Source organism: Canis aureus, chromosome 21 (assembly GCF_053574225.1).
Source record: "Canis aureus isolate CA01 chromosome 21, VMU_Caureus_v.1.0, whole genome shotgun sequence".
NCBI lineage: Eukaryota > Metazoa > Chordata > Mammalia > Carnivora > Canidae > Canis > Canis aureus.
The window spans coordinates 50,293,663-50,582,020 of NC_135631.1; the positions used below are offsets into that span (position 1 = coordinate 50,293,663).

Sequence of the window (288,358 nt, forward strand, 5' to 3'; positions counted from 1 at the left end):
GTCACATAGACACATATTACATGGATATAAGCTTTAAGGGCCTGATGCAAGTATATGGCAACATTTTTTTAAAGGACAGAAGTGGAGCGAAAGGGGAGTCTTAAGTGGAAAGGGATGGAAGAAAGAAAGGAACTGATGTGTTCCTGATACAGGTCATGAAAGAGAGGTATAGGGCAGCCCAGGTGGCTCAGCGCTTTAGCGCCACCTTTGGCCCAGGGCCTAATCCTGGAGACCCGGGATAGAGTCCTGCATGAGGCTCCCTGCATGGAGCTGGCTTCTCCCTCTGCCTGTGTCTCTGCCTCTCTCTCTCTCTCTCTCTCTCATTGTCTCTCATAAATAAATAAAAATCTAAAAAAAAAAAAAAAAGAAAGAAAGAAAAGAAAGAGAGGTGTGATACAGAACATCTCACGAGGAGAGATTTCAACAAGGATTTGGTTGGTCATTGCATTCTGCTAATCGTCCTTTTGATGACTGAGAAATTAATCTTACAGAGCAAGTAGAAAGTCACTGTGGGTGCCTCCTCATTCTGGATCCTAGTGAAAGATTGCTTATTAAGTGAAGAAAAAGGTCACAGTGAACGCAGGGATGTCAGTTCAGTTCACCAAACCTTTACTGAGCATTTTTAAAGCATGAGTTACTGCTTCTGGCACCAGAGAATAATGATTAATATGGAACAATCCTTGATTCCAAGGTGCCTTTTTCTAGCACAAGAAAAATGTCATGCATTTTCAGTGTTAATGTGATACATGAAGACAGAGGAGCCATGTGCTGTGAAAGCCTGAAAAGAGCACTAGCCCCACCTGGGTGGTGGTGGTGGGGGGGGGATGTTCAGAGGCAGCTTCCTGAATGTGGGGCATCTTGTTGGATGAGTGGCAGTTGCATTTGGTAAAAAGATGGGAAGAGCGGTGCATTCAGAGGAAAAGATGCCATGGTGCAGTGTGGAGTGACAGGTACCAAAAGCCACTCAGTAGTAGTTGGACAGAGCAGTGAGTGGGGTGGATGAGCTGAGGGTGGAGAGACTGGGTTGATCACGAGGACTTTGGATGTCATGCTGAGGAGCGTGGACTTCATCTTCAGGGGCAATGAAGAGGGTTAAGGCGAGTTCTCTGGCCAGATCTGGGCCTCAGATAAATCACTGTGGCAGTGGCGGTGTAGCCGTGTAGTTGAAAAACTCATCTTTGGAGTTAGACAAGCAAGTTGGGAGCTAATGCAGAGGCCCACCTGAGAAATGACATAAGGTCTGTACTTCCTTAGGGTTTGCAATGAAGAGGGAGAAGGAGTCTGGGTTTAGATCATACTAGACTGTAAGGTAGATTTTTTTTTTCAAGTCATAAGCTTCATTTAAGAAAAAATTTATTTAAGAAAGAGAGCGAGGGGGAGGGAGAGAGCACAAGTTGGAGGGAGGGACAGAGGGAGAGGAAGCAGCAGACTCCCTGCTGAGCATGGGGCAGGACTCGGGTTCAATCCCAGGACCCTGAGATCATGACCCGAGCTGAAGGCAGATGCTCAACTGACTGAGCCTCCCAGGTGCCCCAAGTCATGAGCTTCTTAAAAGAAAGCTCACAGGGGAGGCTTTAGAAGTCCTTGAAGTGAGTAAATGTCTCCTTGAGAAAAAGCAATCGTTTGAAGAATCCATTGTGGCTGTTCTGGGACCTGCTTGGTGTCTTCAAATCCAGATATTTCCAATCATTTGTGTCATTACAGGAAAAAGGGAACACAAAAAATAAGCTGTACGTTCTGGGAAGTGAGCATGGCTTTGTTCCCATCAAATTCCCAGTGTCTTGTACAGTTCCTGGCACACAGTCAGTGCTCAATAATATTTGTTGAGAAAATGAATAAATAAATGAATGAATGAAAATTTCCTCATGGTAAGATCTAAACAAATAGTTTCAGCCTGGGTATTACCCTACATTAGTAATGTAGAAAATGCTAAAAAAAAAAAAAAAAAAGAAAGAAAGAAAGAAAAAGAAAAAAAAGACCAAAATAGGCATTTAAGGTGATGTTTAGAAAACAAGAAACTGTCATGTGTCGGTGGGTGCTGGAAGATAACCCTTCGACTCAACAACCTCTGGTTGTTGGACTGAAAATACGCGACCGTGTAGGAGTAGGATGGCACCGAGGTGGGCATCTCGCACCGGGGGCTGGGCAGACAGCGCTAGAGAGTTCACGCTGCAATGTGATGCTTTGTCCTAGAAGTTTCAGGAGTCACTTCCTTCGTAGCGCGATGGGCAGAAAAGTCATGAGGCCTGTTCCCTTTGTAGGAAAGTGCGGTGTCCCCTGTGCCAAGAAGAGGGGGTGTGCTGGGCAGGGCTGTCTCTAGAAGTCCTTACCAGAAATCCAAAAGAGAATTTGTTTAAAATACAATTCTCTTTCTTTCTTTTTATCCAAGTGTACTCTCTGTCTCTGCATCTCTGGCGTTAGGTCCGCGCTTCGCATGCTAAAGACCATGGCCTTAGCTACCATGCTGGATGCTTGGGCTTGCCCTTTGTCGGGCTCTATGGTTTCAGGTTGGCTGTAACCATCTCTGCTTGTCTGAATCCCTGGCTGGCAGCTGAAGAGGAGACGGTCCACGTAGATGGGTCCTAACCAGCTTTCTGATGTGCATGTACGTGTGTGCACGCGTGTGCAGCTGTATTTATTCTGAAACACTAGGACCTGGTATTTTCACAGAGTTCAACACCTGTCCTGGCGCAGAGTAGGGCAGTTAATGTTTGAGCTGCGATTCCTCATTGCATGCGGGGTTAATACGCTGGGTCTGTGCACTCTCAGGGGGGCTGGCACCAATCCTGCACCAGAGGTGACTGGTTTTCCTTTGTGTGTGGAGCCCCAGAAGCCCTAGGAAACACCCCAGCTGTAGGCTCGGCTCCTGAGCAAGGCGGATGTGATTTTTCCTATGTCCAAAATAGTAGTAGGATGTTGCATTTCAAATGTTTCTTCATCCATCAAATAAGAAAATCCTTCCACGTAAGCGTCAATGTGCACTAAGCACAGTGTCTGCTAGATGTAGGTATATATATTATTATGCATATTATCAATTATTATTGTTTATTTAATTCTTTCATTGTTCCAAGGACTAATTGGCTGATTTAGTGAGTGTATTCCTTTGGTGAATATAATGGGTGAACGCTGGAATCGTCCTTTATTCTTGGATGCCAGCAGGCTTTTCCCCACTAGGGTATCCAGAAAGAATTAAGCCTTATAAAAAATAACTCAAGTGACTATTGTCTCGATTCTCCCAAGGATGCTGCATAACTAGCACATTCTGGAAAGGCCGAGGAGAAGTTATTAATCACATACAGCAGATTACTGCAGCATCAGGGCTTGATTCTCTTGTGGAATGGGGTTGAGGCTGGCTTTGGGGTGTGCTGCTTAAATGAATATGTGTAAAGAGTCTCCCGATCCCTTCCTACTCCAATTCACTTTTTAAAACACCCTCCAGGGACACCTGGGTGGCTCAGTGGTTGAGCATCTGCCCTCTGCTCAGGTCGTGATCCCAGTGTCTTGGGATCGAGTCCCGTATCGGGCTCCCTGCATGGAGCCTGCTTCTCCCTCTGCCTGTGTCTCTGCCTCTCTCCCTGTGTCTCTCAAGAATAAATAAATAAAATCTTAAAAAAAAAAAAAAAAACACCCTCCTAATCTTTCTGTGGCTGGTGGCTTTAGCCAATAAACTTAAAAGATAACTGTTTTATTTCAAAAGCTTTAAAATGTTGTGTATTAGAACTTTTATCTATAATGGCCAAGACATGGATACTTGAATCATTTAAAGAAACAAGAAGATCCAAGGAGGGGAGACTGATTGGGGAAAAATTAGAGGGGGAGACAAACCATGAGAGACTCTTAACTCTGGCAAACAAACTGAGGGCCGCTGGAGGGGCTGTGGGTGGGGGGACGGGGTAACTGGGTGACGGGCATGAAGGAGGGCACGTGATGTGATGAGCACTGGATATAATACTATATGTTGGCAAATTAAATTTAAATTAAAAAAAAAAGAAGATCCAAACAAGAATTCCAGGTTATATTTGGACCTCACTTAAACTGGAGAGGACGCGTACTCATTCAAGTCCTCTATCCTTCCCTAATCTCTTGCTCCTATAATCAAGAAGGCTTTCTGTTATAGGTTGTTTGTGTTGTCCACTCCCAAGTTCATGTGTTGAGTTCACGCCCAACGTGAAGGCATGTGGAGGTGGGGCTTCCAGCAGGCAGGCGGGATCATGAAGGTGGGGCCCTCGGGATGGGTCCCTGTCAGTGTGAGAAGAGACACAGAGAGCTGGCTTTCTCTGCCACCAGGACCCAGGGAGAAGGTGGCTCTCTGCGAGGTAGGAAGGGGACTCTCACAAGGACCAAATCAGCCAGCACCTTGATCTTGGATTTTTTTTAGACCCTGGAACTGTGAGAAACAATGTCTGTTGTGTGAACCAGTCAGTCTGCGGTCTTTTTTTTAAGGCAGCCGAGCTGAGAAAGACACTGTGACACCAGAAGAGTTCTGGTGTCCTAGGCTGTGTGTCCGTCCTTGGTCATTGCAAGAACCCGTGCCCTCGGCCCCAGACGCTCTGTGCCCACCACATCCTCCCTGCCACCCACAGCGCTGGAGCCCTGCAGTGTCCTTCCCAGGAGATGATGCCACAAGGACTCTGCTGGGGGGCGAGCTCGCGAAGAAGAGAACAACGCTGAACTAGAAATTGCTAAATGTCTCCTTGTGCGGGGAGGGAAGGGAAAGGCTATGAACAGACATGCATTAAATTTTGTCCCAGCATGATTGCCTTAAGTAATCTATATCCATTACAAAAATCCCAACAACGTAAGAGCAGAGACCATAAAAAGTCAAATTTCCTCCTTGACACTTTACCATTTCTGTTTCGCTCCCTCCTCACACACCACGGGTCTCCACAATAATGGGTTGACTTTAATACTTCCAGATGGCTTCCGAATTGTGCATGCATGTGCAGGCACATGCACACTCGTGCGGGAGGTGCATACACAAATATAAGCTTTTTTTAAAAAAAATATTCTTCAGCATCTTGCTTTGTTTCATTTAAAACTATATCATGGGAATATATGTCCATGCTACTGCAGATTTATCCTATTCTAATGACTGCACAGAAGTCTGTATTATCGTACTCCGGGATTTATTTAATAATTTCCCTCCTGATGGACCTTAAAAATGTTCCTTTTTTTTTTTTCCCCTGTTAACAAATAATGTTTTAATGAACATTCTCATTCCTATACCTTTGCATAGGTGTTTGGATATTTGTCTTCGCTCAGGCTGCCCAAACAAAATACCAGAGACTGGGTGGCTTAAACAACAGACATTTATTTCTCACAATTGTGGAGGCTGGAGCTGAGTTCAGGATGCCAGCATGGTCGGGTTCCGGTGAGAACTCTCTTTTTGGCTTGCAGGTGGCTGCTCTCTTGCTGTGTCCTCACCTGGCAGAGAGTGTGGGGGCTCTGGTCTCTTTATTTTCTTATAAGGTATATTACTAATCCCTCATGGGGTCCCAGCTTCATGACCTCGTCGAACCCTAATTACCTCCCCAAAGACCCTACTCGCTGTGAGTTAGGGCTTCAATAGATGAATTTTAGGGGAGTCGCATTAAGTTGATAACACTATTTTAGTAGACTTAATTTCTACAAGTGAAATTGCCATATCAAAGGATACACACATAGAAACTTTTGATTGTCCTCCAACAAGACTGTGACACTTCACAGTCCCACCAAAATCTGTCATGAAAGGAGATTATCATTTCATTTTAACTGGCATTTTTCTGGATTGTTAGTAGGGTTCAACATATATTTTTGTAAATGTTCTTTAGTCATTTGTAGTTTTTCCGTGAATTGTTCATTTATGCACTGTCAGAGTCTTAGTGGGGTTAATCCTTGCTCATTTTAAAGGTTTTTTTTTTCCTTCATATGAATTTTTGACTTTTTTTTTTTTACCATGTTTAGTTTTTTTTTTCTTTAAAAACTAAAAACGAAAAAAAAAAAAACAAAACAAAAAGATATTTAGGTGATCAACATCGCCAATCTTTCTTTATGGCTTTGGGGTTTTGTCATAATGCTTTAGCATTAACTTCCTATCCTAAGATTCAAAAATACTCACATATATTTTGCCCAGTACTCTGATTGTTTTTTATGCTTGGATCCTTAGTCCACCTGTAATTTGTTTAAGGTGTCAAATAAAGTTCTAATTGATTTTTAAATGCATAGACGTTTTCTCTAAAATCATTGGCTGGAGAGCCTTCCAATCGTCCACCTTCTGGAAGCATTATCGTCATCTACCACATTTCCATTCACAACACGTGTCTTTTTCCAAACTTCTGAAGTATTTCCATTAATTAGTTGCTGTGACAACATTGGTACTATGCAGTTTTAATTATTATACTTTTACATAGTGTATTTTTATATCATTGATATCAGTTGAAGGGCAGCCCAGGTGGCTCAGCGGTTTAGCGCCGCCTTCAGCCCAGGGTGTGATCCTGGAGACCCGGGATCGAGTCCCATGTCGGGCTCCCTGCATGGAGCCTGCTTCTCCCTCTGCCTGTGTCTCTGCCTCCCTCTCTCTCTGTGTGTCTCTAATAGATAAATAAAATCTTAAAAAAAAAAAGAAAAGATATCAGTTGAAAACTCAAATTGTTTTTCAAATGTTCTTCACTATTGCTGTGCATTTTCTTTTCTAGGTTCTAATATGTCTACTTCTCAAAATAATGATTGGAATTTTCACTTCAATTGCATTGAATTTATATAATAATTAGGAAGAATTTGTATGTTTACAAGGTTAAGTCCTCATACCCACAAATAGAATATATCTTTTTTTGTTTGTTTGTTTGTTTATGTGGGCTTCAACATGGGACTTGAACTCATGATGCTGAGAAAAACCCGAACTGAGATCAAGAGTCAGAGGCTTAATCGACTGAGCCACCCAATTGCTCCCGTAATATGTTTTAAGCATTCTTTTATGCTTTAGCAAAATTTTTGGTTTTTTTTCACACTGTTTTTCCTCATCAAAGTTTATGTCTAGATATTTTGTAGTTTTAGTTGCTATTTTAAGTGAGATTTTTTTCCCATTACGTTGTTCAATTAATAGGAAATAGGAAAGCTATTGATTACATTTATACACGGCCACCCTACTGAGTTTTCTTATTTAATAGTTTATTCCAGCCGGTTGTTTTGGGATCCACAAATTTCTGCAAGGGGCCAGACAGGAAATAGCTTTGGCTTTGCAGATCATGGGATCCCTGTTGGAACTACTCAGCTCTGCCAGTGGTGCGTAAGCAGTTACAGACAATACAGTAAAGGAATAGGTGCAACTGTGTTCCAATAAACCTTTATTTAGAAAAACAGGCTGCTTGGCTGGGTTTAACCCTTGGGAATGGGACAAGTCTTGCTAACTATATTCTAAAGGTGCAAATGTATCATATATAAGTAAGATGTTTTTCCTTATCTCCAAAACAGTGAACTTTGGGTGAGTGAGTGTTCAGTAACAGAAGTAGTAATAGTCACTCTTCTCTTGTCCTTAACTAAAGTGTTGGTATTTCAGAATTAAATTCAATGTTTCGTATTACATTTTTAATAGGTATTTTTACTCAATTAAAGCTGTTGTCATCTATTCCTAGGTTACAGAGAGATTTTAAAAGCAATATGATTGAATTTTATCAAGTGCCTTGTGAGCATCTCTTAATATTAACAGCTTCCCTATTAACAGCTCCACCTAGATGGAGCATCACTGGATTTTTTTATGATCACTGTTTCAAGAAAAGAATGGGATTATGCAGTTTAGAAAACTGAATTGGCTGTTAGGCTCCTGTCCCATTTGCTTGAGCAGTACCACCTTCGGTCCCTGGTGTTGGGCACCCTCGGTTGTAGAGCTCCTCAGTCTCCCTAGTCTGTTCCCCGACTTCCCCGCAACCTATGGACTATACCTTTTCCCAGGCAGGGAGCACCCACCTGGAGCCTGCCCTCCCTCTCCTGCATATGCTCAGGTACTGGGATCCCAGGGACTGCTTGCCCAAGTGGCCCCAGACTGGAGGCTTGCTGTTCAGCATCTTCACCTGTGCAGACCTGTCTGCCAAAGAGTGGCCCAAGGGGTGGCCTACATGATGCAGGCTTGAGCCACGGAGGAGATCAGAGCGGTGGGCACTCCTGGTCCCCCTGTGCTCTTGCTCTGGATCTACACACGTGATCCAGATGGACTTAGGATGAGGAATGCTCTTTGCTTGGATTTGCCTTTAAGAATAGGGTAAAAGATATATTTTTGTTTCCTTTAGACCCTAGTATCCAGTTTTTCTAGCTCAAGTGTCCTGGACGAGGAGAAAGAGATTCAAGGCAGAACCTGTACAAGCACTTCAGAGTATAGACTTGGCTGTCCTCCCCACGATTTGTTCTCAGGGTTCTCAGCATGACTGCTGGGGAGCAGAGGGGAGCTTCCTTCAAGGGACTCATTTATAAAGTACAAATGTGTGCCCATTTATAAATTACAAATGTGTGCCCATATCTTTGTCATATTTTGTTTACAATTTTTGAAACGAGGGTGGAAATCAGATGTGATTTTAGGGCTTTTCTACCCAAGTTTTTAAATATCCTTTCTGAATGTGGAAGAAAGACCGTAAGAGGGGCAAAGCCTGGAGAACTGGACTCAAAAGAACTTGCCCAAGCCCTGAGCAAAGGGAGAACCCAAAGAAAAAGCAGGAATAATTCTGTCCTCCTTTTCAGACCCTCTCATTTTTGGGAAAACTCTCCTCTCTTCAGGTGGCTATAATTACTTTCACGAGATTATTGGCCCAAAGTAAAGTCTCTTCAAGCTGAAACTCCATCTGCCTTGAGCTTCAGCTAGAATTATGGGGAGCGGGTTGGTAGGGGGCTATTGGTGGAGACAGTGGTGTAGTGAGTTTGCCCTGAGGTGAGGGCGCTCCTCTGGGTTAGTAAGCCACGGCCTTCCCTTGATGGGTGGGTGACATGTAGGCTCGAGGTGGCCTGTGCCCCGTAATACTCTCCATATCTGCCTCATTTGCTGACACTCGCCTTTCCTACATGGGGCTAACCCCCCTAATCGAAGGCTTTGAGCTCTAGGAGGCTTATTCCTTCCCAAGGCACCTGACAATGCCAGCATGTGGAGGTTCAGGAGGCCAGGAAGCCAGCGAAGCCTTGGGGCCCAGTGGGGACACTTTTTGGCTTATTTGCTTATTCTTGAAGAACCTAGTTATCCTGAGGTCCCGCTCCCACATGAATTACAATTTTCTCTCTGCCCTATGTTTGTTTGTATGTAGGCGACTGATGATCTTCAGAATGAACAATGCAAAAACAAAGCTGTAATTTTCTTGGAAATGATGAGAGTCAACATCGCAAGCATCAGGGGTGGTTGTGAGCCAGCAGAGCCTGACTTCCTGCTCTCAGTTCTCCTGTGTAACAGAAACAAGGTGGAACATTGTGTGGGGACCAGCTGGTCCAGGGGAAAGCAGTGGCAGGGAGGGTTGGGGTTTGAGTCTCTGGAGTCGGAGCACTGCGAGTCAAAGAAACCTAAAGCCCTGTGGACTATTCCAGGCCAGGGGAGTGGATTCCAGGTGCTAGTTCCACTCCCTAAAGCCAGCTTAAAACTTGCCCGCCCACCTCTTCCTGCCCTGTGCTTTCCCAGCGCCCAGCTGCTCAGTGTCCAGTCCTTGGTTTCCAGAAGCTGACCTCCCCCTCTTGGTGCTGTCACCTGCTTCATCAATAAGTTTGCTTTTCCTCAGTTGTTGAGATGGGTTTGATCTCCTGACTCTCCCTCTGGTTAGTACAGATAAGAAGAGGCTTATTCACGTATCTGCTCAAGGACTGGAGAACCGGGTTTCTATGGAACTTGTACCTCAACCTTAACAGAGCAATTTCCTTCAGTGCTGGTGGTTATTTTCTGGCTTCCATGAAGCATAGGAGAGGGGTGTTCCCGCCACACGAAGTCCTCATGGAGCAGGAAAGGGAGGTTGATAGTGAGCTGTGAGCACCGAGCCCAGCCCCTCACACAAGGGTGTGCTTCTTAATCCCTCAGGTTTCTAGAATTTGTGATTTAGCAGAATCACAACAGACCTTCTGTGTGCTCCGGTGCCGGCCATAGAAAAATCTCATCCATCAAGGAATTCCCTCTTGGTTCTGTGCTTCTCCACAGTGAGGGAAGCCAGGAGAGAAGATGGCCTAGGGGCTGACGTGCAGCGTCTGCAGACCTGGGTCAGAATGCACGGGCTGCAAGGCACGGTACTGAGGAGCGGCCCAGTGACGCGCAAGACACCTCCGAACATGAACAGTTACCAGGCCGCTCGGGTGTGGACACGATGGTGGGGGAGGTTGGGGGTGAAGGGGGTAGGGAGGATGTGGGAACTCTGTACTTTTTGCTCAATTGTTCAGTTTCGGGAGTTAAAATTGCTCTAAAAAATAAAGTTTATTAATTAATTTTAAAAAGTTATCAGGAAAAACATCTACAGTAGGTCAGATATGATTGGTAGCCACTGTCAACACCGCGTTGTTAACAAAGGACACAGTATCGTTATTTCTAAGGTACTCATAAGAACAATGAATAATATACATCCGATTTTTTATACTTGATATACAATCAACATGTTCTGATCAACAGTGTAAACCACATAAAAGAGAATCTTGCTTTTCATTTGTACAAATACTGTTTTCATCACAGCAAAACTTAACAACGTCAAGACGTACCATATACAGAAGCTAAAGAGCTCTTGCTTGGTTGTTTCAGAAACGAAGCTATGAAGAAAACAAAACAAAACAAAACAAAACAAAACAAAACAAAACAAAACACCAAAAATAACGAAGCTATGGGGATCCCTGGGTGGCTCAGCGGTTGAGCGTCTGCCTTTGGCCCAGGGTGTGATCCTGGAGACCCGGGATCGAGTCCCACATCAGACTCCCTGCACGGAGCCTGCTTCTCCCTCTGCCTGTGTCTCTCTGCCAATCTCTCTCTCTCTGTGTCTCTTGTGAATAAATAAATAAAATCTTAAAAAAAAAAAATGAAGCTATTGCTGCCTGTTGTTAACCACTTTCCGGGTGACCCCGGATGATCCGGGATCGGATCTGTAGGACCTCTTCACTTCCAAGAGATGGTGTTACTTTGAAAGATCATCCGGCAGCCAAATCAGGTCAAAGGGGTTTAAAAAATAATAATTAAATGCCCCTAAAAATATATGTATTTATGCTTTTCCTTGCAGTTTTATCTGCTAGGTGATAGGATAGAAAAATACAAGAGTGTTTCTTAAAGCAAGAATCCTTTTCTTGGACTCTTGTTTTCATAAAAGCCACCCAACTATGTACACAATCTTCCTAATAATGTCTTCCCTTTGTAATGTCAACTGGTATGTCAGGGTTTTCTTTCACCCCAGGAAATGAAGGTCACCCGGTTACTACGGGCGGGGCACCGAGTCGGTTGCACAAGCAGCAAGAATGCTCGCTGTCTCTATTTTACTGCCAATCCCCTTTTAATAGAAGAAATGGAAAAAAAAAAAAAGGTACCTGTTCTGTATTGCTTCCCATCAATGGGTTAGACCTTCCCCCTCCAGTGCTTGGGCAGCCTATCAGGGACCCTCCATCCGGGCACGTTCCTGCCCCCTAGGCACGGGCGCTGAGGGAGATCTCCGGGTGCCTGCGCCTGCAGAATTTGCCTGCAAGCCCAGGCCCCCGAGGCTGGGGGGTCTCAGCCTGGCTGGACATCAGAATGACCTTAGGGAGCTTTCAGAAGTACAAATGCCTGGAGTTCACCCAGAAAGAGGTGTATAATCAGTCTGAGGTACAGCTGGGCCTCACTAGTTTCAACCCCCCCCCCAGGGGGTTGCACTCTGCAGCCAGGGCTGAGGACGCCTTTTCTGGGATGGGGGGTGGGGGCACGTCACACGTAGGCTTGGGAAACCTGGACTTTATCAACGTACTCAGTTACCAAGTTCTTAAAACACGCTGATCATCATTAGGGTCTGCAGGTATTTCTAGTCTATTGGTAAACGCATAGGAACTGTAAATATAAAAATAATGTGTATCAAATACAGATTAGTATATAAGCCAGCAAAGTGCTCTATTATTGCTTTTTTCCCCCACACTGACAGGATCATCCTGGCAATCATGTCCAGGGTCGCATGTGGATGCATCTGGGTTTATGGTGAAGTCCTTCTTTTCCTGCAACGTTGCTGCAACTTAACAAAACCTGCTTCAGAGCAAGCCTAAGCCATGTGTGCTTTTTACCTTTTCTCATTTTACAAATATAAAAAAGGGTGGCTCTCTTCTGTATTAGGACGACGACCTACCTTAGCCCTGCAGTGAGGTTGTGTCTTTTTACAAGAAAGACTTCCCTTGCTTCAACTAAGTGCCTTTAAACAAAGACTTCAGTTTCGCGTTTTGATTCTATTTGCCTTTCTAAGCTTCAGTAGAAAAAATGAGTTTTTCTAAAAAAACATCCTTTACAAAGTTCAGCGCTACCCGAGAGGGTAATATCCCTCAAAAAAAAAAAAAGTTACAAAAATAGATTGACATTTAAAAATCCTATCTGACCGTGTGCTGCTTCGTAGCATAAAAAGTTTGCCCCTGGGGTGGCAGGTGCGGCTGGTGCTGGAAGCAGGGATTTCTTTTCAGTAAGGTTTTACAGCTCTAGGCAAGGAGATATAAACAGATCATTATGTTGTAATAAAAACGTGCACTTAGCAAAAGAAAGAAATGCAAAGTAGATGTTAAGGGCAATTTCGCCAGCTGTCACTTCGAGGGAGCACCTCATTCACTGTGGATGCGACCCATTTTTTTCTAACTTCTTAGAAAATGCAAACCGTTGCAGGGCTTTATCAAGGCTCCGGTGTGGGAATCTGGCACTTTCAGGATCAGCTGCTGGTGACAGAGAATTAGAGGCTTGGGAATGGCCACCTCCGGGCCCTCTCCTGAGCCAGGCTTTTCTACTCTGCCCCGACTGGGGGGCCTGTTGCAGGCACCTGCAGGTCACCTTAGGCAGGAGGGTTTCAACGCTGCTTGCCCAATAGGATCACATGGGGAGCCCCCGAGAGTCTGATAATACTGGCCCAGGGTGCCCCTGCCCCTTCCTTCTGAGCACACCTGGTGACTCTGGCTGGCAGGGGGACGAGAACTGCCAGTCGCTGTGGCCCGACAGCTTCACCTCTGCTCGTGTAACCCGAGGCCTGGGGGGTGCAACAGGTGAGCAGGATGCCACCAGCCGAGGGACAAATTAAATCAGAATCCTTCAGGTTGGCAGGCCCCTGGGGGGCTCAGTGGTTGACCGTATACCTTGGGCTCAGGGCATGTCCCCAGGATTGAGTCCCGCATTGGGATCCCCATATGGAGCCTGTTTCTCCCTCTGCCTGTGTCTCTGCCTTTCTCTGTATCTCTCATGACTAAACAAGTAAGATCTTAAAAAAAAAAATCTTTTAGGCTGGACCTCAGGAGAGCCCCAGGGGCAGCCAAGCTTGAGAACTGGTGCTCTTTCTGCTTGTGCAGGTCACGGTTCACTTATGTCTACAGTTTGGGTGGGGGGGGAGAGCTGAAGTCCCCAGTTAAGACCTTCCAACCGACATCCAAGACCTGTCATCAACTGGAATGCGGCGTGATGCCCCCGCCTCAGGGCTCCTGGGTATAAAATCAGTCACAACGGGGACTCAGCAAATCTAGAATTTGGAAGATGCATCTTTTTCCCTTCATGGGGTGACAAGAGTGCTTCTCATAGAGGAGGAATGCCAGGACCGGAGCTTCTGTGAGGCCTGTGTGAGGGCCCTGGCCTGCTGCAAGCTTCAGCTTCCGACGCCTACTTTCCCCTGAAGTGTTGCCAAGGGCCAGGCCAGAGGTGGGGCCGTGGGGGACGTGTCCGGGAACTAGGGAGGGAACAGGCTTTCTGTAGGGTCTTAGGACCTGGTGTCAACAAGGACGAATGGAAGAGAAGGGATATAAGCTTTGAACTCTGGCCAACCAGGGCCACGAAATAGAAACTCTGGTGCTCTGGGTGGGGGTGAGGGGTCCTCTGGGCATCTGCCCACAGGGATGGCGGGGGTCCCTGCCTCAGGCTCTGAGGCCTCTACGAGCCCCCCCATCCCTCCCCGTGCAGCCACAGTGGGGACCTTTTGGGAAAACAGTCTTACGATTAAGAGGATCTAGCAACTAGATTTTGTGCAGGAAAACTGAAATACAAAGGAGAAAGAGCTCGAATAGTTTTTGCTGTTTTATTATGTTATAGTAAAATATTGCAAATTACAAAAATACTAGGATTTAACTGCTACAGTTGGACTGACATATGGTTGCTCTCCCTCATCAGTTCACTTGCTTCTTGACGAATAAGTGGCAACAAAATACACATCCTTCTGTTTCCCTGGGCCGAATAGACGTCTCCCTAAAAGGCCTGTGTGCTGAGGCGAAGCAATAACCAACGTGGCTTACTGACAATGGCACAAAAGTTTAGATCCTTAGGAATGTTTCGTCTTCTCACTGACCATTTTCCAATTCCCAGGGAGGGACCTCATGTAGGGCCGTGGGGCGAGATGGTCCTGGGCTGCACGGGACAGTACGTTAAGATGAACAAACGCAGGCTTCCTCCCACTTTACTAGCGGTCCCTCTGGCAGGTGCTTGCTTGGTCAAGCTTTCCTGTGTTGGGAGCGCACCCCCCATTCCCCCCGTGGCTAAGACCCTGGTCATGCTTTGGCCCAACGCCGCCCCCCCATGAGCCTTCCAGATCTACCAGGCGGGATCCACTCTTTCCTGCCATGTGCCTGGCCGACCTGTCTCACCTAGCATCTGTTGAATTGTTTTACGGTTTGTATTTATGAGTCAAGTCAACTTCCTTTGCTAAATTGTGAATTTCTTGGACTCGGGGATTAGGTGTTCCTTGTTTTTATACCTTCTGTGCTTACGCTGGGCTGGTATGGGTGCTTACGAGTCTCTGAAGACACAGTGGAATTAAATCAAATAGAGTTTATACTTCCAGGGGGACAAAATTTGTATTGTGGTAACAAAACAGTGGGGCCCTGATCTGAGAGTCAAGAAATACTTGACCGGCCAAAGGAAAATCTCATACGTGCGTATGGCTGAAGACATCTGGAGGCCGAAAATACTGTCTGAAACATTTTTTTCCCTGAAAAACTGGATATTGACAAAGAGTGTTGAAGACCTGTGCGTACAAAGGACTGTTGTGAACCCATCACACGTTGCCAGGACGCATGTGGCGTCCTAAATTAGCCAGATCTTCCAATGACAGGGAAATGGCTTTAAGAGGGACTTTGTTTTCTTTAAAAAAAAAAAAACAACTCCCTGTCGATGTTGTTAAGGCATCATCATCATCGCTGTCAGACTCCGATTTCGTATTTACCACTTTCATTCCACCTGTAACATGTGCCCCCGGGGCAAGGGATGTAAGTTCCTGCAGGGTGGGCCCTAAGAGCCTGGATCCTTTCATCCACGAAGGGCGAAGAGAGGCTTTGGGGGCAGCTTACCAGAAACGGGGGAAAACAAAGTACCCTTGGAGTAAAAAAACTTCTAAAGTAAAATAAAAATTATTTCCCATAAGTGGCCTAATTTGGCCATGTGGGGGCGGGTGGGGGGGGTGGGAGACTGAGTGAGCTCTAGGAGGAGCATCACTTCTGCACTGGGCCGATATGGGCCCACTCCCCAACCCCCCAACGACTTGACGTATTTCCTCCGAGACTCAAATCTGGGAGCCGTGGCTGGTGCGACCTTTTGCAGCACTGTTCCATCTTGGTTAAAGGCTATAGGTCTGAACGCCGACCAAACAGGAGCTGGTCCAGGTTACGGTTTGATGTACCGTCTCGTCTACACTGACGGGGAAAGCATGCTGGAATGGAAAATTAGGTCCGATACTTAAAACTAGAAAACACTGGTCGACCGATAGAGAGTAAGTACCATGAAGAAATTTATATAAAAAGAAGTCTGAAGAAGAAGTCTACGCCTGCATTTCTTCTCCAATCAGGAAGGGTTCAAAGTGGCTTATCCTCTTGTACCTGCTATGATTTGCTACAGTATCAATCCGTCCTGCTTAGGACTCTGAGTACTCCTAGAGTTCTGTTTCTTTTTTTTTGTTTGTTTTTTTGTTTTTTGTTTTTTTAATTGTCTTGCAGTGGGAGAATCTTGAAGCAGAGTCAGTGGAATCAAAGGTTAGCTGGAAGACTCTGACCCTTGCTTCTTGGTCACAGTTGAGCCTGGATCAACTCAGTGCAGCAAGTGCTATGAGCAAGCTTCTTCCCCATTGGAAAAGCCCACGAGAAATAAAATCAATGATGACAATTAAAATTGCCTCAAGGGTCCCCAAGCAATAAAATTCCTTTTACAGTTTTTTTTTTTTTTTTAAATCAAATATACCTCATCGGAAGGTGAACTTCTGCCCAAATAGACAATATTCTTGCTGGATGCCTTTTTGCGGAGGCCTCACAGTTTGAAGACAAAGGAATGGAATGTCCCAGTAACTCTTCCCAAAGTACATCCACATAGCGGGCACATCCTGGGTGAAAGATGAGTCCATCGGAGCAAATAGGGCCAAACCAGTCAACAGGTCCAAGAGTTAATGTGGGCATGTTATCAGCACTGGGGCAGCTGCCAAGACTGGGTCCCAGGGGGCTGAAACATCTGAGACTCTTATGGCCAAGGCTATCCTCCGTGGTCACGCTCCAATAAACTCACTGCTTGGTGGCGCTACCCTCAGGTAGTCTGCATTTTCAGCTGCAGGGCCCTTAAAAATGCCATTGGACTTGGCTTCCTTGGGAAAGAAGTCCTGCTGGTAGTCAGGGTTGTCCAGGCTGATTTGGTGGTTGGCCTCCTGGGTCCAGAGGCTGGGCCTGTCGAGGACACTGTTGACGCAGGTGGGGTGGGTGTTGAGATACTCAGGGTTGTCCACTGCGTTGCTGTGGGGATTTTGGTAGTGAGGGTCTCTGGCAGGAGCTGGATTTAGAGGCTGATTGTGATAGACGGGATTCTGGACAGAACCCGCAGGCCTTTTGGGAACAGACTGGTTTATGTATTCTGAAATTGAAAAGAAATCACAGGTGAAGCAACCAGCAAAGCATCAGCCCAAGCAGGATTCCACTGTATGATTGGGACCCTGTCAATGCTCTTCCAGGAGGCAGCTGAGGGCAGGGACACCTGGGAAGGTGACTACCTTGCTGTTGCTGCAAGATACATTGCGTTCTTTTCTCTATTTCTCAAAGCAATGGGCACATTTATCTCTTGCCAATTTAAAGTTCTCAGAAGGAGAGCCTGCCTTGAGATGTACGTGTGCACACAGGTATGAATGTCTGGGGCTTATAAAGCTGAGATTAGGAAAACACATGGTTCATAGGCCAAGAACGGAGCTGGGATCGAATCTGTCTCACATACACACGCGCAGGCTCATAAACTCACTGACGCACACACAGTCACACCCACGCATACTCGCTCGCCCACACACACATCTTTGATGTTTGCTTCCAATTCTAGAAAATCTGCAAACTGATTCTAAAATCACACGCCTCCCGGCTGGACGTGACTTGAACTCAACACAAAGAGCCGTACGCATGCTCCATGGTTTAGTATTTCTCCGCCTCTTACTCCCTATACTGTGTCTGCAAACTCGCCACCGTCTCCACTCCTGGGTTAGCTTGAAGGAAGCCAGCGGCCTGGGCACCGGCTGGACGGGGAGGCTGAGGAGTGTGACCCTCTCCAGGGTGAGCCACTCACCGGGTGCTGGGAGGAAAGTGTCATCTATGTTGTCCTCCGTCAAGGTGCCAGTGGGGTCTGAGCTGTACCGCTGCAAGAAGCTGTCTTCTTTGAGGGGACAGGTCTGAGGGGGAGCAATAAGGCAAGGTTACTCTAGTCGGTGCTGCTCAGGCTTTTAAACTGCAGATTTTGATTCAGTAGTGTCCGAGACAGGGCCTGGGACACTGCGTTTCCAGCAAGCCCCCAGGGGAGGCCCATGCTTCTGGCCCACAGACCACAGGGCAAGCGGCAAGAACTGGTCAGTGCCGTGCCGCAGAGCTTTCCGCGATGACAGGAATGTTCTATAACCTGTGCTATTCCCCACAGTCAGCAATTTAAATAGACACATGCCGGGCAACCCGGGGTGGCACAGCGGTTTGGCGCCACCTTCCGCCCAGGGCCTGATCCTGGAGACCCGGGATCGAGTCCCACGGTGGGCTCCCTGCATGGAGACTGCTTTTCCCTCTGCCTGTCTCTGCCTGTCTCTCTGTGTGTCTCTCATGAATAAATAAATAAAATCTTAAAAGAAAACAGACACATGTGGCCAGTGGTTTCTCTATTGCTAAGCATGGGTCTAGCTTAAGGCTTCATACCAAGCAACGGTATCACCTGGAAGGCTCGCTCAACACGGATGGCTGGGCTCTGCCCCCAGCATTCCTCCTTTAGTAGGTCTGGGTTGGCGGCTCGGCAGTTTGCATTTCTAACAAACTGCCCGGTGATGCTGCTGCAGCCAAGATCCACCAATCGCATTTTGAACAGCACTGCGGCCAGTGATGCTAACTGCTGGCCTTGGGGGTAGGGGTCAGGGAAACCACACAGGAAAGAACGGAAGGAACATCAAGGCTAGCTGGGATAAGAGAGGCATTTTCTGTATCGAACAGAGCCCTGATCCGGAGCTGTTCCTAATTCTGGCTTCGTAGCTGTTCGTACATACCCCATTTCGGTCGATGCAAGCCACGTTGGAACTGTTGCTGGTGGCGCTCTGAAAAAAGAACGGACGTCGTTGACCGTACGCTTGCATAGTCTCACCCGTGCCCACCGAATGCGGGCGGTGGGGTCTCACAGAGTGGAGCTAATTCAAGTGCTTCATTTTGTCTTGACCCATTAGCTTCAGAAAACAACTAGGTGTAGTTCTGATTTAATTCTGGTCCTTAGTAGCCCTAAAAGGATTATGATCCAGTCGTGGCGAGGAAGGCGATCAAATGACTAATACACTTGACTGATTCCTTCTGACTTTGGCCTGACCATTGGGTTAAAATTTACTTCTCTGTCTTTATGCTAAGTTCCACTAGGTGGGCATTATTTTCTCCAAACCATCCCCTCAAATGTGCAGACACAGCTCGAGAAGAAGCAACGTTTCGTACCAGAGAACTTAGGAGGGGGGTCCGGGAAGTGGAGGGGCTGTGGAAGAAGCCCTGCTGGGGGATGAGGTACTCGTCAGCATCCACAACATCCTCCATGTCCTCCTCGTCCATCAGGGCGCGGTAAAAATTGGAGTCTGTAGGGCTTGGCAAATGCATCCTCTCATCTCCCTGGTGCAGAGATTTTGAGACAATTAGTAAGGCCCAGAGAGATGCTGTTCCACTTCTTGGCTATTCCACTTCTGTGGAAACTGCCTGTTTGTCTTGCAATTTGGTTATAATAAAATCACCCTGGTTCCCTGAGGTACAGCTGCTTCCTTCCCTCCCCAACGTGATGGCAAAACATTAAAAATTCTTGGATGTTTAAAAGCCCCTAAAGGAAACAGAGACAGCTGAAGAGGAAGAAGGAAGGGACGAAGGAGCGGCATTTATTGAGTGTGTAGAGGGTTGTTAGCTGCTGCGATATTCTGATTTATAATAAGAAATTTGTCCCTATTCCTGGCACAGAGCTCTGAAACCTTGGAGGCTCCTGAGTGATGGGGGCAGCAAAGGCGTCTTGGTTCCGCTCATGAGCGGCTTTAGGACCAGCCCTAAGTTGGTAACCAACCAACCCACAGTAAGTTGGTAACTAACTAACCCATGGTTGCCAGGGTAACCAACCCAGAGATTAGGGGGTTGAAACATTCAAGTCCATCACACCCCGTGATGTCCTGGAATGGGGGAGGTTGAATCAATCAATCACTACTGGCCACTGATTTAATCAATAAGGCCTATGTAATGGAGACTCCATAAAACCCCAAAAGGACTGGGTTCAGACAGCTTCCGGGTCGGTGAGCACATGGGGATGAGGGGAGAGACCCCCGCAGGTGTCAGAACTGCTTGCTTGGAGGTGTGTGGGAACCGCTCCCCAACACGTGCACTGGAGTCGCTAAGCAGAATCTTTAGGTGCCATGCGACGTATTTTGCAAACATTATTTCACTGACTTAATTAACACAGCCCTGTGGGTTTGGTTTCGTTGGCCTCAAGTGGTAAGTGGAGACTCAGGGCCTTGATGCCAGGTTTGCTGACACCGAAGCCCTGCTTCTCCCTCAGACGGAGGCGAGGCTCGGGCTAGCCGCGATGGAAGAGGCCACACGGACCTGAGTGTGTCTGGGCGCTAGAGTTCAGGCAGGAATGGCCAATGGGGTTGGGGGGGGGGGTCACAAATGAATTCCACTCCGTTTACAGGGCGTGCGGCCTTCACCAAGGCTCCCTCTAACATGTCGAGGGTTTAAGGACGGGCCCTGAGAGACAGGGAAGGGAACCCCACACACTACGGAGCACGGCGACATGTGATGCGCGTCAGAGGGACTTGTCCCAGGGGGAGCTCAGACTCATCCCGTACCTGGATGACAAGGTAGCGCTGTGGGTCTCGGGCCATTTTGGAGAATTCGATGATCAACTCACGGAATTTTGGGCGACTGTCTGCATCTATCATCCAGCCTGTGGAGGGAATGAGGGACACGGTGCGATCAGACCCCAAAAGACACATTAAAGATGACATTGCTTCAAGGAAGCATTTATGGCGAGATCCTTTGGGGAAAGTACGTGATGCAGAAACTGAACCCGTGTGCTAGACATCTAGACATCTCGCCACCCTGGCGCTGATCACAGTTTAAAGACCATGATGACACAAAATACTTGCATCAGAATGACGGGAACAGCCTCTCGTTCTCTTCGCCTGCTCTTCCTGGGGCCGGGGCTCTGGCATCACCACCCTACGTGATGGGACAGCCATGGATGCCTCACTATTTGCGAATCGCTAAGACCGTGGGACCCCGGTGAGGGGGCTCCCCGGCCAAGTCCTCACTGGACATTCACTTTCATCGATACGCACTTAGCAGTCTTGCAAGCTGCAAGCCTGATTCAATTTAGGGAAGGTTGGGGACTTTAGGACCCTCGGGGTTTGGGAACTCCACACTCCGATGCTTTCCCCGCCTTACATCCTCAGTAGCCAAGCACCCAAGTGTTCCAGTGCCTTCCTTCGGACACTTGTTATTCACCAGCACGTTTGATCACACAACGATCTAAGTCTGGATTAAGCAAGCCGGAGGAACAGTGGAAATCCTTGTCTCTCTCGAGGGCTCACATCTATTTGTTATCAGCAGGAGGTCAAGCTATTTTAGGACAGACTGCTATGTGACCTTAGACGGATCACGTAATCTCTCTGGATCCCAGCTTCCTCAGCCCAAAGCAAGGAAGTTAAAGGAGGTTAGCCCTGGGGCCTCAAGTTCAGAAAGGCATTATTAGTATTTACATGAACTTGGCCCCGTCTAGACCCCACGCCACCCTGTCGTGTCTGTGCTCGTCATACGTGGAACGTGGTCTCCTGAGCCTGTGAACGTGTGCCTCTGGGGACTGATAGCACCAAGCAGGCTCCGCGCTCTGACTTTTAAAATGCTAACTTGCTACGCTGAGAAAGGCCCCTACGTAGATCTACTACTTGAAAGGCTTAGGTCGGGGCAGAAATTGTTGATTCAATCAGCCTCCTGCGCTTACTCACTGTTAGGCATTTAAAAACATTCAGTCTCTCTGGTAACAGGCTTCAAAACGTACAGCGCCTTTCTCGTTGAGCAACCCAGAGAACAGAATATTTTGGTGTCATGGCTTATGGAGGAATTTGATGTTATTTATTTGCTGGCAAACATGGGCACATGCCAGGTCACGGGGCTCAATGGGTCAAGCAAGCGCTTCCTGAGGAATGTCGGGAGAGGATATTTACAGACGTTTCTGGACTTCGGGGCCTGCTGTAAAGACTCTGACAACGTCTCTTTAGGGGATCAAAGGTCTCGGTCTTTTGCTAAGGGCAGCAGCAACCTCTCTAGGCACAACAAGGCACTCCGGGTGCCCACGACAGGCCAGGCCAGAGGAGACGGCCACAGCATCACTCACACTTGACCATGATCATGTAGACATCGATGGTGCATATGGGCGGCTGCGGGAGGCGCTCTCCCTTCTCCAGGATGGTGGAGATCTCACTTGCAGGGATACCGTCGTAAGGCTTGGACCCGAAGGTCATCAGCTCCCACACGGTGACGCCTGAAAGGGTGAAGCAGTCCGTTTTATGAATCGATAAAAAACCACACCACCTTGTAAATGTTTCTAATCTTTAAGAACCTTTGTCTCGGCGGCTTTGGGCAATGCGCTTGATGCTGGAAGCCTCACGGTACCTTCCTGTAAAGTGGGATAATGATCTTGTCTTATGGGATCGTTGTGCAGATCAAACAAGACGATGGAACTGCACCGTTCAGGCCATGCCAGGCAAACATAAGTGGCCTGCAAGCAGTACGACTTTAGCGACGGCACCATGACAACACCACCATTGTAATGACGTGGCCCATTCGGACACCTGCCCTAAGCGACTTGTATCTACGGAAGATGGAGGCCGCCCCCAAGGTTCCACGCGGCACATTTTTAAATAATAATACAAATTAGAAACCGAAAAATCCTACGTTCCTTTTAGTAAACCTAGAAACCCCATGCCTTTTATTTCAAAAATCAATCATCATGATAAAAAAAAAGAAAAAGAAATCAAAGCAGTAGTCTTAGAATTGGGTGTTTTTCCAGACCAAGGATCCTCGCATCTCTGTGCCTCTCTTGACGGAAATCTCTGCTCTAGAAACCTGGACAGCGAGGGTGCACTGGGGTGACTCTAAGATGACTCCGGTGGGACTGAGCTGGGAGGGGTCACACACAGGATCCTGGCAGTTTCCTGATCTCCAGCTGGTCTGCTGATCCATTTTCTGGAGAGTTGGCCTCTAGATACATATTACCTCAGGTCTGCGTGGATTACCCAGAGGCCATCCCAGAACTGAGTGACCTGAATATAGAGCATGCAAGATTTTCTTTAAAAAAGATTTTATTTGGGATCCCTGGGTGGCTCAGCGGTTGAGCACCTGCCTTTGGCCCAGGGCATGAGCCTGGAGTCCCAGGATCGAGTCCAGTGTCGGGCTCCCAGCATGGAGCCTGCTTCTCCCTCCTCCTGTGTCTCTGCCTCTTTGTCTCTCTCTCTATGTCTATCATGAATAAATAAATAAATCTTAAAAAAATAAAAAAATAAAAAAGATTCTATTTATTTATTTATGAGCAACACAGAGAGGAGAGAGAGGCAGAGACACAGGCAGAGGGAGAAGCAGGCTCCATGTGGGACTCGATCCTGGGACCCCGGGATCACGCTCTGAGCCGAAGGCAGACGCCCAACCACTGAGCCACCTGGGTGCCCCTAGAACAGGCAAGATTGAAAAATGAAGGAAAGAATGGTCCAGGGGCAAGGAAATAGATTCCTCTTTCTTCCTCACCACAGTGCCAATATGGACTTGATAAAAAAAAAAGATAATAATAAAATCTCATTTCCAGATCCATGAAGTCAATTAATTCTCATCTAACGAGGCTTAAATGTTATGTTTAAGCATGAGCAATGAATTCCTGCGGGAAGGAAAGCTTTTCGGGTTTTGGAACAAATGGTGAGAAAGTCATACGCAAAGCTGGTTGTGGCTTTTGGGTGGGCCTGGAATGTGGATGAGTTCTCTTTCTTTTCAACTCCTAAGTGGAACGCACAGCTTCCTAATTTATTAAAATATTTGTCTTAAAAAAATAAAAAAATAAAATATTTTGTCTTGACTGGAGACTAGAGAGTGGAGTAATAGGATTTGTTTTAAAGATATTTATTTACTTATTCATCTATTTATTTATTTGAGAGAGAGAGAGAGAGTGAGAGCGTGCGCGTGCACAAGCAGGCAGGGCGAGGGGCAGAGGGAGAGAGAGACTCTCTCAGCTGACTCTGTGCTGAGCGTGGAGCCTGATGAGGGACTTGATCTCATGACCCCGAGATCATGACCTGAGCTGACATCAAGAGTAGGACGCTGTAACTGACTGAGCCACCCAGATGCCCCGATTGGATTTATTTTTTAAACTGAAACTTGAGGTCTGTGGTTTCAATAATTCCAGTGTCCTTCCAAGGATGGCAGATTATAATCACTGGCAACCCCGTTTCCACTGAAATGAAACACCTCGGACCATGGCAGCGAGGCCGGCTTTCTGATAATGCCTGTAATCATTCACAGGTATTAAGGCACAGAGTTTAAGAGTGTTTTCATTTATGCAACAAGTGGACCAACCATGGACTGCCTGTGAGCTGGCCCCCGCCGGCCGCAGCACACAGCCCAGGAAGGAAACGCAGCCGTGGGATTCTGGAAAGGCAGGAGGGGCCAGCCCGGTTGTGATCTTACCCACCATGGTTGGAAAACCAAAGGCGGCTGTTAAGCAGAGAATTAAAAGTCTGCTATAGTTTAAAAAATATTTTTTTGCCTGTTTTCTGGAGAACAGATGAATGTGTGCAGAACAGGAAGAGAGAAGACCTGCCCGGAGGTCCTTTGGTGGCGTCACCGAGGGAGGGAGGTGACGACGTTGATGCCTCTGGATGGGATAGGAAGCGTGTCATTTTATCCCTCTTGGGGAGTAGACCTATCTTAAAAATGACTGAACTAACAAGGCACGAGACTAGCTTTAGTTCCTTATCTCGTTCATTAATTGCAGGTGGCTTGTTCACTCACAAAGATCTCTGTCTCTGCGGGGCTTGCAGTCTAGCAGAAGGACAAAAATCCCTGCAATCAACACACATTGAGAGTCTTAGGAAGTTAGGGATGCTATAAAAAATAATACTAAGTGGATGCTGTTTTTGTGATAATAACCAAATTCCTCGTGGAACGTTGTTTCAATATCGCTCGCCCCAAATACCCATTTCTACGGAGGTGGGGGTGGACCCTCCCCGTTAGCCTGGTTGCTTTAGTAGTGGGAACAGACTGACAATTCACAGATCAAGTGTGTTGGATGAGCTATTTGGTAGCCTTCCAGCAGATTGCTGGGCTCAGGAGGGCCCACTGTGAACAGGTGCAAGGACCTCACGTGGCCGTCAGTGAAAATGTACTGGTGACATGTTCTTAAATGCTGAATTTTCTTTTATTTTTATTTTTATTTTTTTAAGGTTTTATTTATTTGTTCATGAGAGACACAGAGAGTGAGAGAGAGACAAGACACAGGCAGAGGGAGAAGCAGGCTCCTTGAGGGGAGCCCGATGCGGGACTCGATCCCGGAACCCCGGGATCACGCCCTGAGCTGAAGGCAGACGCTCAACCGCCGAGCCACCCAGGGGCCCCAAATGCTGAGGCCTCTGTAGGCTCAGGGCATCCTTTGTGCAAAGCCAGTGTGGCAAGGACTGCAAAGGCGTGTCTGAGAGGAGGGGTGCAGGCCTGTGCAGGGCCATGTGGGATGTGGAGGGGGAAACAGAACCCATCCTGACGAGATGCTCTCACTAGAGCTGCAAGCAAGAACTCTTTCCCTGGCTTATTCTTTTCTCCCACAGACACCTCCTCACAGTGCACTCTCGTCAAGCCATCCTCTCTGACACACAAAGACCCCCATGCACTGGGTCAAACGAGAGCCGCTGAGTTAGTCCATCACAAGACCCCATGTCTCTACCTGGAAACTCTTTCCCATGAGACCTCATTTGTCACCTCCCTTTGGTTCACGTCAAATCCAAGGCAAGAGGTCAGTTTTGGTTTGATGCCGCAGGTACGGGCATTTCCTAAGTCTAAGCTCTCTTGCCCTCCCTTACCCCCTCTTGACAAGGTCACTGATCCCCCTGGTGACATGCAGGATGCGAGTTGCACTCAATTTCCTTGGTCGTGTTTTCTTAGCATCGACAGCGGCTACCACGCTGTTATGAGTCATTGCCTCAGAAGAAAGCACGCAGCTGACAGAGCATGTAACGCAAGTCAACAAACACCGCAAGCCGGCTTCTTCTCAGTACACATTCATTAGCATCAAGACTTTGACTCACCGTAGCTCCACACATCGCTTTGGTGGGTATAAATTCGGTGTAAAATCGATTCTAAAGCCATCCACTTGATAGGCACCTTGGAATGATGAGAGAGAAAGTAGTAAGACACCTATTAGCTTCCCTCCGCTGCAAGAAATTAAATCATGCTGCAACAAGTGACAAGTGACGAACGTGGGGAGGCCAGGCCACCCCACCCTGATACCCCAGCACTAGTGCTCCCTCCCAGCAAGAGGGGCCAGTTTTAAATCTGATAGGAAACAGGGTTATTCTGTTGGGCCTCAGGGATGGCTTCATGAAGGTCTCAGCTGAGGGCCTCTGGGGCATGGGCCGTTCTGGTGAACTGGGTGCACCTGCTGGGGGCTGGGGGCGCCCTGTGGTCCTAACCACCCCACGCTTACGGGTGTTGCAGAGCCAGCTGCCTGGAGCCATATGGGTCAGAGTGAAACTTAAGAGGTGATTCAGAACAACCGGAGGGCCTAAGGGGGGACCTGCACCCCTCAGTGCTGGGAGAGCGGCCCCCGGGGGACCCCGTCTGGGAGGAGGGGCCCAACCCTACGGGAGCCAGAGACTCTCGGGAGCTCCAGGAACAGCACGGGGAGCTGTCCCGTCTTTCTGAGACATCCTTAAAAGCCCTGTGCTGCTAAATTAGCCGTGACACTTCCAGCTGCTCTTCTGAAGGCTGCTGCGTCCTGGTGGGGGGGGAGGCTGACACCTAACCTTGGTTCACGGTCACCCGACCATGGAGCTCAGCTCATGTTTATTGGCTCTGGCCTCTGGACGCGATAGAAACTTCTATCCTCACTCTCCCAGCAAATCCTGCTTTCAGAGCAGCTCCTCTGAAGTCGGCCCTGGCCAGACCCAGGGGTCAGCGGCGGCTGCTGTGACCTCACCCAGGCTGTTCTGAGAACGTCCCCTAGGTCGCCGCCCCACAGGCCAGCTTCTTACTTTGCCTCCTTCCGCGTGGTACTCTTTCTCCTCGGCACCCAGCAGTTTGGCCAGCCCGAAATCTGTGATCTTGACGTGCTGCGGGGTCTTCACCAGGACGTTCCTGGCCGCCAGGTCGCGGTGCACCAAGCGCCGGTCTTCCAGGTAGTTCATGCCCTGCAACACGGGGCCGCGCAGTGAGGGGCCGCCGCGACCACCGGGGCCAGGCCCGGCTCCGGCAGCGCTGCCTGGGCCGCCCGGAGTGGCCCCCACTCGGGGAGCCCATGTCCTGTTCACACCGGGTCCTAGCTGTCCCCGTCAGGGACCCCGCAACTCGCCCCTTGGGATCACCACTAACTATCCCCTGAATGGATGGACCGACACATCCACGAAGAGACAATGCGCTGCCGATTTGTTAACTTTTCTCCAACCAGTTGCTCAAGCTTTAAACCCAGATGAACCAAGTATTCGAGGGCGAGGACAGAGCAAGACGTCTGCTGATGGGCTGAGAGCTGGCTGGAAGCTGGTGTGGACCGTGGCCGCCGCGCCCCTGCCCCGTGTCACCTCCTTGCACTTGGCTGACCTGCAGAGCAGGGAAGGCAAGGCCGCTCCCGGGCTTCTCAGCGCTGGGAGGCCACACTGCCCTCATGCTCCTCTGGGCCACCGACCTGAGCTGCTACCAACGGTGAAGATTTTTTTTTTAAAATTTTATTTATTCATTCATGAGACACACACATAGAGAGAAGCAGAGACACAGGCAGAGGGAGAAGCAGGCTCCATGCAGGGAGCCCGATGTGGGACTCCATCCTGGGTCTCCAGGATCACGCCCTGAGCTGAAGGCAGATGCTAAACCACTGAGCCACCCAGGGATCCCCCCGCTTTGTAAAATTTGAAATCACATGGATACTGAATTTCCTTTTATAAGGTGGCACTTCCTACCCCCTCTTCAGTCACCTCCCCGATTTGGTTGCAATCAGAACCACTGCTGAGAGAGAGAGAGAGAGAGAGAGAGAAACAATACCCGAGAAGCACCCAGGGCAGTGCCTGACGTGTGCACCCCCAGAAGTATGCCCCCTCGACTTGGGTCTTTGCCCACAGCTTTCTTGGTGACCGTCATGAGCGCTTCCTGCTGGCAGGGCCTCTACTCCTGCTTGCTCCACGCCTGCCCAGCTCAGCCAGGCTCCCTGGGACCCTACCAAGCTCCGACCTGTTGACATGAGCTTGGCGGCTCCACCTCCGTGCAGGGCCAGGCTGGCAGGCCGGAGAAGCCGTTCAGTTCTGCAGACGTCTTATGTCTGTACCACATTCTCTGCCACTAACTCACAAATGTCCCTCTCTCTCCAGCCAGAGGCATGGACCACGCTTCCAACGTCCTTTATGGCGGACGCTCAGGCGCTCTCCAGTAAAGACAGGCACAGAGATGCTCACTGAAGAGCACGAGATGGAAACAAGTGGGCTTCACCCACGCTGCTTTACTCCCCAGCTTTTCTGTAGCTCTGGAGGGATCGCCACGTTAGGGAACTGCAGGGAGAACCTGTGGGTGAGGACGGAGTCCCAAATTTCCTGGCAAATTCTTTGCTTCCTTTCACGGAACTATTAGGTGAAAATTCGTAGTGAGGTGAAATCAGAAGCTCTCTTTCTTTCTGGAGCAAAACTAACGATCGGAGGAAACTAGGATCTTAGGAAGATGCCACCAAGAATTAGCCTGTGGGGGCTATGTTGGAGGTCTTTCTTTTTCTTTCCTTGGACTAAGATGATTGATTCCCATGTCTCTCTTCTCCCCTGGATTATCCAGAAAGTTCCTGAATGCTTATGATGCGGTTCGATTTCAGTGTTCCCCTTCTAAGATCCCTCAGATGCTGCAAAATATGGTTAGCAGGGCTCACGTCTACTCAAGAGGAAACTAGCAGGTTCCCTCTGGCACAGCGCTTCCAAATTAGGGATTATTATTTAGGAATGGCATGTGGGGAGCTGAGAGGGAAGGAGCAGAAGCCCAGAGAACTCCTCCAAACAGAGGACCAACTTGACTTCCTACTCCCTGTCACCTCCCCCCATGGCCCTTCACAGGGGGCTCCATTCATGAGCTTCCGCTTCTCCTTTGCTTCCTGGGACCCTGCTCAATCCTCCTGTCTCCTATAAAAGAGTAAGGCCTCTATTTATTAAACACGGTGCACTCTTACCCATTCAAAACGGGTTAATTGTGCTTGGCCTCTTGCCTGGTTAGGCGCAACATCTGCATTCCAGGCTGTATTAGCTCATTTGCTCTCTTTCCTTCCTTCTCTCTCTCTCTCTCTCACCCGTTTTTCTCTTCTTCCTTCCACCCTGTGTCGCTGGCCCTGCTTCCTCAGCCATTTCCCAAGGACGTCCTCGGCAGTAGGCACTGTGGAGGCACATCCACAGAGTAATAGGGACAGATAAGTCCGGGACACTTGGGAACCAGTCAACCTTGCTTTATCCCTTCTGCTTTATTTCAAATTTGTGTTTTCTGAGTTCACAAAGGGGGACTTCAGAGGGAATTTCCAGCCTTGTTTAACTACCATCTCAAACGTATCATTCGGCCTCTTTTATTTCAACGCCCCACAACCTGCACACCGGACACATTTTCACCAAAGTGTTGAAAAATGAATGAATGAATGAACGAACGAATGAATGAGGGAGTGATGTAGCAGGTGACTGTTTTGAGCAATGATGGTGTGCCAGGCGTTTCCAACACATCTTCTAAGAAGCCCCCTCTGGAGCTGGAGCCCTGGCATCAGCCTTGAGAGCCATCGCGAGGCCGGAGGCTGGTCAGACCAAGTGCTCGGAGGCCTTAAGACCACCATGGGGTCCCTTGCTTCCTGCTGGGGCCTCCAAGCGCAACTTGCCTGCTGGCCCAAAGGCTGCTTGAGGTGTCAAAAGAAACTCCAAATAAGCAAAAGACCCCACAGCCCAGCACCTCGGTCGTGTGCCACTGAGTCCATGTCATTATGTAAACCTAATAAATTGACCTGAGCCCCACTTCCACCCCTTGGGTCTGTAAAGGACAACTTTAATACACTGTGACGTTTTTGGAGAATATCAGTCTTCAGGAACGGCTTGGGAAAGAGCCCTTTACATCTGGGGAGCACACAGCTAATCAGCCAGAGGGGTTTAAATCAGAGAGGATCTGGAGGCGGCAGGATTAGGCTCGTTTGAGCTTAGATAAAACCCTGTTCATCAGTCTCTGTCCCACACCATAGAGGCAGTTTAAAAGGCCATCTCAGTGCCCAGCAAAGTTATATTTTAACCAGTTCGCAAAGATAAGAGCCTGATAAGAGCCCCTCTAGGCGGAGACACCACAGGAAGCAGCACCAGGGCCTCCTGGGAAGCTCATTTCCTGATTCCTCTCAGATCATCGCTTTAATTTAAATCAACGTATTTATTTCTGTTACTTACTCCAGGACAGCTAGGATGGATTTTAAAAGGTTCGAAGGGAATCTGAAGAGCACCTCAAAGTTACAAAGGAGAGAAGCACAGGGATGTGCCTCACACGGATACTAAAGATCTTTCTGGCACAACATCCACGAAGAAGAAAGGCCTGGGGGTGGCTGGCTCTGACGTTCACAGTCTCCGTTTTCCGGAGGGCTGCAGCGTCTTGTCCTCTTGGGAGGAGGCCAGGGTGAGAGGCTGCAATGGGATCCCTCTCTGTTCTGTTTCATAAACCGCCATGGGGAGGAGTCGGGGGGAGCAATGACTTCGTGAAGACAGCAGTGGCACCAAGCAGGGAGTGGGGGGCCCGCAGATGGTTTGGGCAGAGCTAAATCAATAGTAGGCTCCCCCTCCCCGGGCTCCTGCCCTCGGAAGAGGCACAAAAGTATCAGAATTCCCGATCCCAGACAGCTCGTGTGGCACCAACACCCTCCTGTGAGGGGGCAGCCAGGCTCACCAAGAGTGTGGACTTGGGAGCCAGGCTGCCTGGGGTCCAATCCTGATTTGTGCTACTTACTAGCTCAAGAGCCTGGCAAGTTTACTTAAACACCCCTGTGCCTCAGTTTCCCGGTATGTAAAGCGGGCTAATCAGATGGTTAAGTAAGTTTATCCACGCAGCACGCAGGATGGGGCCCGGCGAGCGTCTTCCACAGGGACTGGTGATTGTCAGGGTTTCCTTCTAGGTCACCCCCCTTCCCCATCCATTGGCTGTGAGCTTGAATGAGGTTGCTAGCCCACCTCACCTGGACTCCAGCCACCCCCCACCCCTACCCCCACCCCCTGGAGAGTTTGATCACAAATAGATTCCCGAGAAGAGCCCTTTGCTTTCGTGGTGACACTGTCTCCTTGTGTGGGGTTGTAGGGCCCCTCGGGGGCTCCGCTCGTCCTCCCCAGCCCTCCCTCCCTGAGCAGCCCTCAGCATCTCTCAGGCACCGAGCCACTCTGCATCCTGGCCACCCGGATGGTCACCTCTCACTGATGGGGCAGGGCCTTTCCCTCACATCTCTGGCACAGAACTCTCTAGGCTAAGACACAGGCTGGCTTGCCTGCTCACCTCCACCACCCCCGGTGGCTCCCAGCACCTGGCACCTGGCTGACAGACCGAGCACCCCCCTCCACCCCAACTGACCCCTGCTGGTCCCCGTGTGCCCTTCCCAGCGGCCTGGGGAGCCTAGGCCTCCAGGTACCCAGCTCTCCTGCTCTGACCACTCACTCCCCGCAGCGCTCCTGGCTGTGTGGATCTGTTTCCCTCACTGGCTTGTAAGTTGGGGAGATAAGAAATTTCATCTTCTTTACATACGAATTTCACCCAATTCCTAACACTGGCAAATGAATGCCCAAGAGTTCACTAAATGAAATACCTAAAAGTTGATACTCTTGATATTTTAATACCACGGTAACTTCTGGCTTTTGGATGACATACTGCACAGGGACCATTCAGGTTGATTCAATTCCACTGTAATCTTTTATGGGCCATTTAAGAATAGATTTAAAAAAATAATCCAAGTAACTGAAAAGCCTGGTAATGGATCTGCCGTTTGGCTTTGTCACTGAGCTGTCTCGTTGCCTAGGTGTTGATCATGCTTGGCGGTGGAATCAGCTCCGATGAGTCCTGCTTTCTGAGGATGGAAGCAGAGGCCGGCGGTGAATCGGCACCGTTGGGCTGCATCGTGAGCCTCACCTCCTTTTCTAGTTCCTTGTCTGGTATGATTTTCTTTTTTTTTTTTTTTTTTTAATTTTTATTTATGATAGTCACACAGAGAGAGAGAGAGAGAGAGAGAGAGAGGCAGAGACACAGGCAGAGGGAGAGGCAGGCTCCATGCACCGGGAGCCCGATGTGGGACTCGATCCCGGGTCTCCAGGATCGCGCCCTGGGCCAAAGGCAGGCGCTAAACCGCTGCGCCACCCAGGGATCCCTGGTATGATTTTCATTCATTCATTACCCCCCTGCTCATCTGTTACGACTGCAGTAGAGTCTGTCAACATGGGCTTCACAGCAGGGCACTCAGGAAGGAACACAGGTGGCCAAACCAAGTAATTCTGTGCACTTAAATAAATCCTTCGAACTGACAATTTTTAGGTTTGTCCTTATTAAACTGTATCTCCTGGACCACCTTAAACACCATTTGGTGCACATACAGTTGTGGTCAGAGAGAGCCTCGGTCTCCTGCCATCTGTCTCCAAACCTCTCCAGGGCTGGATCGCAGGGATCCTCATTTTCCGTCAACTACCTGAGAATTCAATTCTGTGAGATCTTGATCTGGGCTAGGTGATAAGCAAGCTCTTTTGTCCCAAAGGTTTGGGAAACCGTCAGATTAATCACAGTCTCGAGAGCCTTTATCGATGGCAGGACGTCATAATAATGTGCACGGATGGTCTCAGGGGAAGATGCTGGCACAATAGCAGCGTTTCCAAGTGACAGGCTGATCGGACGATAGGACCTTTCTGATTAGAACGTTTTATGACATTACTGTGCCATCTGATATAGTTTGGGACTTACTAGCTGGCTCATGTACCCAGAAAAAGTGGATACACTTCCTGAAGCAATGAAATCCCAGCATGTGGGAGCTACCCAGGGCCCCACGAGCCAGGAGCTTAGAAAGCCAGGATCTTTCTATCTGGGGAGCAGGTAATATCTCCAGAAACTCCCGAGACAGGAGAACAGAATCCACTGTCACCTTGTAAGACGAGGGCCTGGAGCTCTCTTCTGCTTTTCCAGGCCCTTCCTGACTCCATCCTGACTTCCTCCCTCGCCCACTCACTTCTCTTTTCTTTTCCTTTTGCCCAGGTGATAGAATTTATCCTCTTAGCCGTTCAGCCAGGATGAGAAACTTGCGTAACAGTGGCCAGCATTCCATCAATATTTAGAAAACTTCCCAGGAGAGCCCAGGCCTTTGTGAATCAATGCAGGACATTTATGGGTCAATAAATCCCACTTTGAAAACGCCAGAGGTTCAGTTTCTGGTCAGCCACTAAGTGTTTCTGGGTAGTCTCACTTCCAACTTTTACAAAGGAAATTGTTCGATACTAGGATAAAAAGTCACTCACCCAGGAGCAGATTTCTGTCTTCACGGTCGAGGAAACCACTACTTTCCCCTCCCTCCAAGGACGGGCCCTCCATCACTCCAGCGATTCAAATACAGCGGGCAAGGGTTTCTCCTCTGACTTAGAAAGCAAATCTACCCCGGAGAGCTAAGAGACGCAATCTGGAAGGCTTTCAGTGTGAAGTAAAGAGAAATAAAGTGCAAGAGACACTAGAGTGGATTTCAATAACAGGTTGCAGTTGTGAGTAAAACCATCTAGAGAACTGCCCTGGAAAACTTTCAGGCCCGGACCCTCAACTCGGGAACTTCTGTGACTCCAAGGCACAGACGGATTCTTCTTTGCCGTGGCCACTGGCATATTGAGGTCTGTGTGTTTTTTTCCACCTCGCCTGCAGAAGCTGACTTTTAGGGTTAAAATAAATTTCCATCTTTGTAGACACCAGTGGTTGGGCGGATTGAAACGTAAGGTCTCAAAGGAGAAGAGAAAAAGCTCAGAAGGAGAGGGGACCTGGACCCTGATGCTGCTCTAATAAATGAAAGCTGATGCGGAACTAGATTAAGACAATGTTTCAGCTTAGATTTTTAGTCACGAGTCCAACCTAACTGAGCCAAAATGCGGGGAGAGCAATGGAGAAAGGGAACATCCAGTGAGCACCGTGTGTGCACGGCACCAGTGGCAGGTGCTTCCCAGAGGCTACCTGGTGTCACCCTCGTACCCGGGAGGACGGCTGGAGGAACCTCATTGAGGGCCAAAGAATGAGGCACAAAAAAGACTCAGCCACCTGCCTGAGGTGGTTACCGAGCGACAGAAGTGGGATGTGGCTCTCACGTCTGCTGGAACTGCCAGCACGCTTCTGGGCTGGACCAAAGTCGCGGGGGCTACATGCCCCATCGCGAGGAGCATCACTTTCGTGGAGCGGTGGACTGACACGACATAAGCAGAGAAGAGATGCTGACCACCTCGGCCGGGGAAGCTGGCTGCAGGTGTGCAGAGCTTGGGAGGCCCTGCCCAGGGTGGGGACGGGCCAGGACACCAGTGTCACTGGGCTCACCGTCCAGTTGGGGCAGCTGTACACAAACTCAAGCAAACACGGAAATAAGCCAGATCTTCCCAGGCAGCAGTATGTGCTAGAAAGAAAAGAGAGCAACCAAAGCAAGGCAGTATTATCTGTATGGGGGAAGAATTTCTGGGCTCAGGAGTCAGGGGGTGAGCAGATCTTCAGGAATAATTCCAGATTCAGTAAAACCTGCCTGGGGCTAACCACCTCCTCCCCCAGACCAGCCCTTATTCCGGACTGGACCGGGCCAAGTTTCATGTCGACCAGGAACCTCGGGGGGTGACAGGTGCAACCAGGTAATGATGTAGGATGAAAGCATCCTGGATTTCAGGGTGATCAGTGTCTTTTAAGAGAAAAGAAAAGGCGATTTAGACTCAGACATAGAGAAGGAGGCTGTGTGAAGACCGAGGAAGAGACGGGGTTGGGGGGGGACCTCGAGCCTGGGGGTGGCCGGAGCCACCAGAAAGGAAAAGGCAAGGACGTGGGCAGTAGGGGGGGGGGGAGGTGGGCACAGCCCGGCTGGCTTGGCTGTGCACTGACCTCCAGGACGGGGGGTGGCCAGCTTGCTGCGGTCGTGAGCCACCAGGCCGCGGCAACCCGTGGCAGCCTTGGGACACGGATCCAGGCACACGCAGAAATCACGAGCATTTTCAGGAAATCACGGCGTCAGAGGCACACACACACCCTCTTCCAGGGCCACTATCTAGCACTGCTGAGTGACGCAGGCCCCTGTTCTGTGACCAGGGTTACGGCTTCGAGAAGGACAAGAACACCGGGGACTGGCGGGGGGGCAGCACCCCGAGGCTGCGGCTGAGAAGGGACAGCATGCGGCACTGGAACGACCGGGCCACCAGCGCAGCCGGGGGGTGGGGGGCAGGGCCCAGTGGTCAGGCTTGCGGCCACCGTGGCCCCTCCACGGCCCTCCACGCCGGCTCGCTGCAGAGGGGCCGGCCGCAAGGACACCCACGCTCAGAGATGGGCCTGCCCACTAACCTGCCTCATGCCAACCGAGGGGAACACAGGACTTAGCCATCTGGGTTGCCAACAATCGCTGCGGTGCCGGCATCCCGAGGGAGAGGCTTGGCACGAGAGTTAAAAGTCCTCTGGGGACCCCGTGAGGAGCTAACACCCAGCCCGCGGCTGGGCCACCTGTCCACTGTCTGCATTGTCAGCCGCCTCTCGCCCTGGAACGAGCCTGTTATTGCGGGGGGCCAGGTCGGGGAGGGGGGGGGACCCAGCACCTGCCCTGTCGGCACAGCCCCATTGTCCTCTGGATCTTCCTAGCCTAGTCTCAGCCCCCTTGCTTGCCTTGGTATCCAGGCCTGATGGGGTGGAAGCCACAGCTCCTCCTCTACCCTCAACTACCCTAAAATTCACCCACGAGAACCCCAGAGAAATGTCCTAGCAGCAGGCCACACTATAAGCGCCTAATAAAGCGAATATTACCTTGATGTAGCCGAACAATTAGATTCTCAGCACGCAGGGGGACAGGCCCCCATTTGATGCAGAAGGCAATCAATTCAACTGGATCCAAAATAAAACACACACTGTGTGTACGGGCCCCACGCGCGCACAAGTGTAGCTCTCCCAGGACGGAGCCCCACCTGTCCACTTTCCGGCTGTCTTTATTTCTCCCCCTTGCTGCCTTGCATTGGGGCGCCCGCACGACCGCATCACCCTGGGGGAGGGGGCAGGGGAGCAGCGAGCGAAGTACCTGCCCTACTTTCAGGGCCCCCGCGCCTCTCCACTTACCTTTGCAATCTGCACACACCAGTTGAGCAGGTGCTGGGAGCCGATGTTGTCCTTGTGCTCGCGGACATAGTCCAGGAGGCAGCCAAAGGGCATGAGCTGCGTGATGAGCTGCACCGTGGACGTCAGGCAGATGCCCAGGAGGCGGCACACGTGGGGATTGTCCACACTGGCCATCACGTAGGCTTCCTGTGGGAAGAAGGGGAGAGGAAAGCTTCAGAGAAGCCCCCCCGCCGTGGCTCAAGGGACAGGCAGGCGGACCTCCAGGCTGAAAACAGCAAAGCACAACTGTGATTCTGAATCCCCAACCGTGCCTCGTGGAGGACGGGGTCGCCCGTGAAACATCTGGTGCACAGACATTTCTGCAGGGCCTGTGACACATGTAGGAGGCTGTGGAGTGACCAGTCGTTTGGTGGAAGACAGCCCCCCCCCCCCCACCCAGTGCGGTGCAAGGATTTCCCTTCACAGAGACACCCAGGCAGCATCTGTCTGCGGCAACACACGGAATGAAAACAGGACCTGATGGGGCACCTGGGGGGCTCGGCGGCGGTGGAGCGTCTGCCTTGGGCTCAGGGCATGATCTTGGGGTCCCCGAGTCCCCTCTCCCCTCCCGCATTGGGCTCCCCACAGGGAGCCTGCTTCTCTCAGTCTCTCTCATGAATAAATAAATCAAGTCTTTAAAAAAAAAGAAAGAGGGCTCTGTGGTTTCCCACCGCCTTCGGCCCAGGGCATGCCCCCGGGTCCTGGGATCAGTCCCCCATCGGGCTCCATGCAGGGAGCCCGCTTCTCCCTCGGCCTGTGCCTCTCTCTCTGTGTCTTTCTTGAATAAATAAATAAAAAATTTAAAAAAAAAAAAGAAAGAAAAAGAGAAAGAAAAAAAGAATTGAAAGAAAGAAAGAAAAAGAAAGAAAGAAAGAAAAAAAGAAAGAAGGAAAGAAAGAAAGAAAGAAAGAAAGAAAGAAAGAAGGAAAGAAAGAAAGAAAGAAAGAAAGAAAGAAAGAAAGAAAGAAAGAAAGAAAGAAAGAAGAAAGAAGGAAAGAAAGGAAGGAAATGGGGCCTGAGGTCCCGGAGCTTGAGCTCTGCTGATGCCTCCGTTAGGAAGCCCTCGTCCCAGGGCTAAAGCTGCTGCGAGTTTAAAATGTCAGGACAGAAATTCCCGTGTGGGGCCCTAAGCCTGGATCACGACTTTCCCACCGAACCGAGATACACACGCAGAGGTAGGGCCGTGAGAGGCAGGTGGCCGGGGAGGGTGGCCCCGCCCGGGTCCCGGGGGCGCAGCTACCTGCCCCAGGCTCCGAAGGGGACCCAGCCGGACCGGCCCTTAGGTCACAGTGATCCCAGGCTCTGCCAGCTGCCCCACGGCACCTGCGAAGAGAGGTGGCCCCTGTCTCGGTCTCAAGCTGGGGAACCACTCTGCTCTGCGAAATGCGCCCCTCCTCTGACTGCTGGCTGCTGAGGCCCGAGCACTTCTTGACACAGCCCCCCCCCACCCCCACCCCCACCCCCCCCGCACCCCCGACTTTATGTTAACCCTTCTCCGTTCTCCACTGGGAAGCTGTTTTATTTCCAGGTGTGCACACAGCGGGGGGGACCCCCCTCTTTCAGCTGAGAATTAGGGAATCCCCACTTTCCTCCCCTAAATTGTCTCCCTTTCAGATGCAAAGGGTGGTGCCCTTCGTTGGATTCAGATGTGAAAGGGGGGCCATGTGGCCTGCAAGAGAGAGCTCAGAGGCTCTTTTTATGTTTTCACCACTGCTGTGGCTGGGATGTGGCCTTGGGGACCAGGATGGGGTGGGGGTGGGGAGAGCATTGGAGGAGCCGGAGGTGAGAGAGGAGACTGAGGGGGCCAGGCCACAGACACTGATGCCCCCACCAAACCGGATCACACCTTGTCTGGTGCCTTAAGCCTTCCTCTGGCCTCAGCGCGCCCCGGCTGCCCCAGGCCGCCCAGGTCAGCCGTCCCCCGGAAACCCTCCCCTCCCCTCGGTCCTCCTCCCTGGGCCCTCGCCCACAGCAGGGCCTTGGCCTGGAATGCCCCTCCACCTCCTCTTTCCTCATCTGACTCCTCCTCTGAGGGGCCTTCCGGACTCCCCAGTCTTAAACTCTCCTGGCATCTTGCAGTTTTTTCCTTGGGGGAGCAGGCTCTTCCGGGCCTGGGAACTTGCTAGAGATGCAAATTCTTGGGCCCCACCCAGGCCTACGGTGTGAGCCCCGAGGAGGTGGGGCCAGGCAATCTGCTGGAGTAAAGCCTCCAGGGGATTCCAGGGCTCTGGAGCACTCCTCATAATATGCATTTAAATACTTGTGTGATTTTGAGAAATGTCCTCCCTCCTCCCCTAGCTCTGAGGAGAGGTCTGCACTCTCAGCTCCACGCATCTGCCCGGCGCTTTTTAGCGCTATACTCTGTTGGCAAACGCTGCTTATTTGTGGCCTCAATATCCCCTCCGTGTTCCTGCTGCCTCGCAGGCAGGGTCAATCCCTGGGCGTGAGGGCCTCTGTCTTTTCCTCTTCTGTCCCCCGAGTGGTACCGGACACATATCCGGGCACATAAATAACTAACTCAAAACCGTCAGGATTGAGCCCCCTGAAATCATACAAAACCAGAAATCTAAAGCAAATCAGACCTTGCCCTTCCATTGACAACAACAAAAATTCCCATGGCTTCTAACATGCGCTTGTTGGGACCGTTTGTTGGGATGCTGCCTTGAGTGGCCCTCTCCTTGCAAGGCAGAGCTGGCATTTCGTTTCTTCTGGATTGTAAACATCGCATCCCAACATTAAAGGGCAGAGCAGACATTTGATACTTAACGGACACGCAAACATCCCTTCATCTCTGAGAAGGGCTGTGTATAAAAAGTCCGAACTGGAAAGACCTGCAAGTGCATTTCTTCTGTGGCCATGACTCATCCGAAAAGGAAACTGAGGCCCAGCGAAGCGAATGGCGAACGGGAGACACTGTGGGTCAGAGCTGAGCCCACGTATGGGTCTCCTCACAAGGGTGACCCCTCTGCAAGCTCCCTCGCCCCCCCCACCTGCCGTATGTACCCTGTGGTCTCCGGCGAGGGCTCGCAGAGTGCTCCGGTTAACGGGCTACCAGAAAGCTCGAGACCTCATTACACCCCCAGCACATACATAAATGTTTGCATTCTTTTTCCACTGCCTGCCCTCGTTTTAAACTGGGAAGTCTATGGAAAAATTAATAGGCCACGCAATTGCCAGAAAAGCACAAATCACGTCTCTCCCCCGAGTCTGGGAAACCGTACAACCATAACACCAAAGAAATCCTCTGGCCGTTCCCATTTTCTCAAGATCTGGTGAAGATTTGGAAACATATTGTATTCATTTTAGAGGGGAGAAAAATCTGCAGAGCAGAGCAAGTTTGAGCAGCCCAGCTGCTGTGGGGCCGTGAGGAGCTGACCTGGACCCGGGGATCGGGGAACAGAGCACCGGCGTGGGTGTCAGGCCACACAGAGCCTGGAGCCCGGCCAGATCCCCGTCCTCTTAAAATCCGATAGAGCCCCGCACCAGGGCATCACTTCCGCCCCACCCCCCAGCACAATGGAGCTGCTGTTTGGTCGTGTGTCCTGTTTGGTGTCTGCAGAAGCTGAACTGAGCTTTGTTCTCAGCTGTTTATCTTGGAATCTCCAAGGTGCACTGTGACCTGCGGCAAGAACGCCTGGTATCGCAGGGCCGGCCCTGAACTGGACCCTCGGCTGCCAGGCGGGGCCCACGTCTACAGACCCTGGGGTCCACCCCCCCCCCCCCCCCAGTCACACAGCAGGGCCCCTCTGAGGCCATGACCTTGAAGGCCTGCGATGCAGTCCCAAGGCCTGCGACTTGGTCCTGATGGCCAAACGATTTTGGATGCCTTCCTTCTAGCTTGTTTCCCTCATCTGTGAGCCCTTTGAGGTTGAGAATTGGGGTAAAGGGGAGTGACCTCCAAGAACAATGAGCAGGTGCCCCGACATTTCTGAAACTGTAACCGGTTAATCTAGGCCACGGGCAGCAGCTTAAACTAGAAGCTGCAGCGTGGGCATGGGGGTCTCGGGGCCTGACCCCAGTGGGGGACCGGAGTGTCGGGGGAGTGGGAGCATCTACGGGCGAGTCCACGCTCAGCCCCGTTGGCTGTCCCATCGAAGAGTGCACTGGCCCTGCATGCCAATCATATCTCAGGGACACGGGGGTGGGGGGGACTCAAAACCCAAACCAAACCAAATTTCCCCCAAAAAAATGGAGGGAGGAGAGGGCAGGAGAGAAGTAGGGTAAGAGGCAAAGCAGAACTCACACTTTTTTAACTCCTGTCTTCCACCGCTCCTCTGCTGCCTCTAGCTCTACGGGTCCTAGAGGGTCCTTTTCAGTGAAAATCCACCCCCCCCCCCCAAAGCACAACTCTTGTCTTCAAACGCAGCCTCACCCTGCATTATAAATATTGCTGAATTCACATTTCAACACTGTTCTGCGACATGGACTAGAATCTAGTCTCGAATGAGAAGAATGAGTCAAGGAAGCAAATTCTGCAAACAGAGAAAAAAGGCCAGGGAGCTCTGGGTTCTAGGTGCAGAGACTGACTTCACAAACGCATTCCTTGGGGTTATGTGGAGATGACAACGTGATGCTAATAGGACTTCCATTAGTTTGTAGGCCATTAAAATGAGATAGTTTTGCTCGCAAGGAGATCTCCAATATGCACGATTTGCTACTGCGCTTTATTAATACATCCTCTTTCATTTAGAAGGTGCTGGAATTTCATTTAGAAGCAATCTCCCCACAATAACAACGGAGGGAGAGGTCTGCTGGGAGAAATGGCAAGTCCAGAGTGTTAGGCCACTGGGAAGCTCGTTGTGTCTAAACACATTTTTTAAAGGGCCCATGTTTGCCTTGCTTGGCGTATATTCTGTGGGTTAGAAGCAAGAGTGGGGGATACCACATTTGACTCTTGTCCTTCCTGATGGTAAGATAACTAAATTCTCTAGATTTTTGAGGCAGCTCTTTCTTTCTTTCTTTTTTTTTATTTTTTTGGACTGTTTGCCTAACTTCCTGCTAAGTCTCTCTACTCCTCTTTCTCTGGCTCTGCCTTGAGACAAGAGCAAAAGTTTGCATCGAACCACAGCCATGAGAGGCCAATGGTGTTAACAAGGAGACCCCATTCGTCCACCGGGGTCCCTTGAAGCCACCTTCACGGTGGCCCCTCCTTCCGCCAACCTCTGTTTAAGAGGATGCAGGCCTCTCATTGGCCAGTGAGGATCCAGAGATGGTGAAGAAAGCTCAGTGGAAGCGACAGTAAAGACATGAAAATAATCTGGTGGAACATTCCAAAGACTTACTCCATCAACTAACAAAAGACACTGGAAATAACATATGAATTGTTTGGCTTTGGGGGTGGGGGACAGAAGATGGGCAACAGTTTCTAGAGTGGATGGAGCATCATATTGTAATCCCTTGGCACCTTGAAAAAGCCATTTCAAAGATAACTTGGTGGAACAAAATGGACACGTGTTTCAGAGGCAGAAATAACGATGGGCTGGAATCCCACGCGAACCACATGAACGCGAGCAAGCTTCCTTATGCCTTCAAAGCACACTGAGTGTAACGCCTGTGTCACGGGCTGGTCGGGAGGGTTCACCATGATCGTGTGTGCAAAGCAACGAGTCCTGAGGCTGGCCCTTGGTGGACACCCAACGATTGTGAGTTTCTATCCTTTTGGGAGAGATAAGAGAATAGAATGGAAGCTGCGACTCTTCTCTATAGGAGAAGCCCCGAGAGGGAGTTATACCAACTACAGCTAGAAAGAAAAAAAGACGTGAAACGTGACATTTAGAAGGCGGTGATGAAAAAAAGTCTACAACAGGGCAATGTGCTGCTGCCAGACACCACAAAATGTGGCTTTTGCTATCCGGGCCTGTGGACAAGCAGAGGACAAAGGAGAAACTTACATCAAGAATTTCCTTGTTGGCTTTGGGAGACGTGGCTTCTCTCAATTCCTTGATGGCCACGGGAATTTTAACCTTCTCGCCTTCTGGGATCCAGAGTCCCTGTGACAAGGAGGGAGAGGGGACACGAACTGGTGATTGCCGTACTATGCACAATAGGCTGCCTCGTGAGATAGACGGACTTTACCAGGGACACTGTCCCAAAGGGCCAGAGGGACCTTGAGCAGAGCTGTGCACTCCAAGGCCGCCCGTGCTAGGAGCCGTGATGTCTCAGCAGCTCGTTCGCAATCATGTTCCATGAATCAGAGCCGTTAGATAAAAAAATCCAAAACTTGTGCCAGTTATCAAACCAGCATGGATCGTTTTGTCCAGAATTCTGAGATATGGGGTCTAGGCCCAACTGAAAGCAGACTTGGTGTAATAGGATCCAGAAAAAAATTAAGAGGAGCTGTTCCGGCCTGGTTTGTTGGGACGCTGTCACGCAGGGAAAGGTGGCGCTCCTTTAGACTCCGTCTCTGCCACCCACCCCCGTACACAGTCAACACTGGGGTCCATGAAGCCTTGTTGCCCGTGTACAGGTCCCATAGGACCTTGTATCTGTCACCATGATTATCAAAGATTTCCTTTTGACAATATGGGGAAAACACTGGAATTTCCCGAACTGTGAGCAACACAGAGTAGACGAGGCTGAGCAACAGAAGATGGCCCCAGACTCTGGATTGGCCCACCGACCCGCACACCCGGAAGTCATGGAACCAGGGTGGCCTCACCTTGTACACTGTGCCGAATGCTCCAGAGCCCAGCACCTTGATCTTTTTGAACTCCGTCTCCTTTAAGATCCTCAAGAGAGCCTGGTTGGGAGCTTCTCCGCTGGGTGTAAGAGGCTCGACAAGCTGTGAGAGACAAGGAAGAGCAACTGCCTCAATGCTCATGCCCATGTGGAGGGGGTGGCAGCCAGGCCCAGACAATGGCCACGTGTGGCTGTGCTTCAGCACAGAGGACCTGCTGTGCTCACTCGAGAGGAGAAATGCACACCTTCTCAGAGCTTTACGGAAGACGTGTTAGAACAGGGACTCCCTGGTACGGGTGTCCTCGAACAGCACAGCTGCATTTCACCAAATGCAACTTCTATTTCCAGTCCATAAGCTGGATTGGGAGAATGCTGGTGAGGGAAACTTTTATATGGATGATCATTTTGGTAGCCTGTTGGGCCTTCTTACACACAAGTGCCATCATGCTATGAGCTGCTGTGGGTCTGTCCTCCCAGGGATGCTGGACAGAAGGAGGCTGGCTGAGGACCCATTCAGGTGAGTCACAAACACAGCTCAGAAGGGAACAGCACTGTGTAGACAATGGGATTTTCCAAAGTGACATTTCAACCATGTGCCTTCCCAGGAACCAGCGGACTCCTATTACACATACCTGCGTGCTATGTGTTAAATAGGACTCTACATGGCTCTGCGTCCATGTTGTGAGACTCAGAGTAGAAACATCTGCATTTCATTCCAGAGATGTACCAAAATGTAACTGGTTACTTATAATTGGACATCCAGAGATTCTTTCCGGTTTTTCCATCACAAGAAATAAAACATAGTCATACAACTACACACTTAGAATACAAAATCACACATGCCAAGACTTGGCAGGAGAACCCCTGTTGCTGCCTGGGGCTGGGGGGAGCATGCTGGGCCTGGGCACCCACTCACCTCTCTTTCTTGCAGCAGTCTGCGAAGCGTGCGCTTCCGGACAATGTGGCGCCGGCGCAAAAAGAGGCCCACTCCAAGGGCCACCACCACCACCAAGAGGAGGCCGCCGACAATCCCGGTAGCAATGGATGGGATCTTGGGCCTGGAATGAGAAGGAGACGTGGGCAAGTGAGGTTTGCTGACAGATTTCATTACCTTGGCATTTTATGTATTTCCTGCGTGTTTTGATACATTGACATCATTTAACATCATCTCCAAAAGTAGATGCCATGTGGATTCTAAAAGGAGGAAAGAAAGCAAAGAGTTTCTAGGGTAGTGTTTCCACCTTCTTGAGCTTAAAGCCCTCCCTGCCAGTTGTTTTACGTTTCTTTTAAATTGAGGTATCATCTGGACACCCCAGATGACACTTATATTTTAATCTACTAATTAAGAAACCACATAATCCAACAAGTAACTCAGACTTCAGTAATGCTTTTCATGTGAATTTGCATTTATCCCCAGAGTATCTCCACTCATCTGAAGCCTAGAATGCCACATGCGTAAGACAGGCATCGTCTCCTGGCTTGCCTGGGTGAAGGGACCCTTTCCAGAATGTTGAGCCTCTTCGAAGGGTCCTTGGCTTTCAAGATGGGACCACAGCCATGTGGAATGCTTTATGAAAAAGCTTGGGGGAAGTTGTAAAGTGATAGGATTTCAACATAAAAAGCATCGTTGTCGTAAGTGAGTGATGTCACTGTGTAACATCAAGCCACTCGACTGTACTCCTTCTTCCCACCAAGGTTGTGCTTGATTTCAGAGACAGCAAAAAAGTCAAAACTCAGGTTCTGGAGTTCACTGAGGAAAGAACCATCTGAATTCATGTATTCCGAATTTAGAATCCTTATACAATTATTATTCTCAAGAATCTATTCCATTTGAGCTTCCGGGAAACTTCATATTTTCGGGAAGAAATGTGAAAGGGTGTCAAAGATTAATTAGTATCTTTAGCACATAAACATCCCGACATCCTTATGAATTTCTTGTAAGTGGGTCAAAGGTACTCCATGACAACAATATTTACAGCACTTTCTTAGTGAGTGCAAAAGTCGTCTCCTGCATTATACCATCTCCTCAAGGAATGCAGTTTGCATTAATGAGTTTTTACTATACTGAGATGAAAGATAAAAAGAATAATTTATTATAGAGCATGTGTTCCATGGGGTAAGGAATACAAAGGGGTAAGTGAATACAAGAGAAGAAAAAATAAAAAGAGTAAATACAACAAAGAATGGTCACTGACTAGTTTCAAGGTGGGGCTTTGATGGAAAACCTCGTTACCGAGGTACTGGTTGTAGCGTGAAGATAGGACGGATTTTGCTGATGTCCCTGTGGGCTCAGAAAAGAGGAAGGGATGGAAAGGACATCTTCATCTCTGAAAAACTGCCTTATTTGTCTTTAATGTTTCACTTGAAAGTAGGTGGGATTTATGATCAAGGCTAATTCTGGGGCAGAAGAGTCAGCTGACATGGAGGGCAGGTTGTCGAAGCGGGGATTGTGTAGACATCACCAGAAATGCCTGGAAGTTTGCACAGTGTTGTCTATGTCAGGAATGGCTAAGAGGCGCCTTGTGTTTAATCCTGATGCCTTGCTAGACATTGTTAATTGATAATGCCACTCTTTCCGATGAGTCTGAACAGGAATTCCCAACTCTGCTTTTCCTTAGTGCAGCATTTTAAGCAACGATGGCCAATTCATAAGAATTAAAATGCTAAAGGCAGTCATTTTTTAGAAAGGGAGAAAAGCCCCCCACGCTGGAGCTCTGTCATCAAACGTGAAGGTCTGAGATAGTGCCAACTGGGTCAGCAAGGAAGGAAAGAAGAGAAGCTACTAGAAGGATCCACAAAAATGGTGTAACCAAAGAAGTCAGAGGCAGGCTCCACATAAAGAGAAGCACTGGGCACTGAGAACCAGCTCACACCCTGCATCCCCTCCCCTGAAGCACACCAACAAAGTCGGCAGGGGAGAGGTAGGCGGGACCAGCAGGGCGGTCTCTGCCAGGGAAGCTCTGCTGGCCCAGGAGAACCAGTCAAGATAGAGGGTGATCAGAAATGTGGGAAAGCATTATCTCTGCCCATAGGGTGTTGGCTCATTTTTGAGAAGGTCCACTGGACACAACTATAACACTTACCCAGGTTTTGCACAGCCTTCAAGACCTGGTCCCTCACAGCTGTAGGAATTGAGACAGAAACACATATTTTAATCATTCTACTACTTCAGTATTTTGTCTTAGTGAGTTTTTTTTATTTTTTAAGATTTTATTTATTTACTTGAAAGAGAGAGCATGACGGGGGTGGGGACAGGGGCAGAGGGAGAAAGAGAAGCAGGGAGCCCGATGTGGGGCTGGGTTGCAGGACCCTGGGATCATAACCTGAGCCAAAGGCAGTTGTTTGACCAACTGAGCCACCCGGGCTCCCCTCAGAGATTTTATTAGATCATAAGGCAACATGTTTCAATTACGCTCAAATCATTAAAATCACCATGAATCTCAATTTTGCAGCACCGGTTAATCATTTATTTATTTATTTATTTATTTATTTATTTATTTATTTATTATTTATTTTTTATTTATTTTGCATTTATTCATTCGTTCATTCTCTCCGCAAGTATTTCCGAGTGCGTACTCTATGACAGGGCTTGTTCTAGCACTGAGCAAAGTAGACAGTTTCTGGCCCTTGTTACTGAAATGTCTTCATGTACACTTAGTGACAGAGATATAGCTGTCTCGCATCTGGCTTTAGAACGTCCGTACGGGCGCGGGAGTGGAGGGGCCGGGACTGGAGCCATACTGATTGAGGAGCCGGCAGGGTCGGGAACAGATGAACGAGCCAAGCCTCAATGGCAGGGGAAGGGCAGTGGTGCTTTCAGACCCAGAAAGCCAAGAGTCAGAGCAGGAGTTGGCTTCATCCCTTACCACACGTCTCAAATGTCTTACATGCAGCAGAGACAGCATTTGTCTTAAGTGACTCCTGAGCAGCTGGGGTCCCATTCTAGTGGGGGAGGCCACCATCTCTTATTTTGATTACATGATGTAAAAAAGGCAGAACACATTGGCTTTGAAGAACAGCAACATTTGCCAACACAAACATCGAGAGGAAAACAAAATATTCTAATTAAACAGAAAAGACAACTCATGCCGCTGTCCACGGATGGACCTAGAGTATTATGCTAGCTGAAATAGACGGAAAGACAAATGCCATAAGATTTCATCTATACAGAGAATCCAAAAAAAACCAAAACAAAACAAATGAACAAACAAACAATAGAAACAGACTCATAAATACAGAGAACAAACCCGCAGCCACCACAGGGAAGGGAACGAGGGGGTCGGAGAAAATGGGTGAAGGGGTTAAGAGGTACAAACTTCCAGTCGTAAAATAAATAAGCCACAGGGATAAGACGCACAGCATACAAAATACAATCAATAATGCAATAGTTTTTCATGGGGACTGCACTTATTGTGCTGAGCACTGCGTCACGTAGAGCATTGTCGAACCACTATGTTGTACACTTACAACGAATATGACATGGTGTGTCAGCGATATGTCAATTTGAAAAAATGAGGTTGGGCGGGGGCGCGGATTACCATTTCATGGCCTGGGAAAGGATGGAGGACTGTGTTTCAAATGTGTGAACAGGATGGGGCATCTGCCAAGCTCCCCATTTCCTATCTCTGTCCAGGGATCTGTATGCTTCTCTCTGAGGGGAAGGTCAGTTCCCTCCCCCACTTCCAAGTTGTCCTGCTCCTACCCCCCCAGTGCCTTTGGGCCTTCCTTCCTACACCACATACACAGGTACACACACACGGAGGCGCACACAGGGTGCACACCAACACACAGGTGTGTGCACACAGGCGGCACACACGTGCACACAGGCACACACGTATACATACACACAGGTACATGGGAACACACGTACAAGCATAGGCACACACATATATGCACATGCATACGAGTGTGCGCACACACATGCAGAGGCTTTTTCAGGCTGTGGGATGCACAGGGTGGGGGGAGGTGAGGGACCTCACTATTTCACACTCTGGAATCTCCTAGGAAAACCCAAACTCAAAGACAAAAGACATCACTGACAAGTGGTCACTGATAAACTCACACCCTCCTCAAAATACCTCTGCTCCCCAGCTTTTTCTCCCCCACAATGCCTGGCAGTCCCAGAAAGGGAACAAACACTATGCAAAGTGAGTGCAAATCAAAACTGTAACTTTTGGGACCACGTGTAGGGTTCGTGCAGCCTCTGAAGGTGCTGCAGGGCAACTGCAGGAGTTATGGGCCGAGGATGCTACTGATACATGAGTGGCTTGGAGGGAAGAAAGGCCAGTTTACTTCTGAAGAGGTGACTGACAGGACAGAGACCGGACAGGCGCCAGAGGAGAGGAGACTGGGGTACTGGGGTTAGGAGGTCCTTCCTAGGAGGCCCTTGGGATGTGCAGAAATGATGGCTGAGTAGAAAGTAAAAGAGGCCACCATCTCATACTATCACTGAATTTCATCAGAAAAAACTATTCTCTCTTCTCCACTTGGTTTATTCTTTTTCGGTTACATATAATTAAAATAAATATCTTTCCAAGACGCAGAGCTTCTGCTCACCCATAGGTGCAGTTTGGATGGCACAGGTGGCACATGCGGCTGCCATCCGAAAACTTCCAGACCAGGGTGTTGTTTTCTCCCATGATGCCAGCCGGGCAGGTCTTGACGCAGTGAGGGCCATCAATGTAGTGGGCGCACTTGATGCAGCTGTCCGGCCCCTGCGCCAAGACGGAGAAAGACATTTACGGATGCTTCTTTCGCTTTCAAAATTGAAATACTTATTGTGAAAACAGTCGAATAATAGTAGAAATTCTTCAAGCAGAAAAACGGCAAGCTTGTCTGGGACTGCTGTTGCTTGATGTGACTGCTGTTAACAGCTTACGATAAAGTCTCCCTGACTTTAAAGGCATTTAACAGGGACACCTGGGGGGCTCAGCAGTTGAGCGTCTGCCTTCTGCGCAGGGCACGATCCTGGAGTCCCGGGATCGAGTCCCCCATTGTGCTCCCCGCAGGGAGCCTGCTCCTCCCTCTGCCTGTGTCTCTGCCTCTCTCTGCGTCTCTCATGAATAAATAAATAAAATCTTTAAAAAATCTTTTTTTAAAAAAGGCATTTAACATATAAGCATACGAAATATTCATCACAGCTTCCTTAATGGGTCATGGGCATCGTTCTTTGTCAAAACAATCTAATTAGTCTATGAGTATATTTATTTACCTCTTCATTGCTCAGATGGACTTTTCTGCATATGATATTTGAACGTAAGGGGAGACTCTGTGGGCGGCCAAAGACATTTACGGATGCAGAGGCGAATTTAAGAGAGCCCACATCTGTATTTCTCTAGGCACAGGAGGGTGGCAAGTGTAAGCGCAGCGGTGGCTGCATAACTAACTGTGTACCAGGCTGAGTTTGATTCTGTTTATGGAACTTGGAGCGCCCTTGGAAAACTCAGAAGTGAGCGTATCGGGACTGCTCAGGCTGTGCCCACGTCCTTTCATAAAGGGACTAAAATACAACTGGTAGGAAGGATGTGCTTGTTGGTGAAGTTCTCTGATGTCTCCGCTTTGTCCAAAGACTGAGTGTTCTCAGAACCAGAACAATCAGATGACTAAGCATCACCAACAGCTTTCTTTCTTTTTTTTTTTTTTTCCACAGCTTTCTTTCAATGATAAAAATGTAACCGAACGCCATGTGAGCTTGTGAACCGATGGCTTCCTGTGTAACCTGTCACACCTGTTGGCAGCCTCTACCTCAAAACACAGCCTTCTGCCCAGTTCAGAGGGAACTCCTGAAAAACGTTTTCAATTAGTAGATGCAGGTATGACTGTTGAAGCTCAAATCCAAACAGAAGTCCTGATAAATAATACTGAGAATGAACAACATTCGGAGAGTGGTGTGAGGGGGCTCTGAATTCTCACTTACACTCTTTAAAATATCATGCAGATAGAAAAAGCTGCGTTGAAAAGTTTTGCTGGGCGTTTCTTTCAAAATTCTTTGAATAACTGTGAACTAATGTTAAATAAGAATTTGACGTTTGATTAAAATGATAAAGCAAATGATGACAGATGTCAGAAATAATGAAAACTGGCTGACAGTGTACCCAGTCTACCACAGGCCTCCGTTTCTGGTGAAGGAGCAGACGTTATTAAACTTGGTAGGGGGTGTTGGACAGGAAGGGTAAGTGCTCCTGCAAGGTGGGTTGTGTGATGACGTCAACTCAACCAGTCTCCTGACCTGGAGGTCACAGCACCGCCCCCCCCCCCCCCCCCCCCCCGCCCCCGGCTTGGTGGCTACAGAGTGTTGTTGGCTCATAGTCGTGGTTCTGCTGCTGGGAAAGCCTCTCCCTAGGATGTACGAGGGAATAACATCAACTGCGCTCCTCACCCGTCCTGTGCAGGTTATGTTCATGGCCTGGGGCAGGCATTCCGGATGGCACTGTATGCACTCCGAATTCTCCACAAACTCCCTTGGCTCCCTGAGAGAAGAAAGGAAACTGATCAGTGCCATCTCTAGGGATCCTGCTTCAAAATGCTGGGGGGTTACAACCGTCAGAGTTAATCAGACACAAGTCACCTTTCTCAGAAATGCAAAAAAGAAAAAAACAAAAAAACACAAAAAAAATTTAGGTCAACATGCAACAGTCAGGAATCTAGGACGATACTGTAATATGATAAACTGTATTAACCGAATCCTTGGTCATCTTCTATCCTGGACAAATGGTCAAATTTCATTTATAATCAAACATCTTGCCTGCATTTCTTTACAAGGCACAGTTTCTATTAGGCACACAAGCCAAAAAATGAAAAAAATTTAGTCCTTCAGAGGTGACCTCGCCCCTTGCCCCCAATCTCAGATTCGTGGATATCTGCATTAAGCTGGGAAGAAATGGTTAACTGTGGACTAATGCTCAGGAAAAGGAAGGAGAGACATTAAAACTTACTCAATGGTTATTAAGAAAAACAGTACGTAGGGAACGAAGGTGTGAAAATTTTTGCTTGTGATGGTTTCGCTATTCCTCAAAGATGTCTAGATGGATGTTAAGCAAGAAGATGATGTTTGATTGAAAAGGCAAAATAGTTGTGACAGCTTTTAACACTGAAATCTGCCTCTGCCTGGTAATTAACTACAGGTCTTCACTCCAGTGAATACACAGTGTTTACACCCACAACATGGTCCATAAATCCTCCCTAATGTCATTTAAACCAAATATGCCCAATTGTTTTTTTTTTTTTTCTTCCTTCCCTCCTTCTCCGGGTTACACACCTCCTGGAGAAGCCAGCCATGCAAACCGAGCAAGTGCAGCAAGACACCAGGGTTCTCTAACAGAAAGGCTCCACCCTCATGGTTATTCTAATTTCCTCTCTCTCTAAGAAGATGTGGAAACCATGAGATTCATGTCTGTTTGCAGCAGTAACGATTGCACCAATATTTCTTACTTGTTGAAGCAACACTGTCAATTATACAAAGGACTCTGTTAGGTGACCGAGCGCACCTGCTAAAGGATTCCTACAGAGTTGGACTTGGGCTTCTCATCCTGTTCCTAAATATTTCTGGATCCGTACTGTGGCCCAAGCGCTGAAAGCGAACAAGAAGGATGGTTCCTGTAGCCATCTGTAATTCCCATGGCTCTTCTCTCTCACAAAATTTCCCCTTTTCTTTACATTAAAAAACAAAAAAAAGCACCTCTGCCTCTCTCTATCCTTCAATTTTACTTTCCTATTAATTTATTCTTAGTCATTATTTGAGGTCATGCAAAAAGCTTGACATCAGTATCAAGATTCCCACAGAAGCGACAGATTGGACTTTCTATTGATGGCAAATAAATTTAACAATGGTTATGTTATATGCTTGTTTATTTCTTTGTCCATGGTTACATTTAAAGTTATTTGCACAGTTTGGTATTTGTTGAACATGAAACAAATTAACCGGGAAATGTAATTTATACTAGGATATTTTGACATGCCAGGAAGAGTAATTCCAAAGAAAAGTCTAAACGGCTGTGGTCTTGGCCACACAAACCATTTCTGACTTTTCCATTTGTCTTGGGAACTCTGTGTGGCTGAGAAAATTATCAGGTATTTCCAAAAATAGAGACTCTCTAAATTAGTGGATAGGATTAAGTAATGAAAAAAGTTTGTTCATTTCCTTTTGTGATTAACAGTTGTCAAGAAATAAAGACCAAAGAAAAAGGGAAAAAAACAAAAGGATAAGTTTCAAAGTGAAGTAACTGTAAACCTATAAAAACAATCGCCTTATTATTATTTTTTAATGAAAACAAAAGGGGTTAAGAGATAGCCTTACCCCTCCAGAATGTTGCACTTTTCCACACATTCCTTGCCACGGCTGACGTTTCGGCAGGACACGCAGTCTCTCGGCCCTGGGCCCCAGCAGCCTTCTGAGGAGCACAATGGATGGCAGACGTGGCCTATGGCCTCTGAGAAGACAGACCGAGACACAAGGGGTCAGCTATGGCACAGTGACTGGAGGGGCCACTTGAGACCGCTCCTGTAAGTGGGATGCTGGGCTCTCTGTGACCTTGAGCTGCATGGACATGGCGGGGTGGGGTGGGGGGGCCTGGAAGAAGCGATGACACACAACGGGCTTCCAGAGGCCAACTACAAGTTCCTCTTCCCTGCGGGGAGTCAAGGGTTCCTGGCCTGGAGCTGGGTAGCATTTTGCGGATGAATGTCATAGCTGATGGAAACACAGGGAAGGTTTGTGGGCCTTGCCATGTGCTGGGCACCATGCCAAGAGTTTTACATGTAAAATTCCATTTAATTCTCTCCCAAGCAGTGAGAATCACTGAGGAAGCCGAGGCCTACACATGCTGAGTAAACTGACCACAGTCTGGAAGCTGGGAAGGGCTAGAGTCAGGGTGTGACCTCAGATCTGCTTCTCCCAGTGACCAGGTAACGGGCATGCCTGGCTTCAAGAGCTGCCTGAGACTCTAAACTCAGACTAGAAAATGTCAGTGTAAATGTTCATTCTACCTGCACGCGTGTGCACGTGTGTGTGCACGTGCGTGTGTGTATGTGTTGCTAGCTACGTTCATCAGAGGCTAAAAGGTAAGATAATGTATACAAAACTCAGTTCTGTAAATTATAAATAAATAATTGATAGCTTAAATCTCAAGGCAAATCCATCCTATGACATGTGAGTGATTTGGAAACAATTCCAATGAACTTTACACGATAACTTCACATTTAGGAATATACAGATTTCTTTTAATCTGCTTCTTCAGGAATGAAAAATGTAACTTAAATGTTTGGGGATATTCCTTTTTAAAATAAATTTTTTTAAAGGATTTTATTTATTTATTCATGAGAGACACAGAGACAGGGAGAGGGGCAGAGACACAGGCAGAGGGGAAGCAGTCTCCCTGCAGGGAACCTGATGCAGGACTCGATCCCAGGACCCCGGGATCATGATCCGAGCCAAAGGCGGATGCTCAACCACTGAGCCACCCAGGTGCCCTGTTTGGGAATATTCTAAATCAAAAGAAATGATCCATGTGAACCATCTCCACAATCAACCAGAGTGATTACTTACTGCAGGCTTTTTCATCTTTGTTGTTTATAATTTTGGTTTTCTGACTTGAAGTCCCAAAGAGTTTCTTCCAGTTTATTGTATTTGCATAGCACAATTTTCGGTTTCCAGAGATGATCACATCTCCATCGCTTATCTCCTTGAGGGAGCGTAATCCCAAGGACGTTATGTTCAGGCCGACGACCGCCAGAGAAAACTGGCCACTGTCGCGGGGAGAAGAAACATAACGTTGTTAAAAATTATGAAAAGATTATATCACTAAAAACGTTATTTTTATTTTCTGGACCACCTTCTGTTTACTACAAACTGCCTCGCACTGATTGTCAGTCATATTGCAGGAAGTCTGTATCACAACTTCTGAAAATTATAAGAGTTTTTTTTTTAAAGCTCCTCCAGGGAAAAGCCTGTTCCTTGTTCATTTAGTATCTTTAACCCCAGTGGCATTGTGGGGGCTGAATAAATGTTAATATCATTATTATATGCACTGCATTTTTTTTTTGTGCCTGGGAATAGAGAGCATGTTCTAACCTCTCAAATATCCAAATACGCTTCAAAAACCATAGGTTCATCTTTTCCACCCATGCATCCACCCATTCATCTATCCATCTATCTACTCACTCATCAATCCATATACTTGTCTATGTATCTATGCACATATGCATCCATCGATCCTTCCATCTCTCTATTCATCCATCCATCACCCATATCCATTCATCTGTCCATTCACCTATTCACCCAACTATCTATCCACTCATCTGTCCACTCATCTATGCATCCATGCACCTACCCATCCATCCACCTTCCCACTCATCTATCCATTCATCCATGGATTCATCTATCCATTCATCCATCTATCCCTCCACCTGTTGATGCACTGATTCATCGATCTATCCATTTACTGAACAATCATTTGAACCACCCAACTCTGTGCTAGAACTCTATAAGGCTATCAATAGGTTTCCATCAAGTGATTGGGCAAAAGTCATTCACCCTGAAGGGAGGGAAGTCCTGAACAGGAGCAGGAAGGCAAGAAAGCAGCTGATGGGTGCTGAGAACCAGGAGCTACTGCTGGAGCAGAAGCCTGGAAGAAGTGTCCGGTTACTTGGACACCTTGAGCTCGGTTGTGGTCTGCAAATGATGGAAACCATAGGAAAGAGACTTGCATTTTTGGGAAGCTCACTGGACACCAAGACAGGGAATGGACTAGTTGAGACAGCACCGAATGAGGAGACATCATACACAGGATGACAAAAGTTTAACTTGGAGATTCCTCCTCTCTCCTTGTCTCTGTTTCTCCCTCAACCTTTTCCTCCTCCTCCCTTTCCACAGCCTGCTCCTGAGGAAAGCGAGGAGCCCTGTGTAGGAGACCAGCAGCACCACTGTTTTAGAAATTCTCTCATCATGTGCTCACGGAAGCCTAGACACTGGGACAAAGCTGGGGTCACCTTCGTCTGGTGAGCCATACCTGGAGCCAGTGGCCACCCTGCCCCTCCATTTCTCATTAAATGTGAAAAGAAAACAAAGTAATTCTAAATTTGTTTAAATTCCTAGAACTAAGCCAAGTGGTACATGCCAGTCACCCAAGAAAATTGATCTAAATCTCTTATCTCTGTATAAATCTTGGGCAAAAGAAATATTGTTAAGAACTTAGAACAAAGGGTCTTTCCAGGGAAGCAATGTTAGCTCCATGGTTAGTACAAGACATGCACAGCCAAGATGGTTTTTAAAAAGCGATTATGTATTTTATGTATACTCTATTCAGATTTTCTTTAATATTGAATGATATTACGTAGTTGTCTTAGGGGTCAATTAATGGGTGATAGTTCTCAGCATTAGACTGTTTCCAAGGCAGATCTGACAAAGAGATTCTCAAAATTCTCAAAAAAATCTGACAAAGAGATTCTCAAAATTCTCAAAAAATAAGAGATCTCAAAAAGATTCTCAAAAATATTACGTAGTTGTCTTAGGGGTCAATTAATGGGTGATAGTTCTCAGCATTAGACTGTTTCCAAGGCAGATCTGACAAAGAGATTCTCAAAATACAAAACTGATTATTACTCTTAATACATTAAAGATGCTTCTATGTGAGTATTTTGCTGCTGGGAGTTGGAAAAGTGGAAATCCTGAACCAGACATTTAATGTTAAAAAACCTCTCAAGGGCTCCCTCTGATACAATGTGCTTATAAGGACACATCCCCTCGGTGCTCTTCTTGCCAAAAACACATGACCAGCCGTTCTACTACTACAAAACCAGTACTTTTTAAGATTGTCAAGGCTACAAGTGATAAGGGAAGACACAGGAACTGTGATAGATTGGAAGGGACTAAGGAGACATCCCAACTACGTGCCATGTGGGGTCCTGGGCTGGACGCTGAAACAAGGCATTCCCAGCACGCTGGTGAAATCTGACTGATGTCTGGTGCTGGAGCCAACAGCACGGCACGATGCTCATTTCTTCACTTTGTCCTCCTACCATGTGTAGGTGAGATGTTAACAATGGTCGGAGCTGGCTGGGGGACACAGGGCAGCCCTCTCTGTAGGATCTTTGCAACAGCTGCACGAGTCTAATTTCAAATTCTTTATTGGGTCTTATTTTAAACATAAATCAGTAAATAAATAAGCAATACACCAGGCTTTGGGCAGGCTCAACTTACTGTTGCTTTGTTCTTCCACGTATGATTTCTAGGTTCTCGAAAGCATGGAGGTCAGTCCTATTTTCGGGCCAGGCCTGAATCAGCAAAAACCCTAAAAAGGCAAAAAAGTAAGGCTCAGACACATGCCATGTAGACATGTTTTTTTCATGCGACATTTTAGGATTCTCAGGAGACTGCAATAGGAGCAGGAAAGGGGAACTCTTGATTTGATTCTTCTTTGTTGTCTTCATCGTGTCCATCCACGTGTAGATACAAGCCAAGGTGGGCACCTGCCTCTCCTCTAGAATTCCCAGCCCTGGCTGCATCTCTGCCACCACCAACTCCCCCCACAGGCCATCCCACGGTGCCACGGTCCTGACAGCCGGGTTGGGCTCCGTATCTGATGAGTCAAACCCGCTTCCGCTCTCGATGGCGGCTGCTGTGTCTTGACCTGTCATCACACAGAAGGACATTCGCATGCTCTCCTTACTTAATTCCAATCCTAAAAACAGTCTTGTTATGTAGGTCTAACTGCTTCCTTTCTGGGGGGAAAGGCAGGGAAGCTCTGATGGGAATCATGGACAAAACGGGCAGGGACGTGGGGTCCAGTCTGTGCCTGTGAGCCTGTGTCGTTCCCTCAGTGTTCGCCCTTCTTCTGCCTCCACCCGAGAGTCACTGGGCCATCAGCATGGCTGGCCGGGCCGAGGAGACGAGGGTTAAACATGTTCACACAAAACCAGGAATGACTCAAGTCTTTGATTAAAGTGCTTACGCTTCACACGCAGGGGAAATAGCATTTGTGAGAACTATCAAAGAACTCATTAGTCACTAATGACAGAAGTTCAGACGGAATGTTTTTATGACGCTGAGAGAGAAGAAAATGCATCTCCCGGCTCGCTCTCTAAAACACCCAGTTCCCATTCATGTGCATGTAACATGTTAGCAGCACACACCTGTTATTTCCTTGACAGTTTTCAGGATATCCAGCTCCTTCGGATCTAGAGGTAGGGTATGCGTGAAGGAGTCACTGAAACAAGACACAAAACGATTATTGATCACCAGTGTCTACCAGTGAACAAAGCGGATTTTGTGTTTCTCTAGACCAGACACTTAATCTGTTACTTACCCTCTAAATGCGACTGGCAAGATATGAAGGTCTCCACTGATCGACGTGCAGTTTTTGAAGTGTTTAATGTTTGTAGCATTTATGGAAAGTGTGTCTTTGAACTCTCCAATCCCTATTCCATTACAAACTGTAAAGACAAGGAGATGTTTAGTCCAACCACATATGCTGAATTCAGAAGAGCCCAGGTTCCACAGGCAGAGGAGGGACGGAAGAGAATTGTAGCCGTGAGACTATCACTGCCAGGACATCATTCAGTCATTCAGCATTAATGGAGGCCTGCTGGGTAGTGGTAACTCTGGCGGGGTCCAGGGTTACACTGGTTGGAGAAGGCGATGCCGTCCTCAGGGCTGTTGCTGCCCTAACTGGGAACGCAGTCTCCCCCTCCTGATTTCCCACTTGGTCTCTAATTGCTCGTAACCATCCCTCCTGGCAGTGCAATTCCCCTGAGGACAGCAGTGCCACCGCGGCCCGGCTCTCACCAGGGCGCTCCCCTAAGACCCAACACCTTTTGATTGTCCTTTTTTTTTTCTTAAGATTTAATTTATTTATTCACAAGACACACACACACACACACACACACACACACACACACACAGGCAGAGAAATAGGCAGAGGGAGAAGCAGTCTCCATGCAGGGAGCCCGATGTGGGACTCGATCCTGGGACCCTGAGCTGAAGGCAGATGCTCAACCCCTGAGCCACTTAGGTGTCCACCTTCTGATTGTCCTAACCTGGTTGCAGCTCTGTCATCTATTTTAAAGAAACAAAGTACATAGATTTCTTTTTTATTATTATAAAGAGTAAGATGTGCTCATCTGAGAAGGTTGAAAAGTATAATGAGGGGATGAAAATAACCAGAGTTTCTACTACAGGATATCCTTCCAGCTATCCTCCATGGTTATGTCACACCAGATATGTATTTCCTTTTTTTTTTTTTTTTTTTTACTTATTTTGCTGTTAACACTCCTCATATTATTGAAACTATTCACGAACATGGGTTTTAATGGCTGTCTTATATTACGTCATAGGGAATACTGTAATAGCTTTTATCAGATGAACTTTTTCCCCTGTGTTTACTTGAGCAAAAGGCTTTGATCTGTGTCCTATTGCTACATCAGTCTCAAATGCCCCTTTCCACACTCTGAGCCCCTTTATTAATTTAGATCCACTCCTAAATTTCCATTGCAAATGCCACCTCTACCCGAAAACCCATTTATCTGTTGTAATGCTTCCTCTAGAGTTTGCAGAGCAATTTGCGTACCTATCTTCCAGACTTTTTCTTGACTCTGAAGGGTAATCACTGCAAATCTCCTTGCTCAGGATAAGATCTTATTCTTTCCTCCCCGTGGACTTCTCGGGGATGCAGTCAAGCCCTGCTGTTCCACCATCCCCATGCTTCACTCCACTGGGCGTCCCTTGCAGGAAAACCTTCCCCTGCTGACTGGGGTGTCCACGACCGTCCCACCAGCTGGGTCTCCAGGCTCACCCTGTGGGCCAGCCTCCTCTCTGGTTCTGAGGAGCTGCTCTAAGGACTTCTGGGTTGAATGGCTCATCCTGTGCTGCATCTAGCACAATGGGGTTGTGGGATTCATGGCCAGGCTTCCTTAGGATTCACAGGGTCTGGCTGACAATGGAGAATGAGGTGGCCAGAGGAGGAACTGCCATTTAATTAGAGGTCTGGCAGGTGATTCCCTGTGTTTATTCAAGTTCTCTCCTGCTCGTGTGCAATGGTGATGGGGGGGTTACTTTAATTCCTGAATTCAGAATGAAGATTTATATGAACTTATCTGGAGTGATTTCCAGGATATATTAAGGTTAAGAAGCAAAGTGCAAGGAGTTTAGTCAGGACCTTTTGAGTAGAAGACATGACTGGGACATGGGATGTGCCAAAGGGATGCAGGAGGCCTCTGGAGAGGCTCCTCCTGGCCGCATGTGGGACAATTTAAGCACCCAAATGAATGACAGGAATGGATTTCTAGAAACTGAATAAAGGATTCCATGATTTCACATGGGAACTAAACTTTTTTAAAAAAGGAATGCCAACTAGTAAGTGAAGACATGATAGAGAAAAATCACTATTTAATAGCCATCAGAAATCTTTACTGATTTGTCATCATCAGTAATGAAGTAACATGGCATCATAGGCTACCTGATGAGATACAACGAGAGGAAATCAACACAACCTACACAGTGCTCCTTCCCACAACACTCAACTTGAGTGTGGCCATAAGGGCAAACCGCCAGTGAAGCCAAACTGAGGGACACTGCAAAATACCTGGCCTAGACTCTTCACATGAGGTCATGTGGGGAGAAGGGAGAAGAAAAGCCAGTGGCAGAGGGGAGCTGAGATACAGCTGTCAAAGAATGAAGATACTGGAGGCAGGACATCTACATGAAACCCATCATGGGTGATTGGGTTCTGGATTGATAAGCAGCTAAAAATAACTTAATCAGCAATTGGAGAAGGACAATCATCATATGGGAATATAAGAAATAGTGAAAGGAAAAAAAAAAGAAATAGTGAAAGGGATTATAAGGCAAAGGAGGGAGACTGAGGAGGGAAAAAAATGAGAGAGAGACAAACCACGAGAGACTCCTAACTCTGGGAGAAAAACAAAGGGTTGCAGAAGGGGAGGAGTAGGGGAGGATGGGGTGACTGGGTGACAGGCACTAAGGAGGGCACTTGATGGGATGAGCACTGGTGTTATAGTATATGCTGGCAAATTGAATTTAAATTCAAAAAAAAAAAAAGGAAAAAGGAAAAAAAATAAAAATGACTTGATCGGGACAGGAGGGGGAAGCCCGAATTAAACTGAATAGCAGAAAAGAGTACTGAGTTGATGTTAAATAATCCTGAGCGTGAACCTTTTATTCCTTAGGAGAAGGAGGAAGAAAATATGCTGACAAATGTAGGGGTGAAGTGTTATGATATCTCTGTCCTATAACTCAGGAAAAAAGTTGACCAGGGCATGCACACACACACACACACACACACACACATGCAATGAGGCAACACACTAAAAAGTGGTGAATTTATGTGGAAGGTGTACGGGTGTTCATTGCTCTGGTCTTGCAACATTTCTAGGTGTTCGGAAATTTTTACAAAAACGACAATTATAAAGGCTTCTAATAAGGAGGAGTCAATTGGCATTGAGCGTCCTCCAAGGACAGGGCCCAAGATGAAGGAAGAGATTTGCTCCGATCTCTTCCAAGTATGACGCGGAGGGGGCCTGGGGGGGGCTTCACGACCACACGCTGTGGGCTTCCTACCTTTGCGACAAGGCCCCTCACACTTCTTACACTTGCGGACACCATCCTCCTCCACCTCGTAGCTGTCAGAGCTGCAGGCACGGACACATGAACCGTGGTCTGTCACCACGTAGTTGCCTGGAGAGACAAGGAAGCAAGGTGGCGAAAGCGGCACCAGGTGTTTCTGGGCCCCACACCATTGTCTCATGTTCCCCTATAAAGGGGCCGATGAAAAGGGCCTATAATCCTCGGGTTTTATTTACTTGAAGGACAAAGAATGAGAGGCTGCAAACAGAAAAGGAAGCAGGTTGGAGAGCTTTAATGGCTTCTCCAGCCTTGATGTGGAGAAACAGAGCCCGTCACGGGCAGGAAACAGATGGGTCAAGTAGAACATGGTTTCAAACATCTCTTCGCAGCTCATTTTTCTGTCGGTGATGCCTCCAGGATGTACTATCAAGCACTACCCACGTCTGAGGATGCGGGTAGTACTTGTGGCCGACGGCCCCCTCTGAGGTCCCGTCCAGCCCGGCAGCCTTCCCTTGGCTGGGGGTGCGTACCGCCAGCTGGTTCTGCAGCGAGCCAGGCACACGGTCCCCTTCTGAGCCTCTGCTCACTTGCAAGTAATTTATGTATGTTAATATTAACACAAATATCAATATGTTTCTGGAGCTCTACGTGTTCCTGTTTTGACTTCCCCAAGTATGTCCTCAAACATAATTATCGGACACCCGTAATTCTTCTTTCGGTAAATTGTCTGCTTTTGCTCTCGGGCTCTGTTTTTCTGTGGATTTTTAAAGATTTTTTTTTTTTAATTTTTAAAGATTTATTTATTTATCAGAGACACACAGAGAGAGAGGCAGAGACACAGGCAGAGGGAGGAGCAGGCTCCCCTGCGTATTTTTTAAACCCTACCTAGTAAAGGCCCTCTCTCAAAGATTAGACCTGTGTCATGGTTGTGGGAACTTAAAAAATTTTTAGCAAGTTAGTTCCGTTACAATGGTGTATTATTCTGTTTGTGTTTTTTTTTTTTTTTTTTTTTTCCGTACAGAATGTAAAAGTTTTCATGTCCATAAACCTGGTAGGGCAAATCTGCCCCCTCGTAACTATGCTCACTATTTTTTTTTCTCTTAGTCTCTCTTCCTAGAAATCAAGATTGGTTTCTAAAGCTCTTCAGTTAGACGACGTTAGACTTTCCCTGTGAGGGCATAATTCATATCATCATTGCCCTGAACACCAAGCCACCTGTTGAAGGCAAATGCCGATAAGCAAAACCCAATCTGAGACAATTAAAACCAAACAACACACAAAGAGACTCCAATGGAGTTTTAGTTCCCTCAAGAGGCACAATTTTTTATCAGAATTTTAACCACTGAAGAAGGCAGGTCTTCTGACACACTCTCTAATTTTCAATACCTGCCAGACACGAGAGCTAAACAGTGAATCATCCAACCAGACAACTGAATATTCTAGACTATTCCAGCTGGACCTCAGTCCCGGGGTGTGTTTCTTGTCCTGGCCACCACGCACACGAGAACAGACTCTGCTGGACAGAGCACCAGCCATCACCTGACACCTACGGCAGGGGGCGGGCACCTCATCTGTGCACCGGGACAGGTCCACGGTCACCTGCCTGACAGTGAGGCAAACATATGGACCCAAAGACTACCCGAGACAAAGGACTCAAGGTTCCAAGAGGAGACCAAACAGGAAGCAGCCATCTGATAAATGAAAATTTTTCACATGTGATGAACTCACGGGGGCATTTCTTCACGCAGGTGGCACCAAAGCTGTATTTTCCCTCTGGGTTGACGTCCATTTGGTAGGTGGTGGGGTTGTAGAGCATGAGGGGCGGGCAGGTGTCCTTGCACGTGGCTTCATCCCGGAACTTGCGGCAGACCTATCACAGGAGGGACAACATGTACGGGTCAGGCTGAGCAAGGGTGCTCGGGACTGTTTCAACTGTGTGCAGAAAGCTCACCTTGCAGTTCATGTCCAGGAATTTGATTTAAGCAACCCCTCCCCCCAAAAAAACTAGCCAAAAAAACTTCTAGAAGATTCAGCAAGATCTTAAAAGTCTGATTTTTCTTGTACTGTCCTAGCTGTGATAATTTATGGATTACGATGATAAAACCCACATTTTTATTAATTTACAAAATGATGGAGTTCACATACTACCGTGGTAACTGTGGAGTGAAGTTATTTTTAAACTCAATTTATTGGGTACCCCTTATTAAAAAAAAACAAAAAACAACCTTGAGGTTCTTTGGAATTTACTGCCATATGAATTCTATTCTTTAGAATTTATTGCCAAACTGCAGAAAACCTTGATGAGGGAGGGCACTGTGCAGAGGGGACCAGGCCACAGACAGCGGTGGCCCTCAGACCCACCTGCCGTCTCCCGTCCAGCGGCACATCACAATCAGCTCAGACCAACCAAGTCAAAAATCCCTGGGGCCGGGGATGCAGCCTCTGGAACTTAAAAATCCCCCTCTCTGGGGATCCCTGGGTGGCTCAGTGGTTTAGCACCTGCCTTCAGCCCAGGGAGTGATCCTGGGGTCCCAGGATTGAGTCCCACATCGGGCTCCCTGCATGGAGCCTGCTTCTCCCTCTGCCTGTGTCTCTGCCTCTCTCTCTGGGTCTCTCATGAATAAATAAATAAAATCTTTAAAAAAAATAAAGTAAAATAAAAACAAAAATCCCCCTCTCCCTGAAACTGGAGTCTTCTGGATTCCACCCCAGGTGGGCCTTCTTGTCTGGAGCCCACAAGGGTTTGGGGCCACCTCAAGGACTCCTGTCTGCCGGCCCTCATGTCTCCAGGACTCCCAAGGTGCGTGCAAGCACCGTGAGATGCCACCTTCGGGGGGGCCCACAGACCGCTGGGGCAGGGAGGCTCCTGTCAGGGCTTTCTGCAGTAACGGGGGCAAATGTGAGTGCTCCAAGGCCCCTGATGTGGGGTGGGGTGGGGGTGGGGGGTGCAGGAGGCTCTGAAAGAGCAGAGCGAGTGGGTCAGAAGATCTGGGTGCAGCTCCAGCCGTGGACCTCAGGTCTGTGTGGCTCCGGGTATGTCCCCCAATACCTCTGTAGAGGTATGTTAGGGGCCTTCCGCTGTCGCCTCCACTGTACTGAAGCGGAATAATGAGGAGCGTGACAACAGTGCGGCTGGCCACAGCCAACGCCAAGGCCAGACAGCTCACACTTAGTGCTGCTGCTCATCCCTCCCCCAGGTCCTGGTATGGACTCCACAGGCGTGGTGCCACCCAGGCCACCATCCAGCATCATCAGGCAGGGACACCGAGGCACAGAGGGGTCCTACAGTTTGCCTGAAGTCACGAAGTAAGTGGTGAAGGCAGGACAAACGCCGCTGCTTTGCTGGGCAGGGCCGGCCTTACCAGGCAGTCGCTCTCGCGGGGCCCCGTGCAGCCGGCGGCACACTGGTTGTGGCAGCAGTCGCTGGGGGACCTGCCGCGGCAGCGCCCCGAACACTGCTGGGCACAGATGATTTTGGTCACTGGAAAGGAGCAAAGGTCACCGGTGAGCTGAAGAGCCAGGGACGGGGGTGAGGGGTCATTCCCCAGGGGCCTTGCGGGGTACTTGCAAACAGCAGGTGAAAAGGTGAACAAAGTGATGAATTTAGTGGCTGCCCGGCTCGTCCAAGTTCCCGAACATCCGCACTTGGCCAAAGTACACTGAATCATGACCTTTCTTTATTGCACCTCTTTTTCCCACTTATTTTTAATCACTTAGGAGGACTCATCAGATCAGGTCTAGACTTCTAGAGCTGCTCACTAATTACATGCTGGCGAGAGCTGAGATTTCGGGTGATATGGAAACATCAAATAACAGAAGTGCGTGCCCGAAAGCAGTGTGTAAAAGGACCCAATAGTCACATCACAAGCAAACTGAACGACAGGCAGTGAACTTGAAAAGGGGGCCGTCCCCAGATTGTTTGGCCACCCATGCTCCTCAGCTAAGGATCCCAGCAGAACCCTTCTAAAAGGGTTGCTCGTGCTTCTGTGTAGACGGGCCCTCAAGGGAGAGAAAACAAGAAGTGTCCTGAAACTCAGGTAACACGGGCAAGTCTTCTGTTCCCAGGAAAATGCAGCAAACATACAGTTCAAAGAAACTGGTGGCATCTGTGTGGCTGACTTTCACTCATTAATGACAAGCTCCAGTGCCCCAGATGGCCCACACCGGATTAACCGCATGCAGGGAGATTTGCAAGGATGTCATTCACGCAACTGCTTTTTTGGAGCCGTCAAAGGGCAAACACCTATGAGTATAAGGGGAGGGATGTGGGCACACATTTATCTGAAATTCTGCTTGCTGACTTACGTTTCTGGCAATTCTCCTTTCCCGGACCCCAGCAACTTCCATTGGGACAGCTTGGATCACACTTTTGGCCTAAAACGTGAAAGTAATCGTTAAATTTCTATCTCAGAGGAAGAGAATGGATGGAAGGAACTGATGACAACCTGCCCTGAGCAAAGTGACGTCCTAGAAACAAGGAACAGCTTTCACATTTCTTATTCTTTTGTTGGTTTGTTTGCTGGTTGGTTTGTAAGATGACTCGAAAGACTATCACAAGGAAAAAAAAAAAAGAGGAACCATGTTCTGCTTTTTTGACATTTCAGCTGCAGAAACCAACACAGGAGAATTACTGACTTGTCACAGGCCATGAAAACTGAGGTCCAAATGGTCCAATCTCCACATCTGTTTAGCCTTGGGGATCTTCCAGCATCTCAGTGTGAAGGGTGTCCAGTCTGGTGGGGCTGGTGCACACACTACACCCACTGTGCCAGTCTCGAGTGACCAGGGGGTCAGTGATCTTGGGGAGATGGGGGCCTGCAAATAAAGAATCCTAGACCCGAAGCCAGACAGAGGTCCTGACGCTGCTCAAAGGGTCCAATGTTCACAGTGCGCATCACTTTGCTGATTAGCTAAGCCTGTAGCTATTGATTTTAAGCTACTGCAAGGAAATATTGATGTCGATCGGTTTTTGCAGTTTTTTTGTAAATGATCAACTACAAATTACAGCTACAAGGTTTTTTAAATCTCATCGGTTGTGTTTCGTTTTTCCATTAGCATTGAGATACCTGAAGACCAAAGCCTTCTATCTGTATAAAGAGAACAGATCGACTACCCAAGTTTGTTGGAAAAAGATCAGCCGTGCAGGTATCTTTTGTTGCAAAGACACATCAACCTGAAGGAGGTCATGTGTGCCCCAAAGTCTCCTACAGTCAGGAAGAATTTAATTCCCGGTAGAATTTAGATTTCAAATGGAAGAGCTGTTGATTTCCCAAGTTACTGTGGAACTAGGACACACCTTTATGAGACTGAAAATCTTTCCAGTCACCCAACAAGTGAAGGGCATTAGTGCAATGCTGGTGCTCCTAGGAATCATGAGAGATGGTGAGGCCAAACCCCAAATGCACGGTGCGGGCTGTGAAGATGAGAGGGACAGAGACAGAAGTAAAGAGACAGAGAGGGAGAAAGGCAAGAGAAGCAGTACCCAGAAGTGTTAAAAGTGCCTGTGTCTGCACAGTGATGTTATTTTTACTGTTTGCCCTAAACTTACAGTTCTCAATCCCTATTATAAGAATGTAGTAGGTTTACGAAACACAAAATATTTATTTATTTATTTATTTATTTATTTATTTATTTATTTACTTACTAATTTTTAAAAATATTTTATTTTTTTATTCATGAAAGATACAGAAAGAGAAAGGCAGAGACACAGGCAGAGGGAGAAGCAGGCTCCAGGCAGGGAGCCTGATGTGGGACTTGAGCCTGAGACGGCAGATCACGCCCTGAGCCAGGGGCAGGTGCTCAACCACTGAGTCACCCAGGGGTCCCCAAACAAAAAATATTTAAAATAAAAATGCTTAATGGCACCTTCCCATATCAGAAAAACACATGCCAACCAATGAATTGAGGTTTGCTTATAATTCTATTATTAACCCTATGTGACAAAAAAGGAAATGCAGGCAAATTATAGAAAATATGGAGGGATCCCTGGGTGGCGCAGTGGTTTAGCGCCTGCCTTTGGCCCAGGGCGCGATCCTGGAGACCCGGGATCGAATCCCACATCAGGCTCCCGGTGCATGGAGCCTGCTTCTCCCTCTGCCTATGTCTCTGCCTCTCTCTCTCTCTGTGTGACTATCATAAAAAAAAAAAAAAATATGGATAACAGAGGGGCACCTGGGTGGTTCAGTCAGTGAAGCATCTGCCTTTGGCTCAGGTCATGATCTCAGGGTCCTGGGATTGAGCCCTGCATTGAGATCCCTGCTCAGTGGGGAGTCTGCTTCTCCCTCTCCCTCCGTTCCTCCCCCTGCTTGCTCGCTTTCTCTCTCGCAAATAAATAATATTAAAAAAAATAAAATACGGATAATAGAAAAAAGGAAGAAATGAGAATCATGCAGAGGTAACCAATATATACATAAGTATATGCATATATAAGAATTGATGTCACACTATACTTTGTATCATAACCTTAAAAGAAGCTAATAAAACATGGTAATTTTCCATGCCTTTAAATATCCGTCTAAATAACATGATTTTCAATGGCATGGCTTTGACCAGGCTCTCATTTTTACATAGGTAAGTTATTTCCAACATTCATTATAAATAAGGCTCCAAGGAATATTCTTGCACAAAAATATTTTTCTATATCCTTGTAATTTTCACTCCTCTTAATATTTTTTTTGTAATCTTCCTAGACATGAGGAGTGCATACTTTAAAGCTTCAATACATATTGCTGAAATTCTATCTCTGACCACATTTGACTAATTTATATGCCAACAAGAAGAATATAAGAATTTCTGCTTCTCCATACCCCTCCTGATCCAGGTATCTAAAAATCAAAAGGAATCCAAATCTTTAGCAAAGGCAAAAATAATGCTTCTTTATTTTATTTTGACCTTTTTAATACAACAGTAAGAAATAACATTTTACTTTATTTCTTGGCCATCTTTGTAGGTGGAGGGCACAAACTGCTCATGTCTTTGGCCCATTTTTTTTTTTTTGAGAGGTTCATCTTTTTTTTTTGTGGGATACGTAAGACTACTTTATACGATCATATTATCAAGAATATCAACCCTTTTCAAGGTAAGCAGTTGATGTACAATGTTTTTGCTGTTTGTCATTAAGATTTTTTTCATATTTAAGTTTTCTTTTATGGTATCCAACTGGCTTTTCTTCAACTTGGTATCCCCAATATCCATCTTTATGTTTCTTTCCTAGCACTTACATATATATTCAGCAATGCATTATACATCATACAATCTGGAATGTATATTGGTGTATAAAGTGGATGACTGATTTCTTTTTTTAATTTCTCCCTCAGTAAACCCACCCAATTTAACTTCAAATTCCAAGCTACAGCAGCAATAACATCACGTGGGGGTGCTCTGGGTGACCCTTCTGAATCTCAAATCCATTGTCCATAAAATACTTTAATCACCTTATGAGATTTTTTTAAATTTTTATTTTTATTTTTTTATTTATGATAGTCACAGAGAGAGAGAGAGAGAGAGAGAGAGAGAGAGAGAGGCAGAGACATAGGCAGAGGGAGAAGCAGGCTCCATGCACTGGGAGCCCGACATGGGATTCGATCCCGGGTCTCCAGGATCGTTCCCTGGGCCAAAGGCAGGCACCAAACTGCTGTGCCACCCAGGGATCCCGTGAGATTTTTTTAGATACAAATTAAATGAGGCAAGTTCTCAGAAGACACATGTGCCATGAAGAGTACTGGGCTGGGGCAGGGGTTCCTTCAGCACAAAAGGAGTGGCAGGCTCCTATTCTTGTTCCTGCTGGGTAATTAATGAGGAGAATACAGGTAGCAGGTGGACAGTGTCTTTTTTAAAAAAAATCATTATAGTTCTGTCCCTTTGATACTTTTCCCCTTTATAGTTCAATCATTCTGGAATGATTTCCTGAATAATAAATCCTTCCCTCATTTGCTTGAAATGTCATTTCTTTATGGACATTTAATTTAGCAAGGCTTACTCTTACTGTCTTTCTCTTCTACATGTGTAGCTTATTCTTACCCATCTATTTTTTTTTTAAAGATTTTATTTATTCGAGAGAGAGAGAGAGAGAGAGAGAGAAAGAAAGAAAGAGGCAGAGACACAGGCAAAGGGAGAAGCAGGTTCCATCAGGGAGCCCGACGTGGGACTCGATCCCGGGACTCCAGGATCATGCCCTGGGCCAAAGGCAGGCGCTAAACTGCTGAGCCACCTAGGGATCCCCTTACCCATCTATTCTTAACTCAATAACCATATCAGTTTGCAGTTCGTAGCTTTGGCATATTTGGATCTTGTTCCTACATATATCTATCATTCTTCCTTCCCAACATTTTCTTTCAGGCTCTTTCCCACAGTCCTGGTGTGATGAGGACAGGTGTGTCATTTGGGCTGGTTGATTCAGTCTATGGCAAATCCGTATTAGCCTCACAGCCTTCCTGTGTCAGTTTTTCTGTTGTTATAAATGTCCACAATTTAACTCCCCACTTGTCCATTAGATAGCTGCAGAAAGGTTAACCTGGATGTCACAGGTAACACAAAATTTTGCACTGTAGAACAAAATTTCCAGTTTCTTGAAAACACGGTACCATGCCGAATATCTCTTGGAATAATGTATTTATAAAACAAAGGAGCTCAACACCCAGGTTCATGGTGACATTATTCACAACTGTCAATAGGTGGAAGCAACCCAAGAGCTCATCAACTGATGAATGGATAAGCAAAGCATGTGCATACATATATACACATGATGGGATGTTTATTCATCCATATAAAGTAAAAAATTCTGATACATGCTACAACCTGGATGAAACTTGAGGACATTACACTAAGGGATGGAAGCTGGTCACAAAAAGACAAAGACCATGAATGAGGTCCCTAGAGCAGTCACACTGTAGAGATGGAAAGTAGAATGCTGGTTGCCAGGGGCTGGGGGAGGGGGAGGGGGAGTTACAGTTTCATGGGGACAGAGTTTCAGTATTTGCAAGATAAAAAGAGTTCCGGAGATGCATGGTGGTGATGGTTGTATCACAGTGTGAATGTGCCTCATACCACTGAACTGTATGCTTAAAAATGGTTCAGATGGTAAATTTTATGTTAAGGGTATCTCGCTACAATAAACAAACAAATAAATACAATAAGATAAAATGAAGTAACAAGAAAGGGGCTCTAGTCAATTTTGAAGATCCATGTGAACTCCAAATTCTTTGACACCAAAAAAAAAAAAAAACCAAAACCAAAACCAAAAAAACCTACCCCAAAACAAAAACGTGCATCTACTGCACAGTTTAGGGAAACAGAGAAGCAGGAAATGGTGATGACTTTTTATTTTAAAGGCTTGAAAGACCAGGGAGATCAGGAAGGGAGAAGCCAAGCGGAGCTTGGTAACTGTAAACATGTGTCTTCAGAGTTTCCCACACAGCACTGCCAAGGGGCCAAGTGGTGCTGCCCCGACCTACAGCCTGGCCCCCTGCCAGCCTCTCCCTGGCACGGGCCGCTCTGCCAATGAATGGCAGGGACCGGGTCACTGGCACCAGGGGAATGTGGACAAACGCCCCCCCTGTGCACCGTGCCCAACTTTGCCTGGGGCTCTGTGTAGGAGGGCAGAGGTCACCTTACGTGCTTCCGGAGAGCCTGGCGCTGCTTGGAGGCTCAGCAGCAAGTCGGAAGCACACAAAAGTTTGGCTTGTCTCCTCCGGGCATGACAGGAGAAGCCCCCATGCCCGGGCCGACAGCTCTTCTCCATGGCCACATGAGGGCTCAGCTGTCGTGGAGGGGGTGATCTGCTCTGTTAGCAGGCATGCCGTCACGAGAAAAAGCCTTTACCCTCTGTCCCGGATAAGTGCTCTTGTAGTGGGTGGATCGTTAGCTATTTTTGCTTTAGATGAATGTGGCTTAAACATGAACTCTGTTCTCTGTCATCTCACCACCCCAACACACGACAGCTCTGTCCCACCCACAGGAGCTATAGGCGGAGGACATTTATGGAACACTTACACCTGCCCGCTTGGTTCTGAATGTCCATCGACATGTTGCTTATAAAATCGTTGTCAACGATGTCCCGCCACTGGATGGTTTCCACGTTGCAGAGGACAGGGTTATTGCTGAAGCGCACAGCGCCTTGTAGTATTTCTGCGCGTGAAAAGAACCTCAGTTATCAAACGGCCCTGTCTTTAAACTTCCACAAAGTACGTATGCAATACTTCTTCACATTTTGACTTCTGCTAAAATAATGCCGGTGTGCGAGCAAGACTCCCTATAGAGCTGTGGCGGAGGGAGGGGGGGGCAGTTGAAAAATGAGTTGATGATAGTGCTGCGGAGGGGTTAGGGTTTGCCTCCTGAAATAGGCCTCTGATCCACAAACTATCAGAATTCAGAAATATGGGGAGGAAGAAAGGTGTGTGATGTTATAAGGGGCAAACGGGACAGACAGGTGGTGGCAGTCACCACCGTGGGCTGGGAGGTCAGGAGAAGGGGTGATGTTGTGAGCTGCCTCTGGAGCTCCTCACCAGAAAAAGTGGCAGGGGAGTGGGAGGGGAAGGTGAGAAGAATCTGTATGTTTGATGAAGAGATGGTGGACACTAGGAATGCAAAGGGCATGAAGGACCGGTATGACTGTTTCAAAGGAAGAAACAATACAACATGAAAAATCTGTAATGGCTAAAAAAATTCGAGGGTGAGCAAAGGGAGAGTATTGCATGTACGACATTAGACAGACACGGTTACTATGTCGTATGTGCATAAACCACTGCAGCAAGGATAAGGAGGACCTAGGAGCTCACAAGGTAGACAGGTCACAGGGTCAATGAGCTCATGCCACGGGAGACCATGCATGACACATGACAGGGCCAGGTACTCTGCGAGTTGCTGGAAATGCATTATCTTAGTTAATCCTCACAATAGTCCCATGACTGTCTGTAATTTCAATATAGATACATAAATAAAGCCTGGCAACCCCCCACCCCCACCCCCACCGCCACCAGCAGGGAATGGGACTACCACAAGCACAAAGTACCAATGTGGACAAGGAAAGGTCCTCCCCGGGAAGAGCTCTGAGGCTGTTGTAAAGAATGACAGTTCCCAGAACAGAAACAGGAGCATATTGTGGAATACAGAGGGGAGGGCGCAGCAGGCTTTCCGCAGCCAGAAGACTGCAGCAAACGCACGTCGGAGGGCCAGGCAGGCGTTGGCTTCCGCGGATGGTGCAGAACAAAGGAATCACAGAAGGAAGGCTGGGAGGTCCCAAAGGGCCAAATTGTGGAGCACTGGGTAGAAAGTCAAAGATGACAGCAGGACAATCAAGAGAGAACATTTAGTCAGGAGGCAGCCAGAGTCAAGAGGATAAATCTCTGCTGAGAGGTCAGACCCGAAACACAACGTAGGGGCGTTAAGGCTGCTGTGACACTCAGGACAACAGACCACGGTGCCAGGAGAGAATGCACGATGGAGGGTCAAGGGGGGGCCTTACAGAACACCTACAACCTGCAAATGTGAGAAGTAAAAGGAAGGCAGCAAAGGTCCTGGACGATCCAGGTGCCCCTGACTGGTAGCTTGGCAGAGGAAGAGGTCATCAGTCTGGCAGCAGTCACTTTTATTTTTACTTTCAGTATTTGATGATTTTATACTTTGTGGTGGGCACTGAGTTAATTATTAACAACGGTGCTTCATTACTACTAAATAATTCACATAGAATAAGGATTTAATAACATTAAATAATCTGCCTTCATGTGATCCCATGCCAACAACAGAAATAATACCAACAACAGGAATAACTCCTAAGTGCTTTTTCCACAGTAATTCACTTAATTTTCTCAACACCCCCAGGAAGTGTGTTACCATTGTTATGCACGTTTTTTAAAGAGGAGGAAACTGAGACACAGGGAGGATCTGCTCCAGGGGCATCTGGCTGGTGAATGACGAGCCAGGGCTAGAACCCAGACATCCTGGCTCCGGGGTCCATGCTCTTAACCACATCTGCCTGTCACCACGAGATAGCACGAGGCCAGACGGGCAGATTGAGGCACGCTCAATGTACAGACCATTTTGCAAAACGTGTAAATAGCACAAATTAGTATTAGCATAAACGCAGACCATGTGGGTGGGTGTTCTGAGCAGCTAAAGTGGTGGGTGGAAAGTCTTTGGGCAGTTTTACAGGATGGCCAACCCCAGGAGCCCAGCTGGAGGGCTGTGCCAGCCGCTTCTGAGCTCGGTCTGGATGCATCACCTCATCCCAGCACATCCATTGTGGGGCTCCTACCGTTCCCAGGACCCCCTCTGTTACGCACCCTCTGCTCTCGTCCCCCTCTTCCTGATGGGCTCCCTTCCCGTCACAACCGCACAGCACATGGGAAGGGCGAGGACCCTGGGGGCAGAGCTTTGGTGGCCATTCCTGGCCATTTTTTCACTAACGTGGGACCTTGGGAGAATGACTTTACCACCATTTCTTTATGTGTAAGATGGTGGGAGTGTAAACACCCGCGTTGAAGGGTGGGCGTGAAGTTGCTGATGCAATGGGATGGGCACTGCACCTGCCACACAGCAAGGGCATGCTCCTCATTATCTTCAATTTTATTTAAATCAACTTCCTATCCCTTCTATCATCTTAGCTTCCACTTGAGGGACCTTCACGAGGGACCTACTCCCAGGAATTCAAAGTTCTTCTGCAATACCGTCATCCTCTGTTCTTCTGTATTACAGCATTGCTCTGAAGACTGTCCCAAGTAGGGGAGGTTTTCGATGTATGTCCCTTACACCTGAGGTCCAGGTATTAGGATTGGCAGTTTATTCAGCCAAGGTCATCTGGTCTGTATGTCCCAGAACCATTACCATTTCTTACTCACTCTCTGAATATTTCCCCACGAATATAGGAGAAGTGGTACTGGGTTTAAAACTTCCCTTCCCTCTCCATCACCTACTGTCTTCTTAGTCACTTCCACCTACTGCACCTTGCCCAGAGCTGGTGCTCAATACATTTGTATTTGATGAATAAAAGTCTTCTCTGAGTGGCACTAAAAAATATTTTGGTCTGAGCTGCTGTCTGCAGCCCCATCCTCCCGGTGCCCTGGCCTCTCACCATGCAAGTTTCTCAGGGGAAGCTCCTGCAGTCCAGTTTTATTTGAGCCATAGTTGGAGAGGACGGATAAGGCATGGGTGTTTTCATAGAGCACATTTCCTCGGATGATCTGCAGGTTTTCCAAAGGAATCTTCTCCACCGTGTTGAGGGCAATCAATACATACCCGGCAACTTCCTGGATGGTCTAAGGAGATCAAATGTCAATGTGTTATTTCTCTTGTCAAGAGCTCAAATATGCAAGGTCTAAAATGGGTCAAGAAAGCCCAGAACACCTAAGCCAACCACGCACGCGAGTGACTGACAACTATAAAGCAGGTGGATGACTACAGTGAGGATAGGGGGATAGGGGAGGTGACAGGGTTTACGATGACTCAGGTACTTCTGCCTCTAGAGCCTGCTGGTGATTATAAAGGGCAACGTGCATTATTTAGCAAAGCTCTGACTCTCGTTTCACTTGGTGTTCACTATGCTCAGAAGAAAATGAAATCGTTTTATCTATTCGTGTTGTATCCGTCTTGCACACTTTCTTATAAAAAGCAACACAGAACCCAGAAGGCCAATCAAACCCAGAGTTCAACTACCACCCAACTCCAAAGCTTTCAGAGCTGGCTCCTGGTGGCTCACGAGAGCCCACCATGAGACATGTGGGAAATGGAAGGAGCGATGCAGCTGGGATTCAACTAGAGGGGGAGTGTTTACACCAAGGAAATGGGAAAATGCTACAAAGTAGGACTTTGTCTTTTTCTCAAAGAGCCAATATCCCAGGATACCACAGCGACAGCAATGGTTAAATGCTTAATATCAGTGTCTCTGATGATAGTGAAACAGCAGGCCAGCCTGTTTCTCTCTGACACTATTTCGTAGCTCTGACTTGACACTAGCTGGTGAAGTGGTTTTCTGATAAAACTTGCATCTGTAGTTCCCCCAGGACACATAACTGCTGTAGCAAAAGCAAATACACTTCCAACTACATTATCTCAAGGTCCTTATCTCCTTATATTTCCTTCTATCCTTTGGGTAAGACAATCAAATTGACTGAACTAACCTTTAAGAAGGAAAGGTCATAATTCCTTTGCATGTAGGTAATTTCCAAATTCCCCAGGACCACCTCACAGTTATTGAACATCCTCTGAAGGCTCAGGAAGTGGTCTTCAAAAGTGCCCAACTGGGTGAGCCGGTTACTCGTGCCTTGGCAGACTGCAAAAAAGGGAGAAAAAAAAGGTTTTACGTGAAATGCCAAGTAGCAAAACTAAAATAAAATGTTCACAAATTTCAACTAACTGCGAGTTTTAGCGACTTACAATCTTAATTCTGATAAAAGGTCACTAGGATGAATGCAACAAGAAAATGTTTGTGTATGTAAGATACAGTTTGCGATAAGAGATAGCTCATCCCTATAATGCACGGAATCATTTGAAATGTTAAAAATTCAAGGGGAAATTCGATGAAAATCTTTAAGACAAAAATAGTCTTTAAAAAAAAAAGATTTATTTATTTGAGAGAGATAGAAAGAGCACAAGTCTGAGAGGGAAGAGGGGTAGAGGGAGAGAGAATCTTACGCAGAGCTTGACCAGGGATCGATCTCACCACCCTGAGATCACAACCCGAGCCAAAACCAAGAGTCAGACGCTCCACCATTGCACCCAGGTGCCCCAAGACAAAATAGTCTTTTAGAGCTTTAGTAGACAAAAAAAATGTGTATCATAGGGTATTTATATAATGCAATTACAATGTTGAATTAGTACCTCCATAATGAACTTTTTACTTTACAAAATACAATTATCACATTACTGCGTGTCCGAGGGATATTTACGAACGTAACAGACGCCGGCCGATATTTTCTGACCACAAGGTTGTACAGCTTAAAATCGACGGCAGAAGTGTAGATGAAAATCCAACTGGCCAGAGATTATAAATATTCTTCTCGACTAACGCATCAAAGAACAAATCAAAGGCCTAATTATCCATCCAGAAAATAATGACACGGAAACATACATTTCAAAACACACTCAACTGAGAAGCCAACCCGTGCTTCTGTTTGTCCACACGCCGTGCGAATCCTCCCAGAACAGGTGGAGGTGCAACTGCTTTGCATTCTTTGGCAGGACACAGCCTTGGCACGCTGAACTCCCTCATGTTCTAACTTCGTACAAGAAACAGTTTAAATTAGGGGACCAGGGTAGATTACGGCACTACAGCCGTCGGTCTATCTTTAAAAGCACAGGAGATTATAATAAAGTCATCTTTACAAACCTGGCTCTTTGAAAGACGTGTTTCAGCAAGCATAGCCAAACAAAGAGGTCTGGGGCTTTTGAAGCAGGGAGCTTGTTAAGGGACTATATACTTTGAACCAAAATTATCGTAAGAGTGAAGAAATATGGCCTGTGGCTTTGGAGGGTAGGTTCAGCGCGAGCCAGGTTCTTCCGCACGGGCACAGGCGCGACCGCAGCGGTGGCCAGGTGGCTGGACACGAAACAAGGCCGCAGTCAAGACGCAGGTACTTTCCCGGGAGACTCTTTCCACATTTACATTTCTATTTTGCAGGCATCTCTGTTCCTTCCCCACGGGAACTGCGTCACCTGACCGTCTGCCCTTGCGTTTTGGTGCCACGGCAGCGAGCGCATGTTCAGACACCACATCATCAACCCCATGCACTGACACTGACATTAAATATGAAGCAATCGCCACATCCTCTTGAACTCTATGGGGATTTCCCTCTTCTGTGGCCTCCTTCAAATCCGGTGTTGGGGAGATCTCTCACTGGGAACTACAACTGCCCGACCATGCCAAGCACAGCCTCCCCCCTCCAGGCCCTGATCTGCTCCAGGGGCCCCTTAATGCTCCCCGAATTCTTCCAACCACAACCCTGGGTTGACCCACACAGCTCTGGGCTGCTCTCACTTGGGAGCACAGGCTGCTCTGATTGCACCCTTCACTTGGAACATCTGTACACAGCTGGCGGCAACGCATGCACATGGGGCCAGACTCGTTGCCCAATCCCAAGGTCCCTAACGATGCCACCACTGATGTAGGTGCAGGGTTGCGACAATAAGCCACGACCTTTCAATCGGCACACATTGAAACAAAAGCTGCTTTCCTGGCTGGCAGACTTGGTCTCCACATTTCAGCCCAACTGATTGGCAGCCATGTGGGGAGCACAGTGTTACTCGTGCCCTTTGTCCCAGCCAGGTGAGCGGTGTCCTAGAGCTCAGGGGGGAGCACCTGTCAGAAGACCTTCCTCCATGTACAGAGAGAAACAGCAACAATTGCTTTCATTTGAAAGAGTTTCTCTCTCTCTTTTTTTTTAGATTTTACTTATTTATTTGAGAGAGCGAGAGGAAGCACAAGCAGGGCGGAGGGGCAAGAGGAGGGGGAGAAGCAGGCTTCCCGCTGGACGGGGCTCGATCCCAGGACCCCGAGATCACGACCTGAGCCAAAGGCAGAGGCTTAACCGACGGAGCCACTCAGGGGTGCTGGGTGATATCAGCTTGTAAGGTGCTCTTGCCTGCCCCCCAAATTTTTATTACTAAGTCAATCACAAAGGAACATTTGTCAGCAAAAAAGGAAAACATGCATGTTAAGTTTAGCTTGTTACATTATAGAAGAAATGATTTCAAAAAGACCACATTTGTCCTTGCATTCATTCCCTCAGAAAATGCAAAGTGAGCTCCTAAAATATTTATTTGATGGATACCTATCATGACCCCTCACTGCTTACAATGTGTACGAACTACTTTTATATTCAGGAAAAGAGATGCCGCATCTGGAACAGCAACGTCACACATTACTGATATGAACGTTAATTCGAAAAACATCTTAAAAAAAACATTTTGGGAAGCAACTGGACAACTCATGTAAACAAATGTATATGCTTTATGAAGCTTCATGCAAAGTGTTGTTCATTTTTTAAAATGTGGCAAACTGTAAAAAGCCCTAAATGCTCACCTGTCAACAGGCATGTTCTGGAGACCAAGAAAGCAATTGGTACAATACCGTGTGATTCCGTTTGAGGCAAATCCATCTTGAATTCTATTCCAGGATTAGTTACTAAAGTCTCCAAAGAGATCATTACAAAGCTCTTCATTTGAGGCTTTCTCCTGCCGTGTGCCCCAAAGCAGATGACAGGGTCTTAACTGAACTCCAGAGTGAGGATCAGAATGATTTGATCTAGGTTTCTTTCCTTTTATTTATTTTTTTAAAGGTTTTACTTATTTATTCATGAGAGACACAGGGAGAGGCAGAGACACAGGCAGAGGGAGAAGCAGGCTCCATGCAGGGAGCCCGATGCGGGACTCGATCCCAGGACCCCGGCCGGGATCATGCCCTGAGCCGTAGGCAGACGCTCAACCCCTGAGCCACCCAGGTGCCCCTGACCTAGGTTTCTTGATTCAACAAAGTATAATCTTCATTCCATACTTATCCCAAATGTCTCACATTATGAATATAAAGCAACGGAAAGAGTTAAATGTGAGATCACTGAATTCAGTAAAATTATTTTTAAAAAGAAATCACAAAACTAGTTAGGCAGGTTTAAGACAAAACTGCAAAAGGGCAAGAGCTTTTTGATTCATCCAGGAGAAAGTTTTTGTTTGGCCACTTCCTCATTACGTGACCCCGAATGACTTCTCTAAGCTCTCCCCGGCACGCTTTCCACAAGTAGTAGGCACGCAGAAAATAATCCTGACCTTCCAGAACTGTTTTAAAGCCTGAATAAACACAAAAGCTTTTCACCTTTCTTTTGTTAAAATTAACTCCTGAGAAATGTGACAGTGACACAAGATGCACCTGTACAGCTGTAAGAGGGCCCCTGTGGATGGACACTCGCCCTGGGGGATGATCTGACCTGGGAGTGTCTGGACCTGCGAACAGCTTCACTCAAATATTGGGCATTAAATAGAGTTATTTTGCCTGTAGAATATTGATCAGAAAAGGAAAGAAAGGGAAAGGAACTTACGCAACGGTTTCATTAACAGATGCACAGAGGATTAGGTGTGTAAGCCATTTATTCAAAGGGACCAGTATAGGACTTCAGAGCCCTATACGAGAAGGCTAGACAATTGAAAGTGTATCCAGCTCCGTACAAAATGCTAGTGATCTGCTCTACCTGTTACAAATCTGAGGATAAATTCTACTGAATCAAGAGCAGCAGCCCTACAGGTGCTACTAAGCACTCAGGTTTCTCATCTTCAGATTTTACTAGGAAGATCCGGAACCGTGTCGAAAAGCTGAAGGAACAACACCGTAAATGTCCTTAGATGAGACTTGTGACCATCTTCTCACCTAACTTATTTTTTAACGCATTGCAAATAAGGTCCGAATGCCGGAACACTGGTCCCTGGCACACCATGGGTTAGAGCTCGAGGTGAACTCACAGCTGTTGTGTGGAGGCAGCACACGCACCTGTGACAGGGGCCGTCTGGAGGGCAGCATGGGAGAGGTTCAACGCACGCACACACCTGTGGAAGCTCCACTCCTGCCACCACATAGGACATCAGCCCTGGGGGCCCCTCAGGCCTCTTCCCAGCTACACCAGCAACCACTACACGTGACTTGTCTTCACTTACAACAGTTTTGCCTACTTCAGAATTTCAATTAATGGGATTCCGTGGAATTGGAATCGCTCTTCTGGTAAGGCTTATTCCACAGCCTCCTACTGAGAGGCACCGACGTCATGTTGCACCAGCTTGCAGTGACACTGAGAAACGTGTTTTAGGGGAAGTTAGCTGCGTATTATCCTTGGGGATCTCGGGCTGACCACAGTCTGCTTGTTCTTTTTCTTAAGAACACCCCCCCCCCCAACACCACCACCACTGATCTTAACTGAAAATAAAAACAATCTGCCTCCTCTAAGTCTTGGAATACTCTTGATTTTATGGGGTAGGGCCTGTGGCTTTCCTGCCTCATTATGGGGGTGTACACCTCTCTTTCCCCACAAGCCTGGGCAAATCTGTATTGCTGATTAAGACACGACCTTAAAACAAGTTTCTCCAGATTTTCCCAAATCCACTTAGACACTTTTGAAACTGCCTAAAAAAATTTATAATTGTTTTAATTTGTTGTTTTCTCAACTACATATTAAGGTTTGCCAAAGGAGCTGGCTCTTGTGAATCTCTCCCCTTGGCCTTCTAAATTGCGCTTTGATCCTTGCCCCATTTTCCACAGAACACCTCGTTTTGAAGCAGAAATCGTATCACACTACTCCCTTGCCTTGAACCATCCAGAAGTTTCCCCGTGTTATCAGAACACAGTGGAGGCTCCTTTCTCCTCATCTCTGCTTCTCTCAGCCTCTTCTGCTCCCCGTTCCAGGCACACTCCCCTAGTTCTCTCCAGCTGGCCCAGTTCTTGGCTCACTTCCAGGGCTATCCCATCCACCTGGAATGCTCTTCTGTTTCCCTCCAGATTTCTGCATCTTTCTCAATGGTCATCCCTTTGGAAAAGCCTGTCCTGGAACCAGATTAGCCTACGTATCCACCATTAAATCCCATCACATCACCCTCTTCCTTTACTTCCAAGTAAATTTATCACTACTTAGAATTATTGTTTATGCAAATATATATATTATTTATTATTCATCTTTATGGTGGGGAGAGGTGGATTTTATTTACTTTTTATTTTTTAAGATTTATTTATGTATTTGAGAGAAAGAGCACAGGGTGAGAGAGAGAGAGAGGATCCTCACGCAGACTCCCTGCGGAGCACAGAGCGTTTACATTGTCACCGTGGGTTTCATCAAAGGCCTTGTAGAGTGGGAAAAGTCTCATCATCGTGAAGATTTTTCTTTATTTTCCAAAGCTTTATATTTTACCGGTAGTTCCTTATTTTATCATGTTTGATTTTTAACTAATAAACAGTTCTCAGCTTGTAGGCATCCAAAGATAGTTGTCGAACTGAATTTGAATTTACACTGCGATTTGGAAGGGCATATGTGATCATCAAAAGGTCCTCTGAAATATTTGATAATTTGCCACGTGCATTATAATATCCCTACTGGACTAAACACGCCAGGCTCTGACATGTCCGATGCAACTGCAAGCTACAGTAACTCCAATTAAATGAACAAGCAGAAGATTTTAAAATAATCTCTCTTTTATTTTGGAGTTAGGACCAGAACACCAAAACTGGTTGATTTCCATCCCCCATGCTTCTCCTCCTAGCCATTTAAGTAATCCCAGGCCAACTTCATGATATTTAAACAATATACGGAATTAGGATACCTTTGTATATCGTGTCTACTCTCTCGGGAGTTAACTGATGTGTCTGAATCCCAGAAAGTCCAGTTCTACGAGAGACTGTGGAATATGCTTCTAGAGACATCATCAAACATCAGAGTGACGATGGTGATAGTATCAGTATGGGATGGTCTCCTGCCAGACCCAGACTCTCTGGGTCTCAGTGTTTCTCACTGGTTAAAAATGGGACCAGCTCAACATATTTGACAGGGGAGGGTGAGCAGTTACATGATCATGGACGTGGAAGTATTTCATAATTAACAAGTCTCTAAATATAAATTATGTCTCACACTGGGGCTTTACCCTAGCAGTACGCATTGCAACCAAACCTTGGCAATCTATTCCTGCCTATGTCTTCATGATACCAACAAACCATTTCCCACTCCCCACCTAGGGACTTAAAAAAAAATTTTTTTTAAATCGTCTCAGCAGAACTGGTAAGTTGTGTTGAAATTTGAGACGCTTGAGAATTCTGAAATAAAAGTCAGCACTTTTCATTATTACATATAGGATGTGAGCCCAAGAACGGTCCTAACAATGGAAACTAAATATCTTAAATCACAGGGCTGGCAATCCACTCCATTTTTAAAAAAGTTTTTATTTATTCATTTGAGAGAGAGAGAGAGAGAGAGAGAGAGAATGAACAGGGGGAGGGGTAGAGAGAGAGGGAGAAGTGGACTTCCTGCTGAGCAGGGAACCCGGTGGGGGATTCGATCCCAGGACCTTGGGGATCACAACTTGAGCCGAAGGTAGAAGTTACCCCCCGCCTCCCCCCTCCCCGAGCCATTCAGGCGCCCCTGCACTCCATTTTTTAATAGGTAGTTTAATGGTTAGTCAGAGATCAATTAGTCCAATGTATCTGAACTCTGAGAAACTCATCTGAACTGAAAAAGATTTCATAAATCACACCCATCAACCTTTTCTTCATTCAATTCAATAAACCTCTTCTGAATACTTAGTGCGTATCAGACAGCACTCTGTCTTGGTGGCCAGTGTCTGTGTGTTTTAAACACATGGACATGTCCTGAACACAACCTCATGGAAGGAGGAAAGACACACATCAGCATCTGTATCAGGTCATACAGAACTCGATCTAGTCTGTGGCTAATACATCATACCTTGACTGAGTATTGAACGTTGAGCAGCACACAGACGAAAGGACAGATCACCGGATTTGGTTTAAAAATCTCTCTATGTGAAAATATAAACAACAGTGAGCTTAGTGTGTCTGGTTTTTCCTTTCTAGAGATATCATGAGTAAGCGCCTCCTCTCTGGCCTGAGTTCTGTTTTCCTAATCTCCTAGCTGGGGACTATTGCTTACTCATGGTCAGGGGCTCTCTCTTCACATATAGGAATACTTCTCAAGTGACTAATACCACTTCCCTTCCAAGTGTCTGGTAGCCAAACCACTGCTTTTATCCTTCCCCTCCACTGCAATTTTCGCTTCTGACCTATTTCTTGAGAGCTCCGTCACCTTCTCAGATTAGTACCTCAGACCCACCAGTGCAGGGCAGTGCGGAGTCAAGACTCATGTCACTCCCTGACATCTGCACAGTCGTCCGGGTTTCCAAAGCTGGACCCCAAGAAGACTGCCCTAAACCTCTGCCTGTACCCTGGATGAGGAAGATGCGTTGAAGAGCTAGTTACCATGGAAGAACCCATTGGATTAGGGTGGGTTTGCCCATCTCATTAGTTAGCTGTCTGGCACACAGCAAGTTGGGAGACTTGGAGGGATGAAGCAATTCGGGAGTGGGGTTGGGTGATAGAGCTGACACCAATGATGGTCACAGACAGTAAGCCAAGAGAGGGACTAGTGGAAGGAGGTGGGAAATTTAAGATTCCAAAATGGGGCTGTTGTCAAAGACTATTGCTTGAAAACGGGTTTAAAACATGGTCAACGTTTGACCCAAGACTGCCCTCAGTTTACTGCCGCCTTTCAATTCTGACTTGACTCTGTTCAACTGAGAACTGGTGAGCAGAAAACAGTGGGTGGGTGAGAGCGTGAGCGCTCAGGTCCAACATACCCAGAGCCCTTGGCATGTCTGGTTGGCAACTAGCTACATCTTCAACAGCTTCTCATAGTATGGTCTAGTGTTACAGGTCAGGGTGCAGCTCTTCTCTTCCTAGAAACACCCTCACAATCTATGTCATTCCCAGCAAGGTGACGTGGAGGTAAAGCGAGGCAGGGCTGACAAGATTTCACTCCTCTGGGCATGGTCCTCACCCAACTCGCATACCTTCTCTTTTATATTCTGCTCAGGTCCACATGACTCACTCTCTAATGACCAAGGCTGAGTAATATTCCCCATATTGGGCTATTTACTTGCTGGTTGAGCTGTCCTTCTAGAATTCATTTGAATGCCACACAAGGCTGAGAAGCATCACAGCAAGGTGGAGTCATTAGCCTTAGGTGTTCCTACAGCCTCTCTGTAAGGGTTCATCCCCCTATGCTCTGTGATCGGCACCTGGGCCAAGAGGGGCTATTTGTTCTTTTGTTCACTTACTTAACTAAAGCATATTTAAAAAAATAGTATAACCACCATTGCCAAGAATGAATCAGAAGTACTCACTGCCTTGGAGGAATATATTAGCCCTTTGGGGAGATGACTTTACACATGAAAAAAATCACTGGACGTCCCAAAACCACTCAGGGTAGAGATATACTAAAGAAACACAAGTCAGCAAGCAGAGAAATTGCCAACCTGGAGTCATCTGGGAAGAGGAAGCCAATATTCCCTATTACCAAGCAAACGGAAACACAATATTTTACATTCAGACCAAAAGAACAAGTCTCCCACAAATGCCAGGTGCTGAGCTGGTGACTTTGCCTTGCACAGCCCCATAATATTCCACACTCAGAATATCAGGTTTCTTCCAATCCTGTTTTTCTGCAATCCCTTCCCCTGGCTCACTGCCCATATCCCAATTTGGGGTACAAGTTACCCTTCCTGGGTTTCTTTACAGTTATCTGCATGTAATGATCATGTCTCCATCCATTCTCACTAAACAAAATTCTGGAAAAGATTTGTAATTTGTAAGGAAATAAAATATTTTTAATCCTGAATGGGGAACAAAGACCTTTTTGGCAAGCATTTCTCTGCAGAAAGACTCTGGGTTCTATGTGGCAGTGCATGTCCTACCCCCTACCCAAGGTGGTTTAAACGTTATTTAAATTTTTCTCTCTGTTATTATCTGTGTTTTGAAAAATACCAGCCTCTAACACACAGGCGGTCTCTCAATACACACACAAGTTGGCTTATCAATGAGTATTAGAAAAAAACCCAACAGAAAGGACCAACCCCACCCCTGCCCCAGCAAAAAAAAAAAAAAAAAAAAAAGACACACAAAAAGCAAAAACCAAAAAGACACAACAAAGCAAATGACAACAGTAAACGTTTGAAACAAGGGAGCAATCACTAAGACACCAGGTAAAGGCCATTACACCAGTGTTTGCCTCTTAAAACAAAGATAGTCCCAGGGACCCCCCCCCCCCACATGGCACCTGCCAGGTAAGGCTTGTCCAGCCCCTCAGCTAGCCTACGAGCCTCAGCTGCCCCAAGACCAAAGGTGCCTGTTGCAGGAGCGCAGGCAAGCCTGGCAATGAGGTGCAGGCAGATATCAGAGCCCTTCCACGGGGAGCCTCGGGGGGCAAGGGTGGATCTGGAATGTGCCGCAAGCATCCACAGAGGACAGTCAGTACCTCAAGGGGCAGAGGAAACACAGAGAAGATACTGGAGGCCAGGAAAGCTCAGCCACCCTATACGGGCCACTTGGGGGAGAAAAGGATTTGGGGGCCGGGGTCGGGGTGCACGGGGCAGCCAGATAGCTGAGGTTCCCGAGCCATTCTCTGGGCTGAGTTCATCACTCTGCCACTTCGGGCCGGAGCTGTCCCTGTGTCATCTGTCTCCTTCATCTGTCTCCTCCCTTTTGCTGCTTGAGACAACTGAGAAGCAATGAAAGGAAGAAAGTCTGCCTACAAAGATCAGTGGCTTGGTATCACCAACGAGGGGCACTACTGCTTGTTTTGTTTTGTTGTTTTCAAGTTTACATGTCAGGTTCTCAGCAGAACTCTTTGACCAATACGTCATCAAGAATTCGAAAAGTGGGACGCTTGGGTGGCTCAGCAGTTGAGCTCGGGGCCTGAATCCCAGGGTCCTGGGATCGAGTCCCACAACAGGCTCCCCATGGGGAGCCTGCTTCTCCCTCCGCCTGTGTCTCTGCCTCTCTGTGTGTCTCTCATGAATAAATAAATAAAATCTTTAAAAAAAAAAGAATTTGAAAAGTAAAAAAGGAAAGAAAAAACTGTGGAAAGCTATCCTCACCCGCCATCCTGGGCCATTCTGAGTACAGAACAATAAGAGCCCAACTCTCATCGGCACCTGTCGACGGTCAGTGACCTTGGAGCCCCAAGGTCAGGATTAGAACTCTGGTTCCACTACCACCAAGGCAACTTCCAGAGTCCCTTTTTCTTCACCTAATAACACAGGGACTTAGGACTCGGGAGGATTCGATATGGTGGCAGACTTCCTGGCTGAAGCACCTGACCCAGGGCAGAGCCTTTAAGAGACACTACGATGGCTTGAGCGCAGTCCCGACTGGACCCCAGCAGAACGAATGGCTTACGGCTTCCTTCCTCTGGGCGGCAGGCCCCTCTGCCTTCTGCTCACAAGCTGTGTGTGGCCTGGCGAGCAGCTGCGGGCTCTCTCCACTGAGCTACCCAGCCTGCCTGGGTCACAGGGCCCGGCCCTGCCCCGAAAGGAGGGCATCTGGACCCATACTTGAGCGGGGGTGGGGGGAGCAAGCCGGGCACTGAAAGCTGAGGGGGCCACACCTCGGATGGGCCTTTCAGAATTCCCGCAGGAGAACTCCCAGCTTGCTGCTCAGAACATTCTCCACTGTTAAACAGTTTTCACTGAGGAAAAAGCCCTCGCCTGACCCTTTGCGGCAGTTCCGCGAGCGTAGCTGGATTTGTGTGCTGCGTGCGTGCACGTGCTTTTATTCAATGCTCGCCTGAAAGCGGACAATTTTTTCCTTTACTCCTACTTAATGTAAATATTCCCTTTAAGTTTCACTTTCAGGTGGGAAGAGGAAGCAACGGTGCAAAGAGCAGGATGAAGAGGACAGACCTGGTCCCGGCGGGGAAGGCCCGAAGCCCCTTTCCCCAGCTAGCTCCTTCCCAAAGCCCACGTCTTGGGTCCACTGACTGAGAAAGACCGACCTGAAAATCACTCACACCTACTAAGTCAACTCAGGAGCAGCCCAAGCTGAGGTTCTGTCACAGAGGAATTTCAAGTTTAGCTCATATACTATTGTTTCTAGAACATATTCCCCTCCGTGAGGGGAGCTATCAATTAAAGGTAGCCATTCCCATATGCAACCACTTGCCATGAGATGCGTCACTGGCCTGAGAAAAGGAACTTGGGGATGATGCGGCCAAAGCTGGCCTGCCCTTGCCGTAGATCGAAGTCTGGAAAAGAGAGAGTCTGACACCTCCTTTACTTGTTTTCTGAGCGGAGTCAGAGAGTGAATATGTTCAGATTTGTGGCTCATACAGGGTCCATCCCAGCCCCTCCGCTCCGCCGCCAGCATGCAAAAAGCAGCCACAGACAAGAACCAAACGAATGGGCCTGGCACCGGCTCGTGCCCGAAAACTTGGCTTAAAAAACAGGCAGTCGCTGGATTTGAACCACGGGCTGTACTTCACCGAGCTCTGCTTCAGAGGAAGGCCTAACAGGAGGTCGGGAAGTATAGGACCAGGGTTCCCATGACCCTGTGCTTTCTAGAAGGTAAATGTGGTTCAACAAAGTCATTTTCCTCCAAGGCCAAACTCCGAAAGTTTTCCTAGGGCAAAGATCTTCCTATTTCATCATCAGCTGATGCGAGGAGCTGAAGGTACAAGGTACTGAAAAGCGACAGGCAAGTGCAAGGGCTGGGAAGCATCGTGTGTGTGTGTGTGTGTGTGTGTGCAGCAGGTGTCACAGCTCTGTGCTGCAGGAACTGGATGTCCACCTGTGTATTACCCCCCACAGCCCCCAAGAATCCCGGCCCCCTGTGTTCCTGACAAGTAGTTGTCAAGTCCTGCGCGTCCCTTCTCAGTCGTCACCTTGCTCTGAGTCCTGTGTTCATGAGCCTATCATGCGATTGCTCCTTACAGGGGCCCCAAGCTTGTCCCCCCATGACTTCCTCCGGGTGAACAGAGATGCGACCTGCTTCTCCTCGACCTCGCAGCCCTGCAGACAGTGGAGACAATGACTGCGTCCTCCCACTGCTTTTCTCACCCTGCTTTTCCCACCCGGGGACGCTGCTCCAGGTCTCCCTCCTCCTCGGCGCTCTCGGGAATTCCACGTGTGTGGCCTCCGCTCACAGCGACACCCCCCAGGAGGACAACCCCATCCCGCTGCTCTTCCCGGTTTCCCGGTCCTGCGGTGCCTCTACGGCCTTGCACTTGCTCACACTTGGGTGGTGAAAGCATTCTGCTGTTTCACAGCACATTTTGTCTCTTTGAAGACTAATGTGTCATCTGAGAACAACAGCAAACATTCTGCTTCTCTTGGCTTCCCTTGAGTTCATCGCACTGAGAAGTCCAGCAAGGAATGAACGATGAAGGAAATGCTGCTGAATTACTCCAATGTCTGCATGAACGTCCTACGTGGGTTTTCAGCAGGCGTGATTCACCTCTTTTAAATTTAATAACTAATATGGCAGTTGAGCAATGAAAATGGAATCTCCACTGCATCTATTAATAGTAGGGCTGACGGTAAATTCCTCTCCGGCTTGGACGAGGAAGTGTTTTTCCTTCCTTGGGTCTCTCTTAGGGTTTAGTTTCTATCACATCCCGCGAGCCTATGAGGATTAGATCTGCTACTGACCGCAGAGAGAGAACTCTGTTGCTGAAAGCCCCTTTTCGCATCGCACGGTTAAGTCCCACATTTGAGACTTAACCAGAGCGGTGTCGTCCAAAAACACGAGTCTGCTAGAATAACAAACACCACGTATCATTGCCATCTTTGCTTCTTTAGGAATTATTCGCCAACAGAATACAAAAGAATAACACACACGGATGGTTTGCAAAATGTACTTCATAGCTCCCTTCGACAAATTTCCTGCCTTCAACTTCTGTGTTTTTGTCTCGCTTACAGCCAACATTTTATAATCCTCTTCTTTGTTAAGCTTTCCGAACTGGCCTTCACATTTCAAAACAACGGCTAAGGTGAACCTGTCCACCGTGATAAATCCTCCCCACCCCCTCGGCCAAAGGACACTAGAGTGGACTTCCTTTATCTTTTAGTAAGAAGCTATTTTTTTTTTCCCTGTGGGGACAATTAGAGACTAATCTCTGGAAGCCACCTATGCTGTTTTTGATCATCAGTAGCGTCTTTCAAAACTCAGGTCCTGTTAAGTGACAAGACATCCACCAGGATGCTCTGCAACGAGAGGAACCTCATGCATTTGCTTGTGATGGAAGTCGAGGACACTCCTGGTAATTAAGGGGGATGAGTGGAACGGTGTGGCTGGAGCCAAGTCCAGGCCCAAGGTTTCCTGGGCCTACGAAGAATGAAAGCTGCTTACCCCCACGAGAAGTGGCTCGTTCCTTTCTATTTGTTCTTGTGCCAGCCCTGGCTTCTCTGGCTGTCCCATTCAATCTGATAGAACATGTTGATGAAGATAAAGTCGTTCTTGGCAACCCGGGGCTTGCATGTCCCTGCAAGGCCAGTGCTGTGTGAGGGTGGCATCCAATGGCCTTTAAATGGCCAGAGGCTCAGGCCCAGTGTGATGGACATATTTCAGTAAGTCAGGAATCTGTAATCTAAAGCACTTTTTTGTTTGTTTGTTTTTGCTTCTTCCAGCTGACTATCTAGTTATTGAGGCCAGCAACCAGAGAAGTAAGAATCTGTGAGTGTGGGCTTTATGCCCTTACCAGACTCATCCTTAAGCTGTTTATTCTGGCACAGTGTCAAATCTTCAGAAGGGGGGGGGGGGGTTGGCCACAGAAGGGTTACTCCTGAGGGCTGTAGGAGTGCCTTCCAGTGAACTAATTTCTACTCCATGGAATGGCCACTCAAGCCAGATTGTTTTCCTTGAAGCCGAGAAAGTTTTCTACACAAGCATTTCTTTGTAAGCTCAATTAACTTTCACAATAATTTGTGCTTTTAGTTTAAGAACTACAGATGTTGTGTGGGTGGTGGCGAGGGTGAGGGCTGGGGATGAGAGCATGAAGGAGTAAGGACACTGATGCCTCCCCCTCTGGAAAATGTGGCCACACTTCCTTTCATGGAAAAAGCACATCAATTTTTAGGATTACTAAAAAATTTAAATCGTGTGTAGAACTAGAGAAAGCCATGGCTGCTTGGTTTGGGGGAGGCCACACTGGGCCATCGCCCAGCTCCCCTCCTTCCTAATGAGACCCAGATCTTTGTGACAGGATTATCTGGAATTGTAATTTTATGCTTGGAAATAGTCCAAAAGTTGGGTAGCAGAACCCAGTCATTCATCAAATGCTTGCTCAATTTGCAAAAGAAATACAAAACCTAAAAATATCAAATAACAATTAGGAGTAAGTATTAATGTGCCAAAGGATAGAGGAACTCTTATTAACTTAATTAATTTTCACTGGGAATGGTTTCTGCCATTAGAAATACACTTGCTTTTTCCCCCCTAAGTCTATTCACTTATTATTGAGTGTTGATTCGAGGTTAAATGGGGATGTTTGTGTTATTTCATAAAATAATTCCCAAATCCCACAATACTTGTCATAGAATGAATGCTATACTCATTATACACTCATCCACTCGCAAGGAAAAAAACACTTACAAAATGTTCTCCAGTTTACACTTGCAAATAATTTAGACTTTCTAATTCATGTCTACCTAATACTTGAAAGTTGCATTTAAAAAAACAACAACCCCTAATAAGTATTTTCCTAATAAGGAAATTACTGAGAATCAGGCCCACCAGAATGAAAAGCCCCTTGCGATCTTTGTCCACGGGGGACTTCCGTGCCAGTAGTTAATCAGAGCTAGCTCAGAAAACGTCCCCCTTAATCATTCACCCAGCAGGTGTTCACTGAACACCTTACTGATGTGCGTGGTGGCCAAGTGCGCAGAGGTCAGCCATCAGGGCAGAAGGCGATCCTGCCCAAGCAGGCGGGTCCCAGCTCTGGACGCCTGTCTGTGAAAGACTGAGTGGTGTGACCTGGGACAAATTACTTCTTGGTGAGCCTCACTTTGTTTATCTGTAAAACGAGGGTAAAAAGTGCCCTTGCGGGGTCACCATAAGGGTTAAGATGTTAATATGTGTCAAACAGTGGCTGGCTCCTATAAGCCATCCCCATCGCCATCACCGCCATCTCTGTCATCACTTTAGGGTCAGCGTGTGCCAGGCAACCCTCGAGGTCCAAGGGCAGGCACAGGGAGGACTGACAGTGCTCCTGCCTCGTGAAACTTAAACCCCAGTGGGGAAGACACACGCTCACCCAATTAATTGGGGACTGAACTGCAGTTGGGATCATGGCTGTGTGGATGCTTCTAGAGCATAGAAAGCCGACCTGGTCTGAGAGATCGCGGCAGGATTCCTTGAGGAATGGCCATTCGGCTGAGTTTTTTTTTTTTTTTTTTAATTCATGAGAGACAGACACAGGCAGAGGGAGAAGCAGGCTCCATGCAGGGAGCCCGACATGGGACTTGATCCCAGGCCTCCAGGTTCAAACCCTGGGCTGAAGGCGGCACTAAACCGCTGAGCCACCCGGGCTGCCCTCGGCTGAGCTCTTAAGGCCAAGAGGAGCTCAGCAGAGTGTGTAGAGGAGTTTGGGGGGCTTCCTTGCGAGAAGACAGGTGGTAGTGAAGGGCTCCCCGGCTGGAGAGAAATCTAGTGGAGGTGAGTCTGGGAAAGCAGAGGGCCCCGGCGGAAGGCTACTTGCTAAGGCTTTTGATTCCATTTTAAGGGCAATACCACTAGCAGGTTTAAACAAGGATGAACTTGCTTTAGATTTGTGTTTTTATAATGCCTGCTGCTTTTTAGAGAAGGACCTAACCGGTGCCCAGAGGTGGGCAAAAGTCTGTAAAGAGGGAAACAGGAGGATCCCTGTGGTGGTAGAGACCACGCATTGCCACTCACATCCTGGCTGTGATATCGCAACCTGTTCCCTTCCGAGAAACTGGGTAAAAGGTACACAGGACTTCTCTGTATCATTTCCTACACCAACACATGAATCTACACTTTCCTCAAAACAAAAGTTTGATTATGCAACTTATCTAGAGGCACAGGCAGAGGCAGAGGCAGAGGTCTCACAGAGAATAGTCCTCCCTGCGTACCACCGGTGTTGTGGGAAGAGCCAGCATGCTCACACTGGAGCCCACAATGCTCCTGGTGATGAATGAGCCTGGCTTCTGTGCCCTGGTGACAGGTGACTCTTCCCCTCCAAGTGGGATGGACAGAGTAAAGCATAATGGCTTATAATTTTCAAACACTGTGACTTTCTTCTTATAAAGATCGAGGCCATTATTTTTTTTTAAAGCATGTGGTTTCAGTGGTGCGTACTTGGTTTATGGCTAAGAATTGTTTTTCTCTATGCCATGTAGCATCTTGGTAAAATTAAGTAATCTCCCTCTTCCAACTTAAGAAAAAAGAAAAAAAAATAGCCTTGCCACCATGTGGAGAAGGGAGGGTGGCCTCCAGAAGAGGGTGGACAGACCAGTGAGGTGTCTGCTGAGGAAGGATAGAGCCTCACAACTCTGAGTGTGGTCTGCGGACTAACAACATGGGCCTTGCCTGGGAGCCTGTTAGAGATGGGGAGTCCTGCACCTGCCCACAGACCCCCAGGATCAGAATCTGCATCTTCACAAGCTCTCCAGGAGATGCCCCTGCTCTGAGCTTTCCAAGCAGTGCACTAGAATGATGAAGGGGTCACAGACAAGAGAATTGGAGATGGCTTAGTTACAGAACTTGAGAGAATGTCCAGAGCCATTGATCTTTCCAGGTAAAAATCTAAAAATCAAGCATCAGGGAACATCAAAGGCCTAGACCATAGGGGAAGACTTTAGTTCAGCCTGGCTGGGCAAGAAGGGCTGATATCCTTGGGTAGCGCTTGGTCTCCCCACTACGACTGTGGAGAAGAGCACTGCACCCAAGGGACAGTCATGCGGTGGTGGCTCCTCACTGTTCTGTTGGGCACAAGTCAGCAAAGGGCACTCAGCATGACGGGTCCATCCTTTGGTTTAGTCATGCCCTGTCCAAACCTCCATATGACAGTACGGATTTCATCATGATCCCGAGATCCCTGGTATTCACACAGGGTCCCCTATAATTTTCCAACCATAGCTTACAACCAGAGGATGTCATAAACACTGCTGTGATTTCGGGTTTAAATTGGAAATTGTGAAAATCTGAAAACAACACAGTCAAGAAAGACTCTGAAGCCTTGCTTGGTCCATATACGTAGTATTCGGCCTCCGTTTTTGAATGATTTAGTCAATCTCATGCCTAATGTCTACAAAACCTGGTAGAGATTGGAAACATATTGATACCAATAGGACATGCCGAAACAAAGCTTTTAGATTTGACTGAAGTAGTAAGGGATGTCACAGGGACATTTTGTGCCAGTAACACATGGGGAAAATGTGGACAAGTCTGGGCACTTTAAAAGCATGAATGATCTAGAGCAAAGTTTTTTCCTGTAACTTACACTATAGCTTTCTCGCTCATATCTCTGTTCCTTCACATACTCTCCCTACTTGGACTTTGGAACAACACACCCACATGCGCGCGCGCACACACATGCGTGCACACGCATCCGGCCCTCCACATGTACACATACGTGCAGCTTCAATTCTATGTTTGAGCTGGGACAGGTCCAACGCTCTAATCTTTTAAGACATTTGCCCCACATTTTGATCCCTGTGTCTTCTATTGCAGGCTTTCCTTCTCACAAAGGACATCTAAAGTGACATTTATCTCAGTGAGACACTGCAGCTCTAAAGCTCCTCTTCCAAAGCCTCATGCAATGAAGCATGTGATAAATAGGAGATGAAATTCCTCAGGACGTTGCCTGCAATTGTTTAGGTACAAGTAAACTCTGAACACATTTTACAAGCAGCTACACTTCAAATATGAAGAGATGCATTTTCCCAGACTCTATACTAAAATGGAAGCAAAGACAAAAAAAAAAAAAAAAAAACTTTTAAGAATACATCCTTTCTGGGGCATATAATTTAGAGCAAAAATATAAACTATTTTTAGTTTTCTTTATATTTGTTTATAAAAGGAATGATTATGCTAATTAAGTAAATTTTGAACACTAATATCTTAATCATTTGAACATATTTTCTTTTTTTGAACAGATATTTATGTGCCAAAGAATGCCTCCTTTATTCCTTGGTATCACCACAATGTCCCCATTATTTCATGAATTAACCTAACCTACAAGGTCACACCAGGAAGGATCTATAGACACATTTTTTTTCACAAGACATTAAGATGAAACTGGTAAAAGAGAGGAACGAGCATCTCCCGCAGCAAGCCAGTGACTTAGTCTTACAATTTCTGCTGATCATCGATTGGCCTAGTCATCATTCCAGAACAGCCCGGCATGTGGATTATTTTAAGGTGACCTCTGCACCAAAGGTGTGTTACTGTTACCTATTAATTAATTCACCAATCGATGCATCCCCTTCCTCACGATTCATCGAATGCAGAGACTGCACTGGCCCCTGCCCCCAGAGGAACTCAGTGAATGACGGAGACAGAACGAGACGTGCTTGGACACGAGCTTACAGCAAGCATGCACCCTGCCAGTTTTCAGCTGGAGAGGACAGAGGGCACTCACAGCAACGCTTCCTGAGGGGTGTGATGCTTGAGCCGTACTGCGAAGAATAAGTGAAGAATAACGTGCAGGTGTGCAGAGGAAAAGGGAGGAGAAAGGGGAGGAACACAGCATGAAAAGACACAGAAGTGGAGGCGGTAGGAAGAGGCCAGCACCTCCGCCAGGGAGTGAGAGCAGAGGTCGGCTGCTGGTGGGAACGGCTGGTCTGTGGGGCTGCATAGCCAGACACTGACTGGAAGGGAGACTGGAAGGGAGGGGGCGCACGGAAGCGCAGGGCAGCTGGCTTTGCAGTGAGAGGGGACGGGGAGCCGCCCACGATGGGCAAGACCTTGGAGGGTGCAGCCTTCCACAGAAGCCGGTAAATGAAAATGCACGCTACCAAAGGACAGGGGTGTCTGTGGTCTGAGGAGCCAGGGGCCAGGCTGGGAGCAAGAAGGAAGGAGGTGTGAGGGAAACGTGGCTGTGTGAGGTTGCAGGGGCGGAGAGAGACTTCTGGGCGTGGGCAGGTCTCCGAGGGCCCTGTGGGAGGATAGTCCTTCAGTGAGTTCATGCTCGATTCACGAAGACTACCTGTGTAAACTGTTATCATTTCTTCCAGAAAGTGGGCTCAGATCTACCTCTTAATCTATTGGGATAGTAAAGATCCCCTAATGTGGATTACAGAGACTCAAATGGTCTGAATGGACTTTCCCAAAAAACCAAATAAGGTATCTATTGAAGTTTTACACACTTCACTGGAGCGAGCCACTTAACATGTGCTCTGTCCTCATAACAGGTTCCAAGTGCACAACACAGCATGACTTGATGGAATCGGACAGCAAGGAGCCCCCTGCCCTGAACAGATCCCATATGTAGGAGGCTCTCTGCTCCCAGTCAAGGTCACCAGTCACATCAGGATGACAAACATACTTGTTAGATGACTGAATTAATTACAGCACACACTTGATTGTATCACCTAAATGCCTTTTCATTGCGGTAAGGGGAGGTTCTTCTAATAATAAGTTCAATTAATTGAAGGTATCCAGGAAAGCTCGGTAATCTAAAACAAAAGAGAAATAACCACCCACCATGCTTCAGAGCATTGCATCTCTGGTCTATTTTTCATGGTCATTCTCGGAACCAGGAGTTCTAGAGAATGGAAAGAAAGAAAGTAAAAGTGGTTGTGGTTGGGCAGGGGATGGAGAAGACAGCAATGGAAAGCACGGCTCCAACCAGCTGGTTATTAGGGCAAATGAAATCTCTAGAAGGGCAGGACCTTTTTGTTCTTCCTGTCCAGGAAAACACAAAGATGCCTAAGACATTCCCCTAATGGTCAAGCCACGACCTGAGAGGAAGGGAAACACATGATGCCATGGAGACGACATATCTGTCTCGCTCCAGCTCTGGGGAAGGAGTAATACAGTCCGTTTGCACCTCCTCTGTTGCAATGGCTTCTGAAAGGGCAGAGTAGCAAGGAAAGGAGAAGGGGCAGCTTTCTTCCCATGAATACCTGTGGAAAGATACACTTTTTCTTCGGGATCAGAGTTTTAATCCAAATCTACTCACGGCTGTCATCATGCAAGCCCTCCGAGGTTTGAGCTCTGTGGGCTTTGCAAAGAGGACAGGGGGAAGAAGTTTTGTTTTAATGTTCAACTAGGGGCTTCATTACCCAGCAGTCTGAGACATTTCCCTGTGTTGTAACACTTGGATCTGGTTCATGGAATCTTCCCCGCTTTCAAAACAGATGACCTCTCACTAGAAGATTCACTTATCTCTTTCCCCCTGGCCCTGTAAACCAGTCCAGCAAAGTCTTAACTTGCAACAAACAGGCAATTCACTTCACCAGAAAACACAGTTATCTAATCTCCCAAAAATGACACCTGGCAAGTTTCTAACCATAATGCCATTTGACTCATTTCCATCAACATTTCTTCTTACAAGCAATATTAATAAGGCCTTTTAAGTGTGAAGGCACTGTAACCAGGGGGAAATAAAATAATAATAATAATACACAGCCTGATGAACAGCCTCCACTCCAAGCTGAGGGTTTGAAGATGTGTCAACCATGTTCCAAGGAGAATGAATGGGCTCATGCATCACTCATCAATGTGTATTGGGCCTTGAATACGTGCCAAGTCCTGTGCTTGTTGCAGAGATACAAGTGGTCTTTGTCCTCATGGAGCAGATAGTCTAGGAAGGAAGACAGATGCCACATACCGCAGGTGAGTATTTCTCACACCACCACTTGCTAGCTGATTAAGACGGAAAATCAGTATTCGCCTTCTCAGATGGGTCATTTCCCCATAAAGGGCCTTGCTGTTGTCATATATTCTTTTTTTTCTACTAAAGTGCACAATTTTCAAATGAAAGAATGGAAGCGATTATTTGTCAAACCAAGAAAGTACTTCCTTTTGTCATTAATCACGTTGCTCAATATCCATGCAGGGAGTAAGTTTTTCATACAGAGTACCAGAAAGTAGACGTGAGTGGCCAATAAGCCCTCTTTGGCCATCTTTGTGTAGACAGACAAGCCAAGCAGGAGCATGGGGACCCCAGCCTTGGAGAACAGGCGTCTGCAGTGTGCTATCAGAAATGCCAGGAGCTCATCCCATCCAAGGCCTTCCTGCCAGGGAGGTCGGCACCTGAACTCGCAGAGAGAGACAGCAATGTGAGAGAGAAACTGGGAAAGAACAGCCTGTTCTGGCTCAGGTGGATGGCCTTAGGTCCATCCAGGGCGGCAAGAAACAGAAAGATGCCCCACTTGGATCTAGCCACCCAACTAGAACATTGACATCAGCAATATTTGTACCTCGGGAGCTCATTAGACCGCTTCTCAAAGCCTAATGAACACATCAACACCCCAGGATTTTGTTAAAATGCAGATTCAGAGGCTCCCAGGGAACCTGAGATTCTGGATTTCTAACAAGCTCCAGGTGAAGCTCATTACTGGAGGCATTAGGTTAGGTTAGGTTACAGCCTAACACTGCTCGCGGACTGCAACCGGAGGGGCCGCCAACGACACTAAGGAGGAGAGATCTCAAGGAGACAGGAGAACCGGGACAGGGAGATGGCCCCAAGGCCGAAGACAAAAGCAGGTATCATATTGTCGTATCCTGCAGATAAAGAGGGAAAGGCACGTGCTGGATTTAGCTATGGAGCAACTGTAGCCGTTAAATTCTTTGAACCTTTTTCAGGTCAGAACAGAGATCATATTCTGAAGAAATTTAGACACTGAAAGGGGAAGAAAATGTCCCATGGTATTCTCTCCTCCCAACATCTGCTGGGACGAGAGCCTCTCTGACTACACCAAAATCCTAGTTTCCAAGCATGGAACAGTGGCTGGGGATGTACAACTTCACAGGCCATCTTATTTCCATGTATCTTCCCAGCTTAACTGAGGGATAACTGGCAACAGAAGCTGCATATATTCAGGGCATCCAGTGTGATGATTTAATATACGTATGTGATGCGAAAAGATTACCATAATCAAGCTAATTAACGCATCTATCACCTCACACTTAGCTTTTTTGGGAGAGGAGTGGAGGTAAGAACACTTAAGATCTACTCTTCTGGCAAATTTCAAGTATACACACAGTATTATTAACTACAGCCACAAATAAAATCTTAAGAAGAAAAGGAGGGGATCCCTGGGTGGTTCAGGGGTATAGTGCCTGCCTTCGGCTCAGGGCATGGTCCTGGGGTTGAGTCCCACGTCAGGATCCCTGCATGCAGCCTGCTTCTCCCTCTGCCTGGGTCTCTGCCTCTCTCTCTCTCTGTGTCTCTCATGAATGAATAAATAAAATCTTAAAAAAAAAAAAAAACTACAGCCACCGTATATTTTTTTAAACACTCGAAAGGCTGTGTTGGTATCAGGCACTTATGTCATATCCTATTGTATCAAAGAACAAGAGAGTCTGACTTCCCCTTCTGAGTCTGTAATGTCACTATGTTAGATCTCAAGGGAGAGAGATGTGTAGACCATTATCCACACTGTGCGCGGAGAAGAAAGAGCACTCAGTGTATTACAGTCAGCGGCACTTGAATTGTAAAATGAGCAGTGGGGATGGGGGCGGAGGGACAGTCATTTCAGGCTTACATGATCCCCTGATGGATCCCTATTCTTTTCTCCTTGACTTTGGAGGAAAGGTAGGATTTGTTAAAAATAAAAATACCTTTGAAATGTATTTTTAAGGTTAAACTCTGGCTTTCCAGGTTGTGGTTTTTAAGTAAAACACCTTGGCCAATTTTCCTGAAGTTTGGCACTAGGAAATCTTTATGGGGCCTTCTGTCACTTCAATGTTCAGCCCTCCCTGGGAGCCTTCCAGACAGACCGGCCATACTCCCATGCTGGTTGCAGCCCCCATGACCTAGGCTCTGGCTGTGAATGACTAATTTGCTTGTCTGTGTGTCCAATGGATGTGAGATTCCTGGAGGACACGCATGGCGTCTATCGGACTTGCTACAGCCAGTGCCTTGCTGGTCACCGACACATGGAGGGAGGTTGATGACTGATATGTGTTTGCTGGATGACTAAGCCAAAGGTGATAAGCCTTCCAAGCAGCAGGGAGTGGGCATGTTGGTGTGGTTGAGATGCTCTTCCCACTCTGGGTTTGGATGGCATCTCCAGTTACTTACTGGCCCCATTGGCCCCCTAGCATTTCTGCTTAAAACCTACAGGGATAACTTACTTTCTGCTAAGCATTTTTAAAAAGATTTTATTTATTTATTTATTTGAGAGAGAGAGAGAGAGAGAGAGAGAATGAAAGGAGAAGTAGAGGGAAAGGGATGAGCAGACTCTGCATTGAGCATGGAGCCTGACATGGGACTCGATCTCATGACCTTGAGATCATGACCGAAGCCCGGATTTAAGCAGGAGGCTTAAATGACTGAGTCACTTAGGTGCCCCACTTTCCTGCTAAGTGTTTTATGAAGACAAATGAAGGCTTCGTTACCAAAATTTAACTGTGCACGAGAGACTTTTAAAGATACCAATGATGTAAGGGTACCATGATTTTTTTTTTCCTTCAAGTTTTTATATAATCAAGTGTAGAACTCAGTGATTCATCACTTTCCATAGATTACTCCGTGCTCATCACAAAAAGTGCCCTCCTTAATCCCCATCAGCTACTTCACCCATTCCCCCACCCACCTCCCCTCCAACACCCCTCAGTTTGTTCTCTTCAGGTAACAGTGTGCTTTGTGGTTTAACACTTTTTCTGCCCCCCACCCCCAGTGCCCATGTTCATCGATTTTGTTTCTTAACTTCCACCTATGAGTGAAATCATATGGTATTTGTCTTTCTGTGACTTAGTTCGCTGAGCATAATACTCTCTAGGCTCATCCATGTCATTGCAAATAGCAAGATGCCACTCTCTGAGGTCCAAGTGATATCCCACTGTCTGTATATACCACAAGGTCTTTATCCATTCATCTGCAGATGAACATTTCCATAACCGCCTATGGTTGAGAATGCTGCTTTTATAGACATCCGAGGACATGTGTCCCTCCAAATCCCTATTTTTTTTTATCCTTTGGATAAATACCTAGTAGTGCAATTGCTGGGTCACAGAGTAGTTCTATTTCTAACTTTTTGAGGAACCTCCAAAGTTGTTTTCCAAGAGTGGCTGCACCTGTCTGCCTTCCCACCAACACTCCCACAAGGGCACAATCATAAGGCGCTTCTAACAGGGATTTACAGATGTTGAGTCTGGGTGGTGCCGGACCGTATTTAGGTTCTGCTGTTCCTGCCTTTTCTCCAGGTCCTAGGTCCGCACGCTCCTTGCACGGGGGTCCTAACTCTCAAACCTGCTCGGTTTCTCTGCCTGCAAAATCCAATCTTTTGAAATGTCCCAGACCTCAAATATACTTTATTAGTAGTTTTCTGCATGCAGCCAGCACATCACTCACGAGCCACCATCACACAAATATGCACAAATGTGAACCTTAAAGAGACAAGATTTTCCTTCAGGGTCTGTGGAGGGCATTCAGCAAAATGCTTCTGGATGAGGCTGAGAAAACAGTTTGCAAATTGCTCGCAGCAAGGTGCCTGCTGTGGCTCCTCTGGGTTCTTTTAGAGTTCTTCTGGTTAGGGAAGGGCCCTGTTCCTGGAGGCCTTTCACTGCTCCTTCAGAGCCTCTTCTCCAGACCTGCCCTGGCTTCCCTAGGATCCAACATCCCCCTCCCTTTCCCCCCAACCGCTGCAGCAGCTATGGCCAAAAATCCTTCCGTTTTGACAAGTTGCCTTGTTTGTTTTTTGCAGCTTAACTGTAACATGCTTCCCAAATGTGGGAGCTAGAAAGTATGGGTTTTCCCAGAGGAAGTGTTCCTCTCTCCTAGTTTGTTAGATCTTCCTTTGGATACTACCGTATCTCAGTCACTCCCATTCATCCAAGAACCATTTACTGATCTAAGAAGGTAGCGAGAAGATCTTTAACCGTATGTCCATCCTACCTTATAAACGACTGGAATCAAGAGAGCAAATAATTTCCCTTTGAATTTGACTTGCTAAATAATCAAGTTATCGGTACAGGAGGTTGTCTACAGCAATTTTTTAGGGTTTGTTGTGAGCAATTTGTTAATTACAGGAACTGCCTATGTCAAAAGTGATTTTCCTTTTCACTGTCACTTAAAAACAGATTCATGCCCTAATTATCACAGTCACCAAACACTGTGAAACTGGCACTGCCCTAGAATCAAAGGGTCTGCGTTCCAGCTGCTTCTAGACCACGGCTACCTGTGGGGGCCTGGGAAAGCCTGTCTGAGGCTCAGTTCAGGTTTAGCGGAGTGCATTGTTGGGCTGGATGGTTTCCAATCTCTCTTTTAAGTGTCATCCTCCATAATTTCTGAAATGGCCATGGGAAAACTGTGAAAATTCATATTATCTAGGAAGAGAACAAAGCAAAGAGACTGCATGTCGGTTTATCATTCTTGGTCACGGTTGATAGTGGCTCACGGCCATACACGACCCTAATGCTTTCTAAAGGAAGCTGGCTTTTCTGTAGCAAGTATGAATTTGTGTTTTAAAAAAAGAAAAGCAAATCTGTTGGGAGTGGGGTACAGACAGCCAACCATTACTAACTCTAGCATGCCTCAGGACTTTGCTGGTCTTAGACATGATGGTACTTAATCTTCACTCAATCCTGTCCTTAATTCTAAGTTTACCAAAGGAGAAATCAAAGTTTGGAGATAAGCTACTCAGCTGACAAAAGGCAGAAGCAATATCCAAGCCCGTTTCTGCCTGACTCCAGTCACACTCCTATACCGTTCAAGGTCCCATGTTGCTTCCTAGATAATGAAAGGCTATATTTATGAATTTTAAAAAGTTAATTCATTTTTAAGAAGGCTGGTTAATATTAATTTTCATCATTAGTTGCAGGGAGCCCGCTCGTCAGAATAGCTAAAATGAGAAAGTCGGGTAATCCAAGTACTGTGGCCCTTTTGGGCGCGACCACTATTCCTTCTTTTCTTGATCGTCTTGGAACCAGGATCCTGAGCCACTGAAACTTCTAAACACCACAGGCAGAAGAATACAGTTTGCTAAAACCACTTGGGAAAACCTTTCGGCAGTATCTGCTAAAGCTGAGCGAACTCACACCCTAAGAGCCAGCATTCCACTCCTCGGCACCCCACCAAGAGACATGGGGGAGGATTTCACAGTCTCATAATTGCAAAAGAAGAGAAATGCCCCAAACATCCACCTATGGTAGAAGAGATAAACACTTTGTGGTATTCTCTTACAATGAGCCATCCAGCTGAGAATGGGAGAAACAACTGCATAGAACATCGCGGACCGATGTGAACACAAGATGCTGAGCGGAAGAAATCAGACACGTGAGGCCACATACTGGATGATTCCATTTATACAAAATTCAAGGACAGTCAAAGCAAACCCACAGAGTTGGCATCGGTGTAGTGATTACCGCATCCCAGAGGGAGACACAAAAGGCCTCATCTGGGTGCTGGTGAGGAAGGGAGATTCGGTTTGTGAAGTTTGTCAAATTGTGATCCACGCCTGTGATCCGTGGATGTTCCTGACTTTACGTTACACTTGAACTGAAAATTTACTTGAAAAAAACTTCTAGGAAAGCTGCTCCCTATGAGAAAAGCTATCTGGTGAAACACAGAACCCCCTGCTAGGAATCCGGGGTTTCAGGATGGAGTTGTGCAGGGGGCTGGCGTAGGGTATGAACAGGAGGGCGGAGGGGGCCAGAAGGAGGTGATCCGGCCCAGGGTCCTCACCACCCCTCACTAAGTTACCTGCAAAAGGGGAGATGCTAGGTAGAACTGGGCTCCCTCTGGAGAGCCTCGGGGCGGTGGGGGGGGGGAGACTACTGAGGACCGCGTGGACTCAGAAATCTCAATGGCCTGCCCTCCTGCCCAAGAATCCAAGGCCTGCATTCTTCAGAGCCTGACATCAGGGATCAATTGTGCTGCCAAGTCCTTCTTCTCCGACGGTAATCTTTCTCTAGCACGATTAAGACATCTTTTTAGGTGTCAAGCAAATAAGATTATAATAATGCCCATGAGCCCACGTTTTGCCCCCTATTCCGAACTGAGTAAGCTAATAAAAACCACTGAATCTCCCCTTAGGAAAACTTCTGTTTCCGACTTCATTTTTTTTTTTTTTTTTTTTATTTATGATAGTCACACAGAGAGAGAGAGAGAGGCAAAGACACAGGCAGAGGGAGAAGCAGGCTCCATGCACCGGGAGCCCGATGTGGGACTCGATCCCGGGTCTCCAGGATCGCGCCCTGGGCCAAAGGCAGGCGCCAAACCGCTGCGCCACCCAGGGATCCCTGTTTCCGACTTCAGATGCTCATCCTGGTTACCTGGGAAGGGTCCCTGGGTGTGCGAGCACACATCGTCCTACACGCAACCTGTTGTCTTTTAAAATGTAAAATTATAACAATACACGATTGCCCCGGGGATTATAAAGTTTACTGATGTCATTCTCCATTGCGGCTGTGCAATCGGGCCAACCAGTCCAGCTGCCCGGCAAATGCACTGGCACCCTGCCGCGAGTGGATTCCGACGCAGAGGGACAGGCACACCGGAAGTTCTCCACGTAATTGGCAGGACTGACGTAAGGGAGTTACCAGGTCAGTCTTCGTTGCCTGATGCTCTGAAGGAAACTTGTAGGTGGAAGTGAAACCCGTGGCGAGCCTGTGTCCCCGCTGTCCCAGTGCCCCTATGCCAAGCTGTCGATGGATTCCCAACAGTCTCCACCTTTAGGAAGGTTCCAGGAAACCCTGGCGATGGGAGGGCTGTGATCACTCTCCCATCCCGTGACTGATTATAGAATCCCTCTATTTCTAAAAGACAGAACAGCTAAGATCTTAGGTAATGATAAATATAACTTCTTTTTTTAAAAAAAAAAAAGATTTTATTGGGACAGCCTGGGTGGCTCAGCGGTTAAGTGTCTGCCTTCAGCCCAGGACGTGATCCTGGAGACCGGGGATCGAGTCCCACTTCGGGCTCCCTGCATGGAGCCTGCTTCTCCCTCTGCTTCTGCCTGTGTCTCTGCCTCTCTCTCTCTGTGTGTCTCTCATGAATAAATAAATAAAATCTTTTAAAAAAATAAATAAAAATAAAAAAGATTTTATTGATTTTGTTATGTATTTATTTACGAGCGAGCGAGCGAGGACAGGGAGGAGTAGAGGAAGAGGGAGAAGCAGACTCCCGCCCTGAGCAGGGGGCCCGATGTGGGGCTTTCAGTGAATTCCCCCTTATTGATTTCTTATTGGCGGAAGTCCAGTGAAAGAAATATTGGGGAATGTGAGGAGAAGGTGACTTACTCATCTATGGGACAAAAACATAATTTTGTACATCAAAGACTTTCCCCAGTATTTTAGGGGTAACGTGAAACTGAAATCACCATGCTGTAGACAGATGGGGAAAGTGAGTGCTATCGGGCGTTTTCGACTGTGTATTTCACATGGAAAATAAGGCAACTGCCTGGGTGCTAGTGATTTGACTATGAAATATTTTTACAGGATCAACATGTGTCCTGAATGCTCACCATGCCCTCAGCACGTTCATTACCTTCCTCAGTCGCCCCGAGCCGGGGTTAGCCGCGTTATCAGCCCTGTCTCACTATTACTCAGAATGTGTATGTAACGAGTTGCTCTGATTCCTTAACTTTCTATGTAACTGGAGGTTGAGTAATGAAACCTCTTTCCAAGCTGACTTTGGAAATACTTTCTGAAGCACACGGAAGCACGGCTGCACCTGTCCAGGATTCTTGGATTCTTCGTGCCTGGGCTTCCAGGGTCTGCTTGGTTCCTCTCCATTCACTAACAAAAGTATCTTGGTTTGGGGGCACCCAGGGGCTCAGTCATGAAGCATCTGCCTTCGGCTCAGCTCAGGTCATGATCTCAGGGTCCTGGGATCGAGCCCCCGGTTGGGCTCCCGGCTCAGTGGGGAGTCTGCTTCTCTCTGTGCTCATCCTCCTCATTATCTCCCCTCTCTCTCTCTCTCTCTCAAATAAATAAAAATCTTAAAAAAAAAAAAAGTGTCATGATTTGGAAGGGAGAGTACACGGACACCCTGAGTCTGTCTGGCATAATTTTCTCTTCCTCTGATGATCGTCTCAAGATCTCCATGCTAAAATTAACGGCTGTCGTAGAAGACCAAGGCTGGAACCAGGAACCTGCGCCTGGAAGGCCCTGGGGTCGCAGGCACAGAGCCCCAGCTAAGGAGTGAAGAGCGAAGGTCCAGAGACAGGGCCAGGGCTACGTCTTCCGCCAAGTGCCCGTGTGGCCCGGGTCTGGTCAGACGGCAATTTCATAGCTTCTACAGGGACGTCAAGATGCCGTATTTTATTGTTTTATTTTAAATATTTTATTTATTCATGAGAGACACACAGAGAGAAACAGACACAGGCAGAGGGAGAAGCAGGCTCCCTACGGGGAGCCCGACGCAGGACTTGATCCCAGGACCCCGGGGTCACGTCCTGGGCCGAAGGCAGATGCTCAACCGCTGAGCCCTGCAGGCGGCCCAGGATGACTTGTTTAAACAGGATTCACACCCCCTGCTTCTTATTTCTCTGTTCTAATAGTGAGCACAAAAGGCAGGAGGGAGGGCAGCCCTGGTGGCTCAGCGGTTTAACGCCGCCTTGGGCCCAGGGCCTGATCCTGGAGACCCAGGATCGAGTCCCACATCAACCTCCCTGCAGGGAGCCTGCTTCTCCCTCTGCCTGTGTCTGCCTCTCTCTCTCATGAATAAATAAATAAAATCTTAAAAAAAAAAAAAAACAGGCAGGTGGGACAGCCGCCAAGAGGCTCCGGGACGGGGTGGCCTGGCGCTCGAGGGACCTGCAGGAGCCCTTCCTGCGTGCAGCCAGGGAGCCCCCGGTTCTGAGGCCACGTCTAGACGGTGCCGAAGCCCTTGATTGAAAGCGACAACCCCCAGCTAATCATCTGTTTGTTTTGCCCCCAAATTACAGGTTTGGGGAAGGCTGCCTCCCACCTGCTGCCCTGGGAGCCGACCCGCGGGGCCGGCAGAGCATCAGGGCCCCGTGCCCCGAGACGGCGTGCACCCCAGTGCCAGCCCCGGCCGGCGGGCAGGGACGGAGGTCAGCACTCGGGGACGGTTCCTTCTCGCACGACGGGGCGGCTGCTGCAGAGCATGGGCCAAGTCCTGGGGTCCCAGCGCCCTGTTCCCAGCGGAGCGGGGTGCGCACTCTGGGGCAGCTTCCGAGCACGGGGCACAGGGGTCCGCGGCCACCGGGCGGCTGGGGGGGCCCGGGCTGGGTGCCCGTCACCTCAAGTCCCTGTCCTGCTCTGCCGGGCAGTGGCAGGAGCCCCGAAGCGCACCCCCCAACCTGTCCCAGCGCCCGTGTCCCCCCCACTTCAGCCCAGCTACCCTAGGGTTAAGCGGGATAATGCAGACAAAGCTCGCGGCACAGTGCTCGGCGCAGAGTAACACGGAATCTGGGGCGCCCACTCCACCTCCTTCCTGTTTCAAGCCCGTTTCCTTTTACTGGCACCACCCAAGCCCTCCCAAAGGTGCTGGATATGCTGTTTACCTGGTGGCTGTGACCCAAGAGGGCAGGTCTTTTACAGAAGAGCTCGCTAACAGAAAGGCCTCCAAAACGCTTCTCAGGTTCGAACCCGTCTATTTTGATCTTATCCTAACTCCTTTAACTGAACTCATTCACTCCGGAGGTAGAGCCAAGCTCACTCACACAAGGCAAGGGATTCACTTCTATATGATTTTGTCCAAACTGGATAGTAACAATATTTTTTAGTGCCTTTCAGATCACATTTGGGGCAAATTAAAACCTACCAATACATTGGTTGCTGTACTTTATGTGGGAAGGCTGGTGGGTCCTGCTCGGAGCCTGTCTATTCGGGGGCAACTGAAAGGCTCTGGAAAATGAAATCCCAGTGTAATAAAAAAAAAAAGGTGTGAGGGTTAAAAAAAAAAAAAATTCAGCAAGCAAGCAAGCAGAAACCTGCCTAGTTGGGCAGCTGCTCCAAAAACCAGTTACCGCGGATTGCAAATCATACCCTGGTTGATTGAGCCCCAAACCACAAAATGTCTAAAGAATGAAGCAAAACACTCGGGTGCTAGCGCACTTTGCTGTAAGATGCAAGTCAGTGGAGTTAGAGGCCCGAGCAGGGCCAGCCCAGGAGGGCAGGCACCACTTGATACCCTAACCCAGCTGGCAGGATTTCTTGGGAAGAGAGCAGTCAGCTGTCTGCTAGCATTCAGCGATTCCAAATCCGATTTCTATGGTTTCTGAATCAGTTCCTGGTATATAAATGGAAGGGGGAAAAGCAACAATGATGCTTCCAAGAATAAAAACAGAGTAAGTCTGGAAACCCCCCAAAACTCCACTCACTGGAAGGAAGCTTTTCTGAAGGCACTTGAATCCCCTTCATTTCTGCATAGTGTCAATGGAAAATGAAATCACTCCCTTGTTGGCTTTGAAATGCTTCTCCAGCTACTTCACACCTGGTCCCAAGATCTGCCAGGGGCCAGCTGGTCATTGTGCAGCCTGGTGGCTGATGGCCAAGAGAAAGGAAAGAGGCAGGAGAAAGGAAAGCGGAGCTAAAACTGGCCCCAAATAAAGTCTGAAAAGCAATATTTGAAATTCAACTTCCGGATATGAACAGGAAGCAGCGTGGAGACCCAGTCATTACAAGATAGAGAGCTAGCCGCCTGGGTCCTTGATTCTGTTCACCCAGAAATTGTCTCTTGTGAACTTCTTGGTTAGAGATGAGTGTTCATGAAGCTGTAAATAATTTCATAATCTGAAGACATTTAAGACGTAAAACAAAGGCCTGTAGATCATCGAGCTTGGTGCCAATGGAAACCTTGGGTTGTGCCCAACCTCTGCCTGCCTTTCCTGGGGGTGCTGGGCTTGGGGGGGTGGGGCTGTACCATGCTGAGGGACCGGCCCTGGAAGGTTGTCAGGCTTGGCTGCAGCAGCCCAGACACACATTCCTGTTTCCTTTCCTACTGGGATGAGTGGCGATCACTTCACAGAGGCACCCCTCTCTACAGACCCCTCGGCTCTCACTTCGGCTACATTCCCATGAGAGTTTAAAACTTCTCTGTCCCCTTTCTTTGGCATCTCTCACAACACTCTTATCAAGCTTCTCCCCTACCTCCTGCCCCAGCAGCACCTTATGAAGATGGCTTTACGCCTCTTCGCAGCACAGATTTGTTTATATTATTATTTTTCTGAATCTTTTAAAGCCCCCTAATGCACTTCCATGTTTGTTTATCTAGATGACCTTGTCCAGTCCAAAGAGGAAACTTCTCAGAGGTCACGCAGAGCAGATGCACAGCCAACCCTGGAGTGGGACCCGGCTGCCACTTCCTTCTGAAGTTCACAGGGGAGCTATTCTGGTACTCATTCAAAACACAGAATGGTGTTCTATGGTTTTATTTGTTGAAATGCCTAAAAGACCGCTTTGTCATGCAAATAAACAAATGCCCACAGTCCTAGGCTCAAAGAACTGACACGATCTGTCCTTGGAGACAAAAGTCTATACCTCAGCCAAGAGGAAGTATCGCTTTAAAGTCTGAAAGGAATTAAGCCTCTCTGCAAAGGTAATATTCTGACTAACAATGACTCATATGGGAAAGAGAAGAAGGCTTGGAATTACTGCTTCAGGACCTGTCTTGTCTTGCTTTCTGCTTGCTCTCTGGCAGTAGGATGGCTCCAACCAGTGAGCAGCAAGTGCTGTGCCTTGTGCCTCATTCGGGGCCCTGGGTGTTTTGCAGGCAGCCGTGAGGCCACACCTCAAGGGCAAAACCAGTCTGAAGTTCCTGTTACCTGGGAACACATCCCAGGGCCTGAAGAGCTCTCATTCCTCTAGAAAGCCCCCTTGCAATTTTCCCCACAAGAACGTACGTGGCCAGTGTAACTACAGTAAAATGTGATACTTGAGAAGAATAGGAGCCCTTGTCAAACCTTTTGTTTGGATAATGTCCATGTATCTTATGTGGAATGAGACTTTAAGTGACTTTGCAGATCCCATGATTTAATCTTCCATGCACATTAATATATTCCTGCTTCTAGCTTCCAGCAAGGCAGCCTATTCCTCATTCGGGCTCCTGCTGCTTATCCTATTAACTGCTCTTGCCCCTCTTCCCTTCTCACTATCACCTTACCCTTTTTTGTTTTGTCTTTTTCCCCAAGGAGGACTGACCATCATGGGAAATTTCCTTGGGTTTTTTTGTAAGTGTACTTCTGCATTTTCTCTTTTTCCCACTGAAGTGTAAGCTCCAGGATAGCAGGCGGCTTGCCGGGCCTGTGCCCCCGCTGCCTGGGCCTAGGGCACTCACCCTGGTGAGTTCAATGAAGTCCAAGCCTAAGGAAGTTGTGTATGAAGTCAAACGTCGGTGCCATTTCTTCCCCCCATTCATGGCTCATAGTCTACCAGCTGGGGTCTTACTAGATTAAAGACGACCCTTGATCAACACCAGTTTGAATTACACGGGACCACTGACATGCAGATTGTTTTCCGTAATTACTGTACATTACTGTGAATCTCTTTCCTCTTCCTTATGATTTTTCTAATAACATTTTCTTCTCTAGCAGCTTACTTTGTCATAAGGATACAGTATATAGTACATGTAACCTGCAAAACATGTGTTAACTGTTCACGTGATTGGTAAGGCCAACAGTAGGCTATTAGTAGGTAAGGTTGGGTCAAGTCACACTTGGATTTTCAACCATGTGGATAGTCAGCACGCCAGCCCCTGTGCTGTTTAAGGGTCAAGTGTCAAATCTTATTTTGCTTTTGAATGACAGTTCTTTGAAAATTTGAGGGTGGCTATTACCCTGCGACTCCCCCGCCCCCAATCTCTGCTGCCATGACTACTGCCCTCAGCCCTTTCAACTCCTAATCACAAGCCCAGGCGGGCTACTGCTCTTCAGCTTGACTGTGCAGGTTCCTACCTTCCGAGTGTAGCACTTAAAACTGTCACAGATCTTTGACTCCAGATTTCAGTTCTAGGAGTGGTCCAGTGGACACTTGCTTCAGCACATAAGACTGTGTGAATAAGGATGCTCATTGGAACCGTTCATGGAAATAACTCAAATGTCCAACAGTGGGGGACGGAACAAACTAAAGATCAGTCATGCACGGCAGCAGAGGGCAGCTATTAAAAGAATGAGATGGGGGCGCCTGGGTGGCTCAGTGGTTGAGTGTCTGCTCAGGGAGTGATCCCAGGGTCCTGGGATCGAGTCCCATATCGAGCTTCCCTCAAGGAGCCTGCCTCTCTCTGTGTGTCTCTCGTGGATAAATAAAATCTTTTAAAAAATTAAAAAATTAAAAAAATAAAAGAATGAGATGGTCCTTGGTGGATCACCCTGGAAATCTGCTCAAGTTGCAGTGTGAAGTCAAAAGGAAAAAGGAATTTTTAGAACATGATTCTGAACATGAGTTATGGTTTACAACATGAATATGATTCTGTTTGTTGAATATTCATTATATGTATCTATACAGACACCTACATATATATCCATACACACACATACATGCTTATGAAAGGCAACATTTGGGGGAAAGCTACAAATTTGTTATTTCTCAGGAGTGTAGGTACAGGCTTATGGGGATATTTTACTTTGTGCCATATAGCTCTAGAATTTTGGAAGGTTTTTACAAATATATAAGTATAATGTGACTTTGACTATCAGAGAAGCAAAATGTTATTCCAGAAATGGTGTGGCTAGGGAAAAACAGACCAGGACTCCTCCCTCCTTTGCTCGGAATACCAGCCACCCTCCCATTAATTCCTAAGAGCAACTCCAGGACTGTTCTGGAATGCAGTGTGTCAGTATGCTCTAGTTTTCAGGGTGGGGATCAAGCAGCCACACGTGGCCTTCCATGAAGCTTGCAGTCAGCCACAACTGCCGCTCTGTCCCTCGGGTCTCCCAGCCCATGCTTCGCCAAAGGACCATATGGACATTTCCCATCACTCATGCCTTTTCTAGGCTCTTACATTAAAAAACAAACAACAACAACAACAACAAAACCCCCCAAAAAACACAGCTAGCTCAGGGTCAGAGACATTTTTACATTTGGGACGAATCACAATACAGCAAAGAATCACCTTTCATAAGTCCTGCCAACTTAAAAAGAACTTTTGTCGCAATTTCATCTTTCAAGGATAATCATGGAAAGGGAGCTATGCAGATCCTTCTTAGAGATCCAGCGGGATCCAGTAAAAAGAGGATTCATTTACACAGCCGTGGAGTTGTTCATAACTCGTTCCTCGTTTATTGGCATTTTTACTCACAATGTAACATAGTATAATTTATATGGATTTTGAATATTTTTTCTTCGTTTGCAAATCATCGATCTGATGAGTGGGCCTACCTTGGTAGCAGACTGCTTCAGATAACGGGGGTGAGCAGGGACAGACTGGATGGGCAAACTCTAGATTACATATGGGCACTTGTGAGAAAACCACCTTCCAATTTCACTTGCAAACATTGCTATGTCTCCAAATCTGCAGCCTCAGGAATCTGAAGTCGAATGTACTGTAAATACGCAGAATTCACCCCTGAGCTGTACAATGTGCTCTGGCCGCAGGACGTTGCTGGGACGAGAGATGAATCCCCCACTCTCTCCAGACTTCCTCCTCACGTATTCCCTTTGTTTGGCTTATACCACCAATATTTCACAATAAATCATTAACCCCTGAAATAATAGAATTTTTTTTATGCCACTTAACTCCATAGGAATTATTGAGTTTTCCCCATTGAGGGAATAAAATTCTTCCAGTGATCATCTGCTTGTCATGGGGTTTGTCAGTAGAAATGGGAAAAAAATAAACACCTAGTATCAGAAAGAAAAAATGGGAGGAAGAGGAGGCATGGACAGGGAGGAAAACATTTGTTACAACGTTAACTATTTTGTGTAAACAACAAGAATGTTTGAGTTTTAATAAACCAGATGCTTCTTAATTATGCTTCTTGATAGGTTTTTTTTTCTGACAAGACAGACTGACTTTTCCTGTATTATAATTTTCTTGGAAAGGCACAGAGTTGGAAGCATATACATATGCTTCTACTTATAGATATTTATGTAATGTGTTTATCTTGAAATCAAATTCAGGAATATCTGAGTTATGAGAATTGAAAACACTTGATGGTTAATAGGGCAATGTCTTGACTCCTAGATTTTTAAGATCTCCAAATACCACTTTTTTAAAAACTGATTTTAAAATATACATTATAAAATGTATATTATCATTAGGGGAATAAATGATAAACTACTGCATTAAGGATACACGTTGATAGGACGCAACAAAATTCCAGAGTTTGGGCAAAGGAGGTCTTGGAATTAAAGCCTAAAACGTCATTTTGTATTAATGAGATCTAGACTTCCACATAAAATAGTTTTACTTTAAGTCTCTGCATCAAAGTACAGTTTCTCTCAGACCTGTGGATCGTGAAGCACACACTGCATTCCAGACGCATGGAGTGATGTGTAAAGGGAAATGATTAGTGTTGAACAACCACTGGACAACTGGCGCCCAAAGAAATGACATCAGTTTCATGTTAGAAGCAGGGCAAAACTCATTATGAGGTACAGGTCAACTGCTACAAGTGCAAAAGGGAAAGATGGGTATGGCCCACTGGAGGGACTTGGGTAGAACTATCCTGGGTAGAACTATCAGTGGATTCTGACCCAGAATGAATTCATGATCTGGGGTGAGAAGCACACAGCTCCCACTCCTGAGCCAAGACAGGGCTTGGGCAAACAGTAAGCCACTTGGGCTCACATTATTCCCCGTGGTGTTTGGGAGGGGATGATTAAGCATTTATGTTCATCTTTAATATCCAGCTATGTGCTACCAGAATTACCGAGGCTTCGAGCTCCACATCCTGACACTAGGTTTCTCCTTGTTTTTTAGAATGGCCAAGGCCGTGGCTTTCTACTGAAGTGGTCCAGCCTGCAGGTCTTGCAGGTGGCTCAAACCTGGGTCCCTGGATCTCCTGGGGGAATTCTCTGTACTACAGGACAACCTCCTTTTTTTTTTTTTTTTTTAAGATTTTATTTATTTATTTATTCATGAGAGACATGGAGAGAGGCGGAGACACAGGCAGAGGGATAAGCAGGCACGGGAAGCCCGATGCGGAACTCGATCCCAGGACCCTGGGATCACGCCCAGAGCCAAAGGCAGATGCTCAACCACTGGGCCACCCAGGTGCCCCCGACACACCTCCTTAACCAAATTCTCGAACTTTGCTGTTTTCAAGGAAGAACTCAGAAAGCCATGTGTGTCAGCCCTTCACGTTCCATGCTTACAACTCTATCAGCCACTCTCATCATCTTACCTCTTTCACAGGAAAGAATAAAAATATCTAGTTTTAAAAAACCCATTCATTAAACAGAACACTTATTTTAAATGAAATGAAATTATTAATTTATTTATCTTAAATCAAATACAGCTTTCCACCAAGACAGCTATATTAAAATAGTTCACACATTTAGAATAATGCTTAATATAAAAGAACTCCAGTATAATCAGGCTTCTTTTACTCTTTTTTATACGTAGCTTCTCGTTAGAATAAGTTCTGTGATTCAGCCTGGCTGTTGATAAGCTCCATAGAGTCAGATCTAGGTTGTCTAGGTCTGCAACCAGAGCTCCACGGTGCTGCTCGAGCTGTGCTCACAGCTTATTCACTTATGTTCATCATTTCCGCAGGAGCGGTTTTCATGAGGAAATGGAGACAAACAATTAGTGTCTGTAGGGCATAGAACTACTAGATTCAGTTTCTTTTTTTTTTCATCAGCCTTACTGAAGAATAACTGACCAATCTAATTGTATATAAGGTGTACAGTGTGGTGCTTTGATACACATATACACTGTGGAATGATCACCAAGAACTCAAGAGAATGAACACATCCATCCCCTTGCATGGTTAACTCTTTTATGTGTATGTGGTGAGAACACGAGATCTACTCTCAGCAAAGTTCAAATCTATGATACCGTATTATTAACTATAGTCACCGTGCTGTACATTAGATCTTCAGAACTCATTCATCTTAAAACTGGACCTACATCTCCCCATTTCTCCTTCCCCCAGACCCAATTTCTTTTTGATCACAGAAGATACCAACACTTTGCTTTATAAGCAGGTTATAGAGCATACCCCTCTCTCCTAGCAATAGAACACTCATTTTTAAAACTTAGGAGGACTTACAAAACCACTTGGAATGAAATTTAAAAAAGTAACAGCAAATGAACTGGTTTCATCAAGTACTTGAAGCAATTAAGGTATAGACTTTCCGCAGTTTCCCACGTGTGTAGACTCTATTCTTCTCAGCTATAAACCACACCAAAAAAGTACATGGAATTGTTCTGAAGAAGCTAAATTCCAATTGAATGTATTATTCCTTCCTTAAGTATTTGACATCGGGGAGATAGCTAAAAATAAGCAATAAACACAAACAACCATAAGCTCACATAATAATTTAAAACATTGACTAAAAAAAAATAAAAAATAAAAATAAAAATAAATAAAACATCGACTATACTCCAAGTCCTAAAAACAAACATCCACTGTACAATTAATTTGTCAAGAGGAATCACTACAGCATTAAGTTGACCATGTTAGCCAAAAAAGGTTGTTATTAATGAATAATATTTCTCAGGACGCCTGGGAGGCTCAGTGGTTGAGCATCTGCCTTTGGCTCACGGTGTGACCCCGGGGTCCCTGGATGGAGTCCCACATCGGGCTTCCAGCCTGCTGTGGGGCCTGCTTCTCTCTCTCTCTCTCTCTCTCTCTCTCTCTGTCTTTCATGAATAAATAAAATCTTTAAAAACCAATTAATAATAATTTTCTTACTGAAAAGAACATGAAGCAAAATCCATCCCCTCCCAGTTTTTCTTCATTTGAGTAACTTTCTGAAAGCAGTTGATCTGCATCAGATCAAATAAAGCCAAAGTATAAACAATAAGTGATTCTAAATGACTTTCCCTGACAGGATGCCCACTTCCTACTTCATTGGAAAGCAACAGGAAAAATAAATAAATAAATAAACCAAAAAAAACCCAAAAACACCAGGGTCATTAACATGAGTTTTGAATGAAAGGAATAAGTGCCTCCCGGGAGTTACCAAGTTATGGAATGCAGCCCTTCCTTACTGTGGGGCATGGGGGGTGGGGAGCCAGAGGTGGGCAAGTGGGCTAGTCAGCCAGCACAGCAAGGCCAGGCACAGGTGGCTGTGCGACTTGGCACGCTTGGCCTCTTTCTACCAAAAATATAAAGCACTGCTCATCCCGGTAGGTTACTAAGTGCCGTGAGCATCCCTAGGATCCTCGAGACGACACCCCACAAGGGGCACTAGTTTTTCCTTAACTTGTAGATGAGGCTCAAGACAATGACTTTGCCAAGGTCACATAGCCTTGTAGAGAACTGGGGAAAGATCTACACCCAACCTGTCTCAGCATCCAAAGGGACTTCAAGTCTCCATCTACCCAGATGTCACTCATCCATGGGGGCTGCGGAATGAATGCACTAGGGCTTCCGTCCAGCTTGGCAAAGTGTTGGCTGGGTGACCTTGGGAAATTAGTTTCATGCCTCAGTTTCCTCATGTTGAATTGCTTCAAATGCTTTTTGCCACACAGGGTTATTAATCAGAATCTGAGGCCCACAGGACAATGCCCATTGCATAGCAAGCATTCGGTAAATGTTTCCTATTACTTTTAGCAATAGATGTTCTTTTATACTCAGCAGGTCCATGAGTACTTCCAGACAGGTGTGTGCATGATATATTCTATAACTGTTTTTTTTAAAATCTGACTTATTTATTCATGGGAGACAGAGAGAGAGGCAGAGACAAAGCAGAGGGACAAGCAAGGAGCCTGATGCGGGACTGGGATCACGACCTAAGCCAAAGCCACTAAGCCACAAAGGTGCCCCTATAAACTGGGTTTTGATTTAGACAGAGACTCGCATTGCTGTTTCTTAATATGAGCACAGATAGTCTGGCATGGAAAAGTAAAGCAAGTAATAAAGTTTTAGAAACCATATCCTTCAAAAAAATTAATTCTCATGAATTTCCCACACAGCATTCTTTATTCTTGCGCACAGAGATGACAAAACCTATATGAATATTCCCAAATCATGTCTGGGATGTTAAGGTTCAATTATATGCAAAGGTAGGAAAAGGAAGAGACAGTTTTCATAATATTTAGGGGTTTTCTATGGGATATTATTCTATAGACTCTTGTGTTTAAAAGAATGTAGTCTGATGTCTAAATTCCTTTGATAATGTTCAGGCATGGACACCACCACCAGCTAGCACCTCGTTTCTTCCCCAAGAGCTCCACCTGCATGGCTCTGTCTACACAAACTTTCTTCCTTAGATTGAGCTTCAAATGAAATATGCCAGTATTCAACTCCTTCTCTTAATGTGGTCATGAATGTCTGATAATTCTGTGACGGTATCTCTACATTTACATTGCTTTGGACAGTGTGTGGGTGTGGGTGTGGGGAAAGGACAGATATTTAAAGATATATCACAATTATGGACTTCTGCAATGAGGCCATTGAGTTAGCTAAACCATAATATTAGCCAATAAATTATTTTGAAGAGTCACGCCAAAATAAAATATCCCTTTCTATATATTAAGTACATGATTTAAATAATGCTCAGAGAGGACACTTTTTAAGGACTTGTCCAGACTTGGCAACGATGATCAACTTAATAAAACTTTGTGCCTCTCCTATAGCACTGTCCAAAAGGATTTAAAGTCTTAGCGATTACTTTGGGATTCTTATTGAAGCAATTCAGTCTCTGAAGACAGATGCTGAGAGAACTCATCAGTGAGAAGTATCAGTCTGCGTTGTTTGTCCAGGAAGGCACTCAATGCCTACGAGCAGAGGAAGCCTCCAAGAAGCGTAAGACTTTTGAAGCGGCTCACCATCTCGATGAACCAAATGCTAAAAAGTGAACCATGGGAACTTCAATGCAAAAAGAGAGTTGGTGACCCGTTTGAGAATTCCTTTCCATTTTTCTCTATTTTACCAGATTTCCCAGTTTCTTCAAAGGAAAGAGAAAACCATAGAGAGGTTTTTAACCTCCAGAGTCCACACAGGTGGTTTTTTATTACACAACCTGAAATTTCCCTTTCAAATAGGAGGACTTCAGAATCTGCACGGATTTCTTTTCCATTTTCCATCTTTGAACAAGACTTTACAGTTTATTCTAGCTAAGTGTATCAAGCAACAGCTACACAATGTGTCTCAGGAAAACTTCCATCTGGGCTATTATTGCTACTAAATGGCTTAAAAAGATTAAGGGACACAACAAAAGTGAGGCGAAGGTACAGGAGTTCCCATACACCCTCATCCATACGCATGCTAGCCTCTCCCATGATGAACATTACCACCAGAGTAGTCTATTTGTCACAAGTTGATCAACATACTTCTCATCCGAAATCCATAGTTTACATTAGGCTCCTCTCTTTGGTGTTGTACTCTATGGCTTTGGGAAAAAGGGTATCACGACATACACCTGCCATTGTAGTCTCACATAGAGTAGTCTTACTGCCCTAAAAATCCTCTGTGCTATGCCTATTCATCCCCTGGCCCAACCCTTGACCTAATAGTTACTGTCACCATAGTTTCAGCTTTTCCAGAATGTCGTAGAGTTGGAATCATAGAATATGTAGGATTTTCAGATGGCTTTTTTCACTAATACGCATTTAAAGGTTCCTTCATGCTCTTTCATGGCTTGAGAGCTCATTTTAGTGCCCAATAGTATTCCACTGTTTGGATGTACCAGTTTATTTACCCATTCAACCGCTCAAGCATATGTTGGTGTCTTCCAAGTTTTGCAATTATGAATAAAGCTGTTATGAACAGCTTTGTGCAGGTTTTTGTGTGGACATACATCTTCAACTCCTTTGGGTAAATACGGAGGAACACGAAGACAATCCCTGAATAATTTTTTAAATCCTACTTTAAGAAATATAAATGCAATGGGAACGTGATGGGAAGAACGTGAGTCAAAGGAGCTGAACCACCGTCGTTCCACCTTAGGGAAACCGGTGGAAAACCATGGGCAGGCAAGTGTTCTAATTTTTAAACAAGGAAAGAAGATGATGAGAAATACCTATCTCAGGAAACATAGAGTTATTACAATGCGATGCATGGGCACCGGAAGACAAAGGAATTGTTCCTGGTCCATCAAAGGAGTCCAGGATTGCAGATCAGATGTGGTCAACTCGTTGGACTTGGCCGGCAGCATTACAAAGCTGATAGATTGGCCTGTAGCTGAGGCCAGCGAGCTCCACAGATAGTACGTACTGGGCCCGTCAGCCTAAAAGGAAAGATGCGGTGGCTGAGGGGAGTTCACGGATTCCTGCAGAGTAAACAAAGCCTGTTGATAGTGGATTGACTTATAAACAGATGAGGAGGGGTGTAGTTAACACTGGAAAATTGAGCCCCGTTCAACACTTTCATGGTGATTCAGGGCATTGAGCCATAGGAGGCGTGATGAAGCAATGCCAGGCCACGTGTGCCCGGTGACAGACCTGGCTCTGTGGTCATCGACCTCAAGAGGCTGGAATGAAAAAGGGTTGATCACAATATCCATTTTTAGAAAGGCCAGGCCTTTCCAGAGGACCCACACCCCTGACTCTTCCAGGCCAGAGTGCGGGAGGGGACAGGCGAGGGTCACGGGCCTGGTTGACGCCTCCCACCCGGGGCCGCTCGGGGAGCTTGTCAAAGTGACGCGGGCTGTCAGCTGCCAGCAGAGAGGGGACTGCCAGCCTCTGCAGGAGGAGAATCAGCTGTCTTTAATTGAGGGGTTGGCAGGAAGGAAAAGATCTTCGTATGTGGTGTCAGAGGGTCAGGAGAAAGGTGAGGCAGGGACACACATACTTGTGCTAGGCCAGTCTTCTAAAAACCACGATGGCTGTCAAAAAAAAAAAAAAAAAAAAAAGAAAAAGAAAAGAAAAATCCCTCCAAACAACAACCAAAAGCCCATAGCTTGTGTCCTGTAGTGGTCAGTTCCCTGTCACTGTAAGTGTCCAAATGGCCCCACGGGCCCCCCAGGCCCCGGGGGTGTGCTGTGAGGCTCGCGGCCCACTCCCACAGGGAGCATCTGTGGTGGGCGCCTCCCCATCCGTCCTAGTGAGTGCAGGACCTCAAGGATGCATGCAGGTTGCCACTGAGGTCCCCGACGTGGTGCTCTAAAGGGGTGGAGGCCGAGCTCCCCCTTCAAAGCTTCGTGCAGCCACAAGTGGGAGCAGGGTCCTGCTGCAGCAGCTGCGGCGGCTCTAAGACAGCTCTGCCAACAGCCACGGGAGGGAGAGCATTTCCTGCAGACATGTGTCTCTTGAGGGCCCTCCCGCCCACCTCAGACTTCACCCAACCCCGGAGGATCCGAGGAGGATGATGTTTTCAAGATGCAATTAATACAACTGTTTACACAGAACATCTGCTGGGTCACAGAGGATGGTTGTGTGCATGACACAGCTGCGACTGGCGCAATTGCATGGCCGTGAGCTCATGATGGACCCAAGGGAGCTACTGTCTTTGTCAAGCACTTGACATAATTAAGATCAGAAAAAAACCAGGTCAGGTGGCCCAGCACGGCTGCTTCGGCGGAAAGCTTTGTGATCTTCTAGTGCTTTCTTTTCTCCGCGAGCATGGTCAGGTGTCCAAGGGAGGCTGGCCCCACTGAAGAGGCAGGCCATTCCTGAGGCACTCATGGGGAAGAGCTTGCCATTCGGACTGGCCACTGAGCCCATGATGAAAACTGACCTCCTTCTGACAAACCAGAAAGCCTGCTGGATTGCATGGAGTGCTCCTAGGCCCCATGTCTTAAAAATAAATAAATAAATAAATAAATAAATAAATAAATAAATAAAAAAAAGATAGAAACTATAGAAAGGCAGCCGCCTTGTAATAATATCTGTAAACACCAGGGCATTCAATACATCGGTTCTCTGAGACTTTCAACAACCGATTAGCCGATCTGCTTCTATCAAAAATGTTCCACTTACAATATGATATGAAGTTGGGAATGAAGGTCCTTTGGCTTTTCTCTTTCTTTTTTTTTTTTTTTAATTTCACATCTGTTCACAGAAGTTGGCAGGAGGCACTGGGAACAATTGTGAAACCCATTTGCTCTTTCTCATGGATCAGACTGAGGAGGATGCCCCACCCACCTCAGCCTGGTGAGGGGACACAGCTGGGGACAGCCGGGCAGCCCTCGGGAAGGTGGCTTTGGCAGCGCTAAGTCCTGCAGCGTCCGACTGTAGCTCTCAAGGTACAGAGAGAGAGCGACGGGCTCTTTTCCTGGCTGAAGAAGAATCCCTCCCATGCCTCTGGGACCAAGCATCCTGCTCAGCTGTTTCAAGAAATTATTTCACCTTTTCATAGAAAGGAATGTTGGCCTCCCTCTCCTGGCTTGAACCACCACGCTGACTTCCAACGCTGACGACCAAAAGGTGGCTTTTAATTCTTAAAAGAATGTAGCACTTACAAAAATCACCTATTCCACGGCCCCCCCCAAAACTACAAGGAGTCACATGGGGCCTCCCTCCCCCAGAAGAGGCACCTGAACTATCATTGGAAATGTCTCTGTGACTGAATGAGACGTGGGGGAGATGACCATGTTCACAGGCTTCTGGGCATGGGATCACGACTCGACGGATTCCAGAGGACCGATCAAGGGACAACATGGAAAAAAACCAAGCAGCACAACTATGTGGGCAAAGAACAGGTAAGAAAGAAAACGTAGGGATATTTCAGAAATGGATTTTCCTTTCCTCTTTAAGGCCACGAGAAGAATGAAGAGGAGGGGAAGCGCATTTATTGAGAGCCTGCTGAAGTTCTGAACGTGCGGAGGCACCTGCGAGGTTGTCCTGAGCTCCGCCTGGAGGGAGCGAGGCACTTGCTGTGCCCAGTGCTGCCTGGAAATAGGAAGACTTTGGGAGTCGGGAGGTGAATTGCTTAAAAAATCGATGCGCAGAAAACACCTGAACACCTTTCAGGGTGTATTCATATATCATTTTGTCGAATCTTTTCTTTTTCTAAATTTTTTTCCCTAAGTTTTCATTTAAATTCCAGTAGAGTTAGCGCACAGTGTCATAGGGGTTTCAGGTGTATGATATAGTGATTCAACACTTACATACATCCCCCTGTGCTCACCATGACAAGTGCCCTCCTTAATCCCCGTCACCTATTTAACCCATCCCCACCACCAACCTCCCTCTGGTGACCATCAGTGTGTTCTCTAAGTTAACAGTCTGTTTCTGGCTTTGTCTCTTTTTTTGTTTGTTTGTTTTGTTTCTTAAATTCTTAAATGAGTGAAAAACATGGCATTTGTCTTTCTCTGAATTATTTTGCTCTGCATTATGCTCTCTAGCTCCATCCATGTTATTGCAAATGGCCAAGATTTCACTTTTTTATGGTTGAGTAATATTCCATTACACACACACACACACACACACACACACACACCACACCATGTCTTCCTTGTCCACTTATCGATCAGTGGGCTCCCGGGCGCTTCCACACCTTGGCTATCATAAGTAATGCTTCTATAAACTTAATGGTGCACGTATTCCTTTGAATTAGTGTTTTTTATATTCTTTGGGTAAATACCCAGTAGTGCCATGGCTGCATCATAAGGCAGTTCTAACTTTTTGAGGAGTCTCCTTACTGGTTTCCACAGTGGCTGCACCAGCCAGGTGGATTCCTACCAACAGTGGGGGTGCACAAGTATTCCTTTTTTCCCCGGGTTGTTAATTTTAGCCATTCTGACTGGTGTGAAGTGATAGCTCCTTGTAGTTTTGATTTGCATTTCCCTGATGATGAGTGATGTTGAGCATCTTTTCATGTGGCTGTTGGCCATCTGGATGTCCTCTTTGGAGAAATGTCTGTTCCTTTTTTAATTGGATTATTTATTTTTAGGATGGTGAGCTTTATAAGTTCTTTATATGTTTTGGATTCTAACTCTTCATCGGATATGTCATTTGCAAATATCTTCTCTGATTGCGTATGTTGCCGTTTGGTTCTGTTGATCGGTTCCTTTGCTGTGGAGAGTCCTTTTATTTTGATGTAGTCCCTATAGTTTATTTTTTGCTTTTGTTTCCCTTGTCTCAAGAGACAAGAAGCTGGTAGGGCTAATATCAAAGAAGTTACTGTCTATGTTTTCCTCTAGGATTTTTATGGTTTCGGGTCTCACATTTAAGTCTTTCATCCATTTGAATTTATTTCTGTGTGTGCTGTAACAAAGTGGTCCAGTTTCCCCAACACCATTTGTTGACGAGACTGTCTTTTTTTTCTTCCCCCATTGGATATTCTTTCCTGCTTTGGTGAACATTAACTATTTCTGGCTTTTCTATTCTGTTCTATTGATCTATGTGCTATTTTTGCGTCAGTACCACACGGTTTTGATGACCACCGCTTTGCAATATAACTTGAAGTCCAGAATTGTGAGGCCTCCAGCTTTGCTTTCCTTTTTCAAGATTGCTTTGGCTACTCAGGGTCTTTTGTGATTCCACACAAATTTTAGGATTGTTTGTTCTAGTTTTGTGAAAAATGTTGGTATTTTGACAGAAATTGCACTAAATGTGTAGACTGCTTGAGTAGTATTGGCATTTTAATGATATCTGCTCTTCCAGTTCATGAGCGTGGAATGTCTTTCCATTCCTTTGTGTCATCTTTGATTTCTTTCATCACTGTTTTCAGAGTACAGTTCTTTCACCTCTTTTTTGGTTGTTTTTTTCCTAGGTATCTTGTTATTTTGGGTGCAACTGTAAATGGGACTGTTTTCCTAATTTCTCTTTCTGCTGCTTATCAGTATATAGAAAAGCAACAGATTTCTATATGTTCATTTTGTAACCTGCAACTTTAATCAATTACTGTCTCAGTTCTGGTAGTTTTTTGGTGGAGTCTCTCAGGGTTTCTGCATATGGTATCATGTCATCTGCAAACAGTAAAAGTTCTACTTCTTCCTTGCCAATTTGGACGCCTTTTATTTCTTTTATGTCGTTTGATTGCTATCACCAGAACTTCCAGTACTATGTTGAATAAAAGTGTTGAGAGTGAATATCCTTGTCTTGTTCCTGACCTTAAGGAAAAAGATCTGTTTTTCCCCATTAAGAATGATGCATGCTGTGGGTTTTCCATAGATGGCCTTTAGTATGTTGAAGTATATTCCTTCTAAGCCTACTTTGTTGAGGGCTTTTATCATGAATGGATGTTGTACTTTGTCAAATGCTTTTTCTGTGCCTTGCTGAACCTTTCAACAAGTGAGAAAACAAGATTCACATCACAAAGGATGACAGCTTGGAGGACCAGTTTTGCCTTTTCTTTCTTTCTGAGTGTAAGATATTTTAATGATCTTATTTTTAGATTGATGGAGGAGCATGTTCTTTGAAGCCAACTGGGATTACAGATAAGCAAACAGGAAAACAAAGACAAAATAATCAACAAGATTCATATGGTACTTGAATTTTCAGAACGTGTTTTCTATGTGTACGTGGCAGAGAGGTGAATTTATTTACCAAAAAACGGGATTTTACTATGTATACTCGTTGACACTTGCCTTTTCTCATTTACTATATTACAAAGGCTTTCATTTTACTATTTATCTACACGATATTTTTTACTGGCTGAGAGTATTGCATCATCTACAGTTACATACTTAGCTATTATGTCCTTAACCCATCCCTCCCTGGTTACTGGAAGGATGTGCATGTTTTTAGGCCTTTAAATTTGCATTGTCAAGCCAGGGCGCTCACAGGAGGTGAGAAGGCGTGCTCCCCTCTTCAATCAACAAACAAAGAGTTCGGGGAGATAAAGAGTACAGAAGGGTATCGGGCAAAAAGTATATAATTTTCAGAGATACTTAGGTGTACTCGAATACGTATTTTTTTCACAAATAGAAGTGTCCTGTGGAGATGTGTCCTTGGGCAAAGTACAGAATCCATCTTGGACATGGCTCACTGGGGCCACTGCCATCAACCTCCACCTGCTAACTGCTATGCGGTGCCCCCGAGGGACGGCGAAGGCGGTCACATGGCTTGTGGGTCCTGAGGCTAACACATACAAAATCAGGTACAAAGCGAGAGTGAATCCTGGAAATCACAAAAATTTGACAAAATGTTTTCCTTATGGAAATTTCACAAAATATAAGACTCTTGCCAGCGCACTGCTTGGACCACCCAGGGCCTCGGAAGGTGGCTTCCGTTTCATGAATTTTACAGTAAATCCCCTCTGGGTGAATGTGGGGTGACCCACTTCTCTATTTGCTCTGATGGATATTTAGGTTAGTCGTTTTTGTTGTTTTCGGAAAACAATACTGGGTAAGTGTTTGAGGGGGTGGCTTCGTCGGCTGAAGCCATCCCCACAAGTAGTGGTGTGGTCTCCTCTTCCCGTGTGGATCCGAGAACAGGCAAGGAGCAAGGAGGCTGGAGCTCTGCATCCTGGGTGGGAAGACCCTGGGAAAGTGGCCATGCAAGTGGCTTCAGATTCCCTGGAGGGCTGGTGAAAAATCCTGATTCTTGGGCTTCATTCCGAGACTCTGATTATGCCCATGAGAGTGGGGCACAGAAATCTGCATTTGGAAAAACATCCCCAGAACTTTCTTCGTGTGCTCAAGTTCCAGAACCAGTAATTCAGGCTGCAGAGAGCACAGGCTGCAGGGCCTTGGGTAAGTCACAAGCTCCTTTATCGGTCTAGAGAAGCTAATAGCAGGTGAGGAGCTGGGATAACGAATTTCCATTACAGTCATTCCATCCCGTGAGACCCATCGCAGGAGCCTCGTCCATGGCAGCCTTTATTAATATCTGATGTAGGCAGTACCTTCAGTAACTTCGGGAAGGGAGCAATCAGGGAACGCTGCCGCCCCAGTGTCCTGCCCCGCCACGCTGGAGCTGACGGACCATTATGTGGTGCAGGCTCCATTGCCAGTGTGAGGGGGAGGACACATTCTTTTTTTTCCAAGGGAACCCCTACATTTCTACTTTACGAATGTCAAAGTGAAAGTTTAATCAGGAGCAGCTTGTCCTGAACACCCATCAGAGCAGAGACTGATGTCAGGGTGGAGAAAACCAGTTTGGTGTCCCGGCCCCTGAGATCATGATGCTTCGTTGTCTCATAAAATAGCCACACACAAGATTTGTTGTTTTTAAGTAACAGGTGATCTCTGCCATCTAATTCCATTGCTTGACACAATTTTTATGCAGGAGCAGAAAATTTTAGTAAGCATGAATTGCAAAGATACCTTATGTCCACGACGTGTGTTCAGACTTTAGTCAACTGGTGCTTCAGAGTGAACTCTGAAACAAATTTCAGTCCTCGTGGGTATGTTTTATAGGATTCGCAAGTGTTACCAAGTACTTTGGTCAACAAAAATGGAAAAATCATCTCAACTAAAAGTTTAAAGTCTGCATTCTGTCAAGAATTTGCAAAGTGAGTTTTGTGCAAAGTAGCAGAAAGACAAAGGGCTTCTAATTGCAGGAGGAATGATGGTAATTATCAAGATGCTCGGAAGGCTGGACCCCGAAGAACTGAACACGTCTCGTCAGCTTGTCCACATCTGTCTTAGCCTAACGCCACATGGCAGTCCTGAGCCAGGGAAGCTATGAGCACGGTTAACAGAGCCAATACAAGCGTGCATCTGCAGAAAAGGAAACAGTGTCCTGAGGATACTGAGAGACCCTCCTGACCTTCCGAAGAAGCTGATTTCCAAACCATTGTGACACGCAAGCTGCACGCGTATAGGCTTTGGTCCTCCCCCAAACCAAGACAGAGGGTTGCCCTGGAAGACATCTGAAGAGATGACGAAGACAGAACGAAGACTTGATCCTGGAATTTAACCAGGAGGGCAAAGGGGACACATCCTTTAGACAAAGGGACAAGAGCTTCACTGGGAAAAGGAATGAAGTAGGTTTTTGTGCAATCTTAGCAGTTCTTTTTTTTTTTTTTTTAATGATAGTATGAAGTTTGGGTTTGTAACATTCAGCTTTAAGATTTCCCAGGCCAAACAGCTCCAATGTCCTGGGCGTAGGCAAGGAAGGTGATTTGGAGTTTTGAAGATCTTTGGGGTCCTGAATAAGTCATCCTCCTGAGGATGCGGAGGTGAGCACCTGTCTGGACAGGGCACGTGGCTACAAAATACCATCCGTGCCTCTGGGAGTCTTGTGTGCAGAAGCACAGAGCAGAAGGGCCAGACGAGAGAAACCTGGAGAGGCCCGGCCGCCGAGCTGAAGAGGACTCCTCTGTCGCAGAAAAGGTTAAGGACCCAGCCGACAGCATCTATTAGTATTTAAATTTCACATATGAGGAAAGTGAAACCCAAAAGGGGACGTTCAGATCAACAGCAAACACGGGAGCTGAGAAGAGGGCTTGGCTTGGTCCCAAGAGGCGTCCTGACTCCACTAACGACTGGATGTGCCCTGATAGGACTGTGCCAACGGGGTGAAATGAGAAGGGGGGCAGAGTGTGCTTTCGGTCTTCACACCCCTGTGTGCCCAACGACCTGTACACACTCTACACACACCTGACAGCTACTGGGGAAATAAACAAGTGGATGAGCGAACCAGTCCTTGAGTAACTGGCCACCACCGACGATAACTCGCGAGAGGCCAACACATCTTTTTGGTCCAATGTGGTCCAAAGAAACAGAGCTCGCACAATAATCAGACAATTGGCATCAGTAAGAAGAAACTAATGTACAGATTCACCCTCTCATACGTGGCGGGGAGACAAATCCCCCTTTGCTTTTCTAGAAAGTTGTCCTAAGTTGAATTCCGGCTGGCAGAGCCAGCACTGCTATGAACTAGAATCAAGGGGTGCCAAACCTAGAAGCCACAAGGTGGGGAGCTTCCATTTACAAACGAGAAAATTAAAGGGGGGAAAAAGACCTGTTGACTGTTTAAGGGGGTCAGATCTTCAGTAAGTCACACTAAGGCACTGGAGGGCTTCTAAAAAGTATTATTTGCGGAGTTTGAATTAATCACCCCGGGGTAGGCACTGGTGGCTTGGTCCTAAGAGCTGACGCCGTATGCTACCATCTGCCGGATTTATTATATTTTTTAAGGTTTTATTTATTCATGAGACACACAGAGAGGGAGAGAGGCAGAGACACAGGCAGAGGGAGAAGGGAGCCCGCCGCGGGACTCGATCCCGGGACCCCGGGGTCACGGCCGAGCCCTCGCGGCCCTATCCTCCGTCCTTTGGGGCAAGCTGTACCGTCATAATCGTTTCTTGCTACCAGATCAGGGAAGACTCAGTCTGAAACAACAACAGCAACAACAACAAAAACCACTGAAAAACATTTGAGTACGTGCATCAGTGTGAGCGGGAGAAAGTATCACAGAGAAGAGGCTTCGGCGGGTCCTGGGATTCACTTTTGTACTTTCCTCGCCTCACACCGAGAGTCCACGTTTCCTTCCGTAAAAGAGTGGAGAGAAATGAGTTTCACTTACTAGCCCGTGACTAGTAACTATGACACCACCTTCGTGTGTTTCTGTGGGTCTCCCTGTGTGTACGGTGTACGTGGGTACCCGTGTACGTGTGTGAGTGTGCTTACGTCTGCGTGTGCACATGTTCGTGCGAGTCTGAGTGTCTGTGTGTCTGGGCATGTGTGTCTGTGTGTCTCTGTATGTGATCCTTTGATAGCAGGTGTTCAATCTCTCGTTGCACAAGTCCGGAAACTGAGGCGCTGGGCCTAAGCTGGCCTGACGTCCCACGGCTGCCCAGGGCGGGGCCACAGGCCTGTGAAGCAGGGCTGTCTCTGCCAGGCGACCAGCACCTACCACAGCACCATGAAAACGGCTCAGTGAAGTGACTCCTCCGCGGCACGCCTGCTTGCAACCCAGAGGACACTGATGATGATGGTGATGGGGATGGGGATGGGGATGATGATGATGATGGTGATGATGATGTGGTGATGATGATGATGATGATGATGATGATGATGGTGGTGATGATGTGATGATGGTGGTGGTGGTGGTGGCCACTAACCCCATCAGGGGGTGTCCTGGGGCTGCTCTCCTCATTCAATCCTCCAACTATCTCCTGATTTCCCTGCTTCAGGGAAAAGGAAATGGAGTTCTAGAAAGGTTAAGTGATTTGACCTTTTGAATTCTGCATGGTGGAGGGAAAACTGAACAGCCACCGAAAAAGATAAGACGTCCTTGGAAGGGTGGATCCTGGGTTTATGGGGCCCAAAGCTGGAGTGTGTCAGTCGGGTGGGGACGTAAGTGAGCAGAGCTGAATTATGAAGAAGTGGGGGCAGGACCCTGGGGTACGGCCCCCTCAGGAGAGGCCGCGAGCCTGAGCCTCAGGAGCCTCTGAGGGCTTTCAGAGACAAGTCATGCTTTTCTCTTTTATGAGAAATAAACGCCTGCGATAAGAGAGCCAAGAGATAAGACTGGCGCTGGGACGCACCCTGGGCTGAGCAGGTGGGGAAGGACGCCCGGGCCTCCGCCCTGCGTCTCCAGGAGCTCGAGGCCAACCCTGGACGGCTCGGCTTCGTTCCACCTGAAGCTCCCTGCCCCTGAGGAGGCGGGACAAAGTGTGGAGGATGCATCGACGGGGACCCCGGGGACCCCGAGGGCTCTGGGACTCCCTCCTAGTGTCAGTGGAGACAACTAGAGTGTCAGAGATCTCAGGCAGAGAGGAGAAGGCAGGTCCCAGAAGCTGGGACCGGGGAGCAGAGCGCAAGATGGGCCAGCTCGGGGAACTCCTCAATGACACCCTTTTCTCAAAGTTGGGGCTGGCTCCGCAAGTGCCACCAGGGACCGAAAAATAAAACATTCAGTTCAATAAATAAATAAATAAAATCAAAACTTTCAGTTCTCACAAGGTGACTTCTAAGAAGGCTCTTCCACAGGGCGGAGGAAATCAAAAGTAAAAGAGAATACAGAACTTTCGTTTTAAAATACAATTTTCTCTTTTCAGCCAAATCGTCCAGAAATGCCTCCCTAATCACTATTGAGAATGGCTAAGGCTCCAGGGCCAAGCTGCATTCACCCCTGATTTCCCTGTTTGACTGGAAATAATTCTGTTTCCAAGGCCACAGATGCATTCCCTCCACACTTCCCAAGTGTATGCACCCGTGAGTGGCAGGGAGCACCCAAGGGGACGGAGATGGTCTCAGGAGACCACGCCATCAACGCCACGGGCCTGGGCGCCACAACAGGGAGGGTAAGAAGACCGAGTCCGTGTCCTCAAGGACATGGCCATCTTTTCGTTCACGCTTGCCAAGGCATCTCAGCTGGAAAGGGGCAATCCAAATTACTGGAGTCTTCACTTGAGGAAGGAGCCTAGACCAATGGCTCGCGAGGAGGCCCCCGCCCCATGTCTTCCAAAGTCTACAAAGCAGCATCCCAAGTCTGGACATCCCCATAACGCTGTTTCTTTTGCTTTTAGAGTCAATGGGAGCACCCGGGCGGCTCAACGGTTGAGCACCTGCCTTCAACTCAGGGCGTGATCCCAGGGTCCCGGGATCGAGTCCCACATCGGGCTCCCCACAGGGGAGCCTGCTTCTCCCTCTGCCTGTGTCTCTGCCTCTCTCTCTGTCTCTCATGAATAAATAAATAAAATCTTTGGAAAAAAAATAAAGTTAGAGTCAATGAATTTGCATTACCACTAGTCTTGGTTTTGAATGGTCTGAAATGCTTCCGTCAAAGTCTTCTGGGCCTTTCTAATATCCCAAGGTATCTCCCTCACCTACCAAAGAGCAGGGTCTGTCTAGGGCCTGTAGGATAAACACGCATGGAAACGTAATGCCAGAGCAGCTACGACGGCCGAAACACACCCACGGCACTGTGCATTCACCTCGTCACCCGCTGCTTCCACACCAGGTCTGAGGTGACGGCACGGACACGCGGCCTTGGGGACGTAGCCGTGTGAAAGACCAGGTTCGAAGGGAACTGCTGGAGTGGCCTGTGCTGCATTCCTTTCCCTATGTCCCATGGACTCTCAGTAGAAAGCTAAGCCCTCCATACCGGCCTCCTGCTTAAGGCTTCTCCAGGCCCTGGTCTCTGGCTGCTCAAAACCCGGGTGCCTGGAAACGTCCTCATGACCAGCCCTCCTGAGGCGACCCCCTCACAAGAGCAGAGGGCCCACCGTAGGGCTCAGGGAGGGCCCCCCCGAACCTCCAGGCAGCTGCCTCCCCGACAGGCCACGAGCTCGCTCTCCTGAGACCTAGGAGCTGGACGCTGCTCAGGCCAGTTCATCTTCTCCTCACCAGTCCACGGAAACTCGCTTTAAAGATGCATTTCCACATGAATAAATGTTCGCCAGGTGTCAGTCACTCCATCCCACGGCCCTTCTTGAAAACAAACTTTCCCTTGGTGATGGGGAGAAGGTACCTGCCGCGGGCCTGTGCGCAGCGCCCTAGAATCTCCTTTCCGCGCGGCCGTGCAAGCCTCACGCTGGCTGGGTCACTAGCTCCGGGTGGGCGCACTTCCTGCCCCACGTATGCTTCGCCACCATCGGCAGTGTGAGTGGGGTTTTGTGGAGCCCCCTGCTCCGTGTCCATCGGCAGCTGCACATTCTCGTGCCTCAGCCACTCCCTGGGGTGCCAGGAACACTCAGCAGCACCCGGGAAACCCAAGGCGGCCGCCCCGGGCGCCCTGAACCCAGATGTGAGACCCTTAGCCACACCGCCTGGGCAAAACCCGGAGCAGCGGGTGCTCACACAACAGACACGAGTGTCTTCATGGCCCTAAGCTGAGAAAATTCTCATAGGTTAAAACAAAACAAGCAAAAAGCGAACAAACAAAACCCCTAAGCACGCAAAACCCCAGGCTCCAGCAGAAAGTCTCCATCAAAATTGGAATGGGTATAAATGCAGTTTGCAGACCACTTCTTGGGGCGCCTGGGGGGCTCAGGGGCTGAGCCTCTGCCTTTGGCCAAGGCCGTGACCCCGGGGTCCCAGGATCAAGTCTTGCATCAGGCTCCCTGCATGGAGCCTGCTTCTCCCTCAGCCTGTGTCTCTGCCTCTCTCTGTGTGTCTCTCATGAATAAATAAAATCTTAAAAAAGAACCCCAAAACACTACTCCTTCGCTACTGATTGTGCACAGATGAGTAGAAATCACTGTTTCCAGAATAGAAACTTGTGCAATGCCATAAAAGGACAGGACAAGACAGTGAGAGGCACCTCACAATCAGGTGAGAAGTGCTCTTCTTTTGCTTATCAACTAGGACCCAAACCTGGAAAAAAGAAGTGGGAAGAGTATGTGGATCCCGCCACCTATGTGATTTGTTACTAACTGCACGTTAGCAAATTTTGGTTTACAAATGGCCCAGGCTGGTGATTCCAAACCCAAGGGGAGTAAATAGGACAAAAACAACCACCAACGCAAAAGCAATTCCATTTACAGAGCAGAGAAATCGGATTTCTCTAATTGCCAACATGAAACCTAGACCTAGAAGAGAAGGCGGCAAACTCCGTTGTACCGGAGCAACGGCTGACACAGGGACATCGCAGACCTGATTCCCACGTGAGTAGCTCACGGACACGTGTGTTGGAAGGGACCCATTAGACCCTCTACTTCGTCTTCTCTCCCTAGAGGTCAGCTGAGGAAATTAGGACACAGGCTACATGATTTTTTTTTTTTTTTAGTTTGGATTCTTTTGATTAAAACTAAAAGGCCCCCGTGAAAACGCTGGGCAAGGGAGAAGGGTAGGCCACATACAGGTAACCGACTGGGAGTCAACTCTGTCCACATGGGTTTCCATATAGGTTTCGGGGCTGGAACTCAACACTCTGGTTATCATATAACTGCTAGTAAAAGAAGCCTCCAAACCCCTAGTGTCTAATCCAGGCTCCAAACGAACAGATCTCTAGCAACATCTTTGGAATCACAAGCACTACCTGCAAATCGCCACGGCTGCACAACCCCCACCCCCTCGCTGGCCCTGCCCAGTGGCTGACGCCAGGCCAGGCAGCTGTAATTAGCCCTACACAGAAATGACATTCATGTGCTCGTCACTGTGCCAGGTGACACCTGATAGCACAGCATGTTTTGAGCCGGTGAAAAAGGTATAAAAGCTTGACTCCCTAAAGATGCTTCAAGTGATATAAAATTCAAACACTTTCTTCAAAACCAATTCTTCTATAATACATGCAGAAAAGGCCGTTCTGGGGACTGGGGACGGAAAACCAGGATCGTCTGATTTGCTGAATTTGTCGGTGGTGGTGGTGGTGGAGGTGGAGGTGGGCGGATAAAACGTAAGAGTGGTAGGCTGTAGAGGCTGAGGACGGATTTGCAGGTGCTCTGCACTGTGGAATATCAAAGAGATGAGAGCACACTTCCCGCTGGATGTGGCACAGGTCACCGCAGGGCTCCAAACGAGGCTGGAGCTAATCCTACTGATGCAGATCTCACTGCAGTAATTAAGGTGCACGCTCGGCCTGATGGGGAGCCACCTAATCTCACCCTCTGGGGCATTTTCTGTCCTCCTCAAACAAATCTGCAGGGCTCAGCATCTAATTGAACTGTCCGGCCAAACGCAAAGGGACGCAAGGGCCAGTTTTCAAACCCTCAGCCACAATATCGTGTCACGGGCCATTCTGTCCTCAGCACATCAGTTATCGGGCACGAGGAGGGGACTTAGTTTTGAGGAAGGCTTCGTTCCGGTGCGCATTGTTTTGCCACACTTCTGCTGCTTAGGCTTGGATCTCGCCACCAGCAAGCAGCTCTTCGGAAGGATGATGAGTTCAAGTACTACCCAGGGACCCTCGCTCGCCACTTGGCAGGGCAGATCTTGGAACGCAGCACCACCGGCTTTTTCGACGGACAGCTCTGGCGTTTCTTGAATCTTTCCCCTCACTGGCTCTCTGGCAGGTGACAGAGGGGTGTGTGTGTTAGAGAGAGGCTGGAGGGGATGACAGCTGGCTGGCCCTGTGCTCTCGCCAGGTGAGTCATCGTGTCTTTTTCCCGACCTGGTACTACTTTTTCAACCCACATACCTCTCTGCATTAGGAACCTCCATCACCAGAATCTTTCAAGACGGCAGCTTTCATCACGTTTTACCCTATAGTTATAGGTAAGAGACTCATTTACGATTTTCTATTATCGTAGCTCTTTTCTAGATATTGCTGATCCCTTGAAATCGAGGGACCCATTTTTGCAAAGTTCAGAGCACCCTCCTTTAAAGCATCATACTGTGGAAAGAACACTAATCTTTAAATTTGACTTTGGTAGGGATCCCCGAGTGGCTCAGCGGGTTTAGCGCCTGCCTTCAGCCCGGGGCATGATCCTGGAGTCCCGGGATCGAGTCCTGAATTGGGCTCCCTGCATGGAGCCTGCTTCTCCCTCTGCCTGTGTCTCTGCCTCTCTCACTCTCTCTCTGTGTCTCTCATGAATAAATAAATAAAATCTTTAAAAATAAAAAAAATAAATTCGACTTTGGGGTTAAAATATTGGCTCCATCACTTAGCAACCTGGTGATCTCGGGCGATAGGGATGGTGCCTCTCTAGCCGTGTTGCTGAGAAGGTCAAATGGATCATGGACAAAGGAGAAGTGTCAAGCACCTGACACCTGCACAAATATCACATATCCGATAAAACAAAATCCACATGACAAAAAAGCCCATTTATAAAAGCATAGTTTGTCTCTTATAAAATACACGACTATAAGTTAGGTCCTTGCAAAGAAGAAGGCACTTTGGGTTCTTCAGAGTTAAAATGAGAAATCTTCTACAAAGAAGAGCCATTGCTTCCTGTAGATAACATTTTACCTTTTACTGGCCTCATTCATGAAAAGACCTCAGGTGATCATCAGGTGCCTTTAAGGCCAAGACGACGGTCTTTAAAAGAAAGGTAGAAAAAACAAACACATATGGTATTTTAAAAATCTGAATAGTAACATATTACTCCCTCAACACACATGACTTGGTATCTCCGGCCATATGTCTGAGTTCAGGTTTGACTTAATTATAGGGCTTAACGTGTACACTTTTAAAAAATTTGGTGAATCTTTCAACTTGCAAGATTGGTGGTTTTAGTAAATCGTATGTTTTCCACTCTTTTAAATGTCTCTAGGTTATGTTTTTTCTTCTAGAGAAATTAGTCGCTGTATCTGAATCCTAAATTGTATGGCCATTTCCTGGGAAGCTGGAACAGCGCAATGAAGAAAGCATTCCTCATGGGGCAGCAGACGGAGCACGGAGCACGGGCTGGGGACTGGGCCTCCCGCTGCGCATCCTCAGCCTGTCACCTCACCCCTTTGTACTGCCAGTTTTTCTGTCAGCAAACAAGGGCGTGCACCTGATGATCACCTGAGGTCTTTTCTTAAGAAACAGACATTACCGTCAAACTAAAAATACGTAACCCTGGATGCAATATGAAGGAGAGAGCATGACCTAGGAAGAAGTCAGCCTAAAAGGCTGAGTTTCTCTCTTCAATGCCTTGAGCAGCTTGCACTGACAGGAAGTGGAGAAGACAGCCGAGCAAGTTGGAGGAGGGCACGAGAGGCAAGAGCAGTGGGTGGGGTTTTTCCCAGCACAGATGCAAAGAACACCGGTTCCCACAGTCACCCACACACCAAGGAAAGGGGCTGATCCAGCTCGAGGATTAGACATGATAATGGACGGTGGGTGTAGGTCCAGTTCTGGGATCGTGCTTCCAACAATCTCCCAGTACAAAGACATTTTGGAGATGACCGAAGAAGTGCCAATGAGGTCGCTGGATGACCTAAAAGACTGGTGGGTAAGTTTTTAGGTGCGATGATGATCTTTGATTACCCAAGAAAAATCCGAGTTTTCAGAGATCCAGAGTGAAGTACAGAGTGGTGAAATGACATGATTTCCTCGCTGTGACATAACCAGCTTTAAAATATTTCAGAAATGGAAGGGCAGATGATGCAAGAAAATACAAGCTTGATGATCTGGGCCTTGGATGTGTATTATGACTTATGTGTGTAAGTGGAAAAAAAAGGTTATTGAAAAATCCATTCGGGGATGCCTGGGTGGCTCAGTGTTTAAGCATCTGCCTTGGGCTCAGGGCGTGACCCTGGGGTCCCAGGATCTAGTCCCACATCAGGCTCCCTGCAGGGAGCCTGCTTCTCCCTCTGCCTGTATCTCTGCCTCTTTCTCTCTCTGAGTATCTCATGAATAAATAAATAAAATCTTTTCTAAAATAAAGAAAGAAAGAAAAATCCATTCGTGGCACCTCCCCTTCCAGATCTCTTCTGGAAAACCACTTCCTTTGTGGGTAAGAGAGGTTTGTATAAACACATTCACTGCAGGACCAGCGTACCAGTGGACAAACCCAAAGCAATCGAAGTGTCCACCGGCAGCGGCAGGCCCCACAGACGAGGCTGTGCTATACCTGCCGCAATCTGGAAAGCTCTCAAGCAAAGTGGAATGAAGTTAAAAAGAAAAAAGGCTAAACAATATGCAGGAAACGAACCCATTTGTATAAAAATATGGACAAAACCTAAACTATGCTTCTTTGTCCACATAACTTGTACACAGACTGCAGAGAACAAATTCTGGAAGGACACCTCCCAAGCTCCTGACGGGGTTAGTAGGATCCACGGGTCTTGCTTTTCACTCTCTAACTTCCAACTTCCTGCAACCAGTGCATTTTCCCAAGAGGGGGTGTTTTTGTGTCATGTCATTAAAACACAGACAAGTGAATAAATATATGGAGACAGAAAACAAAACAAAACAAAACAAAAACAAAAACGGAGGGAGTGGAAGAGGAAGGAAAAACAGAGGAAGGGAAGACGGCGAGGCAAGCTGCTGAATTCCAGAGCTCGATGACGTTTCCACAGGCCAAGGGACAGGGGTGGGACACACAACATTCTGGCTCAACTGGCAAAGGCCTTTCATTCCAAAAAGAAAACTATGTCAGCGTTAAAGAAATGGGGCTCGGGATGCAGCCAGGTCCCCATCAGCAGGATGACAGAGGCTTTCATCAGGGCTGACAGGTGAGGATGATGCCCCTGGCAATCACCGGGGAGTCGGATGACCGTGAAGGCCACGTGCCCCAGGCGCACCCCTGTAATCTGTAGCGTAATGAACTATTACCTTAGCAGAATCAGGCGCCAGGCGTTTAATTTGCAAGCGCAGAGGCCTGTGGTGCACTTGAAAATGTGTCTGAAATTACCCCTATGTAATCTCAACAACCCCAAGTGTGACCAGGGAAGCTGCAGGCTGTGGGGCGAAGTTTCTGGTGAAGCCTCCAGCTTCGGGGGGCTGTCTATCCAGAAGGGAGAGCAACGAGGGGGCAGGCGGGTGCCCGGGGTGCAGGAGAGACGGGGCCTTTTCCTCTCCCACATCGCATCAAGGAAGGGGATCACGATTTCCATTTACCACCTTCCCCGAGAGCCCACCCCAATCAGCTCCAGCACATATACCTTTTCCTTGTTTTTTTTTCCCCATAAATTTTCCTCTATCTGATTATATATCTGAGAAGAGAAGCTACTCCTTCCAGTTGCTTCCTCTAGGGCCTGCGACGCAGGGAGGGAGGAGCTGCCAAGGCAGGGAGGCGGCTGCACACCGGGCACTGGAATGTTCCCCGCTCACCTGCACAAGCCCCTGTCTGCTGTGAGTCAAGGTCAGCTCTTCCACATCCTGCTGGGAGCACGGCGGGGACTCAACTGGGGACACGGGTGTTCACGAGCTAATAAACCCACGAGGAAAGCTTCTAATTCATCGCAGCATCACAAAGAGCAGGTGAGGAAATGCCACTATCCTGTTCCCTCCAGCAGACTGTGATCTTGTCCTGGATCCTAATAAAAATCCCTGGTGTGTCTTTTTCTGGATCCTAATAAAAATCACTGGGGTGTCTGTTTTTTCCCCCTTGGCATTAATAGGACCCATTTCGCCATAGTTTTTAAGTTATGCACGCTTCTGGTGCAAGCCACCTATGGTAAGGCAATGCGCCTTCCTGTTTTGGTCGCACAGAATCACTCTTGGAATGAACATTCCTGAGATCTACGCTCCATCAATTTCACCCAGTAGGCACCAGGCAAAGTCTAAGACTATGCATTTTTTAAAAGATTTTATTTATTTGACAGGGAGAGAGAGAGAGAGAGAGCTCGCGAGCACAAGCAGCAGGAGAAGCAGCCCCCCGCAGAGCAGGGAGCCCCCTGTGGGGCTCCATCCCCGGACCCCAGGATCCTGACCTGAGCCCAAGGCAGATGCTGATCCAACTGAGCCACCCGGATGTCCCCAGAATATGCATTTTTAATAAATGCCACTGCTGGTGTTAAGGCTAAGAAATGTCTGATTTAAAGGGATTGTAAGGGCATGTTCAGGGCACAGATTTATAGACAAATAATGGAGAAATGTCTTGAAAAGACTCTAGGAGAGCGTCCCCCTGAATCGTGCCGGGCACCGCAGCACACTTCTGCTGACTCGGAGCTCTCGATGGGAACACGCGCGGCCTCTGAGCATTTGTGGTCAGCTGTGAATAGCACACTCACGGCGGCGGGGGAAAATATTTTTCCTTGTTTCAAGTGGGCAGTGGAAGTAGTGAAAGCCTAAGTAAACTCTGACCATTAGATAATGGGCCATTATAACTCTGGATGACTTCCTGAATGGCTGTGAAAAAAAAAAAAAAGGGTCTCCCGTTCTCTCCCGTTTCCTGCCCCAAAGAAAAGAGAAATATTAGGATAGCATTGTGGACAAAGAATGCAAGCCCGCAGGCCTGCCGGACTCCTGGCTTAGAAGGGGAAACAAAAAGGAAAAAAGAAATCCATTATTAAAAAAAAGAAAGAAAGAAAGAAAGAAAGAAAGAAAGAAAGAAAGAAAGAAAGAAAGAAAGAAATCCATTCCCTTGTGGGTCGCCAAAGGCCCACGGCCCACCCGCAGCACAGTGCTGCACCCCGAGCAGCAGGGCGGGGGGCCCCGGGGGAGGAGGGGACCCTCAAGCACGAGAGAAAAAAGTCACCGTGCAGCTCCTGCTAAAGCAGAACACCCTGCGATCGATGGTTTTATTCCAAGCGCTGCCAGGAAAGAACTGGCTCACAGCAAAGCCACAGCTTCATTTTTTCCCATACTCAAGCGATACATCTTTCCAGCGCCCTTTTTTCCTTCAAGGGAGCAAAATCATCTCACTTTTCTGGACAACCACAGACTTTTTTTTTTTTTTGTAAATCTTACAAACTGTCATTATGGTTTTAAGGCACTAAGAGCGTTCCCGGGGGTGAGTTGGGGGCGCCTGGGGGACTCAGTGGTTGAGCATCTGCCTTTGGCTCAGGGTGTGATCCCAGAGTCCTGGGATCAAGTCCCACACTGGGGTCCCTGCAGGGAGCCTGCTTCTCCCTCTGCCTGTGTCTCTGCCTCTCTCCCTGTGTCTCTCATGAATAAATAAATAAAATCTTAAAAAAAAAAAAAAGAAAAGAAAAAAGAAAAGAAAAGAAAAGAAAAGGAAAAGAAAAGAAAAGAAAAAAGAAGTGTTCTGGGTTGGAAGCCCCTGACTCTATACTGACCAGCTGTGTGGACCTGAGCAAATTACTGTCTCTCCGAGATTCACTTTCCTCAACTTTACATAATTCATCGGAATTACTTAGCGCAGGGCCTGGTATATGCACCTGACAAACAGCGGCTATTACAGTAGTGTTTAATGGTTAATAATGGTTTTAAACTATGGACGAGACACAAAGGAAGGTATGAGCAGAAGAGGGTCATGTGCTTCTGGGGCAGGGTCATGTTCCACCACAAATCATGAGTGTTGTCCAATCAGGGCAGCATGTCTAGCGGACAAAACACGGAGGTACATACACATGAGCTTGAATTCTGCATCCCCACTGTGCTCTTGGAGCCACGATAAACCCCTATTTCCCTATTTTTGGACTAGAAAGTTATTTGTGACAATTAAAAGAGAGGAGATATAAAGAACCCAGTATCGTGCCAGTAGACGGAAACACCTGAAGTGTCAATTCTCTCCTCTGCCCTGATACGCAGCAAATCTTACTTAGCAGGTGTCCATACCACTGACTTTGCCGTATGGCTAAAATCAAATTTCTAAACATTCAGGGATTCTTGTCCCATTACTTCAGATGTAATTTTTCCCGAAAGTAGAAGAAATATTACTTCTGAAGCACCAACTATGCACTGTACTCTTCTGTTCCTTTATAGAGAAGAATCACCCTCCACCATATAGAAAATAAAATGAGCTAAGACGGAGCGCTGTCCAGGGGCCAAGGAGTGGAGGGCAGACCTGGGATTTAAAGCCGGTGCCTCTCTGACCCTGGAGCCCTTGTGGTTTCCATGCCACCCTACAGAAACCCGTGCAAAAACATGCATTCAGCAGACGTAGGGAATACAGAGGACTTGGGTTTTTGTAACATTGAAAGGATTTGCAAGAATGCAGCGGAAAAGGAGCCACTACATGTCACCTCTCAGACCTCGGGCGGGATATGATTCATAATGTGGCCTTCGGCAGTTTTTTCAATCTGGTCTGTGTCCACTGTGTGAGCAAATATGAATACCCGTGAGGGTGTTTGTATTCAGGGCAGGCTGCCTGTTGCCCACTCTTGAAGGCTTCTGGTGTCCTGTATGTTACTCCGTGATCATTTGAGGGTCTAGAGAAATGGAACAGGCAAGGATATACCTTGCTTGGATCTGAGTGTGTGTGTCCTTCAGACCGTTCCAAGGGACACTGAATGCCACACTGAGGGTCCACGGTACATCTGATGGCTGAAGATTATGGACAGGCTGTTCTCTGGAGTTCAGACCAGTGGCTCAGCTGGGGGAGCCCCTCAGGGCATCTAATGGCTCCATCTAAGGCCAGGACACACCAGTATGTCAAATTGCGCTTCCTCGTTACTGCCCTACGAATGTCGAAGACACCTGTTATATCCTCCCTCTGTTCCCCCCACCAAAAACATCCTGCTCCATCTCTATTCGCTGCTGTGACTTTTCCCCACCCTTAGCCCGTCCCAGTTTGCAAACACCCCTCCCAAGTGCAGCTTTGGAAAGGAGCACTTCGCATCAACACATGCTTGTCCAGTTGCGTATCTCTTGCTTATCCCTTCCTGCAACTTGACCCAAATGCATGATGGATAACAATACTCTTGTGATCGGCCAAATGGCAAAGGTGAAGGGAGTTTGCAGACGTCCCCGGGGTCCCAGACCCAAAGGGAGAGACCCGGGGTGGGCCTGACTCAATCAGGTGAAAGCTTTCAACACACGTCTGCGCCGTTCCTGGCCGGAGATGCGTCAGCTGTGAAGAAGGCAGCAGCTCTACCGTGAAGGGCTGTGGTGGAGAAGGGCCGCCTCTGAGCATGGGCCTCAGGCCCACGACCTCAAGGAACTGGATTCCGCGAAGAGCGGGGCCGAGGCTGGAGCACAGTGAGCTCCAGATGAGAACCCAACCTTGAGGGTCTCCCAAGAACACAGCACGGAAACTGTGCGAGGATACATGTGTGCTGTGTTCTTTTAAGCCATGACATTTGTGGTAATTTGTTACAACATCACAGTTTGGGTTTTTATTTCATTCCGGTAAACTAAACCAACTATTCTCCACGGGTGCATTGGTCAAGCTAGCTCTCCTCCACCTGCACCTCGGCAGCTGGCTTTGCCTTGACCTTGTAATGAATACGTTCTCTAACTCTGTTCCACTTAACCGTGGTCTATGATTTAGGATCCTGATCTTGCCAACTTGTGTATTATAATCTCTCATTTCTTCTATTCGGAAAACCTGGCTACTCCCTGAATCTGGACAATCATTCCTAGCACGTTGCCCCTTGACCCGTGCACATAATACACAGACCCGTCTAGTAGAATTCACTTCCCCAAAGACTCCTCAATATATTTAAATGTTACTGATTTGGTTGCATATTAGTGCACATATTTTCAAAACACAATTTTGGTTAATGAGACGCAATTTTTTTTCCCCCGGGAAGAACAGAATGGTCTTTCCTCAGTTTTTAATTATCACTAGGAAACCCACCAGAGGTCTCCACTTGGCCCAGAAGAAACTGAAAGCTCAGGGTATACTTGGTGCCTCACACTATCACTTGGGTTATGCTGCAGAGATAGGTTTTCCTGCCCCTGTAAGAATTACTGGTTGTCTTTCTCATGAAGCGTTCACTGGACGCGGTATCCCACAGAGGGCTTGAGACGGCGGACACAGGCGTCCGCTCCAGTCCTGGACAGTGGTGAGGACTCCGTGGAGTGAGTCGTGAAGGAATCCAAAGGAAGCCCTTCACCTTGGGCATCCTACACTTCATCTGCCTGTGGCACTGTTGATACTCCCTGGTTAAAGACCACCAAAATCAAAGTCCCCAACGAGGATTGTATAAATGACTGTGCTGCGAGTTGAACTGTTCAGTGAGACATGTTCAAGTCCTAATCTCCAGCTGGTACCTGTAACTGTGACCTTATTTGGCAACGGTGCTTTGAAGATGTAATCAAGTTAAAATGAGGTCATCCTGGATTGCGGTTAGGGGGTGGGGTTTGCTAAGCCAACGACTGGTGTCCTTAGGAGAAGAAAGAAGACTGAACACACATACAGAGAAGAGAAGGCCATGCGAAGACACAGAACAGACACAATGGAGATACCGTGTGACCATGGGCGCACAGATTGGAGTGACTCATCCACAAGCCAAGAAATACCAAGGATTTCTGGTAACACCAGAAGCTTAGGAAGAGGCGAGGGAGGAGTCTCTCCTACAGGTTTCAGAGAGATCATGGCTCTGCCAACACCTTGGTTTTGGGCTTCTGATCTCCAAAACCATGAGCGAATAAATTTGTTTCAAGCCACCCAGTTGGTTGCAATTTGCTATGGTTGGTTGTGTTTGCTATTAGTGCTAAGGTAGCTATTACACTATGATCACCCCGAGCCTCCACCCCCACCAGAGGTCCAAGGAAAGGTCTCAGACAGAGGCGACTTCCAGAGATGGAAGAGTGGCCTGTTGCATCCGTAGACCGAGGGACTGACAAGTCTAGAAGAGGGATGAAAATGCAAACCTTGGGGGCAGTCCGAGGGGCTCAGCGGTTTAGCAACACCTTCGGCCCAGGGCGAGATCCTGGGGACCCGGGATCGAGTCCCGCGTCAGGCTCCCTGCATGGAGCCTGCTTCTCCCTCTGTCTGTGTCTCTGCCTCTCTCTCTCTGTCTCTCGTGAATAAATAAATAAAATTTTTTTAAAAAAAGAAAAGAAGAAAATGGAAATCTTGGATAATCATTGTTCATGAAACAAATCCTTGTTTGAGGTTCTGGAAAGCAACCATATGAGGATGCTGCACTGCTTGGCTCCCCCCTACCCTCCCCCCCTCCCCCCATGGTGGTTTTGTGTCTAAGGAATCTCTTTAGCCTTGGTGCCACCAGCTGAGTTTAAATAAACTGTTCCTGTGCAAGTCTCCAAAAAGCTACAAAGTCATAGGTAGGAGACAAAGGAAATGAAAGGAAAACAAAGATGCTTATGAAGGAAATGTGGGGAGGGGGTGAGGACTGCAAAAGGGAGAAGACGGGTTCAGGGAATCACGTGAGACGACGCATCTTCTATAGACACATGAGGCTAAGGCCATCCCTCTACTTGACGAGGTGCTGAAAAGGCAGTAATTATCCCCCAAAACTTTATATAAATAATTGCTGTACGTGTCATTATTTTAAAACACATTTCTTACTTTGGTCACATGAAAAATGTTTGAAAGCCACTGAACATTTCTATCATCTTGGAGCCTTTCCTGTACCCACGTTTTGTGAGTCTACAAGCAGCTTCAAAATCCCTTATAGGATAAACAAAGAAACCCTAACAGCACCTTCTGGAGAGAGGGCAACAGCTTGCGAATTAGGAACGAGTTCCGCTCGGCCTCCAGCAGGCACCCGGGAGCTACGCAGCCACGGTCACTCCTAGTCCAGGTTAGTGGATAAGCTGGTAACTGCCAGTATCTAAGGGACGCGGCCCAGGCCCACATCAAAAGATACTGTTTCCTGTGCTACCAAAAGTCCACAACTGCTAACTCCCCTGTTAATCATTTCCACGCCCCGCCTGCAAGGGGCCTGCCAAGAGACACTGCAGAGCGCTTTCTGATCAGACTGACTTGTCGCTGCTTTCCACGAGGAAACACTTGACCCATGACACTCTTTGACATAACGCGCCCATCAGGAACACTTTCCACGCATTTAAAATCCAGGCCTGGGGCAGCCCGGGTGGCTCAGTGGTTTAGCGCTGCCTTCGGCCCAGGGTCTGATCCTGGAGACCCGGGATCGAGTCTCATGTCGGGCTCCCTGCATGGAGCTTGCTTCTCCCTCTGCCTGTGTCTCTGCCTCTCTCTCTCTCTCTCATGAATAAATAAAATCTTTAAAAATAAATAAATAAATAAATAAATAAATAAATAAATAAAATCCAGGCCTGAGCTTTCCTTCTTGGATGTGCTCCTTCTGGGGGGCATGTGCCTCCCCCCGACCTCCTGATAATCGGGCAGCATCATGGGCTTGCGCCGGACTGTAGCTCAGCAGGCTGGAGGTCCTGCGTCTGTCCCTACCGCATCCACGCTGCGGTGACTGGTGTTTGTTTTTGTTTTTTTCTTAGAGATTTTATCTATTTATTCATGAGAGACATGGAAGAGAGGCAGAGACAGAGGCCGAGGGAGAAGCAGGCTCCCTGCGGGGAGCCCGATGCGGGACTCGAACCCGGGACCCAGGGGTCACGCTCTGAGCCGAAGGCAGACGCTCAACCGCCGAGCCCCCCAGGGGCACGCACACAGGATTTAATGCCCATCTCACTCGTTACCTAATTTTGGCCCTAAAAGGAAGAACAAAGGAAAGAACGGGGCTTGGGGGATGGGGGGATAAAGGAAAACGCGGACTCCTCTAACATTTTCGGTTTATTTCTCACATAATTTTCGGCACCTAAAAAGCCCTGCTCGAGCTCCTGCCGCCTGTCCGGAGCCACGCTGGGGTCCCCCCCCCCCGCCCCGCTCCCTCTCCTCCCGCAGGTGCTCAGCCCAGCCCTCCCGCCAGCGTGGCCCGCACTCAGCCAGCCCCGGGCCGCCGCCAGGCCTGTGAGCTGCTCAGGGCAGGGCAGGGGCCAGAACCCCTGGGCCGTGAACTTACTTGCTCTTCTCCTCTTCTGGAACCCGAACCGGACATCAGCTCCTGCCTGCTACCTGGGGGTGGGCAGACCCGGGGCAGGCGGGAGTCTGGGGCCCGCGCCACCCCCACGGGGGCTGCACAAAGCAGCGGCGCTCCCAAGCCCCCCTCTTCCCCTCCCTCGCCCCATTTCTCTGCGGAGGAGGCAACGGTGGTGGAGCAGATCGTCTGGGACCCAGAAACCTAGACTGTTCCCCGGGCAGCCCGGGCCTGTGCCCTGAACGGAGCCCCCGCCGTGGACCCGTCGCAGCATCCAGGCTCTCCTCACTCTCATCCCTGCACACTGGTCCCCGAAGCGCATCGAAACACTTCCTAGGCCTGGAAAGTACATGTGATCGCGTGTAAAACCATTCTCCTTGGGGTGCTGGGATCCGAAAAAGAAGGGGCAGGTTTATAAACGCTCTTGGTCTACGTAGGGATCACCTGGAGTGGTACGTTCAGCATGTAGTCTAAGGATTAAGGAAAATACGGTAAAAGAGCACTTTTTAAGTGTCTGTGGTACCTCTGGAGATGGTGGGGTACCTACGGGCAAGGCTGCAAAGAGAAACCCTTTTGCAGCACCGTGGGCATGAGGGAAGGTACGGGGGGTGCGGAGGGCAGGGTCCCCACGTCCTCGGCCCACCACCGCCGTCACCCTGTCCCCTTACCTGCCCCTCTGCACAGGCCCACAAGCAACAGAAGGCTTGGGACCTGGGGCATACCACAAAGGGGGAAGGGGTGAACACCCCAAAGCTTCTAGGAAGCCCTGAAGGACACATGCAGCCTGACTCTAGGCAATTCCTCTGCTCAGAGCGGGAAGCCAGGCCCCACTGTGTACTTTACCCCAAGAGAGCCAGCTAAGTGCCTCCCTCCTCCACCCCCTCCACACCCACAATGTCATTGGCTTACTAGGATAGCGTTTAGCTGGTGAAACATTACAATTGTGTGAAGCTTTGCTAGCCAAACAAAACAAAGCCCAATGGCGTCAGAGCCTACTCTCCAGTCCCAGCCCAGGGGACAATGTCCAGCTGTCTATTGCTACCTCAGTTTAAAAGAAAAGTCAAGGCTACATCCAGAAAAGTACGTCTCCCAGGCCTCTTTTTTATGAGCATTTAACCAACTCCAGCACCAGAGAGTCTCTCTGGGCCTCCCGGGACGTTCATGGAGGGACCTGATACTCCTGCTCTTGCCTGCTTTCCAGCTCTCTGGTAGGCCTTTGTCTTTTAGTCTGAACACTGGGTTAGTTCCACCCAGAAGTCAATGTTTTTGTCATCTCATTACATCAGAGTCATGCATAATCAATCTAGACGTTAGAGCAGGGATTGTATGGTAGGGCGTGTGAGACGGCCTACAACACACACACACTGTTCACTGCTGCAGAGGAAAACGCAGAGGAGGGGTTTTCACTGTCTATATAAATGGCAAGAGCAGGATCGGAAAATTCAGCAATAGAACTGTACGACCTATTTTGTGCAAAATATTTATTTCCAATTGTAAGTACCCAGGAAGACAATTTCACAGACTTAATACGAGCTTTTACCTTGAAATTTTATCCTACAATGATCAAAGAATTTCCATGGGCCTGAGGTCCCATGCTAGGCACACTGGCGTGTCTTTTAAAAAACACTATGTCTGGTGCAGAATACTAAAGTGCTCATTTTTACCTACATTTATAAAGGGTGAAGATCTGATCTAAATATCCTTTTTGGAATTTTTGTCTAAATAATCATCTGTAGTTGAGCTCATCAAGACATGGAATGGTTCATCAACTCCTCACTACATAGGTGTTTGTTCAATTGTACTGACATATTGGTAGTCCCATGGATTTCTGTACAGTTTTTGTTCTTTTATGTCCCATAAGTGGTAGTGAACTCACTTTTCAAACACTAAGGCAGAGAAGGTTCAAATACTTGGTGGCTAGCTAATTTCCCTCATTCTCTCCCTGTTGACAGCCTATAAGACACCAATGATAGGGTGGCAGGCACTACAAAGGTGCAAATAAATAAAGGGGTGTTCAGAGCTCTATGAACATGATATTCCAGTAAAGGAGGGACTGCATATACACCAAGAACTCCCTCAGGGGCGAATGTGCTGTGTATCCTACAAATGAAATTCAAAGGAAAAGAAATTTTCTTTGCAGGGAAGACTGCTGGAAGAAGCAGGGATCAAGTATTAAGTAGGTCACATTCAGATGAGCTGTGTTTCTTACAAACGAAATAGATGAAGGTAGCGGTGTGTATGTGTGTGTCTACTTGGTTGTTTCTGGCTGGTGTATACGTGTGGAGGGGTCCGTGTGAAAATAGGAATTCTAGATGACAGAAATGAAAATGAGACTTATGGGGCACCTGGGTGGCTCAGTCAGTTGAGCATCTCACTCTGGATTTCTGCTCAGGTCATGATCTCCAGGTCCTGGGACTGAGCTCCACGTTGGGCTCCCTGCTCAGCACGGAGTCTGCTTGAGGGTTTCTCTCCCTCTGCCCATCCCCTCCCGACTCACACGCCCATGTACATCCTCTCTCTTTTCAAAATAAATAAGATTTAGTGTTGACACTGTGTTCCTGAGCACAGTCCACACAATATCCTGAAAATTGTAATCATAAAAATGAAAACGCACAGTGGTTATCGGGACTCTCTCTAACCAATGTAACCAGCTTTTACTGGGATCCCAGAGTCTTGGTGACAAAACTGTCTTGGAGTGCCCCTTATGGGAATGAGAATCGTATTTCAATTCAGAATTTCAGTTAGGTATGCCACGTGAAAAACTAATACACCTCCTGTAGAGTTTGGATTTTAATACATTTCAAGCTGATAAAAAAAAATGCTGATAGAATGTCATAATAAACAGCAACGGTACCTTAAATGAGATGTTTTAATATCAAGTGCCCCATTCATAACTAATTACTAATGGATAACTGCTAGGCTGGGAAAGTGGACAAGGACAATTAATCGAGGTAAACAGGCCTGGACATTTCCAGTTTAATGGAAATGATCATGTAATGTGCTTGTTTGTCCTTTTATAGGACTGTTATGCAGAGTTATATTATTGCACCCCCATCAACTGAAAGCCAGCCCATCTAATTTAATGGTCTTTTCAGCTGAGCAAATTCTGATTTGGAGAGTTGATTTGCATGGATTTTTGTGCAATCCTATTTACAAACCAACTGAAAAAAAAATCAGGCAATCCAATTCCAGAGTACATCGTGTAGCCTGGAGCTTGCCAGGGAAGGCAGCTGTGGTGAACTCGTGATGGCCCCAAAGCATCGTCCTCACCGCTGTGGCTGGCTCAGCCTCCTGAAGTGTCCGTGTCGGAGAAACCGGAGCTTCAGGTAACCTATTGTTACCAGGTGCAAGACGACGTGTTCCCAGGACTCAGGAGGGACATAGTTATGCATCAGCTGTGATGTGAGTGTGACCAAATTGGGGGAAAATCAGACTGACAAATTTGTTCTAAAATACACTGGGTTTCTTTTTTGTTTGTGTCATTGTTGTGCTATGTCCTCTCCCCAGTGAGCATACTCTGAAATTCAAGATAATGTTTCTATTACAAAAGCCCTAAGACAAGAGCTTCTGTCGTGTTTATAACTCAGTTGATAAGATGACCTCTGGAAGAAGGGCTAAGACCCAAATGAACATGGCTCCAGGTGCTGAAGAAGTTGAGGCAATACAAAGACTAAGGAAGCCCAAATGGTCATAGGTGGTGCCTCTGGTTGGTGGAATTTACTTTAAAACATTTGTTTCTTATAGCTTTGCCTTTGTGTCAATTTTGCTCCTCCGTTTAGAGGAACGAAGACTGGAACCCCTTGACCCTGCTCTAGCAGCCAGTTGAGGGTTTCGGCTGCCTACATACCCCCGACCTTCTATTTATTTACAAGTATTCTGTAAAAGTTTTAAGACAGTGACAAAATGATTTTACTAGTGTTGTGCGAGATCTTCCTGAGTTGTTTTTCTATACTGATTTTCCATTCATGTGACTCTTTCAACAAGAACCTTCACTAAAGATGCGTAAAACGGATTTCTAAAATACCTTACAATCGTTAAGGTTCACATTCTGGATGAAAATGTTTTGCTGCAATACCCTTCCACGGAGAGAAGTCTTTATTAAGTAATTAGAATGATAAGTTAGCCATTATTCTTCATCTACCTTAAGAAAAAATACTGATTTTGCCGGTTAATCCGCTAATTGTAATTTCTTTTGACTTCAATGAATGGGTCCATTTGTAGTAGTGGTTTATAAAATAAAAAAATGCATCCCTAAATATTATATATCCTTTAGTAACACTAGGTAAAAGCATCAGGTGTTTGGGGAACAGACAAGATGATGTTTAAAATAATTAGAGTTTTGGGCAGCCCCGGTGGCTCAGCAGTTTAGCGCTGCTTTCAGCCCAGGGCGTGATCCTGGAGACCCGGGATCGAGTCCCACATCGGCCTCCTTGCATGGAGCCTGCTTCTGTCTCTGCCTCTCTCTCCCTCTATGTCTCTCATGAATAAATAAAATCTTAAAAAAAATAATAAGAGTTTTGAGGGTTTTTTTTTAAGATTTATTCATTTTTAGAGAGAGAGAGAGAGCACGCCTGCAAGTGGCGGAGGGGCAGAGGAAAGAATCTCAAGCAGACTTTGTGCCGATCGTGGAGCCCCACACGGGCCGACCTCGTGACAGATGAGATCACGACCTGAGATGAAACCAAGAGTCAGATGCTTAACCGACTAAGCCACCCAGGCGTCCCTAAAAGAATTAGGTTTTTATTTATTTATTTTTAATCCATTAGCCTCAAACACCACTCCGAAAAAACTTTTAGTGGCCTTTCACTAAAAGGGAAATAACATGACGTCACTACTCACACTTTCTGTTTCTAGTTCGTATACACAAACCCAACAAGGGAACCAACTGTAAGCCAGTGCTCGGTTTTGATGACATCTTCATATTTTCAGTTCTAACCTGGAGACAGCTAGAATGCAAACAGAGCCAGAGTAAAAAGAGTCATGAGGGAATCGATCAGCTGTGGGCGGGGGGGGGTGAGTCAAAAATGGGATGTCCCGGTGAACAAATGGTTCTCCACAAGTTCTTCATGGATCTAGACGAGGACTCATTGTTAACCCAGAGATTCCGACACATTTTCAGCATGAGTCAGAGCAAGCAAGAAGGGTGGGGGCCCAGCCTCTTTGTTTTCTCTTGGGGTTAATAGTGATTTCCTTAGACTGAGCCACAGCTCTGAGGGAATAACATAATGCGGCGGACTACCAGGGAACCATAAATAGTGAAGAAGAGGGCCTCTGAGGATCCCCCGGCCACCGCCTAACATGCTACCAGAACAAGCCCTACACATCCCCCATGCTCATTTTCACTCAGTTGAAGGAATTATTATTTCCATTCTAAGGGGAAAGAGATATAAACACCATATTAATTATAATTTGCCTACAACTTACTCCTCGTGGGGGCCATACACCCCTGTCAGTACGCAAAGCCCTAAAGGAAAATGTTATGATTGTTATCACTGCTTGACGAAGGACAGAGTAAATAGCACGGTTGCTTTTTTTTTTTTTTAATTTTTAATACAAAGCTGATAACATCTTAAGAGGTAGGGAAAAACCAAACCTGACATAGGTGTGGGTGTGTCTCTGTAATTAACAGTGCGGCAAAAGAACAGGAATGGGATTTAGATGACTCTAGAAAGTAATTCGAGCTCCTTGGTTTCCTCAGGGGAAAATGGGACAGAGTACATAGATAGAAATTCTCTTAGCAGCAGCCGAGAGCCAATAATGTTCTATGACTTCAAACCTGAGTTCACACTTGAACTTTATAAAGTATTACACATTTCACTTCCCTAAGGGCCACACACAGACTGAGCTGCATTCAAAGTCAGAGTCAGGGAGTTTGGGGTAACATCCATATATCACGAGTGTCTACACTCCCTGGGCATGGCATCAATCCCAATGACTGCAGAAGTATTACGGCACGTGCCTTGTCCATGTACTGTGCTAGAGTCTTTCAGGGAGTGATTTTACTCTTGCAGAAAACCCTACTAGGAGGGCCCTATACTCACACCTACTTCACAGATGAGGAAACAGGCTGAGCAACAGTGGCCACCGTGGGTGACGGCACTCAGCCATCACATTATGTTGTTCCCAATAACTGATCACCCCTCCTTAGATCCTGGACATAATTGAATTGAGTATTTGGAAAAAAAATCACGAAATCATGATTTAATGGTTGAATAACAGAGGAAAGACAGGGGTTGGATGTTTGCATCATCACGAGGGAGGTAAAATGATGATAAAACTGGCCAGTTAGCTGAAGGTCCGGCCTACCAGGTGATCAGATACAGCAAAGCCTGAATATTTCTTATCTAAACAAAAAGAGGGGGCAGCCCGGGTGGCTCAGTGGTTTAGCGCCGCCTTCAGCCCAGGGCGTGATCCTGGAGACCCCGGATCGAGTCCTGCATTGGGCTCCCTACATGGAGCCTGCTCTCCCTCTGCCTGTGTCTCTGCCTCTCTCTCTCTCTCTCTCTCTCTCTGTGTGTCTCTCATGAATAAATAAATAAAATCTTAAAAAAAAAACAGTAAAGAGACATTAATAATATGAGAGATTTTAGTCTGACTGTTAGGGAACCTTCCAGTTGGTGAAATGAACTGAACTGTAGCTATGTGCCTAAAACAGAGTAGTGGAAGTCTTTCATGTAGGACATTTTAGAAACTGGCAGATACACAAGAAAACCGGTTTACATAGAGATGTCAGAGGACTCCTGGTGTCTCTTCAAGTGTCCTGTCATCTTCCACGAAAGGAGACAAAACACCAGGATTTTAAAAGCATTTGTCAGGATTTATGTAAACACAACTAAGCAGTTGACCCTGGTCCAATTCGTGAAACAATGAATGACATGAAACTGTCCTTGTGTACAGCTGGTGTCTTTGCAAGAAGTCACTTCCCTAAAAGGGGAAGCCACTAGCAGGATCATTAGTGACGGTGGCCAACACACCCCATTCTAGGCACCACTCTACATCTCACCCACTAGCAAACTCACCACACCACAGCCCTCTGAGGGATGTGCTGTTATTAGGTCCATGGTCCCACAAGAAAGTGCGGGCACAGGTGACTTAAAGAACTTACTAAAGGGGCCCCTGGGTGGCTCAGTCAGTTAAGTGTCTGCCTTTGGCTCAGGTCATGATCCCAGGGTCCTGGGATCGAGCCCCACATCGGGCTCTCCACTCGGGGAAGCCTGCTTCTCCCTCTACCTGCTTGTGCTCTATCAAATAAATAATAAAATCTTGAAAAAAGAAAAGAAAAGAAAAAGTACATACAAAAATTCAACAGCTGCTAAATGGGAGAGCTGGGATTGATTGGTACCTTGTTCATCTGACTCCGAGGTACGTGCTTTTCCACTGTGATAAAGCCCCACAAATAAAGCACTAAAATCAATCCACTTTCAGTAAGCTGTGTGTGTCAAGGTCTGAGCAAAGTGCCTTGAAGAAGAGAGTCTCAAATTAGAGTAGTGTCACGTAAATTCAAAATTAAATTTGCAGGGAATCCCTGGGTGGCTCAGCGGTTGAGCGCCTGCCTTTGGCCCAGGGCGTGATCCTGGAGTCCTGGGATCGAGTCCTGAATTGAGCTCCCTGCATGGAGCCTGCTTCTCCCTCTGCCTCTCTCTCTCTCCATCTTTCAAGAATAAATAAAAAAATCTTTTTTTAATAAAAACTCTTTTTAAAAAATTAAATTTGCACTTGAAACGTATAAAATATGCATGTTTCACTTTCCTGCAGGTCACATACAAAATGAGCACTGCATTCCAAGTCCTGGTCAGGGACTTTTGGGGAGCGTGCACGTATTTCTGCAGGATACCCCCCGGGAACTGCACTGATGTGTTTCAGGGTTCCCTTCACGGTTTCCTCTGTGGTACTTTATGATCCAATCCAAGAGAAAAATGTCCTGCAAAATCACCTCTATTCTGTTTATGTTGCTAAGTTACTGAAATATTTTGCCTTGACTTGCCCCAGAAAGCCGTGTTGTCTTTAAAGAGATAAAGCTACATTCTGGAACGTCTTGGTATACGTGATCTAAACGTGCTGAGCATATTTCCGTAGAGTCAATTTTGTTTTATTCTTTCTCCCTCCTATATAATTTGTAGAGAATCACATGATTCTGCACCGATGAGAAATAAAAGGTTCTAAACGGATTAGCATGAAAACTGAAATAGATCCACTGAGAGGCCTCGTGAGCTAGCCGGTGCTTCTGGATGCACACTCACTCACACACACGCACACATGCACACCGGGAAGACAACCTTCGTCGAAGGGAAGAACATTCACACTTGCAAAGAGATGACCATATTGAAGGAAGCAGATCAAGAACCACGACTCGGCCAAGTTACACAGGAGAGGCCCTGAGGGACAGGATAACCTGGGCCTGAGTGTATTTTAACACACTCCGGTTGTCTGTTTTCAATGTTCTTTTAAGAAAAAAAAGTCTAAGGGAACTTTTCACTTATTGCTAGAAGATTCTGAGTTTAAAAAAAAAGAAAAAGAATGGGTGAACCAGAATCACAAGCCACAGAAGGCAAGCTGAAGCGCATCTTCAGATGATCGTTTCTCTCCTCTTGCCCCCCGGCCCCCCAAAGCCTCAACACGAACCCGTACAAAGTCAATGTTGGAGACACGCGTACACACTTGTACCTTCTGCGAGTTTGCCCCGTCACATACACTTGGTGGAGTGGGAGTGACAGCCTCTCCTTCGCTCCCCGGCCTCTCCCTGCCTTTGGAAAGCGCGGCCAAGGCTCCAAGGCCCTGCTCCCTGCTAACCGGTCGCCGCACCGAGCCCGGGGATGGGGCGACGAGCCAGCTGCCACCTCGGCAGCCCACCCTGGCCTCCCTCCCCCTGGAGGAATCTGGCCCAGAGCTCACCTGCTCAGAGGCTGGAACGTCCAGCGGGTCGTGTATACCCACGTTGCCATGGGACAAAGCAACACTTTGGAAAGCCAGGATTAAATCCCACTCCTCTGGGAAGAAGGCCCGTCGGCTCTGTTCATTTCTTTTTCTACTCCCCCCCCCCCCCGCCGCCTTTCCTGTCTGCAAGACAGGATATGGGGCAAGAACATGAGAAACAGGGCCTCGGATCAGATATTCTGTGGACGGAGAGAAACAGCACGAGAAGAAAACGCGTCTGCTTGCGACCAAGCACTAGACTAGCAAGAATCCCAGGGTCCGCTGAGGCCCAGGGAACCTTCCACAGCTGCCTGGCTTCTCTCGTCTGTACAAGGAGACCGCTGAGCCTGCAGAGCCCGCACCCAACTCCACCAGCTTCCTCTCCCGTGTGCACACGGGTCGGTGTGTACAGAGGCGCCGGACTCCCAGAACTCGCTCTAGACCTGGAGATTAGGTAGGGCGCTCCACACTTGGGTTCTCTTCTCTTTCTAGTGACGGCAATCCTTTAAGGGAAAAAATGGATCATCTGGCTCTATTTCAGGCAGTGGAGGTTCTGCGGGGGCAAGAAAGTTAGCAAGTCTCACGACTCGCCTAAAAGAGAAAAATAAATCCGTGATATCAGCCGACTCAGGACAGCGTGACTTTGGTCCTCAAGATCCACGCCAGAAATGAAGGACTGCGTCACGCACTGCAAGGTGGAGGGGGGGCAGAGCTTCGTTATCCAAAAAAGACAGACCCCCCCCCCCTTCGCTGTCCCTGCATGCAGCCTGGGACCATGGAGAAGAGCTACAACCTTCAGAGCAAAGTGGGAGCAGCCACGTCGCGTTATTCTCCTTTTTAAACAATTCGAGGGGCATCAGGCTGGCTCAGTCAGTAAAGCATGAGACTCTTGATGTTGGGGTTGTAAGGTCAAGCCCGATACTGGGTTAGAGATTACATTAAAAAAATCTTAAAAAAAAAAAACTGTAAATAAATGAAACAGGTCTGAAACCTGTTTGTCTAAGTGTACGTATGGTCGTGCGCTTTCAAGCGTGATGTTTGAAAATCAACATAACCTGCATCACTGTCTCTCGATCTAAAGAAACCTCAGGATACATCTCAGTTTGGTACAAGATATATTACTGGAAACTTTTCTGAAAGAAGAATATTAGAGTTAAGTATGATTGTGTATGTGTGTGAGAGAGAGATAGAGTGAGAGAGAGAGAGAATCAAACCTCTGGGGTTGGTGGAGGTTTCTGGTAGGTAACTTCTTGGGGTGCCCTAGAAGGATTTTCTCCTTGGAAATGAGGGAAATCTATGCAGGCACTTCCCTGGGTTCACCCAGCTCTGCTGTCCCTGCTCTATTATTCTAATTCCCACTGGCGATATCTCAGGTGGTGGAACAGTCTGGAAGGAAAGCCGTGGGTCTCTGCCCATCACAGTATGAGGACCCAGAGGGTCTCCAACCCTTGGAGGGAGGGCAAGGTTGAGTGGGGGTAGTTCAGTCTTAGAAGGTAAAATACCCTAGGAGTTCCGTGCCCCCCAGGCTGAGCAAGCCTCAGGTGTGACGTGCGTGACATGGGACCCCGTGGGGGCAAGTCAGGGTGAGCTGGAGCCGGGGGATCTTCCAGGCACGGCACGCACACCCTGCTGAACACCTGCCGCCTCTTTTACTGAGGCTATTTAGTATTCATTCAACAAATACTTATTGGACATATATATGCGCAGCAGAAACCCCAGCGGGGCTGAAAATAAAAATCATCCACTGCTGGGTAGTCACAAATGACTCTGTTTTGCGGCGGAGCACATGGGGCTCAAGGACACCTGTGTAAAATGCTTTTCTTGATAAGCACAACAATTTCAGAAGAATCAACTTCCTTAATTGTCTGAATTTTATAAGAAAAATGAACTGTAGAGCCTTCACAAGGTTTTGTGTGTGTGTGTGTGTGTGTGTGTGTGTGTGCGCCTTTCCTGAAATGAGAATCTCATTTTTAAAACTGCAATACAGGGATGGCTGGGTGGCTCCTTGGTTAAGCAACTGCCTTTAGCCCAGGGCGCGATCCTGGAGTCCCAGGATCGAGTCCCACATCGTGCTCCCTGCATGGAGCCTGCTTCTCCCTCTGCCTGTGTCTCTGCCTCTGTGTGTGTGTGTGTCTCTCATGAATAAATAAATAAAATCCTTAAATAAATAAATAAATAAATAAACAAATAAATAAATTTGCAATACAAAATAAAGCTTCATCCTCCTCTGTGATCAACCTGGAATGGAATGTCTCAAGCTGCTTTACAAGAAGACGTGAGTCTCCTTTGAACTTTCTTTGAACAAATAGGAGCAATAAGGAAGTAAATACTGTTCCCAAAGGGTCCCAAAAGTTCGATAACAAAGCCGGACCTCCCCGCTCTATTTTTTTTTTCAAGATTCTATTCGTTTATCATAGTGAGAGAGAGACTGAGAGAGAGAGAGAGAGAGAGAACAGGAGCAGGGGGAGGGGCAGATGGAGAAGCAGGGGGTCCCATGTGGGACTCGATCCCAGGACCCCGAGATCTTGACCTGAACCCAAGGCAGACGCCTCAACGACGGAGCCACCCGGGCACCCTCTCCACCCTAACTACGAGGCCAAATACCTTCCCCAGGCTCCCCAGCCCATCCCTACTCCCGGGGCTAATTTTTAAGCATTTCTGGTTCTGTGCGGCGGAGGCCTTTCCTGGGTTCCTCCCTCTGCACTCTAAGGCTTTATCCAAGTTCTCAGGTGGGGACAGGGTGTCGCTTCCCGGCCGATGGGCCATCTCCCTGTCTCAGGCCTTGTCAGAGGCACTGACCCGTCGGCCCCGCCGAACACCGTGGCTTCTGCAAGCACCTGCCCAAGGGAGGATGGTGAAGCACAGAGCTCAGTGCAATTCCAGCTAAGAGCCCATGCTGTTCCCTGCGCCCGCGGATGCCAGCACCCCCGGCCTTGGCCTGGCTTGAGGCTCCAAAGGAGGCCACTGCCTGAGCTGACGCAGCTTCTCCCAGAAATGACCAGCGCCAGAGAGACCCTGACCCAAGGGACCCCAAGACTGCAGACAGGAAGGAATAGAATGAGGCTGCCTGAGAGATTTTTGTTTTTTTTTTTTTTTGAATCCTGACTTTGTCTCCTTTTCTACTTCCAGAAAAAAAAATTTCAACATCAAGCCTGGACTCCCCGAGGACTCCACGAAACAAGAGGACGGTGTCAACTGAAGAATTCTGTCTATGCAAGATCGTGACTGTTCCATTGCGCAGATCGAAAAGCCGAACCCAAGCAATGACTGTTCTTTTGATGAACGAGGCAACGGAGCATCCCCACTGTGGCTTCTGAACACCATATACCCGCAATTAACATTTCAGGGGCTTTTCTCAGGATTTTGCCCATCGGTTCAGGCACGTATTTGCTTTACTGTACGCTTTCCACACCAACGACTTCCACTAATAAATGCAATACTTTTAAAAAACTTTCTCAAGGGTTCCATTTCTCCCCTCACATTGCGTTTCTAACTAATCTTGAAGGCATTATAGGTCACAACAGCCTTTTTCCCGTTTTTAGGTTTTCATTGTTAGTGTTTCTTTTCCCCTGATCTTCATCATTGACTCCGAAATTGCAGAGCCCTACTTATTCTGATGTAGCCTCCGCGGGCCAGACACTGTAGCAGGTGCCACGCACCCTGCGCTCCGGGAATCCCAGCAGCAGGGCTGCCAGAGAGAGATCCTTAGCCCAGGCCTGAGATCGCCTCGTCAGCTACGGGGTGCTGGAGCTGAGGCATCATCACCAGTCTGCTGGATTGCAAGCACTTTTGTCTCACCACCCTGCCTCCTGGAATTCCCAACCTCAAGCTCGAGTTCTGGAATGGCAACGCGACGTGAGTATATTACTTATTTTCAGGTTTGGGGATGTCCCTGTGAATGTGAGATCATGTGTTTTTTTTTCCTGCTGCATTATTTTTTAAGCTCTAAATGACACACATTGGGGTGCCTGGCTGGCTCAGTCGGTGGAACATGGGACTCTCGATCTCGGGTTGAATTCAGGCCCCAGGTTGGGTGTAGAGATTCCTTAAAAATAATTAAAAAAAAAAAAAAAGAATTACACACATTAGCTTATGCTGCAGCATATTTCAGAGAAGAGGACGGTGCAGCCAACCTCAGGGGCAGCCAGAGAACATGACCTTCAGGTGCAGTGAGGCTTGCCCTGGGAGGTGCGCTCTCCTTTACAAACCCACAACACTGAGTGCTGGGAGGCACTCAGCTTGAACTTGGCTCCTGACCCCACAGGGAGGAGAAGGTTATCTTATTTTTCTAATACCAATCCAAGAATCAAAGTTTTTTTTTTAAGCTTTTATTTATTTATTCATGAGAGACACAGAGAGAGAGGCAGAGACACAGGCAGAGGGAGAAGCAGGCTCCATGCAGGGAACCTGGTGCAGAACTCGATCCCAGGACCCCGGGATCATGACCTGATTCGAAGGCAGATGCTCAACCACCCAGCCACCCAGGCGTCCCCAAGAATCAAAGTTTTTGAATTGCTCTTTTCTGTAACTCAGCAAACCAAACTTGACGGTGAAAAGAGATGCCTCTGTGAAGTACAAGATAATTTATTACGGTGAGTTCTGAACTCAACTGCATCTAGATATCTTGGTTTTATATTTTATTTACTTAGAACTGCAATTGGTCTGGTGCGGGCTAATGGCATTCCTTGGCTGGTGTGCATTTGAGATTATGACCTGAGCACCCAGTCCTACCTCCACCAACTCGCCAGGGCACATTTCACACAAAACATTTCCTTGTATTTAAAAAAAAAAAAAAAAAAAAGGCACAGTGAAGTCTGAAAATACTCTTAATCATGGCAATGACTCATTTTCTATCAAATGCTACAATACTGTGACCTTGGTATTAATTCTTCAGGTATCAATTCTGTGATTTTTTTTTTTTAAACACGGGCTAAAATTCTCCAAAATCAGTTCTAGATTATAGTGGTTTGCAAATGTGACTTTCTATTTCAGAAGAGGAGACCACCACCTGCTAAAAGGTAAAAGTGCCTTTCGAGGTGAAACATTACTTTGCAAAAAACGGAAGATCGAAAGGAACACATAGGATGACTGCTCCAAATGCTGCTGGAGACATTTTTAGCACCGTATACAGGTGTCACACTGCACTTTTAAGCATGCACTTTTAGAAACAAGCTGAAACTATTTGGAATAGTTATTTTTTCATAATCCGGAGTAGGGACACACTTGAGGACCCCCCTCTCCAGAGTTTGAAAGGGAGGCAGCAGTGAGAGGTACGTAGTAGCAGAGGTAGTTTCGTATTGGTGGAGGGTAGAAAGGTTATTTCATTTACTCCGTTGTTCCCCAGTGCCTTTCAGCTCCCCAAGTACATAAAAAATTCATTAGTGAAGAGAAGACAGGAAATATGGTCCTTGCCCCCTGCTTCTTCCAACACCGTGCAGTGATGCTTCTTCGCTTTACCTCTGGCCTTATTCACAGACCTCTCCCCAGCCAGGGTTAACATGTTTACAACATGACTCACGGTGCCCTGATCCCAAGCTACTTCTTGTTCCTTTTATAACAGGAACCTTTTAATGAATACTCTCAAAAATGGTGAACTGGTTGTCCGTTTTTAATGACTTCCCAGCTCTTGCTTTGTACTTTTCATCTTAAAATAGAACCGATCTTCTTAAGGCTACAAACGTGTTAATAGTCACCCAGATACTTCCAGTGAGTCAATCACTCTTCGGGAATAGTAATTTAGAGGCTTTTGAAAGTGCATTAACTCTTTAGACTCACCCAGCAGAGCTCTCTTGCAACAGGGAATTTCCACCCACCCCATGAGTCACCAGAAAGGTTACTCCTTGTCCACTCCTCTCCTCTCTAGGGAGTTACTTAGTTGGAACATCTAAGTGTTTATACATGAAAGCCCCAGAATGCAGCAAGAATCTCCAGAAAGACTAAGGAATTCCAGAATTACATCTTTGAGAAAGTAGAGGGGGAAATCCTCCCTCGTCTGCTCTTCCCATTTGTTTAGGGTCAAGCCAACATCATCGAAAGAGTCGCCTTCTAGATAACTCAGGTTGGCTTTTGTAAGCTTTGAGAATGCTTACTTAATGCTTCTGGATAAGTATCTCCAAAACATTTGCTATATGCCTTCCAACATTACCATGTTTGCTTTGTGCTAAGGAGTGTAGCTGAACTTTTCCATGGAAGTACAGATGGGTTACGTTGACCGGGCAGTGCAGACACACAGGTCTTTGGGGACCACTATGTGTGGGATGTCTGCCATTACACAAATGCCTTAGCCTACCAGGATGTGTCTACCTTTCATCGTGTCCTTTATCCCCTGCCTTTTCCTCTGTTTCAGAATTTGACATAAGAAGTTCGAAAACGGAATGAGAAAACCTATCCTTGTGTTGCTGAATGGCCCTACCTTGCTATATGCAATTGCTTTACTACATCTTCCTTATTAAAAAGCTCTGTTAAGCTTTTTAAAATCTGCTGTGGACTTACAAGTGTTTCTGGTTTCTAATTAGACTTGAATTACACCTAAAATAAAATGGCACTGAATAAGAATTTGAAGGATCCGATAGAAAAAAAAAAAGGATATAAACACCAGTGGAATCACTTCTAAGATTTGCTGTACTTGTAAAAAAAAGCAAACTTCAAAAAAGCAGAAGGGCCCTTTCTGGACATCTGAATCCTAATATGTCCTCCTTAACAAAGCAATACAGGCTGCTCAGTAAAAAAATTAAAAATATATATATTATATACATATATTATACATATTATATATACATATATATTACATATATATACATGTATATGTGTGTGTATACATGTATGTGTGTGTGTGTATACACACACACACCATATCCCATAATGGGGATGCCTAGGTGGCTTGGTGGTTGAGTGTCTGCATCTGGCTCAGGTTGTGAGCCTGGGATCCTGGGATCGAGTCCCGCATCGGGCTCCCTGCATGGAGCCTGCCTCTCCCTCTGCCTGTGTCTCTGCCTCTCTCTCTGTGTCTCTCATGAATAAATAAATAAAATCTTAAAAAAAAATCTGATTCTGGACTCATTAAACTGCAATGAGCACTCTATTAAATTATTTTCCTTGTGTGATGGCAAAGCTTGCATAATTGGCTTTCTGATGGGAGGAACATGACATTATTATTATAAATTAAAACTACTTCTATTTGACAGTTAAACATGGCCTGTGAATAATACAGATAGCCTGTTATTAAACATTCAGTCTATATCTATATGTTTATATATAATGTTGCATGCATTTTTAAATTAAAATCTAAATATCAAGGGCATAGTTTAAAGAAATACATCCTGTTGTACATCAAAAATGGATGTTCACCTGGGCTTAGAAGTTTCTTTGGTCCATGAAAGACACATTTTGTCGTTGTTGTTGTTGTTGTTGTTGTTGTTATTATTGAACTATAGTTGACAATGTTACATTAGTTTCAACTGTACAACATAGTGACTTGACAAGTTCATGGTTCATGCTACGCTCACCACAAGTGAGCACCATCTGTCACCATAAAATGCCATGATGATGTCACTGACTATATTCCCTATGCTGTGCCTTTCATCTCTGTGACTTATTCACTCCACCACTGGAAGCCCATACCTCCCACTCCCCTTGCCCATTTGCCCATCCCCACCCCCCACCCCTTTGGCAACTACCTTTGGCAACTTTCAGTTTATTCTCTGTATTTACGGGTCTACAGCATATTTTAAAAAATAATAAATCTCCTATTAAGTTCAGGCAAATAAACCTGAAATATGTAATACAACCTTTCCTGCCTCTTGTTCGTCACACATCATGAGGCACTGCTGAAATAAGAATATTGAAAGGAATTACCCATTAGCAATGAAAAACAGTGGCAATCAGTTATTCATATTAAGATTTTTAAATCCCTGAGGCCTGCTTGTGGAGGTTGAAAGCCAAGGAAAACAAGAAAAATGTGTAGCACAAGCAAATAATCCCAAGAGCTGCTGTACTGACTTAGCTTTATTGTTAGTTTAAGGAAGAGAACAGTTGGCATTTACAATCCAGGACAAGACCTGCCTCCAGTTGAGGTGCACTGCTCTGCCTCACTGTTCCTTCTCTGTCATGAACAGCATATCCTCCCCTACATCACTCCATCTCCTTGCTTTGCTCCTCTCACTACACAGATCCAAGACTGAAATCAGTACCTGCTTTGGTGCTCATGACGTTCTTTTTGCAAGCCTGGCTGATGCTCCGTGTCCTTCAGTTGATTTCAAGATGGTCCCAGCTCAGAAGACTGAGCATAACAACCTCTGTGTGTGCCAATGGTAAGATACTTTGAGGCGATCTCATGGGAAGAGAGCTTTTGCCATAAGCATAGGTTTGGCATTCATTCTTTACAAATCTACTTTTTGTTCATTATATTTCCTCCCCCACACCTGGTCTTTTAATCTCAAATACGTACACTCCACCCCTCCACAATTCTATCGCTGTCCAGAGATTTCCATAATCACATCAGCACATGTGGTTCCATCTAAATTACGGACCAAAGTAAAATAAAAGCTTGGACCTAATGACTTCACCAGGGAAGAGGTTTCACACAAGATCAAGGAGGAAACACGGGGGAGAGAAAAATCTGCCAAAAGGCAGAACAGGATGGGAATGAGAGGAGGTGAATGCAGCCAGCATTAATGAGGGCAGGCATTCTTGCTTCCGGGCGCAGATTTCTTAATTTCTCTTATTGTTTGAAACTTGACCCCACCTGTTCTTTCCATTTGACCCTAGATGATGAGAATGGAGAAACAATGTGGTGGAGAGGGGTACACAGACTTTGGCAGCAGATAACCCTGGACTCACGTGCTAGCTCTGTGAGCTTGGGGCAATCCGTTCACCTTTCTGATCCCCCATAAAAAGGAACTACGGCGTCTCTTGCGCAGGCAACTTTTATGTGCTAAAATAAGGCAATAATGGGTGCAAAGCACAGTGGCTGCCATGAGACAAGCATCCACTGCGTGGGATGACGCACCTCATAGGAACAGCAAGGGTTCCATAAACTTTGTATGAAGAGCACTTTTTCAAACAGAGAGCACAGCATTGTTTGACGTAGGTCTGCAAAGATACCGAAGTTTCTGACACTTGCAGAGAAATGAGAGAAAGAAGGGAACTGGGCATCGGAAACACCCCCCCCACCCACCCAACCACCACCACCTCGGTGTAAAAGTGTAACGTGAACGCCGTGAAAAGCAGCAGACTGAAAATGGAGTTGCTCGTGCTAAGCCCCAGCAGATGTGCAATACCTGACCTCACTGCAGTTTCAGCCAATCAGTCTGGAATTTCCTGATCAGCACTGGTTAGGTAATCTGCCTGTTAAGATCCCCTGCCCTTCCCACTAAAGGAAGGTGACCTTGCCTCAAACAGTCCTTTGCTCCGCGGACCCCATTTCAAACCACTCCTCAGGGCTCCTATCTATCTGTTAGATGGGATGCAGCCCCGACTCATGAATCATTAAATAATGCCAATGAGATCTTTACATTTACTCCATTGACTCAGTTCAATGTTCGTCCCGTAACAATGCACAGTAATACATGGCTGTTTGCCTGCATGCCAAATATAATCCCAATGGCACGAAAATAATGGAGAGAAGCACCACAGATTTATATTTAGAAACCCACGTCCACTTTTCCATGCAAATGAGCAGGGATGAAAGAAAGAGAAAACACAAGTTCGTTCAAGCAGTAAGATATAGATGATCGACAGTTAATTATTTGTGAATTATTTCCAGGGCTATGATCCGTTGGTTTCTTTCTTTTCTTAAATCCAATTTATTGAAACTAAAAACAAAAGCAGAAACAGTTCATCCATTTCTCCCACTTGCCGCCCCCTCACCCAAGCCTCTGGCAACTATTAATCTGTTATTTTGTATCTTGAGCATTTTCATTTATGTAACATATTCTATACATGTATAAGTTATATATTTTATATATATTATGTGTATATGGAATCTAACATATATTATTGAATCTAACCTAATCAATGTATATTATCTAATATACCATGTATGTGCCTATAACTTTGTATCCTGCAACTTTAAATCTATATCTATGCATATTATCTAATATATATATAAATTTGATTCCACATATAAGAGAGATCCTATAGTATTTCCCTTTCTCCGACTTATTTCACTTATCATAATGCCCTTGAGATCTATCCATGGTGTTGCAAAGGGCATGTTTTTTATGGCTGAATAATATTCCATTGCGTGTGTATGTGTGTGTATCTGTGTATCTACATTGTGTGTATATCTATATACCCAAACTTCTTTATCCATTCTTTTTTTCTCTCTTTTTTTTTTTTCTTTATCCATTCATCCATGGTTGGACACTGGGCTGTTCCTAGATCTTGGCTACTGTAAATAACGCGGCAATGACTATGGCAGCACGTAATTTTTTTTAAGTTAATGTACTCATCTTCTTCATATAATTCCCAGAAGTGGAACTGCTGGAGCATGTGGTAGTTTTTTGTTTTTTGTTTTTTAATTTTTTGAGGAACCTCCATACAGTTTTCCATAGTGGCTTCACCAATTTACATTCTCGCCAATAATGTCCAAAGGTTCCCTTTTCTGCACTTTTTGCCAACATTTTTATTTGTCTTTTTGATGACAGCCATTTGTAATGGGTGTGAGGAGACATCTCATTCTGGTTTCGATCTGCATTCCCCTAACGGTTAGTACTGCAAAGCATTTCCGCACGTACCTCTTGGCCACCTGGATGTCTTCTTTGGAAGTCTATTCAGATCTTCTGCCCATATTTTAATTGGATTGCTTTGGGGTTTGTTTGTTTTGCTACTGAGCTGTACAAGTCCTGTGTGGATCTTGGCTATTAGCCCTTTATTAGAGATATGATTTGCAAATATTTTCTCCCATTCAGTAATTGCCTTTCTACCTCACGGGTGGTTTCTTTTGCTGTATAGAAAGAAGCTTTTAAGTTTGATGTAGTCTCACTTGTTTGTTTTTGCTCTTGTTGTTTTTGCTTTTGGTGTCAGATTCAAAAAATCATCACCGAGACCAATGTCTAGGAGCTAACCGCCCACGTTTTCTTCTAGTTTTATGGTTTCAGATCTTACATTCAGTCTTTACTCCCTTTTGAATTAATTCTTGTGTATGTTCTAAGATAAAGTTCCAGCTTCATTCTTTGGCATGTGGCTGTTCACATTTCCATTTATTGAAGTTTGTCCTTCCCTCACTACATATTCTTGGCTTCTTTGATATAAATTAATTGACCACATATGTGTGAGTTTATTTCTGGGCTCTCTATTCTGCTCCACTGACTCATGTGTGTTTTTTTTTTTTTAACACCATTACCATATTATTTTAATTACTATAGCTTTGTCATATAGTTTAAAACCAGGGAACGTGATACCTCCAGCTTTGTTATCAAAATTGCTTTCACTACTTGGGAGTTTTTTATGATTCCATACAAATTTTAGGATTCTGTGTTATATTTCTGTGAAAACTGCCATCGGAATTTTGATAGGAAACGCATTTAATCTGTAGACTGCTTTGGGTAGCATAGATATTTAAACAATATTAATTTTTTCAACCCATGAGCACAAAATACCTTTCCTTTTATTTGTATCTCTTCTTCAATTTTTTTTTTCATTACTGTCTTATAATTTTCAATACACAAGTCTCTCACCTCCCTGGGTAAATTTATTCCTAGGTATCTTATTATTCTTTTTGATGCAACTGTAAATTGAATTTTCTTAAATTCGCTGATAGTTCATTATTAGGTATAGAAACACAACAGATTTTTGTGTATTGATTTTTTTCCTGCAACTTTACTGAATTTTTTATTAGTTCCAACAGTTTTTTTTTTTTGATGGAGTCTTAACATTTTCTATCATGTCATCCGTAAATAGTGACAGCTTTATATCCTCCTTTTTAATCTGGATGCCTTTTATTTCTTGTTCTTGCCTAACTGCTCCAGCTAGGACTCCCAATACTATGTTGAATAAAAGTGAGTTGGCATCATCACCTTGTTCTTGTCCTTAGAGGAAAAGTTCTCAGCTGTTCATTATTAAGTATGAAGGCTGTGGGCTTGTCATATATGGCCTTTATTATGATGAGGTACTTTCCCTTTATAAGTGCTTTATTGGGAGTTATATCATGAATGGGTGTCAGAATTTTGTGAAATTTGTCTGCATCTATTGACATGATCGAATGATTTTTATTTTTCATTTTGTTAATGTGGTGTGTCACACTGGCTGATTTATAGATGTTGAACCATCCCTGTATCCCTGGAACAAATCCCACTAGATTTGTTTGACCCTTTCAATGTATTGTTGAATTTGGTTTGCCAACATTTTGTTGAGGATTTTTGCATGTATGTTCATCAGAAACATTAGCCTTTAAATTTCTTTTCTTTTGGCATCCTTGTCTGGTTTTGGTATCAAGGTAAGGCTGGCCTCATAAGTTTGGAGGAATTCCTTCTTCTGTTTTTTAAAAAGAGTTTGAGAAGGATTGGTATTCTTTCTTTCAATATCTGGTAGATTTGCCAGTGAAATGGTCTGTTGCTTGCTGGGAGGTTTTTGATCATCGTGTAAATCTCCTTACTAATAATCAGTCTGTTCAGATTTTCTCTTTCATCATAATTTACTCTTGGTAGGAATTGAGGCTGTATGTTTCCAGGAACTTATCCATCTCTTCTAGATTGTTTAATCTGTTGGTGTATAATTGTTCATAGTGGTTCTCATGATCCTTTACCCTTTGTCAGCTGTAACATCTCCTCTTTCATTTTGGATTTTGAGTCCTCTTTTCCACGCACCCACCCCCAACTGCCCCCAGGAGTCCAGCTTAAGGTTTGTCAATTTAGTCTATCTTTTCAAAGAGCCACCTCTTGGCTTCATTGACCTCTTCCATCACCTTTCTGGTCTCTATTATTTCTGCCCCTTGTTATTTCCTTCCTTCCATCTAACTTTGGGCTTTGTTTATTCTTCTCCTAGATCCCTGAGGTCCAAGGTTCAATTGTTTGAGACTCTTGTCAATTCTTGAGGTAGGCCTGTAATTGCTATAAGCTTCCCTCTCTGGACTGCTTTTGTTGCACATGGTAAAATTTGGCATGTCACATTTCCATTCTCGTTTATCTCAAGGTATTTTTTTTTTACTTCTCTTTTGATGTCTTCCTTGACCCATTAGTTGTTCAGCAGCATGCCATTTAATAGCCACCTATTTATAATTTTTCCAAGTTTCTTTATGTAATTGGTTTCCGGTTTTATACCATTGTGATCAGAAAAAAAAGTTGGATATGATTTCAATCCTCTTAAATGTATTGAGACTTGCTTTATGGTCTAACATGTGATCTATCTTCAAACACGTCCCACCAGCGCTTGAGAAGAGTGTGTTTTTGTTGATTTCAGATGGGATGTTCTCTAAATATCTGTTAAGTCCATCTGGTCTAATGCTGTGCCACTCAAGGCCAATGTTTCCTTATTGATTTTCTGTCTGGACGACCTATCCACTGATGTGATAGGGCTATGATCTTAACTACAGGGTTAAGAAAGGGATACACATGGGGTGTGGAATCCTTCGTTTCTCTATTGTTCAATCTTTTCATGTCCAACGTATTATTCCAATTTTGATGCATACACATCCAAAGCCAAAACTCCTGCTTATACCCAGTGAAACATGAATGCAAGAGGTAATTAATGTACCTCAATCCTCTGTGGTGTCTTTGAGGGCTAATCAGAACTCACATATGAAGTTTCCTTCTCTACCAAGTCTTAGGAGCTGCTGGTGCTGGGACTCAGATGTAATTCTAGAACAGTCTTTCCTCATCTTCTCCCTCATTCCACCTCTAGCTTCCAGCCTTGCAGCTCTCTCATTCCTAAAGGCTGGATTTACTAATTTTCACTTATCCCCCTAGCACTGAATCCCTCTCCTGCTTCACTGGGGTCTTTTAATTCCTCCTCCAGGGTCTAGACTCCTCTAAAATAGAGATTAAAGTTCCATCACCCTGGGCAATTAGATCCCTGTTCCCCCATTCCAGCCTACAATGAAAAGTGACCACGAAACACTTGACCTTTTGAGGAACAGTTCGTCTAAGCCACTCATCTCCAAAAACCATACTCATTAGTGATTTCGGTGTCTGCAATACTTAAATACTCATTTCTTGAATGCCATATAAATTATGCCAATCAAGTTATAATAAATTGCCTAGTAGGTGAGGGAGATTAGATCATAGCTGGTCTACACTTTTCAGTCTCTTGGCTAAGTTCCATTTGTCTTGGTTCCAGAAATTTGCATATGGAAAATGAAGTTTCACACAGAGATATGTTTATATTTATATGGTGATTTATATCTCTGACATCCTCTGAGACCCTCATTCATGGCAGGGAAAAGCTTGCCTCACAAACACCAAGTCTGGCCTATGAAGCACTCATTTAATCAGAGAAGAGAAATTTATGCAGTGCAAGAGCTGCAATAAAAGGGAGAGCTATGTTATAAAAGCATATTCATTGTTGTCTCCTTTCCCTCTGTGGTTTAAAATTTGCATCGCCATGGGAGAATTGAACTGATAAAGACACAACCCGGGGTTATGGATATTGGGGCTAATTGGAAACAGCTGAGAGCAGTGGGAGGAAACGCTATCCACATTTGGACAATTGCTTTCCTTACCGTGGGTGGGCCCGCTTATGAAGGCCCCATGGCCTTCCCAGGCCTGGGACCTGAAAGCTGAATTGCAACACATCTTACATAAAAGGCAGACTCCCCATCCACACCAGAGACCTAACGTCCATTCCTGAGCGGCCCGCTAATAAATATAATGAACAAAAATCCACTGGATTCATTTTAAATGATTCACGGTGGAACAGATTACTTTTCAGCACAAATGCTGCTGATGGAAGTACAGTCGTGAGGAGCCTGCAGGGGTGCCTGGCCCGTGGTTTACACCACCTTGCTTAAACGGTACAAGGAATCATTCCCAACAAACAGGTGACCTCCTCTGAGCTCGCTTTAAAAGACTGCTATATGGTGGAAGGTAAAATATAGATTTGACCACATCCATGTAACAGTTGAAAATAAAAATAAGACACTGAGCTCCCACACCATGCTAACCAAAACATGCAGGTAAGATTTAAGGATCATACAGTTACGTAGTTGATAGTGGGTGGGATTGGGATTCGGCCCAGGTCTCTTGGGCTCCGAAGCCGGGCTCTTTCTCCAGGCCATGCAGCACCTGGGGTCCCCAAACCCTACTCACCCACTTTTCAGAGGGAAGAACTGCATTATTATTACGGGATCAACCCCAAATAATCATCTAAACCATGGTTGTCTATTACACAGCCAGTCTCCTGCCCATAATCATTGATGGCTCCCAAAGCACAAGGTGAAAAGTTATGAAATATTTTCCTGAAATGGAGGTTAAATATCAAGAAACCCACTGCGGCCATATTTATGCAGACAGACTTCTTAGATCTTAGGTTCTGGAAATAGTCAGCTATCCCATATACAAAGATAAATGTTGGGGATGCCTGGGTGGCTCAGCGGTTGAGCGCCTGCCTTCGGCCCAGGGCATGATCCTGGAGTCCCGGGATCGAGTCCCACGTCCGGCTCCCTGCATGGAGCCTGCTTCTCTCTCTGCCTATGTATCTACCCCTCTCTCTCTCTTTCTCTGTGGCTCTCATGAATAAATAAATAAGATCTTTAAAAATATATTTTAAAAAACCCACAAAGATAAATGTTTCCATTCAATTCTGAAAGCTTTTCTGTGCTCAGTACACTTCCCTTACAAAATGTGGAACTTCGAAAATCAGGATCACGTTGTGAAATTCAAAAATTTACATGAGATCACCTTAACCTCACTTCTTGAACTACATGGAAATAACCCAAAACAGAGAAATATTTCTCCCAAAACGGAGAAATAACTGCATGTAAAACTACTGATTTCTGTTTCTTGAAAACAGAAATATCATACAACCACACACACTGGCCCAATAAAAGGATGATAGACTAAACTACAACATGTTAATGAAATAAAATCATAGGACTATAAATGAGAATTCCATGAGTAAAAGTTCATAAACCTGTGCACTTGAAAAGTAAAAAAAACTTAAAGCGACAGAAATAAATCAGAATTAAGTTGTTCTTTTGGGAGTACCTGGCCGGCTCAGTCGGCACAGAGTGTGACTCTTGCTCCCAGGGTTGTAAATCTGAGTGTCACGTTGTGGGTAGAGATTACTTAAAAATAAAATCTTAGGGGATCCCTGGGTGGCCCAGCGGTTTAGCACCTGCCTTCAGCTCAGGGCATGACCCCGGGGTCCCGGGATCGAGTCCTGCACTGAGCTCCCTGCATGGAGCCTCCTTCTCTCTCTGCCTGTGTCTCTGCCTCTGTCTCTGTGTGTGTGTGTCTCTCATGAATAAATAAATAAAATCTTTAAAAAAAATAAAAATAATAAAATAAAATCTTTTCAAAAATTAAAAAAAAAAGAATTAAGCTGTTCTTTGGGGGTGGGGGGTAGAGGGATTCTCTGCAAGTGTTTCTCTTTCACCTGTGTGGTTTCCTCAGGTAGCTGACACAGAGTAATTAGCTGTGATCCCACGAGGCTGCCAGCAGGTAACACGACACATGCTCCCAAGGCCCTCGCTGTCCCCCGAGGCCCAGCAGGGCCTGGGCCTGAGAGCTGGCTTTCTGTTTTTCCGCTCAACTTTCACCCAGGACCAGCTAGCTATCTGGGTCAAGAGCACCTCCGGTGTCCCCTCAGCACATCCCTGTGAGAACTCTGTTTTCTCACAATGATGATGTCAAGGATAAGAAGTCTTACAAAACTCTTGATTGTTCATGCATTTGCGCAAATACCTAATAAAGGTTCACGGAACACCTCCGTTAGGTGAAGGAGTTTCACAATGTCCAGAGACAGTAAGCATACAGTAGCAGCACGTTTAGGAGGAAACTCATGTAGCGGAAGGTTAAGTGGTTACCAGCAGGCTTGGGGAAGAAAGAGAGGGACAGATGGAGCACAGGCGGTTTTAGGGCAGCAAAACTATCCTGCATGATCCCGCCACGGTGCACATACGCCACTACGCACCTGCCAAAAGCCACGGCACACACAGCGCCAAGAGCGAACCCTAATGTACACCTGGACTTGAGCTAATAATCCTATATCAATATGGGTTCATCAGTAGTAACAAAGGCGCCTCAGTAAGGTGGGATGTCAGCATCCGGGGAAGCTGGGGGTCTGTGGAGGAAGGGCAGGGGCACCGGATCGCTCTGTGCCCCACTCCCCGAGAAACCCCACACTGCTCCCCAGCTAAGCGGACGGGGGAGCGCAGCACCACGCAACGTCACCATAGAGGAGGCCACTGACAGCACCGGGTGTGGCTCCCCGTCTGGGAGATTCGTCCCCCAGATTTTCACAGGGGACAGTTACTCCTTTGCTCATATTTCCTGCTCGTGCTCATGGGACTCCTACATCCACACACAAGCCGAAAACCTCCCAACACATCACCAAGCCCGACGGAAGGAGAAGGGTCGAATTCCGATTCCTCCAGATGTATTCCAGCCTTCCCATCACCAAAACTTCATTCTGTCTCTCTCTCTCTCTCATTTTATTTTTTTGCTAGAGCCCTCCAGATACATATTTTTTTAATTAATTTATTTATTCATGAGAGACACACAGAGAGAGGCAGAGACCCAGGCAGAGGGAGAAGCAGGCTCCATGCACTGGGAGCCCGACACGGGACTCGATCCCAGGACCCCGGGGTCACGCCCTGGGCCCAAGGCAGGTGCTCAACCACTGAGCCACCCGGGCGTCCCAGACACATATTTTTTAGCCTACTAACTCCACACTTGCCCAGTCTGATTCTTAAGTGACATATTGTTTAATATGCTACATATACGCAACTCTTGATTTGGTTAATGGCAAAATTTACTGCTTGCTTTTATGCAACTTCGATCAACTATTTTTTTTATTTTTTATTTTTTTAAAGATTTGGGCAGCCCCAGTGGCTTGGCAGTTTAGCGCCACCCTCGGCCCAGGGTGTGATCCCGGGATCCTGGGATCGAGTCCTGCGTCAGGTTCCCTGCATGGAGCCTGCTTCTCCCTCTGCCTGTGTCTCTGCCTCTCTCTCTCTGTCTCTCTGTGTGTGACTCTCATGATTAAATAAATTTTAAAAATATTTTAAAAATATTTAAAAAGATTTATTTATTTATTCATTCATGAGAGACACAAAGAAAGAGGCAGAGACACAGGCAGAGGAAGGAGAAGCAGGCTCCCTGCAGGGAGCCCGATGTGGGACTCGATCCTGGGACCCTGGATCACGCCCTGAGCCAACAGCAGATGCTCAACTGCTGAGCCACCCAGGCGTCCCTGATCAGCTATAAAATAGACTTCAGGGATCCCTGGGTGGCTCAGCGGTTTAGCGCCTGCCTTTGGCCCAGGGCCCGGTCCTGGAGTCCCGGGATCGAGTCCCACATTGGGCTCCCAGCATGGAGCCTGCTTCTCCCTCTGCCTGTGTCTCTGCCTGTCTCTATGTCTATCATAAATAAATAAAATCTTAAAAAAATAAAATAAAATAAAATAGACTTCAGTTTTCCCGTGTCACCGATCTTTGCACACTCCTTCCTCACCAGGAAACATCTCCCCCAAAACAGGTTCCATGACTGTCCTACAGCAGGAAGGAGTGCATCTCCCCGTGGCTTCCAGGAACGCACCGCATACCACATGGCCACTGACCTGGGGTGCAGACCACAAGAACTTAAGATGTTCCAAACCCCCGCCCCTTATTTTATGTAAGAAAAACCAAGCCCCTGGGATGTTACATTAAATGGCCCGACCCAAACACAGAGGGAGACCGGGGAGACTGCGCTGTGCACAGAAGTGTCAAGTTCAAAGTGGAGAAAGCGGAGTCCAGTAAAATACTTGAGTATAACCACACCCACCATAAATATCCTCTCTCTCAAATTCCAGTTTTACCCGAACCTAAAAATCTTCAACTTTTTATAGTGTTTGCAGAAGAGTAGGTAAGTTTTATTTTAACGGCATTACCGAGAAATCCAAGCTGCCCAACGTCACATGCATAACACGGCTTCTTTGAGATCCTGAGCTTGTTAACGCAGGAGATGCTGGTACTGAGAGATGCTGAAAAGGCCAGGAGGCCCCAATTCCTAGTGAATGCTGGCATCGCCTCTCTGGAGAGATTACTAACAACTGCCCATCCCAATTCTGCTCAAACGCTTCCAGGGTGAGGCATTTACAAATTTATGAACCGCAAATTCCATTTTAGGATCGCTCTAGCTGTTTATGAAATTCTTTCTTATGTTGATCCAACTTCACACCATTTGTCTCAGTGCTGCACTCCGGGGCCAGGAGAACGAGCCTACTTCCCTCGCCACATCACTGCATCTCAAATACTTGGGGACAGCTGGTGCAGTGTCCACTGTGCTGAGCGTCCCCTCGCCACTCTCACTCCCTGCCTCCCCCAGCCACTCCCTGCGTCACAAGCCCCAGGTCACCACAGTCCCTTGAAACGTGCCCTCGGTCACACAGGACACCCCATGCGCGTCCTGACCAGTGCACGGCCCTGGCCAGATGGTCACCTCCTGAATCTGGGACACTGTACTTTTATTAACGGGACTCCAACAGCCACGTCACACTGTTGTTGGCTCATGGCGAACTCGTGGCCAACTCAAACACCCAGAGCTTTTTCACACTTACGCAACCGGTGTGTTTTCATTCCGTCAGTCATTCAACAAATACCGCCTTCAAGAAAATTATTTCCACACCAAAAGCTGACGATTTTCCATAAGAGGATTGGGCGACAAACAGATTAACGAAACACAAGAACTTTTGACCGACACGCGAACCCCAAGTTAAATTTTTCCAGGTTAACTTAAAACTTAGCCACAGTATTTATCAGTTTGTTGTCAAAGGCAAAGCAACCACAGTGAATTCCAGAGATACATGAAATGAGAACTGCAGGAGGCCAATGAGGGAAAATCCCATCACGTTTCACTTCATGTCCAAATGAATTTGTTCGGGGGCGGGGGGGGGGCACAAAGTGTGTTTCTGGGAGGCGGAGCCTGACTAGCTGTCACCAGTCTGAAAATCAGTGGAAATAAAATCTTTAGGTCAAAAAGATCATTCATACAAGTTATATAAGTAGCACTGCTAGCTTTTTTACTGACTATGACACATCCAACAGGTTCCTTAATTTCCCAGGTATTGACTACATGTAAACCCCAGGATGACTATCATTTTACTTAAATATTGAAAATACTCATAGTTTTCCATAAAACCCTTAAGCTACCGGCATTGCTATAGAACAACACTATGTCTACACTCAATCTGCCTTCATCTATCTGGTTTCCCACGTTCTGTGAATCATTTGCTCTACACCAAGGACATAACTCACCTTTTCTAGTCTCTTTTTAATTGATAAACTGTCGCAGAATCATTTAATTAAGAGGAACTCCAGCTCAGAGCTAGAGGAACCCAGCGGATCGGCCAACCCTGTGCTTTGTTATACAAACGAGGGTATGAGGCTCCCAGACGTTGCCCTTCTTCTTTTCCTTTCCTTTCCTTTCCTCTCCTCTGTCCTTTCCTTTCCCTTCCTTCCTTCCTTCCTTCCTTCCTTCCTTCCTTCCTTCCTTCCTTCCTTCCTTCTTTCCTTCCTTCCTTCCTTCCTTCCTTCCTTCCTTCCTTCCTTCCTTCCTTCCTTCCGGATGTTGAGCTCCATGCTAAGCATGTGAATGCCTGCGGTTCAAGCAGGCAGAAATACGACTGGGAAGAGAAAATACAGGTGAACAAAAGAGCAAATCATTCAGGGGGGCGCCGGGGTGGCTCAGTCAGTTAAGCATCCGACTCTTGATCTCGACTCAGGTCATGATCTCAGGGTTGTGGGATCGAGCCTCATTTTGGGCTCGTGTTCAACGGGGAGTCTGCTTGAGACTCTCTCCCCCTCCCCGTCTGCCTCTTTCCACCATGTGTGCATACGTGCTTTCTCTCTAAAATAAACAAAGGAATAAGATCTTTAAAAGAAAAAAGCAAATCATTCAACCTTAAAGGAGTTCAAGACAAAGTTTAATGTAGATAACATAGACCGTCATGTATGTGTGTGTGTGTGTGTGTGTGTGTGTGTGTGTGTGTGTTGGAGGGACTGTTTAGGGAAAGAGGATAAGGTGAGAGGGGAAGCTGGTGACCAGGTGTGGATGGGTTCAAGGGCAGACCCATTTGTCATGCATTTATGAGGAAAATAATCATGTGCACTATTACGGGTACCACGTGGTGTCTACAGCTACAGCGAACAGTTCCTAAATAACACCTGTGGGCTGAAGGAGTTAATGCGGAAAGTGTAAAGGTGGTATAAATCCTGATTCCAGTTATGCTCCATTTTTGAACTTTAGATAAAAGGAGCTACCAAAAAGAGTTACAAAGTTAGTAACACGATCAGACTGGCGTTTGAGAACAATCCGAGTTACACAACATTCCCACCTGGAGAGCTTTCAGAAGATACCCATAAGGTCCCATTCCAGACCAGGGACAGCAGAACCTCAGGGGCTGGGGCCAGCGTTCAAATTGCTCACGGCTCCCCAGGCGATCCCAACGTGCAGCCAAGGTTGCAAACCCCCATTCTAGAGCTGGCTCTGGCAGCAATGTGGAGAAGCTCTAAGACGGAGCAAGAGGAACGAGGAGGATGCAATCGCAGCCACTGTGACGGGACCCAGACCGATATCATAGGGACCCAAAGGACTAGATGGGTGAAGTGGGGGAAATGAGGACCTCTGGGGTGGCTCCCGTGTGTGGCTCACGGGTGTAAATGAACAGGTGTGAAATTCCCCACTATACTGCAGGAGGAGGCGCACGAGCGCACGCTGGGTCTGCGGTGGTTCTGGGGCCGCCAATGTCCTCTCAGGGGCTCTATCACGACGGTAGGGACGTCAGGCCTGGGCTGCCCGGGATGGCTCTCCATCCGTGGTCAGAGGCCGCCTTTAAAGGTGAGCACGGAGAAGAGGACCACGAGGACTCAACCTCACGAGGAACGGGGACACAGACGCAGACACAGAGGATCCAACCAGAAGGCTGAGGTTCTGGCTACGGGCGGGGGCACCATCCTTTCTGAAAATTAATTCGGCGCTGGGGGATCTCAGGCACCAGGGCAGGGGGCCTGGGGCAGTGAAGTGGAAGCGCCGGCCGTAAGCAGGATTGCTTAGACCTTCCAGAAAGGGGGGAAGCTCAGGAGTCCAAGGCAGAGGATGAATAAGAACGGGCCGCCACTAGGCGATGGTTTCCTCTTCCAGACTCGAGCGAAGTTTCATGCACCGCTCGGCGGTTGTTGATACAACTGGAAAGTAGTCCCCTGAGAGGCAGGGAGGGCCCCTGTCTTTTTGCAAGTTGGGGAAAACGAACACTCTTCCTTAGGAACTGAAGAAATCACCGCTGTCCCTTGGGGATTGGGTTTGTGTGCTCCAAACAAAACTAGCTCATTGTGGAGTACATCAGTTGAGAGCCCACAAAAAAAGAAAGAAAGAAAAAAAAAAAAGACTGTGAGCTCATGTGAATCACCTTGAGGGAATGGCCCGGAATCAAATGTCCTCCTAGGAAATGTGCCACCCTCCTGAGGTTACCTGGGACACAGGGGAGGCTGGGCTGGGGAGACAACGGGGGCAGGCCTGCCCCAACGAGGAAGGCAGGAATTCCAGAGTTGGCCAACCTTCGTTATTTTATTTATTTATTTATTTATTTACTCCTTCCTTCCTCCCTCCCTCCCTCCCTCCCTTCGTTATTTTAAATTGTAACCTCTGCTTTTCGACCCTGGGAAACTAGCAAGTAATTACATAATCCCCAGGTCTCCCAGGTCCTCCAGGGACAGGGACAGGGACAGGGACAGGCCCAGGGTGGCCTCCCAGCAGGCAGCTGCTGCCCGACACAGAGTGCGGCGCCTGATCGGAGCCCTCCCGTGACAGGTGCTGTCCTGCAGGCGCCCTGGGGGCCTCCCGGGACCAGAAAGCACATGGGGGCGGGGGGGGGGCAGCTCCAGCGCCCACCCAAACCGGCACATGTCAGGAAGTCCAAAGCCCCCCGACGTGCGGGCCCCGGCCTGCTGCGGGATGGCACGCACACACGTGTTTGCAGACCGGAGACCAGGCACGTCCCCCAGAGCTGGGTGCACGCTTAACTCTTGCCAACGGTGGCTCTGGCCCCGCGCTTTCAGAGGCACGGCCTTTCCACCCGTGGCCAAGGAGGTTCCCCAGCCCCGAGGATCAGGTCCTGCAGGAGCCAGGCTGGGAGGCCGCATTTGCTCCAACGCGCAGTTATGACATTGAAGCACGTCAGGGAACCGCAGGGATTTTCCTTAAATAAGCAAAACACACATTAAACTGGTAATAATTAAAATAGTCTGCCCTGAAGAATGTGCCACGGGCTGCATTTTCTCCCTGACCCAAGAAAGGCAAAGGTCCCCTAAGGATGAGAAAGGGATGGGAATGTCTTGCTCATCAAAAGCGTGTCCCCCAAATGTGTGCAGGGCACTATTTTCAAACATGGGGAGCAGGGTTTTCTCGGCCGGTTGGCTCTCCTCGCTGCTCCACGGGCTCCAGGATCACGGGCGAGCTGAGCTGCTGGGCTGAAGCAGGCACAAGGAGCCAAGGAGACTCCAGAGCCCGACAAGCTCTCACCTGTTGTTTTTCCAGAACAGCCACCTTCGGGAGTCGCCCTATCATGTGGCGGCGGGCCCCGCCCCAACCCCACCGGGAGCCTCTCCCTGACGCAGCCCTGCCCTGCATCTGTTCCTCGGCCACAGACTTCAGCCCTCCTGTGCAAAAGCCTGGCCAGCCCAGCACAGCTGCAAATGCAGGGGAAGGCCCGGAGCGCTTCTCGGCCTGCCTGCACCTTTCCTCACCGTCAGCATCCACACACCTGAGCAGGACAGGCAACCGGAGGCTTCTGGGGAGAGCTGCTCGCAGTTTGCTTTTAGCACAACACAGCCAGCATGGGATTCCCCCCATTATTATTACTACTGTGATTACAATGACGATGGCTAATAACTACAATTATTGGTAATGACTGATCGATTGCCGAAGCTCCTGAACGACAAGTCTGATTTTCTGAAGCACAGCTAGGGTTAAGAGGGGGAGGACTCGGGCAAGGACACCAAAGACCAAGATGCGTGATCAGGGCTGAGGACACAGCTCGTCCTGAGAAATCATCCCTCCATACATTTTAATTAATGAATAAACTGGGCACGAGGAAGGAATTTTGTGCAAGTCCCTTTTGCAAGGCTTGGAACTGACCGTTCCTTGTCCTCAGTGTGCAGGCACTGGCTCGGCGGCTCCCCTCCCCTGAGACGGGAACTGTCGTCGTGTTTTACAGAAGGGGAAACTGAGTCCCAGGGAGAATAAGGTACTTGGTTAAAGTCACACGGCTAAAGAAGGTGCCACAGAGCTGGGCTCCAGTTCTTTCAGGTTCAACCCAGTGCATTTCGTGTCAGTCAAGCTGCCATACAGTGCTGGGTTCTGTGGGTGTGCAGGTCGATGGAGCAGGTGAGAGCTCTGCCCTCCTGGCATTGACAGGCTAGCTGGAGAGGCATTTAAGGAGTAAACGAATACTCTTGCGAGGTGAGAGAGATCCTACAACTGAAGATCCAGAACACGAGTTTGCCAGGCAGTGGGAACAGCTTGTGCAAAGGCCCTGAGGCAGTCAGAACTTCGGTTTGATAAACTAAGCAGTGGCCAGTGTGGCCAGAGGCGGACAGGAGAAGAACATACACTGGAGAGCAGGTGGGGCCAGAGCACATGAGTGCAGCTCTTGAAACGTTCCTCTTAACATTGGACAAGCAGACTTCAGAGGTTCATGACCCTGACATGACCAATAAAGGCTAAAACCCAATCTTTGTGTAGAAGGCTCCTAGAGTCACACCTGCCACATGGGTCATAGCTCTGGTGACCAGATAAATTCATGCAAAGACTTAGGACTCTGGTGGCAACTGGAGCCTGAAAAATAACAACTTAAGAAGGGCTCTTCTGAGGGTCGGGATCTGACCCAGCACTAAAGCAAGTTAGTTCCAGCAAGTCAGCCCCTTCTCCAGAGAAGAGCATACACTTGAGACCAAGATTTCAAAATGAAGCAGATGCTATGCCCACCCCCCCCCCCCGGCAGGAGCTCCGGTCCTAGAGGCGACACAGACACACAGAGGCACTTAGCAGGTGTCGACCGTGGAGAAGGGATGGGGACACATACTCCCGCACGTGGTGCCTGAGGCCAGGACACTCGAGCTCTTCATTCTGTACTTTGTTTGGTCTGGTTCTGTTTCGAGAAGAAATAAGATTTCCGGTATAGATACCGGCATCACTTCCTGGATGGAGGACAGAGCAGGGACACAGGCAGAGGGCTATGGGAACGCAAGGCCTAGCCGGGACCCCGGGCGTGGAGGCCCAAGAGGGCCGGCAGCAGATCCGCAGGCGATCCTGGTCTTTGTCCCCCAGGCATGGGAGCTGCTGGAGACTTCCAGCCAAGGAGTGACTGGGTCACATCTGGGCTTCAAGAAGGTGCCACAGAGCTGGGGTGGATGCCCACGTTCCAAGCCGTGTTGCTCACAGCAGCCGTGTTGCTCACAGCAGTCAACCCAAGTATCAACTGATGGATAAATGAATAACCAAAATGTGGTAAACGTGCTATGACATGGATGGGCCCTGAGGACACTCGGTGAAGAAACAAGCCAGTCACCAAGGGACAAATACTGCACGATTCCACTCACAGGGGGTCCCAAGAGCAGTGTGAACCAGAGGCAGAGAGCACAATGGTGCTGTCAGGAGCAGGGGGGAGGTCAGGAAGGGGGAGGGGGGGTGTATGCGGGGGAGGCCAGGACCAGGGGGGAGGCCTGGAGCAAGGGGAGACCAGAAGCAATGATGGGAGGTCAGGAGCAGGGAAGGGGGGCAGCAGAGGGGAGGCCAGGGGCAGGGGAGAGACCGGGAGCATGGGGAGGCCTAGAGCAGGAGGGAGGCCTGGAGCAGGAGGGAGACCAGGAGCAGGGAGGGGGGTGGCGGTGGAGGGGAGGCCAGGACCATGGGGGAGAGCAGAAACAAGGAGGGGAGGTCAGGAGCAGGGAAGGGGGGATGGCAGAGGGGAGGCCAGGAGCAAGGGGGAGACCAGGAGCAAGGGGAGGTCTAGGGCAGGGGGGAGGACTGGAGCAGGGGGGAGGCCAGAAGCAAGGAGGGGAGGTCAGGAGTGGGGAAGGGGAGACAGCAGGGGTGAGGCCAGGAACAGGGGGAGGCCTGGAGCAGGGAAGGCGGGGGCGGCGGCAGAGGGGAGGCCAGGACCATGGGGGGAGGCCTGGAGCAAGGAGGACACCAGGAGCAAGGAGGGGAGGTCAGGAGCAGGGAAGGGGGGGAGGCAGAGGGGAGGCCAGGAGCAGGGGGGACACTAGGAGCAGGGAAGAGGGGGCAGTTCGGGGGAAGGCCAGGAGCATGGGAGAGACCTAGGGCAGCAGGGAGACCAGGAGCAGGGGGGGAGGCCTGGAGCAGGGGGGAGACCAGGAGCACAGGGAGGCCAGGAGCAGGGGGGAGGCCAGGAGCAAGAGGGAGACCAGGAGCAGGGAAGAGGGAGCAGTGGCGGGGGAAGGCCAGGAGCATGGGAGAGACCAGGAGCAAGGGGAGGCCTAGGGCAGGGGGGAGGCCTGGAGCAGGGGGGAGGCCAGAAGCAAGGAGGGGAGGTCAGGAGCGGGGAAGGCGAGGCAGCAGCGGGGAGGCCAGGAGCAGGGGGAGGGAAGCCTGAGGACCTGCAGTCTCACGGGGACGAGTCGGCCGAGTGGACCCGAGCTCCGTGGACGGACGGGGCACGGCCCCCCGCAGCGGGTGCAGGCGCGCGGCGTGCGCTGAGCTGCACGCTTAACGTGGCCGAGATGGCAAAGTGCGTGTAATGTGTATTTTATCACAATCAACAACAGTCTGAGACACACAGAAGCCGGAGCCCTCGAAGGAGGCTTGGCGGAGGGGCGGGGAGCCGCTGCCCTTGCTCGGCCCGCGAGAAGCGGGGGGCCGGGGTGCCAGGGCCGGATTCCAGCAGCGCTTCCAGGGCCACCGCGGGCCCGAGGGTGTGAGCGCACACGAGGGGTTCTGCCGTCGGGGGCAGGGGACCCGCGCCTGTGACAGGTGCACAGAGTCCCGGTTTCGCCTGAATGCGTCCGCTTACAAACAGGGGAGCCCGCCTGCTCCCTCCGGCCCGGCTCCTGCAGCCCTGGGAGGGGACGCGCCGGGTGGCCGAGTGGCCGAGTGGCCGGGTGGCCGGTGGCCGGGCTCGGAGCCGCCTGGACAGCCGGGGGCCCAGCGGGAGCTGCGGGGAAAGGGTCCGGGGAAAGAACGGAGAAGGCGAGTCCTCGTGTGAAGGAACACCTAATCCCCAATTGTCAAAACCCAACCATGAAAGAAGTATCGAATTGCCGTCCCTGGAGAGGTCCAAAAGCTGACGTCAGCGCAAGGCCAGGTCTCAGCCCTGGACCGGGTGGTGCGGAAAGTCCGGGCAGCTGAGCCCCCCACGGATTTGTGCTTTAGGTGAAAAAAACGAAGGAGAAAGGTTTGGAAGTGAAATCTGTTGGGGCAGGAGAGCGCGGTAGTTTCAAGCCCCCCCCCCCCACTGAAGATACATTAAAATTCTATTAACTCTGTGCCTCCTGCCAAAGGTTATAAACATGGGGTAGAACTTTCTATGGAGACGTCAATGATCATAATTCCCATGGTCCATCAACAAGGATCGTATTGTGATTTATAATGTGGATGGAATTCATACATTTACGAGTTTGAGCAGAAAAAGTCACACAATACTGTGTTGCATCGGCAAGATCGAAGTGCGTCATCCTGCTAAAACACACATACTCAAAGTAAATCACACTTGTGCTTATTTTAAAGAATTGAAAATATTACTTAAGACACACTGGAGGGACGCCTGGGTGGCTCAGCGGTTGAGCACTTGCCTTCGGCCCAGGGTGGGATCCTGGGGTCCCAAGATCGAGTCCCACGTCGGGCTCCCTACATGGAGCCTGCTTCTCCCTGTGCCTGCATGTCTCTCTCTCTCTCTCTCTCTCTCTCTCTCATGAATAAATAAATACAATCTTAAAAAAAAAAGACCCAGTGGAATACTATTCAGCCATAAAAAAGGATGGAGTTGTGCCATTTGCGACCACATGGATGGCCCTAGAGGGTATTTTGCTAAGTCAGACTCAGAAAAACAAATACCATATGATTTTGCTCATATGTGGAACATAAAAAAAATAATAAAATAAAATTAAAAAACAACCACCACAAAGAAACAAAAACCCCACCATGAATAAACAAACAAAAAGCAGAAGCAGACCTTTACGTACATGGAATAAACTAATGGTTGCCAGAGGGGAGGGCTGGGGGGGAGGGACATAATGGGTGAAGGGGAGTGGGGGGTACAGGTTTCCAGGTACAGAATGCATAAGCCACGGGGAAAAAGTCCACGTAGGGGGTACAGTGATAGTGTAATGCCGTGTGGTGACGGAGCTACACATGCGGGGGTCACAGCGTAACCCATAGGGATGTGGGATCACCACCTTGTACCCTGGGAACTAATGTAACACTGTCAACTACACTCAAATAGGAAAGAAAATATTATTTTAAAATAGCATTTTGGGATGCCTGGCTGGCTCAGCAGTTGGGCATCTGCCTTCAGCTCAGGGTGTGATCCAAGAGTCCCGGGATCGAGTCCCACGTCGGGCTCCCTGCGTGGAGCCTGCTTCTCCCTCTGCCTGTGTCTCTGCCTCTCTCTCTCCCTCTGTGTCTCTCATGCATAAATAAATAATCTTTAAAAAATAATAATAAAATAAAATAGCATTTTGAGTTTCTAGGTCTATCTCTGATATACCTGCAGGGCAGCTGGGCTCCTAATTATCAAAGCCCGGCCACTCCGTTAGTCTATGCCCTAGGAATGTCTTCTTGGTAAGAAATAAGAGACTTGGCTTCTGTTATCCTCACAGCACAGGGGTTCTTCCTAAATGACTTTCTTCTTTCTGATGTTCCAGAAGCAACTGAAGTCTAAAGATCTAGGTTTGGGTCCTGATTCTTTGCTAACTAGTCACATGGCCCTCTGACAGGGAACACCAGCGCCGAAGACGGCACCCGGTCCTATAAAAGCTGCTGAACGCATGAACCAATTCTGGTCACACACTTTCACTGATCTTTTACAGCTAATAAAAATATTGGCACAGCACGTTTTTCTGGCTAATAAAAGGATTTCAAACCGCTTTTCAGATTTATTTTTCTTGTCAACTTCTGAGTGTGTGCATACTAGTGGAGACTTGTTGACTCTCTCTCGTGTTACAAATACGACCAGGCGTGCTTAATTTTGATTGTGCACAGGGAGGTGGATGAGTGTGAGACACAACCTACATTCATAACAGAGTGTTTTCTTTAAAAAAATAAAATAAAATAAAAGCTAAATGTAGATTGAATTTTCCATGAAGGTATGCTGGTTGAAAGTGTCACAGTACTAAGCATTTGGCAAGATGAAATAGGACTCCTGGAAAATTTAAACTCAGGGAACATTTTAAGCACTGGCTCCGGTAAAGCATGGCCAAGACAATATACCCTTAACTGTATCACAGTTGGCAGAGAATCAGGTGTCTCAAGAGGCAAGGAGAACAAGAACTTGCTTGGAGCTGGTTTTAAGGCCAGGGTCACCCTTTGTGTTTCACAGGCACCGTATCGGCAGCCGGACTATCACAAGCATCACAATATCCTTGTGGAAAAGATTGAACTGTACTGGCTCCTAGTGAGAGCAATAACGGTCGGTTGATTTTATTGCCACTTTATACTATAATTCAAACACCCAGCCCGTAAAGCCAAAGATTCCCCTCTCGGTCCTTAAAAGGTATTCCTGACAGCAGGACACACAACCGGGGCAACCTGGTGTCTGCACCGAAAATCAGAGTGGAAAGTCTGGGAAAGATCTATTAACAGAAAAAGGAGATTGTTGGTGAGCCTTCGTGTGACGTGTGTGAATGGCCTGTTCACACCATTTTGTGTTAATCGTCTGGATTTCCTTTAATTAAGAGACGGGCCAGGATTGATGTACACCTCCTTCCTAGAGTCCTCGGCATCTTACGCTATTTCAGTTCTTAGAGTCATTCAGAAGAGGGAAATCCGTTCTAGGCCATTTACTTAATTTTTCTCCTTGTTTAAATTCTGTGTCAGTTGCTACTGTATCTTGCCTGGCTGTGCCACAGATGGACGTGTGTCCTGAGCTAGCTGCATGCATGGTCTCGCCCAGTGCTCAAAAAAAAAAAAAAAACAAAACCCCAGAATCACTCGAAAAGCATCATGATCGAGGTCCTATCAGGCTCAAAAGATGCATATGTGCATCTCCAAAGATAAATTGCAGTGATGTCCAAGGTCACCCAAAGGCCGTGGGGGCAGTCCCAGCTGTGTTTACTGAAACTTCGCCAACTTCATCATTGCTTATAAGTCACATTCCTTGCAGGACCCACATACCAGCTTCCACAGCTTTACACAACACACAGGCTTGTCACCTATGACTCACACGTCACCCCACAATAAGGCCTATGCCCTTTTAAAGACTTCTTATAAATATCCCTCCTTACTGATTGAAAAAAAAATTAACTAATGCACACATACGGTGTACGAATACATGTTGTGCATTAAGAAACAGAAAATGAAAAAAAAAACAAAACAAAATGAGCAGATAAAAATGAAATAGAAGTTTCTGCCCCCCCAATGGAATATTTTCCTAGTTAATGAATATGCTAGTGTATTTATTTGACTGATGACTTTATAGCCATATCATAATATGTGTTCACGTGATTCAGCACACAGATTTCTTTTTTTTAACCCACCTGTCATCTCACATTTTTTTGTGTGTGTGTGTGGTGAAGATGCTAAAAGATCTATTCTCTTAGTAAATTTCAAGTAAATATTATTGTTACCTATCGTCACCATGTTGTACATCATACCACCAAAAATTATTCATTTCATAACTGGAAGTTTGCACCCTTTGACTATGATCACCCACTTTCCCCACCTCCTGGCAACCATCATTCTACTAGGAGTTCATCATCTTCCTAGGAGTTCAATTTTTTTTTTTTTTAATTTGGCATAAAAGTGAGATACAGTATTTGTCATTCTCTGCCGTATTTTCACTTAGGATGATGGCTGGCTAGGTTCATCCATGTTGTCAAAAATATCAGGATTTCCTTCTTTTTTTAGAGCTGAACACTATTCCATTGTCTCACTTTTTCTTTATCCATGCATCTGTCAATGGACACTTAGGTTGTTCCCATATCTTCACTATTATGAATAATGCTCCCAGGGAACATGGGAGTGCAGACCTCTCTTTGAGATTCTGATGGAGTTTCCTTCAGATATATACCCAGTCATGGAATTACTGGGGCATAGGGTAGTCCTATTTTTAATATTTTGAGAAATTTCCAGTGGCTGCACCAGGTTGCATTCCCACCAACAGCGCAAGAGAACCATTTTCTCCACATCTTCATCCATATTTATCTCATCTTTTTTATAATAACCATTTTAACAGATGTGAGGTGATACCTCACTGTGGCTTTCATTTGTATTTCCCTTATGACTACTGAAGCCTCTTTTTCATGCACCTGTTGGCTATTTCTCTGTCTTCTTTGGAAAAATATCTTTTTGGGCCCTTCGTCCACATTAAATTGAAATTATTTGGGCTTTTTTGCTATTGATTTCTAGGAGTTCCTTATATATTTTAGAAATTAACCCTTTACCAGATATATCATTTTCCTTAGATTTCTTTGATCTCAGTTTTCATCTTTGCACAACAGTAGGCCAGATCAAATACATTTTCCATCTTTTCACAGGTTTTATTTATTTATAAATGAATAACACTACAGGGCTTGATCCCAGGACCTGGAGATAATTACCTGAGCCAAGGGCAGGCATCTTAACCCACTAAGCCTCCCAGGTGCCCCATATGTTTCCCATTTAGAAAAAAAAAACTTTGGGAAGTCTGGGTGGCTCAGGGATTGAGCGTCTGCCCTCGGCTCGGATCGTGATCCTGGGGTCCTGGGATGGAGTCCTGCATCGGGCTCCCCGTGGGGAGTCTGTCTCTGCCTCTCTCTCTCTCTCTGTGTGTGTCTCTTATGAATAAATAAATGAAATCTAAATTTAAAAAAAAAAAAGCAGTTACTTCAAATAAATTAAATAAATAAATAAATAAATAAATAAAAATAAATAAATAAATAAATAAATAAATAAATAAATAAATAAATAACAATTTTGTTTGAAAGCATTAGGTTTCTTTCTTTACTGGCATTAGGTTTCCTCTTTTTTTAAGGCAGTTTTTCTGCATAACAATTTCTAATCTTCTAAACTGGAGTCTGCAGTAACTACAAGTTCCAGGAGATATTCCCAGAGCTGGCCTTGCACACTATGACTTAGGCAGCAATCAGGTGGGTCTGGAGTGGGGACCAGGCACCTGCAAAGGCTTTCCCTGTAGCTGGAAGGCCCTGGGCTGGCTCCGTGCTCAGCTGCAGCAGGTGCCCGAAGCTTGTAGTTGCCAGTAGAGCCATCTCCACTCCTCTACGACTGCATTCTCGTTACTTTACAATTGTGCTGGAACGGCCCTACCATATTTGCAACTCTCAAAAGGTGTCTCAACTATTTTCAGAAAATAGACTATAAATAAATATAAATGTAAGGCAGGACTTCTGTAACATTTTCCTTGTTTTGCTTATCTGAACAAGGCATTCTTTTTCAAAAAGACGTGTTTGCAAAACAGCAATTCCTCCGTTTTTTTCACCTTCACTCCCTTTAGAGACACATATTTATCAGCGATTCCTTCCTACAAAGGCAGTGAAGAGTGATCGTCCCACCACTTTCAGAGAAACTGTTTCTGCCCGTCCTTCCCTAAAAACATTGCTCAGGTTAGTGAGTGGATCCTTCTCATTGTTTGAAGGAGTGTTTCTGAAACCGTGTTGCATGTGAGCAGCGGGCTGTGTCTTGTAGGTATTGTTTGAAAAAAAATGATCTATAGTCAAATAAATTCGAGTAACTATGGGCTGTAACATGTTAGACGGGCCTCTTTATTGCAGGACTTTTCAGAATCTTTAATATGAAACGTACATAAGCAGTGGTCTTGTGGATAGGGTGCTTTCCAAGCTTACTTGACTACAGAATGCTTTTTTTTTGTTTTTCAGGAACATCTATTAAGACCAACATGTGTCTAAGGAATACAGCTGGGAACCACCGATTGCAGGAGCATCAAGCAAAGTGCGGCCCTTGCTAATGACACGCAATGCCATAAAGGATAACCCAGCAAGTTCAGTGACACCTTCTCACTGGGCTCTCTGAAGGATAAGGAATCGGATCTCTCTTCAATCACTGAAGGCAGATTCATGCCTAGATAGGACTTCCTCCTGGCCAGAATAGAACGGTCAGAAAGCAAATAAGTTCATGTTTGCCTAGATGCTTTTTCTTTTTTTTTTTTTTCAGTCTAGGCCAACCCTTCAGAGAAATAAAGCCTAAAAAAGTAAAAGATTCAGGTCCAAGATGCAAGGGCTGGAAGCGTAGTTGACTAGAAGACACTTTACGATTATAGCAAAACATGCAGCACATTTCTGGGACCCTCACCACGTATATTAGCCATTGTACTATCTAGTAATGCAACGAGAACCACATATATCATTAAAAATTTTCTAGTAGCCCCATTAAAAACAACAAAAATGAAAAAAAAAACAAAAATGAAACTGCCAAAATCAATTTTAACAAGACATTTCATTTAATGCAATATATTCCAAATATTTTTATTTCGATGTGCAATTAAATCAAAAGAGCATTAGGTGAGTTTTTTTCTTTTTTTTTTCATCTTCTTATACTAAGTCTTCAAAACCCAGTATGTAGCTTATACTGTCAGCGTATCTTAGCCTGGCAAGACACATCACAAGTGCCCAACAGCCACCAAATGTAGCTCACGGTTACCATGTTGGATGGCAGTGATCTAGAACCACAACAGCAGTGAGAGCAGCAGCAGCATCAAAATATTAATATTTATCAAACAACTTCTATATGCCCCGCACTTTTCATGTACTACTACCTCTCTGAATCTCCAGGACAGCCTTTCGCCTTAGGTCCCATGGTGTTGAGTGTCTGGCAGGTGAGGAACTATGGCCGACAGAGGGGTCCTCCACTAGATCACACAGCCACCACGTCATGGTACGGACTCTGGGGCTCTGGGAGCCCCCTCCGAACACTGTCCAGAACCTCCCTTTTGGCTACTTTTCTTAGACTGGGAAGGTACATTAACTACCACACATTCTAACCCCTTCTTCTTACTGATGGGTTACACGTCTTCTTACACGGGGTTCTTTTGTTGGAAAAAACATATCATATACAAATTCAAATTAAGTTTGATCAGTCATACACACTAACTTTGATCACAATGTGCCCATTTGATTTAGACAATTATGTTTGGTTCTCTAAAACTTATTAATTTTTATAGACAGGAGCACGTGCATAGCATTGACATAGAGCAATAACGACTATCTATGCTAAAATCAACTTTTAAAAAAATCTTACTTAATGGAGTCAAACATTTGAAAATATCTGTTTCATTTTTTTAAATGAAACAGTTACATAGAGGTTTTCAATCCCCTGACCACCCTTTCATTAGATTTTCTCAACTGGGGGTGACACAGACTTGGGCATAAAACTTAAAGCCGAAGCAATTTTGGAGGCCCATTTTCAGAAAATTGGGAGCAGGACCAGGAGGGCACCCATGCCAGCAGGGTGGCCTGTCGCACATTTTTCCAGGAGTATCGGCACGAGATTCACAGAGCCACACACGCCACAGGCCATGAAAACACCCATTTTCCTTCATCATTGTAGAATTTCTGTGGACCTTGAGTTTCTTTCCTTGTTAAATGAGAGAGTTGGGCCAAGATCCCATCCAGTTCTGAACTCATTCATTCACCCAACAAATATTTATTGAGCACCAGGTGTATGCCAGGCATTATTATGGGACGTGACTATAAAATTCAAGAAATTATTGTGTTTTCTGATACACATGAGTTATAGGGGAACAAGTGTTACTCAACTCAAGCTCGCAAGCAGATCTGTTATTCTGGTTGGCCTCCAATCCCAACAGCACCAACGGTCACCTGCCCTGTGCACTGCCAAGGTGACACCCCACAGGTGTGTGGCTGTGTTAGAGACTCTGGTGACTCCCTTCAGGCATGGCAAAAGGCATGGGACCTCTCTGCCCTTTGGGGGACTTCAGGCAACCGCTGGGTTGGGGACCAGCACTGACCTGGTGTCCTCTGGCTGACAGAAGGCTTGCCCTCCCCCTGCTAAGCCGTCAGGTGCAGTGATCTAAACCTTAGCACAAACAGCATCCCACAGAGGAGAACGGGCACACGTTCACTGTTCACTTGTAGAACACATTTTCACCCTTGGGTAGGCTGCTATCAAGAGAAAGGACGTTTCAGAATGGAGCAGCTGCCTTCTCTCCATGACAAAGCTAGGCTGGAACAAGCTGGGTTTTCTTCTGGCTTCTGAGAAAGTGGTGTGGTGAAAGAATTCTTTACCTAATGGTGCTTTTACGTTGCCAGATTTGGGGGCGGGGAGGGAAGAAGGAAAAAAGAAAAGTACATGTTTTATGTTAAACTTATGTTGTTTCTACAACAGTGAAGGAGCCAATTTTTCACTCCCAGGGCCTCACGGATTCCTTTTTAAGCAAGTTTACGAGTGGGTATAATTAAGGCGTCTTCACATGACTCTTGCTTTCACTTGGAAGTTCTCAGGTTGGGCAAGCTGGTGCAGGTGAAGCTGGAATGCTGGCTGCTGCACTTCTGGGCACATACAAAACCCAAGCAAAGGAATAATTCACGCCAAAGAAAGAAGAAGAAAGAATACAAATGTATTCTATTGTAATATTCAAGTAGATGGATAAGTAAGAGCTGAATGTGGTTACTGAATGCGGCAGAGCCCAGGGCTCCTCAGTGTCAGCACTGTTAACATCTTGGATGGGAGACGGTTCTTTGTGGCGGGGGCTGTCCTGTGCATTTTTTCTTTTTTAAGATTTTGTTTATTTCTTCATGAGAGACACAGAGAGAGAGGCAGAGACACAGGCAGAGGGAGAAGCAGGCTCCTAGGGATTCAATCCCAGGACCCCGGGATCACGCCCTGAGCCAAAGGCAGATGCTCAACCACTGAGCCACCCAGGCGTCCCTGTCCTGTGCATTAAAGAATGTGTCACAGCATCTCTGGCCTCTACCCACTAGATACCAGTAACACACCTCACTGCTTGACATTGGCGAATATCGCGGGGGCCATGGGGGGTGATGGGCAGAAGGGTCCCCAGTTGAGAACCACAGGTCTAGATCTCCATACTCCTAAAATCTATTAATTTGCTTCATGACTCAAGTCCTAGGCCACACTGAAAGTCCTAACTTTGAGGGTAACACCTTGTATATAGTACCTAGTCACTAAACGGCAGTCTGAAGGATAGATGCTATTTAATTTGAAACAGGGAGACTGCACACAACTAGAGGGGTGTGCTTTATATCTCTAAAGAATGATGGTTTATCCTTATTGTTAACATGTAAATGTAATAGTCTGTTTTTTAAAAAATGACAAAAGTTCACAGACAGCATCTATACCCCAATAAAGGCACCTGCGACACTAATTTACATTTCCAGAGGTAAAATGAAAAATAATCCTTTGTTAAACTTGTACATGCAAAATCAAGACTGATACTCCTCTCCAGGGTCATGTGTGGCAGCAAAGTTTGACCCACTATCATTGTTTTGTTTAAATTTTTTTTTTTGAGGGGCGCCTGGGTGGCTCAGTGGTTGAGCATCTGTCTTTGTCTCAGGTTGTGATCCTGGGGTCCTGGGATAGAGTCCCTAGGAGCCTGCTTCTCCCTCTGCCTATGTCTCTGCCTCTCTCTATGTCTCTCATGAATAAATAAATAAATACACAAATACATAAATAAATAAATATTTCTTTTTATTCCTTCAATTTTATGTCTGTTGGTTTGAAGATTCAAAATACAATCTGGTTGATCATTCAAAATTTTCTTTTTTTTTTTTAAGATTTTATTCATTTATTTGAGAGGGAGAGAGAACGCGTGCTTGAGCACACCAGCAGGGGGTGGGCAGAGGGAGAAAGAGAAGTAGACCCCCCCCCACCCCCAACAGGGAGCCAGACACAGGGCTTGACCCCAGGAACCAATAATCATGACCTGAGCCAAAGGCAGACGCTTATTAACCTGCTGAACCACCCAGGTTCCCTGATCATTCAAACTGTTCTTACTACCTTCCTCATGTGCTTACGTAGAATAAACTGCATTAACTCTCTATGTAAATGAGACTCGCCACATCCATGCCACATGGAAATATAAATTGAACACAGGATATCTTGCACCGAGTGTATAAAAACGTATGATACTTGGGACGTGATTCACGGAATTAAATAAACTTTGCTTTTCCCGTCCTTAAAGTTCAATTGTATTTCATTAATAACTTCGCATTTAGTGCCTGTGGCCCTATCATCACTGCCAACTCTGGACAGTTCCAGACACACCTGCACATAGTACATGACTTCTTTCTCTTGTCGTTAGTAAATCACCACCAGCCATTTGACTTTTATGACACTGTGGTGGGGAGAAATCTCACTGTTGATAGTGTTTCTTGAGGTTACAGTTAACCATTATTTCCAAGTATAAATGAAAATCACATTTATTTTCCTTTGATGTAATATTTAGGGGTTATCATGGTTATGACCTTTTATTATGCACTTAAACTCATTTTATCACATTCCATGTAAAAATTGTCTTCCTTTAATTACTGAGAGGGCTCTGAAGATCATATATTTCTCTGAACTGCCTGCTAATGTCTACTAATTTGAATTAAAAATAGAAATCTATACCCCTGTGTTGTTTGGATGATGGGTGAATACTACAGATAACCTTTAGACTCCTCTACATGAAGACATGTCATTGTGATTGCATGAAGTTAAGATGTACTCTTCCCTGAGAATTCAATTTTAATCTAAGTACTAATTCCTTAAAAATACTCTTACTTATTTTTAGAGATTTTATTTATTCATTTGAAAGGGAGATGCAGGGATCCCTGGGTGGCACAGCGGTTTAGCGCCTGCCTTTGGCCCAGGGCGCGATCCTGGAGACCCAGGATCGAATCCCACGTCTGGCTCTCGGTGCATGGAGCCTGCTTCTCCCTCTGCCTTTGTCTCTGCCTCTCTCTCTCTCTCTCTGTGACTATCATAAATAAATAAAAAATTTTAAAAAAATTAAAAAAATTTTTCAACATTAAAAAAAAAAAAAAGAAAGGGAGATGCAGAGAGAGAGAGAGTGAGAGGAAGCAGGAGCAGGGAGCCCAAGGCGGGGCTTGATCCCAGGACCAGGAGATCATGACCTGAGCCAAAGAGAGACGCTTAACCATCTGAGCCACCCAGGCACCCCTTAAAAGTACTTTTAAGCCAATGCATGCCCTTTACTTTAGAGGTGAATTCTCTGAAAAGCAGAACAAGAAAACACTTGTCACACTCCATTAGACATGCTTGTTTTTCTATATACTGCAAATTAAGTATAAAGGAGGCCAATGAGGAAATTCATGACCGAGATCATTATAACCTAATAATCTGGTGGCTTAAACAAAGTCTCTCCCCCCTTCTGAAAATACATTCATGCTAGCCAGTGAATAAAGTGTTAGGATTTTGGAGGTTTATCTGAAATGCAATTATATCTTAGATATATTCAATGCATGCAGTCGGTATTTATTTAGCACCCACTGTGTACATGGCATGGTGCTGTGAGCTAGGAGTCTGAATAAAACAGCTCCTTTTCGCTTGGAGCTTACAATCCAGTGAGAAAGCTGTACCAGAACATAACACGATAACGCAATAGATAATGTCATAAAAAAAAGTACAGGGTACCTCAGGCTCACTCCCTATTTATAAATACTCCGTTTATTTATAAATATATATATAATATACATATATAAATTTTATATATTTATATATATACATTTATATATGTGTGTGTGTATATATATAACCTTCACTCTTAATCAATGACTCGAGTATCGTGTGTAGTTACGACATTTCCCACAATAGAGGCTCAGACTGAGTTTGCTAAGGTCGCCACCTCTGTGAACAGTCCAGAATGTCCTTGTTAACTCTGGAAAAGACACGAAGTTGTCAGGGTTTCTGTCACTGGATGTAGATTTCCAAAAAGAACCACATATATTCTTTCTCACACAGCTAATGTTTTCGCTAGACAAAGAACCACCATCTTCTGATACAGACACAGTAGACTTCACCTGACAATTTTAGAAGCTTATAGGGAAATTCTAAATGTTCGATGACCTCTTACCTAGTTAACAGCATAAAGTATATACAGAGGTTACCAAATTTCTCATGCTCCTATAAACAAGATCAGATAAACATCCAGTGCCTATTTAATGTTGTTAACCTGAGATTTTCTGGGAAAAGGCATGCTGTCTCCAAAATGCAGTTAGTTAAAAAAAACATGTTTTATTAAGTAGACACCGAAAAACAAAAACAAAGTTCTCTCTCCACTTATTTACTTATCCGATGATGAAATGCAGAGTAAAGAAAAGTCCGGGAAAGCACTTTTAAATTTTATTTTGTAATATTTCAAATCAGTTCTGAAATAAAAATAGCAATGGGTAAAATAAATTGGGAAAGTCTAACCCACCCATTTGGTATTTACCAAAGCTTCTCTCCAATGGAGAAAGGTTCCTGTTATGTCAAGCAGAAGACTTATATAATTATGCAGATCACCCAAGCTCATCATTTTCTTATCTGCGAATTCTACTTGACTTGAGCTGTGGGTCTCAGGATTAATATTTCTTTGAAGAAAGGCAGGAGATTTACATATATATACACACATATATACATACATACAGTAGCTCTACAGAAAATTTATAGGCAATAAGTTAGGCAATATAGCTACAGGGGTATAATCTGTTCTTTATATTTTCCTGGGGGAAGAAAACCTCATTCTTCTGACATCACATTCCAAGCCTGATACAGAAAATTCAGGCATCCCTGCAAGAAAACCTGATGATAAGCAACTTTCCCTGTTGGACCAAGACCCAGGAGGGCCAACAACTGATTCTAAACTATACAAAAACGTGCTGAAAAACACTTACATATAAATTGTGACACATTCTGGGAACTCTGAGTTTCTGCTTCACCATCCGTGGATGAGTTAAGAGGACAGTCATGTGCTGGAGCTTAACTAGCTGGTCTAAGAAAGAGAAAGGTACTGGGCAAGAGCAAACTCACTGAGGCCCAAGCTCTCTTCCTCGCCCCCCTCCACTCTCAACAGCTTAGATGCCTATCGGGGTCACAGCTCTGGGCCTGCATCCTTGGCAGCCAATGTGACAGCCCAAGAGAATAGGAAGAGAAGCGGATGCACAGAACTCAGTTCTTAAAGAGCCATCTACTCAAGTGTTCCTAGACCCTCTATTCTCACCCTATCGATGGACCCGTATGTAGATAATAACCCCACACAGGACGACTGCTTAGCCTTCGGAAACCTCCACTGACCCAGGCTCTCCCTCCTCCTGGATATGATCTGAAAGGATGTGTACCCCCAGGGGCCCATGACTGCCCCTCCTCGTCCCCCCCACACCCTACAGAGGCAGATGTGCCCTCCAGTTCCTCTTCTTCCCATTAAAAGCCCTCAGCTGTCTTAACTGTGCTTCAGGCTTCTGCTCTTTGCCATCTCAACTGCTTCCTGCCTGTTTCCCAAGGTCCCCATAAAGTATGACATGCTCGACAGAGAACCTCCAATCCTCAGTGTATTTTTACTACCAAAGGTCAACCAAGCCTTTCATGAGCAGCTCCCTGACATACATACTACGTGGAACAGGATGGCCCATCTCTTTGCTCCTCCGAGCTCCAGGACATCCTAGGACATACATTCGCTTATAGTGATTCTTCTCAAATTTCATAACATCCTGGCCTTTTTTTTTACAAGAAAAACCATTTCCACAGACCCCAATGAGAAAAGCAGTGGCTGTAGAGCTAAGTTTTTAAGTTATAAAATGTCAGCCACACACTTCTCCTTCTGGCAACTGCTGTAACTGGTCCCAGACTTATCTTCCTGCTGTAAACAACCAGAAAACTGAGCAAAATATTTGGGGCAACTGTTCTGAGGCAACAGACAACGGGGCAGTGCAGGACTGAATGACCTAAGAGAAGGGAAACACATGGTAAATATGCGAGCCGACTGAAAACAACAGTGTCCCCCTTTTCCCTCTTAATGTTCTTAAGATACAAGGGACTGTTCAGAATAGCATCACTGCACGGTGGGGGGGTTCACTGTATACACACGTATATACACACACACAATGACTGTGATTTATTATAATAAAATAGTTCGGTCTGTACCTAAGTTCAAAAGAATTTGGATTACCCTCAAAAGTGAATAAACAAAAATTTAAAAATAGTATAAAATTGCCAGGCCCTTCCCCCGGGGTACATTTGTGGCTCTCGGGTTAAGGAAATGATTTTGGAGCAGGTTCATGAATGTCTGCTGCTTCTTGACAGCCTCCTTGATGCGGAGCTAACAAACGCCAGGTTGCGTCCCAGAAGCGAGCAGAGGTCATGATGCATAGTAGGTGCTCAATGCAAGGCCACTGTATAAAGAGATGCACCTCCTGTGCCAGGGGACCTGCCCGTAGCCCTCCCTACACGCGGAGGCCAGCCCCTCCTCGTGGGAAGCTTCCCTATGGCTGAGAGTGTCGGTGCAGGTTGTGCTTCCTCCAGTCTTCCCACCATTGCCTTGGTGATGTCCTCGGGCTCCAGTCAGCAGCCTTCAAACCAGGCTAAGTGTCTCCCTGCAGTACACAGAGTTCCAGGTTAGGGGCACAGCAGGACAGTGGCCAGGGTTTTACCTCCTACCTGTGCTTTTTTTTTCAAAGCCAACCTGCCTGCACCTGCCACCTGCCCCAGGCTCTCCTTCTCTCCTTCCCAGGCACCCCACTCACCCATCTCCCACCGGGAGTGCTCCAGGCCCCGGGGACCAGCCCTTCTAGGTGCCACACAAAGGGACAGCAGAGTGCAGAGCACGTGACTCTGCACCCAAGTGCTGAGGCTGGAGGTGACCGACTCAGGTGTGTCAATCTGCTCCATCTTCCCATTGGTGTCGTCAAACACCCATCTTAAAACTGAGCTCTTTGGAGGAAAGGATGAACTTTTTTTTGGGGGGGTGGTGGTGGGGGGAGTCAGGAAAAAATAAAGTCAGACTCCATCTGGCAGAAAAGTAGTTGACTGGCTGATCTGCCAAATGATTGAAATCACATCTCTTGGAGCTGGTAAGCCTATGGTAAACAACTTCAGATGTCAACTTAGAACCGTGAAGAGAGGACACAGATTTTCAGAACTAGTTCAGTCCTTCCGAGGGCACAGAAGCTGGAGACTCAGTCTGCCCTGCATCGCCTTGATCAAGAGATCAAGAAGGGAACTGAGGCAATTTTCACATGATTATTCAAATGCGATAAAATATGTCAAAGGCTCTCGGAAAGCTATAAAGCGCTTCGCAAAATTATGCTGTACTTAACATTCACACACACACCCCCATTCTGGTTTCTATGACCATCATCTCAGTTTTCAAGTGCTCACAAACCACATGAGACTAAATTCTCACTTCTGGGAATGTGACAGGATGAACGGGGTTCTGGACTACGGGCTCCTTATGGGCAAAGACTGCATTTTCTGTGTAACCCACACCCAGCAGCTTTTCTCGTAGGCAATCACCATTTAATGCACGCCTCCTGGGTTGAACCACACTGAAAACTGAAAATGAAACACGCACCTCAGATTCTGAATTACACCAATCCACTAAAACAAGCTGCCCTGCTATACTGCAAACAGGGATTGCCACTGGGCAATAAATAGAACAGGTGCAACAATCAGGGCTCAGAATGCTCTGGAAACTCCACAGAAAGACCTGCAGGACGGGTCTGCGTGTGCTGTGTGAACTGAGATTTTTCCTTTACCACGGGATTTGCTTTCTCTTCTTCTTCCCAGTGTTGGCCTGAATACAGCCCACAAGAGCCTGACCCCAGGAAGTAACAGGGCAGGAAGCTGGGGTTACCCCCATGACACTGTCTTCCTGCAAAGTATCTGCAGTTGGTTAACACCTGTTACAGGAGGCTTTCCCTCCAAGGATTCATCTAGACAGGTAAAGGAGGAGGAGTGTGCTCCTTCGCTGTGACTCTTTATTAACCCTATTTTTAAAATAATTTGTAAGAGCAAACTGAAGTAACAGTAAGAAGAGTCTCAGTTTTGAAGGGACATTTTCTTTTTGGTTATATTTACCAAAACAGAATAAATGCATTGCCTTGATTGAAATCCAATCCCTTCTTTGAGATCCTGAACTTCCTAATAAAACAGGAGCTCTCCCTGGAAGGCTTTATCTTCTCTACGAAGTGGCCATGTACAGTATGGAGAATTCGAATTGCAGTATAACATAAATGTAGAAAAGTATACAAATCAAAACTGCAGCTCCATGAATTTTTCTTTACCAAATGAATACATCTGTGTAATCAGCGTCTGAATCAAAAAACATGACATCATCAGCATTTCAGAAGACCCTCATCTAGGGCACCTACACTTATTATAAAGAAGGCAAATTAGGACAAAGACATGAAAATAAACATAGGATGAACAGGGTGGTGCATACACAAAAACCCAACCACTAGTGATTTGAATAGAACATACCCTAAGCTTATGCAAACTGACCCCAAAACTACAAGAGGATGTTTGGTGGTTTGTCCAGCCAATGAATGAAAGTCCATCTCCCTATCTCTGTTTATTTTTATTTTTTTATTTTTTTTCAAGATTTTATTTATTCATGAGAGATACAGAGAGAGAAGCTGAGACACAGGCAGAGGGAGAAGCAGGTTCCCTGTGGGGAACCCGGGGATCACACCCTGAGCTGAAGGCAGGGCTCAACCACTGACCCACCCAGGCGTCCCATTGTTTCCAGTTTTTATTTAAATTCTAGTTAGTTAACGTATAGTGTTACTTTCAGGAGTAGAATTTAGTGGTTCATCACTTACATATACACCCAGTGCTCATCCCAACAAGTGCCCTCCTTGATCCCCATGACCCATTTAGCCCATCCCCTCCACCCACTTCCCCTGCAGCCACCCTTATTTTGCTCTCTATAGTTATTCTCTCATTCGGTTTGTCTCTCTCTCCTTTTTCCCCTACATTCATCTGTTTTATCTCTTAAATTCCACATATGAATGAGATCATATTGTATTTGTCTCTCTCTGACTGACTTATCTCACTTAGCATAATACACTCTAGCTCCATCTACATCATTGCAAATAGCAGAGATTTCTTTTTTTTTTTTTTTTTTTTAGATTTTATTTATTTATTTGACAGAGAGAGAGAGAGTGTGCACACAAGCAGGCAGAGGGAGAGGGAGAAACAGGATCCCCGCTGGACAGAGAACCTGATGGGGGGCTCAATCCCAGGACCTTGGGATCATGACCACAGTTGAAGGCAGACGCTTAACTGTCTGAGCCACCCGGGAGCCCCCATTCTTTGATGGCCAAGTAACCTTCTATTATATCTATCTACACACGCACACACACCCCACATCTTCTTTATCTATTCATCAGTCGACAGACACTTAGGTTGTTTCCATATTTTGGCTACTGTAGATAATGCTGCTATAAACTTAGGGCAGCATGTATCCCTTTGAGTTAGTATTTCTGTATTCTTGGGACGAATACCCAGGAATGTGATTGCCGGGTCAGGGTAGGTCTAGTTTTAACTTTCTGAGAAATTTCTGTACTGTTTTCTTATCTCTCTGTTTCTCAATTTGTCCATCTGTCTGCCTACCTGCACTCTTCCTCTACCCCTCCTTCCCTTTTCCTCCTCATCCTGCATGACCTCCAAATGTTAGAGACCAAAAAAAAAAAAAAAAAAAAACTAAACTAAACTAAAAAAGCAACTTGTAAACAGTTGTGAAGACTATGACTTCTACAATAGCATCTCACTTAGCTAATTAAAACAGCGAGCATTTAGCCTAGGTCAGTACTAGATAAAGAGGTCAAACTAAATATTTAAAACTTTGTACTAAGATGTTGCTGCTGGGGGAGGTTAGGGAGAGGGTGCCCTGACCAGACCTCCTTGTGCCTATTTTGCAACTTCCTGTGAATCTGTAATGCTTTCAAAATAAAAAGCTAGTGACAAAAAGCTTTGCTATGGCAGCAAAGCCACTATTCTTATTTATGTAACATGGTCAGTGTTTTTAGTATGATTTTTCTAAGAACTACAGCAATTAAAAAAAAAAATATTAACTTCTCTGGAAACCTCTAAAAACAACACTGAAGAGAAATAAGATATTAAGTTCAAATACCTACCCTAAAATGTGTTTTGGAAGCGAAGAACAAAATACCTAAAAACATTAAGTAGGGTACGCATGATAATTTCCTTAATCCTAAAATTAAAAAAAAAATTTCCTTAATCCTGCTTCCCCTCCTCACACCTCCTCACTACCTTACACCTGACCCCACCCCTGCTGCTTTAACACTAAAAAATGTGCTAACCATAAAGCGAATACTCAAAGAAAAATAAATGTATGGCTCTCAGAACCCTGCGTATTAGGGGCGATGGTCTCTTCCCTTTGTGTTGTTTCCCAAATAGACCACTCCAAGCATGATAGAGCTGCACGACGACGGCTCTCTAAGTCCAGAAAGGCTCACGGATGGAGAAAATGGGGCACGGAGGTCAGACCACCCTTCAACCCATTTGTAGATCAAATAATCTCATAAATCGTCTCACTGTTTAATAAAGCAGTTACGCTGCTCGCCGTAGTTCCAAGATAAATTATCATCTCTGAACTGTTAGCTTTTCCATTTTTGGTGTTTCTTGCAGCAAAAGCAATTTATTTTTACTCACAATTTATTTTAAACAACTTTAAAAATAACTAAATATACTGCTTGGCAGAAAGAGCAAGTCCCCAGCGTATGTGAATCCGTGACCCGTCTGCCACCCGCCCTGCGAACGTGAGAACGACGACAGACAGCGCGATGTGCTCTCGCGGTCCATACACACCTGCGGGCCCTGATCCTAGTGAGCAGGGGAAGACCAGGGGCCCAGAAAGTTCGGAGGCTGGAGCCCCGATGAAGAGTCTGTGCTCGGGAAGGGGCCCGCCGGGGTGCACCGCGCGGTACCTGAAACAGCGTAGCAAGCAGATCAAACAGTCCTCGGAAGACAGGGTGCAGACTCATGGTTTTCTCTCTTTAGAAAGCTGAGCTGTCGCCGAAGGGTCGAGGGCTCCGGGTGCAGGTCTCCCTCCTGTGAGATGGTCCGGGTGTCCAGGGGCCGCACCGGGAAACGCGCGGGCCCGTCCCTGCCACCAAGGCCGTGACACGGGGAGGAAGGACGAGCAGGAGAAAACAGACAGAACAGCAGCCTCCCCAGCAGCCAGGAGAAGTCCCAAAGTAGAAACAGCACGAGAAGAAGTGACTGGGCCGTACGATGAAATAAAGAGCATTTCAAAGACTGGCCCCGAGCCACGCAGGGCAAACAACAGTCCAAGCAGCCTCCTCGCGGGGCGTGGAGCCCAACCCGGGGCTGGATCTCACGACCTGAGCCAAAACCAAGAGTCAGAAGCTTAACTGACTGAGCCACCCGGGTGCCAAGATAAGAGCGATTATTATCTTCACTCTGCAGAGGCAAAAATCACGACTTGCTGTAGTTACTCAACTCGGCCACGAGCACCCCGCAAGCAAAGTGAGGTCCAGGTCCGGAGACAGCACCCCTGTCTGTCATATCCTGCACGGTCCTACTCGCGTGGAGGAGGGAAAGCCCTAATGCTTCACTGTTATCCAAAGAAAAGCACCACAGAACAGGTCTAGAGATTTTTTTTTTGGTATATTTATTGTTTTATATGCTCATATTTTAGTCCCACGTATACATTTTAGTTTTCCTACTTATAAAAAAAAAAAAAAGTCCAACCTCAAGAAGATGCTAGTTATAAGAAGGTTATACTGCCTTTTCTGGAACAAAAACATCCATCAGATGTTAGTGATGATCATTCTAGAATCCCTGGCCTTGGGCACTCTTTAACCTGTTATAATAATGTTCAGATTGGAAAAATTATAGACACGATAATTTCGGACACGCTTAGAACCAGCGGAAGTTCACAAACATCCACCCAGAGTAGCCTTGGTTGTAAGAGCAGAATGATTCCTGGAGCCCCAAACAACTGGCACAGGCAGCTTTCTTGACCTCTGGCTTGCTCACTCTCCTTCACCCCGAGAATGTAGTCAATTCCTGGCTGAGGAAGTGTCCCTCTTGCCTCTGAGTCAAGAAACCCTGGAATATTTCCCCCAGTCTTGCAGACACATGCATTCCACTTCACAGCCAGGGAAAATACAAATGGATAGAGACGGTCCAGGCGAATCTCCACCAGCGAGTGGGCATATCTGAGAGGCGACCGTAAGCACCTGCTGCAAAATAATACCCCCAGCAGGGAGAGCAGGGTAGTGAGGGGGCCGGACAGGTGCCAGCGCCCGCACGGACGGCCAGGGGGGCACAGAGCCACGTATCCCTGGAGCCAGCTCGTGCTGCTCTGCTCAGTCCCCCTACCCTGCTCACTCGCATGATGGTGCACATGCTCCCAAGACAGTAGAACCAATCTGGATCATACCAGGTTCTGCGCACTACACATTTGAAGGCTGAACAGAAGCATGTGCAGGTGAAGCTTCACTCGATCAAACTCTCTTTGGAAGGAAACCCATCTGCAGATGGGATTTTTTCCCCGATTGGCGCACTGAACGTGCACCTGCGACATAGACTATGCTGCTTCCTCAGATGGAGAAGGGCTTACTCACGTCATCGTTCTCCCTCCATCTCTAGGAGGCCACTGCGGAGCTGACGTGTTTGATGGCACATTTCAAAAATCACTGGATATTAATTAGTTATTACCTGTTACTTTTAGAACAGCTCTTAAACTTAGCCTCGGCCTTGTCGCTTTGCGAAGAGCACACCTGACGATCCTAAGATCAGGACAGCTGCTATTACACTACGTGACGCCTAATGCTTCTCTTTTCATTAAAATTCAACCTGGGGATCCCTGGGTGGCGCAGCGGTTTGGCACCTGCCTTTGGCCCAGGGCGCGATCCTGGAGACCCGGGATCGAATCCCACATCGGGCTCCCGGTGCATGGAGCCTGCTTCTCCCTCTGCCTGTGTCTCTGCCTCTCTCTCTCTCTCTCTCTCTCTCTCTCTCTCTCTCTGTGACTATCATAAATAAATAAAAATTTAAAAATAAAATAAAATAAAATTCAACCTGGTAAGCGGTGCTCAGAAGTCACCCAGCCTGTCAAACTTCTACTAGACTACAAACCTGCACTCGGCACACCTGTGCTGACCAACATCACACTTCAGCTGCGGCTACCACCTCCTTCCACCCCTTCCCCGGTCACCTAGCTGAGAGAGAAAGCAAGCCTAGAAGGGAAATGAAGTCTGACCTCTTCCCAAACCAAGGTCCAAGAGGAAAGAAAAAAACAAATCCCCCTCAAACTGCAGAAGAAGTACGTATACTATTGGCGACTCTCCCCACCCTGGCACCCCGTCTTCATTGGCTTCGTCTGCACGGTTCAGGCCTTGAATTCATGACTACTTATTTTCCTGGCTATCATTTGAACGTTTTGTTTTTGCAACTGGGCAACATTATGAATATGTAGTAGCCATTGCCCAACTCTCTCAAAGCCTGGCTCTCCTAGCCAAGACTTTAAGAACAAGACTCTGGCATGAGGCAAGATGGTCTCAGATAACCACCCAGGTCTTCAATCGTCTGGGCCTTTTCCCATCGATGCCTCTCCTTCAAACCAGGCACATCCCTGAGTTTGCATAATGACAGAGCGTCTTTAGAAGTCAAAAGTGAAGCGAAAAACTGGGCAACTGGTCTGACTCTTTATGTTGTCCCATTTCACCAAATTGCTCAACTTTCTGCCCTGCCTTGGCTGGGTGGACTTTTGTGGATTGAAGGTCAAGTGGCATAGCTTTTGCCCAAATAACTTCTGCAATGAATGCATAGAGGCCAACTACTAAGCAAGCCACCCTGAACTCAATACACTAAATGCCTGGAAGTTGACGGGAAGCGTTTACTTATCCAACAAGAGATGCATCATCTCTGGCTCTAAAAAATCCATGTTTTCCCTTAGTGATAATCTCTAAGCCTCTACTACATCGATGATGACTACAGATCGATTATTCAGTTTACATATGGGATTTTTTTTTTCGTACTTTGCTTTATAATTAAGAAATAGAAACGATCATTGGGAATCTCTGCTAGAGCACTGAAGTTTCTACTATGTTAGAAATAGTAAGAAGAAAGCTTTTTCCTTCCTGATGGAGGAAAATAAACACTGTGTTCTGACTTTTCTTTTGGAAAAGTTATGGGTCATTGTCAATGAGAGATCTACTAACTCTCACATCCCACGTCCTATTCATTTAAACAATGACGTTCCTCTAAGTGAGAATTGTGATTTCTGTAATATTTTCTCTTTAAAGTCAATGCTTCTGTATATAATCTCTGGCACATTGGCTTCTTATAAAGGATCTGATACAGTCAGCAACCCTGGAGTGTACACAATTTGTTAAGTTTGTCCTCTTCATAACAGCTATTTACACACCCTCACGAGTTTAAGTGTGTGCTTCATTTAAATCACAGAAATGACTCTACAGATCGGTGTGAGGGCATTACCACATTTAGCCACAGGCACTGCTAACTGACCCAACTGCTACATCAAGGTGCTTTCCCTCCTCGTTTTTACTTCACATATTTATAGATCTGGCGAATTTACAGAAGTTTATGACACAACTTCAAAAAGTCATAGTTCGGATTTCTAAAGTAGATGTTTTCAAGGCTCACATATGTATTGTCCTGTATCATATGAAATGTGCAATTACGATGCATATATAAAGACACCTACCTCTAAAAAAAAACAAAACAAAACTTCATAACGAGAAAAAAAGTGGGGAAGAACAAAATCGGAGCAGAATGTACCAAAATTGTGAAGGACGTTGGGTATAAGTAATAGGAGTGCAACAAAAAATTTGAGTATTTTTTATGTTAGTCTCTCGATTCACAAATAGGACTCCAGTGAGAGGAGGCATCAACGGCTAAGAAGCGATGATGTCTTAAAGGAGGAAGAGGGAGAGCTTTGGAGACGTGTGATACTGGTGTCTGGAAAAGGTGTCTGCTGTGTAGCGGGAAAACCTCTCCACGCCTAAATGTTGACTAGCTTGGGCAAACTGCAGAAGGGCTGAAAGCCTGAGTCCCTCACCTCCAAATGTGGATAATTACCCCCATCCTGTGGGGTTGTTAGGAAGCTTGGAGAGATGGATGTTAAGGCATTGTGTAAACTGTAAAGTGCTGTACAGTGCAAGGTGTTATTATTACGATGACATCACTGCTTTAGCATCTAAATCACAGGGACAACACACTTATTATTTACAAGTTTAAATATGTATCTTGCATGCTTTCAGATTTGCTTTTAATTTCATAGATGTTTCCAGCTGCAAGGAGTCATCAAGCCATCTAGTTTAGTTATTTTACAGGAGCTGAAACTGGAAAGGTAGACACGAAACTGTTTTCTCTTTCTATTATCACTAACAACGGATTACAGGGGAAAAAATACACTAAGCCATGTCCTAAGAAAACCTCCTTTAGCAATGCAACTTTTGAAGGAATGATGATACATGTCTATTCATATTTGTATTAAAAATAATCACGAACATTGAACGTCTGACATTCTAACTTTAAAAAGTTACGTAGCGTACTTTTGCGGTAATTTGTCAACGTTTTTCATTCACGGTCATACATCAAAATTTTCTTTCTTAGGTGAAGATATATTCATAACAGCTTGCAAAAAAGAAAGAGAGGAAGGAAGCAGGAAAGGCAGGAAGGGAGGGAGGGCAGATTAAGGCAATACATTATTCTTATGAATACACTGCATGCATACAGACTATTGGAGCACCAGGAAATGCCAGCAGAGGTAAAGAAATCAAGAAGTAACTATAAGGATACGGTTTCTGCCTCTCTATTAACTTTGCAGCAAATCAAAGCCAAGAAAAAAATTCTGAAATTCATCATAGCTAAAAGCTCCTTAAAATCAGTATCTTAAAAACCAACGGGTGGCATAATAATTCTTCCACAACCACCTTTCGTTTTTCTGGCATTCATCTGGACGTAATCAAAAGTAGGTGAAATTGGGGCTTCTTTTCCTTTGCTTGGAAAAGAGATGAACATTATTTAAATTTCTAATACTATATTAAAATATACTCTCAAAAAAGGACCTTGCAAGTTAGTACTAGAACACACTTAAAATAGTCTAATTTATCTCGCTCAGGACAATTTAACCATCTGCTACGGCTGATGATATTTAAGAATGAACTAGGAGATACTGCGGAAACACAGACAAGCCAGCATGTGTCAGGTATTCCATGTTTGCTGGTAAATAAGCAAAACCAGGTTTTTGATGTTACAAAAACAAAAAAAAAAAAAAGAAAAAATCCTTTCTGACAACCTTTCTGAAATCTCATTTTACAACAGTAAGAATTTTTCCAGGCATACATGCCTGTCCTTGAGATTCATTAAAGTGATTTGTTTCTATTCCAGACTCTAAAATAGTGATAAATCTATGGGTATGGGCAAAGAACCTCAAACACGCACAGGTTTTCACATAAAAATGTCAGTTTGTCATATCGGAGGGATTATATGCATCAATTTTCTACAAAACGTGGAGTGAAAGAAAGGAACTTTCAAACAGCTATAATGATATCATGTGTCAGGAAACACAATTGCTAAGGCAATCGTGGCTTCACCCAGCATGCGCTGGCTTGCAAGTACCGAGTAGTACGCTGTCAGGCATGGCATTTCTGGCTTTGAAATAAAACCCTTCAAAAATATTCTTAAAACCACTGCTAAGTAAAGGGGCCAGGAACCACTTCTGTATTTCCTCCTCCATAAAGGCATGAACACCCCTGGCATCTCTAAGAGCCCTATTGGGCCCTGTGGTACAAATCTACCTGTTTCCAAATGATCCTCTGCAAATAAACTGGTGAATCTGTGCAATTTTCAACAGTGAATCAGGACACAGGCGTCTTCTAACTCACAAGTGGCCGTGGCTCAGTTCATCTGAGAGACACTTTCTGACCTCAGTGTGATTCAACATGCATCTATCATGTCTAGAATTATGAAGACTTTTGTTCCTCTCTTTGTTTTCTGCAATAGAAGTTAAACAAAGGATGTCAAGTAATCCTTTTTCTCATTCATGACAAGTGGTAGGACCCGATCATGCCACCTGGGGAAGAATGTCAAAACTATTGACTATCATCCAGATTCAGTTCAATTCTTCACAACCAGCCATAAGTTTTAAAAAATGCCATTTTCTTTTCTTTTCTTTTCTTTTCTTTTCTTTTTTTAAGATTTTACTTATTTACTCATGAGAGAGAGAGAGAGAGAAGAGAGAGAGAGAGGCAGAGACACAGGCAGAGGGAGAAGCAGGCTCCATGCAGGGAGCCCGATATGGGACTCGATCCCGGGTCTCCAGGGTCGTGCCTTGGGCTGAAGGCGGCACTAAACCGCTGAGCCACCCGGGCTGCCCCCATTTTCATTTTTAAATGTAAAATGTGTCACCTCTCAGGCACTTTACTTTTGATGTTGTACGTTTCCTCACGGTAGTTTAGAAAAATAAAGGAGGAAACTCTAAAACCTTAGCATGTGCTGCAGTAAGACATGCATGTTCATAAAATGACCAGTGATGGTGGGCTGGCGGACAGGGCGCCAAGCGCAGCAGCAGGTCCTCATTCTTTTCCCTTTGCCTGGACGCAGGGCAAAACCTCATTGTTGAGATCCAGCTAAATGTTCTCTTTCTGAGAAACTGTCCCCATCACAGAAATAGGATGAAGCCCATTTTGGGGGGCTCCCACTGAAATCCCAAATCTCATCTACCGTAAGATGCGGCCTTACCCGGGGTTGCTCCATCTCTCTCCCTGCTCAGCCCTTCCACCTGTGTGTGCTTCAAAGATAAGCAGTTCCCTTCTTCCTCTCGTATTTCCAGAACCCAGCACACGGTGTGCACGCAGTGTCTGTGGTTCTGGAACTGGTGTGCATCAGAAGCTTCCACAGGGCTCATATTCTCAGACTGTAAGCCAAGCCCCATCCCCATAAGCACCCTATCCAGAAGGCCGGCTGGGGGAACCCAGAATGTGGGTTTCTATCAGCCTCCAAGTTCTACTGCTGCTGCTGTCTTGGGACACACACCCTGAGAGTCCTGAGAAGTAACAGACTTCTCAGGACTTCAGGGAGAAAAAAAATTCAACTTTGAGCCTGATTTACTAAGGAAATGCAAAACTGTTCCTGGATCTTGAGGAAGCTCAGGCAATGAGTAAGAAATGGGAGTCTGGGAACAAAGATGAAATATCTTCTCCGCCACAAGCTACACACACCACTTGGGGCACTCATCAGGATTGCCTAAGGAGTCTTTAAAAAAAAAAAAAAAAAAAACTTGTTTGCTGGCACTCCATCCCCCAGAAGATTTTATTCAGCTGGTGGAGGGTGCTGCAAGTCATCCTCTTTCTCATCCTTCTCCTGTGATTCTAAGGTACATGCAAGGTTCAAAACCTACTGCTTAAAAAAAAAAAAGTCACCTCCTAGTCTTTCCAGTTCAGCCGCTAATGTACAAACCAAGTGATGTGACGCTGTCTTAAATAAGAAATGCAGGATTCCCGTCGGAGGATTTGTGGCATTATAACACAGATGTGATCCCCAACGTACTTATCAGTTGCTCAGAGCTGCAGCTACTCCAGCTGCTCGTCACGGCAACCTGCTGAAGAAAGAAGCTGGTAATCCAGGACCCGGCCTGGCTCAACATGGACAAGACAGGGAGCATGACACAGGACAGGGGCGGGTTATTTCCTGGCCCAAGACAATACCTGCATTTGAAACATGTACTAAAATGATAATTTGAGCCCCCCCTGCTTACTCGCTCTATGGCCTCCAGACTTTTCCATCCGAGCACTTCCACCCACCCAAGTGACCCTTCCTCCTGGAGCCTTCTCAGCCTCTGTGAACAGCTGGAGTGTTGATCCTGACCTTCTAAGCCAAACCCGGTGTGTCTCCTGGGACTCCCTACATCTTGTACTGGTCACACATGAACTGCCTCCAGGTCAGCCTGAGTCACCTGTTCTGCGTCCTCACTGCTCCCCCTCCCGCCTCTCTCCTTGGCCCGCAGAAGCCACCCGGCTCCCTATTTCCACAGTTGCCTCTGCAATGCACTCACTCCCCACGTGGCTGCTAGAATCATCTTTCTCAAACCCCAAACCCATCTTGCCAGTTCCTAGCTTAGGGCTCCCCAGTGAGCCTCCCCTCACCCGGAGGGGGGATGGCCAAGTTCTTAGGATGTGTGGCCTCCCCATCTCCCCCTTCTGCCATCACACTGAGTCACCAGTGCTCCTCAGACCTTTGCTACCACTGGCACGACGCGTGGGATGCCTTCCTATTGTGCATTCTCCAGGGGAAATGCCCGCAGCCCAGGGCCATCTATACCTGGCCCTCTCTCCAGGTGGAACTAAAAGCAAAGAATAAAGCCAGAAGAATTCACCGTGTACAGAATTCTATCATTGGTTCTGTGACATAGTTTCACGCTGGTTATCTATAGATTTCTCTTGCCCTAAATGACTAAAAGGCAAGCACCAACGCTGATTCATTCCTAAGTCTCAGAACGTGGATGGAACAGTGCAAACTGCTCACTGTGGCCCAAACGCAAAGAAAATAAAAGCCTAAGTCGTAACAGGCAGCTATTCGTGTCCTTATACTCAAAGGACAAACAGCAGCGGTTAACTTATGTAATTATTTCTCCTAAATCAGGGCCAGGTGTGTTGGCCCACCAGGATGGACTATAAGTTGGAGCAGAGAAGGAAATTCTATCCCTCAGTGCTCGCTTTCACATACTACTTTCTGAAGCAAGCTGCTGAAATTTGGTAGGAGTAAAATTTATTTTAAGCATATGCAATTCACAGATGCTTAGTCAACAGGGTCAGGCATTTGATATTATACTTCAGGGCCTGCAGAGATTTAAAATGTCAAATCCAGCACTTAGTTTCTAACAGGGCTAAACAAACAAGCCACCACCCACCGCTCACTGGCCCCAAACACCCCTCCTGCTCCCCACTGGCTCAGGGAACTTTCTAGACAACTGTATTGACTGTGTCTATCTAAATGTGTAGGAAGGAGGCTGTACCTAGTGACTCTGAAAAAGTGAAAATTTCAGTCAAACCGGTTATTTGACATAAGCTTGGATCCTTGCCTGAATTCAAACTAACCTGCTCATCTCATGCCCATGGGCTGGATGGCAGGCTATCCTTCGAGGTTGTGCAAAGAGCCAACTGTTGCAACTGTCTTAGGAAAGGCGACCTTTTAGGAGGAAGATGAAGAAGAAGGAATGGATGGACAGACGCTAGGATGTCCGACTGGAATGACCCCCGAGAACAAGGTTGATACTCTATCCCCGTATGTACTGATGGCTTAAGAATAAACCGGTAATAACCAAGGCCAAAAATGTTTCTTATGATGATTTCAAATGTCCAAAAGTGACAGAAGAAAACAAATTGAAAGTAGTTTTGTACAGATCGGAGAAGCAGAATCTGTTTTGGAAACCGTATATGTGGAAACAATGTAGGGGGGAACCGTTCTAGAACTTTGCCCTTTTCTCATATTTGTAAAACCCGACTTTAAATAAGCCCATTTCATGTACTGAGTCCAAAATCACACACACACAAACACACAACTTTCACAGCAAGCCACGGGGCAAAGGCCAAATGCTTCCCTAGGTGGGTCCTAGCTAACATTCTGATCCCACGTGAATTTTAGGGCCTGGGGCACCAGCATGGGGCCAGCTTCCCTTAACAGCCATAATCATCAATTTCCTATCAGAGTTGACTTGTCACTCCTGTCAGAAAAGGTTCAGACACTAGCTGCTGATCCTGAAGTTTAGATCAAGGGGGGTGGGGGTGGGGGAGTATTTTCTTTTTAAACAGGGCGGGATCCTTCATCTTTACTGACACTGCCTCTAAAAACATTTCAAAACATGTTAGTGCTGTCACGTGGACCAAGTCTAATCATGCAGCACAATGGGTTTTTGGCAATCGGCTTCTTCAAACTTCAGAATGAATTTTTGAAAAATCACGGACTCAGCAACTAAATATATAAAGCCAGAAATAATGGTTACAAACCCACTGGAGCCATCGGCCAGGTAACTGCTGAACAGAGCTCCACGCGTGTGAATACATGAGATACACAGACTGTTGGGCCCCTTTGCAGATTGAAAAAGCGATTAACTAATACAGATCTTCCTTGACTCGCGATGGGGTTATGTCCCCATAAGCCCAGGGCAAATTAAAAATATTTTAAGCTGAAATGCATTTAATCCACCCAACCTACCGATCATCATAGCTGAGCCTAGCCTACCCTCAACGTGCTCAGGACACCTACGTTAGCCGACAGGGGGATAAAATCATCTAATGCAAAGTCTATTTTATATGAAGTGTTGACTCCCTCATATGACTTGTGAAGTCCGTACTAAAAGTGAAAAACAGGATGGTTGTCAGTGTGTGGGGGTTGTCGACCCTGGTGATCACAGGGCTGGCTGGGAGCTGCAGCTCGCTGCCACCACCCAGCATCACGGGAGAGGGCCGCACCGCCTATCACTAGCCTGGGGGGGAAAATCCAAATTTAAAATTCCAAGTACAGTTTCTACTTAACATGCATCGCACATACAATAAAAGATTCTAGTCAAACCATCATAAATCAAGGACCCTCTGTACTTCATTAACGACTTAAAGAATCACACAGTGGAAGTGTTAGTAGAAACTACTAAGATCACCCCTACCCCTTTTAACTCATAATGTCCAGCACATTCTATGCACTCAATAAATACTCTTTGAATTCTGAGATGGACTCAGGAGCCTGGGGCTGGTAACTGCCACGTCCAGCCTGACACAGAGCTGGAACGAGAAGAGACGTCCCGGCTTCCAGGCCACAACCTACTGGGCTTCCTGACCTCTGAACTCCTGAGAGAAAAGAGGGTAGTGGATCTTCACTTGGGATACAATTCAAAATCCTCTCATTCCCTCCTCTTCAACACAGCCTACTAAATCGAGAATGTCTTCAGAGGAAAAGCTGGGACAGGCCCCCCGCACTCCCCAGAGAACCACCCAGGGTCTCTCTTCTGGAGCAACACCTTTACCTTTCCATTTTGCAAGGGAGAGGGGCTTGCTTAACAACCCCCGAGCAGTGTCCAAGCTCACTGCTGCTCTGGCGACTGAGCTGCCTCCACAGAAGGCAAAGCAACTACTGAGTAAAGGAGCAAGAGTCTAGACCACCCAATAGGTGGATGTTTGTTCCAAGTTTCACACAGAGACCAGTCCTAAGGAGCCGGTTCCCTGGTCCTTTCCTCCGCCTCCCAGCACCTGCCACTAGGTGTTTGCACACACCCGATCTGGCTCTCCTAAAACCAGAACTCACAGGGGGCAGTGGAGCTAGGTGGAGGAGGCAGGACTCGCGGGTGAGAAGGCCTGAGTCTGAACCCTGGCTCTGCTTCTTCCTAAATGTAGAAGTCGCTTTACTTCTCTGGACCTCAGTTCCCCCTTTTAATAAAGCGCGTACTCACCACATATGCCTAATGTAAGGATTAAAAGGACGTGTAAGACAGTGCTTGACAGTACCAAGAGCCATAAGAACAGAAGATACCAAATCTTAGGGAAAAAAGGCTCTCTAAACCGAGTAAATTTGCTTGAACAAAACCGACTGAATTTGCTAAGGGTCCTTAACACCTTTGGTAAAAACATCTCCTTTTATATTTTTAATAATTCATCCTTTGAAATTGGTTTTGTAATGTTACTCTAACAGAATGACATCTGTTCGCCCACCCTCACAATCGTGTCCAGGAGCATTCTGTTTTAAGCAAATACAGGACAGGCAAATTAAGCGGTATTTATACATTTTCTTGGAAACACATCTCCAAGCACTAATAGCAGTGTTCAAAGGGGGAAGAGCAAAGAGCTGCAAACACTTCAGGAGTTTTTAAAACACACACACACACACACAAAGTGATGCTTTGGAGGTGCTCCAAGAGTCAATTTAAATTAAGGAGGGGGGGGCCCTGTAGCAGAGAGGGAGAGACACCACCTGCCTAAGAGGACCCTGTTGCAGGAGCAGGACCACAGCCTCCAGGGCTCCCCGCAGAGATGAAGGGGAGCCCTTCAGACTCCTTAGAGGATGCAGAGCTTTCCACCAGCTCTGTCGGTGAAAAGACTAATCCCCTATTACTGAAATCACCCTCCACCTCCTCTTTCCTATATTTTGCAAGGTTGTTAACACTCCAGATGTTCCAAAAGAGCTTCTTTACATTAGCAGGTAATCTTTCCAGAGACCTTAGCAGTCTCTCCCCTACACCAGTGATCCCCAAACCTGGCTGCCCAGCGGACCCACCAGAGGAGCTCTCGAAGATCCTGATGCCCAGGTCTCAGATCAGACCAAGGAAATCAGGATGTCTGGGGTGGGGGTGGGGGGCCAGACCTGAGTTTTCGTTTGGTTTGGTTTGGTTTGGTTTGAAGATCCCAAGTGATTGTAACCCGCAGCGAAGTTTGGGAACCACACCGGCTTGTGCATTAATGCTGCCCTAACCAACTCACTCAGCGCCGGCCAATGACATCAGCAGCAAGTACAGACCTGACTCTTGGAACCCGGGTTGCTTGATTTTGAAATTGTGTAATTAAGCCTTCGGAGGCATGTTTCTCATGTCAAGTGGGTTTATGGCCGGTAGTCACGAAGCCAAGGCTCGCTCATGTTCAGTCTGGACATTTGGCACCGGTGAGCCACGGACATCAGTCCTTCTTTCAAAAAACATCACCTTCAATATTTCGGTTGGCCCAACGTCAAATTCTTCAAAAAGGCTAAAAGGAACATTCCCCCCCACGAGAGAAGTCTCGGGATCTTGAGAAGGAAAGTGTGCCGTGGGCCTCATTTCGAGAAGCGGAGGGGACCTGAGCAGGACGGGGCTCCGTGCGTCCGGGCGCCGCCGGGAGCCTGGGGACGCACCCCACGGGCTGCAGGTGCCGGCAGGTCCCGGAGGTCCCGGAGGTCAGGGGCGCGCGCGGAGCCCGGTGAGCCCGGCGCGCAGGGGGATGGAGAGCCGGACAAGCGCCGTGGGGCCGCGCGCGGGGGAGCCCAGCGCACCCCCTTGTAGCCGAGGAGGGCAGCCCGCGCCTCCTCCCTCCCGGCAGCCACAGGCAGAGGCACACGCGAGACCCCCCCAGAAGGGTGCGCGCACCCCAGGAGAGGGCCCGCCCCGGCTGGCAAGGTCGGGGTGCAGCGACACCCGGGGGGGGGGTGTGCTCGGGAGGTCCGCGGCCGCGGAGGGGGACCCGGCTCGCCCCGAGCCCCGGGGGCGCGCACCCCGCACCCGAGCGCAGCCGGGCCCCGGGAGGAGGCGCGGGGCGCCCCGCGGCCGCCGAGCCCGGGAAGTTGCGCGCGCTGCAGCCCCGCGGGCCCCGCGCAGGGAGCCTGCCGTCCGGCCGCCTGGGACGCCCCGGCCCGGGAACCCGCGGCCGCTCCTCCTCCCACGGCCCCGGCAGGGGCGCAGCCGGCCCTCCAGGAAGCGGGAAAGGAGGGCGGGAGGCGCTCACCTCTCTTCTCCTCCAGCGCCGGGCTCGCCTGCAAGTGCGCCGCCAGCAGCGCCAGGAGCGCGGCTCCCACGGGCCCCGGGGGGCGCATCGCGGCGGGCGGCGGGCGGCGGGGCCTGAGGTCGCGTCTGCGGGGCGGCGGCCGCGGGACGGGCTCGCGGGGACTCGGGCCGGGGACGGACTCGCGGGGACGCGGGCGTGCGCACCGTGCCGGGGGCGGAGGCTGCGGGCGCGGCGCGGCCCGGACGTCTAGCTCGCGGGGGCGGGGGCGGGGGCGGGGGCCGGGCCGGGCCGGGCCGCCGGGGGAGGGGCCAGGCGGCGGCGGAGGCGGCGGCGGGAGGAGCCGAGCGGCCCAGACGGCGGGCGGCGGCGCCCCGTCCCGGGGACCCGGGGACCCGGGCGTCCCTCCGCCCCCCGTGCCTCCCCCTCCCCCCCGCCCCGTCCCGGGGACCCGGGCGCACCTCCGCCCCCGTGTCTCCCCTTCCCGTGTCTCCCCCTGGCGGAGCAGCGCCCCCCCGCCCCGTCCTGGGGACCCCGGCGCATCTTCGCCCCCGTGCCTTCCCCTCCCGTGTCTCCCCCTGGCGGAGCAGCGTCCCCCCGCCCCGTCCTGGGGACCCCGGCGCACCTCCGCCCCCGTGCCTTCCCCTCCCGTGTCTCCCCCTGGCGGAGCAGCGCCCCCCCGCCCCGTCCTGGGGACCCCGGCGCATCTTCGCCCCCGTGCCTTCCCCTCCCGTGTCTCCCCCTGGCGGAGCAGCGCCCCCCCGCCCCGTCCTGGGGACCCCGGCGCACCGCCGCCCCCGTGCCTCCCCTTCCCGTGTCTCCCCCTGGCGGAGCAGCGCCCCCCCGCCCCGTCCTGGGGACCCCGGCGCATCTTCGCCCCCGTGCCTTCCCCTCCCGTGTCTCCCCCTGGCGGAGCAGCGCCCCCCCGCCCCGTCCTGGGGACCCCGGCGCACCGCCGCCCCCGTGCCTCCCCTTCCCGTGTCTCCCCCTGGCGGAGCAGCGCCCCCCCGCCCCGTCCTGGGGACCCCGGCGCATCTTCGCCCCCGTGCCTTCCCCTCCCGTGTCTCCCCCTGGCGGAGCAGCGCCCCCCCGCCCCGTCCTGGGGACCCCGGCGCATCTTCGCCCCCGTGCCTTCCCCTCCCGTGCCTCCCCCTGGCGGAGCAGCCGCCCCCCCCCCCGCCCCGTCCTGGAGACCCGGCGCATCATTGCCCCCGTGCCTCCCCCTCGCGGAGCAGCACCCCCCGCCCGGCCCTGGGGACCCCCGCGCATCCCCGCCCCCCGTGCCTCCCCCTGGCGGAGTATCCCGGGCCCCGCGCCCCGCGGCCACGCCTGAGGCCCAGGCGGGTAATGGCAAGGATGGGAAAGCACCCCGTATTCCGGGCGCCCCCACCCCAACGAGGCAGCCGAGCCGCCGCTCTCAAGTCTGGGGGCCCGTCGCAGCCCCGCCCACCCCCGACCCCCTGGGACCCGACTCCGGGCTCACACCCGGGCTCGCGGAAGAGCTGAGTGGACGCGTGAGGAGCGACGCGCACGGCCAGGGCTCCCCGGGAAGCTAACACGCGCGCTCAGTCACTTCGCAGAAGATCAGCGCTTCCAATAAAGGCTCCAGACAAACCGCACTGGAGACCCTATTGCAGAAGCCAGGTGCCCCCCGCCCCCCCTCCTGAGACAAGAGGGTCACTCAAGCAGGAGAAGTGCTGGGAAGTCTGCTAAGGGTTTGGCCAGAAGCAACTAGATTTTCTCCAGCTGCAGAAACTTTTTAAAATTTTTTTTATTGGAGTTCCCCCGGTGCTCATCCGGCCAAGTGCCCCCCTCAGTGCCCGTCACCCACGTCACCCGGTCACCTCAACCCCCCCTCGCCCACCTCCCGTTCCACACCCCTTGTTCGTTTCCCAGAGTTAGGGGGCTCTCGTGTTTTGTCACCCTCACTGATATCTTCACTCATTTTCTCTCCTTTCCCTTCAGCTGCAGAGACTTGAGCTGCAGAGACTTGAGCTTTTGCAGAGCACCGCCTCTCCTCACTGCTCCTTCCCAGAGGGGGCAGGTGGCCGCTGGCCCCATTCTACAACCAGATCCCCTGCTGTCCTGGCCAGACTCACTAGTGACATTCATCCTGGTCCAGCCCGGGGTGTTCTCACTGTTGGAGTAGGAATCCCCAACCTAAAGCAAGGGCACTTAAAGTCCAGAACTCTCCTGTTGCTGGAGGAGGGGTCCCGAGCACAGGGCTTCTCACCACCCCTAGAACCTGTGTTTTTTTCATCTGAATTTAGATTCATTCTTGTTTGTTCCTTTGTTTTAACAGGTAAGAAGGAGCACTGAGCCTGCTGAACTCATTTAGCCCCTGGTGAAGAAGGCTGTGAAGATCCTGCAGACCATGTTTTGGTTTCCTCCACATGTTCCAAACAGGACTTCCAGCAGTTTGCAAAGAAACACAAAGACGGCAGGAACACAAGTTGGGGAAGAGCAAACCAGAAACATCACAGCAGAACATAGGATGAATCTGGAAGTGGGTCTTACAGAAGAGCTGCACACGACAAAGTCCCTAACCAAAGGGGCGTACCTAACAAAGACAACAGAACTGACTCTAACACTTCTGTCAAGGAATACGGGAGGTGGCACAAATCAGAGTATCTTTATGTTAAAACATTCAATCAATTAAAACTACAATGAATTTTTTTTAAAGATTTTGTTTATTTATTCACAGAGACACAGAGAGAGACACACACACACACAGGCAGAGGGAGAAGCAGGCCCAATGCAGGGAGCCTGATGTGGGACTCGATCCCGGGACTTGATCCCGGGACTCGATCCCGGGACTCCAGGGTCACGCCCTGGACTGAAGGTGGCGCTAAACCACCGAGCCACCCGGGCTGCCCAAAAGTACAACGAATTTTTAAGACTGCATTAACAATTTCTCGCATGGGCCCCTCAAAAGAAGACAAAGTGTCAAGATTTTAGAGTTCTCTCTAGCCACCTCTTTGTTGCAGTATGAACCTTTATAGTGATGTTTTGTTCCAACAACCTTAGATATGATCTGATGGTATCTCAGGAAGCAAAGCCTTATTAAAACAATTACTCAAGGAGGCAGTGGGACACTTCAGGCAGACCACCTGGTACTGGGTTGATCCCAAGGAATGGAGAGGAATGTGTGACATTAACATCCTACTGGGACACCTATCTCAGGTTTGAGTTTCTCCTCTGAGTTTGTGATAAAGGGGTGACATTCCAGATAATTTTGTACTTTTTGGCAGGTAGTGGAGTGGTCTGAAAACGTGCTGCTTACAAGGTGAAAAACTATATGACCGAGCTGGCAGGAATGGCATCCTCTTAAGAGAACAAAGCTTTGCCCAGACTGGGCCCTGCATAAAGGGTTCTCAGGCACCCAGTGTCTGCAGAGAGTGCTCCCAGGGCATATCCCAGGCCATATCCCGGGCAAGAGCCACTGCTGCCACCACCCTAGGAATAGCAGGAGCAGCCCCAACTGCATGCTAAGCACTGATCAGAAGTGAGCTCAGCTGACCCGTTAGCTACGTTATACTCTGTTTGCCTTTTATAGCAAGATGACACTGGCTTGGAAAAGGTTAAATAAATAACTTCCCCGACATACCAAAGTAGAATTTGTGAGTCATGAAGCCAGCCTTGAACCCAAATCTAGGCCGTGCTCCCCATCATTCTAATACTACGACTTTTCAAATAGAGACATTAGGACTCCATATTCTATTTCAGAATATATCTTGGAAAGTTTTTAGAGAAGTCACTACCCAAGTTTCTGCTTGGCCAGAAAATTTCTGGATAAAGCACCCACGGACACCGTATTAGCAAGTATGTATTGAGACTCTAGTATTTCCCATATTAAATCTCACGTAGGCTATCAATTTTCATAACACAGGCTGTTGTTCATTCTCTTTGCCAGCGACAAATTGGAAACTTTTTTGCTCCTCTGATGAGCAGTTTTCCTCTTTGAAGAGCTTTCTGGGTATTTTTTTTATTTTTATTTTTTAAAGATTTTATATATTTACTCATGAGAGACACACAGAGAGAGAGAGAGAGAGAGGCAGAGACATGAGCAGAGGGAGAAGCAGGCTCCATGCAGGGAGCCCGACGTGGGACTCAATCCCGTGACTCCAGGATCACATCCTGGACTGAAGGCGGCGCTAGACCACTGAGCCACCCGGGCTGCCCCTTTCTGGGTATTTTAAATAAGAGTTTAATCTTTTCTGAAAGAACGTGGTGGTGAGTCCCCTGCAACCACACACCCAATGGAAAGGGAGGAGAAACAGGTTATTTGACAGGATAAAGAAAGGAGGGTGTCAAATATTTTAAGTGCCTTCTTAGACGAGAGGCATTTGACCACCTGTTTTCTCTGGCCTTTGAGGGCAAAGCAAGGAATGATGAGGAAAAACACTAGGTTGGCAGATTTCAAAAATTTTTTAAATAATCTTTGGTCACCGAAACTAGAGCTAACAGTGGAATGAGCTGCCTCTGAGTGGAATGGTTTCTCAACCTTAGAGAGCTTTGTATGCAGGAGCAATACTAAGGTGGGTTGTGAATTAAGGGCTGAACCAGGTCCCTTACGATCCTAAAATTCCAAAAGAACATGCATTTCTAAAACAGGTTCCCATTTCGATGTCCATGCATTCAACAGCTCTTCCGAAGATGTATTTTAAGAAGATGCAAAGAATTCAGCAACAGGGTTGCCCCTGGGGAGTCGGGTGGGGGGGGGGGGAAGGGGGGTCAGGGGTTGGAAGGAGGCTTATTTTTCAATGGTTCCTTTTATACCTTTGCAATTTTGTACTGTAAACAGGCATCACCTATTTCTGTAAAGTGAGGGTCAGTGACCCCAGTAGGCCCCCTGCTGAGGTGGGGGCTTCTGGTGACAGACTTTTCTCTGTTTCTTCAGCCACTTATTGTCTCTCTTTGAGTCAAGTTATTTGCATTTGACTCTGAGTTGAGACCTGTCTCTGGCAGAGTAGGGAAGAAGCTGCTGCTTCTTTTCAGGGATTATATGCTGACCCAGAGCCGCCGAGGCATTCATTTGTCATTAGTATTCTTATTAACATTATATGTCATTAGTATTCTTCATTATCTCTAGGGTTGAGGGTTATGTAATGCTTAAAAAGCATGATCACTTTTCTGAATGCCAGTTTCTGGCATTGTTGAGATGTTTGTAACTACGTTGCAGGGGATCTTGTAGGAAGTTTCTGGACCCTGCACGTTGCTTCGGCCACATTAAAGGTTGAAGACTGAGATTAAATAATTTTGTCCAAGATACGACTACTTGTCAGGGATAGTTATAACCAGAAACATTAGCCTCAGGGTTGCAACTGGTGGCCTGAAGAGCAAGTTCAGAATACAGATGTGGCCTGTGTGGCCCGTCAATATTTCCTTTAATTGAATTGATGACGTTTAAAAATCAGGACATTGCATATTTTAAAATACGGATTTTGTGGGGTTTTTTTTGAAAAATGGAAAGTGCTGGTGAGCTGGGTCTGCTTTCAAGCAAGGTGGCAACTTGCTGAGAGATAACTGTCTGCTTCAGAAAGAATATTAGGTCTCCAGCTCACAGGGACACCACCAGGCTTGATTCACCAGTTCGTGGATCCCGCAGGGCTACCGCAGGCATTATTAAGGCTTGCAACTGCACCCTTCCTGGTTAAACAGTACTAATGTCAACCATGCCATAGGTGTGGTTCTCATGTCTGGTTTTCCTCAGCTTCCCTTCTCTTTCCAGCTCACCCTCACTCACCTCATGTGTGGGCATATGCATTTGTTGATAGATTTTGATCCAAAAGTCATAATATATTATATATCACAATAGACCTCATCTTAGATTAGCATATTTCAAATTTTAGCACATTTTGATTTCTTTTTAAGATTTTATTTATTCACGAGAGACAGAGGCAGAGACACAGGCAGAGGGAGAAGCAAGCTCCCTGTGGGGAGCCCCGTGCAGGACTCGATCCCAGGACCCTGGGGTTCACGCCCTGAGCCAAAGGCAGATGCTCAAACACTGAGCCACTCAGGCATCCCTTGATTTTTTTTTTTTTTCAGAAAACACAGATGTTTATTGCTGCTTATGCCTATATACCATTATCATGGTTAACATCTTACAAGTATATATATATATATAAAATTATTGGAGACAGATAGAGTCCTGTTGTGGGATAGAGAAAGAAGGACCTACTTCTCAATGGATGGTGCATGTACAATGACCATGTACCATGAGCTGACCATGACCTGGCAGTGGAAAAAATCCAGGGTAGGAGGAGGAGTTTAAGAGGGTGCCTGCACTAAATATTATTGCTTATCTTGCCAATCATCAGCAAGTTTTGTCCAGCTTATCTGTCTATAATAAATAATAAATGGTAGAATATGTGCTTCATTAGGAAAGAAAGAGAGACACTTGGAGGTATTTTTTAGCTATTTATAATTTAATATTTTAACTAATATAATTATGTCTCTTCTCACATAATAGAGGTAACGAGGCAAAGACCTATCGTCAAGCTTATATTCTCCTCTAAATGGGAATTCAGGGCAGCCCTGGTGGCGCAGCGATTTAGCACCGCCTGCAGCCCAGGGCCTGATCCTGGAGACCCTGGATCAAGTCCCATGTTGGGCTCCCTGCATGGAGCCTACTTCTCCCTCTGCCTCTCTTTCGCTCGCTCTGTATCTCTCATGAGTAAATAAAATAAAATCTTAAAAAAAAAAAAATGTTTAAAAAATAAATAAATAAATAAATGGGAATTCAGGGCACTTCACAAATGGAGAGAATTGTGTCACTTTATTTTTCTTCACAAAGAATATAGATGTAGCGAATAAAGGATTTATCTGTCCTAAACAAGGGGAAAAAATCACTTTTGAGGAAATCTCCAGAAGTTAGATTCAAAGTGGCAGTTTAATTTTTCTTCAATTTTATTTTTTTGATAACCTCTACACACAACATGGTGTTTGAACTTACCTTGAGATCAAGAGTCATATGTCTACTGACTGAGTCAGCCAGGCGCTCCTGAAAGTGGCATTTTTAGATGGTAGCAGGGTCTGTAGGGGCTGAATGGAGGAGGATATTATAAGTTAAGAATGGTCAATAGGGCTAGAAAAATCTAAGCTAATTGCTTTCCTATCTCTGCAGTTGAATGGAAAATGAGACATTATTGCAGTTGTTAATTTTGTAGAACTGAGCCACAAGAAAGCCTGGGTGGAAGCTGAGGTTGGGGAGAGACATGAAACACAGGGCCCTGCCAGTTTACAGATGACAGGTTGACCACCTCGTCCAGATGAATGGCTTCAGAGAGGGGACGGATTAATAAATAACATTTCAGTAATAAAACGAAACACAACAGGGAGTTCTCAGGGTTCTTAGCTATTGTATTAAAATTCACAGTTGGAATAAATGGCATTTACTCTACGTTCGCTGAGTCCAAAGTGACTGGGACAGGGGTCAGTTACCAGTTCCTGCTCCCACAGAAATTATAGTCAGCCTGTCAGAGGTCACCTAGACTACCCAGATGTGATATGTGAAGGAATAAGAACCTTTCTACCTTAATCATCAATTTCACTGATTTTTTTAAAAGATTTTATTTATTTATTCATGAGAGACATACAGAGGGAGAGAGAGAGAGGGAGAGAGAGGCAGAGGGAGAAGCAGGCTCCACACAGGGAGCCTGATGCGGGACTCGATCCCTTGATCCTAGGATCAGGCCCTGAGCCGAAGGCAGATGTTTAACCATTGAGCCACCCGGGCGTCCCAATTTCACTGATTTCTAAGCACCACCGAAAAATAGAATGTGTCACTATTCTGCTACAGAAATGCATTCTCAGCGCCCACACTTAGGGAAATCACTGTGTCATCGGAGATGAGTGACTTGTTCTGCCCGGGTGGCATTTAGTTTTGGAACCTGGTAAGATGATTTGGCAAGGGCCTACCGCCTTTCCTTCCGAGTAATGTCGCTTGAGAATAATTCATTGTCTCACTTGAGAACAATTCATTGTAGCCCAAGGGGAAGTGTCATGCGTCCCTCAGGATCTGGCTACCCCAACCCCCAAGGGAGGCCGGAACCTTCTGGTCCCCTGGAAGTCAGCCGTATCACATGTTAACGGAGGGAAATGAGTGGCTTCTGGGTAGAAGCTCTCAGCGTAGGCTTCCCTGAGGCTCCTTTCCCTCTTTCTTGTTTTGCCTGGTGATCCTCTAGAGAGGGGCTTCCTCCTCAGCCTGGGCCCAGATGGAATTGACGCTGGGGCGCAGATTCTCCGCTGGACGTACAGGTGACATCTCCGTGATGGGCGTGAGAGTGGCAGAGAATCAGCCTTCAGCAGGCTGTGGGGACTTTCAGGTTGTCTCTTACTTCCTTGTACCCTAACATACTTTAATTTATACAAGAATTATTCAACCCCTAATTATTTGTATATTTTATGTATACTTGATATTACATTTTCTGTTTGACGTATAAGCATTCATATATATGTTTCTTTTCTTTTCTTTTTTTTTTAGATTTTATTTATTTATTCATGAGAGACACAGAGAGAGAGGCAGAGACACAGGCAGAGGGAGAAGCAGGCTCCCTGCAGGGAACCCGATGTGGGACTCCATCCCGGGACGCTGGGATCACTCCCTGAGCTGAAGGCAGATGCTCAACCACTGAGCCACTCAGGTGTCCCCATATATATGTTTCTATAATATATATGTGGCACCTAAATGTGGTGCCTCTCGATCCGATGGGGCCTCCAAATGTGGGGCAATGCCGGAGAAGCAGGTGGCATGGGAGGTGAAAGGGTTCACTGGAGACAGAGCAAAGGAGATAAAAGTTTGTTGTATACACCGCAAGGGAGCTGCGCATGGAACAGCAGAGGGGAGGTCGCGAGGTGATGGGTGGAGGCTGTTTCTAAAGGGGAAAGATGAGGGGCAATGGCCAGGAATGGGATGCTCCCTCTTTGGTAACTGTGCCCAGTTGTAAGTAGCCCCCTGGTCAACCTGGGCCTACGGGTATGTTGAGGTGGGCGGCCTGATGAGCCCGGTCTGCATTCCATTGCTGAAGTCTGTTTGCCTAAAAGTGGCCTCTATAATAAATATATTAATAATCGGAATATATCACGTATACACACACACACATATATTTAAATTGGGGAAGGGCATGCAGTAACGCTATGATCTAAAAATCGCTATTAACTAAATTGACTTTGAGCATGTTTTATTTTTTTGATCTTTCCAAACCAAAAGCCTTGTTTTTTTTTCCTCTGTAAATTGTCACAAACGTTTCCCCCACAGATGTGTTATGACTTGAAGTAATGTAAGCACCTAGAGCATAGCACTCGCCAAAAACTGCCACGTACCTGTGTTTTTGGAGCTATGGGTTGCATATAGAACATTCTTTCATTTCCATTGAGATTTCCCTATATGCAGACAGAGCAAAAAACAAAGACAGTCCACTGGCTCAGCCAGGAGCCCTCTGCCACGGAGTGCACCCCCTTAGATTTATCCTTCAGTTGGTCTCCATGGTCATATGAACAATCTAAACATAGAATTAGTCATTGAATGTTTTTTTAATTTAAGAAAAGAAGACCCCCTTCCCCATGGCATAACTTAGCAACAGTGATTTTTCTCTGAGATTTCTAATGATGAACTTTGAGGACCAGCCTTGTTCCTGGCCCTCAAAAGAACTGCTATTTGTTGTAGCAGCTGCAAGGGAAAAAAGGGCAATGAATGTCCCAAAGAGGGCTGGCACCGCAGTGCGTGCTCCAGCCGTCTGCAGATGGACGCGCTAACAGGGCCCAAGCCGTGGACTCCGTCGGCTGGCACTTTTGGAGCCCGGCTGGAGGCCTCACCCAGCCAGTGCCTCTACACAATAGCTCCCCGATTGCCTTTCTTCAAAGGTTGCTTTCAATCCTGCCTCCTTTCCTGTGGGGCGGGGGTGGGGGTGGGGAGGAGTCTCAGGTTCCAGACTGATACTGGGATCTTAGAGCAGCTGTGAAGGTGAAAGTTAGCTGTATTCAAGCTGGAGGGATTCTGAGGCCAAAGCAGAGAGCAGGAGGAGAAGGCTGCTGGGGCTGAGAAGGCCTCTGCAAAGACCAGAGGGGTTGCCCTGGGGAAGCCCCAGGGCCTCCTGCCCCCAGGCGCTAGGCCAGGATTTTTGTGGGATTTTGACATCTGAGAGCTTCACCTGAGACTTGTGGGAAGCTGGCCCTGCATCTGAGCCACACCTTGGGATATGCATGTGTGGTGTTTGGATTTCCTTCTTTTTATTATGTTTGCCTACTTTAAAAAAAAAAAAAAAATCCTGGGAGCTTTTGTGTCTTTTTGTGAATCTTTCACTTCTTGTTTTAATTAATTCTTAAATTATTATTATTATTTTTTAGATTTCATTTATTTATTTGAGAGAGAAAGAACAGGAGCAAGGAGGAGGGACAGAGGGAGAGGGAGGGGGAGAAGCAGACCCCCCTGCTGAGCAGGGAGCCCATGGGGCTCCATCCCAGGACCCTGGGATCATGACCTGAGCCAAAGGCAGACACTTCACTGACTGAGCCCCCAGGTGTCCAGTCTTTCATGTTTTTTTTTTTTAGATTTTATTTATTTATTCATGAGACACAGAGAGAGAGAGGCAGAGACACAGGCAGAGGGAGAAGCACGCTCCCTGCAAGGAGCCTGATGTGGGACTTGATCCCAAGACTCTGGGATCACGACCTGAGCCAAAGGCAGATGCTCAACTAGTGAGCCACCCAGGGGTCCCAGTCTTTCATGTTTAAACAAGGGATTGGAGGCAAAATTAGTCAGGGAGACTTGGGGGGGGGGTGGATTTCCCTGGTTTCTGAAGGATGGAGAAGGGGAATATTGGTTCCTTATCTCCTCTCCTTCTCTGAGATTTGGGATGCTTCTCAAATTTCTCCTTGAAATTGTGAGATTTCCCGCAGTGTCTTTAGCCTACCACCTGCAGAAGAGGGAGGTCCCAGATGTCTCCAGGAAAACCGGCCGGGGAGTGGGGGTTCTTTTTCAGCGGGCAGCATTGAGTGGGCCATGCCAACCATTCCCAAGCATTCAGGGAACCAGCGGCAGGAGCAGTGGGTTGAGCTCCTAGCCCCACCATGGAGGGCATGTCCCAAGATGCGTGGTTCCTCAGCCAAGCACTGAGATGTCTCTCCCCCCAACATGTTTTGCTCTCGGTTTACCCTAGACTGGGCGAGGGTCTGACCTGACCCTTTGGAGAGTCCTTCTGAGTCTTCAGGGAGGTGCCAGGTGGTAGGCCGCTCACCCCGGCTCCACGGGCCCTCTGAACTGACTGCTGTTTGACAGAGGCTAGAACCACCTGCAAGCGTGGCCACGTCTTCTGGAGGAAACAACCCCCCCTCCCTCCCCAGCCCTCCTGGAACTGGGGAGCAGAAAAGCTCTCATCTGCTCCCTGTCACCCAATCCCTATGGTTCCATCCTGCCTGCTCTCTGTTTTTCCTGGGGTGCGACATCATTACCTAGCCCTGGAAGATCTAAGGACCCCGAGGTTCTACATAAGAGTGAGATAAATTCTGTGGCCTTGGGCAGCTTCGTGGGCCAATCTGGCCAGTGATGCATCTTCCCCTGGACCTACGGCTGCTCTGTGGGCTCAGAAAGAGATGGTCTTTGGCAGATGCAGTTCTTCTGCTTCATGTTCCAGCTACTTGTAGCCTCTGAAGTGCCTCCTTCCCTGGTTCCAGGATCCTGGCTACAATGTTACCTGACCCCCAGGCAGAGGAATGAGGCCTCTGCTATGAACAGACAATCCAGGATGCTGTGCCCTCTCCAGGGCGGTTTACACACAGAAATCCCCCGTTCTTTTTCTCTAGCAGCAGCCGGGATGCTCTTCTGGTCACGTCCTGAGACCTTCCATTGATTTGTCACCTCTTTTACCAGCTGTGGGAAACGGAGCTATGGAGACTATATAGACCTTTGCCCTCTTTTTCACATCTTGTTTGGGGTTAAGGAGAAAAGCGAGTGGAAGACAGCCTTCAGTGAGTTCCAGTTAAATGCGTAGTAAACTCCTAAACATCACACTGGTGCACGTGCACTTGGTTGAGAGACTTGGGAGTCCTGAGCAATGTTTACTGCTCCATCTCCAAATTGTTAGAACAGTGCCCAGCACACATTCTAGTGGGTGGAAGACTGCCAGTACACATGGATATTACAGGACAAGTGCTGCGCAGAACCAATAAGGAAGGAGCATAAAGATTAATGAATTTGAGTGGGATGGTGTGAGGGCCTCAGTGAGAAGGGAGCATTTAAATGCATGGAGGAGAGTCAGTGAGTCAGGCAGGGGGTTGGAACACAAACTAAAGACAGCAAGAAGGCCAGTGTGGCTGGAATGGAGTGGGCAGTGGGAGAGAGGTCAGAGGGGCAGGGGGACCACAGGGCCTTGGTAAGGTATTGTAATGCTTTTAGCTTTTACTGAAAAATAAATGGACAAAAAAACTGGAAGACTTGAACAGAGAAGTGACATGCATGATTGACTTAGGTCTTAACTGGATCCCTTTTGGGGTGGAGGCTGTGTCCAGAATGGAATGAAGGTAGGGAAGAGGCTATTGCAATAACTCAGGTTAGATGTGGGCCTGACTTGGTGCTGCAGAGGTAACGACATGTGGCCAGAGTCTGGATGCAGTTATGCAAGAGCTGATAGAAATTACTGATGAGTTGAATCCGGAGCTTGAGAGAAAGAGTCAAGGATGACCTCAAGGCTTTGAGCAGCAAGTGGGGGATGGTAGTCTTCATTGAGATGAAAACCAGAAGGGGAGGAGAGGTTTGAAAGGGGGAAGTCTAAGAATCCGGTTTTGAGCTTGCTATGCATGAGATCCTTTCAGATTTTCAAATGGAGATATTAGGTAAGGAGTTGGATCTAGGAGTTTGGGCCTTAGGACAGTGGAGGGCAAAGATAAAACTTGAGATCATCAGTATACGGGTACTACTCAAATTCTTGAGGTTGAAGGAGATCCTAAAGGGGTTAGTAAATAATATATTTGATAAGGACACAAGATTAAAGTCCTAAGCCCTGGGGCCTCCAACGTGAAACAGGCTCAGGAGATAAGAACGGAAAAGCAAAGGAGAGGAGTGGCCTGATCTTGGAAGCAAGTAGAGAACAGGTTTCAAAGGGGAGGGGTTAATCAGCTGCATCAGAACCTGCAGACACATGAATGGGATTCTTTTTGACACAGTACAGTATCTCCTTTGATGTATGGACTATAATTTCTTTTCCTGGTTCCTTATGGAAGGATGTTTAGAATATTCCCAAGCAGAGGAGGAATAGAGGAATAACCTGGAGTACTGATTTCACACATTTGCAAGTGAAATTCCTGAGTGTTTTGTTTCTGATTCAAAAAGAAAAGTTATTTTAATTCTCCTTTGAAGATCTGCACTTTAAAAATTAAGGTATAATTTACGTGCAGTAACATGCATGCATTAAATGGCTTTATATGGCTCAGATTTGCATTTCTCTGTTGTCTAATTAGGTTTTTCATGTACCTATTGGCCATTTGTGGAGTCTCTGTTTTAAATCTTTTGCCTATTAAAAAAAATTATTACCAACTTGATGGAGGTATAGTTTACATATAATAACCTGTAACTGTTTAAAGTGTAAAATTCAATGAGTGCTGACAGCACAAGCCCCTGTGAAGTCCCCACAAGACAGGAGACATTGTGGAGCGCCTGGCTGGCTCCGTAGAGCATGTATGTGACTTGAGCCTGAGGTTGTCAGTTGGAGCGCCCACCACGGGTGTAGAGACTACTGAAAAATGAAGTCTTTAAAAACAAAATACAGAGGACATTTTCATCTCCCCAAAAAGGTTTCTCGTACTCCTTTTCAGACCAGACCTCTCTATTTGCCTTTGCTTCAGGCAACTACTGATTTACCTCATGTCACTGTAGACTAGTTGGCATTTTCTAGGATTTCAGAAGGAACCTAGACTTCAAAAGGAATCATACAGTATGAAGTATTTTGTGTCTGGAGCTTGCACTCAGTTTATTGATTCTGAGATTCATCCGTGTTGTCACGTTTACGAGTACTTTGTTTCTTCATAGTACTGAGGACTCCATGGTATGGATGTGCCATGTTTTGTTTATGTTTTGTTCATCCGTTCACCAGTTGTTGGACGTTGAGTTGTTGCCAATTCTTGACTATCATCAGTATCAATAAAATTGCTATGAATATTCATGCACAAGTCTTTGTGTAGATGTGTTTTATTTCACTTGGGGCAATACCTAGGAGCAGAATTGCTGAGTTGCAGGGCAAATGCTAGTTTTACTGCTCCTTTAATTCTCTGCTATATCATGTCGTCCTTAAAGCTGCTGTATTTTGGTAGAGCTACCAAAACATTTCTGCCTGCCAAGGAATAGTGGAAGGATTTTAAGGTAAAGCAGATATTATATTTGTTTAAATTTTTAAAAGATCTTATTTATTTATATAGCAGAGAGAGAGAGAGAAGGAGAGAGAGAACACAAGCAGAGGGAGTGGGAGAAGCAGGATCCCCACTGAGTGGGGAGCAGGGCTTGATCCCAGGCCAGGATCATGACTTGTCCCCACGGTAGATGCTTATCTGAGTGAGCCACCCAGGTGCCCCAAAGCAGATGTTACGTAGACAGTTTCCTGGCCATAACTTGACACATTCAGACGCTAAAGTCATGCTTACTTTTCATTTCTACATGGAAGTATGTACCTATAGCTAGAAAAGGGAAGAAGTTGGTGACACATTTCTCTAAATCCTGTTGTATTTTAGGAAACTAAAAGCTTAGCATAACAATAATCTTTAGCTTTGCGCAGTGGCAGTATTGTAGCCAATGAGGTTTATCCAAGGCGCAATTATTGCTAATTGAAAACAATAATCTTTATTGATGTTTCAGACTTCCTATAATTTCATTTGGGTGGTATCTAGAGGTAAGATTGGACGTGATATCAGTTATTGGCATGAGTAAGACAGTTCAGGTGTACTGTATATCCTGCTGTCTTCTTACCATGACTCAACCAGTCCAAGGAAAACAACAGAAAATGAGTTCCTAGTGGTTGTCTCATTGTAATCAAATGACTTTGACTTAGAGATAACACAACACACCTGGAATTTACTAGAAGAGTGCTTACAGTCTATTTCAGCATTAAAAATGTGATATTAATTAGTGGATGAAAATTAGTGCTCAATCTTCAGGGCAGTGCACTTTTTTTTCTGACTTCTTGAAGATTAACGGGGATACCAAATATTTATGAAATTGCACCCTCTGTTTCTCACAAACATGGATAAAATAGCTTAAAAATGTTTAACTGTAGCTAAAATGAAAATCACAGAGATGATAGAATTTCCAACTAAGCTAGCAAAGATTGGAAAAACTACACACAAAATACAACATTAATTACCAACTTAATTAGGATCTGTAATATGTTTGATTAATAGATATATAAAGTGATACGTTTGTAATAGCCTAAAGTAAATATACATGGTATTAAAAATGAGGATATTTACCACCTATCTCAGATGAAAATGTAAAAGGAAATGGAGCACAATCCATACATAAAAATCTGTAATGGGAAGGACAGCAAAGAAAGATAACCGGAGAAGAATTCAGACAGAATTACACACGACAATGAAGAACAAAACAAAACCCATTTAAATAAGGGGACATAAAACATGAATGTATAGCTCAAATGGGAATAAAACAAATAGAAATGAAAAATATTTTTCTTTCTCAGGAATCAAAGAAGAGAAAACTTAATCACTTTTCAGTGATTTTATATATGTAGGGTCAGTGCATTCAGGGTGAAGCTAGACATTTATTTATTCCTTTTGGTGGCATCCTAAAATTTTGAGAACAATATGGGAAAAAAAACACAATCACACTTCAGGATCTTTAAAAATATGTATATAGCCTTGGAGCCACTGAATTTACTTTTAAAGCAACAAGTCCAAATGTAGTGCTCATCCAAATGCCACTTTTCAAGGCATGGGACAGATAGACAAACACAGCACAGCCGGCCATCTGCCATCTAACCTGTCAGGGAGAAACAACCACCTGCACCTGTCCCAAGCTAGCCTTTACAACAGAAATCGTGTGGTTCTCAGTCCAACAAGACCTGGGGAGAGGCTCGCTTGCCCTCCTGGACTTCCCAGGATGGGTGAGTCCTCAGTCTCATTTCCCTCCTGCTGAGAATTGTTCACAGCTCCTTTCAGACTGTTTAAGAGACCAGAGGAGCTTGAAGAGTCCTCAAGTTCTGCAGAAACCATAAAGGTGACCCAATGCAAGAAAATGTAGTATTTCTGCAGTCCAGGGACACTGGCTCCAGACATCAGCTCCCCAAGGCTGCTGCTGCACTGGCGGCCCTCCCGGCTGGAGGTCTGAGCCCTCCTGACTGCAGGGTGGAGGGGAGAGGGGGCTAAAGGGAGAGTGGGAGGTGCTTGCAAAGTCCTGAAACCTCCCAGACCCCCCCCCCCCACCCCCAGAGCCAAGGCTGTCTTCACAGGGGATGTGCACACTGCTCTGAGGGGAACAGACATCTCTGGTTAAATGCAAGAAATTTATGTTTAGCTAAAGGACTTGTAATGGAATTACTGCTTTTGTTTTTGGTGTACTCATAAAGCGGGCGAACAACCTGCAGGATCTGGCCCAGCAGAGCACAGTTACTAAATCAAGAAGGAGCTGCCTTAATAACCAAGATGGAAATGGTGAAGGAACTCTTTAATGGTCCTCAGAGACTCTAAATGGATTCCGAGACCCCATGTGAATATTCAGGGGAGCATTTTCTAGAACATCAAGTAAATACAATCTTTCTGCTTTCTATATAAAGGAAAAGTAATATTTTGTAATGTAATGTTGCCAATAAAATGGTCATTCTGAAGACTGTGCAGAAACCTGAAGCAATGCAGAATTTCCATGGCAAATTGAAATTGGAAGATTTTATTTATTTATTTATTTATTTATTTATTTATTTATTTATTTATTTATGAGAGAGATTAGGGAGGGAGGGAGGGAGTGAGGGAGAGAGGGAGAGAGGGGCAGAGGGTGAGGGAGAGAGAAGGAATCTCCAGCCTACTGCCTACTGAGCATGGGCTCAATCTCAGACCCTGAGATCATGACTTGAGCCCAAATCAGGAGTCCCATGGTCAGACGGAGGCGTGCCACACATATGCACAGGTATGGGTGCGATGATGACAATGTTAAGTGTAAAAATTATCTTCCTGAGCGATAACATGCAAACAAATAAGCAGTGATTTTGCCAGGGTAGAGAACAAAGGCAGCATGTCATTCGTGGTTTTATTTTTTTTTATTTTTTTTAAGTTAAGGCTCTGTTAGTGTTTTGATACAGATTTATATCTCATTTTTTGCACATCTGATAATTGAAGTGTCAACTTTATAAGATGCACATTGTGGCAACAAAATCAATTTCTTCTTCTTTTTTTTTTTTGGGAGATTTTATTTATTTATTTATTCATGAGAGACACAGGGAGAGGCAGAGACACAGGCAGAGGGAGAAGCAGGCTCCATGCAGGGAGCCCGATGTGGGACCTGATCCCAGGACTCCAGGATCACACCCTGGGCCAAAGGCAGACACTCAGCCACTGAGCCACCCAGGGATCCCCAAATTTCCTCTTCTTAAAAGTAATTTAAACGTGTATTTCAAGCTTGTAGGGGATTTTGAGTTAATGATTAGCATAGAGATCAATTTACTATATTTGTTTATTTTTCTTTGTTGCCACTTTGCTTTAAATTAAATGATCAGTTTTTAAAACACCAAGAACCGACTTAATGACTAATGAAGAGGTAAGGGGCAGAAAGAAAGATACCTGCAGGGGCACCTGGGGGGCTTAGCAGCTGTGTGTGTCTGCCTTTGGCTCAGGTGGTGATCCCAGGGTTCTGGAATCGAGTCTCACAGCATCGGGCTCCCCACAGGAAGCCTGCTTCTCCCTCTGCCTGTGTTTCTGCCTGTCTCTGGGTCTCTGTGTCTCTCTCATGACTAAATAAAATCTTAAAAAATGAATAAATAAAAATAAGTAAATAAATAAAAAGGAAGATACATACAGATTGACAGAGACAACTTTAATTAGGAGTAAATGATTGAGGATACTGTTAAAAGCACTGTGTGCAGTATACTCTGGGTTGGTAATAACTTCCATCTGAGACAATGGCGAAAATCCTAATATTAAAATATAATATGGTACTTTCTAGTCAAAGGAGATCAATCTGGAAAGGGGCAAACATAAATATACCATTCTGAAATAAGTTCTTTTTGTTAAATTTCAGGCTCCATGTTAGTAATTTTTTTTCATTAGTAAATTTATAATAAACTGCACTATTCTCTTTTTCAATTAATTTTTCATATGGATGTGGAAGCGATGTATCCCGAAAGTCCCAGCTGAGATATTGTTAAACATTTTTTCCCACCTTAACAAGTGTGAGAAGAGTGTCTTACACATTCGTTTCTAGGAGTTTTCTAGATCTCTTAATTGTTTAAGCTAAAAAGAAAGAGAAACTAAATCCCAGGTGTGGGATAAGGTCAGGACTCTTTCACTTGCAAATGACAGAAAAAAACAAAACAAAGAACCCCCACACTCTGATTGATTTAAGGCAAAAAAGAGAATTTACAAGCTGGCTACTGGCTACTGGCTACTGAAAAGCCTTGAGTGGTGTTGGCAAGGACAGTCTGGGAGCCAATCTGGCTGATGGCCTGTTGTAAAGCCAGCAAGTTAGGAGGGGTTTTTTGCACTTTTTAAATGGTTGGAGAAAAAAAAACAAAAACAAAAACAAAAACCAAAGAAGGATAATGCTTTAGGGCACATACAAATTATGTGAAATTCAAATATCACTATCTATAAATAAAATTTTTGGAACATAGCCTTGCTCATTAGGTTACATATCATCTGTGGCTGTGTTTGTGCTATGAGGACAGCAGAGTAGTCACAACAGAGACCACAGGCCCGCAAAACCTAACATGTTTACTAGTTGACCCTTTACAAAAAATAGTTTTCACCCCTGCCCTAGCTGTATGATGGCACTGACGCTCAAATTATGCCTGTGGACGTCATCTCACTGTCTCCCACTTTTGCTTTTCTGTGTTTCGTTTCCATTTTCATCTTGTGGGGGCAAGAGTGCAGAAAGGCATGACACGCTTCTATCCTCTCAGTCAAGGAAAGAGGGAGGGAGTGTCTCTGTCCCATTCCGTTCAGAGAACCAGAATTGAATCCCGTTGGCCTGTGTCCACCTATGTGCCAGTCACTTTGGCCAGGGCAGGTGGTACTCTGATCAGATATGGATCACTTACTTGCCCATCCCTGGAGCTGGGGATGGGTCACTCTACCCCAACCACATAGACGGAGTCAAAATGGTTTGCCGAGGAAGTATATTTAGGTGCTATTAGCAGGAGTGCTGGATGCTGGACCAACCCAAGCAATCTGAATCCACTGAGGATGGTCTTCAAGCTTAAGAAATCTTTCTTACAGGAGAAGGATACGTTGAACTTAAGAATAGAAAAGACTGCCTGGAGGGACGCCTGGGTGGCTCCGCAGTTGAGCATTAAGGCATGATCCTGGAGTCCCGGGATCGAGTCCCACATCGGGCTCCCTGCAGGGAGCCTGCTTCTCCCTCTGCCTGTGTCTCTGCCTCTCTCTGTGTGTCTCTCATGAATAAATAAATAAAATCTTAAAAAAAGAAAGAAAGAAGAAAGAAAGAAAGAAAGAAAGAAAGAAAGAAAGAAAGAAAAAGAAAGAAGGAAAGATAGAAGAAAGACTGCCTGGAGCTGATGAAATTATTACAAATATATGCAAAATTGCCCTCAGTACTACATTTAGCACAGACTTGGTTGCCATTTTCACTGCACTTTTGTCCAAACTAAAAAAAATAATAAAAAAGCTTATTTTGAATTTCTATAATGGAAATATATCTTAAAAAGTGAATTGAAAGTTAATGGGGAAATATGATTTACCAAAACAGCAACAATCAGAACAACAAAAAGTCATTAGAGGGACGACGGGGTGGCTCAGTGGTTGCGCATCTGCCTTTGGCTCAGAGCTTGATCCCAGGGTCCTGGAGCCGAATCTCGCATTGGGCTCCCCACGGGGAGCCTGTTTCTCCCTCTGCCTGTGTCTCTGCCTCTCTTTTGTGTGTCTCATGAAAAAATAAATAAAATCTTTTTTAAAAAGTCGTTAGAAATAACTCAGCTTTGTAAAGGCAAAGAAATCTAAAGATGAAGTAAAACATTTATTGCCTTACAAATTCTCCACTGATAACACCAAATCTCCCTCACCTTAAGCCAGATATACCTGGGCACTGCCTATCCTGTCTAAGGGTAAAGAGTGGATACCCTAAAGGCCCCCAAGGGCTACATTTCTTCTTCTTCCCTTCCTTAACTTGACAAATACTCACAAATCATCTTTGTGTAAAATGTTGTGTTTGTCCCTGGGACTCAATGATGAGTAATCTCCGTGCTCATCCTCCCCACACCCCTACCCTGTCTCCAAGATTAGAGTTGAGGAAGAGAGACATTGATCAACTTATGTAATATATAGGGACCTATGAACAAGTATATTAGGTATTAGGGGAGCTTAATTCTGTGTGTGTGCATACAATGGGGTCCAAAATGTGTAGGGATCCTGAAGACTTAACATTTGAGTTGAGATCTCAGGACTGGCCAAATGAGGGGTGGTGGAAAGGATTGAGCATGTTCCAAGAAGAGGGATAGAATATGTCAAAGCCTTGAGGCCAAAGGGAGCATGATATGTTCTACAAACTGAAAGAAGGTGAGACTTCAATAATAGAGAATCAGCATACGTTGAGATGGGCCTAGAAATAAAAGCAAGAGTCAGATCATTCAGGAATATATGGACCATGTAGAAATTGAAGTTTTATTCTATGGTTATAGTGGGATAACATAGTCAGATTTGTATTTTATTTCATTTTATTTATTATTATTTTTTTTATTTATGATAGGCACACAGTAAGAGAGAGAGAGGCAGAGACACAGGCAGAGGGAGAAGCAGGCTCCATGCACCGGGAGCCCGACATGGGACTCGATCCTGGGTTTCCAGGATCGCGCCCTGGGCCAAAGGCAGGTGCCAAACCGCTGCGCCACCCAGGGATCCCAGATTTGTATTTTAAAAAGATAACTCTGGGGCAGCCCGAGTGGGCCAGTGGTTTAGCACTGCCTGCAGCCTGGGGTGTGATCCTGGAGACCTGGAATCGAGTCCCACGCCGGGCTCCCAGGATGGAGCCTGCTTCTCCCTCTGCCTGTGTCTCTGCCTCTCTCTCTGTATGTGTCTCAATAAATAAAATCTTAAAAAAAAAATAAAAAAAAAAGATATCTCTGGTGATAAACATGGAGAATGGATTGGAGGAGACCAAGAGTAGAGGTGGAAAAACCAATTAAGTGTGGTTCCAGAAAGAAAAAAGAGAGAGATAATTGGTAGGTTTATATGTGAGGATTAAGGGAGAGGGAGATAATGAGGATCATGCTAAGTTTCTGCCTTGCTCAAGTGGGTAGATGGGCTCATTCATCAAGATTAGAACTATTAAAGACAATCAGATTGCAATGGGTGAGTTTGTACTGAACATGTTCAATTTTTTTTTTAAGATTTTATTGATTTATTGAACAGAGAGACACGGAGAAAGAGAGGGAGCGCACAAGCAGGCAGAGGGAGAGGGAGAAGCTGGCTCCCCACTGAGCAGGAAGCTGGATGTGGGGCTCGATCCCAGGACCCTGGGATCATGACCTGAGCCCAAGGCAGATGCTAAACCGACTGAGCAACCCCCGGTGCCCCAAACATGGTCAGTTTGAATTGCCTTTGCAATATCCAAATAGCAATGCCAAATAGGTGATTGCTAAATCAAGTCTGAAGCTCAGAAGGATAGTGTAGAGTAGGAAATAAAAAAAAAAAAATCATCAGCTGGTCAATAATATCTAGAGCCATGGGACTAGACAAGTTTACCTAGAGAGAGAGAGAGTACAGACTGGGAGACAGAAGAGAAACAAGTCTCACCTTGATCTTGAACCCCCCACATTTATTGCTTAGGTGGAGGAGGATGAAAAAGCAATCAGACTCAGTTGGAGAGGCAGATAGGTAAGAGGAAGACCGGGAAACAGGGTGGCAGGGAGGCCATGGGTAAACAATGATTCACGAAGAAGGAAATGGTCAGAATGCCAAATGCTACTGAGAAACCATGCAGGACAAAGAATAAATATTACCCATTGGATTTGTTGATGTCGAAGTCATTGGTGACATTAATGAGAGCGTGGGGAAAGTTTGGAGGTTGGAGGCCAGGTTTTAGTGGGCTGAAGAGTGACTCAGATCCTGTCTTCATAGGACTTCTGACTTTTGATTCTGTCCTTCCCTAATTCCACGTCTGCCCTTGGAGCCCCATCTCTGGCGTGACTCTCAGACTTGACTCAGCCAGTCTAGAAGACCCTCCTCCCTTCCTAATGAGTCTCTTTGGAACCCAGGTCCTGGATCTGGCCTGTCCGCACCTCAGTCAACACAGGGGCTATCCCGGAAGTGAGGATAATTAAGGCTTTACCCATCTATGTAATGGGACCTGCGCCTCAGACTTGAATGCAGGCTTTTCTACTCATTGCACAAAATTGGAAAGTTGCTTAACTTCAGTTTCCTCACCAGTGAAATGAGGACTAATCATACCTATTTTACTGCGTCACTGTGAGGATTAACATTCCTGGTACATGATAGTTGCTCAATAAATGGTGGTTATCTTCTCCTGACCTTCCTGTCCTTTCAGGAAATAGCATCCCTTTAATCATCTTTCTAAGAAGCATTCTTAAATTTTAAAAAACTGTTACTAAGTTGCTATAGTGTAATTAAGGAATATAGATGCTTCCCTGGTGACACTTCTTTGTTCGCCCAACATTTATTTATGTGGCAAGCACTGGGCCAGGATCTGGGCAGTCAGTGATAAATCAGAAGGATGTGGCTCTTTGCCGCATTGAGCTCATATCTAGTGCAGTAAGTACATAAATGTTAAAAAAAAAAAGTAAGGTCATCAATAACATGATTATAAATTCTGTTAGGGGCTGGGGAGAAAACATAAAGGTTGCTGAGAAACAGAATGAGAGGTTCCAGCTGCTTCCCGTAGAATCACTGGAGAGGTTTTCCTAGCATGTGACGCTGCCATCTGAAGGGCATGAAGGAAGCACAGACATTTATCATTCTTGACACTCGCGGATAGACTGGCCTATCAGACGGTGGTCCCCCAGGAGCTAAAGAGGTCGGCTGGCATGTGAGCCTCTCTAAACTGAATCCACATCTAGGTGGCTAAGCATTTATTAACTTTGAGTATTTCTCCTTCACCATCTGTCAGTGGAGCAAGACAACTACCTTTTATTTATTTATTTTTTATTTATTTTTTAAAAAAGATTTTATTATTTATTTATTCATGAGAGACACACACACACACACACAGAGAGAGAGAGAGAAAGAGAGGCAGAGACACAGGCAGAGGGAGAAGCAGGCTCCATGCAGGGAGCTTGATACAGGACTCGATCCTGAGACCCCAGGATCACTCCCTGGGCTGAAGACAGGTGCTAAACCGCTGAGCCACCCAGGGATCCCCAGAGAGGGGGATTTTTAAATTCCAGAGGCTGCATCCCCGGCCCCAGGGATTTTTGACTTGGTTGGTCTGAGCTGATTGTGATGTGCCGCTGGACAGGAGACGGCAGGTGGGTCTGAGGGCCACTGCTGTCTGTGGCCTGGTCCCCTCTGCACAGTGCCCTCCCTCATCAAGGTTTTCTGCAGTTTGGCAATAAATTCTAAAGAATAGAATTCATATGGCAGTAAATTCCAAAGAACCTCAAGGTTGTTTTTTTTTTTTTTTTTAATAAGGGGTACCCAATAAATTGAGTTTAAAAATAACTTCACTCCACAGTTACCACGGTAGTATGTGAACTCCATCATTTTGTAAATTAATAAAAATATGGGTTTTATCATCGTAATCCATAAATTATCACAGCTAGGACAGTACAAGAAAAATCAGACTTTTAAGATCTTGCTGAATCTTCTAGAAGTTTTTTTGGCTAGTTTTTTTGGGGGGAGGGGTTGCTTAAATCAAATTCCTGGACATGAACTGCAAGGTGAGCTTTCTGCACACAGTTGAAACAGTCCCGAGCACCCTTGCTCAGCCTGACCCGTACATGTTGTCCCTCCTGTGATAGGTCTGCCGCAAGTTCCGGGATGAAGCCACGTGCAAGGACACCTGCCCGCCCCTCATGCTCTACAACCCCACCACCTACCAAATGGACGTCAACCCAGAGGGAAAATACAGCTTTGGTGCCACCTGCGTGAAGAAATGCCCCCGTGAGTTCATCACATGTGAAAAATTTTCATTTATCAGATGGCTGCTTCCTGTTTGGTCTCCTCTTGGAACCTTGAGTCCTTTGTCTCGGGTAGTCTTTGGGTCCATATGTTTGCCTCACTGTCAGGCAGGTGACCGTGGACCTGTCCCGGTGCACAGATGAGGTGCCCGCCCCCTGCCGTAGGTGTCAGGTGATGGCTGGTGCTCTGTCCAGCAGAGTCTGTTCTCGTGTGCGTGGTGGCCAGGACAAGAAACACACCCCGGGACTGAGGTCCAGCTGGAATAGTCTAGAATATTCGGTTGTCTGGTTGGATGATTCACTGTTTAGCTCTCGTGTCTGGCAGGTATTGAAAATTAGAGAGTGTGTCAGAAGACCTGCCTTCTTCAGTGGTTAAAATTCTGATAAAAAATTGTGCCTCTTAAGGGAACTAAAACTCCATTGGAGTCTCTTTGTGTGTTGTTTGGTTTTAGTTGTCTCAGATTGGGTTTTGCTTATCGGCATTTGCCTTCAACAGGTGGCTTGGTGTTCAGGGCAATGATGATATGAATTATGCCCTCACAGGGAAAGTCTAACGTTGTCTAACTGAAGAGCTTTAGAAACCAATCTTGATTTCTAGGAAGAGAGACTAAGAGAAAAAAAAGAGAGACTAAGAGAAAAAAAAATGACACATGACAAGGTGTCCCCTCATCAGAACCTCTACGCTGCATTCCTGGGACCGTACCGAGAGACCCTAAAACATACAGACCTTGAGTTTGATTAAGCACACAGAAGAGTGTTTTTATAGCAACTCCTTTTCCAGTTTCATCTGAAATTCACTTTCCCCTCCTACAAGACAGCTTGATGATGGGGAGGAGAGTGAAACGGAAAATAAGGCCTAAAACGACTTTGTACCCTTAAAGAGAAAGGAGAATTGGTGGGTTCCGTCTGTGACCATAGCTCCCCTACAGGCTAGTTTTTATTTATTTCCCCATCACCTCCTCTCCTCTGAGAGTACCAGCCCCGTTTCAGGTAACTCCACCTCGGGGAGAGCTGGACAAATGGGGGAACAAAGGGTAGATTTGACACTGAGATTTTATTCTTGTTACTAAAATACCTCTCTCAGTTGTGTGGTTGAATTAGAGAATATGTCTCCCTCCTCAGTAAACGAAGACTTCAGTCCCTGGGAGGGCTCAACTAATAGAGGACAAGTTTGCAGGTACTATCTCTGAATCCAAAAATAAATAAATGTAGTATTTATATTCTCTTTCTGTTATAGCTTCCCAAAAATCTGGCCTAGCCCAAGAACTAAGAAGGAGGTATGAGGGGCTGGGCGAACTCCAGAGAGCCTCCTCCAGTGGATACTAATTTTGGCAACAAATGATTGACAGGCAGTGGGTGTTGTGGAAAGATCTACAGAGCAATCCAGGGGCCCAGTGGCAGTGGTTGACCCGAGACCAATTCACTGTATAACTTCGAGCAAATTGCATAATTTCTTCTGGTTCTAATTTCCTCTTCTTAAAAATGAAAATGCACTCTAATAATTGCTATGGACCCTTCCAGCTTGGAAATGCTGCTTTTGTGGGTGGGTAAGGCACTGCTAGGACCCATCTACTTCTACTGGGAATTTACAGAAGTCCTAAAAATCCATTTAGACATTTTATGTGGGGATGTCGGAGTCAATACAGCATTAAGCAAATTAGAGGTGGTTGTGCACAAAGAGGCTTCTTACATGAAAATGTTCCCCTACTGATTAGATGTTGTTATTGCCATTCTTATGTTTAAGGCTGAAATTACAATATTTCATTTAAAATCATTATTATCTATGTATAATCTTAATTATACATAGAGTTGATGATAACTATGAAAACAAGACCCCTTCACACAGAGGAGAAAAGACTGGAAAGAAATAAAATGCACTCTTGGAAACATAGCTCTCTTTGGATAATGGAACTAAAGGTTTTTTCCTTTGTCTACTTTTCTGCATTTTTATATTTTTCTTTGAGTATTAACTATTTTGTGACCAAGGAACACTGTTTTGTTTTGAAATATGGTGGACTTAGTGTTATACCCAATGTTAGTAATAGCAGAATTGTTTTGTTATCCAAATTAATCAATCTGGCAAAATGCTTCACATTTATTCCTAAAAGTTTGCATTAGATATTTAATTTCTATGCAAAAACTTGTAAAAGAAACATCTAAGGCAAGGATAGCACTCGGTTTTGTAGTCTTCTCAGAAATATCTTAATTTAGGTGCCTTGGGGACCCCTGGGTGGCGCAGCGGTTTGGCGCTTGCCTTTGGCCCAGGGCTTGATCCTGGAGATCCGGGATCGAGTCCCACGTCGGGCTCCCGGTGCATGGAGCCTGCTTCTCCCTCTGCCTATGTCTCTGCCTCTCTCTGTGTGACCATCATAAAAAAAAAAAAAAAAAAAAATTAGGTGACTTGTTGGAATTTCACAGGCCACCATGGTAATAGGGAGAGAAAATAGGAAGACTCTTCTATTTAGCACAATTTGGGAAATATCCGCCTTTTGGAAAAGAAATCCTCTGTACTTAGAAAACGTAGCAGTTCGAATGATTTTCTGGAATTTTGGCATCAGAGACACTCCATATAGTAGTTTCTTTTGTAGGATGAGAAATGGGGAGAGGGGGAAGGACTCAGTTATTTCTAGCAGTACAAGGGCCATTAAACCTCATCTTAGTTTGAAATTCCTCACTTTTTGTTATTTACATTGGTTCCTATTCAACACTTCTTTCTATATTTCAAATAAAGTCAGTCTTGTTACTCTATTTTTAGGTTATGTTAATTCTAACTCTTTTTTCCTGCCCCTGGCCTCCACCAAACTTTGAAGATGGGTTTTCATTTCAAGTTTTCAATGGCTAGCTGAAAACCCCACTGAGATCTTGCTTCCTAGGTTTCTGGTGGGAAATGTTTCCTCTGTGTCCTTGAAGGGGGGGAACTGGAATCCTTCATGTCTCCCACAGGGATACCAGAGGGGATGCCTTTGGGGAAGGGGAGGGCCCTCGCTTTCTGAGCAGTGGTTAGCCCAGCTGGCCTCTCTGGAAGCCTCTCCTGGAAGCTCCGGTGATGTGCACAGGCCGCGGGAAGCCTGTCAGCAGCTCCCATCCCGCAGGGCTGCTCAGCACTTCCTCCTCGCAGATGCAGCTGTTCGCCCACTAGTGTCATTGATGCTTCTGCCATCAGTGGCTGCCACTGGCTCCCAGCAGCAATAATCCCCCAAAGCATCTCTTACTCCAAGTGCTCTGATGAGAGAGTCCAGCAGTGATCATCTTTGGAACTCGGTAGTGTTCTTGCCTTTCTGCAGGTGCTCTCACCTCGAAGTCGCATGTGGCATCCACAACATCTAGTGAGCTGGGCGCCTCTCCAAAGGGCAAACTCAGCTCAGGCATGCAGAGCCTGTGGTGATATGTACCTTCACACCACACTCTTCCCATGAACCTCACTGGCTCGTTGGTTCAGTCATCAACAATTGTTTATTGAATGCCAGGTGTGTGTCAGATGCTCTGCTGTGCTAGGGACTTCCAGAGGAATTTAAAAATTGCCTGAGCCTCTAAGGTGAGGATTAGTAGGAAAGATCCAAATGAAAAACAAAGCAGAGCAAACAATAACACTGATTAGGCAACGTCAGAGATGTGTTTAGACAAACCAGAGTTGAGAGGAAGCGAAGATGAACCCTCCTCCGAGATCCCCTCGAGTCTTCGTGGAGGGTGCAAATGCTCAGGCTTTCTTTTTTTTCTTTTTTTTTTTTTTTTTTTTTTTTTCGGGTTTTCTTTGGCAACAGGGTTGGAAAAGGAGCAAGAAGAGCATGTACGAAGGCAGAAACATGTGGAACAGTAGAACAGGCTGCAAGGTTTCCAGTATTGACGAGCAAGGCTGTTGCAGGAGATGGAGCTAGCAAGAGAGAAGAGGGTCATGGCACCTGGGTGTGGTAGAGCCTTTGCTAAGGAGTCTGTACATGTTCCATGAGAACTGTCGGTGCAGGACAGTAAGAGAAACATCGACCCTAATTCTAAAAGGTAAGTCCTGGCAGTGCGCAGTGGGGGCAGGCGGCAGGAGAGGCCCAGAGGCCTACAGAGTGTTGGGGCACACTGCAATGGGTGGCAGCCTCGGAAGTCCTGGGAAGCGCCCTGCATGAGGCTACATTCTTTGGGAAGAGCAGGGACTGAGGACTGGGGAGGATGGGGAGTAAGTGAACACCCAGGAAGCAGCAGTGGAGGTTGGCAGGGACACGTGCAGGTTGGCATCCAGGCGACTTGCACTTGCTCTTGAGCGTATCTGGATGCCCCTGGGGCCTTAGCAGAGGCAAGGGGCAGCGAGCTGTAGCTGAGGCCCCGCTCAGGGACTGCACCATCAGACTTTGATTTTAAATGTAAACATTTGGGGGCGGCTGAATTTTTTTTTTTTTTCCTGAGGCCTAGACGGAATGCAAGAGAAGTGGTCACACCGTAGAGTATCTAACTCTCTAAAGTGAGATTTTTGTCTCTTCCTGACAACGAACGGAAAACTCAAGAGAGGCCGAGTGACTCGCCCAACCTCACAGAGGAGCACCCTTGCTGCTTGTCCAAGGCAGGACCCCGGCATTTGGCTTCCTGTCTGATTCTCTCTCCTAACTGCGAATTTGTGGAACTTTCCTTGGGAGCACAGGAGTCATTTGTGATGATGAAATTCACATATTGTTCCTTAATGACCCAACATGGTAAGTTTCTATAATAGCACGTGTGTAATAAGGCGGTTTTCAGCAACCAGTCACTGCAGGGTGAGGGAGGTCCCTGTTGCTGTCTCCACTCCACCCTATTTATTTGTCAAAACCATAAAAGAAATGAAAGCCTATACCGTGAGTTCCAAAGCACAGACACTTTTACGTACACACAGCAGGAAATATAACATCGGGTTTTCATAAACATTGCTCGGCCACGTGAGCTGTATGGGGAGTTAAGTACTCCGCAGACATCACATCTGGTCTTCGAAAATGACACTTCTTTAATGTGGTCTGTGGACAGTTGTGCAATTATATATGGCTGGTGTGTAATGAGCTTGTGAAAGTGGTTCAAACAATATTTTCATTGTTATAAAAAATGGCATTAAATGCCCACATGTGCAGTGCATCGTGGCAGGCCCCGGGGAAGAACTGGGAACCTGACACAGGCGTTGCCAGGGAGCAGTTTACAAGCAACCGTTGCGTCTGCCCGCATTGCACCAGGCCACAGTGAAAAAAAGGACAATCTAATCGAATTAGCAAGATTAAAGGTTTCACAATAGATGCTCCAGTAGAAGAACCTGGTTGTGTTCTTACTGCCTCCCCTCCCGCAGGTCTCACTGGGTGTTCGCTGCGCAACCACAGCTCCCTGGAGGCTACTGAACTCCTGCATCTCTGTTTCATTTGAACCAAAACACAGACAGGTATGTAGATGGCACTGATGGTCGTGCTGCAGAGGGAAGATCCTAAGCTCCTGACGTCAAGGACCTCAGAGCAGCAAGAGTCCCAAGGACTATTTTGTGTTTGTTGTTGGTGGTGGTTTCCTGAATTAAATCATTTTCTTCGGCATCCCTCCAGAGAAGGTTTCCCATCACCCTTTTCTTACTCCTTACACGTGATTGAGATGGATGTTGTCATTTGCAGCCTAAAAAGTTATCTTGAGCACAAATGGCAACTGGTATGGAACATACGAGCTATGCCGACAGAGTGAAGAGATCAGTCCCACAGAGGTCTTTTTGCTTAGGTTGTGCAGAACCTTGTCATCATGAAATTGGGCAACTGGTGAGCGGTGAATTTGCTGAAACTGGAGGTGCTTCGGTTGGGGCTGAGTGACCATATGGCAGGATGGCGAGGATTGTGGGCAAGATTATTGTGATGAATGCCCAACTCCGTGATTTAATCATGGCCAATTATGTTATTACACAATTATGCCGTGTAAATAGACAGTGACATGCAGTCAACTGGACAAATATTAGACATAGATTCAATGAAAGATTTAGCTTATGCATCCCTGCTACTACAAGAGTTTTTGGTGTGGCACCAAGTCTGGAGTGAAAATTTATGAGCTGTATGTTCAGAGATTAAGATAAAGGACAAACTAATACTTGCTCCTTAATGATTGGTAAAAATTTCCAGCTAATTATGGAAATTAAACATCTGAATGCTCCTTTGTATTTTATATATAAATGAAAAAAGTAGGTTACTGGCACACTGCAGTGTTTGGCTTTAATAGCATCTTTTACAAAAAAAAATAGCATCTTTTACAAAGATAAAAAGGAAATGATTGTTAAAATGATGAAAACGAGTTTTTGACAAGTGTCTCATTCAAGTAAAGTTCTACTTATTAAAACTATGTCTCATTAAAATAAATAAAAAACATCTTGGCCTCCGAGTTATGCTATTCCACTTTCAGTTTTTCACCTTTTACAAAGTCATGTCAATAAGTTATCAAAACTAACCAAAGTGGATTTTACAGTGGAAAGTCTGACTTGAAATGGTTTTTTACTGTGGTGTGCTTTTTCCAGATAAAACTTGTAAAATTACCAAAAAATGAATGATTTAAAAAACAATATTGTAAAATGCTTCATCACCCTGGGCAGGCTTCTCTCATTCCGGAACTCAGGCAGTTTTAGTTTCTTCCTTCTCTGTGCTGTCATGGAAGCTTTGACCATTCTTTTAAATCTTTTGTTTACCTACAAGACAATCACCCCTTCAAAGTCAGGGACTGTTGTTTTATTGTTTCATTTTGGATGTTATTTGTTTAGGGTTAAAAACGGCACACTTCCACAATTTAAAGTCATAAAAATACAAAAAAGAAAGTTAAAACACTTACCTCGAATGTCATTAATAAATAGCCTTTCTTGGTATCAGGTGATTTTTTTTTCCCTAAATATCTGTTAATGTGTGGCTGTACATATAAAGACAGAAAAAAATACAAGGACAAATAATTTTAGAAAAAGACAGTCAAATTATTTATGGTATTTCAAAATAATTTACATTTCACGTAATTTTATTTGAACTTAAAAGAAATGAAGTTAAATTGGAAAAAACAACTGAAATTTATTTTCATCACAATTCTAAATGATCTCTTTACGTTAAAAAAAAGTACAGGGGTTCCTGGGTGGCTCAGCGGTTGAACGTCTGCCTTTGGCTCAGGGATTGAGTTCTGGGATTGAGTCCCACATTGAGCTCCCCGCATGGAGCCTGCTTCTCCCTCTGCCTGTGTCTCTGCCACTGTCTGTGTCTCTCATGAATAAATAAATAAAACCTAATAAATAAATAAATGACTAAAAAAATTTAAAAAGTACAAAGTCTATTACTTTATGAAAGACTAAAGTGAAAAAAATAAATAAATAAAATAAAAGACCAAAATGATTATTTGGGTTAGCTAAATGTTTAAACATTAGGTTTTGGTTATTTTTTCTCCCATAACTCCCAATTTTTCTCATTTACATTATATACATTTAAAAACTTCTATTTTGAGATGATTGCAGATTCACATCTACAAAGTAATATAAGAAATAATATAAAGAGATCCTTTCTACTCTTCACCCAGTTTCTCTCAAAGGTAGTATCTTTCAGCATCACAACCAAGACACCGACATTAATGTAATCTGTCAATCCTATTTAGGTTTCAGCAGTTTTATGTGTGTGTTTGTGTATGTAGTTCTAGGCAATCTTATCACATGTGTAGATTTGTGTGACCTCCACAACAGCCAAGATACAAAATAGTTCTATCACAAGTATCCTTCAAACCCTTGCACCAATAATCTGTTCTCCATCCCTGTAAGTTTCTCATTTCAAGAATATCACACAAATGGACTTACGCATTATGTAAACATTTGATATTGACTTTCTTACACTCAGTAAATCCCCTTGACATTCACCAAGTTGCTGCATGTATTGGTACTTTGTTCTAGTTTATCAGTGAGTCATATTCCACAGAATGGATGTATCCAGCTGCTTATCTGGTAACCCATTGAAGGGTATTTGGGTTGTTTCCAAGTTTAGACTATCATAAAGTCTCTCTTTTTTTTTTTAAGACTTTATTTATTTATTCATGAGAGACAGAGAGAGAGAGAGACAGGCAGAGGGAGAAGCAGGCTCCCTGTAGAGAGCCTGATGCGGGACTCATCTCAGGACCCCAGGATCACACCCTGAGCCAAAGGCAGTTGCTCAACCACTGAGCCACCCAGGTGTCCCCACAAATAAAGTTTCTATGCACATTAATCTACAGGTTTTTCAGTGAACATAAGCTTTCGTTTTCCTGGAATAAATACCTGGGAGTGTATTTGCTGGATTGTATGGTAAACATATGTTAAGTTTTGTTAAGAAACTGCCACACTCAGAGTGGTTGTACCATTTCACATTCCACTCACAATGTAGAAGTGATTCAGTTTCCTTGTATCCTTGCAAGCATTTGATATTATCATACATGATTTTTAAATGTCTACGGCAACATATTTCTTTCTTATAAACACTATTCACTGCAATTGTTTTTTCCCAGAGCTGTATGCTTAAAAGGTTGAAAACTCAAGACAAACGAATACTCTGTTTGAAATGATGGATGGATTTTATTAAGCACTTTTGTTGTGTCTTGTGTTTAAAACCCTGATTTAGGGGAGCCTGGGTGGCTCCGTCGATTAAGTGTTTGACTCAATCTCTTTGAGTTCAAACCCTGTGCTGGGCTCCATGCTGGACATGGAGCCTACTTAAACAACAACAACAACAACAACAACAACACCTTATTTAAAAAATCTTATTGGTGTAGTTGGTGTAGTTGTTCCTACATTCTTGCATGGTTGAGAATATTTTTGGCCTTTATACTTGAAGGAAAACTTGAGTGCGTAACAATTCTAATGCACACGGTTCCAGTGTATTCTGGCCTTCTGGATATTACAAACAATCTGAATTCTGCTCGTTGCCCAACGTAATTTGTTATTTTTTTTCTACCTGGGTACTTTCTTTTTTTCTCTCCCCCACCCTCTCTCTCTCTCTCTGTTTAAGATTTTATTTATTTGTTTGACCAAGAGAGAGGGACCACAAGTAGGGGAGCGGCAAGCAGAGGGAAGGGGAACAGGCTCCCCGCTGAGCAGGGAGCCTGGCATTGGGCTCCATCCCAGGACCCTGGGACCACGGTCAGAACCAAAAGCAGATGCTTAACTGACTGAGCCACCCAGGTGCCCCTCTACCTGGATACTTTTATGATTCTTTATCCTTTAAGTACAGTGATTTCATTGGCTATATCTTGCTGTGAATTTTCCTCAATGTGTTTATTCAGGGTTAATCTGCATAGTCAAATATTTCTTTATTTAAAAAAAAAGCTTCCTTGTATAATTTGGAATATTTGTTTGCCTTTTCCTGTTCTGTTCTTTAAAAACAACAATTTATTTTTCCTCTGGCAGACTCTCTCTACTGGGGAGCAAGAGGAATGGCCAGTTGATGCAGTTGCCTCTTCCTCAATATTCCATGGTGTTGAAGCAGGTCTCCCTGGGGACACTCTGCTGTGCCCTGGTCTCCCTTCATCTTGCAAGTGTGATCTCCCTGATGTAACTGATGCGTCTCCTGATTGGAGCTTTTGGAGGGATCCCTCTGTCTTGCCTGGCGACTCCTGAGTCCAGACTGTGTAGCAGTTGGCAGATATGCTTCAGTTTGTCACAGAAAGTTTGGAAATTTCTTTGATTTATAAAATTGGTAGTTTTCCTTCTATCTTTCATCATGTTTTGGTTGTTTTGGAGAATTTCAGAAAGGAGAATAAAGCAAAATGCCCAGCAGGTAATATCTTTAACAGGAAGTGTCCATGACCTCGTCTTCACGTTATTCTTCCCTTGCTCCAGGCAATGTTGACAGAGTTGGATAATACTTTTTGAATGACTGAACAAATGAGTAAATTAACAAATAGATTATGCTCTGTACGAAGCAGAAGTCATAGATGGTGATAGTGGCTGTAATCAGCTAAAGAAATAACCAAGACTGGCTCTGACAACCATGGTTGAGTGGCCCATTAAAGAACTCATTTGATATTTTTCATCATTTCTTGAATTGCCCATATACAAATCAAGGAAATGGATCATTAATAATCTGTTCCCATTGTGAAAATTGCTGAAATAAAAGGATCATTATAGTCCAGTAATTTTGGTTGTAAGAATATAGCTATCTTCATTAAGCTTCTAGGGTCTGCCAGATTTTAACTATTGTAATTACTATTGAAATTTCATGAGAAAGAAGAAATAAAAGAACTTCCAGGTGGCCAGAATAATCTGGGTCACCATACCATCAGGTTCTTGTGTTTCCTGATGGACCCTGCTCTTTGTGTTCAATACAGGGCTGGGCACACAAGGTCTGATATCAGGGCTCTGGTTTTCTAAGGATACTGGTAAAATCATGGGAATAATTGTAAAGTTTAGAACTCTGAAATGCTTTGCTCTTAGGTGCGAATATTCAAGTAAGTCTTTATTAAACTTAATAAATGTTAACTAAAAAAATTCGTAAAGAAATGAACCAAGGGACTTTTGTACATTGTTGGGGGGAACCAAAGAGGCACAACCACTGGAAATTGGAACTATCTAGTAAAGGTGAAAAATGCATTCCCTGTCAAATAGCTTTAATTTCTATTAGACATGACAAAAATTTATGCTTATGTGCACCAAAAGGCATATGTAAAGTATTTATAGCAATATTGTTCATAATAACTGCAAATTGGAAAGAAACAAAATGTCTGTCAAGAATGGAATGGACAAATAAATTATGGTAATTTATATGAGGAAATGCTATCTATTAATTTAAATTAATGAACTAGAGCTACATGGTTCAATCTGACAATGTTGAGAGTGAAGGAGGCCAGGCTCAGAGATTAATATTGCCCCATTCCTTTGATATAAATCCAAAACCAAGTAAAACCATGTTTAGGAAGTTAGTGTGGTAACTCCTGGGTGAAGGGAGGGGATAATGATTGGCTGGGACATGAGTGGAGCTTCTGGAGTGCAGGCAAGATTTTATTTCCTGACATGGTGAAGGTTACATGAGGGTGTGAATTTTTGTGATCAGTCATCAAACTGTTGACTCTTGATTTGTGTGTTTTGCTGGGTATTATAATATTCCAATAAAAAGTTTGAAAAATGTAAAAACAAAATAAAGGAAAGAGACTTTCAGATGGGAAATTGGAAAAAGAAGGGGAAATAGTGGAAAACAAACCTGGCAAGTGTGTGCGTGGTCTGTGTGTGTATGTAGAAAGGGGTAACACTCAACATCTTAGGAAAATAAGTACAAATGACAACTCTTTAAACAAAGAGACAATTTCTAAAGGAAATGCTAATAAGTACTAATTTCCATTAAGAAAACAGAGTTGTGGGCAGCCCCGGTGGCCCAGCGGTTTAGCACCACCTGCAGCCCAGGGTGTGATCCTGGGGACCGGGGATCGAGTCCCACGTCAGGCTCCCTGCATGGAGCCTGCTTCTCCCTCTGCCTGTGTCTCTGCCTCTCTCTGTGTGTCGCTCATGAATAAACAAATTAAATCTTAAAAAACAAAAAAAGAGGGAATATCTTAAAAAAAAAAAAAAGAATGCAGAGTTGTTTGGCAGGGCAAAGAAAGAATCAGAAGACTGTGTTTTAAAGATGCCAATGGGATGAGAGACTGAAGAGGTAGAGAAGTAAATCCATTTTAAAGGATTGCTCTTACTGTGTGATGAAGTAATGATGAAATAGGATTTCATGGAGGGAAATAGTTGTTTCCTTTTTTTAAAAGCTGGGCCCAGAGCCCAATGTGGGGTTTGAACTCACCATCATGAGGTCAAGATGTAAGCTGAGATCAAGAGTGGGGCACTTAACTGACCCCTCCCACCCAAGGACCCCTAGTTGGTCAATTTAAAAATATATAGTAATATCGTATTTATCTCTAAGAGCATAGAGAAAAATACAATTGATGCAACAATAAAGTACAGTGGAAATTCAAAACAATCATGTGGAAAATGGTATTAAATACATAAAAAACAATGAAAAAGTAAAGGGAAGAAAGAACAATATAAAACAATTTGTTGAATGAGCATTAAGTACATCAGTCACCATACTACATGTGGTGGGAAGCCTCTAAGATGGACCCTAATATCCTTGCATCTTGGTGTTTACATTTTGTGTAATATCCCCCTGAATGTGGGCTGGACTAAGTAACTTGTTTCTAAGAATAAAACACAGGAAAGTGGTAGGATGTCACTTTGGAGATTAGGTGACAAAAGAACTGTGGTTTCGGTCTTGGACTGCCCTCTCTTGTTCCTTTAGGCATTTGCTCCCACGAAAGCCATTACCATTTGTGACTTTTACTTTCCTTTTTTTGTTTTTTTCATTGTGGAAATAAATGAAGATTAATCAAGTGAAAAAAAGGTGAAGGCTATTGATTCAGAGCTTGCTATAGCAAGGGGGTCTTTCATCATCAGAGACTCACAGGCAGACAGAAAAGTGGGAAAACTTTATGGTACAAAAAAGGAAAGGCTACTGGTGCCCTGATTGGAGGCTGTTGTCACGTGGAAGCTGTAGGTAGCGCTAGAAGTAGGGCATACTATGAGATTGTCAGGGGTATATACCTGGCTCTCTCAGACCGATCCTAAGCTGTAAATGTGAAAAATTAGGAGAGTTGTCAATAATTAATCAAGTCCTGGACATTTGAGGCCAGTTGTTATGATTATTGTTTGGCTTCCTGGATTTTTATGAGATATAGCTGTCTGATTTCCCCCAAGTCTGACTTACAGCAGGCTGGCTGTAAGAGGGAAGAGACCCAACTGGATACAGGATGCAAATGAAGGGCAAGGAGGGGCAGATTTACTGGGGAAATGAGTCTAGTTTCTTCTAGTTTCTTCTCTCTTCACTTGTGAACTGGCTTACTAACTTTGGCCAAAGGATCTTACAGTGAAACACTTTGTGATTCATAATTTCATTTGGAATCCTATGTACCGATCAAAAAATGCTGCTCACTGGACTTGTGAGAACATATTCCCTTTCTTTCTAAAGAAAGAGGTACCTCTCAAATGACCAGTTTTGTCTCAAATCAAATGTTCCCCAGAATGGGGATGCCTGGGTGGCTCAGCGGTTTAGAGCCTGCCTTCGGCCCAGGGTATGATCCTGGAGTCCGGGGATCAGGTCCCACATCGGGCTCCCTGCATGGAGCCTGCTTCTCCCTCTGCCTGTGTCTCTGCCTTTCTCTCTCTCTCTCTGTGTCTCTTGTGAATAAATAAATAAAATCTTAAAAAAAAAAAAAAGTGTTCCCCAGAATGGCCGGTGGAAATTATCTTTGGTGAAATCATGCCATTTAGAAAGATAAGCACAAGAATTAGGATTGCAATGAGAGTTCCTACAAGGAGTAAGAGTGTTCCCTGGTAGAGGACAGGATTTAGACTAACACAACCCCAGGAATCCTGGCAATGGTCATTAGCAATGTAATGCTCAGGCACCTGGTCTCAGGCCTTTAACCTGACAGCTGGCTACCCCCAACCAAGACCTGATAGCCTGAGCTCCCCTGCAGGTAGGGCTGTCTGCTGGCTCTGGATCAAAGCCAAGCTCACAGAACACAAAATTAAGCTGGAAGGAGAAGCTCATCCAGCTTTATTGGTGACTCACAGCAAAATTTGTCTAAGTGGATACCAGTCATTAAAAATTCAACAGTCTATGAGGTTGACTTGAACAAGAGGCTTGTTGGGCCCATGCTTATGTTCTGTACAATTCTTCTTAGCACAACATGGAGCAGTAACACACAAGGCAGCAAAAAGGGATGAAAGGAATGGATTGATCCCACCCAGAATCAAATGAGAATGGATAACGAAACTCAAGTACCAAAGTAAGAATAGAGCGCCAAAGATGTCACTGGGACGAGAGCAGATTCAGACAGTGATGCTGACTTACCACACAGCCAGAACCAGCCTTGAGCAGTGAGCGCACAGAGGCGTCTGTGAGCACCACATCTTGTCGAAGGCCAGGATCCACAGCAATGGGCAGCGAAGATGGTTCCAGTGGGTCCTCCACAACTAACTATGGGAATAAATGAAAACTAACTGGATGAGAACAAAGGCTATTTATTCAAAGCGGTAGCAAACAAGGAAGTCAACCACTATCACTTTCATTTTTGTCAGAGATTCACAACCAGGTCAAAGAGTGGGAAAGCTCTACAGTAGAAAAAAGAGAAGGCTCAGGTGTGCACTGATTGGAGGCTGCTGACATAGGGAAGCTGGAAGTGGCTACTCAGTGTGGGGCATCCTACTTGATTGGTTAGGGGCAAATATTTCATTTCCTATGGTTGGTTCTACATTGGTGCTAAGTTTAAAGCAGGACAAAATTTGGGAATCTGTAGTAATTAATCAAGTCCTAGCAATTTAGGGCTCATTGTTACAGAAGTTATTGTTTGGCTTCCTGGACTATTGCTAGAGATAGCAATCTGACTTCCTGCAAGTCTTGATTTGCAACAGCCTGGCTTCCTGGGCTGGTTACTACAGATAAGATGTTGGTTTCCTGGGCAGGTTGCTGTAGGTTGTGGGCTAGATATAGATAGATATATAGATCTAAATGAGAGAGAGAGATATTCTTCTTTTTTTTTTTTTTTGTATTCAGCACCAAAAGCCAGAAAAGACCCAAGGCTTGCCAAAAACAGGCTCTTGGTTGTGGGTTTTCCCATCTTGAGCACAGAAATGGGGAAATTCCTGGTCAACACCATGATTGGAACTTTGTTAAAGACCCTTAGCAGAAGCATCCAGATAAACCACTTCCTTTTTTTTTTTTTTTTTTTTTAAAGATTTTATTTATTTACTCATGAGAGAGACAGGCAGAGACACAGGCAGAGGGAGAAGCAGGCTCCGTGCAGGGAGCCTGATGTGGGACTTGAAGACACTCAACCACTGAACCACCCAGGTGTCCCCAGATAAAGCACTTCTAAATGCCTGCCCTGGAGAACCTGTGAGATAGTAAGCTGCTAGGTTTTGAGAAAATTTGTCAAGAAGCAACAGATACATAATGACTAAGTTGAAAAGAACTTGACACCCTTTACACACTATCAGGATGCATTAAAAAAAAATCTATCTATACTCTGGAAAAAAAAAAAAACGAAGAATGTATTATATCCAAGAAACGAATAGGGGGGATCCTATTTATGAAAATACAAACATAAATAGACTTGACTTTTTGGCCACAAGGTAATATATTAGAAGGTGGGAATTATTATTCTTCATTTGTCATATTATGGATGAATTATATTTTCTTTTTCATAATTTTTTGTTTTCTAATTTTCCTATACTGAGCATATTTTTGATCAGAAAAAATTTTTTACTTTAAAAAATATTTTATTTAAATTCAATTTGCCACATGTAGTATAACACCCAGTGCTCATCCCATCAAGTGCCCTCCTCAGTGCCTGTTACCCAGTTACCCCATCCCCCAAGCACCTCCTCTTCTGCAACCCTGTGTTTGCTTCCCAGAGTTAAGAGTCTCTCATGGTTTGTCTTTCTCTAATTTTTCCCCACTCAGTCTCCCTCCTTTCCCTTATAATCCCTTGCACTATTTCTCATATTCCACATATGAATGAAACCATATGATGATTGTCTTTCCTGATCAGAAAATATTAAGGAAATAAAGTCTTTCTTCCTTCCTCCCATACTCCTTCCTTTCCCCCTTTTTTTTAGAAAGCATCTTTCAACTAACATCTTCCATTTTTAAATTTAAAATCAATTAATTAACATGTGTGTTATTAGCTTCAGAGATAGAGTTTAGTGATTCATTAGTTGCATATAACACCCAGCGCTTGTTACATAACGTGCTTTCCTTAACACCCATCACCCAGGTACCCCATCCCTCCACCAATGCCCCCTCCAGAAACCCTCAGTCTTTTTCCTACAGTTAAGAGTCTCTTATGACTTGTCTCTCTCTCTCTCTCTGGTTTCATATCATTTTGTTTTTCCATCCTTTCCACTGTGTTTCTCTGTTTTGTTTCTTAAATTCCACATATGAGTGAGATCATATATTTGTCTTTCTCTAACTGATCATTTTGCTTATCGTAATACCCTTTGGTTCTATCCATGTTATTGTAAATGGCAAGATTTCATTCTTTTTGAAGGTGGAGTAATATTCCATTGTATATATACCACATCTTCTTTATCCACTCATCTGTTGATGGACATCTGGGCTCCTTCTATATTTGGCTATTGCGAACATTGCTGCTATAAACATTGGGGTGCATGTGTCCCTTCAGATCACTATGTTTGTGTCCTTTGGGTCTTTCCCTTCTTATTGAAGCCTTGAGGTCTCTTCAGAGAGTAGAAGGCTTTTCTCATTCATTATTTTGATGTCTATTATTTTTGCTTTCAGGTTTTTGTTTGTTTTGCTTTCAGGTTTTTGAATCCATTGCTTTTCCTCCCATTTCTGTCCTCCCTTTGCCTTTTATTTTTTTAATTTTTTAAAAGATTTTATTTATTTATTCATGAGAGACACAGAAAGAGAAAGAGAGAGAGGCTCTGTGCAGAGAACCCTACGTGGGACTTGATCCCAGGTCTCCAGGATCAGGCCCTGGGCCTAAGGCGGCACTAAACCACTGAGCCACCTGGGCTGCCCTCCCTTTGCCTTTTAGATATTCACTTTGATCCTCTCTTCCTGTTTGTGTAAAAGTTCTTTTTTAGGCAACCATTTCTAGTCCTAATATACCAATGGTGTGAGAGGGAGTCTTGGATCAAAGGCCCATCTGGCTGATTGGACTTCAGTTCTTTTCTAAACTATCATCTCTTCCTCCTCAGCACCAGTAACACTGGCTCCTAGAATCCCTGAATGTAAACTGTGCAGAGGATGGGCTAAAAAAAATTGATCCTCACAAGTGAATTAATAGATGTGAATCAGATGTAAGTCACAAAATAATTTTTGTCCAACACAGTTAAATGAGTATTACACTTCTTATCTGATTATAAAACTATCAAAAACTGTTCTGAAAAAGATTAGTTTAAATAGATCTTAGCCCAAGCATATAAAAACATATGGGCATAATTATTAGAATGCAGTTATACTGGCATGCTCCTAGACAATTAAATTAGTGGAACCAATAGAGATTATAATTATAATTATAGATAAATGACTTTAAAATTTAATAGTTGAAGTTTAGAAGGCAATTTAAAACACTTGAAAAAAATAAGCAATTACAGGTTTGGAGAAAATCATTAGGAAATAGGTAATTCATTAAGTTATTTACCTAATTATTAACTCAACCAATATATATTAAACTCTTCCTGTTGATTTGTTCTAAGCACTAGAAGTAGGGAGATGGCATTGAACAAAAGATACAAAATCCTTGCTTTCATAGATCTTATGTTCCGAAGTGGAGAAAAATGTAGAAAAATGATTATTTAAGATATGAATAGAAAATAAAATGATTGAAATCTATCAGAAGTTATGATTAAGAATTAATCAGTTTCTATTTTCTTACTTTAAATTAAAAAAATAAATTTTAAAGAAAAAATTGATTTGATTATATGCAATATTATTTTCTTATTTAAAATTTTTTACTTTCTGTGATCATAAAAATAATGTATTTTGGGGTGTCCGGGTGGCTCAGTTCGTTGTGTACAACTCTCGATTTCAGCTCAGCGTTGTGAGATCAAGCGCCATACCAGGCTCCGTGCTGGGTGAGAAGCCTGCTTAAGAGTCTCCTTCTCGGGGGATCCCTGGGTGGCTCAGTGGTTTAGTGCCTCTTTTCAGCTCAGGGCGTGATCCTGGAGACCCGGGATCGAGTCCCACATCGGGCTCCCTGCATGGAGCCTGCTTCTCCCTCTGCCTGTGTCTCTGCCTCTCTCTGTGTCTCTCATGAATAAATAAATAAAATCTTAAAAAAAAAAAAGAGTCTCCTTCTCCTTTCCCCTCTGCCCCTCCTGCCTCTATAAGAATAAAAAAATAAAAAATAAAGTATGTTCATTAGAAAACAATGATGAAAAAGTGAGATAAAATGATGAACTATGGAACCCATAGATAATTTATTTAAAATGTTAGATATCATACATAAAATAAATTCTGTTGAATCATATGCTAAAATGTAAAATGTATGTAAAATGTTAAGTAAAAACTCATAAAAGGAGTACAAATTAAATCAGAGTTTGTTCCTACAATTTGGGTGAAGAGCTTCCTAAATAGGCCAGTAAATTTACTGAAGAAAAGGAAAAAAAAATGGCTGTTTTTGCTATATGAGAATACACACATTTTATGTTATGAGATATACTGTAAGGAAGTTAAACTGAAGATATGGGCCTCAATGAAACCTTTCAAGAGGAAATTACAGGTGCAAGAGAGAAGAGGGCTGGTTGCTCAGGCAATGAGTGGCTGGCTAGGAGAGACGAGGATTCCGCCGAGGAGACCCCAAACAAAGAGGTGGCAAGAGCAGCACCAGGGTGGTGTGGCATCAGGAGTGTCCAGGAAGGAGAGGCTAGAGACGATGAGGACTGGACTACAGCTGACATAGCACCCCCTCAGCCCCTGGTCGCCTCTAGCAGAACACTTGCTGTGAGCCCTTGGTTCCAAGCCAGTTTGGAGTGGGTTGAGGCTCGAGGGAAAAGTGAGGAAGTGGAGACAATACAGACAACAGTAGATAAGGTGAAACAAGTGCACTTGGTTTCATAACCTACTGCTACTGGATTGAAATTCTTAATTTTTGAACCAGGAGTCCCCCATTTTCATTTTGCACTGGGACCAGAAAATTATGAAGCTGTTGAGAGGGGAAAAGTTTAAAAATACAAAAGCAACAACGATTTCCAATCACATTGATGGAGGGGCTCCAGAGCCTGGGTGAACCGACTGGACAATAGGCAATTTATTTTTACAACAGAAAGTAACCAGGCTGCGTGAATCTATAGGTTAGTTGTACCCGTTTCCTGTCTCTATGATTAAGGAGCAACATCCTGTGTCTTCAATTTTTTTCTCTAAAGTAAAAAGGGAAAGCATTTGTTGAAAAGTGCTGGGAATAAGAGCAGAGCTGGACGTTTGGTTGTAGAAAGGCAGATACGAGATAGTGGAGAGTGAGACACTAGCTGTCGAGGGCCGCGTCTACATGGCAGCCTCTGCTGCCGGAGCGAAGGCTCACACAAACCAGGTTCATCCACTGTTGGTTTTTTCCAAGTGGGTATAATAAAAAATCACTTGAAGTTTAAGGTACTCATTGATTCAGCTTTCTGCAGGAGCTAATCTATTGTGCGCTATCTTCTTTGCCTTTTACAGTTGGAGTCATTTTTCATTTGTATTCAGCTTTTCTCTGGTCTTATATTGTCCTAGTGTCTATTTAAGTTTATACTTATAATCTTCTAAAGTGTAATATATATCTACATGGTTTTTACTCACAAGACTTTTACACCAAGAACCAATTCTCCAACTTCTCCAAACCAACCACCTGTGTATCCTACAATTCAACCCAATTCTGACACGAACTCTCTGGAGTTGGCCAGACCTGCGTTAGGCCCCACAGGTTTAAGGGCCCAGTCCCATACGACTGCCCTCACTTTGCATGCCAGTTGCAGGTATTGGGTACCCCAGGTACTTCTGATTGACTTAGCTACAAAGTAGCAGATTCCCACACTCCCTGAATTAATCTAGTGATAATTTGCTAGAACGGGTCATACAACTCAGGAACACATTTTAGTTACGTTTGTCAGTTTTTTATAAAGGATACAAATGAAGAGCCAGATGAGGAAGTATGTAGAAAGATTTGAGAGGGTCTCTAGCACTGGAGCTTATGTTCTGTGGAGCTGGGTGTGTAACCCTCCCCGTATGTGAGTGTGTTGACTCACTTGGAAGCTCTTCCAACCCACCCTTCAGAGGCTTTTATGGAGGTTTACATCGGCATAGTTGACCAAATCATCAGCCAATGGTGATTAACTCCATCTGCAGCTCCTCTTGCCTTTTTGGAGGTTGGGGGTAAGGCTAAAAGTTCCAGCCCTCTAATATGCCTCGGTCTTTCTGTAGACCAGCCCTCACCCTCAAGATGTGTAGAGGCCCACCAGGACTTGCCTCATTAGAAAGAGATGTTCCTATCACTCAGGGAATTCGAAAGGATTTAGGAGCTCGATGTCAGGAACTGGGAATGAAGATCAGATGTATATTTCTTTTTGATTCACACTATGATAAACAAAAACAATAAGTATAAAATTCATAGAAGTGAAAAAGCATAGTAATAAAATGAATATCATGGTACCTTTCCCTGTTTAGGTACCAGGACATATCCAGTGCTTTGCAAATATCTGTGATTCTTTCCTATTATGGACTGCTGCTTAACTCTGGTTCCCACACTCTCCCTTAGGAAAACACCACTGAATTTCAGCCTTATTGTTTTATTCCCTTTAATATATATAGAGAGTTGTGTTCTCTTTAGGCAGAGATGATAGATAGATGATACATACATACAAAGATATAGATAATATATATCATTTTTCTCTGTCTTGAGCTTTAGATAAATGTTATACTACATACTTTTTAAAAGTTAATTTATTATTTGTTTTATTTATTTGTTTTTTAAGATTTTATTTATTTATTCATGAGAGAGAGAGGTAGAGACACAGGCAGAGGGAGAAGCAGGCTCCATGCAGGGAGCCTGATACAGGACTCAATCCCGGGACTCCAGGATCACTCCCTGGGCCGAAGGCAGGTGCTAAACCGCTGAGCCACCCAGGCTGCCCCCTACTTTAATATTTTAAATCAAGTTTTGAAATAGAAATTTGATTATAAATTTTGAAATTTATATAAATACCTATAGTAATGTATATTCTACGTATTACAAGTATATATGAAATATTTATACATGTATATAGCTATACACTTATATGAAGTATTTTTAAGCATTGTATCTTCTAAGCAATACATTAATTAATTGCTTATTGATGCCATGTATAAGGCAATTACTGGCCAGGCATTTAGTAAACTCTCTTGTTATTTGTAAAAATTTACATGTAGTCTTTTAGGTTTTATATGTAGAAAATCATCTGCGAATAATGACAGCTTTGTTTCTTTCCAATCTTTATGACTTTGTTTCTATATCTTGCATTGCTGTTCTAGGTAAAATCTATAGTGCACTATTGAGTTGGACTGTGATGATGGATACTCTATCTTACTTCTAATTTTTTTTTAAAGATTTTATTTATTTATTCATGAGAGACATAGAGACAGAGAGAGGCAGAGACACAGGCAGAGGGAGAAGCAGGCTCCACGCAGGGAGCCCAACGTGGGACTCAATCCCGGGTCTCCAGGACCACGCCCTGGGCTGAAGGCAGGCGTTAAACCCCTGAGCCACCTGGGCTGCCCTTACTTCTAATTTTAAAGAGACTATTTGAAACATATCACCATCAACAATAGGTGTTTTCTGTATATTTTTGTAAATAATCCTTCAGTTTTAAGGATTATATAAAATCTATTCTGAATTTTCTAAAAGTTTTTAAAAATAATGAATAGTGATGAATTATCAACTTTTTAAAAAAGAGTATTTATTTATTCATGAGAGACACAGAGAGAGAGGAGGCAGAGACATAGGCAGAAGGAGAAGCAGGCTCCCTATGGGGAACCTGATGCAGAACTTGATCCCAGGACCCCAGGATCATGACCTGAGCCAAATGCAGATGCTCAACCACTGAGCCACCCAGGTGCTCATATTATTCAGCCATAAAAAGGATGAAATCATGTCATTTTAAATTGAGATATAATTGATATCATGAAGTATAATTGGCCATTAGTATAATTGAGGTATAATTTGGTAAAGAAAAGTTTAAACTGTTAAAATGTACATTAAACCCAAAGTATTCTATTTGTTCAAATGCAATCCCTGTCAAAATAACAACGGTATTTTTTTAAAGATTTATTTTTTTGAGAGAGATAATCTCAAGTAGACTCCCTGCTGACTCCCTCTCCCCACTGCTCACTCTCTTCCTCTCAAAAAAAAAAAAAAAAAAAAAAAAAAAAAGACAAATAACAAGGGTTGGAGAAAAAAGAAAAAGGAATCTTCATACAGTGTTGGTGGGAAGGTAAATTGGTATAGCCCCTGTGGGAAACAGCATGGAGTTTGCCCAAACAATTAACATTAAAATAGAATTTTTGATTTATTAATTCCACTACTGGGTGTTTACCCAAAGAAAACAAAAACATTATTTTCAAAGATTTATGCACACCTGTGTTTATTGCAGCATTATTTACAATAGCCAAGATGTGGAAGCAGCCAAAATGTCCATCGATAGACAAATGGACAAGAAAGATGTGGCGTATTTGCTTCAACGTGGATGGAACTGGAGGGTATTATGCTGAGTGAAGTAAGTCAATTGGAGAAGGACAAACATTGTATGTTCTCATTCACTTGGGGAATATAAATAATAGTGAAAGGGAATATAAGGGAAGGGAGAAGAAATGTGTGGGAAATATCAGAAAGGGAGACAGAACGTAAAGACTCCTAACTCTGGAAAACGAACTAGGGGTGGTGGAAGGGGAGGAGGCAGGGGGCTGGGGGTGAGTGGGTGACGGGCACTGAGGGGGACACTTGACGGGATGAGCACTGGGTGTTATTCTGTATGTTGGTAAATTGAACACCAATAAAAAACAAATTTATTATTATAAAAAACAAAAAAAAACTACAAAAAAAGAAAGATGTGGTGTACATTCATGGACACACACACACACACAGCCTTAAAACAGGATGAAATTGTGCCATTTACAATAACATGAATGGACCTATGGGGCTTTATGCTAAGTGAAATAAGACTGAGAAAGACGAATACCATATGATTTCAGTCATATGTGGAATCTAAAATAATAGAACAAAACAAACAGATAAAAATGCAGAATCAGACCTATAAATACAGAGAACAAAGTGATGGTTGCCAGAGGGGAAAAGGGTGGGAAGATGGGCAAAATGAATGAAGGGTAATATGAGATATGGGCTTCCAGTTATGGAATGAATAAATCATGGGGACAAAAAGCACAGCATAAGGAAACACAGTTCACGACATTGTAAAAGTGTTGTGTGGTGGCACATGGTAGCTACATTTGTGGTGAGCGTAGCGTATGTATCGATCGTATAGAGAAGTTGAATCACTACGTTCTACATATGAAACTAATGTAACATTGTGAAAAAAATGAAGTATAATTGACATATAACATATTATTATATTATATTACAATATAATTGACATAACATTATGATTAATTACAATTAAATTATACAATTAAAGTATAATTGACATGTAACATTATATTATTATATTATATATTATTATATTATTTTCAGGTGTACAACATAATGGTTTGATATTTGTGTACATTGTGTTAGATTCTGCATAAAAATGAAGTCATATGATATTTGTTTTTTTGTCTGACTTATTTCATCTAGTCTGATGCCTTCAAGGTCCATCCATGTTGTTGCAAATGACATGATTTCATTCTTTTTATGGCTGAATAATATCCTATCGTATATGTAGATAGATAGATAGCTAGAGCTATAGCTATATCTATCCACACACCCTATATTTTCTTTACCCACTCATCCATTGATGAATACTTAGATTTTTTCCATATCTTAGCTATTATAAATAGTATTGCAATAAATATGGGGGTGCATGTATCTATTTGAGTTAGTCTTTTCATTTTCTTTGCATAAATACCCAAAGTGAAATTGCTGAATCATATGGTCATTGATTTTTAATTTTTTGAGGAACTTCCATACAGTTTTCCAGTGTTGTGCCAACTTACATTCCCACCGGTAGTGCCTAGGGTTCCCTTTTCTCTACATCCTCCCCCAACACTTGTTATTTCTTATCTTTGGGAATAACATTTTGATAGGTGTGAGATGATATGTCATTTCGGTTTTGATTTACATTTCCCTAATGATTAGTGATATTGAATAATTTTTCATGTACCTATTGGATGAATTAGTAAATAATTGTTTTGCTGTTGGTAGTTAGATAATTTTTAATCCTTAAGCATTTAAAGTGACGAGTGATATTTATAATTTTTGAAAAAAATGTTAAAGTCATTCTGTATTTCTGGCTATTTTAACATGAGCATACTATATTTACTATCTATGATTTTACTCAAGACTTATAAATTGTAGCTAAGATTTATTTTTATCTTCATTCATAAAGAAATACTAGTTTTGGTTTTTTTCATTTGTATGCTGTCCATATCTGGTTTTACTATACAATTATATTGGCTTCATAGACTGTGTTCTGAGTATTTCTCTATTTTCTGGAAATAGTTTTATAAGATAGACATAATCTGGAAGTGGAGCCTGGTGGGTGCAGTGGTGCTCCTATGAAGAAGAAGAGCAGAGGCCCAGGGGTGGACAGCAGATCTGAAGATCCCCTGGATTGCATTGGGAGAGGTGGTTCCCCCTTCTTGGAGTGCATCTGGGAGACATGGCACTTCCTCTCAGGGGACAAAAGACCTGGAGGGAGCCATTGTGCTACCCTGTTCCTTAGCATAAGGACAGAGACACCTGTGGAGGGAGGGCAGCTAACCTGGGGGAGGCTTTTTGCTATGCTTTACTCTAAACTCCAAGCTCCTGTGTATTCATGCGATTGCCCTTCTGGGACAAACTTGCACCAGCCCCAGCATAGCAAGAACCTTGCCCCAGAGGATCAATGTGGGTTCATGCTGCACTGGGTCCCTAAAGCTTGGGTTTTGAAACTCAGCCAGAGTGCCTGAGATAAAATACAGGTACACTACACTGCCAGGTGGGTAGCTAGCTTCGACACAGGGTGAAGGCAAGGATCTGAGGGACACCTGGGACACAAGAAGCAAGATTGTGAGTTTCCTGAACACCAGTGGGCATGAAAAAATGTGGAGAGAAGGGAGGGGGCAGGTGACATTTTTCTTCCTTATCCATCAACATGGACTGACTTCACTGAGCAGAACAGCACTCATGGTGGAGGCACTTACCTCAAGCCCCAGCAGCCTGTGCTCTGTAGGTGCTTCTTTACTAAGGCAACTGTGCCTGACAACCAGGGCAGTGGGCCCCTGCCCCAAAAGATCAATACAAATCTCTCACGTGTACTAAGTCTACTGACAATAGACTCCTGCAAAGTCTCAGCTCTAATGGAAATAGGATCAGGCCTCTTTTAACAAGCAAACCAAAAGACACCTCATTAAAACTCACCACACACTGGATTATGTCCAAACACTCCCCACTGGAGGAAGCAGAAACTGCAGAGGACTGACCTGGGGAAAGAGCAGCCATAACACAGCAGCAGAGTGCACACAATATACACCAAAAACACTTCCTAAAGCATCAGGGCCTTGATAGCATATGACCTCTTCTTCGTCAAGCCATTACTCTCAGATGAAGGAAACATTATACTTTCCTAACACACAGAGAAGACAAACTAGACAAAATGCCAAAATGAGGAATTCATTCCAAAAGAAAGAACAAGAAAAAGTCATAGCCAAGGATCTAATCAAACAATTATAAATTATATGTCTGATCCAGAATTTACAGCAACAACCCGAAAGATACTGGCTGGGCTTGAGAGAAGCATAGAAGACACCAGGAAGTCCCTGACTGCAGAGATAAAAAACGTAAAAACTAGTCAGACTCAAATGAAAAGTTCTATAACTGAGATGCAAAATTGGCTGGATGTAATGACCTCAAGGATGGAAGAAACAGAGGAATGAATCAATGATAGGGTCTATCCACCCAGAAGACAACTGTAAACTTTTTATTCCCTCAACTTGGGAACACCCAAATGTATAAAACAATAACGAACATAAAGAAACTCATTGATAACAATACAGTAATAGTAGGGGACTTTAACACCCCACTTACACCAATGGACAGATAATCTAAGCAGAAAATTAATAATGAAACAATGACTTTGAATGACACACTGGACTGGATAGACTTAATAAATATATTTGGGACATTTCTTCCTAAAGCAGCAGAATACACATTCTTTCTGAGTGCATATGTGACATTCTCCAGAATAGATTACGTGCTGGGTCACAGATCAGCCCTCAAGTACAAAAAGATTGAGATCATACCATGCATATTTTCAGACCACAACACAATGAAACTTGAAGTCAACCACAAGAACAAATTTGGAAAAACCATAAATACGTGGAGGCTAAAGAACATCCTACTAAGGAATGAATAGGTTAACCAGAAAATTAAAAAAGTTTAAAAAATACATGGAAACAAATGAAAATGAAAACCCAATGATAAACCTTTGGGATGCAGCAAAAGCAGTCAGAAGAGGGAAGTATATAGCAATACAGGCCGACCTCAAGAAGCAAGAAAAATCTCAAATGCGTGACCAACCTTCTACCTTAAAGGAGCTAGAAAAGGAACAGGAAGTGAAGCCTAAAGCTTGCAGAAGGCAGGAAATAATAAAGGAAACAGAAGCAAAAGTGACCTATGGAGACTTCATTGGGATAAAAGGCTTCTGTACAGTGACAGAAACAGCAAAACAAAAAGGCAGTGTTCAGAATGGGAGAGGATCTTTGCAAATGATATACGTGATAAAAAGTTAGTATCCAAAACCTGTGAAGAGCTTAATCATACTCAACACCCAAAAAACAAACTATCCAGTTAAGAAATGGATAGAAGACATGAATAGCCATTTTTCTGAAGAAGACATCAGATGGCTAACAGACACATGAAAAGATGTTCGACATCGCTCATCATCAGAGAAATGCAAATCAAAACTGGTGTGAGATTGTGAGATACCACCTCCACTTGTCAGAATGGCTAAAATTAACAACACTGGAAACAATTGGTATTGGTGAGGATGGGGAGAAAATCCTCTTACACTGCTGGTGCACATGCAAACTGGGGCAGCCACTCTGGAAAACAGTATAGAAAACAGTATAACTTTCCTTAGAAAGTTAAAAATAGAACTACCCTACGCCCCAGTATGCGCACTACTAGGTATTTGCTCAAAGCATAGAAAGACACTGACTTGAAAGAGTACGTGCTCTCTTGACGTTTTTAGCAGCAATAGTCAAATTATGGAAAAAGCCCAAATGTCCAATCACTGATGAATGAATAAAGAAGGTGTGGTACATATGTACAATGGAATACTACTCAGCCATAAAAAGAATGAAATTCTTCCTTTTCAATGATATGGATGGAACTAGACAGTATTATGCTAAGGGAAATATGTTAGTCCTAGAGAAACAAATACTGTGTGATTGCACTCATTTATGGGATTTAAGAAACCAAACAGATGAACATAGGGGAAATGACAAAAAAAAAAAAAAAAAGATAGGGATTCAAACCATATGAGAGACTCTTAATTTAGAGAACAAACGGATTGCTGGAAGGGAGGTGGGTGCGAGATGGGCTAAATGGGTGACGGGTATTAGGGAGGGCACTTGTGATGAGCACCGAGTGTTATATGTAAGTGATGAATTGCTTAGTTCTACTCCTGACACTGATATTACACTATTCTTTAAATATAATTTAAATAAAAACTTGAAATATACAAAAAACAAATTTAAATAAATTTAATTTAAATAAATTTAAATATAATTTAAATAAAAAACTTGAAATATACAAACAACAACAACAAATTACCTGCTCCTTGAAAGTTTGTAGAACCCATGTATAAGGTATTTTGGGCTTGTTTTGTTTATTGGAATATTTTAAAATATTAATAGAATTTCTTTATAGATATAGGACTTAAGATTTTCTCCTTCATCTTGAAGTGATTTTGATTAGTTATATTTTTGTAGAACTTGATTCATTTTATTGAAGTTTTCAGATGTATTGGAATAAGGTTGTTCACATTCCTGTCATTATTTTGATCTCTGATCCATCTGTAGTTATGTCTACTTTTTTAGTCCGAAGATTATATTTGAGCATGTTTTCCTGGTCAATGTCAGGAAAAGTTTATATCTTATTGTTTTCTTCTAAAATGCGTCTTTTTTGGCTTTGCTTATCCTCTACATTTTGTCTTTGTTTTCTATTTTTTTGGGTGCTAATTTTTAAGATGTGATCATGTATATTTAACTAAGTCATATAAGATCATGTATATTTAACTAAGTTAATATCTTAACCTCCCTACCGACTGCTATAAGAAACTTGGAACATTTTAGCTTTGAGTACCACTTCTTCCTTACATTTATTGTTGCCCCAGATTTAAATTCATTTTATGTTTTAGTCCTCAGGTTAGACATAATTCCTGCTATTCCATAGAGGTTATGTTTGGGTTTATACACTTGTTTGGGTTTATGCACATGTTTACCAATTTCTTTTCCTGCTATTCTTTTGCATCTCATAATATTTTTCTGAGTTTATTTTTCTACTTCCTGAGGAACTTTCTTTAGAGTTCCTGTAATGTAGGTGTGTTAATCATAAACTTTCTAGTTTCTATAAATTTCTTTATTTTGCCGTGGCTCTTAAAGCATGGTTTTGCTGGGTACCTGGTTCTAAATTAATAGTTGTTTTCCCTCAGCCTTTTAAAGTATTATTCTACTGTCTTCTGTGACCTCATCATTGAGAAATCTGTTATTAGCCTTATTGTCATTTCTTTTGAGGTGATTTCACTTTTCCCCCTGGATAATTTTAAGATTTTCTATTATCTTCGATATTTTGCAGTTCTACTCCAATAGACCTGGGGATGACTTTTTGTATGAGTCTTGTCTTTCCCTTTCCTCTCCCGTCATAAACCTGAGCCTGAGGTTTAGGCTTGGGTTCAGGTAGTTTATGTGGGAACTAATTAGCAGAAAAAGAAAAGTAGGAGTGGGAAAAATGAAACAAGACCGTGGGAAGAGCCAATGCAAGTGTACCTTATTGATCTGGTCACTGCTGTGGAAAATTGGGGCTCAGTCCCTCCAGGACGATCTGCAGTACTTTTTAGAACACATCTCTGAATTGGCTGTGAGGGGAGAATTTATCCACCAGTTCCTGTTCCACGTTGGTCAAAGATTGTTCCATGACGTGTTAATTCCCGTGAAATTTCAGAATTGGTATACACGTCGTTCATTCCCCACACGCACCAGAGGACTGCCAGGGCAGTAAACAAAGGTATGATTTGCAGGTGAGGTCAGATGGTGTCCTGCAGAAAGACAGTTGCTGTAGTAAAGATCCGAAGTAAAAAGTGGCCAAGAAGGCAAGACACAGGGCCCAACAAGTGTCCTATACATTTTATTTATTTATTTGCTGTTTGTTTGTTTTTTGGTTTTATGCATGTCATACATCCTGAATCTGTGAATTATCTTTTTCATAATTTATGGAAATTTCTCAGGTATATTTTTCAAAATTTGCCTCTCTTCATTCTCTTTTTCTCCTTTATCTTCTTTCTCTCTGGGACTTTATTAGACAAAATTTAGATATTCTAATTGTCTTTTTAAGTGTAGCTTCAATTAACAAGAAATATTTTCCATGACCTTGCATCTCTGTTCTGCATACTGAATAGTATCTTTTGCTCTATCTTTCGGTTTGACACATCCGTGTGTGTGTGTTTCATTTCAACAGTTACGTTTTTTTCCTTTCTTTGGATCTTCTTATTATTTTTTTGATCTTATTATCTTTAAGATGATTCCCAATAATCTCTTTATGTGAGTCTCTTGGGGCTTCAAACTGCTATTTATTGTTTCTGCTGTCTCTCTCACTTATGGTGAATTGCTTTCTCATGCATTTGCTGATCAGCGATTGTGGTCTTATGCTTGATCTTCTTTTATGTAAATACTATAAAATTAAATTGTGAGTGTGTTCATCCAGAGAGGATGTGCATCTGCTTTGGTCAGGCCCCATGGAATACCTGATATTTAGGGACAGTAATGGCCCCCAAATATTTTCTAGATTCTAATCCTGGGAACCTCTAAGGGTGTTACCTTACACGGTTAGAGGAAGCTTGCAGATCTGATTAACTTACAGGTGCTGAGAAAGGGAGAATATCGTAGTTTATCCAGGTAGGCCCAGTGTAATCACAAAGATCCTTAAAGGTAGACAAGGAAGCATAGAAGGGTGGAATAATAGCAGCATGAGAAGGGTTTGGCCTGATACCGCTGACTTTGAAGATGGAGGGAGGTGCTCATGAGCCAAGGAATAAAGGCAACTTCTAGAAGCTAGAAAATGTAAGGCAATGGATTCTTCCACAGAGCCCCTGAAGGAACACTGCCTTGCCATCAGAGAGAGACTCATTTTGGATTTCTGACCTTTGTTACTATAAGATGATAAATTTGTGTTGTTTTGAGCCACTAAGTTTGTGGTTTTTTGATGTAGCAGCAATAGGAAACTAATACAGAGCTTTTGCAGTCAGTCTGGAGTACCTTGATTTTGTCAGGAGTTGGCCCACCTTTCTCACTCCAAGGTCACTATCTTGACTGTCCCATGTTGATTAACATCTGCCTTCAGGACGTCCTGCCCACTTCACTTTTCCATTTAATTCCTTATGACTGCTACTACTAGTGGTATTAAAAGATTTTGCAAATGCCAGTCCCTGTCTCTCCCAACCCCAAACTGCTACCTGCAGTCTCAGCCCTTCTGAACCTACAATGTATACACCTTTGTGTATATTGGCAACTTCTCGTCAAGTGCAAAATGAAGTCTGTAAATTCATTTCAGGATATTCCTGGGAATTGCATTGGGCGGTGCCCACAGGAGCACTGGGTTAGCCTCATCTCTACCTACCACCAGGTACATGACCAATCTGCTACATACTAGGTCTTGGTTTACACTGTAAGTCACACTGGAACTATTTTTGTTGTTGTTTATTTAGCTTTCTCGCTGTATTAGTTCTGCTAGATTCTTCTCATGTCTGGAATCAAGTATTATTCCTCAGAAGGTCCAGGTGAACCTATCTCTGTGAATGCTCACCAGATATCAACACCTACTATGGCTCCTTCTACTCGTGATCAAACTTCTTGGCCACCAAATCTATAGAGGTCTAGATTTTGTTCTATCTGTTGGATATATTTGAGCTCTTGGAAATCACTGACCTTGTTATGAATAGATCTAACTACTGTTCTGTTCACAATCTCTGAAAAACTCTAAACTTGATACTGTGCCTTCTCCTGGGTCACTTGTTTATTTATTTTTTAGCCTTTAGTCTGAATCATCCTTATTTATGGTTGTTTACCACTTGACCTGAGAATGTGAGGTTCCCAAACATGTTCAAGCAATGGGACCAGGGGGTGTTTCGGTTCTTGTTTGCAAAAAGATATGTGCTGAACTATGGAGACATAGCTGGAATAGTTGGCATTTGTTTGTGGCTCGGCACATTCCAAGGACACGTTCAGGTGTGTAATTGCCCAGACTGCTGCAATATATCAAATGGGATGTTCTGCTGGAGTTGCAACAATCTCAAACAGTGCAAAGTACAAACTTTTCTCAACTTGAAATTTTCTCTGGAATCTCCACAGAACTACCGAATGTCAAAATCTCCTTCCCCCAAATAACAAATGGACTAAATCAAGGTTATAGACTAATCATGAAAGCGTCTTACACTGGGGCTATGTTAGAATATCACTTGGAATTCAGGTGCTTGTCTGAAACTTGGCATCTTAGAACTGGAAGAGAAAGACTATGAAAAGAATGTTTAATTTGCTCCATGCAGAAACCTGACATCCAAGCCTATTTAAAGAAACAGTTTTCATAATCTATAAACTTAACATTTTGAACAATCTTGTTAGTTAAATCCTTATATCTTTTCAGTTATGCTTTCACATCTCAAAAATAGCATCTAAACACTTCACTTTCTGAAAATTATGTATTTATCTGTTTAATTTATACATTTAATAATATCTACCCTAACTTTGGCCCAGGCACTGAGCTGAACAATTTAGAAGGTTTACTTAAGTTAATCCAAATGACAGCTTTATGGCATAGTTATAATTTTTATGTGTATTACACAGCTTGGAGAATTGAGACTTACAAAGGCTTTTTAACTTACCTTTAAAGGCTTAGAAAGTTCTAAGGTCTACTAAATTCCATAGCTTTAATTTGAACCCAGAGAGCTTAACTCCAGAGTCCACTCTTGTACTTAACCACTGCACGGTAAAATGAATGACAAATACAAACGAACAATACTTTGAAAAGTCAAAACAGTTGTCCTGGCATCATAGCACTGAAGCTCATACCCTTTTTCTCATGAGTGTAGTCCTGGTGTCTGAATTCTACTCTCCTCTGATTTACCTCCACCATGTTGGTAGTACAGATGTTACTAAAGGGACAGGGCATACGTGTGTCAGGGACTGAATGACGTCGCTAAAATTCAATAAGAGATTTTTCCTGGACACATTTCAGTCTGTTTTCTATCTGTCCCAATGGCTGGAATATAAATATTGTGTCCAAGAAAACTGATCATAAAATAGAGGATGAAATTAATGCCATGGTTCTGGAAGAGATCTAACCCTTCTAAAGACAATAAGGTTAACTCCAGAACAGTTAGGATCACTAGACCAGGTTTAGAAGGAATTGTCATTCTTCCTTTCCCAAGAGAAGCATCCTACAATGAAACATTAGGTATGAGAAAAGGCTTTAACTTAGTAATTGATGAATCCCTCTTATTTTGAGTCAGCAATCTAGGAAATGAAAACAACATCTAAAATGGGTAGTACATTAATGAATACAGAATTCCCGTTTGGGAGAATGAAAGTGATGATGGTTTCTCCAATATTTTTTTTTTTTTAAGATTTTATTTATTTATTCATGAGGGACACAGAAAGAGGCAGAGACACAGGCAGAGGGAGAACCAGGCTCCATGCAGGGAGCCCGACGTGGGACTTGATCCAGGGACTTGATCCAGGGACTACAAGATCTTGCCTGGGGCCAAAGGCAGGCACCAGACTGCTGAGCCACCCAGGGATCCCCGGTTTCTCCAATATTATAAATGTAATCAATGGCACTGAATGGTAGACAGAAAAATAGTTGAAATGGCAAATTTTATGATACATGTATCTTACTGCAATCAGTTATAGTGACCTCCTCAGTTTCTCAGTAAAAAGTAAAAAGAGATTAGATTGTGCTTTGGCTCTGCTCAAGAACTCACAGGGACAGAGTAGTAAGGTCAAAGTGTGAGGTCTAGGATGCACTGTCCCCCAAGAGGAGGACTCAGAAGTCCAATTCATTTAAGGTCAGTTTGCATTAAGTCTTTAAACTAGTATATAGGGGAAAGGATCTCTTCATCCAGAGGAAAGGCAGTGAGATCTTGGCTTTAGGGTCAATTGGGGTTGAAGCAAGATTCTAGTGGTGGGGTTAAATGTGACAGAGTTCCTTAAATAATCAAGACTCTGAAACAAGTGAAGCTCAGGACAGAATTTCATATCCAGCAGACACCAAAGGGTGAAATAGATACCAGCACAGTTCATGTGGATGGAAGAGATAACTTGGGGGATGGGGATTGAGAGAAAAATTTCTGTTTGGTGAATGTAGTTAGTGAGTAGCATCAGTCTGCACTTAAATGTCAGCCTTTATTATGGAAGATACCTGGGAAGAGGGAAGCCCAAACACACATGCATAACCTCGTATTCTTTTAGACTCCATGCTTTCCCAAGGACCAGGCTTGGAAGACCACATGGACAGTCCTGCGGCCAAGAGCTCCAGTGGATCTATGGTCCCTAGGTAGGAACTTGGGTCCAAGAATCAGGGAGAAGCCTTGTTTCTTAAAAGGAGACCCTGGGAAGGCTCAATATTTTAGGGCCACTGGAGAGATACCAACCAGTAGACCGGCTGGGGAAAAAAGTTTGTGTGTGGAATTCTTTAAGGATGGTGGTCCCCTTATTCTGCTGACACCAGCAGGCTGAATGAACTGCAGCTCTGAGCTGAATTCCTATTTGATTAGGTGATTATCGGAGGACTGCCTCTCTTATTTGTGCCCTCAGAGCCTCAAACACTCCCCACATCTTATCTGAAGGGTCCAAATTTTCCAGCTGTTCCCTCTCCAAGAGATTCCAAAAGCCTGACATATATAGGCTGAGAGAAAACCCATACAAATGGATGAGAAAAAAAAAAAAAAAAAAAAAGACTGACAACTCCATGGATGAATCTTTGAATGGAAGGGTTCTACTGAATAAAACCAATAGAAGAGAACTTTAATAATAATATCTAAGATAGATTCCCAGTAGAATTGCAAATAGTCCAGAAGAGTGAGTGGGTATAAGAAACCTTGGAAAGATTAAACTTTCAGGGATCATTTCTATAGTTCTTTACGAGAAGTTTCTCTGATAAATCAGTGTTAGGGATATAACATACAACATGATGACCACAGTTCACACCAATGTATGGTTATACAGGCAAGTTGTTAAGAGAGTAAATTCTGAAGTCTCATCACAAGGATAATTTTTTTCTTTTTTTCTTTTTATTGGACCTATTTGAGATGATGGACATTAAATAAATTTATTGAGATAATCATTTTATGATATATGTAAGTCAAAGCATTCTGCGGCAAACCTTAATCTTATACAGTGATGTATATCAATCACATCTTAACAAAACTGGGGGAAAAAAAGAAGCCCTGTAGGAAGAAAATAAATCAAATCAATTCCTGTGACTTTGTGGCTAAGTTTTAACCCATTTTGAAAAATTGGATTTCTGTCTTTTGTTATTAATCTGTAGCTCTTTACACATGGTGGATGCAACCCTTGGTTGGAAATGTGCCATACAAACATCTTCCCTCTCTCTGTAGCTTCCATTCTCCCCCTAATTGTGACTTCTGGTGAATAAATTTTCTTAAATTAATGTAGTCTGATATATTGTTTTCTTTTTTTATATTTTTGTGTCCTGCTTAAGAAATTTTTGCCTTCTGTAAGGTTTTAAAGATGTTTTTCTTTGTTTTCTTCTAAAATATTTAGTGCTTTGCCTCCATTGATTTTTTTCGTGTGTGTGTATGATGTGAGGTAGGAGCCAAGATTAATTTTTTCCATAGGGGTATTGCCTATTGACCCTGCCTCATGTACTGTTATAAACGTGGTGGCTGTATGTGTGCGCTGTGTCTGTTTCTGGATTCTCTGTTCATTCTGTTCATTCCAGTTCCACATTATCTTATTTACTATAGCTTTATGATAGGTCTTGACAACTGTTAGTGTACATCCTCCAGCTTTGTTTGTAGTTTTCCAGATAGCTTTATCTATTTCTAACCTTAGGTATTTCCAAGTAAGTTTTTAGAATCAGAACTTTTTAACTTCAACACAACAACAAAAGCATGCCGGGGTGCTGAATGGCATTTCAGTGAATTTACAGATGAACGGAGAAAATGGTTCTATTGGCAATATTGTATCTTCTAAGCCATGTATATAATAAATTCTTCTGTTTATTAACATGCTCTTTATTTTATAACAATATTTTCTAGTTTTTTTTCTGTAAAGATATTGTATAAATTTTATTAGATTCATTCCTAGGTATTTGATGTTTTTCAATGCTTTTGCACATGGCATCTTATTAAAATGTTCATGTTTTTGCTCTTACATAAAAGCACAATTTTTCCTTACATTTTATTATGAAAATGTGTGAAAAATTTGAATAAATTTATAGTGTACACTTATACACTGTCACCTAGATTCTAATATTAACATTTTATCTTGCTTGCTTTTTCACATATTTGTCTATCTTTGCGACCCTTTATTCATCTATCAATTTATCTTAATTTTTTCTGCATTCTGAAATAAGTGTCAGGCATTAGTACTTTCTCCTTAATTTTTATTTTATTTTATTTTATTTTATTTTATTTTATTTTATTTATTTTATTTTTTTCTCCTTAATTATTTTAATATGCATTATCATCAACTAGAATTCAGTCTATATTTGTGGTTTCCTTATTTCTTTTGGAGGTAAATTTTCATACAATAAAATGAATAAATCTGAAGTATATAATTCGAGGTTGATAAATGCGTGCACTCCTACAACCCGAATCCCTCTAATTATATAGCGCGTTACCATCACTGTGTTTTCTCATGCGTCATCCCAGCCAATTTCCATTCTTATGATTCTAGAGTCAACCGCTGTCCTAAATTTTTCAACATAGTTCACTTTTTGCCTATTAGACATTTATGTAAATGGAATCAAACAATTGTTGTGTATATAAATAATTTGTTCCTTTTTTGTTCCTGTGTAGTATTCAAAGAGAAATCCCTCAATAATTTATTATCAAGTATAATGGATGAAGGTGGTCAAGGGTACATATTTCCAGTGATAAGATGAATAAGTTCTAGGGATCTAATGCACAACACGGTGCTTATAGTTAACTGTATTGTATATATATATTTAAAGATTTTATTTATTCATTCATGAGAGACACAGAGAGAGAGAGGCAGAGACACAGGCAGAGGGAGAAGCATGCTCCACGCAGGGAGCCTGGGGTGGGACTCGATCCCGGGACTCTGGGATCATGACCTGAGACCAAAGGTTCAGGTGCTTAACTGCTGTGCCACCCAGGAGTCCCTGTGTTGTATATTTGAAAGTTGCTAAGAAAGGTCTCAAAAGTTCTCAACATATGCAGACACAAGATAACCATGTGAGATGATGGATGTATTAACTAACCTTACTGTAGTAATCATTTCCCAATATATATTTATGTTAGATCATCATGTGTACACCTTAAACTTATGCAATATCATATGCCAGTTATATCTTAGTAAAGCTGAAAAAATTATTCATCTTGAATTTTTAAAAAGTGTAATGTTTGTTTCCTTCTATTTCATGTTTGCTTTTTAAAAAATCATTAATAGTGTTGATTTTATTAAGTGCTTTTTCTATATTTATGGTGGTGATTTTATATATATATATATGTATTTCACTTTGTATATTATTATGGTAAAACTTATTAAGTTTTATCTATTGCCACATAACAAATTACTCGAAGATTTAGCAGCTTCAAACAACACATGTTTATTTTCTCACACAATTTCTGAGAGTTAGAAATCCATGAGCAGGTTAGCTTAGTTCTTCTGACTCATGGTCTCCCAAAAATGGCATACTGGTTATCTTTGGTCTTGACTGGCTGGGAGACCCACCTCCAAGATGGCCATTGGCAGGAGGCCTCATTTCCACTCTGGCTATTGGCAAAAAGCTATGGTTTCTCACCAAGTGGGCATTTTCAGAGGGCTACTCTAGTATCACAACTACAAAGCTGTTTGCCCAGTTCCTTTTATGGCCTGGTCTCCAAAGTTAGATACCATGCCTTTGTTTTATTCTCTTAGTTAAAAGAGAATCATTAAATCCAGCTGACAGTAAGGAGGAAGGAAAGTACACTCTACCATTGAAGGGAGGAGTAGTAAAGCATCTGTGGGCATGTTTTAAAACCACCACAGGTGGTGAATTATGTTGAATATCTTTCAAATATTAAGCTACCCTTAATTTCCTGGAATATGTTTACCTATATATTAATTATTCTTCCATGTATTATTATATTCGGTTACTAATTTTTACTTCATATTTTTGCATGTATGTATTTGTAATGTGGTTGTGAAGTTTGGTATGTAAATTATTTTGCCCTCATGAAATATTTAAAAATTTTTAAATTTCTTTGTTACTTTTGGCAAGTAATATTTTTTAAGAATTTATTTCATGAAAGTTGTCAAATGTAGAGTTGTGAAGTTGTTTATATTGTACTTTTGTTATCTTTCTACTATCTATAGGGTATGTAGTGATGTTCCCTTTTTCATTCCTAATATTGGTCAATTTGTGTTTTATTCTTTTCTTTTCCATGATAAGTCTTGCTAAAGTTTATTGATTTGATTAATCTTTTTATGGTTATGATTTTGGCTTTATTTTTCTTTTCTTAAAGAGCTTTACTGGAGCATAACACAAATATTATAGAATTCACCCACAGCAAGTGTAGAGCTTTGTAATTTTTAACAAATTTTAAACAACCTCACAATCAAGTTTTAGAACATTAATTATTCTCGAATATCCTGATAGTTTTAGTTGACTTTTCTCCTGTGATTTCATGAATAACGTTGAACCCTGAAATGTTAATTACTGATGTTTCTGTTGTTCCAGGAATCTTTGGGAGAAATTTATTACCTCTTTGGACATACCAGGCCCTGCCACTTTGAAAATTTCTTTGGCTTACTCTTTACCTACTTCCTGGTAAATACCATGCAGATAATTTCCACATTAGCGCACAGCTTCCAAAAACAATATGAACACTGGTCAAACTGCTGCCCAAAGTCTTTTAAGGTCACTCTCTAGTTTGAGGCCTCTAAATGACCCTGTTGCTAATTAGGCTACATGGAGAAGAATAAATTATTTTCCTTTGTTTCTTTTGATCCTTTTGCAATGTGTCTTTCTTCTTAAAGCTTGAGTCTTGTAAGTGCTATTTTTGTGGCTCACTTTTGAGCTGGCAAAGATATTACCGTGGCCCCAGGTATTTGCCAGGAGTTGGGCAGTTTGTCTGTGTGTTGTTTGTGTCCTTAACACTGAGCCCAGGAAAGGGAGGCAGCATGATGGGGCAGGAAACTCAGTGCCAGGGCCAGGTATGCAGTCTGCTCACCACCCAGGAATTACATGATTGTATGACCTACGGGCTGGTTGTTTAAACTTTTAAAACTCTAAGATTAGAGTTTTTATTTTGGATGTGGTTCTCTGATAGTTTAGAAAATATACCTACTTATTCCTAATACAAACTAAGAGATACGAAATATCTCTATTTTACAGATCTTAAGCAAAAGCATGCAAATAAAAAAACCTCAGGGTCTTAATGTAACTTACCTTAGTTTACCCTTTTGACAAGAAGCAGAATTGGGGCTGGAATCTTTTTCCAGTCCCTGCTTTATGTGGGAAAAGATTCCTACTGTTGCTTTGAATTTACTAGAATTGCTAAAGGGATATTTGTTATTACTTTTGATTCTTTCTATCACACAACTACTTTTCAACAGGCAGTTTTTGAGCTGCCTGGCTGAGCACTGCAATGCACCTACTACCACGGTGGCAAATACTGGAGCCCATGCCAAAGTGGCTGGTGTCTGGACATGCACAGCCTGGCCCTCAACAGGACCCCTTCTCCATAACCCTCTCGTCTCAACGTCAGCTTTCTCCACCACCCACTGGGCTACTCTTTGTTGCTTTGCTGGTTAATATTTCCTTGTTTGAGATATTACCACTCAATATCCGGGTCATTTTGAATCATTCCACTTCCTTTCCCGGGGTGTTCTCCACGTGGTGATTTTCCGGTGGTTCACCTGGGTCACAACTGAGACAGGTTAGTATGGTCCTAGATTCATCATAGAGTCCATTTTCCTGTGCCCATTGATAGTTGACTAGTCAACCCTCTCAGACTGAATGAGACCGCCTTATCTGTTAGCCTGACAAGTCAGCTTCCCCCCATGGTAGAGGCGATCACACAGAGGTGATTCGGAGGCAGGGCGTGTCATATCAGGTGATAAATAATGTAAATATTCTTTCATTCTTTTAAATACAATAATGGGAGTTGTGGCAAGGCATGTAATTTAATGCTACTGTTTCTAAAGGATTTTTTTTTGCCATTCTTTATCTTGGTAGCTTTGTGACATCTAGCACTGGACTCCTCCCTATTTCTTGAAAAGTTTCCTCTGTATTGGTTTCTTTGATGGCATGCTCCTTCCTTTCAGGACTTTTATTTTTTAGTTTCCATTTTCAGCTCCTTATTTTCTCATTCCTCTTGAAATGCTGTTATTCCTCAGGGCTCTTTCTATATCCGCTTCTAGGGTGACTTCATCCAAACCTGGCACAACTATTTCTTGACTTATTACTATCTCTTCCAGCTAAAAAAACATGAGGAAGGATTCATAGAGCTGAATATCAACATCTTTTTTTTTTAACCTCTAATGAAATAATAGACCCAGGAATTGGTGGATCTATTAATGACTTCAAATATAAAAAAAAAATGAGAGAAGACATTATGTGCCTATTGATTAAAAATATATAACATCACCTATCTTTTTTTTTTTTTGCTAAAATTTTTAACTTGAATCTGATCCAACATCTAGATTTAATTACCAGTTTCCAGGAAATATAGAAGACAGTTTACAATCAGCAAAATCTAGAGTATATAAAATACTATAGGACAATTCATTCACTTTCTCCAACAAATAAATTGGGAAAGAGGCAGGGAAGAAGAAAAGAAGAAAGAGAGCTGGAAGAGGGAAGGAAGGTGGGAGAAGGAGAGGAAGAGACAGAGAGGCAGAGAGAATAGATTTTTAGAAGACCTTAAGAGAGATTCTTGTTTGAATTCTGATTCAAAGAAACTTAAAAACACATATCAGTCATTAGGAGAAAGGTATATACTTACCAAATATCGGAGAACATTAATAAATTATTATTTTTAAAGATGTGATAGAGGTATTGTCGAGTTTTTTTAGACAAAAAATTCTTTATTTGTAAAACATTTACAGGTGAAAGATAAGATGTTTAGTATTTAGTTCAAAATAATGTGGGTTGGGGCATTGGTAGGGATTTGAATAAAACAAGATTGGCAATGAGATGAAAATGATTTTTTACTGTCAGAGAAAGCTTCCTTGTGAAAGTGATATTTGAGCACAAACTTGAGTTGATGTGGTGGCCCATGTGCCTATCTGAAGGAAGAATGTTCTAGGCAGTGATGGGCTGGGAGCTTGCCTGGTGAAGAGCACAGTGAAGGGCAGCAAGGAAAGCAGGTGGCTGGACAGGAGTGAGGTGAGAGCAAAGAGAAATGAGTTTAGAGAGGTGACAGTGACCTTAGTCCTATAAGGCCTGTGGGCCAGTGAGGAAATTTAGCTTTTACTTCTCACCTATTTGGGAGCCATCTGTTTGGACCAGGGCATCTCTGACTCACAGATTGAAAGAACCACTCAGGGCTGCTGTGGGGAGAACAGCTAGAGGTACACAAACAAGGTGGTTGGTGGGAGGATTCTCTAATAATTTATGCAGGGGACCCTGATGGCTCAAGGCCCAGAAGTGGCAGTCATGATGAGAAGCGCTGGATCAGGGATATGCATTGAAGATAGAGCCGATAGGATTTAAAACAGGATGTGAGTGTGAGAGAAAAATAAGAGTCAAGGACAAGAAGACATAGCTCAGGCGTGGCACATGGTAGGTGTGCAGTATGTGTTTGTTCAGTGAGTGAATATTCTCCTATCTTCCTTCACTAACTTGAAATATCTTGGAGGGCTGGGATCACTTCTTGCTTGATTTTATACCACCAACACCTTGCATGGTCCCAAGTCATAGTAGGAGCTCACCAAATATGTCCGCCATCATCAAAGGTTCACATTATCCAGATTGAGTGGAGAGGAACGTTACTTGAGGAGTGACCAACTGCTGACTGGAACTCCTGCTTCTGGTCCTGCCAGCCTCTTCACAACTCCCTCTGGTTCCTTATCACTGGTCCCCAGACTCCCTCAGCTGATGAGGTGACATGCTCATCAGCCATGAAGCTCAGAGTATTCATCCAAGAGCTACGAATCTATTTCAAATGTATTTGGAGACCTGACGTATACAATAAGAACAAAGTGAGTTCAGTGGGAAATTAAGACCACAGAGACAGATGCCCTGCTTTTTGTAGGTTGCCAAGAGTTCAACTGAGAGGAAAAGGAGCACAGTCATTGTCTTTTGAGGAACAAAGACGAATCTTGCCCAAAGTGAAGAATAGGGAGAGCTCTGGTTCTTAAGGTCTCATTCAAATGGCCCCTTGTGTGTGGTGGGTACAGATGAAGGGCTGAGTGGGAATGGCCAGGATTCTAACCTGACCTACTAAGACTCGTCTGGGATGCCAGCTGCTGGGGTTGACTAGAGTCCAAAGTGTTGGACCCAGAGAAAAAGAAATCACAGGGGCCAGGACTGGCCTTTTTAATTTTGTATTTCTGCATCCCAGAATGGCAAAGCCCACGATTGGCAAGACTCACAATTTCCCTGCTGCTTCTGGTTTCTCTGCGCTACGGCAAATACAGCTCCCTTCAAACCCCAGAATTAGCTTTTACAAGGTGAGCCTGGTGCGCCTACTTTCGAGTGTCAGGAAACAAAATAAACATTTTCTTCTTTCCACACTGAAATACATCAGCCAGTATCATAAATATCACTTGTAAAGGACTAAATTCAGTGGCATCACTGGAAAGGTGGGAGGAAAGTACTTTGTACTTTGTCATCGACATGCATAGCATATGATTGCAGCAGATACCAAACAAAACCCAAAAAGTCTTTGTGGAATCTCTCTCTCTCTCTGTTTCTCTGTCTCCGTCCATGTGTCTGTCTCTCTGCCATTTCTACGTGCACAATATAAATTACAAGATTTCACAGGCACAGACACACTACACAAAACTTATTATAATAGTATCATACAGAATTTAAATTTATGTTCAGTGCATTTAGCTTACCTAGACAAATAAAAACCAAGACGGAATAGCAAGTTACAGGAGGAGAAATTAAACTAACCTGATAGATTCAGGAAGATTTAATAATTCAGCTCAGATATCACAAGTGAAAGATAGTTAATGAGCATTTCGTTCCTCTTCACTAGAATTAATTTGGTATTAAGGAAATAAATGAAAACCATGTTGATGCACATTAACCTTTGTTACAAGTTCCAACTAATAACTTTAGGGGCATTTGAATAAATTTTAAGTCAATTCTGTGTCCTCTTTTATTCAAGTATCTTCGTGGTTCATTTCATTTGGTTGGCTGTTTTTTTCATTTTAATGCATTTAAGTCATAAAGCTTTCAGATCCGTTGACCAATATGTGATGACGGCTCCTAAACTGTGGGCTAACAGTAAACTTAGTCAAAGTCTCAAATAAAAGCCTCCCTGGAGTGAAATGAGCCATGAAGTGTTCTTATCTGTGTGCTTCCTTTGTGCATACTTACCCTGTCTATGGGATCAGTGCTATGGACATGCTGTTCCAAGTGTCCACTCAGATGTTAACATATTTTAGTACCTTAAGTCCTAGAATTATGTACCTTTATTGGTTGGACTTACTATGATTTATAAGAGAAAAGTTGTGCTAAGATCAGCCTCTCCATTCATTTTTTGCTGCTTCAGGAGCCTGTATGTGCAGATGGTTTGCACACTTCCAGGGAAAGAGCGGGAGGAGCTTTTTGCTGTTGGGGCGAGGATTAGAAATCTGAAAATTTGACTGCTTTTTATGTGGGCCTTTAATCAATCCCTTATTTTCAGCCACATTCTGAACCTGGCATTAAGAGGTAGGTCTATTGGCTAAACCTTTCAGGATTCTGTGGTCCAGACCTGTTTGTTCCATGTGCTGCCTTCCACCCACCACCCTGCATTTCCATTCTATTAAGCCAGTGACCATTGTCCACAGCCTCCCCCGTCCTAACAGATTGTGGTCCTCTCTCATCTACTTTCTTCCTACTCTCATTTCCTTTTTTCTTTTGGAGAGATTTAAATAAAGACATGGATTTTCCAATTTCTTTAAAAATTCCCTGGGACGTCAGGAAGCCCTGAAGATAAATGTATGGTTGCCATCTGTCGTGCTTCACCAGTGTGTAACCACATTACTTTATTCAAGTTTATCTGCAGGTCAGATTCTTTGTTTCCTTCTGTAGGTCCAGTTAGTCAAGTTCAGGGACTAGTCCACATTACTGTGCATTTGCACAAAGAGATTCTGGACCCCTTCCTCCTCATCTAAGTAGCACCTGCTTCTGCTTTGTATATTCCAATGAAGTGACCCAAATAATAGGAATTTCAGGAAAAGGGAGGCAAATAAATTTGAACAAGTGACATGGGAGCTATAGAAACCATGTTAGATAGATCATTGTCAGCTTAATTTATTTTGGCATTTCTCTATGGAATGATACTGTTCATTCAGTTCCTATGATATTATAAAACTCAACAAATTTAGCTTTATAATTATAAAAATAACACACAAACAACGCAGCTTTGCAAATCTGTGTGAAGTACTTTATTTGCAGCCAGAGGAGAAAATTTAAACTTTGGTTGCCTTGTTTGCTGCCGTGTGGTTTTATGTTCAGCTAACACTATAGCAATATCTTTGTAAACTCTATATTTATCTGGAATTTTTTGTGCTCAGTGATTTTTATCAAACAACTGTTTCCCTGATTACCCAAAATATGCATGCTGATAGTTGACACAGATAATATAAAGATATGTAAAAAAGTTCTTCATAACCTCATCACCAGAACCAATCTTTATTCATATTTTAACATACTTCCTTCCATGTGCAAAAATGTCTCTGTGTTAATGCACACACTCTCCCCTTTACAGTTTACATCATATCATATATGTAGCATCATATCCTATGACTAATTAGCATTATATATCACATGTTTATTGTTTTATGAAAATGAGATACTCCATATATTGTTTAGCAATGTGCTTTTTTGCTTTGCAAAGCCTGGAGATCATCTTGTCTTCTCCACGTGTTTTATTATTAAAAATCATTTTCTAATTTGATAAAAGCATGGTACTTATTACTATTTTCACTTGCATTTGTTTGTGTATTATTTAGAAAGCAACATCAAATCTTACTGTTGATTTTTTTGTCTTCTCCTTTATTTTCAGTCGTCTGCCTCTGGTATCTTTGGCCTGATTTTCTTGTGATGTAGTCATCTTTCTTTTATTGATTTTTAAGACATTTTTACATATTAAGGTAAGTAATCCTGTGTCTGTTGTGTATGGTTCAAATTTATATATATATATATATATATATATATATATATATATATATACACACACACACACACACACATTTATTTATTCATGAGGGACACACAGAGAGAGAGAGAGAGAGAGAGAGAGAGGCAGAGACACAGGCAGAGGGAGAAGCAAGCTCCACGCAGGGAGCTCGATGCAGGAATCGATCCTGGGACTCCAGGATCACACCCTGGGCCAAAGGCAGGCACTAAACTGCTGAGCCACCCAGGGATCTCCCTATATTTTTCTTTTTTAACACAAAGAAGTCTTATGTTATTCCACAGGTAATTTTTAAATTTTCCTTTATGTTTTTTGCTTTTGTATTATCCTTTATCTACACTCTTCTGTGTACACTCACTCCTGGAGTCCTCTCATTCATTCATTCATTCACTCAGGTTCAGGCTTTATGTCACATCTCCCTAATATTATGACTCTAGTCAGACCTTTTCCCCTCATACTCCAGGCTGTAAAAGCAACTGCTTACTTGATAGCTTCCCTTAGATGCCAAATAGGCATTTTATATTTGGAATGCCTTAGATCTCATACACGATACTCCTGAGCTTCCCTCTGAAGCTGGCTCCACCTGCTGCTCCCCTCCACCCCAACCACCTCAGTCATTCAAGCCAAAACACGTGAGTCATCATTTACTCATCTTTTTCTCTTAAAGCCCTAATCCAGTCCCTCAGGAAGTCTGTTGGGTCTCTCTTCAGTGCACAAGGAGTTTGACCATGCTGCACCATCTCCACCACGTTACCTTCCTGTTCTGGGCACCATCTTCTCTACCTGGGACAGTCTGCTTACCCCCTAATTATGCCCCGTGCCCCCACTTTTACCCTTTTCCTCTCAAGGTCAATCTATCACAGTAGCCAAATTGATCCTCTTGGATCTCCTTAGAGCAAACCCCATTTGTAGGAATAGGAGCCAAAGTCTCACAGATCCCTCAGGGCCTATGATCTGTGCCTTCCCCTACCTCCGACCCCACTTCCTACTATTTTTCTTCCAGTTCTCTCTCTTTCCACCACCCTGGATTATTTCTTGCTTCTCAACATACCAGGGACATTCTTGCCTCAGGAACTTTGCCCTAATGGTTTCCAGTGCAGGGGAGAGATGCTCTTTCCCCTGCATTTTCCCTCACCTTCAGTTCTTTTTAAATATCACCTTCTTATTCTGCTTTAGTTCTGTTTTTTTTTTTCTCATAACACATCCCACCTCCTAACCCACTGCATAACTTTTTAATTTTGTCTGTTCTTTTAATCACATATTCGCCCTGCTAGAATGTAAGCTCCATTAGGACAAAATTTTTGCATTCCTTACAGATATATCCCAAATAACTAGAAACGTCCTGGCATGCAGAAGATATTCAGTGAATATGTGCTGGCTCAATAAATCCTTAGAAAATCCTCCATTCTGAGGCTGCAATTTCATTTCTTTTTCACTGTAACTTTGGTTTCATATGGCATATTTGGTTTAAAGAATGAAGAAAAATTTCTAACTTTTAAATATTTTAGACATATTCCCATTTGTACCAGTACCACTAATTTAACATTCTAACTATTCACTATTTGTTAGGGATACTGGTTTTATGACATGCTTAATTCTTATTTTAAAGATTTTATTTATTTATTTGAGAGAGAGAGAGAGAGAGAGAGAGATAATGGGAGAGAGCACAAGCAGGGAGGAGAGGGAGAAGCAGGCTCCCTATTGATCAGGGAGCCTGATGTGGGGCTTGATCCCAGGACTCTGAGCTCAAGATAGATGCTTAACCAACTGAGCAATCCAGGTACCCCGATATGCTTAATTCTTATATGCAGCTGGTTTGTTTCTAGAATCTTATATATCTTATTGACAGTTTATACTATACTCGAGATGTTATGACCCAATTCATGCCTCTGTTAACACTGGGTGGATATTTGCCCAATATCTCATTATTCTTCTCCTTCTCCTTTCCTTGTCATCATTCTCCTCCTTGTCTTCGTCTTCTTCTTCTTTGATTCATAACCCCTTTGATTCATAACCCCTAATTTGAAAGGGGGACCCAATCTGTCTGTTTGGATAGAGTGGACTCTTCTTTAACTTTCCCAATCCCAAACACTCCCATAGCTATAAGCACAACCATTATATTCCTCCTTTTGGTGATAGTAATTCAGGTTTAGTCACATGACCCAACATACCAACCAGATTTTCACCAGGAGATATCAAATATGGATATGGCTAAAGGGTATCTCTCTTTGGGATCATCCTTTGTGAGAATGGTAGAGCTTTGGAGCTGTCAGAAGCCATCTTGCTGGCATGTGGAGAGAGCCTGAGACTGAAGACAAGCAGAGGGGAGAAAGAAAAGACAGAGATCAGAAGGGATTGTTGGAATTCTCAGACACAACTGTACTTTGATTTCTCAGTCACATGAGTAAAAGCATCTTCTGCCTCCACCTCTGCCTTTTTTTTTTTTTTAAAGTTTATGTTTGTAACTTTCAACTGAAGGATACTACATGAGAGACTGGAAACACATTACTTGAAGATAGTAGCCATGGCACATGTGGCTGCCTTCCCTGCATCTCAAATTCCCATGTGTGAAATAAAAATTTAAAGGAAAATGTAACCATCCTGGAAACTATGAAAGATGTCATGAGCACACCAGAAATCTTGAGATATCTTAGAAGAGAAGAAAATAAATGAGGCAGAAATGGTAAAGAAATCAGAGTAGCATCACTGTTTAAGATACCAGAGGCTCCCCAGATCATTCCAGAAGGGCCCTAAATAGATCCAAAGCTAATAAGTGAAGATAGTGGGGGTGATCCAGAGACCATTACCAAACTGCATTGGAAATAGATGGGATGGTTTTATGTTTAGGCAAATCAGTCATAGTGGTCTTAGGCTGTAGCATGCTTTAGCCTAATGAGTCCCTAAAGAAGTGGGGACTCTCCTTCAGGAGAGGTTCTGAGAGATGGAGTTAGGCCTGAACAGTGAAGACAGCAAAGTCTGAAATTATCTCTGTATTTCCACAAAAGTCAGAGACATTTTTCTAAAATGGAGAGAAACAGCATTGTATAATGGTAGACAAACCTAAAGCAAAGTATTAATCCAGTTTCTGAGTGGATATTTTTAACACCTTCATATGGAAGAAAATGATCAATGGGTCTTCATCAAATTTAAAATTTTCTGCTCTTCAAAAAATACTGTTAAGAAGATAAAAAGACAAGTATATAATGGGAGAAATTATTTTCAAATTAGATATCTTATAAAGGACTTGTCTCTAAAATATCAAAGAAATCTCAAAACAACCCAGTTAATACAACTCAACTAAAATATGAGGAAAAAGTTTGAGTAGTACATACTTCACCGAAGGAGGCATATGGATGGCAAATAATTACATGAGACTTAACATCTTTAATCATTAGGGAAATGCAAATGTAAACGATAACAAGGTAACACGACACACTTATTTGTTTGAGTGACTCAAGTTTAAAGACTGGTCATATGACATGTGCTGAAGATGTGAAGAAACTAGAATTCTCACACACTGCTGGTAGGGAGGTAAAATGGCACAAACACGTTGGTAATGGTTTAGTAGTTCTTTAACCAGGCAAACATAAAACTGCCATGTGATCTAGCAATTCTGTGTCCAGCAATGGCTCAAGAGGAAAGGAGATGTATGTCCATACAAAGATTTTTAAACAAATGGTAATAGCAGCTTTGTTTGTAATGGCAGCAAACTAAAAAGCAACTCAAATGTCCATCAACAGGTGAATAATTACATCTGCATATGGAATATTACTCAGCAACAGAAAGAAATGAAAGATGGATGAATTGTAAAATAATTTTCCTGAGTAAGAGGATCCAGGGAACATAGTTCACATGTATAAAATTTTAAGAAACTTAAACTAAAGAATGTGCTAGGAAGCATATCAAATGTTACTTAAGGATGGGTAGTGAGAAAGAAGAGTTACAGAAGACATGAGGAAGCTTTTGGAAGTCAAAGAATTGGAAGAAGTTGAGCCAGAAAGATAGAAAGTAGGAAGAAAACAGGGTAATTCTTGAGATTTCACTAAGTTGTGAATATTGATAGTGACAGGTTCTGGGGGATTCTCAAAAGAGTGAAAGGCTGACATAAAACAGAGAAGAACCTCATTGGAGAAGTAAAATTCAATGAACTGAGTGAGAAGCCAAGATGTTAAATGGGTCATTTTGGTGGATATTAATACATGGAGAATTAAGACAAGGGTACTGTAATATAAATATATAAAATAAATATAAACTTTAATTGCATAAAAATAATAATTTAACAAAAATTAAGTAGATAAGGAAAGACAAATGAAAGGAAGTGTAAGGCTAATTTCCTAATGTTTTGAAGTGGGAAATTATTAGATACTTTTAAAATATGATAATCAAAACATGGGAGTTATAATCACATCATTAAAAGAACAAAAATATACAAGTAATATATAAGTTACTTACATATAAGTAATAATTATAGAGAGGTCAAAAGCAAAGGAACATGGGAGGTTGTGTTAACTGTACTAATCTCATTTTTCTTTGAGAATATAAATTGGTCTTGTTAAAGGCAGATAAAAATCAATGCCCAGAAATCAGTGGCATTTCTATACACTAACAATGAGACTGAAGAAAGAGAAATTAAGGAGTCAATCCCATTTACAATTGCACCCAAAAGCATAAGATACCTAGGAATAAACCTAACCAAAGAGGTAAAGGATCTATACCCTCAAAACTATAGAACACTTCTGAAAGAAATTGAGGAAGACACAAAGAGATGGAAAAATATTCCATGCTCATGGATTGGCAGAATTAATATTGTGAAAATGTCAATGTTACCCAGGGCAATATACACGTTTAATGCAATCCCTATCAAAATACCATGGACTTTCTTCAGAGAGTTAGAACAAATTATTTTAAGATTTGTGTGGAATCAGAAAAGACCCCGAATAGCCAGGGGAATTTTAAAAAAGAAAACCATATCTGGGGGCATCACAATGCCAGATTTCAGGTTGTACTACAAAGCTGTGGTCATCAAGACAGTGTGGTACTGGCACAAAAACAGACACATAGATCAGTGGAACAGAATAGAGAATCCAGAAGTGGACCCGGAACTTTATGGGCAACTAATATTCGATAAAGGAGGAAAGACTATCCACTGGAAGAAAGACAGTCTCTTCAATAAACGGTGCTGGGAAAATTGGACATCCACATGCAGAAGAATGAAACTAGACCACTCTCTTTCACCATACACCAAGATAAACTCAAAATGGATGAAAGATCTAAATATGAGACAAGATTCCATCAAAATCCTAGAGAAGAACACAGGCAACACCCTTTTTGAACTCGGCCATAGTAACTTCTTGCAAGATACATCCACGAAGGCAAAAGAAACAAAAGCAAAAATGAACTATTGGGACTTCATCAAGATAAGAAGCTTTTGCACAGCAAAGGATACAGTCAACAAAACTCAAAGACAACCTACAGAATGGGAGAAGATATTTGCAAATGACATATCAGATAAAGGGCTAGTTTCCAAGATCTATAAAGAACTTATTAAACTCAACACCAAAGAAACAAACAATCCAATCATGAAATGGGCAAAAGACATGAACAGAAATCTCACAGAGGAAGACATAGACATGGCCAACATGCACATGAGAAAATGCTCTGCATCACTTGCCATCAGGGAAATACAAATCAAAACCACAATGAGATACCACCTCACACCAGTGAGAATGGGGCAAATTAACAAGGCAGGAAACAACAAATGTTGGAGAGGATGCGGAGAAAAGGGAACCCTCTTGCACTGTTGGTGGGAATGTGAACTGGTGCAGCCACTCTGGAAAACTGTGTGGAGGTTTCTCAAAGAGTTAAAAATAGACCTGCCCTACGACCCAGCAATTGCACTGTTGGAGATTTACCCCAAAGATACAAATGCAATGAAACGCCGGGACACCTGCACCCCGATGTTTCTAGCAGCAATGGCCACGATAGCCAAACTGTGGAAGGAGCCTCGGTGTCCAACGAAAGATGAATGGATAAAGAAGATGTGGTTTATGTATACAATGGAATATTACTCAGCTATTAGAAATGACAAATACCCACCATTTGCCTCAACGTGGATGGAACTGGAGGGTATTATGCTGAGTGAAGTAAGTCAGTCGGAGAAGGACAAACATTATATGTTCTCATTCATTTGGGGAATATAAATAATAGTGAAAGGGAATATAAGGGAAGGGAGAAGAAATGTGTGGGAAATATCAGAAAGGGAGACAGAACGTAAAGACTGCTAACTCTGGGAAACGAACTAGGGGTGGTAGAAGGGGAGGAGGGCGGGGGGTGGGAGTGAATGGGTGACGGGCACTGGGGGTTATTCTGTATGTTAGTAAATTGAACACCAATAAAAAATAAATTTAAAAAAATCCTGGAAGAGATCTTGATTGGAAATATTAGTGAAAATCTGAATGAAATATGAATAAATTCTGTAGTTTAGTTAATAATATTGCACTGATGTTAATTTCCTAGTTTTGATCATTGTTCTAAATACTTCTCTGTTTCTTAGCTTTGAAAATTGTTCTAGTTTGATAATTGGTCTATGTAAGATGATAACATAAATGAAAGCTGAGTAAAAGGGACTCTCCTTTTTTGATTTTTTTTTTTGTAATTCCTCTGAAAGTATAGATTATCTCAGCATTCAAAGTTTTTAAAATTTGATGAATCAAGAAAAAGTCCTATAAAGTTATCGAAACTCATAATGTCACTTACCAAGGAAATTAAAGCAAAATCTTAATAGTGGTAGTGATAGGAAATGGAATTGGAGGTAAGGTGACTTTTCCTTTCAATTTTATACCCTCTTATAATGTCCAAAAAATGTTAATCCATATAAGTTATTTTAAAGCAATTTTAATTTTAAAACGTCACCAAAATGTTAGTAGTCTGTAAAATATGGCAAATAATTTAAGGAATATATTGTGTATACAATTGATACTTTGTATATTTATTTTTGCCTTATTAGGCAATTTTGATTGCTTGTAAAATATATTGCAAAGGAACATTATGATTTTTGTTTGTTATACATCATTGTTAGACTCATATATTAAAGGGACGATAAATAAAAACCCATGGGATAACTTGGGCAAAGATTGTTTGAAATACTTCAAGTTGCTTCTACAGTCTAATATGCCGTAGTTTTACACTGCTGGTCTGTACACATCAAAATATTGACTTATTATGTTACTACCAAGCTTCTGAATTAGATAAATAACATGTATTCTGTTCCTATGCATGTTAGCTCACCACATTATCATTATTGTTGTTTTTGTTATTTTTAAAAAGAATACTATTAAGTTTTCTCCTTAAGCTCAGACAAATTTTTAAATAAAGCAATTGAATGTCATATTTCAGGGTTTTAGTCTCTGAAACTTATGTTTAGGTAGTAGGGATTTTTTGCAGTGACTTGTTACTTTCTCTTTGATTATTTATCATCTGTCTTCCTCTTCAAAATAACTATATTTTGGATTCTGGGTGCCTCAGTTGGTTAAGCATCTGCCCTGGGCTCAGGTCATGATCCTGCGGTCCTGGGATGGAGCCCACATCTGGCTCCCTGCTCAGCAGGGAGTCTGCTTCTCCCTCTGATCCTCCCCCTTCTGATGCTCTCTCTCTCTCTCTCTCTCTCTCTCTCAAATAAATAAATAAATAAAATCTTAAAAAAGATTATATTTTAAACCATAATTTTTCCCCTAAAACTAGACTTGATAATTTGGAAAGGTATTTTGTGCATGTAAATCTCAAATAGGAGTTGGGAGAAAGGGATACATCTTTTAGAAGGTAGGCTGAAAACAGATTTGGAAATTTCATTCAAATTCAAGAAACATCTTGAGGTTTTTTGATA

At 45.3% G+C, this 288,358-nt stretch overlaps 1 protein-coding gene, 2 long non-coding RNA genes and 2 pseudogenes across 6 annotated transcripts; 4 read left to right on the plus strand and 1 right to left on the minus strand.

Annotated features, from left to right (window-relative positions):
- Nucleotides 1-14,166: 14,166 nt before the first annotated feature.
- EGFR (epidermal growth factor receptor) lies at nt 14,167-211,861 on the minus strand. 3 transcript variants are annotated; one of them, XM_077864150.1, is made up of 28 exons: nt 211,705-211,861; nt 74,563-74,714; nt 73,518-73,701; nt 70,442-70,576; nt 64,757-64,825; nt 63,814-63,932; nt 62,180-62,321; nt 60,446-60,562; nt 57,177-57,303; nt 57,004-57,077; nt 56,072-56,162; nt 53,420-53,619; nt 52,172-52,304; nt 50,255-50,345; nt 48,433-48,590; nt 45,960-45,998; nt 43,793-43,934; nt 42,857-42,979; nt 42,090-42,188; nt 36,160-36,345; nt 26,880-27,035; nt 25,935-26,010; nt 21,989-22,135; nt 20,442-20,539; nt 19,060-19,227; nt 18,630-18,677; nt 17,678-17,780; nt 14,167-16,984 (listed from the first exon to the last, which is right to left on the minus strand). In XM_077864150.1, the coding sequence occupies exons 1-28, from the start codon at nt 211,790-211,792 to the stop codon at nt 16,626-16,628; spliced, it is 3,624 nt and encodes a 1,207-aa protein (XP_077720276.1). In that variant the 5' UTR covers nt 211,793-211,861; the 3' UTR covers nt 14,167-16,625. The 3 variants fall into 3 exon arrangements, with proteins under 3 accessions (XP_077720276.1, XP_077720277.1, XP_077720278.1); XM_077864151.1 differs by lacking the exon at nt 211,705-211,861 and adding an exon at nt 198,059-198,079; XM_077864152.1 differs by lacking the exon at nt 211,705-211,861 and adding an exon at nt 151,929-152,033.
- LOC144293072 (uncharacterized) lies at nt 89,686-97,313 on the plus strand. The gene is made up of 4 exons (XR_013360574.1): nt 89,686-92,025; nt 92,658-92,804; nt 93,083-93,743; nt 94,340-97,313. It is a non-coding gene; the product is annotated as an uncharacterized LOC144293072 (long non-coding RNA).
- On the plus strand, nt 144,009-155,399 carry LOC144293074 (uncharacterized). 2 transcript variants are annotated; one of them, XR_013360576.1, is made up of 3 exons: nt 144,009-144,244; nt 146,229-146,438; nt 155,079-155,399. It is a non-coding gene; the product is annotated as an uncharacterized LOC144293074 (long non-coding RNA). The 2 variants fall into 2 exon arrangements; XR_013360577.1 differs by having other exon boundaries at nt 144,013-144,244; nt 146,229-146,362.
- Nucleotides 211,862-226,454: 14,593 nt separating the features above from the next.
- On the plus strand, nt 226,455-226,583 carry LOC144293529 (U4 spliceosomal RNA; annotated as a pseudogene).
- A 43,446-nt stretch (nt 226,584-270,029) lies between these two features.
- Nucleotides 270,030-270,140, plus strand: LOC144293528 (small nucleolar RNA U3; annotated as a pseudogene).
- The last annotated feature ends 18,218 nt before the right edge of the window (nt 270,141-288,358 follow it).

Bases quoted from the DNA above. Each gene is read 5' to 3' on its own strand.
- EGFR (XM_077864150.1), bottom strand. From the start codon at position 211,792: ATGCGCCCCCCGGGGCCCGTGGGAGCCGCGCTCCTGGCGCTGCTGGCG. The intron at 50,346-52,171 runs GTAAGGCTATCT...TTCTTCTCTCAG, and splicing joins AAGTGCAACATTCTGGAGGG to GGAGCCAAGGGAGTTTGTGG. The intron at 16,985-17,677 runs GTGAGTGGCTCA...TTTCAATTTCAG, and splicing joins CACTTTCCTCCCAGCACCCG to AATACATAAACCAGTCTGTT.